This window comes from Salvelinus alpinus, chromosome 25 (genome assembly GCF_045679555.1).
Source record: "Salvelinus alpinus chromosome 25, SLU_Salpinus.1, whole genome shotgun sequence".
Classification (NCBI taxonomy): domain Eukaryota; kingdom Metazoa; phylum Chordata; class Actinopteri; order Salmoniformes; family Salmonidae; genus Salvelinus; species Salvelinus alpinus.
The window spans coordinates 19,150,738-19,415,151 of record NC_092110.1 but is presented as its reverse complement, the minus strand read 5'-3'; the positions used below and the strand labels follow the sequence as shown (position 1 = coordinate 19,415,151).

At 43.5% G+C, this 264,414-nt stretch overlaps 6 protein-coding genes, 2 long non-coding RNA genes and 1 pseudogene across 22 annotated transcripts; 2 read left to right on the top strand and 7 right to left on the bottom strand.

Annotated features, from left to right (window-relative positions):
- Positions 1–27,106: 27,106 nt before the first annotated feature.
- Positions 27,107–32,528, bottom strand: LOC139553557 (uncharacterized). Of its 2 annotated transcripts, XR_011670680.1 has the most exons (3): positions 31,751–32,505; positions 30,793–30,992; positions 27,107–27,505 (listed from the first exon to the last, which is right to left on the bottom strand). It is a non-coding gene; the product is annotated as an uncharacterized lncRNA (long non-coding RNA). The 2 variants fall into 2 exon arrangements; XR_011670679.1 differs by having other exon boundaries at positions 27,107–30,992; positions 31,751–32,528.
- A 167-nt stretch (positions 32,529–32,695) lies between these two features.
- On the top strand, positions 32,696–41,960 carry LOC139553556 (homeobox protein OTX2). 2 transcript variants are annotated; one of them, XM_071366024.1, is made up of 4 exons: positions 32,696–33,019; positions 36,009–36,225; positions 36,665–36,816; positions 37,177–41,960. In XM_071366024.1, exons 2-4 carry the CDS (start codon positions 36,129–36,131, stop codon positions 37,798–37,800), a joined length of 873 nt encoding a protein of 290 aa, XP_071222125.1. In that variant the 5' UTR covers positions 32,696–33,019; positions 36,009–36,128; the 3' UTR covers positions 37,801–41,960. The 2 variants fall into 2 exon arrangements, with proteins under 2 accessions (XP_071222125.1, XP_071222126.1); XM_071366025.1 differs by lacking the exon at positions 32,696–33,019 and having other exon boundaries at positions 35,842–36,225.
- Positions 41,961–50,105: 8,145 nt separating this feature from the next.
- On the bottom strand, positions 50,106–50,647 carry LOC139553555 (uncharacterized). Its single transcript, XR_011670678.1, has 2 exons — positions 50,406–50,647; positions 50,106–50,310 (listed from the first exon to the last, which is right to left on the bottom strand). It is a non-coding gene; the product is annotated as an uncharacterized lncRNA (long non-coding RNA).
- Positions 50,648–62,960: 12,313 nt separating this feature from the next.
- LOC139553554 (protein O-mannosyl-transferase TMEM260-like) lies at positions 62,961–95,319 on the bottom strand. 3 transcript variants are annotated; one of them, XM_071366020.1, is made up of 18 exons: positions 95,266–95,316; positions 94,879–95,039; positions 94,401–94,516; positions 89,769–89,800; positions 87,933–88,096; positions 75,478–75,655; positions 75,111–75,224; positions 74,811–74,990; positions 74,650–74,690; positions 73,471–73,557; positions 71,834–71,942; positions 71,535–71,707; positions 70,648–70,819; positions 70,249–70,388; positions 67,628–67,804; positions 65,392–65,445; positions 65,007–65,091; positions 62,961–64,909 (listed from the first exon to the last, which is right to left on the bottom strand). In XM_071366020.1, the coding sequence occupies exons 3-18, from the start codon at positions 94,504–94,506 to the stop codon at positions 64,655–64,657; spliced, it is 2,067 nt and encodes a 688-aa protein (XP_071222121.1). In that variant the 5' UTR covers positions 94,507–94,516; positions 94,879–95,039; positions 95,266–95,316; the 3' UTR covers positions 62,961–64,654. The 3 variants fall into 3 exon arrangements, with proteins under 3 accessions (XP_071222121.1, XP_071222123.1, XP_071222122.1); XM_071366022.1 differs by lacking the exon at positions 74,811–74,990 and having other exon boundaries at positions 95,266–95,319; XM_071366021.1 differs by lacking the exon at positions 95,266–95,316 and having other exon boundaries at positions 94,879–95,061.
- Positions 95,320–105,757: 10,438 nt separating this feature from the next.
- On the bottom strand, positions 105,758–150,477 carry LOC139553553 (E3 ubiquitin-protein ligase pellino homolog 2-like). The gene is made up of 6 exons (XM_071366019.1): positions 150,145–150,477; positions 129,068–129,197; positions 116,196–116,297; positions 112,489–112,686; positions 111,945–112,133; positions 105,758–108,764 (listed from the first exon to the last, which is right to left on the bottom strand). The coding sequence occupies exons 1-6, from the start codon at positions 150,219–150,221 to the stop codon at positions 108,186–108,188; spliced, it is 1,275 nt and encodes a 424-aa protein (XP_071222120.1). The 5' UTR covers positions 150,222–150,477; the 3' UTR covers positions 105,758–108,185.
- A 4,857-nt stretch (positions 150,478–155,334) lies between these two features.
- Positions 155,335–200,046, bottom strand: LOC139553552 (kinectin-like). 8 transcript variants are annotated; one of them, XM_071366014.1, is made up of 36 exons: positions 199,558–199,759; positions 198,305–198,345; positions 181,351–181,976; positions 180,893–181,051; positions 180,598–180,702; positions 179,191–179,426; positions 178,922–179,053; positions 178,454–178,560; positions 173,911–174,055; positions 173,404–173,500; positions 173,043–173,221; positions 172,646–172,714; positions 172,498–172,535; positions 172,251–172,341; positions 171,774–171,842; positions 171,608–171,645; positions 171,256–171,346; positions 171,070–171,138; positions 170,924–170,961; positions 170,720–170,810; positions 170,438–170,547; positions 170,253–170,352; positions 170,116–170,156; positions 169,901–169,991; positions 168,883–168,969; positions 166,568–166,657; positions 161,412–161,531; positions 161,220–161,309; positions 161,032–161,124; positions 160,848–160,916; positions 160,642–160,725; positions 159,948–160,031; positions 158,948–159,031; positions 157,589–157,678; positions 157,249–157,359; positions 155,335–156,345 (listed from the first exon to the last, which is right to left on the bottom strand). In XM_071366014.1, exons 3-36 carry the CDS (start codon positions 181,973–181,975, stop codon positions 156,316–156,318), a joined length of 3,753 nt encoding a protein of 1,250 aa, XP_071222115.1. In that variant the 5' UTR covers position 181,976; positions 198,305–198,345; positions 199,558–199,759; the 3' UTR covers positions 155,335–156,315. The 8 variants fall into 8 exon arrangements, with proteins under 8 accessions (XP_071222115.1, XP_071222113.1, XP_071222111.1 ...); XM_071366012.1 differs by lacking the exon at positions 198,305–198,345 and having other exon boundaries at positions 199,558–200,046; XM_071366010.1 differs by lacking the exons at positions 198,305–198,345; positions 199,558–199,759 and adding an exon at positions 182,272–182,360.
- A 521-nt stretch (positions 200,047–200,567) lies between these two features.
- LOC139553055 (uncharacterized) lies at positions 200,568–216,307 on the bottom strand (annotated as a pseudogene).
- A 3,753-nt stretch (positions 216,308–220,060) lies between these two features.
- Positions 220,061–226,372, top strand: vcpkmt (valosin containing protein lysine (K) methyltransferase). Of its 4 annotated transcripts, none has more exons than XM_071366009.1 (5): positions 220,061–220,188; positions 224,472–224,585; positions 224,772–224,844; positions 225,349–225,468; positions 225,623–226,372. In XM_071366009.1, exons 1-5 carry the CDS (start codon positions 220,178–220,180, stop codon positions 225,725–225,727), a joined length of 423 nt encoding a protein of 140 aa, XP_071222110.1. In that variant the 5' UTR covers positions 220,061–220,177; the 3' UTR covers positions 225,728–226,372. The 4 variants fall into 4 exon arrangements, with proteins under 4 accessions (XP_071222110.1, XP_071222107.1, XP_071222109.1 ...); XM_071366006.1 differs by lacking the exon at positions 220,061–220,188 and adding an exon at positions 223,891–224,208; XM_071366008.1 differs by lacking the exon at positions 220,061–220,188 and adding an exon at positions 223,893–224,208 and having other exon boundaries at positions 225,570–226,372.
- A 24,094-nt stretch (positions 226,373–250,466) lies between these two features.
- On the bottom strand, positions 250,467–252,125 carry LOC139553550 (ADP-ribosylation factor 6-like). The gene is made up of 2 exons (XM_071366005.1): positions 251,983–252,125; positions 250,467–251,822 (listed from the first exon to the last, which is right to left on the bottom strand). Exon 2 carries the CDS (start codon positions 251,092–251,094, stop codon positions 250,564–250,566), a length of 531 nt encoding a protein of 176 aa, XP_071222106.1. The 5' UTR covers positions 251,095–251,822; positions 251,983–252,125; the 3' UTR covers positions 250,467–250,563.
- Between the last annotated feature and the right edge of the window lie 12,289 nt (positions 252,126–264,414).

Sequence of the window (264,414 nt, the reverse complement as noted above, 5' to 3'; positions counted from 1 at the left end):
TTTGACAGTGAGTTAACATGGTACGTTTCATGACAGAGGGTTGAGTGACTGTCACCTGTTTGACAGTGAGTTAACATGGCACGTTTCATGACAGAGGGTTGAGTGACTGTCACCTGTTTGACAGTGAGTTAACATGGTCAAACTGTGCATGGGTAGCAGATGGGAAGCTTGAAGTGTCTCCCCTTGTCCCGTTGAAGGCCTTTTTCAGTGGCGTAATGGGTTGGATTGCTTCAGGAGGGCAGTCACGTATATTTGCGAGGCAGAGGTCCTGGGTTTGAGTGTCGGTATTCGCTGATCAGGGGAAGCGGTATTCACTAAGCAAGCATTATGACTTTCTTTACACACACACACCTTTTACTTTGATGAACAAAACCGGACTGTTACAACCTCTAACCCCATCTAGATGAACCACATCTAAAGCCAATCCTTGCAGGAGCCAATGGTGAATGTTGTCAGTCCACTGCAACGTAATAGGCATCTACAAACAAACTAATAATAATACTATCTCATTTATTCAACTATATACAGCAGGGGAGGCTGCTGAGGGGAGGAAGGCTCATAATAATGGCTGGAATGGAGTCAATGGAATGGTATCAAACACATCAAAGATGTGGTTTCCATGTGGTTGATACCACTCCATTGACTCCATTCCAGACATTATTATGAGCCCCCCCCCCCCCCCCTCCAGCAGCCTCCACTGATATACAGTGAGCTCCAAAAGTATTGGGACAGTGACAGTTTTGTTGTTGTTTTGGCTCTGTACTCCAGCACTTTGGATTTGAAATAATACAATGAACATGAGGTTAAACTGCAGATTGCCAGTTTTAATACTAAGGCAGGAAGATGAAGAGAGGTTTTCATTAAAAGCACACTTACAAGCACTATCAGCCACAAATATCAAATCAGCTCTCACTTCACTTAATCCTGCTAGACAGACAGTCAGACAACGCTGTTGATTCAGTCAACCTGTGGTCAGGCACACACACACGCACGCACGCACGCACGCACGCACGCACGCACGCACGCACGCACACGCCTACCTAAACAGCATACACACAGATGCTGTTTATTTTCTGAAGGTGAAGGTTATTTTCTGGTTATATGGATGTTATGCAGTGTGTGTTGTGCTTTATGCATCCATTATCATGTGTTGTGGTGTTGGCCAGGTAGACCACCTGTCTCAGGAGCCACACCCTCTGAACACCCACGTGTCATCACAGCCATGTCAGCAGCAGCCGTGGTGGGAGGACGTCCTTGCATTGCTTTGGATGTCACTTGGCAGACAGGAAAGGACACAGCCAACTTCATTATCCCACAATAACAGGCTAATTATTGTGTTTGTTAGTAACAAATCACAGCACAACAGACAGCATGTCCCTGTCCTGTTCTGAGCATCTTAATTACTTTCCCCCTCTCTCTCTCATCCTCTCTCTCTCTCTCATCCTCTTTCTCTCTCTCCCTCTCTCTCATCCTCTCTCTCTCTCTTCCTTTCTCCCTCTCTCTGTTGCCGTTGCCGCTGCTGCTGTTGTTATTTTACATATAAAAGGCAACAGCTAATTGTCTGGTCTATAAATATTCGGCATGCAATTAGCGTCCTGGCCTGCCTTTGCGCTGCGTTATCACCTTGCCGTTTGGAGCACGGTGCAGAGCGCACACTCAATTCTCCGTATCTAATGGGAGTTTGATAGCAACACAGACCCCTTTGTTTCCAGTAACAAACGATACTCCATCGTCTCGCTCTTCCGGGTTAGCTTTGAGAGACGAGCACATCTGCATCGTCACTTGAGAGAGGGAGAAGGCAAGGTTTAATGCAGCACAGATGATACCTCTGGAGGAGGTTGAGGTGCGTTGAGCATAGAGCACTAAAGGTTGTCTCAGTGTTCTACTCCATCTCCATGTGGTAAGGATGAGATGAGGAGCATGGCGGTATATCAAACTGCTGAGCCTGTCACTCTTCACTGTGGCTGCCTTTCCACATACAGACGTAGGATCTTAATTTGATCCAGGAAATTCAGATGAGCTTTGTGATATACATAGATTCTCGAAAACCCACGGTTATCTGAATAGTATTGCACTTTTCATGTAGCCTACCTTTGGCCAGCTAATAGCCTAACTAGCAATCAAGCAACATTATGGACTTTCAAATGATGGACTTTCAAATCCTGTTGCTGCAGGATTATTTTGCTGTGACAGTATACAGTGCCTTCAGAAAGCGTTCTGACTTATTCTGCATTTTCTTGTGATAGAGTCTGAATTGAAAACTGATTCTTCTCACCCATCTAAACACAATTTCTACCCCGTAACGACAGAGTGAAAACATGCTTTTCGAAATGTTTGCAAATTTAAATACAGAAATATCTCATTTACATAAGTATTCACATCCCTTGGTCAATACTTTGTAGAAACACCTTCAGCAGAATTTACAGCTGTGAGTCTTTCTGGGTAAGTCTCAAAGAGCTTTCCACACCTGGATTGTGCAACATTTGCCCATTATTCTTTTCAAAATTCTATAAACTCTGTCAAATTGGTTGTTGATCATTGCTAGAAAACCATATTCAGGTCTTGCCATAGATTTTCAAGTAGAAAAAAACTGTAAGCAACTCCAGTGTAGTTTTGGCGATGTGTTTTAGGTTGTTGTCCTGCTGAAAGGTGAATTCATCTCCCAGTGTTTGGTGGAAAGCAGACTGAACCAGGTTTTCCTCTAGGATTTTGACTGTGCTTAGCCATTCCCCAGTCCTTATATTCATAAAAAAATAATGTTAAACACTATTATTGCACACAGTCTATGCAATATATTATGTGACTTGTTAAGCAAATGTAAAATCCTGAACTTATTTAGGCTTGCCTTAACAAAGGGGTTGAAAACTTAACGACTCAAGACATTTCAGCTTTTAATTTATAATTCAATTATGATTAATTTTTTTTAAACATAGGGGTATTGTGTGCAGGCCAGTGACACAAAATCTCAGTTTAATCAATTTGAAATTCTGGCTGTAACATAACAAAATGTGGAAGGTCAAGAGATGTGAATATTTTCTTAAAGCACTGTAGGTCAAATTAAGATCCATCTGTATTGCTCTACATTCACTCCCAAAGCAGATGAAATGTAGACACTTGAAGACAACTACAATGTTGACTTAAAAATATTGTTTTGCTAGATGAGAAATAATTGATCTTACAAACTGAGAATTGGGAGCTATTGCCATCACCCACTGGTATTGTCCTTTGGAGAGAGGCAACAAGGAAAAGAAGGAGGAGCGTGAGAAGGGAAGGTTTTAAAGGCCAGAGCAGGCTGCCACACTACTCCCTCCACCTCACCTAAAATCAAAGAGAGGGAGAGGGGGAGAGGGCGGAGGGGTGGTGGAAGGATGGAGCAGGGAGCCTTCACGGATGATTGCAGCCCAGTTTGAGCTGCTAAAGTGCAGACGTGAACCTCTTTCATCTCCCTTCAGGGTCACTGTCCATGGAGGGAATGAACCTGTCATCTCACTTTGCCACACCAACCTACCCCACTCCCCCACCTGCTCACAATGCCCCCCCCCCATGCCCTCCCCCCCAGCAGCCTAGTCAAGCTTTGCCCGGGGATGGGAGGGAGCAGCACTATGCTACGGGCAGCAGAGTGTGAAGGCATCACACAGACCCTGGGAGGCCATGGAGAGCCAGAGGCCCCATTCACCCTGACTGAGATCAGGGGAACCATGGAGAGAGGCACTTCGGGAAAAGTCACACTGACTTCAACATGCACGGTTTGAAGGAAAAGGCCAAAAAATGGCTGAGTGAAGAAAAGGGTGGAGTAAGGGGATGGAGAGTCAGTGAGAGAAAGGAAGAGAGGAAACAGACGATGGATCAGAGGAGGAACAATAAAGGAAGTAGTTGAGTAGCAAGAAGAGAAGTCCAGATGAAAGTTGACACAATGAGTAGAAGAAGTAGAAAAAATAAATGAGAGAAAATGGAGAGGCATGAGACAGTCATACACCACATAGTTAAGGTAACCCAAATCATGAAAGGAATACACAGAGAATAGAAGAGGTGGAGTCTGAGTTGAGGGAGTCTGTGCTGACCCCTGTCTGGCTGGAGAGGATGGCTGGAGCCTAGCGCCTTGTTAGAGGCAGGATCCACAGGGCTACTAATTGGGAAGACTGGGGCCATGTGGTCTGGTCTGGTCTGGTGAGAGAAGAGAGGGGAGTCAACCGCGAGAGATAGCTGCCAGGGGGGCTGGAGGGTGGGTTGCTGGGGGGGTTGGGGCATTGGTGAAGGGGGCTTTCCAAGTCACATGAAAGTTTGTGAGGATGAATGTACCATAATTAGATTAATAAGTGGCTTAATTTATCGCAGCAGAGGATATCAGCGGCTTCACATTAGAGGCAGACTAGAAGATTAGCCCCGATCGCCGTTTTCAAAACACGATTAGCCCCCCTAGCACAAAGACCAGGCTCTTTCACAGGTTCCTACCCAAAGGCCCCGGGATTAGAGAAACATGTTGAATAATCAGCACTGGCCCTGCATGCTCCTCTCAACTCTGCACTGGCCAGGGGGAGCTCCACCCTTTACCCCCGCCCAGCCCTACACACAACACTTATCAATTAGGCTATTATAAGGCCAATTAGAGTGAGGAGAGGCTGTCCATCACTGCTATGTTGCCTTGTGTTGTCCTGTATTGCCCTGTGTTTCCTTGTCTTTCCCTGTGTTGCCCTGTGTTGCCCTGTGTTTCCATGTGTTTCCCTGTCTTGCCCTGTGTTGCCCTGTGTTGCCCTGTGTTTCCATGTGTTTCCCTGTGTTGCCCCGTGTTTCCATGTGTTTCCCTGTCTTGCCCTGTGTTGTCCTGTATTGCCCTGTGTTTCCCTGTCTTGCCCTGTGTTGCCCTGTGTTGCCCTGTGTTTCCATGTGTTTCCCTGTCTTGCCCTGTGTTGTCCTGTATTGCCCTGTGTTTCCCTGTGTTGCCCTGTGTTGCCCTGTGTTGCCCTGTGTTGCCCTGTGTTTCCATGTGTTTCCCTGTGTTTCCCTGTCTTGCCCTGTGTTGTCCTGTATTGCCCTGTGTTTCCCTGTCTTGCCCTGTGTTGTCCTGTGTTGCCCTGTGTTTCCCTGTCTTGCCCTGTGTTGCCCTGTGTTGCCCTGTGTTTCTCTATGTTTCCCTGTGTTTCCCTGTGTTGCCCCGTGTTTCCATGTGTTTCCCTGTATTGCCCTGTGTTGCCCTGTGTTTCTCTATGTTGCCATGTGTTTCCCTGTGTTGCCCTGTGTTTCTCTATGTTGCTTTGTGTTGCCCTGTGTTGCCCTGTGTTTCTCTATGTTGCCATGTGTTTCCCTGTGTTGCACTGTGTTTCCTGTGTTGCCCTGTGTTTCCATCGGTTTCCCTGTATTGCCCTGTGTTGCCCTGTGTTTCTCTATGTTGCTCTGTGTTTCCCTGTGTTGCCCTGTGTTTCTCTATGTTGCTCTGTGTTTCCCTGTGTTTCCCTGTATTGCCCTGTGTTGCCCTGTGTTTCTCTATGTTGCCCTGTGTTTCCTGTGTTGCCCTGTGTTGCCCTGTGTTTCTCTATGTTGCTCTGTGTTTCCCTGTGTTGCCCTGTGTTTCTCTATGTTGCCATGTGTTTCTCTGTATTGCCCTGTGTTGCCCTGTGTTTCTCTATGTTGCTCTGGGTTTCCCTGTGTTTCCCTGTATTGCCCTGTGTTGCCCTGTGTTTCTCTATGTTGCACTGTGTTTCCCTGTGTTGCCCTGTGTTGCCCTGTGTTTCTCTATGTTGCTCTGTGTTTCCCCGTGTTTCCCTGTATTGCCCTGTGTTGCCCTGTGTTCCTCTATGTTGCCCTGTGTTTCTCTATGTTGCCATGTGTTTCTCTGTATTGCCCTGTGTTGCCCTGTGTTTCTCTATGTTGCTCTGTGTTTCCCTGTGTTTCCCTGTATTGCCCTGTGTTGCCCTGTGTTTCTCTATGTTGCCCTGTGTTGCCCTGTGTTGCCCTGTGTTGCCCTGTGTTGCCCTGTGTTGCCCTGTGTTGCCCTGTGTTTCTCTATGTTGCTCTGTGTTTCCCTGTGTTTCCCTGTATTGCCCTGTGTTGCCCTGTGTTTCTCTATGTTGCCCTGTGTTGCCCTGTGTTGCCCTGTGTTGCCCTGTGTTTCTCTATGTTGCTCTGTGTTTCCCTGTGTTTCCCTGTATTGCCCTGTGTTGCCCTGTGTTTCTCTATGTTGCCCTGTGTTGCCCTGTGTTTCTCTATGTTGCCCTATTTTGCTCTGTGTTGCCCTGTGTTGCCCTGTGTTTCTCTATGTTGCCCTGTGTTGCCCTGTGTTTCTCTATGTTGCCCTATGTTGCTCTGTGTTGCCTTGTGTTGCCCTGTGTTTCTCTATGTTGCCCTGTGTTTCCCTGTATTGCCCTGTGTTGCCCTGTGTTGCTTTGTATCTCTCTATGTTGCTTTGTGTTTTCCTGAGTTGCCCTGTGTTTCTCTATGTTGCCCTTTGTTCCCTGTGTTGCACTGTGTTTCCTGTGTTGCACTGTGTTTCCTGTGTTTCCTGTGTTGCCCTGTGTTTTCTTGTGTTTCTCTGTGTTGCCCTGTGTTGCCCTTGTTGCAATGTGTTGCACTGCGTTTCCTGTGTTGCACTGTGTTTTCCTGTGTTGCTCTGTGTTTCTCTGTGTTGCCCTGTGTTGCCCTGTGTTGCATTGTGTTGCACTGTGTTGCCCTGTGTTTCACTGTGTTGCCCTGTGCCATAGGGTTCAACACACTGTACACCTTCTGATTGTTCACTTTCTCCACACTGCTCCTTGTTTCCCACTCCATGTATCCATCACCCGCACCCATTCTAAAAGCTTGTCACTTTGACTAATGACAATGCATAATGAATGAATAATAATGAGTTACTAACAGTCTCTAATGAACAAATTTCGTTAACAACTAAAATGAGTGTACACCCCCGAGCGACAGTTGACTAAGGCGTCAATCCCAGTCAATCACTGTGTTGGTGAGTGCGTGGCCACTAAATAATCTGGTTACCCAAGGGCCCTTGGGGACACACAGCTTCATGGCTAATTGATTGTCCCCTCCAATCTCCTCCAGAATGTCAATAAAGACCCCAGCATATGTTCACCACAGCCCCTTCCACATGCGTCATGAATGTAGCGCTCCTCTCCTCACTAAGCTTTAGATCCGCTGAGCCTTTACATCCTGTACATCCGGCCTGTTTGGCCGTGAAGCCAAGATCTTTACAGAGTATAGCCCATCTACAGTGGGACTGTGATGTGTATCATACCATATCCTGGTCAGGTATTCTTCAGGTATACCTCTTGGGTAAATTCTAAGGTGTTCATGAACAGCATTGAGGTATGCATGCAATACATCTGTTTTACCAGGATTTTAGAGCGAGACAGAGCAAGTCAATCATCTTGCATTCACATCTTTGTATGATAGCTGGTGGGTTTAGGCCCAGGTCTAGGTCTGAAACCGAGACCTAGAGATCCAGTGATTAATATGTGCCCCATGTTCACCAGCTAATGTTTATAAATTGCTCAGCTGTCGCCACCTTGACAGAAAGATGAGCCCTGTTTACCTTTGAAAGACGCTAACTTTTACATTTCCTGCTGCTGTGCCGCCACCGTGGGTCGATTATCCTGAGTGACTATGCAGCTCCATGCATTGGTGATAATATGCGCAGAGTCAACATGTCCCACAGACTGAGCCCGCTGGCTGGTGCAGGCTCCACACCCACTCTCCCTGACCCCCCTCCACACAGGTCACTGACACACCTCCCCACAGCTGGGGGTGTTGGGGGGGGTCTACAGAATCGTGACTGAGTACGAGGCATGGGTCTCGGTGTGTGTATGTGGAGATCTGAAACTCACACACAACACACACACTCACACAGTCCCTTGTGATTGACACACTGCTTCAGCTACAGGTAAGCACTGCGTTGGACAGTGTACTGTATACCGTATCCTGTAGATACGACTAATAGAACTTGAAGCTTGAACTGCTCACACTCACCTGGGTGGCTGAAAAGTACCTTTTGAACAACTGAACTATTAGAGATGATCTTTTCGGGACAGAGAGCATTTATTTTTCAGGTGTGTAATAGTTCTTCAACAAGATTGAAACAAGTGATGCAATAAACCCTGTCACTTGCATCAGCAAATTTAGAGTCGAAGGGTATATGAACTGTCAAGTGTCAGTTGTCAGTCCAAATAACCACATCCATCTGTTTCTGACCCCCTAATCTCCCATGCTAAACCTGTATAATAATCCCCAAGATCTTTATTCTACTATATTAGTTCAAATATATTCCTTTTTGTCACGACTTACGCCGAAGTCGGTCCCTCTTCTTGTTCGGGCGGCGTTCGGCGGTCGACGTCACCGGCTTTCTAGCCACCGCCGATCCACTTTTCATTTTCCATTTGTTCTGTCTTTATCTTACACACTTGGCTTCACTCAACCAATTAGTTGTTTATTATTGAACCCTCTGTTCCCCATGTTGTGTTCGTGAGTGATTGTTTATTGTAATTCGGTCCATCTTTGTGGGCTCGTGATGTTACTTTGTAAATGTGTCTTTTTGAGTAAAGTACGTTGATTACTCATATCTGCTGTCCGGCGCCTGACTCTCTACACCAGCTACACACAGGACCCTTACACTTTTAGTCAAAATAAAGCTTAAAGGGGCTTTGTAAAAATGCCATACATGGCAGGTAGCCTAGCGGTTAAGAATGTTGGGCCAATGACCAAAAAGTTGCTGGTTTGAATCCTCGAGCTGATGAGGTGAAAAAACTGTCGATGTGACATTGAACAAGGCACTTAACCCTAATTGCTCCTGTAAGTCGCTCTCGAAAAGAGTGTCTGCTAAGTGACAAAAAATCTAAATGTAAATAGGGAGGTTAAAAGGGGTGGATGTAGGTGTGAAGAGGCATGGTACTTGGCATTTACACAGGCAGGACCACACATTCCTGAGGATGGTTGGTCATGTTAACCTTTGTCCTAGGAAGGGAAGGGAGTGGTGGCTCTAAGACATAGGCACATCACATTCTGACCAGTAAGAGAAGATACCAAGACAGCTAAACCAGTTTCTTCATGTCAGCCTCTTGCTATGTGTGCACATCCTACCTTTATGGTTGACCGGCCCACTGTTACCTGCCAGTGGCTCCTCCACCTGTCTCAATCCCCAGACTTACCTGTGCCAACCCAGGCCCAGACCATCTGTGTACGATACAGGAGTGTTCACTCAGCACTGCCTCAACACCATATCACACCATGTTAGTTAGATAGCAGCTGCTCCGCTCTGTAAAGAACAAGAAATGTCTCCTTGTGAAGAAACAGGGAAAAACCAACAACCCCAGGGTTGATCAGGCCATGTGCCGTGTGCGGCGCACCCCAGCCCTGCTCCGCTCCGCTAGTCTTCCACAGCAGCTCGCCTTCGCCACGCAGCAATTAGAACCCATGCCATCAGGCAGACAGCTGGTGGACCTCCTCCGGGAATGCCAATTAAGTTTGTAAAACATTTAAACAACAAAACTGTACAAGAGAAAGCATCACACGGAGGCAATCGTCCCCACAACTCCCCACAGTACTCACCATGACCCCCTGCCCCCCCCCATCTGCAGCAGCCAACAGGAAATACCACCTAAACACACACACACCCCAGAGAGAAGGGAATATGCTCACAGAAATACATGAATATTAAATCAAGCACATTGATTATGTTATTGTGATGTGCTGTAATAGTGAATTAAGTGTGTATGTTTTATTCATAAGTTGTGATAAATAATTCACATTTTGGTAACACTTTATCTCGATAGTCCATCTGTAGATGCTGTACAGGCTATCTACAGACTGTCAGTAACCTGTCTGTTGACTTTCAACAAGAAATTATCTGTATTCCATCTACAGATGTTCAGCAAACTATCTGTAGACTATCAGCAGCATTTTAACAGCATGTCTGTAGCCTTTCAGTAGCATCTCAACAGTATGTCTCATCAACAAGGTAGTCTATAGTCCGTCTATAGATACTCAACAAACCATCTATAGACTATCAGCAGCATTTCAACAGCGTGTCTCTAGCCTGTCGTATAGCATGTTACCCATGACCTATGTCCAAGTGCCTTGAATGCTATGACAAGCACACCTCAACTCTGTTGCCATGTTGTCATCTTACGCCACACACAGAGTTACAGTGGACCATGAAGACTACTTCAAAGTCTTTTACACTCACGCCTGATCAAGTTGCTCTGTAAGGCTTGTCCAAGTGGTAACTAGATTTTTTTAGCCTTGGGAAAGAAGCAGGGTAGGGATTAGAATAATATGTAAGTAGCTTTCTGAAAATTGAGCCCTTGGGTAGGAAGAGAATATGGTGGCCCTCAGCAAGAGTGTGACCCACGCTCTCACCCTAAAACGCAATGCTCGGAGACGTAGAGCGCTTATCCGGATAGCCCACTCCATGTTGTTTCAGTGAGACGCACCAGGAAGTGTCAGACAGAGTGACAGCGTGAGTAACTAATTGAGACAGGATGCGAGAAAAGATCCGCTCAGCTCTTTTGGTAAATTGGAAGGGAAATGGATGCCCCCTCCTCATATCCAATCCCCAATCCCCCCCACGCACCCCTATCCCTGCTCAGGGCATCTCTATCAATGTTAATTAGCTATGCAATGATTAATTTGGGAGTTAAATTAAGTTATTTCATGTAATCTGTGTTTCCTTTGAAAGATCTTTCATTATGTCAATACCACTCTGTTTGAATTCCTGTAGGACAACATTGTCTCCCAGAGAGAGGATGGAGATGATGGAAGAGAGGCAGAGAGAAAGAGAAAGCGAGAGAGAGATAGAGAGAGAGAGACAGACAGACAAAGGGCGAGATAGAGAGAGAGAGAGAGAGAGAGAGAGAGAGAGAGAGAGAGAGAGAGAGAGAGAGAGAGAGAGAGAGAGAGAGAGAGAGAGAGAGAGAGAGAGAGAGAGAGATAGAGAGATAGAGACAGACAGTGGGTGAGAGAGAGAGAGAGAGATAGAGACAGACAGACAGAGGGTGAGAGAGAGAGAGAGAGATAGAGAGAAAGACAGAGAGCGAGAGACAGACAGACAGACAGACAGACTCCCATATCTACTGGGTGAAATTCCACAGTGTGCCATCACAGCAGCAAGATTTGTGACCTGTTGCCACAAGAAAAGGGCAACCAGTGAAGAACAAACACCATTGTAAATACAACCTATATTTATGCGTATTTATTTTCCCTTGTGTACTTTAACCATTTGTACATTGTTACAACACTGTATATATACATAATAGGACATTTGTAATGTCTTTATTGTTTTGAAACTTCTGTTTGTGTAATGTTTACTGTTAATGTTTATTGTTTATTTGATTTTTTTATATTATCTACCTCACTTGCTTTGGCAATGTTAACACATGTTTCCCATGCCAATAAAGCCCCTTGAATTGAATTGAATTGAGTTGAATTGAATTGAGAGAGACTGTTGCCTATCTATAATGACTGTTGCTTATCCATGGCTGTGGCAATCATGGTTATTCTTTAACCAAGAGTTAAACCAAAATCCAAACCAAAGGCTTTAACCAAAAGCCAAATTTTTAACTAACACAAGGTACCATTGACAGGGTGATGATATCACGGTTCCACTAAAAATATGACTATATCATCACCACTATATCATGACACTAATGACTTAACAGTGGTGTAAAGTTCTTAATCTTGACTAGAACCAAAAAATGTGATCATATGACTCCAGTGCTAGCCTCTCTACACTGGCTTCCTGTTAAGGCTAGGTCTGATTTCAAGGTTTTACTGCAAACCTAAAAAGCATTACATGGACTCGCTCCTACCAATCTCTCTGATTTGGTCCTGCCGTACATAACTACACGTACGCTACGGCGATCACAAGACACAGGCCTCCTTATTGTCCCTGGAATTTCTAAGCAAACAGCTGGAGGCAGGGCTTTCTCCTATAGAGGTCCATTTTAATGGAATGGTCTGCCTATCACTGTGAGAGACGTAGACTCTGTCTCAACCTCAAGACTTATCTCTTCAGTAGGTCCTATGATTGAGTGAAGTCTGGCCCAGGGGTGTGAAGGTGAACGGCAAGGCACTGGAGCAACGAACCGCCCTTGCTGTCTCTGCCTGGCCGGTTCCCCTCTCTCCACTGGGATTCTCTGCCTCTGACCCTATTACGGTGGCTGAGTCACTGGCTTACTGGTGCTCTTCCATGCCATCCGTAGGAGGGGTGCATCACTTGAGTGGGTTGAGTCACAGACGTGATTTTCCTGTCCAGTTTTGCGTCCCTTCGGGCTCATGCGGTGGAGGAGATCTTTGTGGGCTATACTCAGCCTTGTCTCAGGGTAGTAAGTTGGTGGTCTGTTGATATCCCTCTAGTGTTGTAGATCTTTGTGGGCTATACTCAGCCTTGTCTCAGGGTAGTAAGTTGGTGGTCTGTTGATATCCCTCTAGTGGTGTAGATCTTTGTGGGCTATACTCAGCCTTGTCTCAGGGTAGTAAGTTGATGGTCTGTTGATATCCCTCTAGTGGTGTAGATCTTTGTGGGCTATACTCAGCCTTGTCTCAGGGTAGTAAGTTGGTGGTCTGTTGATATCCCTCTAGTGGTGTAGATCTTTGTGGGCTATACTCAGCCTTGTCTCAGGGTAGTAAGTTGATGGTCTGTTGATATCCCTCTAGTGGTGTAGATCTTCGTGGGCTATACTCGGTCTTGTCTCAGGGTAGTAAGTTGGTGGTCTGTTGATATCCCTCTAATGGTGTTGTGGGGGCTGTGCTTTGGAAAAGTGGGTGGGGTTATATCATGTCTGGTTGCCCCCCCCCCCCCCCCCCCGTCTCAGTCTCCTGTATCTATGCTGCAATAGTCTATGTGCGGGGGGGCTAGGGTCTGTGCTATCTGGTGTAATTCTCCTGTCTTATCTGGTGTCCTGTGTAAATTTAAGTATGCTCACTCTAATTCTCTCTCTCTCTCCCTCTCCCCCCTCCCGGAGGATCTGAGCCCTAGGACCATGCCTCAGGACTACCTGGCCTGATGACTCCTGGTTGTCCCCAGTCTACCTGGTCCTGCTGCTGCTCCAGTTTCAACTGTTCTGCCTGCGGCTATGGAACCCTGACCTGTTCACCAGACGTGCTACCTTGTCCCGAACCTGTTTTGTTCGAAAATGTGCATATTTGAGGTATAAATCATAGTTTTACATTGCAGCCACCATCACAAATAGCACCAAAGCAGCCAGAATAATTACAGAGAGCAACGTGAAATACATAAATACTCATCATAAAACATTTATGAAAAATACATGGTGTACAGCAAATGAAAGATAAACATCTTGTGAATCCAGCCAATATTTCCGATTTTTTAAGTGTTTTACAGCGAAAACACAATATATATTTCTATTAGCTCACTACAGTAGCCAAACACACAACGCAATTTACTCCCCGCCAAAATAGCTTGCACAAAACCGACAAAATAGAGATAAAATTAATCACTAACCTTGAACAACTTCATCAGATGACAGTCTTATAACATCATGTTATACAATACATTTATGTTTTGTTCGAAAATGTGCATATTTAGAGCTGCAAATCGTGGTTATACATTGTGAATACGTAGCAACGATTCACCAGAATGTCCGGAGATATTTTGGACACTCACCTAATCTGACCAAAGAACTCATCATAAACTTTACATAAAAATACTTGTTGTATGGCAAATGAAAGATACACTGGTTCTTAATGCAACCGCTGTGTTAGATTTTTTTAAATAACTTTACCACAACATTATTGTGAGACAGCGCTCACCTATTCTCCGCGGTGTTGGAGTCAACATATTACACAGAAATACGAAATAACATCATAAATGTTGTCTTACTTTTGCTGTTCTTCCATCAGAATGTTGTGCAAGGAGTCCTAGGTCCAGAATAAATTGTTGTTTGGTTTTAGAATGTCCATTTCTTCTTTCGAATTAGCAACTTTGGCTAGCCATGTCGAGCTCACGTGTCCATCCTCTCTTGACGCATGGAACGAAAAATTCCAAAATTCCCAATAAACGTTGAATAAACTGATCAAACTCGGTTGAAAAATCCTACTTTATGATGTTTTTCTCATATGTATCAAATAAAATCAGAGCCGGAGCAATTCGCCGTGTATACCGAATGCTTTTCAGAAGACAATGTCGAGGTCCCCCGCGCGCCGTCGAAAACAAACAAAATACCGGACCTGCCACTCCAAAAGCTCTTATTCGGCCTCAGATCAAGCTAGACACCCCATTCAACCTTCCACTGCCTGTTGACATCTAGTGGAAGGCGTATGAAGTGCATACATATCGATAAATAAAAGCCAGTTGAATAGGCAGGCCCTGAAACAGAGCCTCGTTTTCAGATTTTTCACTTCCTATATGGAAGTTTGCTGCCAAATGAGTTCTGTTTTACTCACAGATATAATTCAAGCAGTGAGACCTGCTTTCCTATAAGAATTGTACCATTATAATAGGAATTGGAGGTTAAATAGCATGTTGACCCCAGCTTACGGCAGGGGTTAACTAGAAAAACACCACTAAAATCCACTTCAATGTTCATTCATTGGCCTATAGTAAACTGTGCATTTCTATCTATTCAGCCCAGTCTCACTCTGCTCACCTTTTTTCCCTCCCACAATGCCTCTCTCTCCTTCCTGGTTTTATCTCAAGCTAACAAAAGATGAGTATAGCTATTCATTTCATCCACAGCAGAAGCAGCACACATACAACAGCTGACAGACCATAACTGTCTGGCTTCTGCTTCTCAAATGCACATACCTTCTTGACTGGAAATATAGGGCAGGCAGGCAGTTGCCCATAAACAACTGCCACCATAGCACTAATAGTATCGGTTCTGGTCGTGTTTAGGAACTGATCCCCTGTGTTGTGGCCACTGGAGGCACTGTATTCACACACAGTGACACAGAGTATGGTCTGCTGCCATGTGTGACCCAGATAATAGCCCACTAAATCTAACAGTCTCTTATAAATCAAGAGCCCCAATCAGTCAACTGTTTCATCCTCCATGTCTCTGTGTCTCTCTCTCTCTCCCTCCCTAACTATCACTCTCTCTCTCTTTCTCTCTCTCTCTCCCTCCCTCACTATCACTCTCTCTCTCTCTCTTTCTCTCTCTCTCACTATCACTCTCTCTCTCTTTCTCTCTCACTATCACTCTCTCTCTCTCTCTCTCCCTCTCTCTCCCTCCCTCACTATCACTCTCTCTCCCTCCCTCATTATTACTCTCTCTCCTTCCCTCACTATCACTCTCTCTCACTCTCTTTCTCTCTCTCTCTCCCTCCCTCCCTCACTATCACTCTCTCTCACTCTCTCTCTTTCTCTCTCTCTCTCCCTCCCTCCCTCACTATCACTCTCTCTCCCTCCCTCACTATCACTCTCTCTACCTCCCTCACTATCACTCTCTCTCTCTCTCCCTCCCTCCCTCACTATCACTCTCTCTCCCTCCCTCACTATCACTCTCTCTCACTCTCTCTCCCTCCCTCACTATCTCTCACTCTCTCTCTTTCTCTCTCTCTCCCTCCCTCACTATCACTCTCTCTCACTCTCTCTCTCTCTTTCTCTCTCTCTCTCCCTCCCTCCCTCACTATCACTCTCTCTCACTCTCTCTCTTTCTCTCTCTCTCTCTCTCTCTCATATCTCTGTGGTTATCTGATGACCTCTCTCCCACGGATGACACAGGAGGAGTAAAGCGATGCAGGCGCTGACAGCTTCAACATTTTCATTACAATTTCTGCTCAGTTAATGATCACTTATCACAGTGTTAACTGTCAGAGTGGATGTGGAGGAGCAAGGAGGGGTCAATTTATTTAATGGCATGGAAATAGAGGAACACACTGAAAATGAAGATGTAATGTTGATAATGTAAGATGACTTTGATTTGGTATTAAATGAATGTTTGGAAATTGTTCATTTCTTCCCAAAAGGCAGGCCATTATTTGTATAAAGATATCCCTCCAAGAGAGCTTTGTTTTAAAATCTAATCCCCACCCCTCTAACACAAGAATCACAACAACTAATGGGCTCCAATGTATACAACGAGGAACATTAATATATATGTAAATCAGTAGAGGAAACATAGTAGACGCTCTCTCTCTCGCTCACTTTCTTTCTCTTTCTTTCTCTCTCTCTCTTTCTCTTAGTCTATTTCATTCTCTCGCTACAGGGGTAGACCGACCCACTGCCTCTTCAGTTTGAGTCATTTGTGTCACCTGTGTAACCTTGTTCCTATAATGATGCAAAATAAGGAACCAAAATAGACATGGATTTTTAAGTAGTTCCTCTGTGCATGGTATATAGTGTTTGTATTTGGGGCGCAATTTGGGGTTGTTACAATGTGTGCTTGTCACTGGGAATGGGACCCCTTCCCCCTAACAGGTTCAGTGGTGGTGGGGGGGGGGTTGCAGGTCGGCTGTTCAAAGCCACTCTGTGCATTGTTGGGCAGTAGGGGATTAGGTCTCTCCAGGCTGCAGAATTTGCCTTCTAATTAAAAGGGATAAAGAAGTAGAAAAATAGCAAGGGGCTCTACTGTAGTGAGAGAGTGGGGGAGGAGAGGAAAAATTGTGAAAAGAGGGATAGAAGTTTGTACTCTCACCACTGATGCTTGATCACAAGACTAATCCATTTTTTGTTTTGAGTCTGCCTCTTTTCTCTCTCTCTCTCTCTCTCTCTCTCTCTCTCTCTCTCTCTCTCTCTCTCTCTCTCTCTCTCTCTCTCTCTCTCTCTCTTAGTCTCTCTTAGTCTCTCTCTCTATCTCTCTCTCGCTCTTTCTCTATCTCTCTCTCCCTGGCACTACATGTACATTTCAACATGTTGCAGACAGCTGAAGGACTTTCTGAAGAGTTTGAGGGTCTAGGTTGCTGTTTCTCTATCTCTCTCTCCCTGGCACTACATGTACATTTCAACATGTTGCAGACAGCTGAAGGACTTTCTGAAGAGTTTGAGGGTCTAGGTTGCTGTTCAACCTGGTTCAGGCTGGTTGCAATTGTCTCTGGTGAAGAGGACTGGAGAGGCACCTTGACGATATCAAGTGCTATATAAATGAATGGTTGGCCTACCTGTAAAAGCTGCAGTCAGAGCTCTATGGGGTTAGGCCTGGGAGGTGATGGGGGCCTCTACATGCCGTAGGGGGAACCCAGCATGTGTTTTTATTCAACCCCTCCACTCCAATGTCCAGCCCTCCCTCTCCCTACCCCTCCTGTCAGCAGGCTGATGTTTTGTTACTCTGTCCTCCTGCAGGGGTCCAGCGCTCCCGGGAACCCCACAAACGAGGGCCGAGGTTTAAGCACGCACAGCGGCCTGACTCTTTTCCCCAGAGCCCTGGGAGGCTAACGACGTACCAGCCGACAACAAGACCACCTCCCTCCCTCTCCCTCCCTCTCCCTCCCTCCCTCCTCCTGCCTATCACCCTTTTGGCCAGCTATGTAGTATTTTGCGGTGAAGTCTTAGCCACTACAACCCACGAAACCCCTGTTTCTCCAACCTGTAAACTCCATCCCAAACAGTGCTGCTGGACCTCATTATGGAGGTGGTGTTTGGTAGCTAACATCCATCCCTGCTCACTCAGCTTTTAACTCCTTGGCAATCCCATCCCATTTGGAGTGTGTGACGAGCTCCATTCTCCATCAGCTCACTGATCAAGGGCCCCCGGTAAAGCAGGCCCTGGTAAAGCAGCCCCGGTAAAGCAGCCCCGGTAAAGCAGCCCCGGTAAAGCAGCCCCGGTAAAGCAGGCCCTGGTAAAGCATCCCCGGTAAAGCAGCCCCGGTAAAGCAGGCCCCGGTAAAGCAGCCCCGGTAAAGCAGCCCCGGTAAAGCAGCCCCGGTAAAGCAGGCCCCGGTAAAGCAGCCCCGGTAAAGCAGCCCCGGTAAAGCAGCCCCGGTAAAGCAGGCCCTGGTAAAGCATCCCCGGTAGAGCAGCCCCGGTAAAGCAGGCCCCGGTAAAACAGGCCCAGGAATGAGTAGGTACAGATTTGGGGTGAAAGAATCTGTGGTGAGCCAAGGAGAAGATTAAATGTCAGCCATGCTCCCCCTCACACCCTCTCCACTGGTGTCCTGAAGGGAAATATAGGGGGGAGGGGATGAGGAGGCCGGTGGCACAGTGGTGGCTGAGCCATCTTGTCTTCATAGCAGGACAAGCACATTCAACCGTGTGCTCTCCACCCTCCCATCTTATTCCAGACTCCTCTATTACCCTCCACGGAAATAAATCAAAAGGCCTCTCTCGCCCCCTGCCCCCTTCCTTGGAATAGCGCTCTCCGCTGGTGTCTTTTCTTCTCTAAGGAGCAGGGATGGGTCCAGGGCATCGCAGCCTTTCCAGGCATCCAAATTAATTTGTGTCTGGGCAGCTACATAAGCAGCACGGGGCTATTTTATGAGAGTGTAGGGCAATGACATGCATTGGCAGTCATGCCTTGATCTCTTGCTTTCTCTCCCTGTCACTCTCTGCCTCACCAATAGTATATGCCAGGCCCATGCCAGCCTAGTCTTCATGGGTGGGCACATCGAGACACTCAGGACAAAAACCAACCACTCCACTTGTCTGACTAGGTAGCCGTGGATTAATTGGCGTGACTGAGAGTGGAATACAGTGTGAGAGTGGAATACAGTGTGAGAGTGGGATACAGTGTGAGAGTGGGATACAGTGTGAGAGTGGGATACAGTGTGAGAGTGGGATACAGTGTGAGAGTGGGATACAGTGTGAGAGTGGGATACAGTGTGAGAGTGGGATACAGTGTGAGAGTGGAATACAGTGTGAGAGTGGAATACAGTGTGAGAGTGGGATACAGTGTGAGAGTGGGATACAGTGTGAGAGTGGGATACAGTGTGAGAGTGGGATACAGTGTGAGAGTGGGATACAGTGTGAGAGTGGGATACAGTGTGAGAGTGGGATACAGTGTGAGAGTGGGATACAGTGTGAGAGTGGGATACAGTGTGAGAGTGGGATACAGTGTGAGAGTGGGATACAGTGTGAGAGTGGAATACAGTGTGAGAGTGGGATACAGTGTGAGAGTGGGATACAGTGTGAGAGTGGAATACAGTGTGAGAGTGGAATACAGTGTGAGAGTGGGATACAGTGTGAGAGTGGAATACAGTGTGAGAGTGGGATACAGTGTGAGAGTGGAATACAGTGTGAGAGTGGGATACAGTGTGAGAGTGGGATACAGTGTGAGAGTGGAATACAGTGTGAGAGTGGGATACAGTGTGAGAGTGGGATACAGTGTGAGAGTGGGATACAGTGTGAGAGTGGAATACAGTGTGAGAGTGGGATACAGTGTGAGAGTGGAATACAGTGTGAGAGTGGGATACAGTGTGAGAGTGGGATACAGTGTGAGAGTGGGATACAGTGTGAGAGTGGGATACAGTGTGAGAGTGGGATACAGTGTGAGAGTGGGATACAGTGTGAGAGTGGGATACAGTGTGAGAGTGGAATACAGTGTGAGAGTGGGATACAGTGTGAGAGTGGGATACAGTGTGAGAGTGGAATACAGTGTGAGAGTGGGATACAGTGTGAGAGTGGGATACAGTGTGAGAGTGGGATACAGTGTGAGAGTGGAATACAGTGTGAGAGTGGGATACAGTGTGAGAGTGGGATACAGTGTGAGAGTGGGATACAGTGTGAGAGTGGGATACAGTGTGAGAGTGGGATACAGTGTGAGAGTGGGATACAGTGTGAGAGTGGGATACAGTGTGAGAGTGGGATACAGTGTGAGAGTGGGATACAGTGTGAGAGTGGGATACAGTGTGAGAGTGGGATACAGTGTGAGAGTGGGATACAGTGTGAGAGTGGGATACAGTGTGAGAGTGGGATACAGTGTGAGAGTGGAATACAGTGTGAGAGTGGGATACAGTGTGAGAGTGGGATACAGTGTGAGAGTGGGATACAGTGTGAGAGTGGGATACAGTGTGAGAGTGGAATACAGTGTGAGAGTGGGATACAGTGTGAGAGTGGGATACAGTGTGAGAGTGGGATACAGTGTGAGAGTGGGATACAGTGTGAGAGTGGGATACAGTGTGAGAGTGGGATACAGTGTGAGAGTGGGATACAGTGTGAGAGTGGGATACAGTGTGAGAGTGGGATACAGTGTGAGAGTGGGATACAGTGTGAGAGTGGGATACAGTGTGAGAGTGGGATACAGTGTGAGAGTGGGATACAGTGTGAGAGTGGGATACAGTGTGAGAGTGGGATACAGTGTGAGAGTGGGATACAGTGTGAGAGTGGGATACAGTGTGAGAGTGGGATACAGTGTGAGAGTGGGATACAGTGTGAGAGTGGAATACAGTGTGAGAGTGGGATACAGTGTGAGAGTGGGATACAGTGTGAGAGTGGGATACAGTGTGAGAGTGGGATACAGTGTGAGAGTGGGATACAGTGTGAGAGTGGGATACAGTGTGAGAGTGGGATACAGTGTGAGAGTGGGATACAGTGTGAGAGTGGGATACAGTGTGAGAGTGGGATACAGTGTGAGAGTGGAATACAGTGTGAGAGTGGGATACAGTGTGAGAGTGGGATACAGTGTGAGAGTGGGATACAGTGTGAGAGTGGGATACAGTGTGAGAGTGGGATACAGTGTGAGAGTGGGATACAGTGTGAGAGTGGGATACAGTGTGAGAGTGGGATACAGTGTGAGAGTGGAATACAGTGTGAGAGTGGGATACAGTGTGAGAGTGGGATACAGTGTGAGAGTGGGATACAGTGTGAGAGTGGGATACAGTGTGAGAGTGGGATACAGTGTGAGAGTGGGATACAGTGTGAGAGTGGGATACAGTGTGAGAGTGGGATATAGTGTGAGAGTGGGATACAGTGTGAGAGTGGGATACAGTGTGAGAGTGGGATACAGTGTGAGAGTGGGATACAGTGTGAGAGTGGGATACAGTGTGAGAGTGGGATACAGTGTGAGAGTGGGATACAGTGTGAGAGTGGGATACAGTGTGAGAGTGGGATACAGTGTGAGAGTGGGATACAGTGTGAGAGTGGGATACAGTGTGAGAGTGGGATACAGTGTGAGAGTGGGATACAGTGTGAGAGTGGGATACAGTGTGAGAGTGGGATACAGTGTGAGAGTGGAATACAGTGTGAGAGTGGGATACAGTGTGAGAGTGGGATACAGTGTGAGAGTGGGATACAGTGTGAGAGTGGGATACAGTGTGAGAGTGGGATACAGTGTGAGAGTGGGATACAGTGTGAGAGTGGGATACAGTGTGAGAGTGGGATACAGTGTGAGAGTGGGATACAGTGTGAGAGTGGAATACAGTGTGAGAGTGGGATACAGTGTGAGAGTGGGATACAGTGTGAGAGTGGGATACAGTGTGAGAGTGGGATACAGTGTGAGAGTGGGATACAGTGTGAGAGTGGGATACAGTGTGAGAGTGGGATACAGTGTGAGAGTGGGATACAGTGTGAGAGTGGGATACAGTGTGAGAGTGGGATACAGTGTGAGAGTGGGATACAGTGTGAGAGTGGGATACAGTGTGAGAGTGGGATACAGTGTGAGAGTGGGATACAGTGTGAGAGTGGGATACAGTGTGAGAGTGGGATACAGTGTGAGAGTGGGATACAGTGTGAGAGTGGGATACAGTGTGAGAGTGGGATACAGTGTGAGAGTGGAATACAGTGTGAGAGTGGGATACAGTGTGAGAGTGGGATACAGTGTGAGAGTGGGATACAGTGTGAGAGTGGGATACAGTGTGAGAGTGGGATACAGTGTGAGAGTGGGATACAGTGTGAGAGTGGGATACAGTGTGAGAGTGGGATACAGTGTGAGAGTGGGATACAGTGTGAGAGTGGGATACAGTGTGAGAGTGGGATACAGTGTGAGAGTGGGATACAGTGTGAGAGTGGGATACAGTGTGAGAGTGGGATACAGTGTGAGAGTGGGATACAGTGTGAGAGTGGGATACAGTGTGAGAGTGGGATACAGTGTGAGAGTGGGATACAGTGTGAGAGTGGGATACAGTGTGAGAGTGGGATACAGTGTGAGAGTGGGATACAGTGTGAGAGTGGGATACAGTGTGAGAGTGGGATACAGTGTGAGAGTGGGATACAGTGTGAGAGTGGGATACAGTGTGAGAGTGGGATACAGTGTGAGAGTGGGATACAGTGTGAGAGTGGGATACAGTGTGAGAGTGGGATACAGTGTGAGAGTGGGATACAGTGTGAGAGTGGGATACAGTGTGAGAGTGGGATACAGTGTGAGAGTGGGATACAGTGTGAGAGTGGGATACAGTGTGAGAGTGGGATACAGTGTGAGAGTGGGATACAGTGTGAGAGTGGGATACAGTGTGAGAGTGGGATACAGTGTGAGAGTGGGATACAGTGTGAGAGTGGGATACAGTGTGAGAGTGGGATACAGTCTCTGCAGATGTTTTTTTTTTTTTAACAATATCAGCTATGAGAAATATTAAGTAATGCTGCTAAATATTTAAGCACCTGAATACTAAAAACTGAATTGTGACGTCCTCCTCACTAAATTACAAAATGAGAGAAAATGTAATATTCCATTTATTAATTTCTAAGCCCAAATCCTCTTTTCCAATGTTCTGTATCAATACTTCAAAAAAGATACATTTAATAATAATAAACAGGCTAAGGACATCTACAAAACAGCATTATTTTAGTATAGTGATTAATGGATGTCAAAGAGAACTTAATGCAATTTGACATGCGATTGAAGTGGTGATCCAAAGGCAACAGCCTAATTAGCACAACTAGATAATAAAGCAACTTACACTAATAATTATTGCATACAGCCATTCTACCAGCTGCACTCACAATTAACCTTTCTCAATTGGCGTTTCGCAATTTGAGTAAATCCTGTTATCAGCAAATATACCACATGGCACACATACTCATCCGCTCCTAACACTAGTCAAGGAAAGCTAAACACTGGTGACGGTCGGGAGGAGAGAACAACAAGACAAACAGCAGAGATCCACTTTCAGAAAACACCAGCCAAACACTTCTGTCTTCCCAATGGCTTAGAGGGGCGGGAATCAACTTTAGGTGGTAGCTGTGAAAGTCATTGAACTACTTGTGTTTGCACAGGCTTAGTATTACTATGACAGGGCTTCTTTAAATATACAGTGAACGCTCCGGAATGCATTAGATCAACTCTATCCAAGGGGTTACTTTAAGAAATGGTCCTCTCTGCATCAAAGTTATGAAATTGACACTAACCTAAAGCAAATGAAACCTCCCAGCCTCAAGAGAGATGATAGAACATGAGCAGCGTGTAACAAGAGAGAACCTCACCAACACATTGCATATGTCTCATGGTCAAAGTATGTTTCAAACAAAGACCAGGAGGACTGAACACACAGGCACATAAAATAGTGTCTGTGACATTTTGTCAAGAGGGCCAAAAACATACCAGTATCCTGGGACAGAGCAAAGTAACAAAAAATATTCAGTATTCCTGAGAGCCGTTTTCCCAAAAAGCTTCTCCTTCATCCCAATTTGGCAGTCCTTGGCTCCATGCCCACTCACATTGTGTGGACTCACATGGGCCTGCCACTGTTGCCATGGGGACGTGTGGACCTGCGCTGGGCAGGCCCTGGAGGCAGAGTGGCCTGGTGGAGAGGTGGGGGTTATCATCACCAGCAGACTCTACTGGGTCCGATCCAGGGGCCTGGGCCCAGGAGGACAGCAGAGAGAATGGAAAAGTGGATTCATGTCTTCTGCAGCATCTCCATCTCACTGAGCTGGGTGGAAACCGTCACTGTTCTTGAGGGGCCTAGATGAGGCTTTGGGGTTGGGGCTCCATCGCGCAGGGCTCCGGCCTGTCCACTGGGGGCCGGCTGCCTTACTGCCTGAGGCCTGGGCCAGACGGGTTGGGCTGGGGTAGGGATGGGGTGGGGCGAGCTGGACCACAGCCCAGAGCGGTGACTGCCTGTCTGCCCAGGCGCTGGGCCACACTGCCACTCCTCCCTGGGCTCGTGCCCCTGCACTGGGTTTTCAAAGGGATGTGACAGGGGGGACTGGCTTTCCTTCTCCACCCCAAAACCGATGCCCCCTCCAACCGCTTTCAGCCCCCGCTCCATCCCAACCCCCAAACGCTTCCCCAACAGCTTTTCTGTTTCAGCCCTGAGCCCAGGCTCCCTCTCACACTGTGCCTTTCCCACCACTGCTGCCTCACATTTGGGAGGAGAAGGGGGAGGTTGTGCTGCTACACTGAACCCATCTGCCCCATGTCTTACCATGCTGTGGACCATGATGCTGCAGTATGTCTCTCTGGGCACCTCCATGGCTTTGGCCAGTAGGCTAGATAGGCTACACTGGGCCTTTCCGTGCCCCCTCCCTCTCTCTCTCTGCCACATGAAGGCCTACACATTGACACTAATAATCTACACAGTAATTCAAAATGGACACCCCAAAAATGGAACAGTACAAACAAATGGGCACATTCAGAATAAATGGTGGTCAGTAGTGAGGGATGGTGGTCAATACAATACAAATCATTTGGGGTCCTTATGGCTGAGTTGGTAGAGCATGGCTTTAGCAAAAGCCAGGATTGTAGATTCGATTCCCGGGGTCTGCATGACCGTAAATGCTTTGGATTAAATGGCATATATTAGGCTATATTATTATATTATTATGAATGGTTTAGAATTTAGTAAGAGCAGGTTAGTCTCAACTCCCCAATATTTTGCTGTGTTTGTTAAAAACAGGCCATATTTAGTTATGATTCCAGATCTGAGATGAATAAGAGTAAGTTCTGAGTTCTCTTCTCCATTTGGGAGAATACACCCCCTCATCTAGCTACTGGCCCATCACTAGGTATCATACAAGTGCAGAACCCAAGTGACATTGACAGGCTGCATTTCAATTGGCTCTGCTCCTCTGCATCTCTCCCTCTCCTCTCTCTCTCCCTCGCTCTCTCTTTTCTCTCTTCATCGTTCCCCGCATGGCATTTCTCTGGCAGTCTCTCCTGTGAAATTCCTTCCCTCGTAGTCTCAGCAGTCCCACAGCCAGCCTCCCTGCCTGGCCGGAGCAGTGGCGATGGCTGCTGTGGCGCTCCGCTCCCCCGGGGCCTGTCCCAGTCTGCAGCTCCAGCCTACACTGCATTCCACTAGCTGCTATCCAGTCCCCTCGGCAACCAGGAGAGGAGAGGAGAGGAGAGGAGAGGAGAGGAGAGGAGAGGAGAGGAGAGGAGAGGAGAGGAGAGGAGAGGAGAGGAGAGGAGAGGAGAGGAGAGGAGAGGAGAGGAGAGGAGAGGAGAGGAGAGGAGGATACATAACAGTGGAATAGTTTCATTGATTTCAGTCAGGCATATATGACAGGACAACATGATGAAATTGTAACTTTTTATTGATTCATTATTAACACTTTATTAACACTCACTTGCATACATAACATGTACTGTACATATCCTTAACTGTTGTGTTCTAGATCAATTTCAAATGTAAGTAGAGTATTATACTACACATACTACTCACAGTCTCAGCATAGCCTTCAGAGATAGGCCTGTATAAAATAATATGTAACCTCCTAAAAACCCATTTGTGGTTCATATACTTCCTTTTAGCAACATTTCAAAATATCAAGATGTATAGCATCAGTTGTCAACTGTTTATTCACTATAAAGATGATACAACAACTGAACTAAAAGCAGTCTCTTCTAGATCTTACAGAATGTGAGCTACAGTACAACTTTATTGGGACTTTCTAAATTGGGAGAGGGAGATGAGCCTTCAAGAGAATCTCTCTGTTAACAGTGTCTGTCCCTGGCCTGGACAGCTCAAGTAGCATCAGAACATGAGCCGGTTGTCCCCCCCAGGCCCCTCCCTCCCTGGCCGGGCCGCCTCTGTGTTAACTCTCCTAATTACAGGGGAGGGGCTGACTGACGGGCCAGCCGTCCCATCTCAGATCCCCTCCAGCCCAGGGGCTGGGAACGACACAAACACCCACTCAGCACTGTCTCCAAAATGTGACGGCAACAACGTCCAACTGTCATGGTGGAGCCTCGACTGGCAAAACCTGAGGGCCCAAAGAGAGATATTAAAGACATGAGAGGAATTGGCAGCGTCAGGGCTAACAGGGGGTATGCTTGAGAAGTCGAAGCAGGGAGCTGGGGGCATCGCCAAAGTGTCAGTCAAAGCAAAGTGGGGTTTGGACAAGGTACAAACACCGACTGACTGACTGACATAAGAGCACTTCTCTCTCATTCTCTTCTAACAGTAGTACCAGACAATATATTCAAACAGGGTAGAGACCATGACTCTGATGGGAAACCAAGTTATAAATATTTCACTGTTTTAAAAACAGTTACTATATTTGATACACAAAGTACAATGTGTGTGTGTGTGTGTGTGTCTGTGTGTGTGTGTTACTCACCTTCCTCCCAGGGAGGTATAATCCACTGGGGGTTTAAATGCTCCACTGCTGTTGGGGGGCCTAAGAGAATACCTCAAGTAGCATGGTGGCTGAACCCCATCTCATATTCAGGTCAGATAACCAAAACAGCGCTGAGAGAGAGGTTAATATGGAAGAGCCACTACTTAACTGGCTCTCTCAACGCCTGAGATCTCACCAATCCCTCCAAAACTCACCTCACTCCAGAGAGTCAAGACAAGAAACCATTTGATAGGAATCATGAATAGTCACAGTTGTGTTAGCACGCTGTGCCCATTTCTAAATGTATTATGGGGATTACACACTTTTTTTCACACAATGTTACATTTTCAAATGTGTTAAGAATGCTTCCCGGAATCCAATTCAAATCCTGGGTTACCAAATAAGCCTGAACAAATCCTCCACATTTAGTTCTTACTCCTTTGAACTCTGTAACGGAGAGAGGTCCAGTCTGCAGGGCAGGTTTTACCACGCCAGGTTTTACCAGACACCTCAGCCTCCAGAGAGAGAGAGTGAGCTAGCCTAGCACTGGGTGGGCGGCCGTGAGAGAAAGCCTCAGAGAGAAAAAGAGTGAGAGAGAGAGAGAGAGAGAGAGAGAGAGAGAGAGAGAGAGAGAGAGAGAGAGAGAGAGAGAGAGAGAGAGAGAGAGAGAGAGAGAGAGAGAGAGAGAGAGAGAGAGAGAGAGAGAGAGAGAGAGATAGCATGTACTGTATGTAAGCCCAGGTCCACAGGATGTCTAGGAGTGGAGGAAGAGGCTGCTTGACAGTTACATCAACATAGATATCTTTATTTACACACCGCTGGGGTTGGAGGATAAGTCAGCCATAATATTACAGTGTCCTGGGTTGGTGAAAACCACAAACACTTAGTTTGAATGCAAGGGACATGATTTAAAATATATTGAATATCATTAATAATGGTAGCAACATATATCAACAATACAAGTACATTTTAATAAAAAATCATAGCAATCATAAGTTACATTGGAAAGCTAAACTTGCTCATAGAGTAAGCTAATGAACATCAAGTCAGTGTGAGTCTGGTGAGAGGTATCTTCCTCCTTGTATTATTTGTCCTTGTTGGATTTCTGTGTATCTGGACTTTGCTCTGTCATGTTGATGGTCTGAGGAGAGTGTATTTAATTGAATCCATGTGTTTGTTGCAGAGGCCCTGTGCAAACACAAGGCAAACAATTACAGCACTGATTAATAGGCATGCCATATTAATGGCAGAAGCAAACTGAGCACACGCTGAGCTGACACACGCACTCCCCTTCCTCACTATCCAGTTTTATAGAGGAAAAAACCATTCTATAAGATTAATACCCATAGAGTCATGACTATTACAGTGCTACCATTTTCTGAGGATTTTATAACACGATAACAGATTTACAAGATAATGTAATACAGCCAGCGAGTGAGAACACCAATACTGATACACTTGATGGTTAATATGTGAATTTTTCCATTTTCTATTTCATATTCAGCCCTAGAAGTCAAGCAGGCTCTAGATGAGTGTAGTTAACAATTCGCTGAGAATTAAGATCTACAAACAACAGATACAACTTTTCAAGAGCATCCTTTTAAGCATTCCGCAAAGTGAGCTTTTCTAGATTATTCCATCTCTAACATTTTAGCTATGTTTTTCACCATATCACTACCCATCTGTTCACACTCAGTCAAGAGGCAAGACAATGTTTCTGTAGCGAAGAAATCTAAACACCAGACAGCAGATCCTGACTAAATATGGTAGGTACCAGTTAGCAGATAGCAGATCCTGACTAAATATGGTAGGTAACAGTTAGCATACAGCAGATCCTGACTAAATATGGTAGGTAACAGTTAGCAGATAGCAGAGTTCTTCAACAACACACAGTGTGTGATTCTACAAGTTCAGTATACAGTATAATGATGGTACAAATGGTAAACAGAACCATGGATTTAATTTACAACATGAATCAAATAAAAACAAACACACTACATGATGCAGGAGAGTGTACAATTTCAGCCTTCATCTCATTAGACTGTGAGAAAATGACAGTGAAAATGCCTGCCGCCCCCTAAACCCAGGGGAATACTTTGAATGTGTATTGATGACCTGAAAGGTCAATGTTACATGTTACATTAGGCAAAGGGTTAGCCCCTTGCCATGAGGGAATAGCAGATAAAACAAGGTTTTCATTGAAGCCTTGTGTTACTTACACACCTTCACCAGGACACTAGCACATCCATCAAACCTGATGAACTCATTTCAATACAGTTTGTGATAAACCATTGTTCTGCTCATATCTCTCTCTCTCTCTCTCTCTCTACTCACAAAGCCAGAGGCGACATCTACAACTACATTAAATATGCTCTCCACATTTCATTCGTCTTCGTGTACGACAATTATTATTTATTTATTTTATTTTCACTTCTACTCAACATGAATTATAGTACCAATATCAATCATCATGGTATTTTTAAATCGACTACGGATCAATAACAAATAATTATGGCTTGACAATCTCAGAATCTCAGGTTCATATATAATGTGCACTGCATAAACTACCAGAACAAAAGTTATTCCAACCAGTGACAATGTTATGGGCCTAATAGCATCCTGAACGAACTATATTTACATGTACAAGTACATTTTCATTGTGTTGTTATTCTTACACTATACATGTATTATTATATTTAGTATTATATCCAGCATAACATATTTAAGATACAATGTATACAACAGTCGCTTGAAGAAACAAATGATTGAGCATTATAAAACGAACTAAAGGGTTCGGTAGGTTCTCCTAAATTAAGTTATATCTTAATAATAATGTTGAATCATCCTTGGTTGAATGAATGAGATTGCAGAAGAATAGTGTTATTTGAATCGTTGTTGTTCATTATAAATTCCTGACGTGGATTCTTTATTTCATAGAAAAATAAGACCTTATATTAGGCTATTTCAAAAAGATTGAAGGTCCTTTATGCTGTTAATTCACAGATATTAATCCTACAATATAGTAGACTGTCAACGTCTTCTCTTGATCCTGAGATTATGTCCGTTTTAAGGTGAAACAGTTTATATTGAGTTTTGGCGCAGAAAAAAATCCCCTTACATTCCACAGTCATCACGCGGGATTTTAAAACGAGGAGGAACGTGATGCTTCGACACAACCAAGCAATGAAGAGCAGCTTGCTTTATGTAGCCTAGCCTATTTGTGTATGTATTTTTATGTATGTATGTACAGTACGTATGTATGTATTTGTTTGTTCTATTCTAGTCTAAAAAAGAGACGTGTGTAGAAGTGTGCATGGGAGGGAGGAAGAAAGAGAGAGGGAGAGCGAGATTGAGCGAAGAGCGCACATCTGAAAATGTATAATATTTATTTTTGTTACATTTGTGTAAATATAAAACGGTGTAAATATATATATTTTATAATTGCATCATGGTGATGAATGATGATGAATGGGATACATTTACATGAACACGAGAAGGCAACGGGGATTTAATCATCGGTTAAAAAACATTGAGGTTAAAGTGTAAAGTGGTAAGTCATAGTGCGAATAGATGAAAAGAGGAAGAAGAATAGGTATAGGTAGAGTTTGATTCATACATCCAATTTGTGTTGAATTTGGGATTTGAATCCCGCAACTCTTAACCCCGGGTTCACTTACCAGAGGCACAGATAAAAGACCTCGTCCTTGTCAATTAGCCGGGAGTCAGTGGGAGCGCTGATTGCCAGAGGCGTTAACTCGTTTTCCCTTTAAACATCGTCCTCCTTTTAAGATAGAAAGTCCCCGAGGAGGGCTGGTGTTTGAATTTAATAAATAATTTAGCAATTTAAACGGCGAGGAGCAAGCGCGATGCTACGGATAACGATATCAGGCACAATGATTTTCCACACAACACCGTAATGTATTAGGCTATTAATGCAGGTAAACAACCTCTGTGCGTTATTCGATAGCTCTGGTTGCTCGTGCCACCTCTATGATCGGGCTATTATTTTAGTATTCGTGAGTTAATAATTATAAAGGTAGCCTAAAAAACGAAATGGCATGCTGAAAAGTAGGCCTTAAAATTAGTATAGATTTCAATAGCCTAAAATTAGCACACCGCAAGGCCTTCGTAGCTTTTAATTTGCTTAATTTAAAGGCTATGTTTTATGACAATACAACATAAGAAAAAAAGAAAAAATTTCGTTTGTTTTTACATCACTTCTGATTTGGCCTAATAATGAAACTTTCTTTGGGTAAAGCCTTTGAATTCAAGGAGAGGCCTGAGAAAAAGAGGGACCACTTTGAAAGCTTACTTTCATAATATACGTATAAACAAATACCTATATATATTTGTTTTTTATTACTATACCCAAAAGCACCGCGGGACAATCAAATCCCTAATGTTAACTAATGGAATTGGCTAATTTACTTCAAAAACACAAATGAAGAAAATGCAGATACAGTATTAACAGATACCTGACAACTTGCCATGTCCCTATACATCCCTCAGACAGAGAACGGCTGTAGGCTGAAGAAACCCCGGTCATAAACTAGATCACATGTTGGAAAACTTTACTCCAGTCGAGATGCAAACATGACGAGTCCGGAACAGAAGATTGATAGAGAAAAAAAAAGTCTAGACGGCGTGATCCCCGACGATTTCCATTCATCAAAGTCTGTCAAAATAAATAATATAGATTTTTACATTAGTCAATGTGTTTGATTGCGTAAAAACACAGGTCTAACGATTCAATACTGCACTTTTGACTTAGCCTAGGCTACTCTTAAGACTGCTAGAGAGGCAACTGACGATTTATAAAACCCAGGTTCTGTCTCTGTTTACAAATCTAAATCAATATTCGAATCCGTTTGAAGTGAGCGGGTTTGTCCGTGTGTGTGTATGTGCGTGTGTGTGCGTGTGCGTGTGTGTGTGTGTGTGTGTGTGTGTGTGTGTGTGTGTGTGTGTGTGTGTGTGTGTGTGTGTGTGTGTGTGTGTGTGTGTGTGTGTGTAGGTGTTCCTCAAAGCTCCTTAAGATGATACATTTACCAAGGCGTGCCAAAACCCTCGGCATATTGTTTTGGTGCGCATACAGGTTACATTCATTACAAGTGACGTAGGCTAATAGTTGTGGCTTGAGTCAATATCAATGAAGGACCTGTTAGATTGTCTGATCTATCAACTAATCAACTATAGTACTTAGGCCTAATTGTAAAGCGAATAATAACAATAATAATAATAATATTATTATAGAAAAAAAATAACTTATGTGATTTTTTTTTTGTAGAGGGATGCCATAAAACTATTAAACCTGTTATTATGTACACATATCATACATTTTTGTGAAGCGATCATTCAAAATGTAGGCCTCTGAATAACTCTGAATATCCAAAAAATGACGTTTTCATTATTCACATGAATTTAAAATAGTCATACCTTTGCGAGATAAAAACAGTTGATTTTCTCCTGAAGTGTAAGTGGCCGACAGTTCTCCAGTCAATTCAAGGGTGCAGGAAAAATGCATCCACTGAAATAAGTCGGATGTCACCAAACTCCTGCAGGGATGGTATTTTCTCTGTCGATGTGTTCCAGCCACAACAGCATGTCTTAACATGGCTGATATTTAAAGCTATTAACTTGTTTAAAAAATACACCACCAGGAAATAGTATTATATCTGGTAATAATATATAAGGGCCAAATCTTCGGTTAGTCCGCCTCGTATAGTATTCCCTGTACCCTGGCTGAATTTTGCTATATCAACTTGATCAGAGCAGACTGGGCGCTCTGTGGATGGGAGGACAGTTTTAAGGAAATAAGTCTCCTTAAATCCCCCCTTGCTACGCAATGGAATGTGAGAGGACCGTGTTTTAGCCTCCACTTGAAGCGCCTGCTTTTCGCCCGGACGGTTTTTGTCACCGGCCCCAGAATTGTCATGGATTCGTAGGGAATGCTCCATGTTGTTTTTAGCTCTTGTTATAAGTCATTATTCGTAAGATTAAAATACTGTGGTTATTGATTTTACCTTTCCCACTGATTATAACCATTTATTAACCGTGGGGCTAGTTTCATATTTACCATAATTGGGAACAGTTTATATAATTATAGTTCTAACTTCAGTGTGCTAAATAGACTTAAAATGTGATCATGTCAATTGTGATGGTTAAATGTGCTCCGTCCATTAACCACTCAAATGAGTCTTGATGCAGGGACACAATTGCTCCTATCCATTTGCTAAGATTTCCAGCCCTGTGAGTTTGAGGTTTTATTATTAATTTACTCTCAGTTCAGGGATGAAAATGTTGTCGGTCGCCCCTTCGCTGCCATTGGCTGAGGAGTTTGCGTCAAAGCGTAGCTGGCGACATTTGCTTCTCAGCAAATCTCCCCGCGAGAGAGAGAGACAGACCCCAGCTTCGAGTCCTCCAGACGTTTTCATTGGCCAGCCCTCTCTACAAATCCAACTCCAGCAACTTCCCCAGAACAGACTAACAAATCATAACCGCATGTATTTTACCATCATAAACGCTTTTGCACTATCCCATACATTGGTGCAAGTGTTGAAGATTAAAGTTTTGTCGGTATTTTTATTCGAATATATCCAAAGCGACAGTTACTTTTGATTGTTTACATTACAGGATTTCGAGAGAGCTATTTTATTCAAGGAAAGAACTGGACAAAGAACATTCTACTCCGGCACACAATCGAGAGTAAGTTGCCATTTATTATGATCATTTTTATTATTATTATTATTAGACTATTATTATAGCCTACCATTATATGTATAGGAGTCGTAATTGTTGTACAACAAAAGGATGTATTGGCTACCTATTAGCCTATACGCTATACAGACAACATCCCACAGCAGAAATATATATCAATTAAATGAAATTAACAATATAACAATACAATTCATTAGATAGTGTATTAGGCCCTATTAGGTCACTGTGTTTGGACAACTATTTATGGTCAATTAACACCTTGCATAACCTGGAGAAAGAGAGAAACGTCCTGACACATGTTAATCGAAGGATTAAACAAAACTCATTAGACCATTGAACACTCTGGTGTGTATTGTGTATGGATCTTCCATTTTAGCCTGAAGCCTACTGTAGGAAACTGGAAAACAGTTTTATGACACAGTTTCTGTCCTAAATGTGACAATGAATTCTGTAATTTTAAAACTCAGCGCTAGTTTGTAGCTACATTTATAGCCAAATAAGGCTAATAATTTGAGCCGTAATTTTGTCTTCAACATAAATATTGTATTGGAGAAATTTGAATAGCTAATATTTGTTCTACTCTTTCGATTACTTTCTTCAATCTGAATGCATTCCAGTGAATGTTCTCAGTTGGTGTGAAAATACATGCAGACAAAGGGCGATAATTGAGGAGGCGTGTAGTGAACCCTCTTTCCGCCTGTACAACACCTCCCTCCCCTACCGTCCTATATGGAACGGACAGTCGTGACAGGGCACGCGGGAGGGTCCTGGCAATTCTCTGAAATATAGCCTAACATCTCAAACATTTTGCTCTTTTTTTTAGCGTATGAGCTGTTTGCTTTGGTTTATACAAATTACGCTTGACCTACAGCTTAAATAACAAATGGCCCACATTTGCTTAAAAAAATCGTTTTATTTGTTAGAGGGACAGGTGTGTTTGTCCGTAACAAAAAGTCTTACAATATTTTCTAACACTTTAATATCGATTGAGTAGCCTAAAAAACACTATCTGGAAATGTGTTAGTCAAGTTATAGACCTGATGTTTCTTTTAAAAATATAGCCTATAGGCAAACATTTAGCATAGTCCTATATTGATTTGTTTCCATTAGGCTATCCATATGTCTAACAACAACGAAAAACGTCGTATGAACTGTTTTATTATGATTCTGCATGGCATATGGATATTAAATGAAAGAGAAGAACCTGTCTTATTTTCTTCAGCCTGCAAAATTATTATTATTATGACTGAATGCAGTGCAGAGTTGAGGATAGCGTCCTGTAATTAGGCTGCGCGTGCCACCCGGATTATCTCGTTAATTCATCAACATAAACATTTATCATAATTAATTCTTGGACAGGGTAATTATTATTGAGCGGGTGTGCAACTGGTAGACGAAGTCTGTTTAAAGTGTGACAGATTGAGTGGAGGGAAAAAAACCGTTGGATGGATATTAAAAAATGCCACTCCGGTCGAATAATCAAGAGACACTGGGGAGGGGGGGGGGTACCATAAATGTTATTTAAACCAGTTCTCCAGGTTTAAATATTCCAATAGTATAGAATTGTTCAATCTTTATGAAGATACTCATGGAACTAAGTTGTTAACCTCTCTTTAAATCAGACATATTTAAAGTCATTGAGAAAGTGTTTTTCCACAACCATGGCGTTTTTGGATTCAATTTCTGCGGGGGACCAGAACGAAAAAAGTATGAAAATGAATGCACTCACTACTGTAAGTCTCTCTGGATAAGAGCGTCTGCTAAATTACTAAAATGGAAATGTCCATGCTCTATAGGCTACCTGAAGAGAGTGCATAACCTACTATCAAATACATTCAAGTTAGTCCTGTGCTGTGTCATTAGTCAGTTCAACAACTGAATATTTCCGCGAGTAATATTATTTTTTGATTGATTCATAACCAATGTCAATAAATCATTAATTAAGCATGTATTTACCAATAAATGACATTATTTAGGCCAATTAAAAGGGAACTAGGCCTATATACTCCAGGCCCTTCATGAATCATCTACATTGTCTAAATAGGTTACTTTATAGCAGTTTGATTGGCAGGGCTGATGTTTCCTACAGCCCAAGGCTGAGGGTTTTTTAATGGGTTTTAACACCTTAAATTAGTCAAGAGGCGTTTTGACAGTGGGAGATAGGGGAGGGAGTTAGCCTATAACTGCTAATAGGGTTGGTTGCCTGTTTGGTTAACTCAAGTCCCCTAAGCGTGGGCCTCGTTATTAAAACATTTCGATTGCCTTCTGAACGTTATTCAACCTTGTAAATCTAATTACAGCAAGCAATTAATTAGGATGGAAATTGAGAAGAACCTATTGGGCACAGTCGAGTTCCATACTACTTTTAAATTGTTAGCTGAAGTAGCCTTCTTTTTTCACATTTGAATGGCATCCTATTCACGTTTACAGCGATTACTGGTGCGGACAAAACCAAGAGGCAGGGTGAAAAGCTTGGCCTAGTGAAATGGCTACAGTACAAAATGGGCCCGATAAGTTGACTGCATTGTTAGCTACTTTTCGCCAAAGGGTTTTTTGTTATCAGTCTCATTTATCAGGCCTACAGTGTCTTTGTCTCGGCAAATGGCCCCCAATCAATTCCCTTATATTTGAGACAATTAGCTGGGCTCTATGTAAATGATGATCCTTGCTGCGTCCCAATGTGTGTGCATTTGAGCGACTGTGTTTTGTTCTTTGAGAGTACTTGTTGCAATTAAGGATGTTGCTTTTTTGGCCTGGGGTGTTGGAGGGGGGAGTGGGGGGAGGGAGGAACGTTTGTCAAGATGAGCCACGCTCTCTTGAAGAGGACAGCTGGGGCTCTGGGACTGTTTTAAGAGCACACTGCGGTTGGATAGGGTTTATTGTCAACTAATCACAGCGCTGAGTCCATCAAATGCTATTTAAACTGGATGCAACTTGCTTTGCTCAATTTCTTCTCTTTTTATGATTTTTGCAATAGGCATTCAGCGGCAGAATCGAGACGTCGAGAAAAAGAACCAATAAACAACCAAGGACATCTAACGGGCCATACCCAATTTTCAACATTTTCTCCAACTTTACCCCCCAGTCCAACATTAGCATGATGTCGTATCTCAAGCAACCACCTTACACAGTCAATGGACTGAGCTTAACGACCTCCGGAATGGACCTTCTGCATCCATCCGTGGGCTACCCAGGTAAGTTCCAGGACTTTTTACGCGTGTGCATGGATGCTTTAATAATTTATGTCAACTCTTCATTTGATTAGATTTTCCAATTAGGGTCAAATCACGTAAAGCCATCATGGATATAATGCCTCTGGTTACTGATTTATATCTAAAACATGCTTTTTAACACCAAGGGATTAATGTTAATAATGCATTATCATAATGCTGAAATGAGGCAAGACATCAACTAAATTTTGCATTCTGTTGTACTGACTTGAAAATTCTTATTTCACTAAATGTTTGTAAAATGTCATTGGTCCTGAATTCGTCTTAGCCCTGCATAGCAAATATATGTTATTAAACAATGTTGTTTCACAGTTGTGTCTCAATATCCCTACTTTATATTCTGATAATCTTATGTGGGTAGAATTAACATTTTTAGTTATGTGCATATGTTTATTTTCAACAGCGACGCCCCGCAAGCAGAGACGAGAAAGGACGACTTTCACACGCGCCCAACTTGACGTTTTAGAGGCACTGTTCGGCAAAACTCGATATCCTGATATATTCATGCGCGAGGAGGTAGCACTGAAAATCAATCTGCCAGAGTCTCGTGTACAGGTGAGTGTTGACACAGGCACAAATACTCCCTATCACTGAATAATACATTTCCGCTGTTTGTGGCAACTCAAACGAGAGGAGACAGATGGCCATAACAGTAATTGGCATGGCATTCATAAACAGAAGCTTTGAAAAACAAAATAGACTACTACTCAGACTACGTTTACTGTGTCAAGCAGTGCTTTTCAACATCAGTATAATAACACATCTCCGAAGTCTATGATCAACACAACACACTTTTTCAAAATTATCTGGTTCATACGTAAAAGCCTATTATGTGACGCAAATAGGCTTTTACGTGTGAACCTTTCCTTACTGTTTGGGTGATTAATTGTGTTTGCTATTTTGTGTTTATTTTAGGTTTGGTTTAAGAACCGAAGGGCAAAGTGCCGCCAGCAACAACAGCAGCAGCAGAACGGGGGGCAGAACAAAGTGCGACCAGCCAAAAAGAAGAGTTCTCCAGCCAGGGAAGCGAGCTCTGAGAGCGGGGCGAGTGGCCAGTTCACACCGCCCTCAAGTACTACTTCAGTCCCTTCCATATCAACCAGCACCGCACCGGTATCTATTTGGAGTCCAGCTTCCATCTCTCCACTGGCTGACCCTCTTTCTACATCCTCCTCCTGCATGCAAAGATCCTACCCAATGACCTACACACAGGCCTCGGGATACAGCCAAGGCTATGCCGGATCAACGTCATACTTCGGCGGAATGGACTGCGGTTCTTACCTTACACCCATGCACCACCAGTTGTCTGGCCCCGGGACGACACTCAGTCCTATGAGCACCAACGCCGTCACAAGCCATCTGAACCAGTCCCCTGCATCCCTCTCCACTCAGGGCTACGGAGCCTCGGGGCTAGGCTTCAACTCCACGGCGGACTGCTTGGATTATAAGGACCAAGCCGCATCCTGGAAGCTGAATTTCAATGCCGATTGCTTGGATTATAAAGACCAGACTTCATCGTGGAAGTTCCAAGTCCTGTGAAAAGAACAATATGGCTATGTAAACTATTCAAACGATGATAATGATGATAAATCAAACATATAGCCCTGCCATCCTTCAATAAGATATATCCGTAAAATACTGATTATTCGTGTCGCCGGTAAGGAACTTCGAGAGAGAAAGAGAGAGGGGGGGGGGGGGGGAGGGGGGCGACTCTCCGTAGCGGCTCGTGTTGTTGGCATGAAGTTTAGCCCGGTCCAGCAGAAGAGAAGTCATAATTTATTTTAGCACTGGCAAAGATATTTTATTTTCATTAACCTCACAGGTTGAAGCCATCTCACCTGTCTGTCAGTGTGTATGTACCTCTATGCTTACAGTACAGCACCTGTTGGTTAATTGAAGGAAAACTTGAAGTCGACTCGTAGTAACTTATGGTACATCACAGCCACGGACAAATCCTTATTCAAGAACAACATTGGTAGAGGAGCCAATCTTTTGGTTAAGTGCTTGGGATGGACAGGCTTCATTTAAGCCTCTTACAACTTGCCGACCTATTGGCGGAGGAACACTTTGACCAGGAATGTTGTGTGGACTGCGCTCCCCCGAGGCGACACGGATTGACTACTTTATTTAAGAAAAAGTGTTTATAAGGAATCAAAATGTAGTTTCTAAGAGACAATCAGTGTGTGTCTTATATAAATGGTACATATGTGTTTGTTTTTTAAATCTGTGCTAGCCTTCGAAACTGTGATCTGTTGTATTGTATGCAATTTGTGAGCTCCCTCGCATCAGCGATGACTCTCTGCTGTGATTTTAATAGATTTGTAACTTTTTGAACAACAAGAAAATAATGGATAATGGTTAAATAATGATTATTGCAAGAGACAACCTGACTGTCCAAACATATGGTAGAACATCTGAGGGGATACTGGAAAAGAAATTCGATTGCTGAGACCTCTCTGGACTTAGCCTAGCGCGTCCCTATCCATTGATCACTCACGTTGATTGTGGATCCCTAACATGGCTCCAAAAATGGTGTGACCCCACCGCTGAACAGACATAAATAAAGGTCCTGAGATCAGACCCCCTCATTTATCAATGAACTAAATATGGATTCACTATTGACTGTGTGTGTGTGTGTGTGTTGATACATATTTATGTATTTTACAACGTCATCCGTGGACATCAGATATGGATTAAACCCTGTGGAAGTAGGTTTATATGTATGTTCCCTTACCTTGAATTGAACAAATAAATATTCATAGGAAGAGCCATAATACTATTTATTGGATGAATTGACAGAGAATGCACGTTGGATATGTTTATTGCAAAATATTGACTTGACTTCAGCCTTTCAAGCAAAAATTCAAACAAAATCTTGGTAGCCAAAATATATTGCAGGAGGCCTATGCCATGATATTATTTTACCCCAGATTACGATATTTTCTAAACGAAATTAATGAACGAATTGAATTGAGGTGTGTTAATTAGGTCTGTAATTGCTATCTTAGTAAGCAATCATTAGCCACACTTGGCCGTTCAATATCCTCCAATCAGTCTCAAACGGTAAACACGCAGCCTACTGTCTACATTGACCATTATTATAATAAATAAAACAATAATGGTGTTTCAGTCATACATTGGATAAATAATACCAGAGTAGGCCTATTTCAAGTCATACAATATAGTTGTTGCTCTTTTCTTTGTCAAACCCACAGACACAAAACATGGATTTGACTCTACGACGTTAAAACCGTGGTAGGCTACGATGACAGTGAATAAATAGGCTACGATGACAGTGATCAGCCTGCGTCGTTTATTTTTGCTATACAAAATAAGAGTTTAGGGCCTATGTATTTCTGGAACAGCCAGGGTATAGCACATTTTTTATATGTTGCTTTTTCTTAGTTTCCGGTCCCTCATTTCAGATAGTCTCAGCGACAGGAATGTGCTTCTTGGGAAAGTAGTGTTAATCCTGGCCTCAAAAAGAAACTAATCCCAATATTTTACTAGCGGGGTTTCTTTAGGGCACAGTCATTCAAAGACCGCCGCATGCTTCTGCCCAACCCTGCATTCCAAAAGCTGGCCTACCGTACCAGTTCGTTAAAAGCAGCCTCTCTACAAACACACTTTGACTGAGTTTTTGTTCAACTCATGGATTGACTCGATCTCTACAAAAATAATGAGGTTATAGCAACGATTCATGCCACTTAGTAATAATATTGTTAAACTGAAGCTGCCCATATTCTGCAAACTTTTTCCGAAATCAATTAAAGGGTAACAAAAGATGTCTGATTAGTTAAGTTATTCAAATATCTTGAAACACAGCTCTCTGGAAAGTTCCACTACGACTCGTCATTGCACAAAGTTTCAAGCCTGCCTTGATAGTATTTTTTTTTTTTTTAAGAATCTGATTTAGGGGGTGCACTGTTTGAGAACAATTGGCACCCCGGAGTCCTCTGGAGCTCAATGGAGAACTTCTACAAAACTAAATCTGGCGAAGGCAAAGAAAGTGGGTGGGGAAAGGGTTTTACCGTCGGCTCCGGGTTATTTTTGAAAGTCTGACTCTGAGTATTTAACGTTATTGTGAGTTGACTGAGGCAAAGTCAGACAGGCAATCGAATCTTTAATTACTCCATGCCTATGCAGTAATTGTAAGAAGTCGAACATTCAATTAGCATCCTTGACATTGCCAATAATCTCTCTTTCATTCGAGTCCTCAGTAAAAGAAACACACTAATTAAAACCCGGGTTTGAAATAATTGAACCATTAAAAAGAGGGCTAAAGATTTGGATTTCATTCTTTTTATTCCATTTTATCCCTTAGTTCAGAAAAAGTGGTGACTGAACCGTGTGTGCGTGTGCGCGCGCGTGTTTGTGTGTGCGTGTTGGTGTTCGTGTGTGTAATGTAAATCATCATTATTATCAGCTATAATAGATGGTTAGTTTAGATGTAAGTGAAAGTTCAGTTGTATCAACCTAAAGGTCTAGTTGAGTGCAAGAAGCCTAGTAATTGTAAAAAAAAATTATAATAATACATTTTAAAAACGTATATGTAACAAACAATGAAACAATAATCATTCAAATGTAAACAATAGATGCAGTTGTCTGTGGCATGCATGTTAAAGAGATTGCGTCTCCTCGTGCAGTGTCAACTGGCCTCTGCCCTCCAGACTGTACAATGTGTTTCCATGTTTGAAATTGAAGGTCACTTGCAGGAAGATTTATATAATAACGGACAACTTTCGGTCGGCTATAAGCATTTGGTTTGACCATAAATGATCAGTGTTCATAAGGGGAAATCCCAAATATAAGCGCACGTAATTTGGATATGTGTGTAAAGTGTGGAATTAATTTTAGGCGCAGGAATTAAGGATTCGGATTGGGCCCTAGCGCACAGAGCCTGGTTCCGCTCTAGGTTTCGTCACTGTTTGCTCTTTGGGGTTTTAGCCTGTGTTTCTGTATAATCACTTTGTGACAACTGCTGATGTAAAAATGGCTTTATAAATACATTTGATTCATTCACAGCACATAAGCTATTCATGAGAGATTCTAATGGAAATATAACAAAAATCAACTAACTCATACAATGCAATAAAAACCCTTTGTAATTAGGTTTAACACAAGTTAAATAACAACATGTATACTATCTATGAATGCTCATACTCAACAAATATTATTTTAGAGGTCAAATCGGCTGCTAAATAACTGTCAGACCAGGCTGGGCTGGGCTGTGGCTGGGCTGTGGTTGGGCTGTGGCTGGGCTGTAGCTGGCTGGCTGGTCAGACAGTGTAGTACAGTAGGGTTGACATATTCCGTTGAGGAGAAACTCTAAGCAGGGAAACTTTACGCACAACTTTACGCACATGCACACCATGGTGATAACTGATGATAACAATAAAAATAATAGACCCAATGAGAATAATAATAATAATGCTAAAAATAATACTAATTAATAATACTAAGAAGACAAAATCACAACCATCACCATCATCTAAAGCTTTTTCATCCAACTGTCTCCTTTTCTTTTTATGTCAGATGGTCCAACACCATCCGTAGACAGTTGCTTTCATTTTTGGTGTAATTCTCATTTCTGGATTAGGTTTAAAATACAGGATTCAATCTTGCTATGTCACATGCTTGTGCAAAACACCCATTGCATTTGTAGACCTATCATTAAAATAAATGAGCCACTAACTATCCATATGTGTTCCTCCATATGAAGGATGTGATTTATTTACCTTCCTAATGTGTTTAATCATCGAGATCTAAGGAAGACGCAGGATAAATCATTCACCTAAACAATGCACTAATAATCAGGTCTTGTTGATAAGTGCAGTGACATTCTGAGGCACAACAGGCTCACTGAGGGTTATAACTTTTGAAAGTGATATTTTAAGCGTGCACAAGTGACGGTGAGATTAGACGCCAGGTGCGCATACCCCATATTGAAGACCCCATTCCTACAGTCAGACTCGGAGTTTTAATAAAAAGCAAGCCGCACTGAAGAGCATATGGGACCGGCAGACGCTGCATTAATCCCTCCGATCTTTTGTTAACATCACAACAATAGGCTGCACTTAGCCTACAGCACTCCTGGTCCTGCCAGCCATGCACCGCATCACCATAACCACCGTCGGGAAGGCCCACACCAAGTGCTCACTGGAGACGCCCGGATGCAACCTGCGCAAGACGCGTGAGTGGCCCGCGTGATGTTGGGAAAAATTTTACAAGCCCTAAAACGCATTCCCAGATTATTACCTCAAAGTAAGTGAACATGATCTCTGATTACAGGCTACGAGGCCATCGACTGACGCTTCAACAAAGAAACAGGTGATGAGCACCTTCTTTTAGACAGGATCAACTATTATTGGACATTCATTCATAAAATAAATAAAAACGACAATATCCAAATGTAAATGTGTATTATTAATATAATTAATGATAGCGTACTATGTATAGGGCTATTGGTAGTTTATTAGAAGTCAAGTCAACCGTTATCAGTTGATAACGATTTAGGAATGAGGACCACGATAATGAGTTTACATTTATGACAACCGCGTCCACTATTGTGCTGACAATGACAATTATTGCTATATTCTTTTGGTTGAACTTTTTCATATATCAGACGATATACCGTTTAGGAAGGACATTATATTCCAGACAGATTTATTTAGGCAAGAATATGGTCTGGAAAGTGGGAGTAGGCTAATGTGTCCCTAATTCCAAATGTTGGCAAGCAACAGCTTAAAAGAACCATCCTGCAAAAATAGTATGCAAAAGACTTTCTCATTATCAGTTCGAAAAGCTTCAATTTGTTCCCCCTTTTCTTTTGTCCTTTCCATCAGTCTCGGGTATGGATACAAATCCTCTATGGCTTGGAACATATATACTGTCGAGAAATACTGCATATATGGCTACATGTAAACAAAACACCCATCATTTACTTTGAGCAATGAAAAACTGGCACACTATCCGTATGCTACACATGCAGACCTCTCAAATTAGCGATTTGGAGAAGAAAAAAAAATATATAATTATAAGACACTCTCAACCAATCATGATGAGATTTGTGCAGAATTCGACTTGAACCATCAATGAGACCTTTTGGCAAATGTTTAATGATTCAAGAAAAACGGAAAAAAAGATGAATGGTGTTAGGGAGAGTCGTTGGTGTTAGGGAGAGTCGTTGGTGTTGGGGAGAGTCGTTGGTGTTAGGGCGAGTCGTTGGTGTTAGGGGGAGTCGTTGGTGTTAGAGGGAGTCGTTGGTGTTACTACTACAACTATTACTACTACTACTACTACTATTACTACTGCTATTACTACCACTACTACTACTATTACTACTGCTATTACTACCACTACTACTACTATTACTACTACTACTATTACTATTACTACTACTACTACTAAAGTACAATAATAATAATAATAATATCAAACATTAATTCAGCACTATCCCTCTTATCCAGGCTCAGCAAACACAGCCCTATATTTTCTGCATTACTTATTTAAGTTTGTAACATCATCAGTGAATTTGATAATCTTGCCAAAGATTAAATTAAAAGGGTTTTGTACCCATAATAACAGATTTAGATGTTTTAAAATGAAATCTAACAGGATTGGAGTAAACCACTAAAAAGCATGTGATTTTAATTTGTTCGACTGCTCACACAAATCCGTGGATTTACAGAGATCTGGAACTGATAATAGTACAGCAGGACTAGTTGGAGGTCTGATAATAGTACAGCAGGACTAGTTGGAGGTCTGATAATAGTACAGCAGGACTAGTTGGAGGTCTGATAATAGTACAGCAGGACTAGTTGGAGGTCTGATAATAGTACAGCAGGACTAGTTGGAGGTCTGATAATAGTACAGCAGGACTAGTTGGAGGTCTGATAATAGTACAGCAGGACTAGTTGGAGGTCTGATAATAGTACAGCAGGACTAGTTGGAGGTCTGATAATAGTACAGCAGGACTAGTTGGAGGTCTGATAATAGTACAGCAGGACTAGTTGGAGGTCTGATAATAGTACAGCAGGACTAGTTGGAGGTCTGATAATAGTACAGCAGGACTAGTTGGAGGTCTGATAATAGTACAGCAGGACTAGTTGGAGGTCTGATAATAGTACAGCAGGACTAGTTGGAGGTCTGATAATAGTACAGCAGGACTAGTTGGAGGTCTGATAATAGTACAGCAGGACTAGTTGGAGGTCTGATAATAGTACAGCAGGACTAGTTGGAGGTCTGATAATAGTACAGCAGGACTAGTTGGAGGTCTGATAATAGTACAGCAGGACTAGTTGGAGGTCTGATAATAGTACAGCAGGACTAGCTGGAGGTCTGATAATAGTACAGCAGGACTAGTTGGAGGTCTGATAAAGCAGAATATCACACATTCTTTTCACATAGTCCTACTGTAACATATTGCTCATGCCTGGTTATAAGCTACAATGAATACTTTTTACTGAGCAGACCAAGGTTTTTGACTTACTTGTTATTATTCATTTGAATGATCAAAATAGTTTCAGAGATTAAAGGTGCATACTAACACATATTCCATTGAGGTCCAAAAGTCAGATCAAAAAGTGAAAAATAATATTTGCTAGCTGTAGCTAATAATATCTATGTGCAAATCAATAACAAATGTTGTATTCCTCTCTGAACAGTTGCTGGGATGCAGCACTATTTCACTAAATACTACATGGTTTGTTAAGTCATTAAAAACTGATAACATTCACAGGCTATTGATGTCAGGGGCCAGTAAGTTTCTTACCCTGCTTGTCTTCTGTTCCCTCACAGAAGATTAATATGGACGTTTATCGGGCCAGTTGCTAGGGCCTTTTCAAGGCGTTGGCGGTGTTTCTCATTAGAACATGATGTAGCCTCGACCTACTTGTATGATAGGTGGGTTTGAAGGGGGGTAGCGTGATCCATTACATTAGGAAGAATCATATTTTGTTGGAAAACTCAACTCCAAAAGATGATTACAGGATCTCAGCATATGTTATAATAAAACCACATGTTATTATGTATATTGGTCAAGTTAATACCTAGTCAGTTAATGTCTACCTAGTTAGAACTAAACATGGAGTCCATGTAGGACCAGGGATTTAACAGCTCTTGGATTAACAGAGCATTCCATGAGAGGAAACATCTATCAACCCCCCTTTGACTAACAAACCATAAATAAAAAATCTCCTTAAGAGACAAATGGAAATACTTTTATGGTGGATTACATGTATCTAATGTCCTCCACGCAGCGGCTTGATGGGGACTAAAGTGCTCGAAATGAGGTGGAATGCGAAATGATAATCGCCTGATCAACAAATATTCCCAGAACTGACAACCCTAATGGTCGTTGGTGTGGCCACAAGCCATATAATAATATGATTTAACTGTAGACATCAGCTGTGTTTGGAAAGGTCATGCGAAATTCATATTATCCTCCACATATGTTCTCTAATCCTAGAAATCTATAACGTCACTTAGGCCTGTATAAAAGTGTACAGGCCTACCTAAGCATCATCCATCAATCAACTCGACAGGGAAACTAGAGAAAAATGGTGATGCAGACTATATCCAACGCATGAAGGCTTTGATCTAAACAAACATAAGAAAACAGATTCATGATTCGATGCTGGATGACTCACCACTACACTCTCACCCAAAGCGCGTCCCAGTGAGCGAGGCACTTCTCTCTCCCACATGATCCCACTGAGACACCTCATTATGGCAATTAGGCAGGTGCACGCGATGAGGCCTCTGATAATTAAGGCTACACCTTTCTAACGAACTCTCGGCAGCTCTTAATCTCCAGCAAACAAGATACCCTTGTGTGAAAGTGTATAAGGAACCAGAAATTAATTAGCTGAAACCAACAGATTACAGTTGAGAGACCCCCCTAGATGGACAGCGGTTAGTAACGAGACTAGAAGTTGGGAATGGGATGAGGTTAATGTAGAGCACCCCCGACAGACAGCACTACAGCTCCTTTTATTTCATTTTTTCCCCATTAAGTGTTATACATCAATGAACTGTTTCGAGTTGTCATCCAGACAGAGTCTAAGCCTTTTTGAAGTCATGGCGCACAACTATGCACCCAACGTGCTTTGAATATCTATTATGGGAAGCGAAAGCATAACTTTTTTCACTGAAATTCTAGAACACCAATACTTATCCACTTTTCCACTCAGATCAGAGCCTTTTCACTTATTCTTTGCTTCAAGATGAAAATCTCATATTCACTGAGAGGTTATTGTTATCAATGTGGGCACATGATAAGGGAAAGGAAAGGACTTGCTGTCCTCCAAGCCCCTCTCACTGTTATTCAACTGTGTTTCTTGTTCTGTAGGCCTACTTCATAATACGTCCACAAAGGCTCAGATTGCATCGAATTGTTAGGAGAAAAGGTGACTGAGCCCTCACTGGACCACTTCATTATCTTGATCAAAGGCAGGAGAAATCTGATCCCTCATTCAAGGTTGAATTGTGTTCTTCGTGGTGTAGGGGGTATGTTACCCAAAGCACTGTTCCAAGGCCAGTTTCACTGTTGACTTCTCAATGGTTGAGAGAGAATTCATGGGTTGCACCTTTGTCACTTGGTCGCAATTTTTGGCGCTCTCAATCTTAGCTAGCTAGCTAAAGTTATACTGCATCTAAAGTCAATCTGTCAATCTGGAGACATCACAACGATGACAAAAGCTTGTCCTACTAATTACTTATTCTTTGCAACCTGGACTCAGGGGTAGACATTACATAGTAAATGCAAATTCGCAACACCAATTAGTATAATATGTTACGTTTCATATGGTATGTATTAATTTGCGGATGTCCATCATCCATTTTGTATATGTTATGAATTTAGTACAATATATTACGAATTTGTTAAATGTATGATATGTTACGAATTCCAAATTGTTGTGGCTAACGTTAGCTAGGTGGCTAATGTGAGCTAGGCTAGGGGATAAGGGTTAGGAGTTAGGTTAAAGGGATAGGGGAAGGGTTAGTTACTATGCTAAGTAGTTGCAAATTAGCTAAAAAGTAGTAAGTAGTTCCAAAGTTGCTAATTAGCCAATAATGCTAAAGTTGATCTTGACCTTTAGGTTCGTTCAGCCTAATTTGAGTGTCCCGGATTTACATTTACTATGTTATGTCTAGTCTATGAGACCAGGCTGCCTTTTGAAATATCCTGTGTTTCCAAGCCACAGTAATGCTCTTTAGACAAAATCTTCATCAGCGCCCATTGAGACTGCATTGAGTAGAATGCTCAGCTGGGCATTAGTCCTAAAACAAACGTTAAAAACATTATTGTGACGAAACGTGCAACCTATGAATAGGGTCGGATTATTGAGGCTGGATATAGAACTTTGCGTTTTGGCAACCAGTGCCTTGATCCCTCTCTACCACAGTGACTGGGGTATAATCGGACATTTGACCCTCATGACTCACACCCTTCCCCTAAAGCTTCATGTACCACCATGTCCCTGTGGAGTATAGGGGTGCACAGCTGAGCACAACACATTTTTGTGAATATTAAAGATGTGAAATGTACAAAGTGCTTACTGTCATTTAGGCTAAGTAAAGAATATTAGTCGCAATGTAACAAGTATAAGAGCAGTGTGTCAAAGGAGAATGGAGGAAACACAGAGAGAGACCACTTCCATCAACATTGTCCCTCACATCCCTCCCTTCAGACCCTGTTCCCACCTCCAGGACACCTTGAATAATTTCTTTTTTTTATTTTACAGTGCAGGATCAGGGGAAGCTGCTCCAGCTGTCACAATACCATCAGCTGTAACCCACGCAGGCCCAGGTCCACCATGCTGCTGAGCTAAGGGAGAATTAGACAGAATGAGGAGAGCCCAGTCTGCGTGCCCTGCTCCACTCCGCTCTGCTCCCAATCATCTTACTGCTCTGCCCTCCTATTACCCTCCTTGGCCCATCCAACACTACTGCTGGATTCAGACCCCATGTCCTACTGGGCCTGCCCACACCACAGCAGACCATAACCAGCCACCAGCATAATGCTTGCAGAGGCTCAGCCAGGTGTAGTTATGGTAGGCTAAACCAGGCACAGATATTAATATAACTAACTGATGGAAGTCTTTTTGATAAAGGCACATAAACACATTAGTATATGCATTTTATTACACAGAAACAACACAATAAAAATGTAATAAATCAAATACAAATGTAATAAACATCCAAAAAGCTGAGTCCCATTCCACTTTACAACATTGAATAAATGATATGTGTTCCTCATCAGTTCATCAAACTCCTGCCATTTTTGGCTTTTGTTTTCTCAATTAGTTCTCCGTTCCAGCCGACTCTATTCCCACTGCATAAATACGCCAGTGTTTTGGCTTGGAAGTGGAGCCAACAAACACATTGCCATGTCATGTATAGTATCTGTCTCATGTTCTCTGGGTCTATGAGCCAGTATGACAGGCCACTGAGCCCAGACAAGACAACAGGGCATCACTTACTGAACGCCAAGCATTTAATATGGCTTAGGGGTACTGGTCTGATTCAAGTGAAATCTTACAAGAATAGTGAAATCTTACTTATAAGGCCTATTTGACAGTTTTCCAATGTCTTCCATCTACCTCTTCTAATCCCCCCATTCCCCTCCACCTGTTTGTCTCTGGTTTGCCTCCCTCTCTCGTGAGACCTTATGGGGTGGTAGCTGGGGCTGGGTGAGGCGAGGGAGTCGTTGGGTATAGGGACAGATGCAGCCTCTTCCCTCCCCTCTCGCTATCTCCCCTCTCTCCCCCCTCCCCTCCCCTACCCTCCCCTACCCACCTATTTGGGCCAAACATTAGGGCTGAGCGGCCGCACATGTGCCATACCAGCGGCTTGGCCACCAGTTATTATCCCACCCCAGACAAAAGGGTATTTAGGCAGGCCGGGGGCAGCCTGCCTGCCCAGGGGGAACACAATGCCATGAGGCTGGCGGGCCTGTGGCCGCAGGCTCCTGAATCACGTGCCCGCTTGTGTGTGTGAGCGTCAGGGGGCATCTGTTATGTGTGTGTGTGTGTGTGTCACCCAAGGTATTATGCCATGGAGGGGTTGAGGGGGGGGCAGGAAGAGAGGGGGGGGGGGGGGGGGCATAGGGGAAAGGGAGGGGACTGGGAATGTTTAAAAACAATTGTATCCATTATGATTAAATGAGGTCTTCAAAGAAATGCATTGTGGGCTCTAGCGTTGCCCACTCATAACAGGTCAGTCTCCACTGCTGTTGACATACACACGGCTGTCCGTTACTGCTGTTTAATAGTGCAGTTATAGGGTATTGGGTTTTATTGTTGTATTTTTATTACTGATTGCTATCTATTATAGTATAGAGTAGTAGGCAACTATCGTAATCCCTTTACTGATACAGCGTCAGTATGAGGTGCCATACATTCTGAAACATAACTAATGAATGAAGTTCAATAAATACAGCAGGCATTCTATACATTTGGGAACCCTCCCACAGTCCTCCAGCACCCCCTAGTTGAAACAGTTTTCAGTCCAATCCCCTCATTCTGTAGCCTGGGGTATTCAGCCCCTGATTCAAGACCTGTCTGAACTGGGCCTCTATAGCCTGCTGATGGCTGATCCACCAGAGGTTTTCACCAAAGGATGGAGTCTCTGTGTATGTCACGAGGTGAAAAAGTGAGAGGTTCTTAGGATCTAGGTTGAGCAGGCAGCGTGAAGTAGGCTGGAGGCAGACAACAGTGGATCAGTTTTTAACATTTATTTTGAAGGCATGGCTTTCTCCATTAAACTTTTCAAATGTTAACCATCAATTCATTGAGTTGTCCATACTTTGCCTCCACTTATCAGTTACTCCATTTCCATTATTTTACTTTAAAAACCCTGCTAATTGAAATCACAAATACAAAACCAACATGAAACAAAAAGGGGCACAGGAAGCGCAGCAAGCCCAGCAGGCAGGTGCCGTTTTCGCCATTATAACTTTCAACCCCAAATCCATTTGCTCTCACCAAGCATAGCTGCATAAAGGGTCCACCATGCCAGACATCATGACTTCCTGTGGGTGGCCACCTAGAACACAAAAACAGGGGGGTTTAAATACAGGTAGGGAACATTCAATTAACCAATGCGATTGCTTCCTGTAATAACAAGGTAATTAGTCACACCTGTACTTCAACCATGGGCTGCTGCTTCAGGGCAGTAGGGATAATGCCTTATTCACTCATAGGAAAAGATTGTTGTTTCACAGATGAATAAAACAGATGAAATGAAGTGCTTGTGTTGGTCTTTGATTTATTAACTCCTTCAATCTGCGACAGGTTATTGGGGTAGTTTCAGAAGCATCTAGGAGTCACTGAGGTCAAGTCCCTCTTGGTTGTGATGATGAAGATCCTAACCTCCAGGTCAACTGAAAAATTAAACAAAGTATCAAACAACTAGTCAAATACGGAGTCCTGGAACATGCCAATTATCAACAACATCTTTGTACGTTGGGTGAGTAGAAGCAGTTAGTGTAGCTGTCACCTTAGTATCAACCTCCCGGGTGGCGCAGTGGTCTAGAGCACTGCATCGCAGTGCTAGCTGTGCCACCAGAGTCTCTGGGTTCACGCCCAGGCTCTGCCGCAGCCGGCCGCGACCGGGAGGTCCGTGGGGCGACGCACAATTGGCTTAGCGTCGTCCGGGTTAGGGAGGGTTTGGCCGGTAGGGATATGTGGATATTGTAAAGTGTAAAGTGGATATTGTAAGTGGTTGTTCCACTGGATATCATAAGGTGAATGCACCAATTTGTAAGTCGCTCTGGATAAGAGCGTCTGCTAAATGACTTAAATGTAAATGTATCAATTGTGGCGACGCCTTCCATTGTGTAGGCATAGAAACATAAACGTCCTTTGTCTGTCACGAATGTTGAATAAAATCTATATTTGAACTTACTCTGCCAATTGTCTGTGGGGCTGGTCCTTTAGTCGGTCGAAATTTGAGTCAAAATATCCACAGGAAAGTATTATTAAACAGACTTCAAAACGTGGGTCTCTGTGTGTGGCAATCAAGATTAGTTTGTTGCAGACCTAAGGCACGTGCACAAGACGGAAGTACATGCATGTGATGCATGCATACTAACCGTCTTGCAGGTGTTGTTTACATGGTTTTGCTCATGTACCAGGTGATAGAAATTTCAACGGCAGTACCGGTGCACTAAAAAGTCAGGGTAAATAATACTTTCCTGTGAGTATGGTCTCAAATTTCGACCCACCGAAGGGCCAACCGAATCGACAGACCTTACAGTAAGTTCACATCACATTTTATTCAACACTCTGGCTTGTAAGTAAACTAAGTTTAAGTTTTGCAGTGCTTTGTTTCAGACTGTAAACCAAGAATTGGTATCAAAGTCTGATTTAACTGTCACCTTAACGTGAGTGTTTCTATTTTCAATTGCACTTTATATTTCCATTCTATCTGCCATAATATAATCCAAATGATCCAGTCCGGGAGTTTTTTGTTGTTGGTATATTTGTGGATTATGAGTGGTTGTGACCCCTCGTATTGTGAGTTATGTTGACTTGTTGATAATAATTGTGTTGATGACGTGTATGTGCCCAGTCTACATCCTCTCAGAGGGCGAGCATGCATGTAGCTCTCATGTTATTGTCTATTGTGGCCGACCGGCGACAGCCTGTCCTCTGACACAGTAACGCATGGCTTGTGCCGTACTGACCTACAACTACCCCTCTTGTTTGTCAGCAGTTGTTTGGCCTACTTTCATTAACAACAACACATTTGTTTAGTTCTTAATTTCCATGAAAAAGGAATAAACAAAGCGGCAAGTGGGAGGGGCAGCTGAACGTTGGGGGAGAGGGAGGAGGAGTGATGGAGTTTAACAACAAGAACAATAGCGACAACAATGGCGACACCTAAAAGAGCTGACGAACAGTACTCACATGAATCGAGCAACAACAAAATGCAACTCTGATTAACGCTGCCTTAGTCAATTTTAATAGGCAGTGAATAATGAACAAAAGATAACAGCACAATGAAATAAAACTAACAAGCCCTCAACAAATGCTCCAGCATTGGTCCAGTATTTTCTTTGGAAGGAGCAGTTTTCATCAGAAACATAAATGATAATACATGCTACTAATCTGGATGGAAGAAGACCACAATAACAAAAAACAATGTCAAATAAATACATATTTTAACGCAATAGTTGTTCTTCATGACCTTATGGACCCCAACAGAAGTGTTTGCCACAGGTGACAGCAGGTCCTCAAACTGAATCAGCTGTTGAGTTTGCTGCCCCCCCCCCCCCTCCCTGGACAGTAAGGATGCTACAGTTTACTAATGAGTGTAGGCCATAGCTTTAAGAGTCCTTAATTAGTGGCACACTGACACAGCGCAGGCCCAGCGGGGGATGGGGGGGGCACACTGGGGAGAAGGGAGCAGGAGGAGAAGAAGCGCGGGGGGGGGGGGGGGGGGGGGGGGTTAGGAGGCAGACGGAGTAAACAAGAAGCATACTGTTGCACCTCCCTTCCCTCTTTTATACCTGAACATCATCAAATCTATCTAGTGCACCCCCGAAACGCAACATAGGAGTCCATAAATTCATTCACTCTATCTCTGTCGAATGTTTTTTAAATGACAGGGGGAACTCTTTCAAACTGAGTTGATTATCCTATAAACACAGTGTGCCATTGATATCTTGCAAGGTTAGGACATTGACCCTGCACACCCTGACCGAATGAAACACTAAGTGTGACAAACAAGCGAGACATCATGTTTGACTTGAATTATCAGCAGCCCCATAGGGGGGCAGAGGGACCAGTCCCCAGAGACAGACGAGTGTGTGTGGAATATTAACAGGGGATCACCAGTGACCAGTAGGTCAGGGGACTGGGCAGGGCAGTGCTGGGGAGTTGGGGACATTCCTTTAGCAGGTCTTTAATGTGATCTGGCTGGACATGCTCCCCATCAGGTGATCTGGGCACAGCCAGGCACACTTCTAGCACACAACCACCACAACCCTGGCGAGTGTGTGTTTGTCTTGCAGGGGGTGTGGGGTTGGGGGTCCCAGATGGGTTAATGGGAAGTTTAGCATCAGGATTACAATGCAACAGTGCCGGCTTCAGATTGAGTAACGATTACCCCAAGCGCACACTGTCTAAACCCCCCTACTCCTCCTCTACTGCCCACTTTCAACAACTGGGGATGGTTGTGGCCAGGCCACCGGTCACAGCGAGTCCAGGCACACGGCCAGTCAACCGCTCATCCTCTACAACAGGAAAAACACCACCTGGATCTCCCCATCCCATCCCTCCATCAGGGCCACTCAGGGCTGGTGGACTGATCTGTTTGTGAAATGTGTGTCCTGCCTCTGTCTGCCTACCCTCCCCACGGCGCCAGGCCCCAGCTAGCCTGCCAGGCAGGCAGGGAGAGAGAGGGAAATTGAACTGTTAAGTGCAGGGACGACAGCTCCACTAATTAAATTCCCCAGGTTAATCCCTGCCGATCAACTCATCACACTCTCCAGCCAGTCCCTGCAAGGAGAGAGAGAGGAGAGGGGGAGGGAGAACAAACAATAAACGTGATAATTTAAACAGCTACAATGGTCGCAAGCAAGAGAAGACAAAAGGACGGTAAAAAAGCAAAGTGAAATAATGAAACAATAGATGGCAGGATGGGTGTGCTTGGAACGGCATAGCCCTACTGTATTGTGCGCATGTTTCATGAAATGCATCTTTATAAACAAGCACTTAAACGAAACACGTCAAACAGAACACAGAGACAAACACCTGCCACTATTGACATATGTTAATATGACCAAGCTGTTAACATGCTAAAACATCCTGAACAATAGCCATTAGCCCACATGGCCTCTTCTGTACTGAGATGTAGAGCTACTGTATACATGCAATACAGACAGAATTCAAAGGATGTCCTGTATATGTCCAAACAAAGATACTCTCTCAGCTCAGTTAATAATTAATTTTACCAACCACTGCCTTCTGTCCAACTCATTTTATTATATATTATAGCTACAGTTGAAGTCAGAAGTTTAAATACACTTAGGTTGGAGTCATTAAAACTCGTTTTTCAACCACTCCACAAATTTCTAGTTAACAAACTATAGTTTTGGAAAGTCGGTTAGGACATCTACTTTGTGCATGACACAAGTCATTTTTTCAACAACTGTTTACAGACAGATTATTTCACTTATAATTCACTGTATCACAATTCCAGTGGGTCAGAAGTTTACATACACTAAGTTGACTGTGCCTTTAAACAGCTTGGAAAATTCCAGAAAATTATGTCATGGCTTTAGAAGCTTCTGATATGCTAATTGACATCATTTGAGTCAATTGGAGGTGTACCTATGGATGTATTTCAAGGCCTACCTTCAAACTCAGTGCCTCTTTGCTTGACATCATGGGAAAATCAAAAGAAATCAGCCAAGACCTCAGAATTTTTTTTGTAGACCTCCACAAGTCTGGTTCATCCTTGGGAGCAATTTCCAAACGATTGAAGGTACCACATTCATCTGTGCAAACAATTGTACGCAAGTATAAACACCATGGGACCACGCAGCCTTCATACCGCTCAGGAAGGAGAGGTGTTCTGTCTCCTAGAGATGAACGTACTTTGGTGCGAAAAGTGCAAATCAATCCCAGAACAACAGCAAAGGACCTTGTGAAGATGTTGGAGGAAACAGGTACAAAAGTATCTATATCCACAGTAAAACGAGTCATATATCAACATAACCTGAAAGGCCGCTCAGCAAGGAAGAAGCCACTGCTCCAAAACCAGCATAAAAAAGCTAGACTGCGGTTTGAAACTGCACATGGGGACAAAGATCGTACTTTTTGGAGAAATGTCCTCTGGTCTGATGAAACAAAAATAGAACTGTTTGGCCATAATGACCATCATTATGTTTGGAGGAAAAATGGGGATGCTTGCAAGCTGAAGAACACCATCCCAATCGTGAAGCACGGGGGTGGCAGCATCATGTTGTAGGGGTGCTTTGCTGCAGGAGGGAGTGGTGTCATGAGGATGGAAAATGATGTGGATATATTGAAGCAACATCTCAAGACATCAGTCAGGAAGTTAAAGCTTGGTCGCAAATAGGTCTTCCAAATAGACAATGACCCCAAGCATACTTCCAAAGCTGTGGCAAAATGGCTTAAGGACAACAAGGTCAAGGTATTGGAGTGGCCGTCACAAAGCCCTGACCTCAATCCTATATATAATTTGTGGGCAGAACTGAAGAAGCGTGTGCGAGCAAGGAGGCCTACAAACCTGACTCAGTTACACCAGCTCTGTTAGGAGGAATGGGCCAAAATTCACCCAAATTATTGTGGGAAGCTTGTGGAAGGCTACCCGAAACATTTGACCCAAGTTAAACAATTTAAAGGCAATGCTACCAAATACTAATTGAGCGTATGTAAACTTCTGACCCACTGGGAATGTGATGAAAGAAATAAAAGCTGAAATAAATAATTCTCTCTACTATTATTCTGACATTTCACATTCTTAAAATAAAGTGGTGATCCTAACTGACCTAAGACAGGGAATTTTTACTCTGATTAAATGTCAGGAATTGTGAAAAACTGAGTTTAAATGTATTTGGCTAAGGTGTATGTAAACTTCCGACTTCAACTGTATGTGGAATAACTTTCCTATTAATCAGTGCATTGCTACTCTTAACCTGCCATGTGTATCTGCCCTCTGGCCTGGTCCTGGCCAGGGGTGTGAAGTCCTGCACCTCGCCCACTGAGATGGGCCTTGGCCCTGTTATTCTCCCAGCATTCATTGCTCATAAGTGGCCCTATGTCTGACCCTGTGGCTCCCAATACAGAGGGAAATAGGCATTCTGAGGGTGTTTTTGGTGACCTCAACTCCAATAAGAGGCGTAACATTAGCCTCTGTCTATAATATGATGCCAACCAAGATGTTGGAGGCTCACACAAATCTTTTTTTTTTTTTTTAGCATTATGGCTGGTAGGTGACATCTGTCTACCCCCTACACTGAATGTTGTGGCTGTCATTTAAAAATCACACCACAATCAACAACAGAAACAATAGTGTTTATTAACCAGAGTCTGAGGGCACATTAGGGCCAGACTATCAAGTGTCTATCAAGTCAAAGCAATAACCTCCAGTCCCAGAGCAGTCTGGTATACACGGCAGAGTGCCTGACCTCTGAGGACCAGGAAGTGGGCTGTCAGAACAGCCAGTCTACAGTCAGACCACCCCGCTCTGGCCTCTTCATGTTAGCATGTCTATTGGACGTCCTGCACTGTGGGGCAATAACGCTTGTCTAAACTCAGGTAGTCTAATCACCTTTACACCATTCATCAAGATGCAGAAATCCTATTCTCACTATATTGCACTTCATATGAAATGTACACGTTGTACTGTTTAAGACATGATGCAAGAAGTGTGGTGGTGGTTGTCTAAAATGGACATGATAAGTTAGGGAAAATGTGGGTGTTTTATACAGTGTGGGTGTGGTGTGTTTTGAAAGGTGGGTGTATTACTGTATACTGTGGGTGTGCTGCGTCACAGCCAGCATGCGCCTGCGTTGTGGCTCCGCTCAGAGGTGTAATGCCTGATTAGGGGATTACAGGAAAGTACTTCTTTGCAGTTCTGTGAGAAACAATTATTAACATGTTGGTGTCTCTAATCCTGGATAAACACAGCTTTTCAAGAACAGCCAGATTCTCTTTCTTCCCTTTAAAAAAAAATCTGTGTCTAAACCCTGTAGTCACTTGAACTCCAAAGCCTAGCTAGTACCAGTTGAGGAGACAGGCCAGTGGCATGGAACACTGTCATTACAGAGGTGCTGCTGAGTTACTGCTCATAGCTCCTGGAAGAAGACATGGCTGGTCAGCAGGGGTGAATATTTAGGGAGAAATCCACATTTAGCTCGGGGAGAGAAAGGCATTGTGTGGAGCACAGCTTGTTGAAAGGGCATTAGACTGAACATGTTCACAGCCTGTAATCTTTTATTTGTTTGTACACTTCTCTCATGTAATCTGCTTACTAGTAATTCAGAGAAGATTTCCTAAGTAACATTGCCGGAGAGGCTGTGGATAACTGATCCAGGTGGGGAAATACTACCATTGTTGTAGATATTTTAGCGTTGTCTGCTTGCCAGGGATGACTCTTAAAATGTATACAAATTACCCACTCTTTTTTTTTAACCACTCGTAATTTTGAAGTATTAATATTTCCTATTTTCCCTTAATAATACATCCAGTGCAATTAGTCTGATTTAACACCAGTTGAATAATGTATTATTGAACACTTTAGTTAAAGTAAAAATGAGAAACCCAGACTAACACATAGAAAAGGGGTGCATTATTTTCTTGAGTTACTTCCAAGCAGGTATGTGCAGAGGGCATGCAACATACACACCTGAGCCAGCATGTTCAAACAACACACACAAACTTACAACAAACTCCACCCCTGAAGTGTTGCCTCCAGACATATTACCCAGACAGGTAGATCAAAACAACTCACCATGAGCCCTATTTCCACATCATATTACTACACCACTCTAGTTCTGCTGACTGGCCACTATACTGGCCAGCCACTATCATAATCTTTAAACAGTCCACCTCACCTCAGGCTTCTCCTGCTGTCACAGATGTCCCTCATTTTGTTTGCAAGTACAGTAGGAGTCTTGTAAGCTAGCAGTGTAGGACAGTTCCAGGGCCAGAGGCCACAGCTATTGGGGGGAAAATGTATATTCCAAATTCAATATCATCACAATCAACATTATTTATTATCAGCATTACCTCCCTGTGGTGAGGAGAACCATACCCTCTGAGCTCCCCCAGGGGTCCCATCTCCCTAGTGTCTGGTCCTCAGGGCCCAGTGCAGGCCAGGGGGAGAAGGGCTCAGCCTGGCCCTGACGTCTAAGGTGGGTGGTGGTGGGGCTGATGTGGTGCTGGTGCCATCTGGCAGGGCAGGGTTTAGGTCTAATTCCAGAGCCCCTCAGCAGGGGAGCCCCAGACTGCTGATCAGAACCCCCCACTGGTTCCTCTCCACTCATCTCCTACTCCTCAGCACACACATAGCCTGCTGTAGAAGCCTGCTGCCGGAGCTGTGTCACACTTTATCCCCATCCCTAGCAAACACAGCTGATTTAAAGTAATTGCATTCTAAACTAAAGATCATGATTAGTTGATTATTGGAGTCAGGTGTGTTAACTGGTGCAAAAGTGACACCAATCAGGCCCCCGAGGACTAGAGTTTCCCCATCCCTGGTTTATATGGCCAGTACACATAAATATCATTATATACACTGTAGATGTGTGTACATGTGTAGCCTATCATATATCCAGTAGACAAAAGCAGTTCTGTCTGTCTGGAATTAACAGCTGTACACAGACCTACACTGTGATAAACAAAAAGGAAAACATGATCCAAACAAACACCGACAGGCAGAGGAGAGACATACACATAGTCACAAGCAGAGGGCACAGACTGGGGTTTGAGGTAAGTTGCAGTAACACATTTGTCACATACACAAGTAAAACCCGAGTAAATATACACACACATAATTACAAAAACATAGACGGAGAGGCAAACACACAAAGACACCCAGAAGCGGTCACCCAGCCATACACACCTAACCAGATATAATCCCCTAGACACTGGCACACACACACACACAGCATCATTATGTTTATCACTCTGAACCAGCCCACCGACACCCATCACTCTAATTCCGTTTGTCTGTTTAGATTCGTTTTGCTTTAATCCTCCCTTGTTTGTGCACATCTGCGAGCACTGCAGCATCAGCAGAGACAGACAGACAGACAGACAGACAGACAGACTGTGAGCGATAAAGCAAGCGAAGCAGTTATAGAGAGAAACCGAGAGAAATCAGAGCACAGGGTAACTCTCATTCCTGCACCTCTGGTCCAGTACCGAAGGCTCCACCACCAGGGGTAGACAGGCATGTCTTCCAGCCCAGAGAGGAGCACCCTGTCCCAGCCATGGAGCTGCCGCCATGCCCGCAGGCCCCGGTAATCACTGCAGACAGTCAAACACGCCGTCACAAAGGCTCATACACCAACACAACATTACAGGCTTTTTACACAGTATTACACCACATCTTATTATCCCATTCATGTCCCTCTATTAGCTCAATTGGATGGTGAGATTTCCATTTGTAAATTGAGGGATTTTAGATTAGCTTGCCTGTCTGTCAGTGGTGAAATGCCCCCCTGAGATAGTGAATTATGTGACCAATCACATGTGAATCATTGCTTACGCATGCTGGTGCTGTGCATGAACCAGTGGTGTCAAGCACAAGAAAAACCATCCACTTTAACCTGTCACAACACGTGTTTAGAAACAATGTGAGCTGATTTCTAATAGGGTCATGTTTTACTTATTATTGTGAGTTGATGATACATCATTTATATTGATGTACACTTGACATTAAACACAATGTTTTAACTTGCAATTTAGTCCTAAACAGAGCTTGTTTATAATGATTACTATTACCGTATCCTCACCTAATACCAGCTGCTTTATGCAGAAACAGTCAGCTGACAGAAACCAAGGGCATGAATCACTCTTCTTCCCAAGGCCTCTCATTCAGACACGGAGTGAGAGAGAAGGAGTGGCACCCCAAGTGAGCCGAGACACGCGGCAAATTATGAAAATACCTCTGTGTCCTAAATGGAGGCCGAGCTCTCTAATGTGGCCCAAAATTAGAACCTGGGGGAGAAAGTGTTGCCTGCTTGATTGGCAAAACTGCTTCTGGCCCGCTTCCCGCCAATCCCCCTCCTTCAGCCCCTCTCGAAGCAAACAAAGATATTATCCCATGCCCAGTGGCACCATCTTGTATAGGGCAAATGGAGAGACCCCTGAAAGGCCAGGGGCGTCCATAAAAGGGCCTAAATTGTCAGTTTACTCCTCAATTATTTAAATAGATCTAAGAAGAGAGCGGAGAAAGGGGCTTTTTCTGACTCTCTGTAGTCAATGCGGAGAGAGTCCTTTCTCCACGTTAGCCATTTTCAATTACGCTCTGCACTGTTTTGTCTTTGATATAAGAAAATGCAGTGGTGGAGAGGGGCTGTATCAAATAAACAAATGTGTGTATGCAAGATAACGGGAACTTAGGATAAAATTCAGTTAGCAGAGTATAACTCCAAGAGGTTATTTCACATTTGCAATACTGGAATACTAAAATACACATTTAAAGTACATACACAAATAGACTCAAAACACCCACACACCTGTCAGTGGAGCTTTAGAGGCGGAGGTGTACTATAGAGACAGAGTGTAAGAACCCTTTGTCCACAAATCCCCTGTGGTCCTCCATGCCCCTGGCTGCCTGGGTAAAGCCTTTATCCCTCCCCACCTCCCCAGCCTGGACAGGGAAGCCATGGATCCTCTCCTATCAGCCAGGCACCACCAGCCCCCCATGCCCTGCTAGAGGAGCAACACAGCCAGGCAGGGCCAGGCCTCACCCAGGCTAGGGCCAGGCAGCCCACCGGAGGTATATGGGGGCTGGGGCCAGAGATAAGCAAGGGTTCAAGATTGATCCTGGAAATGTAGATGGCCAAATCCCCCAACCCCCTGACCCCTAATCCCTCCCATATCTGTCCCTATTGTTGAGGTCTTTATTAAAGAGACGATGAGGAGGTGGACGAGGAGGTGGAGAAGGAGGTGGAGGAGGAAAATGCTGTGGAGGTGTAGTAATGGGGGTCCTGAGGTGACTTTATCTTCCCCAGGCTTCTGGTGGAAGCAGGTAACAGGGCCTCCCTCCCTGTGTCTACATGCTTTGCAGCAGGCCACTGTTGTGAAGGATTCTCATCTGTTCAACAACAAGCCCTTTCAATAAGCTCTATATCAGCAGCAGCAACAACACAAGGGCCTGTGACAACACAATAGACCTAATATTCTTACAAAAATACATGGACAAAGTACTCATCAACACAATGACTTAATCCATTTAAAACCAGGCAGGGACACTTAAAGGCGGAGAATACAAATTTGAGACTTTCCGTAAACAGGAGATAAACAAACCAACACAAGCACATAAAGACAATGGAGAGAGCTGCTAGCACCTGTACAAACAGACACTCTGTAAACCCACAAACACACTGTACTTGCAGGGTTTCAAACAACACCCGTCACACACTGTAATCTGTAAGGCAATTCACACATAACAACAGTCATTCCCACAGAGGAAAATAACCTATAGCATAACATAAAGGAACAGGCTTGGACCCATAAGTGTCCTATTTGACTTGGCTTGTTGTGTTGTGCTTACAGTATAAAAACAGCTAATGACAAAAGGTGGAAACAACTTGAATATCCCAGCTAGTCTGTATGACGCTAAGGCACCTTGGAGTCTTAGTCATGACTATGGGGACACTCCACTCCATACTGCCGTCTATAAGACCTACGGTGCAAAACCAACCGACAAGAGCCACCGCATTAGATAAACCTGCAAGTATGGATGAATAACAAGAACAATCCTGTGCTAAAAATATGTTTTAGCACAGTAAGTTCAGTCACGGCCATTGGCCAGGATCACAGAAATGGGTCGCGCAGAGTAAACACCCATGAAACAGGTTTCCCTGTTTAGAAAACTGATCTGCAGGGAAGTTTTTCAGTGTAATATGCGGCACAATCTGTGGCCAGCTCAGTACATTATGTCTCTCCAACCCCCCATTCTGTTACCAAACACCAGTCCCCCTACCCCCCTCCAACCTTCTCCATCCAGCCAGAGAGCAGAGGAGATAGACCCAGCCACTAAAGCTGTTTTTTCAGCCCCTGCTCCCGTTCGGTCTATCTGAGATACACAGAAAGCGGAGGTGTCGCTTTTCCGCTGGCATTTCGGACAGTATCTACTTATAGACGGAGAAAAAGAGAAAAGAAAAACAGAAGGGGTATTATCAGGGAGGGATGAGAGCAGCAAAGGCATTTTGTCTTTTTATTCCCCTCCTAAGCCCTGGGCTTTGCTCCCAATCCGATTGGTCGATACGGCCAGGGATGTAAATGAAATGCAAAGAGGAATAAGGCTGGCTTCCCATCTCCAGTGTGCCCCCTATGCCCCCCCCCCCCCCCCCTCTCTCTCTCTCTGTCTCTCTCTCGTTCTCCCCCCCCCCCCTATTTCTCTGTCGTCTCGGTCTCCCATTCACAGGATTGCTTCTCTCTTTCACCCTCCCTGTCTCTTTCCCCCCTCTCCCTCCATCCCTCCCCACTCCCTGGCTGGGCTCACAGCTCTTATCTCCTCAGACGCCCCACATTCCAGCATTGCCGTGGCTCCCTGCCTGCATCCGTGGTCATGGCGATTCCATGGGTTCCTACAATCCTTCGGCAGCTTGCTGATTTGGGGTGGGCAACTGAATCTCAGAGACAGGGGGCCGGGAGGGCAAGAGACAGGGGGACAGAGGGGTGTTAGAGAGGGAGGGAGACAGAAACGATGACAGAGAGGGAGAATAAAGCAGAACTGAGGACGTGAGATGAGAAAAGGATAACAATACAGTAAGGTGGCAGAGAGAGAAAAACACAAAAAATATAAATGGCAGATTCAAACAGCTTCAAATAGATTTTTGGTGATTTTTTTGCATCTCCTTTTAATACTGATTTGTATATATTTGTATAAATCAGTAAATATACTTACACCAGAAATAAAATGTCTCATAGAAAAAATTAACTAACACAGTAGAAACAGTAAAGTAAAGCTCTGAAAAAAAAAAGTATTTCTTAAGAGTATTTTAATCTTTGGAGAAGAGAAAAACACTTTTTTCTGAGAGAGAGATGAGCCATCTGTTCTAGGCCAATTCTCATCAGCCAGCCCCGTGGACAGAGCAGAGGGCAGGTTGTTTTCTGAGAGGACCGGAGCAGCACTTCTAGTGCTCTGTCCTCTCTGTCCATGCCATTAAAAGTACAATGAGAGCAGATGACAGGACAGGACACAGGCTAGGCTGGCTGTGGACACAGGAGTGGCTGTGGACACAGGAGTGGCTGTGGACACAGGAGTGGCTGTGGACCAGGTCTCATAGAAATCAGTGGCGCCCAAATATCAAACACACCAGCCCCGAAAGAGTGAAATAGCATGTTCACAGACTGAGAATGTGTACGGTAAATTAGGTAGAAAGTCTATGCGAGAACAGAGGGGAGAAGGAATGAAAAGGAAAGTAGTTAAAGATGTAATCAAGTGTACTGAATCACCATGTCTCTCAGACCAGCCTCAAGTGACTGAGTCCATCTATCCAGGAGTGTGGGTCGTGCTGCTGAGGACCTTTGCGTGCCTGGATGCAACGTCTCTGAGTGTCTGCGTGACTGTGGTTGTGACTCGATGTCTGCGTGACGGAATGTCTCTCTGGAGATGAAAGCGCTCCACTGCTCGGTGTGTGTGATTTTCCTCTCTGCGTATCACTGGAGGGGCACACACACACACACACACACACACACACACACACACACACACACACACACACACACACACACACACACACACACACACACACACACACACACACACACACACACCCCTCTAAAAGGGTCCCTGGCATTGTAAAATTTCATATTTAATTTAAATCTATGAGGGATTATAGCTCTGTCGTCAAAGGGAGAAAAAAAAGCTAATTGAATCCATTCGTTTTTAAAGGACCAACTCAGATAGATGGATAGTCGGTGGGCAGTGGTGGCGACTGGGAGCCAGGGTCACGCTAAGAGCCCAGAGCCCAGGACAGCGCGGCAATGCACAAGTCCGTCACAGATTAAGAGCCTGCTCTAATCCCCCATTTCTGCACCCAAATTGGGTTTCCCTCAATCTCAGCCCTGCCACCTAATGGGAGAAAAATATAACTAAATCAGCAGGTGGCCACGGACACATAATCATAACGTTAAAAGCTGTGAGAGAGAAAGAGATACAGAGAGAGACAGAAAAATGAGACGGGGAAATAGTAAATAAAAGTGTGTATGTGTGGGAGACTTGAACAGCTTGATTGGGTTCAATCCAGGCTGCAAAAGTCATGTAATGTCCCCAGTGGAAAACATTGCTGCAGTGTGAGGTGCAGCCTGGTTCCTGCTTGTCTGGACAACCCCACCTCATCACAGAGAGCTCCATCCCCAGCACTACCTCCATATTAGGTCCCATGTTGTAGCCAAGTATTTGACAAGGGATGTTTTTCCTGCCCTACTTCATCACAGAATTTTCCAGGTCATCATACATACATTTTTCCATGATGAATGCCGGTAGAGCCCAGTCTACTCTCCACTGTACTGGGCGTGTTCAACCCCTGACAAAACCCTTCATCCCAACCACTAGAGCACCAGACGCAGCCTGTAGGTCAGTCAACATCCCCTGGCTCTGACTCTCGTCAGAGAGTCTCCATGGTGTCCTGCAGTACTTCCTGTATGCCTGCTCTATCTGACACTCCCTTCCCTCACGGGGTGTGTTTCTGCCGGAGCCTGGTCCTCTCCTGCAGCAGGTGGGAGACGGCGGTGCGGATAGCGGGGGCCTGGGAGTCGGTGGGCTCCTTGTCCAGGTACAGGCTGAAGTGCTGGATGCTGCAGGTCAGCAGGCTGTCAGGGCTGTGGCCCTGCTTCCCTGAACGCAGGAGCCTCTCGCTGGCCAGGGCCAGGTTTTTATCCCAGTTGGGAGGGTAGTCTGTATGCCTCTCCACGATCTCCTTATACAGCTGTCAATCACAAAGAACACAACTTGTACACAATAACCATAATCTATTGGTTTATGCTCATACTCCTCATATGTTTACTATGGGAGGACTGACTCACAGTGTAGGAGAGCTCAAACAGGCGAGCTTTCCCCTCTCCCTGGATCCTCTCAGCCAGGTCAAACATAAAGAAAGCCGTCTTCATCCTGAAACAAAGAGGATACATCACAGGCTCAGGGCTAAGTTCTGGATGGATGGATGAACCGTAGAGATCTATCTGCAGAGATGCACTATCAGAATAGAGTGATTTATGTAGATGCTAGCTACACAACAGCATTTCATGTAGAATAGCTGGTGCTCTACCACACCAGACTGGGTTATGTATTTGTTTAAGCTAGCAGACAAGGGTGATCTGTCATAGAGGCTCTATCTGTAAACTATACATATACAGTGACCGTAACAGAGAAGAAGGAGTCAGTGTCTTCAGGGTTAACTCTTTACTGTACCTGGCCTGCCACATCTCCTCATTAGCCACCCTCTCCCAGGACCCTGGGTGGAAGCTGGAACCAGACACAAAAACAGCTCTTTATCTCAACACCTCTGGGGCTTTTCTTATGCATCATTCCTTCCACACTATCATATTCATTCTGTATCACTATTGGTTTTAATATATACTGAACAAAAATATAAACGTGACATGCAACAATTTCAAAGATTTTACTGAGTTACAGTTCATATAAGTAAAATTGGTTAATTCAAATAAATTATTCAGGCCCTAATCTATGGATTTCACATGACTGGGAATACAGATATGCACCTGTTGGTCACAGATACCTTTAAAAAAAGGGTAGTTGCCTGGTAATGTTGTCCCACTCCTCTTCAATGGCTGTGCAAAGTTGCTGGATATTGGCGGGAACTGGAACATGCTGTCGTACACGACGATCCAGAGCATCCCAAACATGCTCAATGGGTGACATGTCTGGTGAGTATGCAGGCCATGGAAGAACTGGGACATTTTCAGCTTCCAGGAATTGTAAACAGAACCTTGCGACATGGGGCCGTGCATTAGCCTATCATGCTGAAACACTTGGTGATGGCGGCGGATGAATGGCACAACAATGGGCCTCAGGATCTTGTCACGGTATCTCTGTGCATTCAAATTGCCATCGATAAAATGCAATTCTGTTCATTGTCTATAGCTTATGCCTGCCCTTACCATAACCCCACCGCCACCATGGGGCACTCTGTTCACAACGTTGATATCAGCAAACCGCTTGCCCACACGACACCATAAACGTGGTCTGCGGTTATGAGGCCGGTTGGACGTAATGACAAATTCTTTAAAACAACGTTGGAGGCGGCTTATAGTAGAGAAATTAACATTAAATTCTCTGGAAACAGCTCTGGTGGATATTCCTGCAATCAGCATGCCAATTGCACGCTTCCTCAAAAAACTTGAGACATCTGTGGCATTGTGTTGTGTGACAAAACTGCACATTTTAGAGCGACCTTTTATTGTCCCCAGCACAAGGTGCACCTGTGTAATGATCATGCTATTTAATCAGCTTCTTGATACGTCACACCTGTCAGGTGGAAGAATTATCTTGGCAAAGGATAAATGCTCACAGGGATGTAAACAAATTTGTGCACAAAATTTGAGAGAAATAAACTTTTGGTGCGTTTGCAAAATTTCTGGGATCTTCTATTTCAGCTCATAAAACATGGGACCAACACCTTAGATGTTGCATTTATATTTATGTTCAGGGTATATTGTTCAACCAAGTATGCAGGTTTAGGTTTTCACAAACCTAATGTGAATATATACAGTACTGTCAAAACATCAGACGGCAGAGCAACAATAGCAACACATTAGACATGGAATAACCCATATATCCTTTTCCATTTTGTTGCGTATAAACACTTGACCTCTTCTTCAAAATGATATTTTAACAGGGTTCTGAGCTAATATTTGGCTTGTGGGCATCGACGGACACGCTTGTGAGGGCGAGGGAAATAATGTCACAGTATTCAGCCATGATTATCTCAGTGAATGAGGGGCTGCTGGCAACGGCAACAGAATATGGAGCTTTGACTAATTCCACTTTTGACACACTTATTGACAAAACGCAATAAGAAACTCATTATGTTTCATCTTCAGTCTCATTTCAAATAGCTAAAGGCCTAATGTCTTGCTTTGGTATAATGCAGAAAGAGCTTCTGGATCAGAGCATGGAAAACAGAGGAAACCTTGCTGTAGGAACGTCGGTTCTCTGCCAGTGAAAGACCACATAGAGAAGGAATAGTCAACACCAAAGAGTATCTCTGATCATAAGATTCCTCAATGGATTCCTAACTAGCATGTTTGTCATGGTAGAAACAAACATACAGTAAGTGTACAGAAATGCTATGGCATAGGCCTCCAGCAGGGGTGTCAAACTAATTCCATGGAGGGCCTAGCGTCTGCTGGTTTTGCCTTTCAATTAAGACCTAGACAACCAGGTGAGAGGAGTTCCTTACTAATCAGTGACCTTAATTCATCAATCAAGTACAAGGGAGGATGAAAACTCACAGACACTCAGCCCTCTGTGGAATGAGTTTGATATCTGGTCTACAGTATGACCATTTCCATGGTGACTAGCAGAATCCCATAGACTCCCCATGGAGTGTAGGCTTCTCCTGCTGAGCAGAGCCCCCCACCCCTCCAGTGGGCCCTCTGGGCTTTGTGTGTAATGTACTGTGTACCTGTTGTGTGGCTCGGTCCAGTTATAGATGTAGCGGGTGCGACGGGCCCACTCCTCCGGGTGGAAGTGCTCCTGGGCAGGCACCAGGTGGTCACACACGCCTAGGGGCCAGCGAGAGAAGCTCCTCTCCCAGCTGGGGTCCCCGTTAGGCAGCCCGATACAGGCCAGCACAGCCCCCCTGCAGACACACACAATCAGGCAGGCACCGTGCTTCTGAAGTGGGCAGAGAACAACCACAAGGCTGGAAACCTCTGAAGGGACCTAACCCCAGCTGTCCATCTCCCCTCAAACACTACTCACTCTCCCCTCAAACACTACTCACTCTCCCCTCAAGCACTACTCACTCTCAGCCCAGGTGGCTGCTGATAGAACTGAATAGGCATACATGGGAAGCACATACAGTACAGTCAAAAGTTTGGACACACCTACTCATTCAAGAGTTTTTCTTTATTTTTACTGTGCTCTTCAGTAAGGCCATTCTATTGCCAATGTTTGTCTATGGAGTTTGCATGTCTGTGTGCTCAATTTTTTACACTTGTCAGCAACGGGTGTTGTTGAAATAGCCAAATCTACTAATTTGAAGGGGTGTCCAAATACTTTTTATATACAGTACCAGTCAAAAGTTTGGACACACCAACTCATTCAAGGGTTTTTCTTTATTTTTACTATTTTCTACATTGTAGAATAGTGAAGACATCAAAACTATGAAATAACACATATGGAATCATGTAGTAACGTAAAGTGTTAAACAAATCAAAATATATTTTATATTTTAGGTTCTTCAAAGTAGCTACCCTTTGCCTTGATGACAGCTTTGCACTCTTGGCATTCTCTCAACCAGCTTCATGAGGTAGTCACCTGGAATGCATTTCAATGAACAGGTGTGCCTTGTTAAAAGTTAATTTGTGGAAATTCTTTCCTTCTTAATGCGTTTGAGCCAATCAGTTGTGTTGTGACAAGGTAGGGGTGGTATACAGAAGATAGCCCTATTTGGTAAAAGACCAAGTCCATATTATGGCAAGAACAGCTCGAATAAGCAAAGAGAAACGACAGTCCATCATTACTTTAAGACATGAAGGTCAGTCAATAAGGAACATTTCAAGAACTTTGAAAGTTTACTCAAGTGCAGTCGCAAAAACCATCAAGCGCTATGATGAAACTGGCTCTCATGAGGACCGCCACAGGAAAGGAAGACCCAGAGTTACCTCTGCTGCAGAGGATAAGTTCATTAGAGTTACCAGCCTCGGAAATTGCAGCCCAAATAAATGCTTCACAGAGTTCAAGAAACAGACACATCTCAACATCAACTGTTCAGATGTGACTGCGTGAATCAGGCCTTCATGGTCAAATTGCTGCAAAGAAACCACTACTAAAGGACACCAATAAGAAGAGACTTGCTTGGGCCAAGTAGCACGAGCAATTAGACCGGTGGAAATCTGTCCATTGGTCTGATGAGTCCAAATCTGAGATTTTTGGTTCTTTGTGAGACAGAGAGTAGGTGAACGGATGATCTCTGCATGTGTGTTTCCCACCGTGAAGCATGGAGGAGGTGGTGTGATGGTGCTTTGCTGGTGACACTGTTGGTGATTCACTTAGAATTCAAGGCACACTTAACCAGCATGGCTACCACAGCATTCTGCAGCAATATGCCATCCCATCTGGTTCGTGCTTAGCGGGACTATCATTTGTTTTTCAACAGGACAATGACCCAACACACCTCCAGGCTGTGTAAGGGCTATTTGACCAAGAAGGAGAGTGATGGAGTGCTGCATCAGATGACCTGGCCTCCACAATTACCTGACCTCAACCCAATTGAGATGGTTTGGGATGAGTTGGACCTCAGAGTGAAGGAAAAGAGGCTAACAAGTGCTCAGCATATGTGGGAACTCCTTCAAGACTGTTGGAAAAGTCTTGAAGGAGGTGAAGCTGGTTGAGAGAGTGTGCAAAGCTGTCATCAAGGCAAAGGGTGGCTACTTTGAAGAATCTAAAATCTAAAATCTATTTTGATTTGTTTAACACTTTTTTGGTTAGTACATGATTCCATATGTGTTATTTCATAGTTTTGATGTCTTCACTATTATTCTACAAAGGAGAAAATAGCAAAAATAAAGAAAAACCCTTGAATGAGTAGGTGTGTCCAAACTCTTGACTGGTACTGTATGCCTCCACTCTTACCCAACAAATACACAGATGAGCATATGCACATACACCATTCCTACTGCTCCGCTTCACTCTCCTCTCCAGTGCTGTGCCCTACAGGGTTGATCCCACTGGCCAGTGTTGCCCCCCTTAGAGATGTTCATGTTGGCCAAGCAAACACTGCCCCCTGGTGGGCTTGGCATTTTAAGGACTCCTGTCCAACCCATTTGATCTCTGTTTCCCCAGACTACTATAGTCAGATGGATACAGTAGTCACACAGTAAATCATATCTACTCATTATGTATTCAGTATTTCTCTGCAGTCTTTCCCACATATGGCTGAAGCATTGTTAATCTCGAGGCAGCAGTTAAGTCTTATTTCCTCAATGCACTGATTATTGTATCAACCACTCAGTGCTCCCATTCAACCTCACCAGTTCTCTCAACTCACTCACTCTCTCACTCTCTCACCCCCTCACTCACTGTGTGTTGTGAGAGAGGAACTGCTCCAGACTGAAGGTGTCCTTCTCCTCAGTGTGGACCGGGTCCCACCAGAGCCCAGGGAAATGAACCCCAGGGTGATGCTGGCCCAGCTTGGCCACGTACCAGCTGTACGTCATCATCTGGAGGGGGAGAGAGTAGTAATGAATAGGAGCCTTACTGAGATCATCATCATCTGGAGGGGGAGAGAGTAGTAATGAATAGGAGCCTTACTGAGATCATCATCATCGCAACTCTATTGTCTAACCTGTATGGCCTGTCTTCAGTATCAGGTTCAGATTCATTTCCAAATCTATTATAATATAGCTCTAATTATAATTTAATAAAGCTAGGCATGGTGTCTTGGGCCTAAATAAACCCAATATAAGGCTCAGTACTAACCTCCTGGTCAACGAGGTGTACGTCAGGCCGGACCCCCTGGCAGTAGTGGAGGTAGCGCAGGGAGTTCCCTGGGAGGTCTCCCCGGGTCAGGATGATAGAGCCTGGAGGGACAGAGGCCAGAAGCTCCCTGCCGAACCGCTCCACAACACTGTTAATGCTCTGATCACACTCCCTGGGAGGGATGCAACACAAACCTTTACAAGTCAACGGGAGAAAACATATTTTCTCTAACCACACTGACACATAACAAGTGTACGTTTGTGTACACAGCAGCGAGGTTGTGTTTGTAGGTCTTCACTTCGGAGGATTGTGTGTGTGCATTCATGTACTGTATGCATGCTTTCAAGTTGCTCTGTGGTAAGTTGTCACAGCCCCAGCTCTGCCTATCTAATCGTGGGTAGACAGGTGCAATGGGTCTGACAGTGTAGGCCAGGCTCTCCTCCTGATCAAAGCAGCTGTGTGATAGCGGCCCCAGCCTGCCAGGCAGAGCGCAGCACCATGCTGGTGTAATCTGCTGCCTCTCATGGCTAACATCTCACACTCAGCATTCACAGTGAAATCTATGTGCTAACCGTGCCTCTCTTTAGCCCCTACCATGGGGTGAGGAGAGACGGGAGAATAAAATACCTGCCATGTGGAGTGCAGGCTCCAGTTTGAAGTACAGAGAGAACTGTTGGGTTAGCTCAGGTGAGACTAGTGTGGAGGGAGTTTTGGGAGTAAAATACTCAACACGTTGTGTGCGACCCCCAACCTATAAGACAACATGTATTTTCTAGTTTGTGCGGCAAACCTTGAAAACAGTTGGTGGTAAAGATACTACAATGTTATAACCCCACACACAGGATGTGCCATCAAGCCTAAGTCAGTTGACAGGTTATGATGCTTACCGATGGTTGGAGTGCACCATGTGTGCCAAGACACCTACGGTGAAGAGCCAGCCTCCGGCCCTCCACAGACCCCCATGGCCTAGCCTCCTCTCCAGGCCTGTGTGTGTCCAACTCAGGCCCAGCCCAGCCATCACACACACCACAGCATCGCTCTGAAGCCAGAACCGCTCCACCTGCAGAGAGATCAAACACACAACACAGCCTTTTACCTGGGTCAGAGGAGACTGTGGCATCTCAACTCAGGCCCATCCAGTAGCCTCCCTGCCTGCCCTAACTAAGCCCCATGGCCCATCACTCACCACTCCCAGCAGTAGGGGTCTGCTGATGTCCAGGTTGGCTCTCCAGGCAAAGAACAGGGAGTAGAGTAGCAGCATGGTCGTCAGTAGCCAGGGAACAACACGGCGCCTCCTGGAGTAGAAGGACAGGCATCGCCATGAGAGAACTGGCCTTACACAGACATATACACAGAAATACCATATATATTACTTTCTCAATATCACATTTATTTTCACCCTCCCAACAAATACATGAAAACACACCCAGTGCAATTCACTCCAAAATTCATCAAGGTACAGGAGAGATAACATCACCCCGCCTGTAGACAGACTCACTATTACAGCTAACACGTTCTGTAGCCCACAGCATGATTGCTTTCCTAATGCTGGGTCTGGACGACAGCGTGTGAGTCACTGTGTGACGAGCCAACCACTCTGCCTCACATCACCATTACAGCACAGAGGATAGTTGTAAATGGTTTTATAAACTAACGAAAAAACACTATCCCCTAGTGGTAATCAAAACACAATTATGTGAATGGAAATGAGAATTGGAAAAAATAGCATATTTATTGTGCTGTATTTCAGGAAACTTGCCTTTCCATGGAATATCAATGGAATGACCCACGTATGTTTGCGTGTGTGTGCACGCGTTCACGTACATACATGCTTGTGTGTCTGTGTGTAAAGCCAAGTGTATCAAAGTGCTCCCCAGGAGAGGCAGGGGAAGGCAAGGGGAGGCAGAGGGTGGGTAGGGGGTGGGTAGGTAGGGTGAGGCAGGGGGTGGGTAGGGGAAGGTAGGGGGAGGCAGAGGGTTGGTAGGGGGAGGCAGGGGGTTAGGGGGAGGCAGGGGGGGGTGGGGGGAGGCAGAGGGTGTTGGGCAGTGCCCTGGGGACAGCCCTGCTCATGGGTTTCCCTGGCTCTGCTCTGCCTTATCAGTGGCACCCAACAGACCCCAACATAGCCACTAATGTAATGAATTACTGCATCAGAGAGCACTGCTACATACAGATACATACATTTCACATACACATCATTACAACTAGTAGACATACAAAAAACACACATCAAAATCTCCTTTTCTTCTTTATATTGTACAGCGCCTTGACAGCACGACAGCTTTTAGCCTCATGTTGAGATCAACGAACTTTAGATTGTCTGAGAGAATGATGTGCCCAGACTGAACTCATAATTCAGACGTTTGCTATTTTACATAAATGTTTGTACCTCTATTAAGTATGACATGTTACGTTACAAATTGAATAAAGGTCTGGTTATTTAAGACAGGTTGGTCAGGAGGAAGGTTGGGTGTATACCGCAACCCTCTAGTAATCCGAAGGTTGCATGTTCAAGTGGCATCAAGGGACAACTGTAGCATTTTAGCTAACCCTTCCCCTAACCTTAACCTAATTCTCCTAACCTTTTGCGTAAATTCTCTTAACCTTTGTCATTAGTTCTCCTAACCAGCATCTTAAATTCTCCTACATGCAACAAGCAGCCTGGTCTCAGAGAAAGAAGTATGATACTATATGTCCTCCAATTCATATGATATTGTCCATTCGTAATGTAATGTAACATATCTAAATCAAGGGATTCAAATTTACATCCCAAATGCTAATAATTGCCCTGAGGCAAGGTTGGTCTGCCAGGTGTTTCCTTACCTGTCCCAGGAGACGAGGAACAGGCCAAGTCCAGCCAGGACCAGCACAGGGAGGGACAGGTCAGCCATACAGTGGTCCAGCTGAGCCCTGACACACACAAACAAAACCTCTGATGGCCGCATCCCTCTAACCTCCATCAAACTGAAGGACACCAATTACTGAATGTCCTCTCATTTCCTCCTCATCAGATTGGAATACACCAGTAACTGTGCCCCCCCCCCCCCCCCCCCCCCCCCTCGATCAAACAGACTAACTCTGTTGACTCTATGCACCCCCAGTCCCCACCCTTCCATTCGAGCGATAGACACCAATGAATGTGTCCTCTACTCAACCCCTGTCAGAGTGCCTGTCAGTCACAGAGACACTTTCCCAGAGCATCTTCTTTAATACCCATCTCTATTTGATGGCTTATTGAGTCTCTATATGAGCGAGCGAGAGAGAGAGAGAGAGAGAGAGAGAGAGAGGAGAGAGAGAGAGAGAGAGTGTGTTTGTGTGTCAGCTTGTCTAGCGGAGTTTACATCCCCGATGTGACATGCTTGTCATGCTTGCCTCTCTCCCTTGTCTTGAAGGTGTGCTTGTCCATCAACCAGCAGGGGTGATGGAAGGGGGCGGGGGCCAGACGGGGGGGCTGGTGGTGGGGGGTCTTAAGAAGCATACTCCCCACCCGTCGTCAGCCATAGACAATTACAGAAGTTGGATGACGGAGGGGGGAGATGGAGGGGGTTGTTGGAGGAAAACAAATCTCTCCGCTATATTGCAGTGTCTGTCATCACAGCTTGTCACGCTTAAACACCAGAGCAGAGTGATCATTTCAAACTGCTGGAGAAACAGAACACAGGGATTTGGCCCTCTAAGCAGGTTCAGTTCTGCTTTGATGGGAGAGAGGGAAGAACAAAAGCTGGAGAGAGAGGAGAGAGACGGGCACCAGTGCTGGCGATGGATGGGCTCCCTCCTTCAGAACAGAACTGATGGGTTTTTGTGTGATGTTTAAACCGGTCTGTCTAGAGCCAAAACCATGAGAAAACCCACTCTGTCACTTCTACAGATCACATCATCCAATGAATGACCTTCAAATGCACAACATTTAAAAGCAAGACACCAGAACAATTCATGCTATAGCAATGACTTCATGTGTAAAATAAAGTGAATGACTATTCTAATAAAGATGGGCATACTCACTTTAGCATCATGGTGAGGTTCCCGGTACCTTCTGCCTTGGCCTAGGGTCACATATTAAAGAAACAACCACATCAATCACCACTACACGTCCCACACTAGAGTTTGTGGTCAAGCTCAAAGATAATGTACGTTGGTACAGGTACATGTATAGAAGTATGTACCAGGCTGAAGGTGCCGTATTCAGTCCTCAGTAGGTGAGTAAAGAGGCCTGAGAGGGAAGTCTGGTCTCCCCAGCTCCAGCGAGCTGTGTTCAGGTAGGAGGAGATAGGCAGGTAGACGTAGGGCAGTAGACCCCCCAGGAAACACAGTCCCAGAGACATCAGCCCACAGACAGACAGCTCCTGACACAATCACACAATAAACATCTATTCAGCATCCTTTCAGATGGGCCAGTTCTTCTACCTGGTTGTGTTACGTCTCTATGGCCACTCAGATGGAGAAGAGCTTGTCGTTAAACTTACTCTGTGAGAGTAGAGTTGGAGCAGGACCCAGGGAATGATGACCACCACGTACAACACCAGAGTGTGCTGGTTACACAGACCCAGGCCACAGCACAGCGCCCCCCAATGGGAAACCTGACAATAACAAGAGGAGACTTAATTCCTCATATTATATATAGCATTTCTGTCATTGAAAAAAATATATAAATCAAATGACGAAACATGAAACCATATTTCTATAGGTTGTACGGTAAAGTTTCCTGAGGCAGACAGTTGTGATATCACCATGGAACAGTCTATCTGGTCTGGGAGATGTGGCTGATATGCATGTTCTGTCCCGTGTGAGGGTGGAAGCTGTGGAGGGAGTGTGTGCCGAGGGCTGGGTTACCTTCCTCCTCTGGGGGGCACTGTCAGCACAGTGGAAGCTGGTAGTCAGGGAGAAGAGGAGCCCAACAAAGAGGTTGTTGAGGGAGAAGACCTCAGCCACCACCGACCACTGCCAGCTGAGCCTGGACACAGCAAACACGCCCCCAGCCAGCACTGCCCCCGGCCCTGAGCCTGCCAGTCTAGAGTAGAGGGAAGAGGGTGAGGCACAGGGGTTAACACACAAATTTAACTGCTCAAGAAATCATAGCATTTTTCCCCGTTTTTAATTGTAGAGTAACTGTTCAATCATAGGTATGAGCAGCTCCGGGCAATGTGGGCATGAGTAATTATCCCAAAGCTAGATCTGAAAATCATATTTAGGATTGACCATATGACTGCTCAAAAAATCATTGGCACATTTTTGTTAATTATGGAGTACTTGTCATTGCAATAAATCGTATATTTGCGTAGCTATAGGTACTATCTAAAATCTAGGCCATTCCCATACCTATCCTTCAACCGTCCTCTCCAGCAGCACCAGAGCAGCCTGACATAAATAACCATTATGGGAGATATGGTACTTTACTTCAATAACGTGTGCACAAAAGTTTCCCCCTGCTTCCTCTCCTGCCTTCATCTCTTGAGTCGTAACTGAAGCAAAGTTGGGATAATCCGTCATATACTAAGACCCACCACTTACTAGAAAGAGAGACAGAGGGAGAGGAAGAGGGACAACAAATGATGAGGAGGAGAAGGGGAAGAAAATAAAAATAGTAAAAAGATGTGTGAGTGGGGGGGGTGAGAGTATGAGGATGAAATGAAGAAAACTGAGGAAAAAGTTGTGGGGGAGAAAGAGGAAGAAAAAAAGCTGCCTAGTCCCCGGCACGCTGGCTCTGAAATATGAGCGGGCTCCACAATTAAGGAAGTCAGGCAGTATGGCCCTTTCCGCCATTGTGTGGAGTGGCTTAGAGTCCTCATCAGCCTATCAGCTAACTGACAGGCAGAGAGCTGCTCTATTCAGCACGGCAGATACAAGCTGCAGGCCAAACGGCTGCCAGGTCCCTTATGACCCCACAATCCCTTGCCGGTGACAGCTTCAAGCTCCATAGCAAATTAGGCGCTCTCACATTACAATCGCAGAAGACAGATTCCATTAACGGTATCTGAAATTGAGTAGAGAGCAGGCCCGTTATCAGACCTGACTCATAAGCACCGCCATTAATCACAAGGCATGATACCATTTATACATTTCCAGCTCGCTGCCTGCCGCTGTGATAGTCAGCCACAAAAGGCCTGATGAGACTTAGGCTAGGGGAACAATGGAGCTTTCTGAGGAAAGCGCAGTAAATCAAGAAAAAAGAGGGAGAGGAGAGTAAAAAATACCTCTCCTATCCTCCAGTTTTTTTGCTCTGTGTTCTATGTGATGCAGGGTTGTAGTGGGGGGTGTTGAAGGGATGTCTGGGTGTGGGGTTGGGTTCAGTCTTAGTAAGAGATAGCAGCGTCTTTCTCACTGCACCGATCCAGGAATTAGTTGTAACTTGAAGGGTAGGAGGAAGGGGTGGGGGGCAGATGGGGACTTTTGTTGAAGGGCAGGGACTCCCCGCACCCTCAATTCTACCCCCCTGCGCGGCAATTAACCCCAGCCCACACGCTTAGCAGGGGGGCTGGTTTTGAGGTAGAGCAGGGTGCTGCGCAGTAGTGGGGGTCCCTGGAAGTAATGTGGATATTACACCAGGCTTGCTTTGGCTTCTACAGACCTGCCTGACAAGCACATTCCCACATACACACAACCACATTCCTGTCCCCTGGCCCTTTATTCCTTCTGAGAGACTGACACATCTCTCTCCTAGGGCCTGTCAGTGTGTAACAACCCAGTGATGTGTGTACTCTCAGGTTTAAATTACCTGTCTGTCTGTAGAGGACCACCTGGGTTCCCAGTCAGTCTTTTAGCCTCTCCATGGCTCCTTCTCTGGGCTAAGTCTGGGGCTGGCTGCTCCCATGGTAGAGAGATGAAGAGGAAGGGACTCTGACTCCATTTTGGCCATGTTTCCTGTTATCAAAGCTCAGTGTGCTGCAGGATGCTGCTGTGCTGTAATATTGTGGCTCACTGACAATAGCTGTCTGGTTGAGACATGGCAGGAGAATAATATGTTCTCAGTGAGGCTATTTTACCCTGAACTGATCCCGTGTGCCAGAATGTCTCAGTCTCATCACTGGGGTAATTCACTGGATGACAAAGGAATTCTAAACAGAAATGCTGTACAGAAATTCTATGTATTTCATGAAGATATTGGGAGATCATTGCCCTGCTAAAGAAACATACAGACCATTTAAGAGGAAAGAATCCTGGAAATTTGAACAATAATCATCAAGCTCTTACTGAAGTAAAATACATCTACCAAAATCGTACAACAGTTCATGCTCTAAATTAGAAATATCCTAAATAGAGTAATAACTGTAGGTCAGTAAGCAGAAGAAGAAAAAATACATTCAAGGTAAACACAAATACCACAAATACTCCATGTCCACAATCCATGTCCTCAAACCAACACAGATATAGTTCCCAGTGCCTCTACGGGGACAGACAGTAGGACACAAATAGCTTGCCAATGTCACTTTGAAGAGTCAAAGCAAAACCTACCTCATTTACCCCCTCAGTTCCTAAACATGGGCCAGAGGCTTGCCAGCACTGCACTGAAGCCCAGCACCAAACACCTGCCTGCCTTGCGCTTGTCTGGGCTGGCCTCAATAACGCAACACAAAGGGCCACCAGCAGCCTGTCTGTAGTGAATGTGTAGGGAATGAGGCAACACAAAGGGCCACCAGCAGCCTGTCTGTAGTGAATGTGTAGGGAATGAGGCAACACAAAGGGCCACCAGCAGTCTGTCTGTAGTGAATGTGTAGGGAATGAGGCAACACAAAGGGCCACCAGCAGCCTGTCTGTAGTGAATGTGTAGGGAATGAGGCAACACAAAGGGCCACCAGCAGCCTGTCTGTAGTGAATGTGTAGGGAATGAGGCAACACAAAGGGCCAGACCAGGGGATGGACTGTCACATATAATGCCACAGCCGTGCCATCACAGATCAGCCCTCCACTGTTCTCTCACTCCGTGAGTGGCGCTTTGGGAGAGACATGGCTGGAAAAGAACCACACATTCCTGAAGAGGCTAGGATGAAGCCCATGAAGTGGTGCCCTGGCCTGGCCTGGCCTGGTCTGGTGTAACAGAGGGTTCCAGCTAGCCTTGGCTCAGTAACACTGGCACCCCAGGGTTTAGATGTGGCCAGGACAGGACAGTGGGCTGAACACTGAGGATCTTTAGATAATATGACAGTGTTTCTGGCTAACTGCTCTGTTGCATCACATTTGGGAAACAGACATGCAACCTTGTTTTTGGGCCAAGCTAGGTAAAATAGAGGTAACAATTTAACTATCTACTATAAAGCATATATTACACAAGTAGATCATACACATGATATTATGGGTGCTACATATATCATTATAAAAATGTTATGAATTTATTCATAATACCTAGCCTTCCAGCAGCTAGCAAACGGACCTTCCTAAATGTGCACACATTCCTGTTTAAATTCCCCAATCAGGCAGAAGCAGCAACCACAGCAGCAGATAGGAGAGAAGAGGAGTGGTAAATCATGACCAGAGAGTGGAGCATGCCTCAGTCACCCCTCCTCCAGGAGAGCACCCGCCCGCCCCAACGCTCCCGAGTACATGCAAAATTAATCACCACAATCCCGCTCAAACAATGCAGCCACTGACATGACAATTTCTCCCAGAATGCCATCTTAATCTCTAGCCCAACACACAAAAATTACACAAAACAGAAAAAAACAAATTACAGAAATCCTGTGCTTATGTGATTCACAGAAAGCCATTTTTATGCTGCTGCTGCAGCTATTTCAACAAAGTCATTAGGCAGCCACCACTGATATATAAATGTTACTCTATAGATTCCATTAACTAATTCTGGCTGAATTGTAATTGCCGAGTCTGATCCGTCTACTAGCCTGGTGCCTTATTAAGAGTGCCTGTGGTGGGTGAGGGATGTAAAATTTACGTCCGAGGCAGACACAATCTCAGGGCCACAGGCGAGCGGAATATTAAACTGGTACTTTGTTATGCTGTCTATCTACCCCCCTCATACCCCCCTCTATCCCCATCCCACTGCCTGTAATGAGGAAATAACATCTTCATTAAACATCTGTTTAACTGTATTACAGGATGAATCCTAGGGGGAACCATTGGTCATGCTGAGGATGGGGGGTGAGAGGAGCAGGGAGGCCTCATGTCCTAGGACACAGTAGGATATCATACAGACAGGGCAAAGGTCCAAACATAGGAGCTTTTAAACAATACCAATACAACTACACTCTTCAATCTATGGTTGAGAGAAGTATGGCTCTGAACACTGAGTGCCTTGATGTAGATTCTACCTGACCACAACAGATGTGAAAGGGAGGGGCTGCCTGGCCACCGGCAGGGGGGTAGCGGATGGAGAAAGGGGGATGCTCAGCTGTTTCCCCCCACCCCATTCATCCCTATAAAACTACACACACACACACACACACACACACACACTGATCCAGTGATGACCCCGCCACACATGTCCCTCCAGCACCCCCAGCCCAGTGGAAAAACAAGCCACCTGAGTGAGCAGCAGCGGGGAGTAGGGAGGGGGAGCACCATCAAGGCCATATGGTGGAGGCCCTATAAGGAGCCTGGGCCACAGCACTGGGCACTAGGCATGGTCTGGCACACCGCCCGCCCTGCGGTCCACTGACATATCAGCTGGTCCACACAGGCCCGCTCTTGGCAGGTGAGTGTCTCGCCGGTGCGCCTTTGGGATGGGGGAGGGAGGGGATGGGGCATATTTGGTGCGCCTCACGAATCCTGTTGTTATGTAATCGTACGATCAGACGACGTGTCAAAAGTGCTGATTGTTGGATGTTGGTGGTGACAGTGTTTTTGTTGTTTTAGCGTTCCACTGGCTGTGTCAGTGTACTCCGTCTGTCTCTGGTCTCAGGATTACTATAGGAACGGCGTGAGAGAGATTCCTCTCAGGTAGCACAGATTCAGAGGAGCTTTAGTAGATAAACTGTGAAATGAGGGAGCACCAAATACTGAGCTCTCTGGATTATCCTCTTTCACAGGGTACACACGTTCTTAAAGTCCTCCTGAGACTCACTGTATAGAGGACTTTTGTAGGACTGATAGGGTCATATATTATTCCTAGGAAGTTTCAAGTACAATCATACCCCTGCACATCCACTCGGTACTGGTACCCCGTGTATATAGCCAAGTTATCGTTACTCATTGTGTATTTATTTATTCCTTGTGTTATTGTTTTTCTATTTTTCTCTCTGCATTGTGGGAAGGGCCCATAAGTATGCATTTCACTGTTAGTCTACACCTGTTGTTTATGAAGCATGTGACAAAAAACTTTTGATTTATTCATTATTATCATTATGGCCACCATCCTTAAAGGCTTGTTTAGTCCTGGTGTGATAACATAGGAGACGGGCAATTTGGCCATCAAACCATGTGATTAAGCCAAGTGCGCTGTAATTGACAAATCAAAGGGAAGCTAAGTGCTACATTTTACACTTACGCAACTTGCAGTTTAGGGAGAAATGGCTTCCAAGTCTATCAATTTACATTCCACCACATTAAAAAACAGCAATCTGTCCGACTAATTTAAATTGATACATCAAAGGCTTGCTATGTTGGGAATATTACAGACAAATTTCAAGGTCTTGCAATTGACTGTTTTGGAGGAACTGCCTTCAAGTCCATAAAAAAATCAAAGTGGATATCATGTAATAACTTCAATGCAATAAGTCCCTACGCATTTGAAACGGACTATTCCTCTGGTGCAACCACTTGCATAACCACTCTCAAAATACTGCTGTGATACAAACAAAAGTTATATGGAGATTGCATACAAACCAGGGGAAATGTCAATCACAGACATAGAATAGATATTACTATAGTTCAACTTAGTGAGATTAGCTAAAATGTTCCTGAGAGGGCTGAGCAGGAGGGAGTGCAGACTGGTCAGTCTTGGCATTTAGTCTGAGGGCCAGGTCTGGCCGGAGGGACCCCCACAGGGGCGTGGCATGTCATCTCTGCCACCCTACCGGGCACGGGCGAAGCACCCAGTGCCCCCAGCGACCATTCCGGAAACCATCTACCCCCCTTGCCCCCTCAAGCCCTATCAGTACCATACCAAGTCTGCCAGCTGAACTCCAGCCACAGCCTCAACCCAAATCATGCTCCAGACAGATAATGACTAAAACCTTTATGCTTATTTTTCAAATTGAAAAGCGTAAATTATACATTCATACTTAAAAGCTTAGAGGATATGACTGGGTGCTCTGGCTGAAGTCCTCAGTGCCCATCAGCCCATTAGGGGGGTCCTCATAATGACTTTTCACTTAGTTTAGATATAATCCAAAATTTGATCTAAATCCTTAGAGATTACAAACAGGGCAGCACTTTCCATGTGTTGTGGTCCAAATATCTTCAGACAGCATGCATAGATGCTGTCTCCAAAATCTCAGTATGTTAGTGGCTAGCCAGAGCTTAGTGAAATGGTGCGATTGATAGTTTATGAAACAAATTCCAAAACGCAGTTGAGTCCATATCGGAGACAGAGACCGAGAGAATGAGATCCACAGAGCAACAATCCACAGAGGGAACAGCTAGAGAGTAGTTGTTCCCTCTGTGGTTCTCATTCTCTCGGTCTCTGTCTCCGATATGTACTCAACTGCGTTTTGGAATTTGTTTCATAAACTATCAATCGCACCATTTCACTAAGCTCTGGCTAGCCACTAACATACTGGGATTTTTGGAGTGAGTGAGAGTGGAAAGAAATAATAAGGATTTTCCTCTCCTCTGTCCTCTCTTGGGAGGCCAGCCGGTTTCAGGTTATGAGTCACCTCTGAAGAGAGGAGGAGAGGCAGGACAGGGGCTGAGAGTGAGGCTGAAGTCAGTCAGTCCGGGCTGAGGGCCAGTCCACATGGAGAGAGCACTTCCTCCCCAGCCCCTGTCCTGCTCCAGCAGGGCTGACCCTGTACCCTGACCCCCTTCAGCCCACCTGCCACCACCGGCCAAGCACACAGGAAATGGACCCAGCCCACTGCAGCCCACATGGGAGCAGTGACACTCCCTTTACCAGCCCTGTATCACCTGCTTTCTCCGGCCCAAAACAGCTTGCTGGTTCTGTATCTGTGCTACAAATGGCACAGTTTTTAACATACGCCACAATTAATTTGTTGGAATGGTAAATCTAACACGGTGCACAGTACATACTCAAAATAGCATAGCACTGCATGCATAAATGGGCCATGTAAATGGGGAAAACGTCTGAAATTAAGCTGCCACCAATGGTGCATAGAGCAAACATGTAGGAAACTACCAAAATCAGCAAACGGTCGATGTAAGATAGGCCAGGCGACAGTGTGAGATAAAAGCACACAAAGAGAGAGAGGGGGGAAAAGACTCCTTACATGATGGGGTCAGCAGGCAGGCAGGCAGAGCTGCAGGATGAGGGCCATATGCAGGGTGGCATGGGAATGTACAGAGACACAGTGCCTAACAGTCTGAGGTCCTGATTGGAGGGAGGGAGGGAAGATCCTGTCCCTTTTAGACCCAGGAGTGCAGAAGGGGGAGATTAGAAATCGTGCCATGTCAGAATTGGGAGCATGCTGGGTGATGGGAGGTGTCAGGCACTTGGAGGGGGCTGTGACTGTGTGACACACACACACACAACGGGTAGGCTATGGGTAAACAGGCTGGTTGTGTTTGTGGGGGAGGAGTGTGGTGGGACTCCGCTCTGAATACAGAACAGGGGGATCAGGAACACCACTGCCAGTCAGAAACGACCCAAAAATATCACCAGTCCTTTCACCAAGCAGCAAGATGCAAACGTCAGTTGGAAAATGTTCAGGGATTACAGAATTGTGCTATGAAGAGTTTACATTTTGTGCTAAAAACCCATTTGTTGGCTCATTTAGTAATTATCCATTTAGTTATTATCTATATCAGGTATTCCCAAATAGGGGTACGGGCAATGCCGTCAGGGGGTACGCCAAATAAAAATGTGATTCACTTTTTTTTTTTTATAAAAAAAAGTATACAGTGGGGAGAACAAGTATTTGATACACTGCCGATTTTGCAGGTTTTCCTACTTACAAAGCATGTAGAGGTCTGTAATTTTTATCATAGGTACACTTCAACTGTGAAAGACGGAATCTAAAACAAAAATCCAGAAAATCACATTGTATGATTTTTAAGTAATTAATTTGCATTTTATTGCATGACATAAGTATTTGATCACCTACCAACCAGTAAGAATTCCGGCTCTCACAGACCTGTTAGTTTTTCTTTAAGAAGCCCTCCTGTTCTCCACTCATTACCTGTATTAACTGCACCTGTTTGAACTCGTTACCTGTATAAAAGACACCTGTCCACACACTCAATCAAACAGACTCCAACCTCTCCACAATGGCCAAGACCAGAGAGCTGTGTAAGGACATCAGGGATAAATTGTAGACCTGTACAAGGCTGGGATGGGCTACAGGACAATAGCCAAGCAGTTTGGTGAGAAGGCAACAACTGTTGGCACAATTATTAGAAAATGGAAGAAGTTCAAGATGACGGTCAATCACCCTCGGTCTGGGGCTCCATGCAAGATCTCACCTCGTGGGGCATCAATGATCATGAGGAATGTGAGGGATCAGCCCAGAACTACACGGCAGGACCTGGTCAATGACCTGAAGAGAGCTGGGACCACAGTCTCAAAGAAAACCATTAGTAACACACTACGCCGTCATGGATTAAAATCCTGCAGCGCACGCAAGGTCCCCCTGCTCAAGCCAGCGCATGTCCAGGCCCGTCTGAAGTTTGCCAATGACCATCTGGATGATCCAGAGGAGGAATGGGAGAAGGTCATGTGGTCTGATGAGACAAAAATAGAGCTTTTTGCTCTAAACTCCACTCGCCGTGTTTGGAGGAATAGAAGGATGAGTACAACCCCAAGAACACCATCCCAACCGTGAAGCATGGAGGTGGAAACATCATTCTTTGGGGATGCTTTTCTGCAAAGGGGACAGGACGACTGCACCGTATTGAGGGGAGGATGGATGGGGCCATGTATCGCGAGATCTTGACCAACAACCTCCTTCCCTCAGTAAGAGCATTGAAGATGGGTCGTGGCTGGGTCTTCCAGCATGACAACGACCCAAAACACACAGCCAGGGCAACTAAGGAGTGCTCCGTAAGAAGCATCTCAAGGTCCTGGAGTGGCCTAGCCAGTCTCCAGACCTGAACCCAATAGAAAATCTTTGGAGGGAGCCGAAAGTCCGTATTGCCCAGCGACAGCCCCGAAACCTGAAGGATCTGGAGAAGGTCTGTATGGAGGAGTGGGCCAAAATCCCTGCTGCAGTGTGTGCAAACCTGGTCAAGAACTACAGGAAACGTATGATCTCTGTAATTGCAAACTAAGGTTTCTGTACCAAATATTCAGTTCTGCTTTTCTGATGTATCAAATACTTATGTCATGCAATAAAATGCAAATTAATTACTTAAAAATCATACAATGTGATTTTCTGGATTTTTGTTTTAGATTCCGTCTCTCACAGTTGAAGTGTACCTATGATAAAAATGACAGACCTCTACATGCTTTGTAAGTAGGAAAACCTGCAAAATCGGCAGTGTATCAAATACTTGTTCTCCCCACTGTATATATATATTTTTAATCACATTTTCAAACAGTCCATTTATATTTTCCAACCTTTGGGTGAGGTTTTTTTCCTCGCCTGAGTAGCCTTGTTTCACTGCCAAAAATAAAATGAAACCATTTAGTGTTCAGTGAAATAACAACACAATGTCAAATACAGGTAACCTAGCCAAATAATTAACATCCAATCACATTAACCGTTACTCCCTCACGGGAATTCCACTAAGGGTCCGTATATGTAGCCAAACGTAGCTGCTGCTCGTTCCATTTTCTCGAAAATTGATAAATGGTTAAAAAAAGTAAGGCCCGTGTCCATAGAGACACATACCAGCTCTACTGGTAATACTGCTACTACCAGCGGTACTACACCTGCACCTGTCGATGACACAAGTTTTTCTGCTTCCACGAGCACATCCAATGCTAGCATCAGTAATTCATTGTTAGCCCAGCTAGCATGGACACTGACAGTTGTGAATCTGAGACGAATGAGAATGAGGGACGTTGGATCATCGAAGAGGCGCAAATATGATGAGAACTACATTGATTTGGGGTTCAATTATATTGAGAGTAGTGCCTTTCCTAAGCCACAGTGTGTTATATGTGCAAAAGTACTGTCTCACAACTCGATGTCCATTTCACTATTGCGCAGACATTTAGAAACAAAACATGACGATTTGAAAAATAAGCCACGGGAGTTTGAGGAAAATTTAAGATGACTTTCGAGTAGTAAGACATGTATAAAAGCAACAGATACCATTAATAAGAAGGGGCTAGAAGTGTCTTATATGGTGAGCTATTGAGTGGCTAGGACAGGCAAGTCCCATACTATTGTGGAGGACTTAATTCTTCCTGCTGCCGCGGATATGGCTGGGACAATGCTATGCATCAAACAACACTGTTTCACGACGGATCAGTGACATGGCAGGAGATGTTTTGAAACAATTACTGCTTCGCATACAAGCCAGTGAATTATATGCGTTACAGCTGGATGAGTCAACAGACGTGGCCGGCCTAGCACAGCTCCTGGTATATGTCCGTCACGTTTATGGGGGTCAATTAAGGAAGACATCCTCTTCTGCAAACCACTGGAAACCAGGACAATTGGAGAGGATATTTTTAAAGCACTGGACAGCTTTGTGACATCAAATGGACTTTGGTGGTCAAGATGTGTTGGTATCTGTAATGATGGTGCAAAAACCATGACAGGGAGACATAGTGGAGTGGTAATGCGCGTGCAAGCAGTTCCTCCCGATGCCACTTGGGTACACTGTAGCATCCACTGAGAGACTCTTGCTGCCAAGGGAATGCCTGACAGCTTGAAATACGTTTTGGACACTACAGTGAAAATGGTTAACTTTGTTAAAGCAAGGCCCCTGAACTTTTGTGTATTTTCTGCACTATGCAATGATATGGGCAGCGACCATGTGAAGCTTTTACAACATACAGAAGTGCGCTGGTTATCAAGGGGCAAAGTATTGGCACGTTTTTTGTATTGAGAGACGAGCTTAAAGTTTTCTTTACTGACCATATTTTTCACTTGTCTGACCGCTTGCATGATGACGAGTTTCTCACACGACTGGCCTATCTATCTGGGTGATGTTTTTTCTCGCATGAATGATCTGAATCTAGGATTACAGGGACTCTCCACAACTACTTTCAATGTGCGGGACAAAATTCAGGCTATGATTAAGAAGCTGGAGATCTTCTCTGTCTGCATTATCAAGGACAACACACAGGTCTTTCCATCATTGTATGATTTTCTGTGCGCAAATGAACTCAAGCTTATGGACAAAGTCAAATGTGATATAGCGTAGCACCTGAGTGAGTTGGGTGCGCAATATACCCAGGTACTTTCCCGAAAGAGATGACACAAACAACTGGATTCGTTATCCCTTTCATTCCCTGCCTCCAGTCCACTTACCGATATCTGAACAAGAGAGCCTCATTGAAATTGCAACAAGCGGTTCTGTGAAAATTGAATTTAAATCAGAAGCCACTGCCAGATTTTTGAATTGGGCTGCGCTCAGAGTATCCTGCCTTGACAAATCGCGCTGTTAAGACACTGATGCCCTTTGCTACCACGTGCCTATGTGAGAGTGGATTTTCGGCCCTCATTAGCATGAAAAGTAAATACAGGCACAGACTGTGTGTGGAAAAAGACAGACGCTCCAATACAACCCAACATTGCAGAGTTACGTGCATCCTTTCAAGCACGCCCTTCTCATTAACCTGTGGTGAGTTGTTCACACATTTTGAAGAACAAATAAGGTTTTATATGTAAGATGGCTAAGTAAAGAGCAAAATTATTGATTATTATTAGATTATTATCTGTGCCCTGGTCCTATAAGAGCTCTCTGTCACTTCCCACGAGCCGGGTTGTGACAAAAACTAATTATTATGTTTAATAAATGTATCGTATAATGTGTGTGTGGCAGGCCGTCAATGACGGCAAAAACTACATTTGAGGGTGAGCTGACCCTGGTGCTAGAGGGGGTACGCAGCTGGAGGTTGAATGTTTGAAGGGGTACGGGACTATAAAAGGTTTGGGAACCACTGATCTATATCATTGACAAAAATGCAGAATAGCAGAATTACAGCACTATTGGATGCAGCAGACACTAACCATGTTGATTATAATTAGAAAGAAGGACCTGGAGTTTTTCCTGACTAGGTGACCTGACCAGGATAGTCACCTGGCCCTAGCGATGTGCTGTAGTCTTACCTGCAGACAGTGAAGCAGAGGGCCCCGCTGGCCCCGGCCCCCAGCAAGCTGCTCAGCAGGTTGACACTGTGGGCCGGAGACACGGAGAGGGAGAGATAGGGCAGCAGGGACAGAGCCAGCCAGGCTAGGAGGGTGAAGACTGGGTATCCCGGGGGGTGAGCCACCTGCACCAACAGAGAGAGAGAGAGAGGACAGTAACCGGGGGAGGGATGATGAGGAGAGCAACAGGAGGGAGCCCACTATCCTGAGGACATCAGTGTATAGGTAGAAGATTTCCTGGCCCGTTCAGGAAATACTCCTGGCCCTGGATATCAGGCTAAAGAGTTTGAGGAGTGCGAAATGTTTAAATAAGTGTGGTGGAACTATACAGAGTGGGGGCACGGTGCTGAGGCAGGATGAAAGGGAGAGGTGGTAGCAGGGTAATGAAAGCCTGTCATTTTAATTAGCCCCAATTCCACCAGTGCTGTACCTGAGTGTCCCAGGGGGAGTGGTGGTGGAGGTGAAGGGATGGAGTGGCAGGCCTAGACAGCCATACTGTTACTGTGACCTGACCGCTGACTGACTGACTCTGCTATGTGAGGGCCTCCCAACCCTCTTTCGTCTCTCTACACAAATCATTCCTCCTCCTCTTCCTCCCTTCCCAAGGACAAGGCAACTCTCTGGGGTCCGTGCTGCAGCACGTGGTGCACAAGCCCCCCAAATCACCTCAGAGCCGCAGCCACTCTCACCCGGGGGATCCCAGCAATCACTGCAATTAGCCGCTAAGTCTCCTCCAGGCCGATAAGGGCTCAGTCATTACACACAGACTCCTTCCCGGACACTGATAAGGCTGGGTCAGCCGTAGAGCAGGGGCAGCCCTTCAAATGGAGCCGCCACTGAGAGGTGAGAGAGTGATTGCACCACCAATCATCACGGACACGGCCGAGGCTCACTGGATCCCTGGGTATGTCCACAACAACCAGCCTCAGCTAGGTCTGAGGAGAGTGGGGAGAGACTGGAGGAGCTTTTAAAGCTAGGGAGGTCAAAGGGAGGTCAAATGGAAAGACAGAAGGAGAAGAAATGTGGGCAGTAAAAACGCACAGTTAAAGGGGAGGAGTCCCGAGAGAGATAGAGAGAAAGAAAAAGAAGGGGTGAAGGGAGACAGTGAAAAATCCCAGTTTGATAAACAGATGGTTGGGTCAGACAGCACCACACAGGTGAACATGAGGTGGAGGTAGGAAAGACGGGATGTGGGGGCAAATCCAGATGGACCGGCTCATAGTTAAAGAGCTAAAGGACAGCGGAGGGACACCAAGGCCACTGGGAGCTGTGGGGAGAGAGAGCTCCAGAGCTCAGGGGATCAGAGGGGAGGGCCGGCGTACCCGGGCCCAGGGAGGACCTCCGTACACTGGGGAGGCCTGACACGCAGGCCACACGGACTGCAGCACTAACGGCAGGATTACTGGCATAGTGACACCGACACAGCCTCCCTAAAAGGATCATAGCAGCGTAATAAACTTTATTAAATAATAAAACTTATTATAACTGTTAACCCGATTTAGTTCATTCTTCCCAGCTTATACACACACAAAAAATATATAATGAGCCTTATACCGTACATAAGGCAGAGCCTAAGAAAGCCATCGCCTTACCATTGACTTTAATTGGATTTAAAAAACGGGTTGCAAATTATAGCATTCTCTACTTCCAACTTAGTCAAATAAGTGTATAGAAAGAAGGGAAAAACCTGTGGACTGAAAGTAAATTAATCTGCTTTCTGCCCATGCTTAATTAAACTTCCGTAATGCTTAAAGGACTTAATGAGTGAATTGATTAAACAATACGGCTAACGCTTACCCCCAGCTCACAAGCAGCGGTGATCAGCTCTCCTGTGGAAGACAATAGGGGAGGAAATGAATGTAAACCCAATAATTATTATTAAGAGACAAGTCTGCTCCAAAGTTTTCCCAAATCAAATACTTGCACTGGGGTTTTGCATTAATTTGCCTGGATCAAAACCTGCAAATCTTCCCAGTGTGACATTTCCTAAGCGGCACGCTCATTCTCTTCATCTCTCGATTCTCCCCCCTCCCCACACACACACAGCAAAACTACTCCCATCTCCGCCACACACACACAAACGCACCATAACACTTCCTCCCCAATGCTTCGCCACACAGGCACACACGTAGGCTGATCTGAGAGTATCGCTCCTGTTCCAAACCTCCCCATGCACCAGGTCCCTTCTCTTTTGTCTTTCCATCCTTTTCTCTCTGTTCCCACACTCCCAGCCTCTCCTTTGGTCCAGAGAGGACACAGAGATGGAGGCAGTGTTGGTGACAATGAGAGCATGATGAGGTAAGCTTAAGGACACAGGAGCTGGTTGCAAGGTTTATGACTGTCTCTACCTCTGTGTGGGGTGCAGCATAAACTGCATTCATCCCCCTAAACGCTATTTCAGGATGCATCAGATCATTTTGGGCACAAACCCATTTGTGCCAGAATCTATCCAAAGCGTTTCCAATTACACAGATTTTTCACCCAATGTTTGCATCTCCCACTCATGAAAATTGAAATTTTGTTCAGATTAAATGTAATTGATAAATGCGTGTGCCCTACACAGCACCCTCTGCTGGCCGAATATAGATAAATCAGATATTGTTTTCTCTGGGGTACAATTCAATGACATTATTTTTCTACATAAAAACAGATTATTAAGAAAAGAGAATTGTAATTTTTGCATCAAGGTTTTGTATGAAATATAACTTGACTGATACATTTGTGTATAAGAGTATTTGCAAATATGTCTATATAAATTGTACTGATGGTGTTAAATGTGGCCAATTTGCAATAAAGGTAGGCTATATAGTTGGAAATGGTTCTTCTAGCTCTGTGCTATAATTAATGTTTGGCCATATTGACTGAATTAAAATACATTTTTCAGTTGAGAAATATGATTTTTTATAAATATCAGTAACGCACATAAACATACAAAATTACTGTAGAATTGCAAGAACTGGGGTTTTGATGCAATACCAAAATTACAGAACATTGCAGTATAATTTCAAACAGTTGGCCGCCTGCCTCTATTTTCTGCATTTAACCTCTGTGATACAGTGCATTATCATGTTTGACTTTCTGGCGCATGAAGCGCGCTCACTCTTATCAGTTTAATAGGCCATGAAACCCGAAACCTCTTCAATTGCACAGCTCAAATGTTTCCATTGGTCCATTTCACCTGGCATGAGAACTACCTGTCATAATTTTTCATCACTCTGTCTCATCTTCCATTTCACACTACATATTCCATATTGTACACTTTTACACACCAACATAAAATTCTAAATAATATGGGGCCACAACATCAGAGTGGCAGAGGCACAGAGATGCAGCAGTGCTGCTGTCCCATTACTAAAATGGGAAAATATATGAGTCGACAGGGTAGCAGCGTGGACGCCAAGAGTCTTTGTTATAGCAGAGCACAGGCACCCACACCAGCCTTCCCATAATCCCTGTCACTTCCACACACCACATTCCTAGACAACAGCGTTCCCGCAGGGTGTGCTCAAGCTTCTCTGGGGCGCATCACACCTAAAGAGATTAGAACATGGAAACGGAGACCTGGAGAATTGGGAAAGGGTGTTCAGCTGGCACTATAGGAGCGGGCATCCTGCACCGTCCCTAAACGCTGTGGAGAAGGGGCTGGACGTTTTTTCAAAGGCCCAGGCCGCTCGGCAGCATCACAACCAGCAGGGCTACTCAGGGCTTTTCTCCTGTACTCTCCCCTACTCCCCCATATCTGGCCCAGGGTTTTCAAATGGTTCCATCTTGCAAAATGCAGTTTCAATGTATTTCCCCTTTGCAGAATGTATGCCAGAACAACACAAACCTACTGAGCAAAGCATTCATGCCCCCAAATCCACTTTCACTGTAGCTGAACCTACACTATATATCCACAATAGTATGTGGACACCCCTTCAAATCAGTGGCGTTGACTTTTTCAGCCACACCCGTTGCTGACAGGTCTATAAAATCGAGCACACAGCCTCCATAGACAACATTGGCAGTAGAATGGCCTTACTGAAGAGCTCTGTGACTTTCAACGTGGCACCTTTCCATCAAGTCAGTTCGTCAAATTTCTGCCCTGCTGGAGCTGCCCGGTCAACTGTAAGTGCTGTTATTGTGAAGTGGAAATGTCTAGGAGCAACAACAGCTCAGCCGCGAAGTGGTAGGCCACACAAGCTCACAGAATGAGACCGCCGAGTGCTGAAGCATCTGTCCTCAGTTGAAACACTCACTATAGAGTTCCAAACTGCCTCTGGAAGCCACGTCAGTACAAGAACTGTTCATCGGGGGCTTCATGAAATGGGTTTCCATGGCCGAGCAGCCGCACACAAACCTAAGATCACCATGCGCAGTGTGGTGTAAAGCTCGCCAATATTGGACTATTGAGCAGTGGAATAGCATTCTCTGGAGTGATAAATCCCGCTTCATCATCTGGCAGTCCGACGAACGAATCTGGGTTTGCAGGATGCCAGCAGAAAGCTACCTGCCCCAATGCATAGTGCCGACTGTAAAGTTTGGTGGAGGAGGAATAATGGTCTGGGGCTATTTTTCATGGTCCAGGCAAGACCCCTTAGTTCCAGCATACAATGACATTCTAGACGATTCTGTGCTTTCAACTTTGTGGCAACAGTTTGGGGAAGGCCCTTTCCTGTTTCAGCATGACAATGCTCCTAAGCAAAAAGAGAGGTCCATACAGAAATGGTTTGTTGAGATCGGTGTCGAAGATCTTGACTGGCCTGCACAGAGCCCTGACCTCAACCCCATCGAACACCTTTGGGATGAATTGTAACGCTGACTGTGAGCCAGGCCTAATCACCCAACATTAGTCCCTAACATCACTAATGTTTCTTGTGGCTGAATGGAAACAAGTACCCGCAGCAATGTTCCAACATCTAGTGTAAAGCCTTCCCAGAAGAGTGGAGGCTGGTATAGCATGAAAGGTGTTTGACGAGCAGGTGTCCACATATTTTTTGTCATGTAGTGTACATACCGGTATGATATATCTAAGTACAGTTTGTAGCCTACTTACACAGGCCATTACTTCATGAAATGCATTAAATGAATGTTGTGAAAAATCATAATAAAAAGAGGATTTAGTATGGAAATTTGTTACCATGGGTCAAGAGTAGCTGCAATTATCCCTGCAACAACATATAAACTATATATTACCTACACTAATTAACCATTGCTCTCTGCAATAACAAGGCATATAATGAGGCATTTCTTATTTTAGTAACTACTGTACATCAAAAGTGAATGTTAAACTTAGTAAACTACTAGCCTACACAAAACCGTTTTTCTTAAAGAGAAACATTTGGATCTTGTTCTTATTGAGAGGTTTTTGAAGGAAATGCTGTTTCTCTTTAGGAAATATACCCACATTATGTTCATAACAATGCAAATGGTGGAGGAGAGGAGACTTTTGACACTAAAGCTTGACAAAAGTATTGTGGCAGATGTGAATGTCACAGTCCCCCATCCATGATTATCTATGAATCAGTAATCCTGACACTGGAGTAATTCCCTGTCTCAGTCTGCAGGCAAGCAGAGACACACCACTACCTGCTGAATACATTACTAAACAACTTTAAAATGCAGTTCATTGTCGCTTCATTGTCATAATTTGAATGACAATTTTACTTTATCACTAAATAAATACGCACTGCCAATCTTCACTTCATGCCAAAATAATCTCCTCTGGTAGGAAGAGACAGAGGAAGCACAAGAGAAACAAAACAATGTTCTGACCACAAATAGTGGAAGCATTTCACATTTTGTTAAGTAGGCCTATAAAACTACATACAATTTTACTGTTTGTTTGTGATGGTTAAAGAGACAATCTATAAGAGACTGAGTATGCACAAGATATACTAAACAAATAGAAGAATATTTGCAAATGTTATCAAATAGGCCTATAGAACTGCATAGATGTTTACTGTAGGACGGATGAAAACAAACATTCAGCACCATGGACAGTACAGTACAAACCAAAACAAAGGACTTGATGGCTTATTCAACACCAATGCCACTGAACAGAGCTGTATCCAGGCACCTCATATAATGAGAAGATTCAATGCACTGGAATGTTGCCACCAGAAAAGTGTGCACTGAATGTAATATGAACGTTTTTGGATGTAACTGAGTAACAAGTTATATATGGGTAAGTAGAGAACATTTTGAATGTAAAGAGTATGGAGCTGACATTAGCTACTTCTGCATGCACACTGAAAAGGTGTATGCAAAAGTTATTTGCTCACAAACCATGATATACTGTGATTAAGTTGTATCGTTAACATGGGCAATGCTACTACATACAGTACCTGTATTATTAGTCAGATCACCGGTAGATGAGACGTCACCACCAGTCAGTCACTCGTCATAAACCATACACGATTGGCTGCCTGACAAGTTCATAAGCTTTACCTGAGTCTCCACCCGGGACAGCCTTCTGCGTGCAGGGCAGGTAAAGCGCTGCGACAAAGGCGACAGTGGCGCCAGTCAGCACCCAGCTTCTCTGCTCCACCACCATGGCTAGTTAGCTAGATAGAGGGGGAAAAACACGAATTGTTAGCTAGCTAGCATGCACAATTACCCGGAAAGCCAAGCTAGCACTGAAACAATGAGTAGCTAGCGCTAGGTTTCAATGCTAACACCCCAACGTCTATTTACAAATGTTTTTTTGTTGTGCCAAAGTAACGTTAGCTATTTTAATTTTAAAGCGCAGCCTAGCTAACGTAGCCTAGCCAGCTACGGTAGCTAGCTAGCCTATTAATTGAAAGTAATGTCCAAGATACTGGTAACTACTCCAGACCCATGCCATGCGCATTCTATTTCTCCGCTACAAAGACGCGCCATTCATATTGACTCGTGCATATTAGGTATTATTGATTAAATGTCTTACTGTAAGAAACAAATCAATAGCTAGCTTCCAAAAATACTTGCATAGTCCACAACAGGTTATTCCGTATAAAGTTCAAATGACAATAGTCACACTGGTGATTTCACTTCCTGGTCTGCCCATCAGCAGCATTCTCCAAGGGACAGGGGGACAACCAGAGGGAACTGCAATTTTGACAGATGGAGATTTGGGGAGAAAAATGGGTTAGGGTTAGTCTAGGGCACATCCAACAAGAGGGAATAGAGTGCGTGTGTGATACCCTACACTTTTACCAGAGCCTGCTACTACTCAGTAATCCTGTTAAAATGTCTGAACATTTGGCAAACACACACAAACATCCACATCTTGCACATCTATAAGGCGGCTGGCTATGTTTGAGTTTAAGTTTACCTGGTTTGTCAACATTCTTAAGCTGGCCCAGTGTATTGGCTCCCTTGTAATGCATTGTACTTCCTCCTCTGGCTGATACAGAGTAGTCCATCATTGAGCATGTGATTACACTCAAAATCAGGTTAGAAGAAACAACAAAAAATGACAGAAGTCATGGTCCCCTTAGGTTTTTCTCAGCATATTGAGCAGGGCAATTTAATCTTGCTCTATCCTTCCAGAATCACTTTAAAACACCTAGGTTACAAACATATTCAATGTTCAACCAAAAAACATTTTATGGAGCCTTATGATGACCATAGGTCGGGATGAAGTATCAGATTATATCATAATGATGCCTGTCAATCAATCTCGAAAATAGCAGGCAAATGTTACATTTTCAAATCTATTTGAAAATGTAACATTTGCCTGCTATTTTCGAGATTGATTGACAGGCATCATTATGATATAATCTGATACTTCATCCCGACCTATGGTCATCATAAGGCTCCATAAAATGTTTTTTGGTTGAACATTGAATATGTTTGTAACCTAGGTGTTTTAAAGTGATTCTGGAAGGATAGAGCAAGATTAAATTGCCCTGCTCAATATGCTGAGAAAAACCTAAGGGGACCATGACTTCTGTCATTTTTTGTTGTTTCTTCTAACCTGATTTTGAGTGTAATCACATGCTCAATGATGGACTACTCTGTATCAGCCAGAGGAGGAAGTACAATGCATTACAAGGGAGCCAATACACTGGGCCAGCTTAAGAATGTTGACAAACCAGGTAAACTTAAACTCAAACATAGCCAGCCGCCTTATTGGATTTGGAGCCTTTTGAAAGAAGCTATACGCCACGGTCAACCTGTGAGGTGTTAGGTTCTTGTAAATGATGGAGAGAGGAGAGATTAGCATCCTCAGTAATATATGAATAACACTAACATACAGCAGATGATCATGTCGACATCTCAGATCAAATAATATTTTCACTGGTGTAGAATGTAGATGGTGCAGATATTCTTGTTTCAAAAGCTCTACAAATCTGTCCATAAAATGTACTAAAATTATAAAAGTGTTTGGTTCACTTTAGGCATTAAATCATGACTGGAGAGGGAAGTATTGACACATAATTGTAGGGACACATTTATATACTTCTCCTTTCTCTTATATTTTATAGCTGCATATATTCCTTCTTCTATAAGTCCAGCTACATCACAGTATATGTTCAAATGTGGGCTAATGTGCAATGATACTGAAATGAGGTGTACATGCACCCCTAAATGTCTCACAAGTTTCCACATTCCCAAGTTGAAGGGTTACCCTAATAAAGAATTTGCCCTATTGAACTGATAATAATCCCACTATATCATAAATTGGTCTGATCCCTCAGTAAATTGAGCCCTTGGCGAGGTGGAGTGGTGTCAGCACCTAAAGAACTCAGAGATGGTTCTCTAATCCTCTCTCCCCTCTCACCAACACCCGTACTGTCTAATCAGTCTTAAACACACACACTCACACTCACATCCAGCATATATACACACACACCAGCACTCACCCTTCTTCACTCTCAGCTCAGCCATCTCTTCACTGTAATGTCACTCTTAATCCACGCTTGGTTATCCGCTGGGCTGCAGCGCTGGCAGAGGGATATGAGGAGGGAGAAGAGGGAAGTTGGAGTGTTCCATTACTCTCACAAATCCCGGCACATAGAAAAGGAGGATTTATGGCAGGCCTTATAGATGCACAGATGCATCGTGGTGTATTTAGCATACACACAGATTCAAGTTCTCCCCCAAACAACCGAACAAGAGGGTTGTCAACAGAGGAATCCTCCAAGGGGATCGTTGGACAATACAGCACTGTTGCTACTCTGTATTTTCCCTTTTTTGAGCTTGAAACATGTTTTATTAGCTAGTTTAAAATGTCTTTCTAGGCCAGGAAACACAGATTGGACCACCAGCCACCACAACAACTCACCTTTCTATTTGTCTCATTCTGCATGTCTGAACTTTGTAGACAGCCCATGCTAGGCTGCTACTGTAGCTACAAACTCAACTGCCTGCACAAAGTACAGAGGCATGTCTGTACTGTATGTGGCAGGCTGGCAGGCCACATTAGTGTCACAGAGAACTCATCCCAGAGCCTGAGGGATTATACAGCATCCACAGCCCCCTCCCTGTCCCTCCCCCCATGCTTGCTGAAAATGTAATACTTTTTTATTGACAGCTTGTCCAACGATGGGAATTACCCACATGGGTGAATCCCCGGTTCCATATGGCGCCAAGCTATTAGCAAATAATACTAGTCTGTAATGGCTGTGGTATTACGTTCATTATCTTTGCAGTTAGCCTGTGTGTACAGAAAGAAAGTTAATGTGTTAGCAATGGTGATTTGTAAAGTGCAGTGATAAGGAAAGGGCATCCATCATAAATGGTAGTGGGGGTTAGGGGCCTTAGATAAAGTAGGCTAGCTAGCGGGTTAATGTCTGACATCTGTCTCTGTACTGTAATTATGTGTGTTTTTGTCAATCTTGTTATAGCACCATTCTCTTGTACAAAATGTCCATTGGTACATTCTAAGCTGCTCTACAATCTCAATAGGATGGAATAATTAATGGCCTCTGAATGTGATGAAGAGCCATATGTTGAAAATGGAAAGTGCACTCTTGATAGTATTGCATGGGTACTTGGTCGTGTTGTTTTTCAAAAATGTTTAGGCTTTTTTTCTATGCAAAGGTAAACATTCAGGAGAGTCTGATGACACTGGTGCTCTCCCTGCCCTTGTAAAGAGTGAAGCCCACCATTAATATCCACAACGTACTGTATTACATTGACAAATACACATACAGAGCGCATATACACACTCTCATACAAAGAAGTGGCTACTCAAATATATCTATTTGGTCTGATTTCTCTCTTACTGTGATTTACTATATTATCTATTTTAATCTTACTTTAAGCATCCTGCAAACCCTGTGTAATCCACTAAAGCCCCTGTGAAATATGCTTCACAGTCATAATAGAATTGTTCGTCCTCCCGCCAAACAGTTGCACACACAGACTAACTGACACTATCCACACTGTGTATATCCATAGAGATCAAATGCAAACAAGCAGAAAGTCGGCCTCATACTTTGCTGCTGCTTTTATATAGCACCGTGAACGTAGTGATCACGTACACAACACTAAAGCTGCACAGGGACTACACCAGAGAAACTAATCTTTTATGATCCAGAGTCTTTCCTAGTGGGTACTGATAGGTGGTCTAAACACTGCAGGTGGCAAAGCTATTTCAGACAGGATTCTTACTGATGTGGTTGTGATTGAAAAGCTATTTAGCTACCACTCTCAATATAAGTCTGTTGACAGGGGAAACAAAATACACACTGGTCCCAACGCACTTGTGTATCAACTGAATAACAAGGATGTTGTAGACTAAAGCTAACGTTAGCCGTTTTCCCTTTGCACCATTTGGTTTAGAAAATGTTCCTAAACTAGACCGCTAGATGGAAAGGATATACAAATCATAATCAACATTTTGCACAATGGAACACAATGGGGTTGGGAGAACAGAGGACAACAAAGTGAGTCCTTGTTCCAATCGCCCAGAGCAGTACACCTAATGGAGACCAATTAAAATTTGAGGATTCAATTTTGCAAAACAACAGGAACCTGAAGATAAATCTTGTATCTCGGTTTGCAGTGAAGGCCACTACCTCACTTTGGTTTCTATCATGTTTGTTATGGCATTTTAGAAAAGCAGCTGGCTACTGACAGAGTAGGTCCAAACTACCGCTGCAACGTGGCACTAATCCTACACAATGAAGTTAGAGAGAGGAGTGTGTGAGATAGAGAGAATGGGGGGAGAGTGAGAATAAAGGAAATAAGATGGTCTAGGACTGCGGTGTGAAGAATTTAGAAATAACAGGAGGGAGAGAGAGACAGCACGTCACAGCATGGTTTCCATGTGGGAGCAATCCACTTACTTAAACTGATAAAGATTTAATTAACACACGACTCTGCAATTACTCTGTAATTAAAGTAATTTGTCCCCTTGTTGGGATGAGTAGGCTATATGCCACAGCTTCCACAAAAAAGGAAATTGGAGAAGGGGGGAGTGACAGAGAAGAGAAAGAAGGGCGAGAGAGAGTGGTAAATCAGAAGAAGAAAGGCCATCTGCCCACAAACAAATTTAGTTGATGACAAACATGCACAGAGCATGCCCAGTAACAGCACAAAGGTCATAATCAAAGTCAAGGTCTTCTTCACCAGGTTGGGCCTGTTTTGAGTTCCAACAGGCATAGGTCATAGGGGAGAGTGGGGACAAATGTAACAAGGGACAAATGTGACATTAAAAAACAGTCCTAGAGCAATATGCAATATTTAACATTCAAACTACACCTGGAGTAGGCCTGTTTTTGGGAACCAGGATTCTGCTGTTGCATATATCAAGGAAAATAGGAGGTTGAGAGTTCAGGAATTAAAACATTATTTCAAATACCCTCTCTACCCCTGATTTATTTGCAGAGGTGCTCGACCATGGGGCCCAGGGAAGCGTGGACCTCTGCCTGGCACTATTTCAAGGTAAATGTAACTTCAGTTATAGCTGAATAACGGGATTGGATAATTAATGAGACGTTTTCTGCGGCAAACAGTGACTAATTGCGCAAGACAGATATAGCCAGCAATTAATAATATTCATCCAACGCTTGCCATGATCCCCTACCGGTTCAATTTGCCGGGAGATTAAAACGACTGCCAAGTTTACTAAATTAAAAAGCGGAGAAACAAACGTGCGTCTTGTTGTGTTTGTGCGTGTGACGGTGCGCGCGTGTTGTTGTTACTTCATTTAAAGCAAAGGGGATAACCCTATCTCTTGTTTACAGACGATGATCTGCATATTATTTGCCTCGGTAGCACGCTGGGACATAGGTAAATATCACAGCCTTCAAGTCGCCAGCTAAGGTGTCCTATTGATAGCTTGGCGTGCAGCCTCCAGCCACCTGTGGCATTTCGCATGCCAGTTCACCGGGTCTTGGACAGAAAATAAATGAGGAGAAAAAGATAAATGACGGTTACACCGTTCAGACACAGCAAGAGATATGCCGTCTCCTGCTAGGATAATAAGGTTTACATGACAACATAGCTGAATGGCAATACATTGCATATGCTGTCCCTCACCATGCTACATGGTCATCTTCTAAACCATTTTCAAGTAAGGCCTAGCATTTTCCCGCTCTCCCCTACTATTTGATTATTGTCCATCACCACCACCTATTTTCCCCCTAAATATGTAGCAGTGGCATCAATTGATATCTTGTTTAGACTCACATTTTTCTATAATAAGATGGATATTATCAAATTAATTTGAGTGGTTTTGTAATGGACTGCAAATGATAATTCATGATACCCACACCATCCTCCCAGTATCATTACCCACCATTCACTGAAGTTGACATCTTCTGATCTTGTTACATCTGCTCCTGCCATGCCCTCTACTGCTCATCCGGTGTCTCCTTGACCTGCCGCCACTCCCCCAGTACTCTCTCCCTCTCTCTCTCTGTGTGTGTGATTGTGTGGGAGGAGACAGGTGTGCTGGAGTCAGAGCAGATCCCCACCAGCTGCAACCTGTTCCATAATCAAGACCTCTACAAATACTCAGTCCTGCCACTTCCACACAGGCAGTCTATGTTTCTAGCTGTTAGTTACTATTTAGATCCTGTTGTGCCCGTTTTCCTTGCCTGACACGGTTTTCCTCTCCGCTACAGTTCTGTCCTCTCTGACTCTGGTCCCTGTCTCACGTCTCCTCATCCTGCTACTCTGCCCTGGATTCCCCACTCTACTGCTCCCTTGGATTTCCCTCCGGACCTGCTTACCCTGTCCCAACCCCTCTCGCTCCAGCCTCAGCCTCTGCACCTGTTTTCCTGCAACCTGCCTGAGCTTCCCCTGGCCTGCACTCCATCTCCCCCCTGCGTTTCAATAAATACCTTTGTTACTTCATCCCAGTCTCCTCGTCTGAGTCTGCTCTTGGGTTTCCCTCTTCCACTCTGTGTAACAGATCTCCTCTCAAAACTGCCCCCACCCTCCTCACCTACTGCCAGCTTCTCCTCACCTACCTGTCCAACAGCTGTTAAAACACACCACTCCCTACTCATCAAACACTGTTCACCTCATAACTTCAAAATATGTTTTGGTGCAACAGAAAAGGGAGGAGTGATGTAGTCATGGTTATCAGAAGGGAGATGACAAAGACTCAGATGTCTGTTCTGGGTTCAATCTCCTTCCTTGGGCACCTGTATCTCCCCTGCCTTGGGTGCATGTGTCTTTGGCTGATAGGACATGTATCCTGCTTCTGTCTTTGATCCTGCAGGTACGGGCTTCTGGTGAAGGCAGGCATCCTGACAGTCTGTCAGTGGGCTGAAATAATCACACACATTGTGTCTACCTTTCTGTTTGTGGCACACTCTTGATGGACCGCTCCGCAATGGCATACATACTGTGAAGCCTCCAGAGGACAGTAGCACTAAGCGCCACACTTCGAGGGCCGGTCTACAAATGGGTTACATGTATGTCCATCTTGATGGGAAATGCTTCAACATTGTATCATCACTCCCACACAAAATTCTGCTGTATTACTAGCTAAAGACTATACTATAGCAATGCTGTTTAGGTGAATAATGGTAGTAATTTTGACATTTAGCATACTCAAAAAATGAATACTATCTTGGCAAATGTTACATTTTTGTACTTGGTTAAAAACCTGGAAGCTATTTTCATGCTTTAGTCATGGGCTCCCAAGTGGCGCAGCGGTCTAAGGCAGTGCATCTCAGTGCAAGAGGCATCACTATAGTACCTGGTTCAAATCCAGGCTGCATCACATCTGGTCGTGATTGGGAGTCCCATAGGGCAGCGCACATTTGGCCCAGTGTTGTCGAGGTTTGGCCGGAGTAGGCCGTCATTATAAATAAGAATTTGTTCTTAACTGACTTGCTTAGTTAAATAAAGGTTAAATGTAAAAAAATGCCTGCAGCCTAATCCCTTTAACGTGCTGCTGCAGCAGTATGTATTTCACCTGCATTAAGGTTAATATGCACTTTGAATTTGTGAAGTTAACATTAAAATAGAGTATAGGAATTAAGGGAAGGTCACATTCACTGCTTAAAGTTCTCTGTGTTTAAAATTGTTTTCTTTCCTGTGTCAAGGGCTGATAAAATAAACTGTTTATATCACTCTATTACCAATAGTAGTCCCGTGTGGCTCAGTTGGTAGAGCATGGCGCTTGCAACGCCAGGGTTGTGGGTTCATTCCCCACGGGGGGACCAGGATGAATATGTATGAACTTTCCAATTTGTAAGTCGCTCTGGATAAGAGCGTCTGCTAAATGTAAAATAGTAAATGTGTAATAAAGTCACATACATATTAACATTTAGAAACTGTGTCAGTGTCATTTATTTGCATAACACTGCCCCGCTTAAAGCAGTGCAGCCAACCAGTGATCTACAAATTAACATTCTGTCACCAGTGTCTTCTCCGTCATTCAGAAAAACAGGTGAGGGTGCAGACACGTAAACCCCTCTGAACATCGACAGGATTAATGTTAATTAGGAGGCACGGCATCCCACTGTTCCATCCTCATCCGCAAAATGACATGTTATCTATTTAAATCCTTTTGTGTGCCCTTAGTTTAGAGGGGAGCAAGTTGTGTATGATGAAAAATGTTGCTGTCTTTGTACAGTATTTCTACATGAACACATACTTTAGGTCCACATACTTTAGTGTATGTGGACACCGCTTCAAATGAGTGGATTCGGCTATTTCAGCTACATAGAATCGAGCATACAGCCATGCAATCTCCATAGACAAACATGATTTTCAACCTGACACTGTCATAGGATGCCACCTTTCCAGCAAGTCAGTTAGTCCAATTTCTGCCCTGCTAGAGCTGCCCCAGTCAACTGTACGTGCTGTTATTGTGAAGTGGAAATGTCTAGGAGCAACAATGACTAAAAATCGTCTGTCCTCAGTTGCAACACTTACTACCAATTTCCAAACTGCCTCTGGAAGCAACGTCAGTACAATAACTATTCGTTGGGAGCTTCATGAAATGGGTTTCCATGACCGAGCAGGCTCACACAAGCCTAAAATCACCATGCGCAATGCCAAACGTCGGCTGGAGTGGTGTAAAGCTCGTCGCTATTCGACTCTGGAAATGCGTTCTCTGAAGTGAAAATCACACATCACCATCTGGCAGTCCGACTGGACAAATCTGGGTTTGGCGGATGCCAGGAGAACGTTACCTGCCCCAATACAATGCTAACTGTAAAGTTTGGTGGCGGAGGAATAATGGTCTGAGGCTGTTCTTCATGATTCGGGCTGAGCCCCTTAGTTCCAGTGAATGGAAATATTAATGCTATAGCATACAATGACTTTTTATATGATTCTGTGCTTCCAACTTTGTGGCAACAGTTTAAGACCCTTTCCTGTTTCAGCATGACAATGCCCCCATGCAAAAAGCACGGTCCATACAGATATGGTTACTCGAGATCGGTGTGGAAGAATTTGACTGGCCTGCACAGAGCCCTGACCTCAACCCCATCGAACACATTTGAGATAAATTGGAACGCCGACTGTGTGCCCGACCTCACTAATGCTCCTGGCTGAATGGAAGGAGGTCCCTGATGCAATGTTACAACATCTAGTGGAAAGCCCTCTCAGAAGAGTGGAGGCTGTTATAGCAGAAAAGGGGGGACCAACTTGGAATGAGATGTTCGATGAGCAGGTGTCCGCATACTTTTGCTCATGTAGTGCAGCTAGCCATATAGAAATCGATGGTGGTACTTGAAGCCGTTATTAGGTGTAATGCAGTTGATTGGTGACTATGACATAAACATGTATTGGTTTGCCATCCATACAAGCACATACTTTTGGCCAAGTAGTGTAATTATTCTACAAAGTAAAGAAAACTCTGAATGAACTCTCATGAGTCCATCATTTTCACTGGTATAGCTAAATGGAACACTGATCACTTTAATAATGTTTACATACTGTTTTACTCATTTCATATGTATATACTGTATTCTAGTCAATGCCATCTATTGCTGTATATAGACACACACACACAATTCTATCCTACAGATATACTAAATATTATATCCACATACTGTCCATACATTGTTCCTGGACCCCAGGAAGAGTAGCTGCTGCCTTGGCATTCTGTGCGTATTGTTAGCTAATAGTGCACTGTTGGAGCTAGGAACACAAGCATGACGCTTAACCCGCAATAACATGTGCCTTCTGTGTCTTGTTATTCATAATGCAATAAATGGCTGCCTTTATTCCGTCCCCTTCATCGGTCATCCATTGCTGCCAGGTTTCCACTAGATAGCACAAACAAAGTCCAAATTGGCTATATTGTAAAAATTCATGAAAACTAAATTGAGCTTTTTGGTTTTAAGGTTAGCAGTGTGGGTAAGGTTGATTTGAATTAAAATCACATTTTAATAAGATAAATTGTAGAAATAGGCAAGGCTTATGACTTTGTGGCTGTGGTAATTAGAGACGACCCTGCTGCCAATGTGTTGTGTCCAATGTTTCCCCTGGGCATCATTTGCACCTTACAGGAGACTGGGTAGCAGTATGCCCATAGTTGAGGAAATAGTGTCCTCTAGTGGTTTGTACGGTGATCTGCATAAACAGAGGAAAAGGTCAGAAAATGTTCCCATTTTGCCATTACTTACATTAAAAAACGAGGCCTATACCAACTTGATACTATGACCATGTTGAAACAAGGATAGTATCAGAAAATGTTGCTGATGGGCCTTTCTGTATGCTAAAAAGAAGAGTAGGCTGCCACTGATTAGATGACACCTAAAAAGTTACTAGATAAAAATATCTTATCTAAAATTGTGCCTCTTTGATAGAGCCAACTTTATCAACATTCGAGAATGAAGATTGTTAATGTTTGTAATGAGGAATGATGCAACATGTCAGCAACTATGATGAAAGATGGCCTCAGTGAAGTGCAGTAATATCAGTTATCCTGTGGGGGAGCTAGAGACTCAGCCAGGGCATCTCAGGCTACTTATGTCCAAAATAAACCTTGGCCAGCTGTCACTCAGAACTGGAACCTCCTTCCGCTAGTGTTTTAACATGGTCACCATTCTGTAAAAATACATCTGCTTACCTTTGCAAAGCCTGTCTTAACATAGACGTGTTCCTGAGTATTATCTTTCAGAAGGCTTTGGGAGCCTTAATGTAAGCCTCACTCTTTACAGTAGAAGTGATTTTGATAGATATCGGCAATAGACATCTAATAACCTTTACACGTGATTAACAGTTGACTCATACTGTTGTAGAAATTCTAATGTATACTTACCTGGCAGGGGAAACACCTAAAAGCATGAGGTTCACCCAGTGTGATGCTCAGCCAATGCACTCCGGCCATTACTTTTTTTTAATACTAAACATATGGCGAGTCTCTACACAGAACTGAAACCAAACAAAGACAAGCAACATTTGTTTTTAAACAAATTGTTTATTTTTGCAAGTAGGTATTGGGAGCATCAGTGCGAGCTATGACCTGTGTACAGGTTTAGGAGACGAAATGCACTGAACAGGCCCTTAGGTGAACAACAGAACCCCTCCCAAATGTTCAAGGAGGAATGTTGGTGTCAGGCAGGTACATTACAGCTGTTCCAGAGCATGGTCTATCTACGTACTGTCAGCACTGACTGGGCACTGTGGGAGGAATACTACTCTAAGACGCCCCTCCTTTACCCTGCTACTCATTGCTTATTGGAAGTTACAAACAACACCATTGAATGACCACCTGTTATGGTCTCACATCTGTCCTACTGCTTCTGGCTTCATACTACCAAGGTCATGTTTTTACCCTCCACAGAGCAGACCTCACATCTGGAGGGGGAACCTCTGCAGTCCACCAACAAGGAAGAGGACAGGACACACCACATTTGTAGTGTTCCTGTGTGCATAGTAGACATGTGACTACATTATTTGGCTTCTCAGTGTAGCTGAAAAGAATAGCTTGTGACCATCTCTTCAAACTTGTTGATTCATTACGCAACTTGTAGAAAGCCATGGTAAGAACATTGCTTACATGTCAGTATCATGATGCTCACTATCATAACCATGAAGCTACGATGGTCATTTGTATATAGTGTTGAGCTTCACTCTACATATGGGCAAAACTAGCCAGAATCTAAGAACAGTGCACATATTTGTTTCTAATTCTTCAGTTGCAACTTATTTCCACCTTGTTGTCCAACTTTAAAGTCTGATTTTATCTACACAAGTATTTGACCAACTTGATCCATCTCCACAATTTTATTTGCTAAATTGGGCATTGCACATGATAATATCCTTGTGAGATTGGTTATACTCAAACAGCTTTGGCTGTCATCCAGAACAGTTTTTATTCTACAATAGCAGTTTGGTTTTTAGTTTGTTAACAATAACACTTTGGGCTGCAAGAAGCATCACAAAGAAAACTATTTTTATATTTGGTAATTGGTATGATCCATGCTGCAGTGACAGTGCACAGGTTTGGAAGTGTACAAATTATTGGATAAAACCCAGCATTAGATAAAGCTACAAATTCAAAAGTGCACATTGAACACAGTATCGGAGTGTGGGACAAGACCAAAGACAGCTCGCAGGTGAGAGTGGATGTGTGACTGAGTGAGTTACACTTCAAAAAGATAATAACTTGCACTGGAGATGAAGGCCTTACTGATATGACACCCAGGTTTACAGTACATTTTATAACAGACCTAGCCATTCAGTAAAACAATGGCATAATTAAGGCTAAAGCACCAATGGTGAGGACAATATGTATTTGAATAGATTCATTGTCATGGCCCACAAGGTTGAAGCCAGTGGCCTGTTGTTGGTAACGTCATAAAAAAAGGGACTTATGTCTCAGTATGAGCCAGTGTTGGCACATTCAAACATACCTGCGTGATCCAGCCCACATGCTCCCAATAGTTACAATAGAGAAAAATATATTAACATTTTCAATAGAAAACTGTACAAGGGCCTCAGCGTTTTAAAATACTTCTTAAGAATAAAAAGGTGGAAAAGAATCAATGTGGGTTACATTTCTTTATAGTTTACTGTATGCACAATTATCTCCCTCAACTATATATATATATTTTTTCATCTAGTAAAAATATTCCCAGAGTTTTACTGGGAGCCCCAGGCACTGGAATACATCTCTGTACAAGAGGAGAGAAAAATGTGTTTTCTTTAAAGATCTGTTCCCTGAATTCATGAGCAGAGTTCAGCTCACCTCTGGAAAGGATAAATGTTCTGGATACCTTTGCAGATCAGATCAGGGCTGAGGAGCCAATGGGGAGCACTTAACTAGTTACTTATGAACCTCGCTGGCTCGCTCCTCCTCCCAGACAACAGTCCAGCTGTCTAGGCTCTGAAAATCATGCACCTCAGAATCAGACCGTGAACCCCCACCCAACCTGCTCTTTGTAATCCGTTTGGAGTTTATGATTGATAACATGGGGACAAAATGTACTCCAGCGACCCGTTCTGTGGCCCTTTTACTTGAACTGAGCAGTCATTTTAGCTTGCACAGTCCAGAGAGTTAGCTCAGTTGAAAGCTGATGGCTGGCAGCTGAAGAGTATGTTGGATTTCTGTGGTTGTGCCTTAGGTCCACTGTGCTCCACGTCTCTGTGTACACCATGCCACGGTGGCCATCCAGAGGACCAGAAGCCCAAACCAAACACTGATGGACCACTGCCTTCAGGCCAATCTCCACTGAAATTTGGAACACACTTGTTGTACACCATCAGCTTTGTGATCTTTACAGTCCGGGGAAGAAAAAAAAAAGCGCACTAAATAGTCTGAACAGTGTCACAGCATGTTGGCCCTCCTGCTTCATCTCTTCCCCCAGCCCAAGGTCCCCCAGCTTAGTCGATGGGGCCCTGGAAGATGAGCTTGGCATAGCCCTGAGTGAGGCTGAGCTGGGTGGCACAGAATGGGCATGCGGCGTGGAAGGCATGGGTGCCATGGGGCAGAGGGATCTCGGCCCAGTACTTTGCTGACTTCTCCGAGCACACGTGTCCGCACGGCACAAAAGCATGTGTGGGGGCGCCCACGTCCACGTAGAAGGCGGGCTCGCAGCCCAGCCACAGCGGCACGTACGGGCCCACGGTCCGGCACATGGGGCACTCCCGCTGGGCGTTGGGCTCCTGCTCCGAGCGATGGCCCCAGTTGTGGTAGCCGTGCACGTGGCCACAGGCCAGGTAGACCCAGGGCTGCTTGTCCTCCAGGGAGGAGAGGGCGCGGCTGCGCTGCATGCTGGGGAAGGCCAGGGTGTTGAGGCCCACAGGGCACTGGGGCCGCGCTGCGTTGATCTCCTGCCGCAGGGCCTCCAGGTGCTTCTGGGTAGGCGTGTGGAAGAGGCCGTCAGCTGTGCGCCACAGCAGGGTGGCTCCACACAGGTCTACCAAGGATCCGTCCTGCAGCACGTTGCTCTCACACTCCACCTGCAGGGGGCAACACAGCACACACACACAGCTCTAAACAGTGTACAAAACACTAGGAAACACTTGCTCCCTCCATGACAGACTGAACAGGTGAAAACTATGACCCCCTTCTTGATGTCACCTGTTAAAACCATTTCATTAGGTGTAGATGAAGGGGAGGAGAGAGGTTAAAGAAGGATTTTTAAGCCTTGAGACAAGGATTGTGTATGTGTGCCATTCAGAGGGTAAATTGTCAAGAAAATATTTAAGTGCCTTTGAAAGGGGTATGGTAGTAGGTGCCAGGCACACCGGTTTGAGTGTGTATCACAAGAACCGCAACGCTGCTGGGTTTTTCACGCTCAACAGTTTCCCCATGTGTATCAAGAATGGTCCACCACCCAAAGGGCATCCAGCAAACTTGACAACTGTGGGACGCATTGGAGTCAACATGGGCCAGCATCCCTGTGGAAATTTTTTGACATCTTTTTTCTTTGTACAATATATTTATTGGCGGCATTTGACATCTTGTAGAGTCCATGTCCCGGCAAATTTAGGCTTTTCTGAAGGCAAAAGGTGTTCCTAATGTTTTGTACATTCAGTGTACTCAGTTAGGAGGGGAGAGACTGGGCTCAACACTAGGGATTAATATTTTCCCAACAATCTACCAAGTTTCAATAACGGGAATAATTGATATTTATCCCGAGAGTCCCGTGAAATACCGCAATAATAATTTAAAGCATTTAAAACCAAGATATGGTCACAATGAATAAAGAATATCTCCTATATTTGTCAAAATCGAGTTGATTATACAGATAGCAGATCAGCTCATGAATAACAAGGAGATTAGTGTAAATAGTAAGTTATCTTAACAGGGACCATATTTAAAAAAAATATCCATATCTACGTTTGTTCACACATTCTCTACCGAAGATCTCATATGGACAGCAAGTACAAGACAACGCTGAGTAGCGGGGGACATGCTATAGGGGTATTTTGACATGCATAGTCCAGAGACATGCTTTGATAATGCAACCTATGAATCACAGAATGAAGTTAGGAATTTTCACGCGACACAGGAGTCAGGACTTTGGGTTTCAGTGGGATTGGAACTGGACAGCAAAACAGACTAGGCTCTAGGACAGAATAATAATTTTTCATCATGCCTCTCATGTGTGATAGAGATACCTATGTAGTGAATTGTGCATAGGCCTACAAAATGTGTGACTATCTGAAGAATCACAATGACAGCTCAAAGAGGCACAAGTTATTTTATAGGCTATAGCCTACTGTAGGGTTTATTAACGGTCGCATTTGCAGTCCGGCAGTGTCAATTATGCATGTGCTTTGAATTTATGGGGACTTTGTGTGAAGTAAATGCGCTAGGCTAAAAGCTTCCATGCGACAACACGTTTGGATAATGTGCTATTGTATTTTTTGCTAATCTGTTGCTGTGCATGTTTATTTTGTGGAATTGCATTAGTGCAACATTGTAGGAAATGTTGTAGGATAATTTCCCAGGTCCTGTCATTTTATTTTCCCGGGAAATGTGAAGAATGATCCCGGGACAGTCCCGGGATCCCAGTAACCCATGGGTGAGAGCACTAAGTATAGGGAAACTAAGTTAACTTTTTAGGGATAGGGGGCAGCATTTTCACTTTGGATGAATAGCGTGCCCAGAGTGAACTGCCTCCTACTCTGTCCCAGATGCTAATATATGCATATTATTATTACTATTGGATAGAAAACACTCTGAAGTTTCTAAAACTGTTTGAATTATGTCTGTGAGTATAACAGAACTCATATGGCAGGCAAACTTCCAAACAGGAAGTGGAAATTCTGAGGCTGGTCGATTTTCAACTCATCGCCTATTGAAATCCCAGTGGAATATGGATCTGTTTGCACTTCCTATGCCTTCCACTAGATGTCAACAGTCTGTAGAACGTTGAATGAAGCGTCTACTGTGATGTGGGGCCGGATGGGAACTGTTTCAGTCAGTGGTCTGGCAGAGTGCCAGTTCCTGGTCACGCGCATTCCACATGATATCGACTTGCGTTCCATTACTTCTGTAGACACAAAGAAATTCTCCGGTTGGAACGTTATTGAATATTTATGATAACATCCTGAAGATTGATTCTCTACTTAGTTTGACAAGTTTATTCGACCTGTAATATAACTTTTTGAAGTTTTCGTCCGAGTTCGCCTGGATCTGCCCGAGCGTTTGGACATGTGTACTAAACGTGCTAGCAAAAGTAGCTACTTGGACATAAATAATTGACATTATCGAACAAAACAACAATTTATTGTGGAACTAGGATTCCTGGGAGTGCATTCTGATGAAGATCATCAAAGGGAATATTTATGATGTAATTTCGTATTTCTGTTGACTTTATATCTGAGCACCGTCTCAGACTATTGCATGGTGTGCAATTTTCCGTAAAGTTTTTTTGAAATCTGACACAGCGGTTGCATTAAGAACAAGTGTATCTTTAATTCTATGTAAAACATGTATCTTTCATCAAAGTGTATGATGAGTATTTCTGTTATTAGATGTGGCTCTCTGCAATTTCTCCGGATATTTTAGAGGCATTTCTGAACATGGCGCCAATGTAAACAGATTTTTGGATATAAATATGCACATTATCGAACAAAACATACATGTATTGTGTAACATGATGTCCTATGAGTGTCATCTGATGAAGATCATCAAAGGTTAGTGATTCATTTTATCTCTATTTCTGCTTTTTGTGACTCCTATCTTTGGCTGGGAAAATGGCTGTGTGTTTTTTGGACTTGGCGGTGATCTAACAATCATATGTTGTGTTTTCGCTGTAAAATATATATATATATTTTTTTTAATCGGACACGATGGTTAGATTAACAAGATGTATATCTTTCATTTGCTGTATTGGACTTGTTAATGTGTGAAAGTTACATATTTCTAAAAAATATTTTTGAATTTCCCACTCTGCCTTTTCAGCGGAATGTTGTCAGGGGTTCCGCTCGCCGAACGCATGGCCTAGAAAGGTTAAGAGAATGCTACCTTGGTTTCAGTATAAATGGGTATGGAATTTTATTTGTAAAGATGTAACTTTGTTGATGTTGTTGAATGGCCTGATGTTTGTTAATGGTTCTTTCCTTGACTTAAATGACTGAGAACAGATTTGGTGAGTGTAATGGTGGAGCATCATCAGTGCTACTGACCAGTTTGCCGCGGGTCTGAGCAGAGCGGGTCTCTCTAAGGGTGTAAACATCCCCACACACAGAGATCTCCCTCCATACACCCGGCTTGGACTCCTCCGTGAACCCACCCCTGGGGTGCATCACCAGCACGCCATTGGTCGTCAGCCCGTCCATGTGACCATCCGGGTTCTTCCACTTGGCGGCTTTTTCCTGAGGGTGAAACAGGAGGAAAGTCAGACACACAAACACACTGTAGTGAACTTACATAACACTGGTGCTAGTATACATTGTGTGCTAATCTAGTTTACTCTGCTTGGAATGCATATGCAAACCAGGCTTTGAATCTTAGCAGGAAAACAAGAGGAGAAAGTAAAAACATGCTAGTGTTCTATTGTTCATTGTCATAAAATAGATACTGTAGCAAGAACATTAAAAAATATATATTTTGTCACACTGGATAGGTGCAGTGAAATGTGTTTTACATTCAAAACATTTGTATCTGAATGCCAGTCAACCCTGCAGACGTTCCTATCCCTGGGAGAGTGCCCTCTGAGCCCAGTCTTACCCCCAGGAAGATGTTCTTGGAGGAGTCAAAGCCAGCAGCGTAGATACGAGCGGTGTAGGGCAGGACCCGCTCACAGACGACACGGCAGGCAAAGCGAGAGATGGTGCTCTGGGTGATGGGCGTCTCTTCTCCCTCCTGACTCCCAGACAACGTGTCCGTCACCACAAAGTCTATGGGGCTTTCTGTGGAGCGGCCAATCTGCAGGACAACAGAATCCGCCCAGGTTAGAACAGACAAGTGCACCATTCCAATCTGAACAGCCATTTGTAAAACAGTGGTTTAGAAAGTGTTTGTTTTTAGGGAATGACAGATGCAATTTTTTTTAGAGCCAATGTAGATTTATGGGGGTCAAGAAGGCCGATGGCTGATATTTTAGGCTGATACTCAATATCACAATTGAAAATGTTGATGACAACATTTTCCAGAGACAGCAATGTGTGCATTAATGCATCCATTTCTTTATCAAAACAATACATTTGACTATGTTTTTACCAATCTAACTACATAACGGTCATATGTTTAAAAAGAAAAAGGCAAATCTCTTGATAAACTGGGTAAATTAAGATAGAATAGGCCTATTCACAATACAGGTGAATGCATATTCAATAAGAGTGTGTGCATGCATTGAGTAATCAAGCTTGTTTTGGCTGATCAGTGGAGTCTATGGTGCTACAGATGACTGACTTCCATTTGGGACTTATATTAGCCCAGAGATAAACAACATTTGCATAGAAGCATCACTCCCACATGTCACGCCTGTATGTAAGGACATCATACAGGCACTGCTGTTAGTTTGAGAATATAAAATAACATCTATTCAATGTAAACGGGTCCAACGTAATGTCGTGATTTGTGATCACGGATGCTAATCAAACTAGTATATTGTTTATTGTAATTTTAGGTGATCGTAAAAAATATTTTTTCCCCCAACTTGTCAGGACACATCTCTAAACAACTCCGCTGCCAAGATGAAATTCGATATTACTCAATTGGCTAGCTCAGCGGTCAAGAAATGGGCGGGTTGTAATTTGATCCTACTGCTACGATTGGCTAGAGCGAAGCTATAACACTGCTCCCGTTCCCATGTCTCTCCATTGCTCATATCACTTGTGCTGTTTACTGAGAACACACTAAAATCTTCTTTCTCTATTACGACAATGATCTAATTCGACTAGCAACTGTTAATTTATGGCTGCGATTGCGGTTGGTCAAATCAGCACACCAATAAATAGCTAACATTACACTACAAATCAGATAGCTCGTTGACAAAAATGGTGCATGTTCAAAATGATAACCAGCTAACGTTTGCTAGCTAAATTGGCCATTAAGCGCCTATCTGATATCTTTGCAGCATATTTATCTATCCCGCTAACTAGCATTGTAGCTAATATAGCTAGCTAAGAACACAGATGAAAGGGTTAGTTATCGTAATCTTTGCTAACAGGTCACATACCTATCTGCTTAGTTAGCGTGCTTATTGCAAGAAAAATGTAATGAATATCAATATTCAGGTGGTTTATGCCTACTAGTTGAAGATCCTTTCCATCATCTTACTCTACATATACAAAATATGATGCGTTTATGAGTTGTGCATGTGCACAATACTAATGTCAAATGATTATTTGAGGCCTGGAGCATTTAATATCCAATGCTTATTTGCATTACTTTTTTTTTTTTAACTGTCCATGAAAAGGCTGCAAAAGTACATAGCCTCTAATTCATTTTCAAAGACAAGTATTATATCAGATATCAAATATGTGATTACACTGGCAAAATTGGGAAGTGGAATAATAAAATAATTGTGGGGAATAACAGTAGTGTTCTTGCTGACAAGCACACTATATACCCTTTATTTTAGCCCATTGTTAATAATGAGAATTATTCCACTGATCAGACTAAATAAGTAAATAGATCATACAAACCTGCCCCTACACCCTAACCAAATTATTTGTATATTTATTGTCCCAGCTCTTGAATCAAACTTACACTTTTTGGTTCACAATCGGTTTGACAAAATTATTTTCATAGTTACATGTCAGGTCACCCTACCAAACTTCCCTGCTAAAACATACTGTAGGTCTGTGGTGCTGCCTCGTCGTTGTCACAGCCTAAATGCCAATCACCAAAACAGGGGACTAATGCAAGTGTGGAGTAAATTGACTTTAGTACATGCTGTCAAGTAAGTAACAGCAACCACATATTAAGGAAATTGTTCATAAAAACAGCCCTACCATGCTGCTCTTTTTACAGTTTTATAAACTCAGCGGAGAACGTTCTCTTGCTATTCAGCTCTACTCTAATTTTGAGGGGCGTTTCTATAAAAACGCTCATCCAATCCCCTTGATCCCTTACAACTATCAATCATATGCTTCAATGTGGTGTGTTTCACAGTGCTGTGGCAGGACAATGGAGGTTCTGTGATGTTAATTTGCAGGCGCAGATGCTCAGATTTGAAAACGATTTGGAACACAGTTGAAAAGTGAATGCACTGACTATAGAATAGACTAATTAGAAAAATAAACGCAGTACTTTTCAATGTGTGGGATATAAAGAGGCGTGGCGTGTGAGCTTGAGGTTCAAATGGGTCTCTCTCACGGCCAATTTGTGAGAGTTGGCAGCACTGCTTATTATTAGTATATTAACTAAACTAATATTTGCAACAGGAGTTCAATTTTGGTTACTGCCAATTCATCCATTTCTCAATACTGCACCTTTCAGTTGGAGAATGAGCTAGCTTGCTGTTGCTGATTTGAGAGACTTTCGGCAAAGCCGATAGAGAAGGGCTGAAACACTACAAAGGGCCAATATCGGCCCGATCGTTGTCTATGGTCAACATCCCCAATCATGGGCAATTTCCTTCATAAATAGTAAATAAAACCCATAGGCTTAGATGCTGCCACCACTAATGATCGCAAATTCCCACAACCAGAAAATAATGGTATGAAAGAATCTCATTGAATGGTCCAAAGACAGGAATGAACAGTGACTGTTAATGTATCAATATAAAAAGGCCTCCATCAGCTAGCTAAATACACCCATTTGTTATTTTATCAAACCAATAGAATTTGTATGAATTGTAATACAAAAAGATACTGATTAAATAGTTATATAAATTTCAGCTTCACACAGAAAAGTCGATGCTTTTCCATCTCATTTCCATAATCATTTTGTTTCAATGTTTGGCCTTGAGTTGGTATTTATTATCTCTCTGCTGGTTATGGCTTTCCGTTTACTTAGTGCCATTTGCAGAAACATGAACACAATAAAGGGTTGAATGTGAAGGTGGTGTCTGGAGCAGTCTCAATTCCTCTGGTGGGAGTAGAGCGGTCTGTGCTCTGGATTTAGATTAATGCTAGGGGGGGTAACAGAACATGTCTTCACTTGAGGGAAGGAGAGCGGGGAGGGACTAAGAGAGAGACTAGCACAGAGACTGAATGCTATAGAAACACTGCCATGTAGCAAACAAATCCATGAGGCAGATTAGCACTTCATTAAAAAAAAAATCTATAAAAACAGACCGCAGTTGATTGTTGAAATGCAATATCAATGTCTATTACTAAGCAGATTGCCTTGTAAACTCATGGTTTTGAGTGTTAAGAAAATTACACCGATTTTTAGGACTGACGAATAATAATATACATACGTCAGGGTCATCTGCTAAGCTTAGACCAACAGAGTATCTGGGATGTTGAAACGGGCGGACTTACCTGAAACATGTCTGTGTCTTTGTCATGGCAGTATTCTACCACTACTGTCTGGTTCCTGGACAGAGTGTAGGAAATACTGTGCTGCACTTTGCAGTTCACCGCCTGCAACAGCAGAGGAAGCACATCAGAAGAGGCATTCTATACCATGCTAATGACAGTTCTTACACTGAAAGGGTTAATAGGATATTAGCATTCAAATGTAAATTATATTGTTGTATGAGCTCATTAATAATGATATCATAAATCTACTGAAACAAAGGGCTTCTTAATTTGTTATGGATAGGGGGCAGCATTTTCACGTTTGGATGAAAAGCGTGCCCAGAGTAAACTGCCTGCTACTCAGTTCCAGTTGCTAATATATGCATAGTATTAGTAGATTTGGATAGAAAACACTCTGACGTATTTAAAACTGTTTGAATGATGTCTGTGAGTATAACAGAACTCATATGGCAGGCAAAAACCTGAGAAAAAAATCCAACCAGGAAGTGGGAAATCTGAGGTTGGTCGTTTTTCAACTCATTCCCTATTGAAGATACAGTGGGATATGGGTCATGTTGCACTTCCTAAGGCTTCCAGTAGATGTCAACAGTCTTTAGAACCTTGTCTGATGCTTCTACTGTGAGGTGGGGCCGAATGAGAAGGGAATGAGTCAGAGGTCTGGCAGAATGCTTTGAGTTCGTGACACTCGTTCACGTGAGAGCGAGCTCTGTTCCATAGCTTTTCTACAGACAAAGGAATTCTCCAGTTGGAACATTATTGAAGATTTGTTAAAAACATCCTAAAGATTGATTCTATACTTCGTTTGACATGTTTCTACGGACTGTAATATGAACTTTCGTCTGAACTTTTGCCTGGACCTGCCCGCGCATCGTGAGTTTAGATTGTGTACTGAACGCGCAAACAACAAGGAGGAATTTGGACATAAATGGACTTTATGGAACAAATCAAACATTTATTGTGGAACTGGGATTCCTGGGAGTGCATTCTGATGAAGATCATCAAAGATAAGTGAATATTTATAATGCTATTTCTGACTTATGTTGACTCCAACATGGCGGATATCTTCTTGGGTTGTGTTGGTTTCTGAGCGCCGTACTCAGATTATTGCATGGTTTGCTTTTTCCGTAAAGTTTTTTTGAAATCTGACACAGCGGTGGCATTAAGGAAAAGTATATCTTTAAATCTGTGAATAACACTTGTATCGTTTATTATGAGTATTTCTGTGATTTGATGTGGCTCTGTGCAAATTCATGGGATGTTTTGGAGGCAAAGCCAAATGTAAACTGAGGTTTTTGGATATAAATATGAACTTGATCGAGCAAAACATACATGTATTGTATAACATGTTGTCCCGGGAGTGTCATCTGATGAAGAATATCAAAGGTTAGTGATTAATTTTATCAATATTTCAGCTTTTTGTGACTCATCTCTTTGGTTGGAAAATAGCTGTATGCTTTCTGTGACTAGTTGCTGACCTAACATAATGAAATGTTCTGCTTTCGCCGAAAAATTTAATTATGAGATTTCTGTTGATTGAATTTGGCGCCCTGCCGCTAGCAGAACCCCAGTCCTAGACGGGTTAAGAGATCCTTGTTTGTGTCGCAGAGCTCAATAAATGATTTACTGAAATTGTTAAGATGCTACCACCCCCCTACAAATCAAAATGTAATATGGATTTCAATGTTCGTGCACACACGTCCAGTCTTCTTGTCTGCGGCAGCACGACGCCTATATTGCTAGGCTGATTAGCGAGGACAAACAGGTGTGAAACAGGTACGCGTACGAAGTGAGAAGACCATATCGAATCAATGTTTGGTTTTGTTTGGGAGGGTGGTGGTAGCATCTAACAATTGGATTTATCTATTTTCTTGGGCACTGCTCGCCGATGCAAACGACAACCTCTTAAATCAGAACCGTCTTCCGATCACGGAGACACATTCGGACATGGGAAAAGTGTCACCAAACATGCAGACATATTCAGCATATTTAGCTAGCGGGATACAAGCTGCACCGGCAAGATAGAACAGCACACAGGTAAGCACACAGGTAACAGCAGGTAAGACAAGGGAGGGGGGGCGGTCTGTGCAAATCTGTAAACAGCTGGTGCACGAAATCTAAGGAAGTCTCTAGATTTTGCTCGCCTGAAGTAGAGTATATTGTGATAAATTGCAGGCCACACTACTTGCCTAGAGAGTTTTCAGCTATACTTTTCGTGGCTGTTTATTTACCACCACAGACAGATGCTGGCACTAAGACCGCACTCAGTCAGCTATATAAGGAAATAAGCAGACAAGAAACCAGTCACCCAGCGGCGGCGCTCCTAGTGGCCGGAGACTTTAATGCAGGGAAACTTAAATCAGTTCTACCAAATTTCCATCAACATGTTAAATGTGCAACCAGAGGGAAAAAAATTCTAGATCACATGTACTCCACACACAGAGACGCGTACAAAACTCTCCCTTGCCCTCCATTTGGTAAATACGACCACAACTCTATCCTCCTGATTCCTGCTTACAAGCAAAAATTAAAGCAGGAAGCACCAGTGACTCGGTCTATAAAAAAGTGGTCAGATGAAGCAGATGCTAAACTACAGGTGTTTTGCTATCACAGACTGGAACATGTTCCGGGATTCTTCCGATGGTATTGAGGAGTACACCACATCAGGCACTGGCTTTATCAATAAGTGCATCGAGGACGCTGTCCCCACAGTGACTGTACGTACATACCCCAACCAGAAGCCATGGATTACAGGCAACATTCGCACTGAGCTAAAGGGTAGAGCTGCCGCTTTCAAGGTGCAGGACTCTAACCCGGAAGCTTACAATAAAATCCTGCTATGCCCTGCGACGAACCATCAAACAGGCAAAGCGTCAATACAGGGCTAAGATTTAATCACACTACACCGGCTCCGACACTCGTCGTATGTGGCAGGGCTTGCAATCTATTAGACTACAAAGGGAAGAACAGCCGCGAGCTGCCCAGTGACACGAGCCTACCAGACGAGCTAAATCACTTCTATGCTCGCTTCGAGGCAAGCAACACTGAGGCATGCACGAGAGACTCAGCTGTTCCAGGCGACTGTGTGATCACGCTCTCCGTAGCCGACGTGAGTAAGGCCTTAAAACAGGTCAACATACAAAAGGCTGCGGGGCCAGACAGATTACCAGGACGTGTGCTCCGGGCATGTGCTGACCAACTGGCAGGTGTCTTCACTGACATTTCCCTGATTAAGTCCGTAATACAAACATGTTTCAAGCAGACCACCATAGTCCCTGTGCCCAAAAACGCAAAGGCAACCTGCCTAAATGACTACAGACCGTAGCACTCACATCTGTAGCCATGAAGTGCTTTGAAATGTTGGTAATGGCTCACATCAACACCATTATCCCAGAAACCCTAGACCCACTCCAATTTGCATACCACCCAGACAGATCCACAGATGATGCAATCTCTATTGCATTCCACACTGCCCTTTCCCACCTGGACAAAAGGAACGCTTACGTGAGAATGCTATTCATTGACTACAGCTCAGCGTTCAACACCATAGTAAAGCTCATCACTAGGCTAAGGATCCTGGGACTAAACACCTCCCTCTGCAACTGGATCCTGGACTTCCTTACGGGCCGCCCCCAGGTGGTGAGGGTAGGCAGCAACACATCTGCCACGCTGATCCTCAACACTGGAGCTCCCCAGGGGTGCGTGCTCAGTCCCCTCCTGTACTCCCTGTTCACCCACGACTGCATGGCCAGGAACGACTCCAACACCATCATTAAGTCTGCAGACGACACAACAGTGGTAGGCCTGATCACCAACAACAACGAGACAGCCTATAGGGAAGAAGTCAGACCTGGCCGGGTGGTGACAGAATAACAACCTATCCCTCAACGTAACCAAGACTAAGGAGATGATTGTGGACTACAGGAAAAGGAGGACCGAGCACGCACCCATTCTCATCGACGGGGCTGTAGTGGAGCATGTTGAGAGCTTCAAGTTCCTTGGTGTCCACATCAACAAACTAGAATGGTTCAAACACACCAAGACAGTTGTGAAGAGGGCACGACAAAGCCTGTTCCCCCTCAGGAGACTGAAAAGATTTGGCATGGGTCCTGAGATCCTAAAAAGATTCTACAGCTGCAACATCGAGAGCATCCTGACTGGTTGCATCACTGCCTGGTACGGCAACTGCTCGGCCTCTGACCACAAGGCACTAGAGGGTAGTGCGTACGGCCCAGTACATCAGAGGCTAATCCAGGACCTCTACACCAGGTGGTGTCAGAGGAAGGCCCCCAAAGAATTGTCAAAAACCCCAGCCACCCCAGTCATAGACTGTTCTCTCTACTACTGCATGGCAAGCGGTACTGGAGTGCCAAGTCTAGGACAAAAAGGCTTCAACAATTTTTACCCCCAAGCCATAAGACTCCTGAACAGGTAATCAAATGGCTACCCGGACTATTTGCATTGTGTGCCCCCCCCACCCCAACCCTTCCTTTTACACTGCTGCTACTCTCTGTTTATCATATATGCAAAATCACTTTAACTATGCATTCATGTACATACTACCTCAATTGGGCCGACCAACCACTGCTCCGGCACAGTGGCTAACCGGGCTATCTGCATTGTGTCCCACACCCACCACACCCTCTTTTACACTACTGCTACTCTCCGTTCATCATATATACATAGCCACTTTAACCATATCTACATGTACACACTACCTCAATCAGCCTGACTAACCGGTGTCTGTATGTAGCCTCCCTACTTTTTATAGCCTCGCTACTGTATATAGCCTGTCTTTTTACTGTTGTTTTATTTCTTTACCTACCTCTTGTTCACCTAATACCTTGTTTGCACTATTGGTTAGAGCCTGTAAGTAAGCATTTCACTGTATTCAGCGCACGTGACAAATACACTTTGATTTGAGACACACATGTGGGCAAATAATTTACAAGGTGGGTATATGTTATAATACTAAACCAGAGTTCCACTCGGGTCTAAACTGGGGTAGGAAGTGTCATGCGTCTACTTTGTTCTCACACCATCAGATCAGCCATGTGCCAGCGGCTCAGGATGGGAACTAATGCCTTCCGTAACCGCGCCACCACTCGTGATGGGGACTCATTAGATGGTTGCACTAACCCTTCATTATATCACTGGACAAAAACGTTGGAAGGAATTCTTGGAATGGGACAGTAGGGATCAGTGTTCCTGTGAAGTAACACTTCCATGACAGTGACCACTCTAGGCTCAGTCAACATAGGCCAGTCAATCAGCTGAACTCCATGAGGGGGGATTCTGGGGTCAGATACAATTCATACTCAGTCAGCCAGACCTGGGTAGAAAATACCAACTTTTCAAATAATCAAGGTAGTCGGATATAGTTTATAAAGTTAACTAAAAGTCAACTACTTTCTTTGATATTCAAATACAGGTCTCAGAAAACCAAATAAAAATACGAAGGTATTTTAATGACAGTAATAAAATGGATGGCTGACAAATATTTGATGAAGAACCAAATGCTACAACAGTTAATTGAATTAGTGTAAATATATGAATAATATAGCCTATAATGAAATACACGAGGGACACGTCAACATTAGAGTAGAACACTTTTGCAGCTTCAGAATTACTAACAAATATATTTTCATAATGAGTGGTAAAGTAACAGTTTACAACACTTTACATCAAGTTCTTATACATGTGTAGTAACTTAGCAACATTGTTTCATAATACTTTGTAAATTGCTTAATAATTGCATAATAATGGCGTGATTACATACGTGGAATAAGGAAAAGTGACTATTCCTCATGTACAGGAGTTGAAAACGCTCAGCTCATTGGGCAATCTAAATGCAATTATCAAAGTATTAATAAAAACATGATAATAAAATGTTGCTCCAAAAGTAATTACAAGTTTTATTACACAGGCACAAGAACAGTTTAATGTTAGAAGTTACTTAGAATGTTAACAGTAACAAACTGTAGACTACAGCAAAAAAAATTGCCTACGCTCTGAAGACAGCTGCATCATGCTCGCCAGCTGGAAAACAACGACATACCAATACATTCAAAATAGGTCCTGTTTTTTCATTGATTGTAGGGCAGTAACCACTAAATTCTGGTAGTTGTCACGAAAGAAAAATAAAAAAAATCACAAAATCAATGTTACAGGGAGCCCTTTTTTACACTCGTACCCTAATACAGGTTGGAAATGGCAGATTTGGACACTGATAAGCTCCTAAATTGGAACGCAGTGGTTGTACAGTAACATGCTGTACACGACGTCAGATTTCAGGGTCTCCGCTTCACAGCTCTGTATGGGTTTCGACTGACAGACGTTCTGAACCACACGCGACAAGAACTTGCCCCCATCCCTCCCGCTAATTGGGCAACTGTTGTCTGAGTAAGGGAAATGCTGTACATTAAGAGGACTCAATGTATTTTGAAAGCTGTCAGGATTATAAATACTGCTTTAATGTCATACAAGCAAGCCAAATACCTGCACTTCACATTTCCACTTGAAAGTCCATGGAGAATAAGAGCACCTCCTCCCAGCTGCCCACTGCACGAGGCTAGGTAACATAACGATAACACCACGATAATCGAGAATTTCAATAAGCAGCTCTCTACGGCTGGCCATGCTTTCCTCCTGCCTACCCCAACCCCGGCCAACAGCTCTGCACCCCCCGCAGCTACTTTCCCAAGCCTCCCCAGCTTCTCCTTCACCCAAATCCAGATAGCAGATGTTCTGAAAGAGCTGCAAAACCTGGACCCGTACAAATCAGCTGGGCTAGACAATCTGTGGCCTGCTGGAGGTCATTTTGCAGGGCTTCTGGCAGTGCTCCTCCTTGCACAAAGGCGGAGGTAGCGGTCCTGCTGCTGGGTTATTGCCCTCCTACGGCCTCCTCCACGTCTCCTGATGTACTGGCCTGTCTCCTGGTAGCGCCTCCATGCTCTGGACACTACGCTGACAGACACAGCAAACCTTCTTGCCACAGCTCGCATTGATGTGCCATCCTGGATGAGCTGCACTATCTGAGCCACTTGTGTGGGTTGTAGACTCCGTCTCATGCTACCACTAGAGTGAAAGCACCGCCAGCATTCAAAAGTGACCAAAACATCAGCCAGGAAGCATAGGAACTGAGAAGTGGTCTGTGGTCACCACCTGCAGAATCACTCCTTTTTTGGGGGTGTCTTGCTAATTGCCTATAATTTCCACCTTTTGTCTATTCCATTTGCACAACAGCATGTGAAATGTATTGTCAATCAGTGTTGCTTCCTAAGTGGACAGTTTGATTTCACAGAAGTGTGATTGACTTGGAGTTACATTGTGTTGTTTAAGTGTTCCCTTTATTTTTTTGAGCAGTGTATATATTTTTTAAAATCATAAAACTCATGTCATATTGTCAATGTTTATGATCACTATGTTTGATGTACAGTTACAAGATGACATGGCATCATACCCTGGGTTGTTCTGAACAGAATGAGCCGGTTTGTCTATTGTGAAGAAAAATCGCAGTGTAGTACGCACCTGAATGCACTCATGATGTCATTTTATGGGCACCAACACTACCATTGGTTTCTCAGAATTTCCCTGTGAAAGCCTAACAATTTAAGATCACATTTTATAACTTAGCTAGTCATGTTGGCAATAGAACAAGCTTTCATATTATGCTCACCTGACCCACATTTGGATTTATAAATGGACCGTTTTTGGATTGCGTAAAGAACAGTAATTGTGTAAAGGTGGGGACGCAGGGCTGGGTTTCAAACAAAACAACTACAAGTGTGCTTGCTCTAGTTCCTAAAAAGGTACAGCAATGAAATGACTTAAGAACTGTGCACACTTTGGAGAAGTGTGTGACCACTTGAAAACACCAGTTAGTCCTCTCACTCAAACCCTTGTTATTTTTTTGTGTTGTGTTATGTTGCACCTAACCCACATGAGGAATATTATCATGTTACTGAATGTATCCAGAGTATTTTCAAAATGGCATTATCAACAAATGCGGCGAAAAGTACGGTAAATATAAAAAATGCACGTAAAAAGCAACAGTTTATTCAGTGTTGTGTCAGGTGAACTGTTGTGTCCTAAACTTTGGTCTAACAATTGTCCTATCATCTCCAAACTGTTCCCTTTCAATTGCTAACATGCTTATGCATGTACTTTTCATATTTATTTTGTAAGAAACCTGTTCCATATACCGGTAGGCCAATTCCCACAAGTGTAAAGCATTCTACATTTTCAACACAACATTTGGCTACTTTTGGATTGCCACATACCCAGTTCTAAAATCCCACACAACCAACTGAGACCTGAAGAGAGTGAGGTCTAAACCGTTTGTTAGGGAACACCCAAAGGAACACAAACACACCCAGACAGACACCTGTAATTGAGATCAAGTGGGCAGATTAGGGAGCAGAGGCAGGATTTGAATAGGAGTCTGGTAGTGATCATGGGAGCTCCTCATTATCTGTCATGAGCACCAGAGTGTGCACAGACACGTGAGCCCTACTCAGACAGAGCGCTTTCTCAACGTGTTCACATGGACTACTACAGAGTGTGAGGGAGATTTGGTGTAGTGTCTGAAAGAACAGAGGGAACACATTCCTGCTGAGCAAGAGAAAGCGTCGGTGGACAAGTACACACTTGGAAATCCACATGTAACAGTTACCCTCTCAATGGATATCTCACATCTCTGCTTTCAAATAGAACCCTCAGTGCTGGCTCTACGACATTAGGTATAGGTGAGGTAAAGAGATGAATCGAATCGATCAAAACAATGGGAATGCCATGGCAACACCACTGACGCACCCCCCATGCGGGAAAGATTCAAAATCTCCTTATTGCCTACCAACAAAATGTGCCTATATTTATGTGCATTTCATACCCTCTTGGGGGTAATAAGAGAATAATGCTTGTATGGATGTCAAACCAATACGTCAGTCACCAATCAACTGCATTACACTTAAAAATAGGCTTCAAGTAACACCATCGATTTCTATAGTGCATTCGGAAAGTATTCAGACCCCTTGACTTTGTACACATTGTTACGTTACAGCCTTATTCTAAAATGGATTAAATTGTTTTTTCCCCCCCTCAATCTACACAAAATACCCCATAATGACAAAGCGAAAACAGGTTGAATTTTTTGCAAAAGAATACAAATAAAAACAGAAATGCCTTACTTACAGACCCTTTGAGACTCGAAATTGAGCTCATGTGCATCCTGTTCCCATTGATCATCCTTGAGATGTTTCTACAACTTGATTGGATTCCACATGTGGACATGATTTGGAAAGGCACACCTGTCTACATAAAGGTCCCACAGTTAACAGTGCATGTCAGAGCAAACACCAAGCCATGAGGTCGAAGGAATTGTCCGTAGAGCTCCGAGACAGGATTGTGTCGAGGCACAGATCTGGGGAAGGGTACCAAAAAATGTCTGCATCATTGAAGGTCCCCAAGAACACAGTGGCATACATCATTCTTAAACCGAAGTTTGGAACCACCAAGACTCTTCCTAGAGCTGGCCGCCTGCCAAACTGAGCAATCGGGGAAGAAGGGCCATGGTCAGAGAGGTGATCAAGAACTCGACGGTCACTGACAGAGCTCCAGAGTTCCTTTGTGGAGATGCAAGAACCTTCCAGAAGGACAACTATCTCTGCAGCACTCCACCAATCAGGCATTTAAGGTAGTGGCAAGATGGAAGCCACTCCTCAGTAAAAAAGCACATGACAGCCCACTTGGAGTTTGCCAATAGGCACCTAAAGGATTCTCTGGTCTAATGAAACCAAGATTGAACTCATTGTCCTGAATGCCAAATGTCATGTCTGGAGGAAACCTGGCACCATCCCTATGGTAAAGCATGGTGGTGGTAGCATCATACTGTGGGGATGTTATTCAGCGGCAGGGACTGGGAGACTAGTCAGGATCAAGGGAAAGATGAGTGGAGTAAAGTACAGAGAGATCTTTGATGAAAACCTGCTCCAGAGTGCTCCGGACCTCAGACTGGGTCAAAGGTTCACCTTCCAACAGGACAATTGACCCTAAGCACACAGCCAAGACAACACAGGAGTGGCTTTGGGACAAGTCTCTGAATGTCCTTGAGTGGCCCGGCCAGAGCCCGGATTTGAACCTGATCGAACATCTCTGGAGAGACCTGAAAATAGCTGTGCAGCGACGCTCCCCATCCAACCTGACAGAGCTTAAGAGGATCTGCAGAGAAGAACGGGAGAAACTCCCCAAATACAGGTGTGCCACGCTTGTAGCGTCACACCCAAGAAGACTTGAGGCTGTAATCACTGCCAAAGGTGCTTCAACAAAGTACTGAGTAAAAGGTCTGAATACTCATGGAAATGTGATTTTGTTATTATTTTTTATATATATTAGCAAAATTTCAAGAACTTTTTTTTTTGCTTTGTCATGAGGTATTGTGTGTAGATTGATGGGGAAAGAAACAATTTAATACATTTTAGAATAAACCTGTAACATAACAAAATGTGGAAAAAGTAAAAGGGGTCTGAACTTTCTGAATGTACTGTATATGGCTAGCTACAGTATGTTACAAGCTTATACAAACAGTAGTTAGCATTTAGCAGACATTTATTCTAACCCCGAAAAGGACCATTTCTAAATATTATGCTGCGAAAACAGCCAAATACACTACATGACCAAAAGTACGTGGACAACTGCTTGTCGAACATTTCATTCCAAAATCTTGGCCATTAAAATGGAGTTGGTCCCCTTTGCTGCTATAATAGGTTCCACTCTTCTGGGAAGGCTTTCCACTAGGTGTTGGAACATTGTTGCGGGCTTCCATTCAGCCACATGAGCATTAGTGGGGTCGGGACCTGATGTTGGGCAATTAGGCCAGGCTCGCAGTTGGCGTTCCAATTCATCCCAAAGGTGTTCAAATAGGGTTGTGGTCAGGACTCTGTGCCATCTCGACAAACCATTTCTGTATGAATTTCGCTCTGTGCACGGGGGCATTGTCATGCTGAAACAGGAGGGGGCCTTTCCCAAACTATTCCCATAAAGTCTGACGCACAGAATCGTCTACAATGTCTGCTGTAGCATTAGGATTTCCCTTCACTGGAACTAAGGGGCCTAGCCCGAACCATGAAAAACAGCCCCAGACCATTATTCCTCCTCCACCAAACTTTACAGTTAGCACTAGGCATTGCGGGAGGTGGTGAAGCATGATTCCTCACTCCAGAGAACTCGTTTCCACTGAGTCCAATGGCGGCGATGTTTACAACACTCCAGTCGACCATTGGTATTGTGCATGGTGATCTCTGGCTTGTGTGCGGCTGCTCAGCCATGGAAACCCATTTCATGAAGCTCGCGTCCCGACAAAAAGTTATTGTGCTGATGTTGCTTCCAGAGGCAGTTTGGAACTCAGTAGTGAGTGTTGTAACCGAGGACAGACGATTTGTACACGCTCTGTGAGCATGTGTACCCTACCATTTCGCAGCTGAGCCCTTGTTGGTCCTAGTTATTTCCACTTCACAATAACAGTAAATACAGTTGACCAGGGCAGCTCTAGCAGGGCAGAAATTTGACAAACTGACTTGTTGGAAAGGTGGCATCCTATGACAGTTGAAAGTCACAGAGCTCTTCAGTAAGGACATTCTACTGCCAATGCTTGTCTATGTTGATTGCATGGCCGTGTGCTCGATGTTATACACCTGTCAGCAATGGGTGTGGCTGAAAAAGCTGAATCCACTAATTTGAAGGGATGTCCACATACTTTTGTATATATAGTGTATATCCAAATCGGATTTTAATAACCACACATTGTGGGCCTGTTTGAACTCAAAACTCATGACGGATGACGAATATCAGATTTTTTGGGGGTGAGCCAATGACGGTGTCCTTGTTCTTCCACCCATGGTCTGCGTTCCATTGATCTCTTTACCGCATGTAGGACTATGGTGAATTAAATCACTGACAACAGTGGTAGGCTACTAAAGGCAGAATCTCAAAATGAGGTTCCCTTTCTTGCCTGCCTCAGAAGGAACAGCTATTTTCATCAATGTGTGTACAGCTGTGAGGGGAAGGTCAGCCAACTGCAACAACATCCTCCTCACTTCACCCCACTAAACCAAGTTTAATAGAGGCCCTGATACCAGGGTGGCAGAGGCAAGGGGAGGTGAAGGTGCAGGGGGGTTAATAAAGCTCCATCATTATATAACAGGCTGTACATGACCTCTTACATAAACCTACACATACTGGTGTGTGTCGTGAAACAGCAGACAGAGCAGGGCCCAGTACAGTTCACTGAACAGTCAGAGATGATACAGCCTTTATCAGCTAACAGCTAGCTCCTAAGCTCTTCTCACTGGGAGAAGAGGTTATCAGACTCAGTCAGGCTACAGGGTGGGAGACTAACACAGACTGAAGGGCCTTAAGCCAGAAGGCCCAAATACAAAAAAGGAGAAGTGCTTTGAAACATGTGCTTCTAAAAACTGCAGACGTCAGCAGCAGGCACTCTAGCTTGTTTAGCTGACTGCTAGGATACCAAATGTAGGAATGCAAGAGGACAGACATGTTGTACCGGACTGGGCAGTTTTCTGGCAGACACCACACATAGCAAAGCTAGGAGGTCTGGCTGCAGCTTTTGTGTAGTAAATGTCAGAGCCATCAATAGAGCAACAATTTTTCTTGACTGGGATTTCAAGTTAGATACATGAAAAACGTGTTAAAAAGTAAAATGAGTCAAATTCAGTGTTGGTGCTCACTGTTGTGTCAATTGTTGGTCATTCTATCAATTTGCTAAGAAGGGTAATAACATATTCATGAGAACTCAGTCTTCATCCACCAATTACTTAGATTGTGCATGAATATGTGAGTAGGCTAGGTTCCCGTTTTACCTTGCTGGCTTGTGGCGTGTTGAGGATATGGACGGTGCTGGGTTTAACACCGTTGGCTTTGCTTCTCTTGTACAGGGCAAAGCGGCTTTTCCTTCTTCCCCGGTCTCCGTTTGGGAGGGAGCCATTGTACCTATCAGAGAAAGGGGGAGAAAGAATGTGAGAGTTTCTAACATTTCAGGAAAAGTTAATTCATTCCCCCATAGGGTAGATAAAGATATTCTTCCAAGAGAGAAAAGGTCTCTGAAAAAGAATGTTACAGAATATGCTTGTCTGTAAGTGAATGCATGAATAATAATGTGTGTTCCTATGGTTTTGGAGCAGGGCCATTTGTATCCACTTTCATTCATCCACATAGATCACATTCATTGTATTAGTTATCTAAGCGTCACCTTGGATTATAGCTGGGTTATTACATAAAGCACTTTAAAAATGCTCCCCCTCCGTCTGTGAGCTAGCCACACCGCAGCTGTTGCTCTGCACTAGTCTGTAGAAGAGCAGAGTTTAAGATGTGTGTCAGGTCTCCTTTACAGGACTATCCAGACCAGACTGGGGAGGCTCTCTGACTCACATGATGGTTCAGCAGCATAATACCTCTACCGCATTAGTCACACTAACTTGGAGCCTGAACTGGCTGACTCAATAAAAAATACACAGGACAACATGGCCTCATCATAACTTCTCTATTTAGTGTGTGGTTAACATTTCTATCTTGGTGCACCCTTGTGATGCCCAGTCTCTCAGTCTGCTGTTACTACGGGCCTGGTCTGCCTGGTGAATGGAGGTGCCTCTTCCAGAACAGACCAATACTCTACATCCACCAGCTGGCCCCTACAGCTGGGAAACCCCATGCTCTCCTCCGATCCAACACACAGGCCTTCTGTTCTGTCATCCACCCCCCACACAATAAGAGAGTTCAGGTTGACATTTTGACTGATTACAGTATTTCAGAATCAATTATATTAATTGAATAAAAATCCACCAACCTTTCCTTTTATTAGTGATTGGGCTAAACAACCAACCACTACACTGTAATCCCCAAAGCCCTCGTTACTGCAATGACTACCACCTCCTCCCCATACTCATCCTCCTCCTCCCTCCCCTGGCCACCTGTCCCCACAGCCAGCCAGCCTGGGAAACACATGGTCTCAGTCAGAACAGGGCTGAGAGCTGGTCTGCTAGACACAACCCACTCACAGGGGAATATTGTAGCTCTGCCATCGCTGACTGACTGCACACGAGTGCGATCAATATGATATGAAACAAGTCATGACCGCTGCGATCAGTCCACAATAAAGCAGGATCAATTCCACTCTTCTGTTAGCCTTCAGCAGCCACCCATTCACAGCTGTTATTGTCAGCGGTAACAGTCAATGCAATCTCTCTTGCTTGATGACACTGGGCCATGACATCTCTACCATTCCAGTAAAGCCATTTGGCGTTGGATAGGAAGACTGGACATAATGATGGATAATGGACTGGCATTTAAGGACAGGAAGTGAAGTGTGCAATGTCACCTGGAGGCCTCTTCATCATTGCATTAGCCGGGACAGCCTTTTAAATCTGTGCTCTAGCTTATTGTAATCCCTTTGCCTTTTGACCTGGGCCAGAGTGGGCATTTTTAGCCTCTTGATACTTAGAAGGGATTAGAATGGAGGCTCTGAGCATCACCTGTACTCCAGCCCTGCCACCATACACAAGAAAGAGCCACCAGCAGTCCCCTAGTCATCGACTTAGTGACAGCACAGCGTTAACCTAGTATGAGAAATTTGTTAAAGCGATAGCCCTGGCTATGACCCCATGACTGCTCCTAGGGTCATGTGAAGATGGCACAGTGGGTTATTATGGGTCAGAGGGGCTTAAGGTAGGGCAATATGTTTTTTTATGTGTTTGTGTGACATTCCAGATGCCTGTATCGCAAGAATCACGTTTTCTATGGTAGTTTGTCGTCATGTCTTTTTGGTTGTCTCTTTCTGTGCTGTGTGCTCCTTCCCATTTACACCAGAGATCTGTATATAATGGCAAGATGCTCATGTCTACACCCTAACAATGGGAGTCATTGTCTCAAAGGCAAGCTTAGGTCCAAAATTAGCCCATAGAAACGCATGGGGCTTATTTTGCATAGATTTTAGCGAGTGAAACCTCATGCTTCGACTCTTCCCCTATGGTTTACACACACACACCCCAAGCCGCTCCACCTGCCACTCACAACAACAAAAATGAGGGATCCTCTCTAACAAGTGGTTTCAACTCACTATGTGCATTTCAGGTTTGGTCCACAGAAACCCATTTGACTGTAATAGAGAAGATCACCTTTCTAACCATACCCTTTCATGTCTCAACTACTCAAAATGTACACAGAACAGACACTACTAAAACGAGAGTATCAATGAACATTGATTCTGGGAAATGAATGTTCAGTTTGTCGCACGCGGCATTGCAGTACCAAGTACCAACAGCAGCATTTTAGCCAAAGACTTATATTAGCTGTCTAGTCTTTATAAATGTGCAATAAGCATAAAACAATTATTTTGGGAATTGGAGAGAAATGAGGTAGGTCACTTGATTTCAACATTAACAAAAGTGGACAGGCTAACATGCTGTTCACGAAGTTGGAGACACAGAAAACTGTTCATAAACTGACATTTAAATGTTCAACTTCATTCATCATCTCCAGCACCACCCCAACATGTGAAAATGATGCGTTTCTATGTTTTGTAGTAAAAAATAAAAATAAATAAAAGGGGGGGGGGGGGGGGAGATGTGTTTCCAATGACAATCATTTTATGATGTCGACCTATTGTGAGTAGGCATTGCCTACTAATTGGTTGATGATGACATCGGAAACACTTACCTTTCTCTGTGTGTTTCCAATGATGTCATCAATCAAACATTGGTGAGTTTCTATGTCACATATGTTGATGTAGGGGTGGTGCTGGAGATGAATATGAAGTTGTAATTTTTTAACAACATTTCCCTATAACAATTCAAATGTTCTGCCTTGTTAGCTAGCAAATAGATCCAAGTTGGCTAAACTTGAAACTTAAAGATTAGCTGGCTACTCACTAGCACGTGGGCTTGTGTGATTGTTTATGAGACCGGTGTTCATTTTCTACAGCCCAAGGTCTGCTACAAGAAGCTAGACATTATTAGTGAATGTGCATTATGCATGGCTCTGGTTAAATTTGGAACTAAACATTGCATTTTCAAAAGACAGATTTGAAAGCCAGATCATTGATTGCAAAAAAATGCAGGATAAACTATTTTGATAAAATTATTTAATTATTAGCTGGTATTATGGTTGCGGAAGACTTATAACTAGCCTAGGTATAATTTCACAACCCTGAATTCATTGCTGACTGTTTGAAATTTAGTGATTTTGACCTTAAAAAAAAATTTGTACAAAGAGAAAACATAAAATAAATAGAGATATTGCCCAGCTCTAGGTTAAGGTCTTCAGAACCAGTCCAAAATGTGACAATAGCAGCATTTCTGATTCATCATCTATAATGTAATCCTCAGTAATGTTATCTACAGTTAGTCACCCTACTCCAGTCTTGGTGTTTGGAGGTCTGTGCTCCACCTACCCGGAGATGTCCCCATCAAATACAATCTTCCCTCACAGAATCGTTCTTCAGAGGAGACTTGCACAATCAATAGGTTCAATCCCACAAGCACAATGAATGGACAAAGAGGACTGTGGAGAGGCAGAGGCTGTATCCTGATCAATCCCCCCTTTCATTTCCTAAACCCACTCACCCAGCCTGCCCACTCACTGCCCAGTGCCAGTGCTGCCAGCCAAAGCCGGGAAGTGTCCATGCAAACACTAATGCCACCACTGGGTTAAGACTTAAGACAAACCAGGGTGAGAATTGCAATTCAAATAGGACTATGCTCTCCATTCAAATTACATGTCATGAAGATGTAACTTTGGATCAAAATCTAGACTATAACAGAAAGGATAAGCCCACAAATTGTATTTTTTTTAATGGCAAGCGTCTTATCCCTACTATAGCCTACAACAACACACTGACTCAGAACAGTCCTGACTGAAAATGTGTATGTGTTGTGTATGGGGGGTGCGGGAAGGATTTGATACCACGATCAAAACAGTCACACTTGCGACCGTTTGACTTGGCAGTGAGACATACATTTTTAATTGGTCGTGGGTGCCAGTGAAAACAATGCACCTGGTCACGTTATAATTATTTTATTACCATGATTTATTCAAACAGTAATGTGCAATTGAGCAAAAATAAAGCAACTTTTTAAAGAAGCAACAGCACGGGAATGCCCGTGTGTGTGCGTGTCAGAACTTGCCTTTGAGGGAGGTTTTGGAAACCCTCCGGGCCAGTCAATCATCCCAGTCAGTGGGCAGAGAAAAAAATATTGCAATAATGCTATTTTTAATCTAGGCTATATAATTGATTTTAAATAACTATTAAACAATGGATGCTTATTTATCACATGCTCTCTGCACAGATATAGCCTATAGACAAACTGTCAGGCAGAGAGAGCGCTCAGCTCTTAAAAAGCTGGTTGTTACGTGGAGCGAAGAGTGACAGCGGTAACTGTAGGAAAGATGTTCCAAGTTATAACTACCACTAAATGCTAAGGCAAGAATGGGTAACCAAATATTTAAAAAGTTTAAAGTCTTGGTTAAGTATTTGTGATGTGCAATTCAGTCATTATGGAATGGTATACCTTGAAAATCAGACATTTCCTTTAAGCTCTTTGGTCCTTGAAAAGTCATTGAAGTTATGGTAGCCGATTTAGAAGTTCTACTGCGCTAATATGGCCTTCAGAAAATATTCATACCTTGACTTATTCCACATGTGGCCGAACGGCTCGATCTTGTGTAGCAACATTTGCATTTTTTTATATTGGATAAAAGTAGAGACTCGGAGCTAGAAAAATGTTTATCATACAGTACAGTTGAAGAACAATGGGAAAGTAATTATGCTTTGAAAGTTGATAAACTTGTAACCCCACTTTTGAGAAAATGGACCTTGAATGTTTTGGTACACCTACTGGAAAGCTCTTCTTGGTCTACACCCATTCAGCATCGTTTACACCATCTTAAGCTTTAGCCCCACCCATCTCTTTAAGGATTCACATGCGAGGCCATGTGCTAAACAGTGAGAACAACCAAAGATTTAGACTAAAAGCTAGTTTATACTATGTTTATCGACATGTCTGTATACAGTTGTCGCAGTGACATTATGATTTATTTTTTGTCGTTTTGAAAAGTATAAACAAAAACAGGTTGCATGACATCAACAGCTTGATGGGTCCAAAATAGCATAACTGGTGTATTTTAACACCAATTTAGTATATGTCAATCAAGCAAACCACGCTAAAAGCAACTTTCAAAAAAATGAAAATAAAAGAGGTTTGTTTCTAGCTTGTTAGCTAGCTAGCCAGTTCAGGGCTCCCAAGTTGCGCAGCGATCTAAGGCACTGCATCTAAGGCACTGCATCTCAGTGCCTAAGGCGTCACTACAGACCCTGGTTGGATTCCAGGCTGTATCACAACCGTCCGTGATTGGGTGTACCATAGGGCAGCGCACAATTGGCCCAGCGTCGTCCGGGTTTGGCCGGGGTAGGCTGTCATTGTAAATGACTTGTTTAGTTAAATAAAACATAATTACTATATCATATAGCTGATAACGCCTTAACTTTAGCTAAATTGTATTCATTATTACAGAACAATAAACTCGCGACAAGATAATGGCGCGCTAATGACAGAAAATAGCTTATGGTTGTGAGTATGACAAAATAAAAGCAGGGCATTCTACCAGAGAATTGTATAACTTGGACACTGTCTCGTTGGCCTAATGTTATATCCTAATTTGACTTTGGTGCAGGTCATGTTGTTCTTCATATTAACGTCTCTGGTAAACACACACTATATTAAATCAAATCTAAAGTTAATTTGTCACATGGACAGGATACAAAAGGTGTAAACTGGTTACTTGCATAGGAGTCTTTTTTTGACATGTAGCTAAACAATTAACCAAAATCCCAACTCATAACGTTACCACCCTGCATGAATCTACAGACAGCTAAAGCTAACCAACTAGCTAGGTTCAATGTTAGATAGCTAACATTAGGCTATAACTAGCAATGCAAATGGCTCTGAGATGCAAATATTACTACACAGATCATACACGTAACGTTAACTAGCGAGCCAGCCAGCTAATATTAGCAGTATACTAACTTGCACTGAACAAGTTTCACCAAATTAGAAACATATAATATATGAAAATGTAGCTAGCTACACTCTTACCCATATACATGGATGATCGCTTCTCCCTCTGTGTCACGGATGCCATGTTTGCCCTTAGTTTGAAGATGTATAAAACACCTGTCTCCTGATTACGACAGCCTTCTGTTTTATCTTTTTCAACTTCCTCCACATTTGGAGAGAATGCCAAGCGCATGCAACACTGTCATTAAGGCAAAGGGTGGCTACTTTGAAGAATTTCAAATATGAAATGTATTGTGATTTGACTTTTTTGGTTACTACATGATTCCATATGTGTTATTTCATAGTTTTGATGTGTTCACTATTATTCCACAATGTCAAAAATAGTACAAATAAAAGAAAAACCCTGGAATGAGTAGGTGTCCAAACTTTTGACTGGTACTGTATGTAAATTAGATATTTATGTATTTAATTTAATACATTTGCTAACATTTTAAAAACGACTTCCACTTTGTCATTTTGGGGTATTGTGTGTAGACTGAAAAAATAAAAGTAATCCATTTTGAAATCAGGCTGTAACACAAAATGTGGAATAAGTCAAAGGGTAAGAATACTTTAAGGCACTAATTATTCTGTGATTTCATTTCTGATCCGTTTATGAGACGTAGGCGCTTCCATTTGTTTCCCGGCGTTTCAATTTCATGATGTTGCGCTAGTCTGTTGCTCATAATAACCGCACATGGTTTTACCGCAAGACATCTAAATGTTGGTTCAACTTGGTTTTCCATTCAAAGTGTCCAATTACAAAAGGGAACCCGCTTTTTGGTCGCTTTCTCATTTTAAAATATAATACAGTAACACATCTCAAATGGCGAGGCTGACTAGCTACCACATGGACAGACTTCATTAGTGTGTTTGTGTCGGGAGCATGCTGTCTATTTAGCCAGGCAATACCCACATTATTCTGACATATTTTAGAATGTAAAAATAATGTGAATGTCAATGCATAATGACAATAGGTAGGCCTAGTCAAAAAAGGTATTTGACTTGCCAATGTCTGTATGTACCCTGTATAGGCTAGTTGCTACACACTCATCATTTGATTTCCTGTCAGATCTTGTCCCGGGCCAGTATATACTTTTTTAATTAGCAAGTAGCTTTCAGTTGGCACTGGCCCAGTGTGCCCCTGGCAAATTTACCTGAATGTGGAGCCCTGCTTTGTGCGGTGCACGTGCGGTGCACAACTATGTGTAACCATTAGCCATGCTTTGTGTAGGCTAACTGTTTTCAGGTAGATGGAAAAGCAATAAAAATGTAACTACAAAGTAGCCTGCGCCTTCTTGGCAGAATCAGGATTATTTGCATCAATCCAGTGGCCATTTGTTTTGAAACTCCATCCTAAGTGCACTACAGAAACACCGCTGGCCAAACAACTGCCTGGCGTTTACCTGAATTAAAAGGCTAACTACAACAACAAAAATTCAATTTCTCAGACTTTTCCCAGACCTCAAAATGGTCCCCTGATGTAGTTACATTTTATTTAACTAGGCAAGTCAGTTAAGAACAAATTCTTATTTACATTGACAGCCTACCCCGGCCGACCCTAATGACGCTGGGCCAATTGTGCGCCGCCCTGTGGGAGATGTGGGTAAGCAGACCGACGAGTCACTGCGTCCCCTCATGAGTTCAGATGTTTTGTGGCCCCCACCTCTGCTATAGAGGATTTTGCAGGAAAAAAACCAGAAAAAAACTCATGTAACTTTGACATCCGTAATAAATACATTTTGCACATTATTTTTAAGTATATTTTCTTTGCTGTTACAGTAAATCTATCCTAATTAAAGAACACAAAGGCATGCTAATTTAAAAATGTGGCAAGTCATTCTTAGCCGGGTTCTAAATGGAATAAAGGCATATTATGGGACAGAGGCCAGGTCATGATCAATTATTATATTAATTTAAAAGATTGTGCGACCAAATTATGTGCTGGTGCCACCAACTGAAAAGGTTGGTAGCACCAGTGCCGCCAGTGGAAAAGGTTAGTGTAGAACCCTGGGTGCAGGGGACACAGGCCACACATATACATTTTAAATGTAAAATGCTTTTAACAGATGCTCTATACATGAAATTCACAAAGCACCAAACACCAGAGAAATGACTGATGTATTATTTCGTTCTCTCTCCATAAATGTTTAATAACACCTTACAATGAAAGCACTGCAAGGCCACACTTCTCTTCCAGATTGTTTTTGTTTGTTTGTTGTTGAAATAAAGTCTAGGTGGTTGTGCCTAAAGCACAATGAAATGTTGCCCAAGGAGGATAGCTACTAAGCACTGCTGAATGAAAGTAACATCTACAATGGTAAAGACAGGCAGACCATTAATAATCAATGTCCCACCAAAACAGGCTCGGAAACTCATCACTAAGATAAGACAAATTCAGATTAAAGTGCTTTTCTTAGCCCCATGGGGGGTATTACTACACCATCAGTGTTTTAGGAGCTAATACGTGGACACACACACACACATCACATCTATGGCACATAGCTACATGAGAATTTCAACAAAAGCTGTGTAGTGAAGGCATACTTACTGTATAGCATGCAATTTTGTAAAATGTTAGAAACATGTCTACTGATGTTTTGGATTTTCCGAAAATGGGTCAATGGGAGATGTTTATTGAATTAAGGAGTTTTAAATTCCCTAAATGGCATTTTTATCGAAAATGAGAGAACATACTTTATAACTTTCATTATGTGAGTAGTCCTGTCAGTTCACCTGGCAAACAATGGATGCTGTGTGAGAATTCTACAAAACTGCAGTAAACCAATCTGTTTTCACTAAATGTCAATGTGGTCCTCAAAATACATAAATCATTTGAAAACAATGTGGCAGTTGTTACCCATGTCTGAAAATCCCAATACTGTCTGTTATGATATTTAGGCGTTATACAGCCCAAATGTAAAGCAAGTGCCGTGCTAAGAACGTTCAAATCTGTGGGACATCTCTTTTTGTGAAACCCACAAAAATCAGTGTGTTCAGATTTGCTCTTTGCGATGGGTATTCTTCAACATAGAGTAAGATTGATGTGACATTGTATTGCCAGGTATGGCGTCAAATCAGCCTCTAAAGTCCATTGAGCATGAGGTGACACTGTTGAGAAAGATTAAACATCAGTGAGCAAGCAAACACTGAGACGAGCGCACGCGGAATGTGGTCGAGTGAGCAGAGGATGGTCGCGCAAGCGCAAATACAACATCCCCACATAGATTTCTCTTCTCACAACAAAAAAATCTTGCAACTGCAATAGTTGTATTATTATGCTTCGATCACACCCGGCAGTGTCATCACATTTTGGTACACCAGAATTACATTAATTTCCAATGAAACCCTGCGTTTGCCTTGCAGCATTGCGTTGCAGAGGCAGTTGCAGTGTGGTGCACATGTTGGATTTATCGAACATATGAGTCAAACTGTATGCGTAGCCGGCTTGACAGAAATGGTAGCAGAAGGTGAATTTTGAACTTTTGTTGCGTACATATCCAGATGATGCTGCGTACTCTCTCGCGCAAGAACATTGCATTTAACTTCACAGTTCCATTCCACGTCATGCTGTTCATATGAATAATTCATTAATAATTGACCAGTTTCTGGAAGTTTTAATCCGGGAAAAGGGAGTGGTTTAGGGCGATAAGTCTCAGTAACCAGGTTCCCGCCCTTGAACCCTAGCTGGCACGCAATCTGTCATACTAAAGAAGTTTTGAAGTTCTGATCACCTTTGTTAGAATACCTAATGGTAAATTGTAGACCACACTGTTTACCAAGAGAGTTTTAATGTCTATTTTTCATAGATGTCTATTTACCACCACAAACCGATGCTGGCACAAAGACCGCAGTCAACAAGATGTGTAAGGCCATAAGCAAACAAGAAAAAGTTCACCCAGATGCGGTGCTTCTAGTGGCTGGGGATTTTAATGCAGGGAAACAGAAATCAGTTTAACCAGCATGTCTCCTATGCAACTAGAAAAAAAAAACACTAGATCACCTCTACACTTCAGAGACGCATACAAAGCTCTCTCGCCATCCATTTGGCAAATCTGACCATAACTCCTTCTTAACAAGCAAAAACTCAAAACAGGGAGTAACAGTAATGTGCTCAACACGGAAATGGTCCGATGAAGTGGATGCTAAGCTACAGGACTGTTTCGCTAGCACAGATTGGAATATGTTCCGGGACTCATCTGATGGCATTGAGTTTACGACATCAGTCACTGGCTTCATCAATAAATGCATCGATGACGTAGTCCCCACAGTGACCGTACGTACATATCCTAACCAGAAGCCATGGATTACAGGCAACATCCGCACTGAGCTAAAGGCTAGAGCTGCCGCTTTCTAGGAGCGGGACACAAATCCGGACGCTAATAAGAAATCCCGCAAAGCCCTCCGACGAACCATCCTACAAGCAAAGTGTCAATATAGAACTAAGATCAAATCCTACTACATCATCTCTAACGCTCGTCGGATGTGGCTGGGCTTGGAAACAGTCACAGATTACAAAGAGAAACCCAACCACGAGCTGCCCAGTGATGCGGGCCTACCAGTCAAGCTAAATGCCTTCTATGCATGAGAGCACCAGCTGTTCCGGACAACTGTGTGATCAAGCTCTCCGTAGCCGATGTCAGTAAGACTTTTAAAACAGGTTAACATTCAGACGGATTACCAGGAAGCATACTTCGAGCATGCGCCGACCAGCTAGCAAGTGTCTACTACCCACATGTTTAAAGCAGACCACCATAGTCCCCATGCCCAAGAACGCCAACGTAACCCGTCTAAATGACTGCTTTGAAAGGCTGGTCACTGCTCACATCAACACCATCATCCCAGACACCCTGGATCCACTAAAATTCACATACCACCCCAACAGATCCACAGATGACGCAATCCACACTGCCCTTTACTAAATGGACAAAAGGAGCGTCTACTTGAGAATGCTGTTCATCGACTACAGCTACATTCAACACAATAGTGCCTTCCTCAATAAGCGCATTAACGACGTCGTCCCCACACTGACCGTACCAAGTTCCGAAATTAACACCTGCAAAGCACCAAATGCAGGTAGATTTTGGCGAGTAAATCTCAGAAGGCTATCCGCCACATTGGCGGGTAAATGTTAATACCAAAATAGTCATGTAATAAAATATCTGGCATGATGGCTCAAAGGAAATTACTCATGTTTGCCAGCCACAGACCGTCTCATAGTGCTCCTAGTTTCACGGCACTGTTTACCATACGGGACATCAGCTACTCGACATCGCTCACGTGCCACGGGTCTGCTGCTAGCTACCGTTCATTAAATAGCTGTTGTGGCGACATTTACCTGGAGTAAGCCAACCTTTGAAACGAAAACCCACCGACGAAAGAGGATGAATCACATTAAAAAAAGAAAGTAGTGAGAAATGGAGGTTTGGAGATGGAGTTTCAAGAGGCTGGCTACAGTATGATGCTGAGGCTGTAGTGATGAGTTGTTCTGTATGTCGCCAGTATGGCAAAATTAAAAGCAGAAACAACTAATTTGTCATCAGAAATAAAACGATGAAGCTGGATAACATTCGTGACCATGAACACAGCAAGTTTCACTCGGAGCCTCTCCTCTTGATACCTTCTGTGACAGTGCTAATGGCAATGTCAGAGCAGACTAGCACGAAGATGAAGATACTGTTAAGGACTGTACATGCCATTGGCAAGAAGGCAAGACCACTTTCTGACTTGGAGTGGATGTGCCAGTAAGTGAAAATTTTGTTACTCTTGTAGCTAGACTAGTACTTTTGTAGCTAGTTTTTTCAAGTCTATTTAGCAGACGTGGTCCAGTATTGTAGGTTATTTCTCAGCTCTTGATAAGCTTTGGTTCACCTCAAAATAGTGTATAAATACCATAAAGTGATAGGCCTACTGATGCTGACATGGATCTCCATGCTTTGTCCCGGGCTCAATGTGAAACTTGCTGTGTTCATGGTCACGAATGTTCTCCAGCTTCATCGTTTTATTTCTGACATGGATCTCCACGCTTTCCTATGGCTCTGTAACATTCTATTTTAATGTTTTTCTCCAGATGCTGTTTACATTTTAAAGCATTGTGACACAATTGACTTTACCAGCCTTATAGTGTTGATCCTGAAGAAAACAAAGGGTAGAAGGCTAATTTAGCACAACCAACTGCCAGCTATATTAGATAACATGATTGTATATTTAATTATTATTGAATTAATTTGATGTTTGATTTTTGCAGTTTGGATGAAAGAGAGGAATCGCTGTGGGCTCAACAAATAGAAATGAGAAGCAGGCCAAAGAGCTTATGCATCATATCACAGAGGTGGAGAGAAACAATATCAGAGAGAATCTGAAAAACACAACATTTCTCTCCACAGACAGTTCTGTGAAAGAGGAGGAGTTAATTTATGGCAGATTCTGTCACAAGGGCAAGATCGAGTCGAAGTTTGTTGGCATCAAGTCGGTGGAGAAGGCAGACGCGGCACACATAAGCAACTCCATCAGTGCCATCATGGAGGGAGTGTGTGATGAGTGGGGGAGCAAGTCGGTCGCTCTGGGAACAGATGGAGCTGCTGTGATGACCGGAGCCAAGAATGGTGTGGTCAGCCGGCTGAAGGGGGACAGGGCCTACATCGTCAGCATCCACTGTATGGCACACTGCCTTGAATTGACCTTTTCTGATGCCATCCGGTCCAACGTGATGTGTCAGAAAGTAGAAGACCTCCTCAGTGGGCTCTACACCTTCTACCACATCAGTCCACTGAACAGGGCAAACAGCTTCCAGGCTCTTGGGCACACACCACTGGTGCCCACCAGAATTGGCGGGACCCGATGGGTAGGACACCTATTATGTGCACTGGACCACTTCCTGCGAGGTTACCAGGGGCTTGTCCAGCACCTGGAACAGGTATTGACTCTACATTGCCATGCTAAGTAATCCAAAAGTCATCAATATGTAATGTCCAGTAAATAATAACAAACACGGTTACGATTGGTAACATCATGTTTCAATGCTTTATGCACTGATAATATGTGTCATATCTAATAGAGTTTTTGGACAGCAATTAATTGTCTGTTTGTATGTCTTTGTTCTTTATGTATTTCAGATTCAATCTGCTGATGCCCAAAATGTCAGGGGTGTCCAGCAGGCCAAGGCCAGGAAATACTCCAGTACTGCGAGGGAGGCTGTTGTTATCCGTTTCTGTGGCTTCCTGCATGACACACTAACACACCTGAGCAACCAGTCTGCCTGTCTGCAGAGTGCCACCATCACCATGGCAGAAGCCCACAGCTCCTCAACACAGGCAGTACTTAAAAAGTACAAAACTAGGTATGTTTATTTAAGCTGCAATAAGAAATACTAACTTAAAAGAATCAAGAGAAATGATTACATCTATAAGAGAGGGAGAGAGTGAATGAGTGTGTTGTAAAGGAAAATTCTGAAAGGATGGTAAAATTAGCCTTTTATCAGAGATGGGCCCATGATGGCCACAATGGCCAACAGATGAAGGAATTTCATTGAACAGAGGTGACAGCAAGACCCTCGTCACCTCACAGGACAAAACGCTTGACGGGCTAGTCGAGAGTATGAGTGTTACGGGTCCTGTGTGCCACCAAGCTGGTCAGCTTCACCAACTGGCCAGAGCCAGGAGATGCAGCAGGTTACTTAATGTTGTATTACAGGGCAGTTAGGTTAGGCTCAGGTTCATCATCATATTTTTATAGTTTGAGAATTAAAACTGCATGATGCTTGTTGTAATGTATACAGTTATTCTAGAGACACTGAAAAGGAAACCCTGGTGGACCACTACAAGCCTGTCGAGACCTCTGACATTCATGTTGAAAGGATCCCTGACCAGTGGACTGTCCTGAAGGTGCTGATGTACTAAGAGCCCCAGTCCCTGCAGAAGATGTCCTGGTTCCATGTCAACAGGAGCCATCAGCAGTCCTGCCCTGATTTCCGGCATTGGTTGACTTGGTCCTGTTCTTCCCAGCCTCCACAGATGAATGTGAAAGAAGGTTTTAATACCATGAAACGGATAAAAACCGATTGGCGATCCAACCTAAGGTCTGATACACTGTCAGATCTCCTTATGGTCCAGCAGTCCTCTCCAGAGATCAGGGAGTATGGTCTGATAAAAACTGTGACGCTGTGGCACCAGGACTCTGTCAGGAGCAGGAGGCCAGACTCCTGCAGAGGGTGATTGCAGTAGAGAGTGAGGAGTCTGATGAGGTTTAAGTTTATTAAGCATCTGATAGGTTTACAAAACCTAATTTACTATTATGTTTGATCCGTAAGTACATTTAATAGCAAATACTTCAGTAGAATTTTGAGTTGAAGACTTCTTCAGTTGTATTCAGGCTGGGAAATTAAATCTAGCCACAGCCAAAATTAACCAGCATCTGATAAGTCTCTATTATACCTGTATTGTTTCAGGGTATTTCTACTCAAAGTAAAGGATTTGTAGACCTGCTTCCCCTTCGTATCAGGAGAGCACCAGTTCTGTCCACTGCACTTCTCATAATTCTATCTTACCATTGTTGTTGCCCTGTTGACTTCCATGTACGCTTATTCATTGTATCTGATATGTTTTGTTTATTTCATTGTGTGCCCACTGTTTGGCATTTTTTCACTATGTATAGGACTTTTGGTCAACTACAGTTGTTTTTAAAATGTGCTCTACAAATAAACTTGATTTGATTAACCATTGATCAATATAATAAAATCATTTTGTTTCAAAATTTGCTCTGGCCTCCTCTAAGTTTGTAATCAACATAATACCTTATTATCTCAATGAAACGAACTGAAATTAATGTATATGTGACACAAAAAGGCAATTTATTATTTTGGCTGATAAAAAATATGATTGACTGGTGGATTTTTTTCATTTACCAGTCCCCTTGGCAGGTGAGCATTTTTTTTTTTTTCGTACATTTCCATGGACCATGGACTACAGGCAAACATCCTCACCAAGCTAAAGGCTAGAGCTGCCGCTTTCAAAGAGTGGGACACTAATCTAAGAAATCCCGCTATGCACTCAGACAAACCATCAAACAGGCAAAAGCGTCAATACAGGACTAAGATTGAATCCTACTACACCGGCTCTGACGCTCGTCGAGAATGCGGCAGGGCTTTAAAAATATTACTACAAAGGGAAACCCAACCACGAGCTGTCCAGTGACGCGAGCCTACCAGACGAGCAAAATTACTTCATTGCTCGCTTCGAGGTAACATTGAAGCATGCATGAGAGCACCAGCTGTCCTGGATGACGGTGTGATCGCGCTCTCCGTAGCCGATGTGAGCAAGACCTTTAAACTGGTCAACATTCACAAAGCCACGGGGCCAGACCGATTACCAGGATGTGTACTCAAAGCATGCACAGACCAACTGGCAAGTGTCATCACTGACATTTTCAACCTCTCCCTGTCGGAGTCTGTAATAGCTATATGTTTCAAACAGATCACCATAGTCCCTGTGCCCAAGAAAGCGAAGGTAACCTGCCTGCATGATTACCGCCCTGTCAGTAGCCATGAAGTGCTATGAAAGGCTGGTCATGGCTCACTTCAACACCACCATGCCAGAAACCCCAGACCCACTACAATTTGCATACCGCCCCAACAGATCCACAGACGAGGCCATCTCAATCGCACTCCACACTGCCCGTTCCAACCTGGACAAAAGGAACAGCTACAGTGGCTTGCAAAAGTATTCACCCCACTTGGCATTTTTTCTATTTTATTGCCTTATAGCCTGGAATTAAATTGTATCATTTGATTTACACATGCCTACCACTTTGAAGATGCAATTATTTTGTTATTATCGTGAAACAAACAAGAAAAAAAAACGGAAAACTTGAGCGTGCATAACTATTCACCCCCCTAAAGTCAATACTTTGTAGAGCCACCTTTTGCAGCAATTACAGCTGCAAGTCTCTTGGGGTGTCTCTATAAGCTTGGCACATCTAGCCACTGGGATTCTTGCCCATTCTTCAAAACTGCTCCAGCTCCAAGTTGGATGGGTTCCGCTGGTGTACAGCAATCTTTAAGTCATACCACAGATTCTCAATTGGATTGAGGTCTGGGCTTTGACTAGGCCATTCCATTCCATTTAAATGTTTCCCCTTAAACCACTCGAGTGTTGTTTTAGCAGTATGCTTAGGGTTATTGTCCTGCTAGAAGGTGAACCTCCGTCCCAGTCTCAAATCTCTGGAAGACTGAAACAGGTTTCCCTCAAGAATTTCCCTGTATTTAGCACCATCCATCATTCCTTCAATTCTGACCAGTTTCCCAGTTTTTTCTGGACACTCTTTCGTAAAGCCCAGCTCTGTGGAGTGTATGGCTTAAAGTGGTACTATGGACAGATACTCCAATCTCCACTGTGGAGCTTTGCAGCTCATTCAGGGTTATCTTTGGTCTCTTTGTTGCCCCTCTGATTAATGCCCTCTTTGCATGGTATGTGAGTTTTGGTGGGCAGCCCTCTTTTGGCAGGTTTGTTGTGGTGCCATATTCTTTCCATGTTTTAATAATGGATTTAATAGTGCTCCGTGGGATGTTTGAAGTTTTAGATATTTTTTTATAACCCAACCCTGATCTGTACAGCTCCAAAACTTTGTCCCTGACCTGTTTGGAGAGCTCCTTGCCACTTGCTTGGTGGTGCCCCTTGCTTAGTGGTGTTGCAGACTCTGGGGCCTTTCAGAACAGATGTATATATACTGAGATCATGTGACAGATCATGTGACACTTAGATTGCACACAGGTGGACTTTAACTAATTATGTGACTTCTGAAGGTAATTGGATGTACCAGATCTTATTTAGGAGATTCATAGCAAAGGGGGTGAATGCATATGCACGCACCACTTTTCCATATTTTTATTTATTTCACTTCACCAATTTGGATTATTTCGTGTATGTCCATTACATGAAATCCATTTAAAATTACAGGTTGTAATGCAACAAAATAGGAAAAACACCAAGGGGGATGAATACTTTTGCAAGGACCTGTATGTGAGACTGCTGTTCATTGACTACAACTCAGCGATCAACATCAGTGCCCACAAAGCTCATCACTAAGGACCCTGGGACTAAACACCTCCCTCTGCAACTAGATCCTGGTTTCCTGACGGGCCGCCCCCAGGTGGTAATGGCAGGCGGCAACAAATTTGTCACGCTGATCCTCAACACTGGGGCCCCTCAAGGGTGTGTGCTTAGTCCCCTCCTGTACTCCCAGTTCACCCGATTGCATGGACAAGCACGACTCAAACACCATCATTTAGTTTGCTGAATGATCACCAACAACGAGACAGCCTATAGGGAGGTCAGACACCTTACAGTGTGGTGCCAGGACAACAACCTCTCCCTCAATGTGAGCAAGACAAAGGAGATGATCGTGGACTATAGGAAACGGAGGTCCAAACAGGCCCCCCATTCACATTGACGGTGCTGAAGTGGAGCAGGTCGAGAGTCAAGTTCCTTGGTGTCCACATCACCAACGAACTGTCATGGTTCAAACACACCAAGACAGTCATGAAGAGGGCACGGCAACACCTTTTCCCCCTCAGGAGACTGAAAAGATTTGGCATGGGTCCCCAGATCCTCACCACCTGGTATGGCAACTGCTCGGCATCTGACCATAAGGGCCCCAAAAAATTGGCAAAGACTCCAGTCACCCAAGTCATAGACTGTTCTTTCTGCTACCGCACGACAAGCGGAGCGCCAAATCTAGGACCAAAAGGCTCCTTAACTTCACTAGGGTAGGGGGCAGCATTCGGAATTTTGGATGAAAAGCATGCCCAAATTAAACTGCCTGCTACTCAGGCCCAGAAGATAGGATATGCATGTAATTAGTAGATGTAGATAGAAAAAACTCTAAAGTTTCCAAAACTGTTAAAATAATGTCTGTGAGTATAACAGAACTGATATGGCAGGCGAAAACCCGAGGAAAATCCAACCAGGAAGTACTATTATTTTGAAAGGCTGTTTTTCCATTGAAGGCCTATCCACCATACAAAGACTTAGGACCCAGTTCACGAGCTCTGTGGCTTCCTCTGCATGTGGCCAGTCTTCAGGCATTGTTTCAGGCTTTTACTCTGAAAATTTTCATTCATCAGCCATGCGCCTGATTGGGAACGCACGTTTCTTGTTTCTCCTTTCCTATTGACGAAGCTTTTGTCCGGTTGAAATATTATTGATTATTTATGACAAAAGCAACTGGAAGATTGATTTTAAACATCGTTTGGCATGTTTCTACTAACTTTTATTGTACTTTTTAAAAACTTCATCTGGACTTAGTGCACGCGCCTTAAGCATTTGGATTACTGGACAAAACACGAACAAAAAGGAGGTATTTGGTCATAAAGAGAGACATTATCGAACAAAACAAACATTTGTCTAACATGGAGACCTGGGAGTGCCACCAGATGAAGATCCTCAAAGGTAAGTGATTCATTTTAAGGCTATTTCTGACTTTTGTGACACTCTCCTTGGCTGGAAAATGGCTGTATGGGTTTCTGTGGCTAGGTGCTGACCTAACAATCGCAAAGTGTGCTTTCTCCGTAAAGCCTTTTTGAAATCTGACACAGCGGTTGCATTAAGGAGAAGTTTATCTTTATTCGTATGTTTAACACGTGTCGTTTAACAATGTTTATGATGAGTATTTCTGTAATTTGATGTGGCTCTCTGCACTTTCACCGGATGTTTGTTTGAGACAATGCATTTCTGACCATAACGCGCCAATGTAAACTGAGATTTTTGGATATAAATATGAACTTTATCGAACAAAACATACATGTATTGTGTACCATGAAGTCCTATGAGTGCCATCTGATGAAGATCATCAAAGGTTAGGGATTAATTTTATCTCTATTTCTGCTTTTTGTGACTCCTCTCTTTGGCTGGAAAAATGGCTGTATGGTTTTCTGTGACTAGGTGCTGACCTAACATAATCGCATGGTGTGCTTTCGCAGTAAAGCCTTTTTGAAATCGGACACTGTGGTTGGAGTTACAAGAAGTTTATCTTTAAAATGGTGGATAATACTTGTATGTTTGAGGAATTTTAATTATGGGATTTCTGTTGTTTTGAATTTGGCGCCCTGCAATTTCACTGGCTGTTGTTGAGGTGGGATGCTAGCGTCCCACTTGTACCAGAGACGTTATCAGCTTCTACACCTAAGCCATAAGACTGCTGAACAATTAATCAAATGGCCACCCGGACTATTTACATTGACCCCCTTTGTTTTCACACTGTTGCTCACTGTTTATTAATGATGCATAGTCACTTTACAAATTACTTCGACTAACCTGTACCCCCGCACATTGACTCGGGAACTGGTACCCCCTGTATATAGCCTCGTTATTGTTATGTAATTTTCTTGTGTTATTTTATAATATTTTTTTCACTAGTTTATTTAGTAAATATTTCCTTAACTCTATTTATTGAAATGCATTGTTGGTTAAGGACTTAAGGACTAAACCCTGGGATTAAACACCTCCCTCTGCAATTGGATCCTGGACTTTGACAGGCCACCCGCAGGTGGTGAGGGTAGGCAACAACACATCCGCCACGCTGACCCTCAACACAGTGGCCCCTCAGGAGTAGGTGCTTAGCCCCCTCCTGTACGCCCAGTTCACCCACGACTGTGTGGCCACACCATCATTAAGTTTGCTGATGACACGACAGTGGTAGGCCTGATCACCAACGACGTTAAGACAGCCTACAAGGAAGAGGTCAGAGACCTGGCAGTGTGGTGCCAGGACAACCTCTCCCTCAATGTCAGCAAGACAAAAGGAGCTGATCATGGACTACAGGAAACGGAGGGCCGCGCATGCCCCTATTCAAATCAACAGGGCTGTAGAGGAGACGGTCAAGAACTTAAAGTTCATCAATTTCCACATCACTAAGGACCAATCATTGTCCAAACACACCAACACGTGAAGAGGGCACAACAACACTTCTTCCCCCTCAGGAGGATGAAAAAAAATTGGCATTGGCCCTCAGATACTCTACAGCTGCACCATTGAGAGAATCTTGACTGGCTGTATCACCGCTTGGTATAGCAACTGCTCTGCATCCGACTGCAAGGCACTACAGCGGGTAGTGTGTACAGCCCAGTACATCACCGGGACCGAGCTCCCTGTCATCCAGGACCTCTATACCAGGCGGTGTCAGAGGAAGGCCCTAACAATTGTCAAAGACTCTAGCCACCCAAGTCACAGTCTGTACTCTCTGCGATCACCCAGCATGCAGTACCAGAGTGCCAAGTCTGGGACCAAAAGACTCCTAAACAGCTTCCACCCCAAAGCTATAAGGCTGCTTTACAGTTATTAAACAGCTACATGGACTTTCTGCTATTCGCCACCTACCTACATGTACATAGTTAGTACTTCAAGCAATCACCTAACCAAACCTACATGTACATATCACCTTAATTAAATCACCCCAACTACCTTACCTTACTATTTTCTTACCAATTAGTTAATTTTCTTACTTTTTAACTGCATTGTTGGGTAAGGGCTCGTAAAGCGTTTCGAGGTAAAGTCCACACTTTTCGTATTCATCGCATGTGACAAATACAAGTTGATTTGAATTAGTTTAATATCCAATTATTAGTGTGCATGTAAGTTAAACGTTATGTCGACAACTAAATCGAAGTCAAGCATGAATATTTATTCACAGAAAAAATATTTAACTCCAGCCCGTGTTTTCTGTGCAGGAAAAAAGTTCTGGCGTTCTGGCGTTCACAAACACCTTTCACCTAGCCTACAAAATGTTAGCTAGCTATACTTGTTGACTTTAGAAAATACACAAGCCTTTCTCCAACTTACCCTAATACTACCAGCTCCCCGTATTTTATTGGGTCTTTAGTCGGGCCGCAGTGTTCCTCCTGGTTTGGCGAAAACATTAGGCTTTTTCTTGCTTCTATGGACAGCAGGCGCCCCTCAATCTCAATGCACTCGCCCAAATTCAAAAGATCATAGGAAATTCACTTCAAAGGGTGTAAGCAGCTGCCATTTCACACAATAGCACGTCGTATACGTCTTTACAACCATATATAGCCGTCTTCTTTTTTATTAATCGAATATAATTACTTTTGTGTTAGACATGTTACAAGCAAGTCGTAATTAACACAACTTGCCAGTTCAATCCGCTCTAAAAGCGGATGCATAAACACCCAGGCACAGGGGTGGACCATACCATTCAGCAGTCCTTTACTTTAAACAGGGGGGACCTTTAGACACATTCCTCTCAACAATTTTTTCGGACCCATTTATTTACACAACAATTTATCGATGTAAGCTGATATAGGTATTTGATAATTTATTTTTCATAATTTGATTTCTAGAATACATTTTTGTCAAATAAATACGACAAATTAGAACAGACGTCCCTTGTTCGATATCTCACATGGGCATGGCTAGAATGAGGCGGCACCTTCTATTATGTAAACAAAGAGTACAATCTGGCTATTCTTAAAGGGATCATAGCTTTCACATTTCACACTGCCACATTCATATCATTTTGAAAGAACAGAACGTTTGAAACTCACACGTTCTTAGGCCTATTTTTCTCATTTTCAGACCATAACAGCGTAGACTTAGATGAGACCTGTCCTATTATGGGCAGGGAGTCCAAGACGATTCCTATGTTAATATAGCTTGCAGAGCGCACCTGTGAATTATGATTCTTTAGGCTGTCCATAAGGTGAGTATCCCAAAAACGCATCAATTTATGCCGGGATTTCTTCTTATGTGGACAGAAGTAGGTGGGGGTGCATATGACTATGGCTAAACATATTGACTGATTATCAGAATGCAGCATAAAACTGAGCAGTCGAAATGATATCCTCTCTCGGTTTTGTGTTGAGAGCAAGTGATGCAAATGTAAATACTGTGGACTGCTGTGACTAACTAGAATGAGGGGCCACAGGGATGACAAGGGTCGAATTTGACCATTCTCTATTTGGTCAAACAAAAGTCAGCAGTTCTACCTCAAGTGAATAACACAGCAACTGCCGTTAGACACAATGCTGTAATCGGGTGACAATAATGGGGGAGCTGGGGAAAAGTTCCCTTTCAATATAAGTTAGTCTACCTCCAGGAGTGAATATCTCTGACCTACACCTTCCAGCTTCTAGCCTCACTTTAATGTGATTCACTGTAACCCAATGGTGAGGTTCTGACCACTCATCAACTTACAGTGTATGCAGCTAACGTTTCATGGGCCTGTTTTACCCATCTTCACAAGGCATTAACATTACACTCTCGCTACCCCACTTGGAAACCTGCCCCTTTATGGCACACACTGCTGTCTCCTGTAAAAAGAGCCACATAACGGCCCATGAGTCATCCTATATTGTTAGATAGGTAACTGTATGTGTTGAGCATAAAAGAAAAGACAGTGCCATTCACTATTCAATGCTTTTCTCGAACGTCTTACTGAGCTAAGAGTAGCAGAATCCAAACCAATGTTAAATTAATCTCACATTTTCAACTCAGGAAATCCCTCCGGTCTCCCTATCCTGTATGTCCAGTCATTGTCACACCTTTCTGGTGAATGTGCCACTTCTACAGTTCTGTCTGCATCAACAATTGGCTGTCTCTGTCCTGTTTTCACAAGGCTCTGCTTGGCTAAGTGCCCCATACCTCCTAGCTCTCCATTGTCAATAGCACATTTCAAAGTGCAATAACAGTTAACACAAAAACAAAAGGTCGGGTGAGGGGGGTTCACGGCGGTCTAAGGAGTGTTACTTCATGTGTAATGCATCACCAAAAGGAGTTCTGGCAGCTCTGAGACTTTGATGTTATTTTTGATGTACTAATCATGTCTATCTGTAAGTAATACTGCAACCCACTTTAAACCATGGCATTTGTTGGTTACATTCATAGTTCTCCATATCAGGCCATTAATAGTACTGTTACTACAGATAAACCTCCATGCCTGTCTGTATATTAGGATCAAGCTACTTGTGCTGTGAACACCAACTTTCTGCCCCGCAGGCTAGTCTTAACAGCCTGGGGTATAATGACTATTTACATTTGTGTGTAACAGTCTCTGTCCCCCCATTTCATTGAGAGCATATTGTCTGTTTAAAAGAGCACAGTAAGACTCCCTTTCCATAACCCCCCCCCCCCCCCCCCCCTGCTTCCACCAAACACACACGCAAGCGCACACAAACACACATGCACACACACACAAACCAAATAACATTTTATTTGTCACATACACAGTTTAGTGCACACATACACACACTTAGAGTGGATGGATCAAAGGCTCTCTAGCACATACCACACTGATGGGAAGCAGATGCAGAGAGGGAGCTGCTCTGTTGAGGTGGGTCTGGCTTGTTTGTGTACAAAGTCTGATATTTCTTGGTAATAGGTATGGAACAGAGACTCAATGCAAGAAATCACACAATAGTGACTAACTGTATGAGCCATGATGATGTAATAAAGACAAAGCTCCTATTTACTTCCTACTCCCTCCCTGCCCTCCCCTCTCATCCTCCTCTGTGGTTAAGTTCCCTGGAAGTCTTAGAATGTGAGAGAGTGTGTACATGTGTGTGTTGTTAAGAGTTTGTGGGATGTGGGATGTGATTGTTGTAGATTACTATTTCAGCTACATTTCCATAACTTCACATGGTTCTCATTTAAACACTCGTATGGACATTACAAGAACAGGCATGAGTCATAATTTAAACAGAGAGTGAGACATGTGTCACAGGAAAATGCATGCATGTGTGTGAGAAATCCAGTTTTGGGGAGTAGTGAACTACATGTAGTTCAACTAGTAATTTAATTTAATGTTGCAGTAGCTTGGTGGTAGTTGAACTAAATTCCAATATTGGTTGTGTTTTCAGTAGTTCATAACTTTTTTTCATGTTGTGGTGTAGCTAACTACTGGAACTACACACAATTTTTCTTTTTTAAATACAATAAAATATGGGTGACAGGAAAGACTTTCCTTGCATTTTCAGCAACAGACCTGGCTTATTCTCACTTGAAACACTGTGTGCCTAATGCTCACTTTTTTGTGTTTAATAGGGTACAGTACACATTATGTTAACATCTGATTGAAAAGTGATCTCTTCTTGCAATTTGTAGTCTATTACATATTAGGTGTAGATATGATAATAATGATATTATAGATGTGATAATGTTAATTAATGATAAGTAGTTTGGATGTAGTGAACTACTTTTTCAAAGTAACTTTAGTTAAGTAAACTATATTTTTCTTTAGGGTAGCTAAACTTCTTACAGTGTGTCTTCCAGTGTGAAGTAATTGGTAGTTTGGCAAACAATATTTTCAGAGTAGCTTCCCCAACACTGGAGAAATCTAGTGACTGGATTCCTGGAGATCTGCAGTGTAGGAAAGTGAATCAACTGTGTTTATTCCATAGGTTGCATACATCTGATAAGGGGTTTGACAGAGGCACTGATGTACCATAGAAAAGGCCTCGCCTGTATCATATCAGTGTATATAGGGATATACTGAGGTTATGGTGTGGAGCCTGTTTGTCGCTAGCTAGGTCTCCATGACAGGCCCACAATCAGCTGACTACAGCATGACTAACGGTTCTCCTCTTCGTCTGAGGAGTAGCAAGGATCGGACCAATGTGCAGCGTGGTAAGTGTTCGTCATTTTATTAAAATGTACTGAACACTAAAATACAAAATAAACAAACAAAGAACAACCGAAACAGTTCCGTCTGGTAACAAATACAAAGACAGAAAACAACTACCCACAAATCATAGTAGGAAAACAGGCTACCTAAGTATGATTCTCAATCAGAGACAACGATCGACAGCTGCCTCTGATTGAGAACCATACCAGGCCAAACACAGAAATACAACAACATAGAAAAAGAACAGACTGCCCACCCCAACTCACGCCCTGACCAAACTAAAATAGAGACATAAAAAAGGAACTAAGGTCAGGACGTGACAATGACAGTGTGGGAGAATGTTTGGAATGTGCTGATCCTGTGCTGCTTTCTCCCCTGACCCCTTGCTGTACAAAAGTTGTCTTGTTACTCTGTGTTACTTTTCTACAGTCCTGAAGGACCACATGCAGATTTACAGACGACAACAACAAGAGCAGAGCAATGACTGTACTCACTGTATCAAATCAAATTGTATTGGTCACATACACATGGTTAGCAGATGTTATTGCGAGTGTAGCGAAATGCTTGTGCTTCTAGTTCTGCCAGTGCAGCAAATGATCTAACAATTCCACAACAAATCCCTAATACACACAAATCTAAGTAATTAATGGAATAAGAATATATAAATATATGGATAAGCAATGTTAGAGTGGCATAGGCTAAGATGCAACAGATAGTATAGAATCGTAGTGCTGGTAAGTTGACGCCGCTCTGATATTCAATAGTTCTTCCCGGCTGTATGTAATAACACTTAAGATTTTCTGGGCTAACAATGTAAGAAATAATACATAAAAAAACAAAATACCGCAAAGTTTCCTAAGGACTAGAAGCGAGGCAGCTAAAACTAAAATTACACCAACCACATGACAGTAAGATGTTTGTCTTGAAAGGGGAGGACAGCGTAACATTATTCTGCTTATTAGTCAGTCACACACCCCTTAGCACGTTTGTCATCAGGGTAAAAACCAGAGCTGAGGGAATGGCCTTACCTTTTATTTGTAAGTCAGGGTCTAATCAAATTGAATGGCACATTGCAGAGATAAAAGATCATCCAGACCAAAAGTCAACCCCTAGCCGCAGCCCGTTACTCCTAGACTGATGGCTCTTCATAGGTCTGAAAGTATCAGATAAGTGAAAGCAAAAACAAACACTTCACTCAAGCCTCTAGTAGGCAAAGTAGTACACTACATTTCGAGGTGGTGTCTAGATGTGTTAAGGGGTTGATTTTATATGTGCAGGATAGACTACATTTTAACAAACAAGTAGAGGGATAAGGTCTGGGACATTGGTGCCCCACGGTGGTATGGCAAAGGAAGTGCAGTCAAGAGAAGCAGAACTAAACACAGGACAACGAGCAGATTTATCAAGCATCCCTTTAATTAACTGTCACCTGTTACAAAAAAAATGAATTATTCCATGTTAATGAAATTAGCAACAATATAGCGAGTGTCGATTACAGATGATATGGGACACCTCTTCCTAAAGTAGTTACAGTAGGATTAAAACCTCTATTCTGTAGACCTGTCCAACTGCTCCCACAGCGAGGATGGTCACAGCCTCCCTCCTACTGGCTCTGCACTTAGACTTCCTCCATGGTTAGTTACTTAGTTACCCGTCTGACATGCTGGGACCCTCCCTTATGCCCTTGCCCCCTCCAAAATACCTCAGCCAAAGTATGCATATACAGTACCTATGTATTCATGAATCAATGCACATTTACAGTTTGTGAGCTGTCAGCAAAGGAGATCAACAATTGTAGTGTAATGTCAGCAGGTCCTAACAGTTACTTTTTTAACAATACATTTTTCCTTTTTAACTTAAAAAAAGGAAAGAGAACCCAAAGTTAATTTAGAGAAGTAGGAATCCACTTCATCACCCTCTGGACAAAGAAAACTAACAGAGAAAAAAACTACATCTGTATTCAAAGATTTCCATTGAAAAAAGGGGGTAAACGGGGGGAGATGCCACAGTCTGACACGTGTAGGATGTCTTTAGCGCTGGCTGTGCTACTGTAGGGATCATGAGGAATGTGGTGGGACTTTGGAGTAGTAAGGTCTGGTTTGGTGTCCGGAGTGTGTGTGTGTGTAGCGTGAGGGAGCCCCTCTCCTCTGGGGCCCAGCGAAGTCTCTCCCTGACCCTGCTGAGGAGGAGCAGCTGGAGGTCAGAGGTTACAGGTCAGCGGCAGGCAGTGACAGAGGATCAGCAAGAGGCTGCCTACAGTACAGGTGAGGGGAAAGAGAGGAGTGTGACAGGAGAGGAGAGCCATGATAGGAGAGGTGGTGGGGAGGTTGGGGGTGGTCTTTGTAGTAAGATTGGGAGTGTCCATCCTCCCCTCCCTATACTTCAGGCGAGTCTTTGTCCGATTCCTGAAAAAAAAAAGGAAGCACAGTTTAAGACCTCTTTGTGTGTTACAAGAAATACTTGCTTGCCAGTTACAACCCCGATTTAACAGATGTGCTTGCTGAAAACCAAGCACAATTTTAGAAACTGTTCATACTTATTATTATTCTCCCCCTGCTGGAACCTGAAGAAAAAACATTGATACTACTTATACTTTTTACACTACATCCATATTTGCATAAATTCCTATGCATTTCAACAGCCATAGACTTGAATGGTAAAACTTTGTACCGTGCCTAGATTTCAACCATTTATGCTTTTTGAACTATAACCATTTTAAAATGTTCATAAAAGATCCATGGGCTTCAATGGAAATTATTTGGATCTGCCACTGCTCTTGAACCGTTAAAGCATACAAACACCAAACCAATGTTGACATGTACAGAATGTCTCAACTTAAATTACTTGTCAAAAGACTGTTGATGCTATTTGTACTTTTGAACAATAACAGTTTTACATTTGCATAAAAGCGCCATAGACTTCAAAAGGCAAACATTTTATTCACCACTGCTCTTGATCTGTTTCCGCTACAACAACCAACCCAATGTTGAAATGTGGAAAAAGTCGAGGGGTCTGAATACTTTCCCGAATGCAATGTATATCCCACTATAATAACTACACACCTACAAACCACCCCAAAATAGGTCACTATAACTAACCCACAGCCTATGAAAACCATATTACTACCATTACTACTGCTGTCACTACCACTACTATTTCACAACCATAAATACTGCAAGAGTAGCAAGCACACACATTTACTTCAGTAAATTTCCTTTTCTATTTGTATATATATTTTTTCTATATTTTAAAGCCTTCTTTTGATGGCTGTATTATCTAAATGTGGATCCATAATAAATACGTCGTACCGCCTCCTGTCTCTTGGTGAGTTGCCGGTTGACGGCCTGTAGCAGCTGCTGCAGTTCCCTCACAGTTTGGTTCAGCCCTGCAGTCTTCTTCTCCTTCCTGTCAATCTCCTCCTGATGGACACAGTGACAGGTTAGTTACTACCCTGTAGTCACTTTCAATATAACTACACCTACTTGTCAATAAAACGACCCCTATTTAAAGACTGGTTACATTTAATACACAACTACATCTTAGTTACTCTTAGTAGCTCGATACCTTTGTTTTGACCATGACTATACACTACCTAGATAATATGTGCAACATATAGCCACAGACAGTTCCCCGTCCATTAAGTCTTACGTGTGATGAGAGGTTGCTGTTCTCTATCAGGTCACCCTGGCCTGTCTCTTTGAAGATCTCCTCCTGGATCAGGTCCAGAGACTGCTGGGCCTGAGGTGGAGCAGGGTGGGGGAAATTACAAGAAACATTTAAGCTTACATTTCAGGTAATATAAGTGTGTTCAACACGTATTCAAATGCTCAGTGTGTATTTATCTGCTAGTAGGGATGCAAATTTCGGTCAATTTTGCTGCCGACTAACTGACCCTCATTAACCGGTCAACAAACTGTGTAAAAAAATAAATAATTAAACAGTAAAATCATGTGACCAACAAAAAATACTATTTGAGATCTGTATATAATAATGAGATGCTTATGTTTCCGCCCAAGGCAGGAAGGCAGGCGACAAGCTTAGGCCCAAAATAAGCCCATATAAACATATTAGCCTTATTTTGGACAGATTTTGTGTAGAGTGAAACCTCTCGCTTTGCCTCTTCCTCTTTGATACTATGCACGCACAGGACATTTTTCATTAAGCACTTAATGGAAACATGCAATAATAGCAAGCCTTTATAAAATATTTGCCTCCACGTTTCTACAGATGGATTTTCGCAAGGCTACTTTGAAGCAAGGTAAGACATGCCTCATTATTTGAAGTGAACTAAAAAAATTCAGGTTTCAAACAATTACACTGCCTCAAGCTCCCATTGCAAAGTGGTGGGTGACGTGCTGCTAGGCAGGCTATAGCCTATGCAACCGAATGACAAATTGGAGGCACGCTTTAATTACGAGTTGTGATGAAGGAATAAAAATAGCTCCTTTAATTCGTGGCCACCGAAGTTAATAGGTGACTGCATTTAGAATTGTTATTTGTTGCGCAATGACTGGGCTTACAAAAGCAGGTTTCATTCCAGTAGCCTACAGACTTTTTAAGGAGTTACTCTCACGCCGTCTGACATGTGGTAGGCTATTCCGCTGCTCAAACTGGTGCAGTAGGGACAGGTTATGAGAGCCCTGCCTATTTGGGTGAGCAAGGCTTACCAAATTCAGCTCCTCATTTTGCCTGACTGCTTCTGTATAAGAGCCATCAAGTTTGCTCTGCAGTTCAGTGCTGTGCACTTGTGATAATTAAGATGCATGGCGACTAACGAAAATACACACTCGCCAATTTAATACAGCACAATTATGCAAATGGCCCTATAGGCTAATAAGCATGACCGGTCAAATGTTTTTTTCGGCGGCTAACCGTTAACATCCTCAGCTCCTAGAGTAAGTTGCTTCTTTCTAGACTTGGACTGGTGACTAATTGTTTCTCTAACAGTAATGTAAATCCAAACAAACTAAAGGTAGTCCAATCCTAAGGGACAAGTGGACGTCTTACCTTATAGAGATCTCCAGCCACCTTTTGCCTCTCACTCTCCTCGGTCTCCAGTTTTGACAGAGTCTCAGTCAGCTGGGTCTTCAGCTGCAAGCGAAAACACCAGCGATGAGACAATTAATTAATGACAATCACAGCCCCACTCCTGGTGAAATCTGATCTCAAACTGTTTGGAGGGGGGAATTTGCATAAACACTGAGGTGGTATTCAAATATTTCTACCAAGACAAATTAGACCATTTTGCATACACCAAAACTGGTTTCACTTGGCTTTTAGAGTGGTTGAGACATGTATAGATAGCTACTTATGGCAACTCTGATGTCAGTTATGTCTCTACTAAACTAGCTATTCAATGATTAGCTAGAGACTGATAAAGATATTAAATGTTGTATTATCAATGAAAAACCAGCAGAGATGCTTTACTTATCCTTGAAGATGTTCACAGACAGAGGGTGGCAAGACAAGAGACAAACAAGACAACCAGACAGACATTGAAAATGTTTCAACTGTGTGTGGAGGCAGATGAATGATGAAAGCGTGTGCAGTTGAAGGCATAGAATGTATCCCCAAAGATGGCCGACATGGAAAAGCTCATTGTGCAGGAGTAGCAGTAAGCCACTATAAGCCTGTTAGTAGAAGTGATGGCGGAGTAGATAGTGTGTGTTATTCTGTCCTCTCACCGAGTAAAAGTGGTCCATCATCTATAACCTATGATACTAATACTCCAGTCTTACGTTACACTAAGAAAAAACTTGCTCCTAAAAAGCAAAGAGAACACACCTTATGCATGCCTCTTGCATATAAAAATAGTTTAGCCCATGTTGCATTTGAGCTTACATCACTATTGTATCCATAGGTTGTAGATCGATGGACTGACTCCCAGAGGACTCAGAGAACCCTGTATTCCCCAGGCAGGTGGTGACCTCAGAGATAACGTTGGGTGGTGCTGGTGCAGTAGGGACAGGTTATGGGAGCTCTACCTATACGGGTGAGCAAGGCTTACCAAATTCAGCATCTCATTCTGCCTGACTGCTTCTGTATAAGAGCCATCAAGTTTGCTCTGCAGTTCAGTCAACAGATCTTTGAGCTGAAATGAAGTGTGAGATATTTTTAACAGGCAGCTGTGGGATCGGAGGAGCCAGGGGACAGAACGCTACACAGCTGAAGCAGGGGAACGGGGTGGTCAATCGGCTGCTATGGTGAGCCTGTACAAGCCTATAGCATCAAGGTGTTTGGTTGGTTTTTCTACATTTAATCAATGCTCTACAGCATCTACATAAAACACATTCTCAAACAATGGAGGAATTGTGTGGTGATATGAATGAATGCAGCTGCCTGACAATGTTTTTGTTCTGTGTAACTGCAGTGACTCCAATGTTGTAACAACAACGGGCAGACTCAGTCTGTAAGTTACTGTGTAAAGTGTGTAAACCCTCTCAACCAAATTCTATAACAGAACATACCAGAATAAACTGTGTGGTGTGTGAACGGTGAATGTAATGTCTAATTGTTGCATGTACAAACACTGGTGGATACCACAAACAGTAAACACAGAGACATGCACCATAAACATACAGTACAAAGCCACCCACAAACAATGCAGAAGCTAATGACTACATCTATGACTACATAGATGAATAACCACTATGACATGACCGAGGATGACTGGCAGATGACAGGAAGTCTAGTCAGCTCACCTCTCTGACCTCTGTCACATAGGTGGCGCTCTCACGCTCTGCTCTCTCCAGCGCAGACTCAAGGTGCTGCTTGTTTCTTATCAACTATGAAAGAACAAAACACGGAATTTTGACATATGAAAAATCACTTACATTTATTGAGTCAACTGATGTAAAGTGACTAATACAATTGCTGAGAGATGTGTTAAGTGTGTAACTGGACTGACGTTGTCCAACTCCCCGACGTCACTCAGTCTGTCTACATCCTGCTCCAGTGCTGCAACTTTCACGCTCATCTAGGAAAGAGAGGGCAGGAGAGTGACCATAAGCACCACACATACCAATTATATAGTGGTTAAAGGGGCAATATAAATACAAATTCAGTTTGATTGAATGGTCTTCAGTGTTCACCTCTTTCAGCTCTGTCTGTGACAGATCCAGCTTCACCTTCCATCGAGACTCCTCCTTCTCCACACTGCTCTGGAGACGTTGAAGGATGCCCTCCTGTGGACAGTAGAGGGTATTACATGTTAGTTTAAAATACCTCATGACGCCTTTTATAGCGTTATCTACAGGACACTGATAGAGCATCACCTCACCGTCTCAGCCAACACTTTCTTGTACGTCTCACAATCTTTCTGTAGAACCTTCTGGGCCTCTTCAGATTCCTTCAGCTTATCAGCCAATACCTGGTGAAAGGAACAGCCCTGGTTACACAAATTTTCACCTCAGTTCTCAGACATTTGAAAACACAACTATTTTTAAAGAAACAGTAAAGGCTGTGCTGTCACCTTGGTGTCCTCTGAGCCCTCTGGAGCAGGTTCAGGTGCTGCTTCAGGGGCAGGGTTGGGCTCTGCTGCCGGGGCCTCTTTCACTGCAGTCTCAAACCTCTGCAGCCACTCCTGGTGGTTCTGAGAGAGAAGACAGTAGACAAGATACAAAACTAGGATATGTGGAAAAGATGAACTTATAATTGAATATCACATCATATCTGTTGCTCAGTTGGTACAGCATGGCACTTGCAATGGCTGTATAGTGGGTTCAATTCCAGAGACCACCCATATACGTCTGCTAAATTGCATATATATATATATATATATATATATATATATATATATATATATATATATATATATATATATATATATATATATATATAAAATGCAAATTAATTACTTAAAAATCATACAATGTGATTTTCTGGATTTTTGTTTTAGATTCCGTCTCTCACAGTTGAAGTGTACCTATGATAAAAATTACAGACCTCTACATTCTTTGTAAGTAGGAAAACTTGCAAAATCGTCAGTGTATCAAATACTTGTTCTCCCCACTGTATATATACACACAGTACCAGTCAAAAGTTACTCAAATCAAACTTTATTTGTCACATGCGCTGAAATCAACAAGTGTAGACTTTACCACGAAATGCTTACTTACAAGCCCTTAACCAACAGTGCAGTTCAAGAAGAGTTAAGAAAATATTTACCAAGTAGACTAAAGTAAAAAGTAATAATAAAACACAATAACAATAACGAGGCTATATAGAGGGGGCACCGGTACCGAGTCAGTGTGCGGGGGTACAGGTTAGTTGAGGTAATTTGTACATGTAGGTGGGGGTGAAGTGACTATGCATAGATAATAAACAATGGGGGGGGGGTCAATGGAAATTGTCCGGTGGCGATTTTATCAATTGTTCAGCAGTCTTATGCCTTGGGGTAGAAGCTGTTGAGGAGCTTTTTTGTCCTAGACTTGGTGCTCCGGTACCGCTTGCCGTGCGGTAGCAGAGAAAACAGTCTATAACTTGGGTGACTGGAGTCTCTGTCAATTTTATGGGCTTTCCTCTGACACCACCTATTATATAGGTCCTGGATGCCAGTGATGTACTGGGCCGTTCGCACTACCCTCTGTAGCGCCTTACTGTCAGATGCCGAGCAGTTGCCATACCAGGCGGTGATGCAACCGGTCAGGATGCTCTCGATGGTGCAGCTGTCGAACCTTTTAAGGATCTAAGGACCCATGCTAAATCTTTTCAGTCTCCTGAGGGGGAAAAGGTTTTGTTGTTCCCTCTCACAACTGTCTTGGTATGTTTGGACCATGATAGTTTGTTGGTGATGTGGACACCAAGGAACTTAAAAATAAAAAAAACTCAACCCGCTCCACAACAGCCCCGTCGATGTTAATGGGGGCCTGTTCGGCCCGCCTTTTCCTGTAGTCCACGATCAGCTCCTTTGTCTTGCTCACATTGAGGGAGAGGTTGTTGTCTTGGCACCACACTGCCAGTTCTCTGACCTCCTCCCTATAGGCCGTCTCATTGTTGTCGGTGATCAGGCCTACCACTGTTCTGTTGTCAGCAAACTTAATGATGGTGTTGGAATCGTGTTTAGCCACGCAGCCGTGGGTGAACAGGGAGTACAGGAAGGGACAAAGTACACACCCCTGAGGGGCCCCAGTGTTAAGGATCAGCGTGGCAGACGTGTTGTTGCCTACTCTTACCACCTGGGGGCGGCCCATCAGGAAGTCCAGGATCCAGTTGCAGAGCGAGGTGTTTAGTCCAAGAGTCCTTAGCTTAGTGATGAGCTTTGTGGGCACTATGGTGTTGAACGCTGAGCTATAGTCAATGAATAGCATTCTCACGTAGGTGTTCCTTTTGTCCAGGTGAGAAAGGGCAGTGTGGAGTGCAATTGAGATTGCGTCATCTGTGGATCTGTTGGGGCGGTATGCTAATTGGAGTGGATCTAGGGTGTCCGGGAGGATGCTGTTGATGTGATCCATGACCAGCTTTTCAAAGCACTTCATGGCTACCGACGTGAGTGCTACGGGGCGGTAATCATTTAGGCAGGTTACCTTCGCTTCCTTGGGCACAGGGACTATGGTGGTCTGTTTGAAACATGTAGGTATTACAGACTCGGTCAGGGAGAGGTTGAAAATGTCAGTGAAGACACTTGACAGTTGGTCCGCACATGCTTTGAGTACAGTCCTGATGGGCCGCCCCCATCTGGCCCAGCGGCTTTGTGAATGTTGACCTGTTTAAAGGTTTTGTTCACATCGGCTGCCGAGAGCGTTATCACACAGTCATCCAGAACAGCTGGTGCTCTCGTACATGCTTCAGTGTTGCTTGCCTCGAAGCGAGCATAAAAAGGCATTTAGCTCGTCAAGTAGGCTCCGCGTCACGGAGAGCTCGCGTCTGTGTTTCCCTTTGTAGTCCCTAACAGTTTTCAAGCCCTGCCACATCCGACGAGCGTCAGAGCCAGTGTAGTAGGATTCAATCTTAATCCTGTATTGACGCTTCGCTTGTTTGATGGTTTGTCTGAGGAAATAGCAGGATTTCTTATAAGCGTCCGGATTAGTCTCCCGCTCCTTGAAAGCGGCAGCTCTAGCCTTTAGCTCGATGCGGATGTTGCCTGTAATTCATGGCTTCTGGTTGGGATATGTACGTACGATCACTGTGGGGACGACGTCATTGATGCACTTATTGATGAAGCCGATGACTGTGGTTGTGTACACCTCAATGCCATTGGACTTCCTGCTTTAGTTTTTGCTTGTTAGCAGGAATCAGGAGGATAGAATTATGGTCACATTTGCCAAATGGAGGGCGGGGGAGAACTTTGTATGCATCTCTGTGTGTGGAGTAAAGGTGGTCTAGGATTTTTACCCCCTCTGCTTGCACATGTGACATGCTGGTAAAAATGTGGTAAAACTGATTTAAGTTTGCCTGCATTAAAGTCCCCGGCCACTAGGAGCGCAGCTTCTAACTCTCTTGGTAGATAGTGTGGTCTACAGCTTATCATAAGGTACTCTACCTCAGGCGAGCAATACCTTGAGACTTCTTTAATATTAGACATCACACACCAGCTGTTATTGATGAATAGACACACACCCCCACCCCTCGTCTTACCAGAGGTAGTGTCTCTGTTCTGCCGGTGCATGGAAAATCCCACTAGCTCCATATTGTCCGTATCGTCGTTCAGCCACGTCTCGGTGGAACATAAGATGTTACAGTTTTTAATGTCCCATTGGTAGGATAATCTTAAATCGTAGGTCATCAATTTTATTTTCCAATGATTGCACGTTAGCAAGAAGAATGGATGGCAGTGGGAGTTTACTCGCTCGCCTACGGATTCTCAGAGGGCTGCCCGATCCGCGGCCCCTTTTCCTGTGTCTTTTCTTCACACAAAAGGCGGGGATCTGGGCCTGATCCAGTGAAAGCAGGGTATCCCTCTCGTCAGACTCATTAAAGGAAAAAGTTTCTTCCAGTCCGCGGTGAGTAATCACTGTTCTGATGTCCAGAATATATTTTAGGTCATAAGAGACGGTAGCAGCAACATTATGTTCACAAAAAGTTAAAAAACAAGTTTAAAAAAACTAACAAAATAACACAATTGTTTGGGAGAATGTAAAAGGTCAGCCATGTTCTTCGGCGCCATCTTCAGCCTACTCATTCAAGGGTTTTTCTTCATTTTTACTATATTGCAGAATAATAGTGAATAGTGAAATAACACATATGGAATCACGTAGTAACCAAAAAAGTGTTAAACAAATCAAAATATATTTTATATTTGAGATTCTTCAAAGTAGCCACCATTTGCCTTGATGACAGCTTTGCACACTCTTGGCATTCTCTCAACCAGCTTCACCTGGAATGCTTTTCCAACATTCTTGAAAGAGTTCCCATATATGCTGAGCACTTATTGGCTACTTTTCCTTCACTCTGCGGTCAAACTCATCTCAAACCATCGCATTTGGGTAGAAGTCGGGTGATTGTGGAGGCCAGGTCATGGTCATGATGGAGCACTCCAACACTCTCCTTCTTGGTCAACTAGCCCTTACAAAGCCCGGAGGGGTGTTCTGGGTCATAGTTATGATGAAAAACAAATGATAGTCCCACTAAGCCCAAACCAGATGGGATGGCGTATCGCTGCAGAATGATGTGGTAGCCATGCTGGTTAAGTGTGCCTTGAATTCGAAATAAATCACTGATAGTGTCACCAGCAAAGCACCCCCACACCTCCTCCTCCACTGTTCACTGTGGGAACCACACATGCGGAGAACATCTGTTCACCTACTCTGCGTCTCACAAAGACACAGCGGTTGGAAACAAAAATCTCAAATTTGGACTCATCAGACCAAAGGACAGATTTCCACTGGTCTAATGTCCATTGCTTGTGTTTCTTGGCCCAAGCAAGTCTTCTTCTTATTGGTGTCCTTTAGTAGTGGTTTCCTTGCAGAAATTCGACCATGAAGGCCTGATGCACGCAGTCTCCTCTGAACAGTTGATGTTGAGATGTGTCTGTTACTTGAACTCTGAGGTGCAGTTAATTGCCCATTTATGAGGCTGGTAACTCCAATGAACTTATCCTCTGCAGCAGAGGTAACTCTGGGTCTTCCTTTCCTGTGGCGGTCCTCACGAGATCCAATTTCATCATAGCGCTTGATGGTTTTTGCAACTGCACTTGAAGAAACTTTCAAAGTTCTTGAAATTTTCCAGATTGACTGTCGTTTCTCTTTGCTTATTTGAGCTGTTCTTGCCATAATATGGACTTGGTATTTTACCAAATAGGGCTATCTTCTGTATACCACCCCTACCTTGTCACAACACAACTGATTGGCTCAAAAGGAAAGAAATTCCACAAATTAACAAGACACACCTGTTAATTGAAATGCATTCCTGGTGACTACCTCGTGAAGCTGGTTGAGAGAATGTCAAGAGTGTGCAAAGCTGTCATCAAGGCAAAGGGTGGCTACTTTGAAGAATCTCAAATATATTCCGATTTGTTTAACACTTTTTTGGCTACTAAATTATTGTTATTTAATAGTTTTGATGTCTTCACTATTATTCTCAATGTAGAAAATAGTAAAAATGAAGAAAAACTTGAATGAGTAGGTGTGTCCAAACTTCTGTCTGGTACTATATATATAATACTATAGATTATATTATGTGAGCACTTACCCGTTCAGTGGGCAGAGGCACGTTCGGTAGCAGTCTGTGCAGAACACCTCGACATTCTGCCTGGGCTATCTCCAGGGCTGTCTGGTTCTCCTGAAGAGGTAAAGGAGGAGGAAAGAAAAGAGAGGACATTCAACATGGACTGCACTCAGGGAACACACACACAATTGGGGAACCTGTACAGTAGTTAGCTGAATAGCTCTGCAGGCAAACATCCAACCTCAAGACACTACCTCTGCTTGCTTGGTTTCACTCCTCCCATCTCAGAGTACACACAGGAGCATAGCCTCTGACCAGCACAACTCCCTCTCCATGACACTCCAGTGAACAAACAGCTAACATTTACAATGGCTCAATTATTTAGTGTGCGCTCCAAGCAAGTATTCATACGCCCCACTGTTCAGCAGCCACACACAACCACAAGACAAGTTCCTCAAGCTTTAGACCTCACCCTACACAAGTTCACTTATTTCATATTTTTATCCTCTCAAGGAGGAACATCAAAGTCACTTGTGTTCATATAGTTGCAGTACAGTAATGCCCCTGAGTATCTAACATTCTGTCCAGAAACAGACATCCATAGAGCACCACACATACTTCTGTTATCAGGAACCCCCAAACAAAAACCACAATGTTGGTACCGTTAAGCACATTAGCTGCACAAGGCTTGACTCTCAGAAGGAGAGCGATGTCATGTATAACCCCTCTACCCTCCAATGGAGTGAGTCCTGTAACAAACAGCTTGCACATTCACCTCTACTCTCATTAGCACGTTGTGTTGTAAGGGGAATAGGTTCTACACTACGACATATGCTTTAGATTGTGTACAAGCATGCACTTTCCTGAGCGTACACAACAGGTGTCCGCCTACATTTTTACTGTACCAAATTGGCCGAGAGCAGCTGCTGGGTAAATCAGTTCACTATGTGCCCTGTCTGCTGTATTGACATGGAGAGGAACGGGGGTCACAGCTTAGGCAAAAATTCCCTGAACCCCACACAACTGTTTATAGTAAGAGCAATCTGTTAGTCTATGGTTTACTAGTGCATCCCTAAATACATATGGTTAAGCAAAGGTAGGGGCGGCAGGTAGCCTAGTGGTTAGAGCGTTGGACTAGTAACCGAAAGGTTGCAAGATCGAATCCCCGAGCTGACAAGGTAAAACTCTGTCGTTCTGCCCCTGAACAAGGCAGTTAACCCGCTGTCATTGAAAATAAGAATTTGTTCTTAACTGACTTGCCTAGTTAAATAAAGGTAAAAAAGAAAAGAAAAAAGGGCTATGGCAGATTAGATTCTCACTGAAGAGTGGCGGCAGGTAGCCTAGCAGTTAAGAGTATTGGGCCAGCTATCGGAAGGTCACTGGTTCGAATCCCGAGCCGACTATGTGGAAAAATTTGCCGATGCGCCCTTGAGCAAGACACTTAATCCCAATTGCTCCTGTAAATTAAAAATGTAAGAGGACAAAAAAATCCTTAGGAAACAACTGGGTGGATATAAACAGCAGGTAAGCTGAGGGGCTGTCTGGTTTCTAATGGTTCCATGCAATAAGATGATAGATGTGTCCACACAGAGTAAAGTACCACCGTTATTATATAATAAATCACTGATATTCAGTATATGTTTTGTTGCTTCCAAAAATTATTTTACACAAAACAATTATGTTGATTTATTACACATAATCTGGACATAATTTTTCAAAAAGGCAACTCTGCAAGACCAAATTTATTTCAAAAATCTTATAATCGAATTTCATTAGAGGCTGATCGCTGTAATGATGACAGTATATACACAAAGCAGAATGGAACACATGCTGGATTGGGGAGAGAAAATGAGGAAAGCACATGGCAGGGAGCGAGAGGAGCATCATGAAGACCATGGATCTCAAACTTATTATGACAATCTACAGGAAATCTGGAGTCAGTCACTGCACACTCATTTTCAAATGTCTATTTCTTTACTTTGTATTGGAATTGATGTACCGGTAGTTAAAATAAATAGTTGTACTGTATGAAACAAAAAGATTGTGTCCTTTAAGAGGTCAATGCATTCTAGCGCGGAATAGCAAGCAGAACTCAAGTAGAGCAGTGTTTTTTCTACATAAAAATACATTCAGTCTTTGTGAAATTCCTGAGGGGAATAGATTCATGGAGATAGACCGCCAATTATTCAGGGCCAGAATGCAGAGGGAGGGGAGAAATGAGTATGCAGCAGCATGTAGAAATGATGGAGTAATCTCACTGGTTGATTATGGTAATAACTGTTTGGGGATGCATCAGATTTTCAATCTAGAGTGAAGCAGACTGGAAGTGGGATCCGAACCTTGAGGGCCTTGCTGAGTTTCCCCTGAAGCATGGACTCGGTGGCTGCCAGAGCCTCCATAGCGCTCCAGTTTTTCACCCGAAGCTCCTGGTCAGTTTCAGAGAGATATCACTTTCAGTTTAGCCTCAGGGAAAAGTATGCAGTGACCCACAAACACAATTTATATAGGGATGAACAGAGAACCATTAGCAAAAAAAATGTGACTCTCCTTTTCTTTACAGCGGTCCTGTCCTATCCTGTTTCGGAGTCTAGGTTTAAAGAAAATCCTCACTGCATTTTACCGTAAACCAGTCTAAGGGTCAAGCTCAACTTAACATGAGTTGGCCATCTAAAGATTGAGTCTTTAGAAGGATCAGACACTAAATTGTATTGGCAAAAACAAACAGTGAAACAGCTTTGATAGTAACACCGTAGAGAGGTCTTTGGCATAGACAAACTGAAATAACGTGAAGAATGAGAGCTGCAACTCACTGCCAAAAAAGTCCAATGAGTCTAGATAGGAAAAGCCAAATCACATAATATAGAGCTAGTCAACAAGGTAGCTGTCTGTCTCTGCAAAACAAGGCCATTGTTAAGCCCCAGAGCATTCACACGCACAGACATGCATGCTGACACACAGAAATACAGTCCTTGTAAACATGGCAAAGGACAGAGCAGAGTAGACTGACTGCCCTAAAAACTGTACTGTTTGATTGTAGCAAGCCTTAGCCAGCATAAGCATAGAATAGCAAATTAACAGCTCTAAAATGTAAATGGTAAATGTATCATTGTCTTGAATAGTTTCAATTAGATTAATAAATATTCATAGTCTGCGACAAAATGCAACCTAACCACTTTGTAAAAGGAGTAGAGAGATTATGCATGCGTAGTGTGACATCACTGAGAGGGTGTGGTTTAGGGGAGCACATCGAGGATGAGGTCTGCAGATGTATCGCAGGGCCAGACTGGAGATGTGGAGGGTAGGTTGGTAGTGTGGGCTGAGGCAGTAGCAGCACTGTCTGCAGGACAGGACACCTACATTGTTCTTGTTCCTGTGAAGCTCCAAGGACTCCCTCAGCTTAGCCAGCTCTCCCTGGAGATCAGACACCTGCTTCTCCTTCTCTGCCAACCTGGAGGACAGAACACCACCACACATACATTACCACCACTACCAATCACAACCCTGCTGGGTGGCCCCATGCCAAGGGACACTGTATACTGAAGGGAATTCAGTGAAGTACTGCGGTGACTCACGCTGTCAGCAGTTCCAGGCTTGGGGCCTCTGTGTGGGTCTGCTAGAAGAAGAAAATAAAAGTTGTTAACTCGCATTCTTTTCTCTCCCTCTCAGCCAATAAAGGTCACCAATCAACTGTTTCCACCTCTTCCCTCACCTGTTTCTGCTGTAGTTCCTGCACCTTGTCGCTCACCTCCTTGGCCCTGGACTCCAACTCACTCTGTAGTGTCTGGATCTCCTGGTCCTTAGCAGCAAGCCTGGACAAAGACTGTGTTAGTCTAGCTTTTCAGAGTACAATGCAGTAGAGTAGGTCAGAGTAGAGGGATAGTACAGTAGACTTACTGTGTCTGTAGTTCTAGGAGCTGGTCGCTGGCACTGGTGGTGTCCACAGCCTGCTTCTGTCTCAGCTGCTCCATGTCAGACTGCAGCCCTGCCACCTGCTGCTCCAGAGACTGCAGGGACAACACACACAGTTACATAAACACCCAGCAGAGAGACACAGCACAATCCAGAACCAAAACTGTAACATTGGGCAAAGTCAAAACAATTTCACATTGCCATATTATGTTTCTGACATACAGCTGAGAGAGAGAGAGAGAGAAAGATGTACTACTATGAACACACCTCAATGGTCATCCCATTGCTGGAGCCACTCGCCTGTGCTGCCTGTAGGCTCTCCTCCATTGACTTAATCTGCTCATCTTTCTCTTGAATCCTTAAGAAACACAGAATTACAAAACGTATTAAACACAGAACAAATTGTCCATGAATGTGGCAAGAGGTTTCATAGCATTTGCTAGACAAAAAGTGGTATTTTCATTGACTTACTTGCTCTGTAGACCTTCCATTATCAAATCGGATGATGTCTTGAGAGTAGGAAAAGACAACAGGAAAAAATGTAATGAGAATCCAATGAGGGAACGGGGTTGAGACTATGCAAAATAAAAACACAGCAGATCAGTGTGAGTACTTACCTGTTCAGTAGTCTGAAGAATGAATGCCTCCATATCACATTTCAGAGCCTTATTCTCTTCTCTTACAGTCTGTGACAGAGAAAGCTATTTGATTTTAAACACTTAAAACAATATTTGTCTAAACAATGACCAAAACAGTGATGTCAGGTGGGTCAAGCTTATTCCCTATGCTTGACCCCTACTCACCGTCAATTCCTCCTCCTTATTGGCCACCTCAATCATTCCCATCTTCAGCAGGTCCTCCACAGTCTTGATTTTCTCCTCCCTCTCTTGGACACTGCAGGTGGCACAACACAAAGACAGAGACACATGGTGAGACAGGGTTATAAGGGTTATAATTATAGCATTGTTTTCTGGTGTGGTATTAATACCACGTTTCTAAATAGAGGCAAGATGACAACATTTTATCTACTTGTAAAACTACCCAGCAATAAGGATAACATTTGTGCACATTTGATGTAACTAGATAGAATGAGAAGCAGAACATTCAACTCTCTGGCAGGATCTAAATTGCTTAAAAATGCTCTCACACACACACCTCTTCTGGAACTGGTCCAAGGCCAGCTGAGAAACAGTCTAGATGAGGATAGAAGGAGGGCGAGAAGGAAGGAGAGAGAAAGGGTGTCAGAGGGTGCGCATACTGAGGGACTGGTAGATCACAGCAGGAGTTCCATCTAAGAAAACAGGCGTTTTTCACTTCTGACCTGTTCAGAAATCTGAGCCTGCAGATTCTGGAGCGCTGCCTTCAGTGACATGTTCTCATTGTGCATGGCCTGTGGAGGCCAGAGAAGCAACATAGAAGGAAAAGAGGGTGAGGGCAGGAGGCCCAGAGTCAACAACATTCATAAAATAAAAAAAAGGGAGATATCTTACTATTAAGTTGACAGTATGTATGTAAGTCTACAGTAGTTTGATAATATCTTTATACTAATTCATATTTCCAGCTAATTCACTTTGCAAAATGGACAAAAGCGGCCCAGAGGGATGTCATATCTGTTTTATTACTGCATTAGCTAATATGCTTCACGAAGACAGAAATTGCATGTACAGTAAGCCCTTCAAATCAACCCACCGCACTGTGTGCAGCATTCCTTTAGCTCAACACATTCCAGCCGGTCAACAGACCATCATATGTAGAGCAGGAGTAATAATGGGGGTTTAGACAGTATTACTGTAGGTACCTGCATGTTAGTTTCCCTGTTAGCGCCACTGCTCCTCTCAGTATTCAGGGAGTCCTCCAGACTCTTCCTCTGCAGCTCCTTCTCAGCCAGCCTGGACGCCACACATGACAGGAGTCAGCAACACAACCCATAGGACAGGGAGAAGAGTCAGAGAGGACATTATATGGAACAAATGGACATTCAAGGATCAGGCTAAGCACATGTGCAAGAGGGGTGGGCATTCATTTCAAACTTGCAAAACACTTACAGCTTCTGCAGCTCTTCAAAGTGGGAGACAGTAGTGGCCTGAAAGAGGAGGGAAGACAGTAGTCACAACATACTCACATACCGGTACACAAATAGAAACATATCAACTCTTGTTGATGAACTAAAGGGTGAAACATGCTCGTCCATACCTGGGAGCTCAACTGGGCCTGCAGAGTCTCAATCTGGGCATTGAGGACACTTTTTTCACTCAGGAGATCCTGTCAGGAACAAAGGCTGTTATTTTCAGTGCATACCAGAATATCTTTGTGCAAAAAATATAAATATTACAGAAATACTTAAAAATAAGCCTATTGTTTTATCCCCGTTTCTCAACCATCTAAGTTTCTCAACCAAGCCGTTTCACCATTTTTTAATTACCCCTCTCCCTTGTTTCTGAAAGGTTTGAGAGTGTAAAGACGACCTATCCACACCTGGCACAATAACCACAACATCCAAGTAGAACTGTCAACTGTAAATCATAGAGAATGTGTTATTGTTATACACATCACATCTGTCATTACAACAATAAGGGCTGTGTTCCCCTACCTTGACCTGCACTGAGTCTTCAGCCAGGTTGTGCTGGGACACCTCCAGCAGGTGCATCACCTTCTGCTCCACCTGGTCCTTGGACACAATGGTGTCGGTCAGGCTGCTGTGCAGCGTCTGGATCTCCTTGTTCTTGTTGCTCATCTCTGTCTCCACCGCCAGCAGCTGGTTCTGCAGCTCTGAGAGTGGAGCCACACCAGATAAAAATCACTTACTGGGTATACAACACAAGCCACTTATACATGTGGTGCTCATGACAATGGTGCTCAAAATTGGCTTGCAAATACTCTTATTACTTATTAGCAATGGGAGGTTCATTAGCTTGAGTTTAGAGGTCCGATTATAGAAACTCTGTGATCACCTTCTTTAGCAGCATGAAGTTTCTCCCTCTCTGCGTTGACATTGTGGAGGTAGTTCTGGAGCTCCTCCCAACCACGCTTAGCATCCTGCAGTTGAGCCTGGTGACAACGGGACACAACATTTTGCATTTTAACAGTGTACATACACTGACACAACCTCTCATTGTACTGTACTGGTTCTGAAAAACACAGGAAAGGCTGACCTGGGTGTGCATTGCAGGGAAGCAGTGTTTATACTGAGCACAAAGCTTCAAACAGCCCCGCTTCCTGAACCAACATATTCTCCACTTCCCTGTTCTATTACACACCACCCAGCCCTCCTTAGGATGGACGGACACAGGCCCTCCCATGGTTACAGTGAGAAACCCTAAACAGTCCAGGTCTCACCATGAAGGAGAGATTCCTTTGTGTTTCATCTCTGTGGGGCAGCCTAGTGAACTATGTGCTGAATAAATAACTAAATAAGATGCCTGTGTTAGGCACGGTCCCTCCCCTGAAAGACAGCATACCTCCAGCTGAGACACGTTCTGCTTGTAGTTGACCTCCAGCGACTTCCTCTGGTGCTCCTCCTGCTGCAGCTTGTTGTTGTTCTCCGCCAACTCTTTCATCAGACCAGAGTACTCCGAGCGCAGCTGGTTCAGCTCCGACGACTGCCTGCCATACACACCAACTATTACAACCCACACACTCATCAATGCCATGCTTCAAAGACAACTAGTATTTATACGATGCGATACAATACCAAACAAGGCAACAGTAAACATGTCATCCCCCAATCAGTGTAATTTTGTAAATTACAGATCTATGGCAAGACGCATCATTCACCCAAATTTTGTCAAAATGGGGCCAGTGGTGTCTGGCTATGTTATGTGAAGCGCTACACAAATTCAACAGTCACAAGATGGGGACTTCAAATAGGCCTATGGCACATCAAAGGAACTGTGTCCTACTGTTAAGATGGGTTAAATGGAAACTGAAATCTGGACACACTGCAGATCAATAACCTCTTTCACAGCCTTAATATTAACTCCTGCAGAATGAAGCATTTCTTGGAGTAAAATTATACGCCAAAATGTAGGAAAAATTTGGACTTGGGAACAGGAGCGGAGGAATATGATTTATTTATTTCAGCATCTTGAGAGAATGCGAATGCTAAGTTAGATACTATCTGTAGAGGTGCCATCTTTATCAGCATCATAAAAGCTGACAGTATTTCAACCACATGAAATATGCATCGAAGCCGAACTCAAATCTTATCAGAAACACGTTGGGTCGTTTTCACAGCTTTCTATTTCCTTACAACCAGTCAAACTGATGTCATTTGGACATTTTGCACTGAAAATCTTTCCGTTTTTTTTTTGTTATTGCATTTTCTCCCCGGTCCTTAAATGTCTTTGCTCCGCGAAAGAAGCAGAGAATACAGAAAACTTTACCGATGTCAACTAGATAGAATGAATGCTTCAATCAATTTATGACATTCTGGTGAGCAAGGGTTTATTTAGTCTTCTATGGCAACATATAATGACAGAAGAGAAGCTGCATATATCTAACTAGACAAGTTGAATAAAAAATAGCTTACGAAAATGTTGGAAATTATAAGCAGAAACATATCTAAAAATCAGGCAAAAACAATCCTGTACCCCGTCCCAAAAAAATCATTCTGCCCTCTGACTTTAGCCTACAGCGCATTTTCTATATTAGCGGGTTAGGGTTGGTTGCAGGCCTCAGATTTTCACTTTGTCACATATAGTCGGGTGGTTGCTGATGGGTTATTAGCAATTTTGGGCGGGTGCGAGTGAACAAACAGCTGACTACGTACAGTTGACTACTACAGCGTCCCCCTTGGGCCAATCAGTGTAATTTTGCAAATGGCAGATCTCTATGGCAAGACGCATTATTCACCCAAGTTTCATAGAAAGTGGGCCAGTGGTGTCAGATATCACGTGGGTTAGCGAGACTCATTTCCCTGAGCATGTGTGCCAAATTTCATGACTGAGTCAAACAGATCAAAGAGATAAACATGTGCCTGTTATAGGTCAATATAAATGTTGTTGCATATGTTTAGTCTTGACACTGTTTACAACATGTGTACCAAATTTTGTTACAATACGAATATCCATTTATGCATTTATGTGCCAGACCACGCCCACGGCAAAGTTTTATTGGTCAATATTATTTTAGGTACTAGTCTGGAAAATATTGTGTTGAGAGACCTTTGCTTCACGGAGTCGTGGCTGAACAACGACATTATCAAAATACAGCTGGCTGGTTATACACTCTATCGGCAGGATTGAACAGCAGTGTCTGGTAAGACAAGGGGTGGTGGACTATGCATACATGTAAACAACAGCTGGTGCATGATATCTAAGGAAGTTTCTAGGTTTTGCTCACCTGAGGTAGAGTATTTCATGATAAGCTGTAGACCACACCATTTACCTAGAGAGTTTTCATCTGTATTTTTCATAGCTGTCTACATACCACCACAGACCGATGCTGGCACTAAGACCGCACTCAAAGAGCTGTATTCCACCATAAGCAAACAGGAAAACGCTCATCCAGAAGCGGCGCTCCTAGTGGCCGGGGACTTCAATGCAGGGAAACTTAAATCTGTTTCACCAAATTTCAAATCAGGATGTTTGAAGTGTGCCACCAGAGAGAAAGAAACTCTAGACCACCTTTACTCCACACACAGAGACACATACAAAGTTCTCCCTCACCCTCCATTTGGCAAATCTGACCATAATTCTAACCTCCTGATTCCTTCTTACAAGCAAAAACTAAAGCAGGAGCACAAGTGACTCGGTCAATAAAAAAGTGGGCAGATGAAGCAGATGCTAAGCTACAGGATTGTTTTGCTAGCACAGACTGGAATATGTTCTGGGATTCTTCCTATGGCATTGAGGAGTACACCACATCAGTCACTGGCTTCATCAATAAGTGCATCGATGATGTCGTCCCCACAGTGACCGTACGTACATACCCTAACCAGAAGCCATGGATTACAGGCAACATCCGCACTGAGCTAAAGGCTAGAGCTGCCACTTTCAAGGAGCGGGACTCTAACCCGGAAGCTTATAAGAAATCCCGCTATGCCCTCTGACGAACCATCAAAACAGGCAAAGTGTCAATACAGGACTAAGATCGAATCGTACTACACCGGTTCCGATGCTTGTCGGAGGTGGCAGGGCTTGCAAACCATTACAGACTATAAAGTGAAGCACAGCCAAGAGCTGCCCAGTGACGCGAGCCGACCAGACGAGTTAAATTACTTCTATCTTCGCTTCGAGGAAAAAACACTGAAACATGATTGAGAGCACCAGCTGTTCCGGATGACTGTGTGATCACACTCTCCACAGCCAATGTGAGTAAGACCTGGACAAAAGGAACACCTATGTAAGAATCCTATTCATTGACTACAGCTCAGCGTTCAACACCATATTGCCCTCAAAGCTCATCAATAAGCTAAGGACGCTGTGACTAAACACCTCCCTCTGCAACTGGATCCTGGACTTCCTGACGAGCCACCACCAGGTGGTAAGGGTAGGTAACAACACATCCGCCCTGCTGATTCTCAACACAGGGACTCCTCAGGGGTGCGTGCTCAGTCCCCTCCTGTACTCCCTGTTCACCCATGACTGCACGGCCAGGCACGACTCCAACACCATCATTAAGTTTGCAGATGACAACAGTGGTAGGCCTGATCACCGATGAGACAGCCTATAAGGAGGAGGTCAGAGACCTGGCCGTGTGGTGACAGGACAACAAACTCTCCCTCAACGTGATCAAGACAAAGGAGATGATTGTGGACTACAGGAAAAGGAGGACCGAGCACGCCCCCATTCTCATCGACGGAGCTGTAGTGGAGCAGGTTGAGAGCGTCAAGTACCTTGGTGTCCACATCACCAACAAACTAGAATGGTTCAAGCACACCAAGACAGTTGTGAAGAGGGCACGACAAAGCCTGTTCCCCCTTCAGGAGACTGAAAAGATTTGGCATGGGTCCTCAGATCCTCAAAAGGTTCTACAGCTGCTCCATCGAGAGCATCCTGACTGGTTGCATCACTGCCTGGTATGGCAACTGCTCGGCACTACAGAGGGTAGTGCGTACAGCCCAGTACATCACTGGAGCCAAGCTTCCTGCCATCCAGGACCTCTATACCAGGCGGTATCAGAGGAAGGCCCTAAAAAATGTCAAAGACTCCAGCCACCCTAGTCGTAGACTGTTCTCTCTGCTATCGCATGGCAAGTGGTATGGGAGCGCCAGGTCAAGGTCCAAAAGGCTTCTAAACAGCTTCTACCCCCAAGCAATAAGACTCCTGAACATCTAATCAAATGGCTACCCAGACGATTTGCATTGCCCCCATTTTACACCGCTGCTACTCTCTGTTATTATCTATGAAGTCACTTTAATAACTCTACCTACATGTACCTATTACCTCGACTAACCGGTGCCCCCCCCCACACACATTGACTCTGTACTGGTACTCCCAGTATAGTCTCGCTATTGTTATTTTACTGCTGCTCTGTACCTACTTGTTACTTTTATTTCTTATTCATATTTTTTAAACTGCATTGTTGGTTACGGGCTTTTAAGTAAATTTCACTGTAAGATCTACAACTGTTGTATTCAGTGCATGTGACTAATAAATTCACGCAGATCGATTCACGCAGATCGGTCCTTCAGTGCCAGAAGAATAGCGTTTTAAGTGTTTTCCACAAAATTCTAAATGGCCGAAAATCCTTAACGGCAAATTTGCTCCTTGTGAGTAGAGGGACCTATGCACCGAATTTCATGACTTTAGGTCAAATGGGGTGAGCAGCGTGACCTTTCAAAGTTAGCATTTTCAATCTTTTGTTATAGCACCACCATCTGGCCAATCATTATACTTTTGTAAATGCAGGATCTCTTTGGCAAGACGCATCATTCACCCAAGTTTAGTCAAAATTGGGCCAGTGCTGTCCGAGGTATTGTGTGCGACTAACGTACGAACGTGGGGGACAACGAAGACCTTAACATTTTACAAACTAGGAGGGCTGGGAAGTGGCTCTCACTTGCTCTCCATCTGGTTGGTAGCAGAGCTGACTGCGTCTCTCAGGATGCCGTTCTCCTGCTGCAGCCTGGCGATCTGACCCTCCAGCTGTTCCCTCAGCTTCTGGAACTACACAGTACAAAACACTGGGAGTGAATTTTATTTAACTAGGCAAGTCAGTTAAGAACAAATTCTTATTTACAATGACGGCCTAGGAACAGTGGGTTAACTGCATTGTCCAGGGGCAGAACGACAGATTTTTACCTTGTCAGCTCGGGATTCGATCTAGCAACCTTTCGGTGACTGGCCCAACACTCTAACCACTAGGCTACCTGTTGCTCTAACCACCTAACATACAGCATCAGAAACAGTACTCTGTATACTGCCTTAGGACTGATGTCTGAGTATAAAGCATGACAGTAAAAGGGTGATGGTAGTTGAGGTTTGGCCTGTTAAGGTAAAGGTTGTATCAGTGGTGGATGGTGCTCACCTTCATCTGCATGCCCTGAAGCTCTCCCTGGGCTTTAGCCTGCACGACATTCAGCTCCTTCTCCATTGCCCCACGCTGGTCCCTCAGAACTGCCTCCGCTCTCACAGTCTTCTGCTTCTCCTGCTGCAGCTCCTAACAGAGGAAAGGGCAGAAACAGCAGCAGAGTGAAATGTCACCAAGCCACAGGTAGTCAACCAGTGATGTAGTCAATGGATATGCATTATTGTACCGGTATCTTAGGGTTATCTTATGAGTGTGTGCAGCTGTACCTTGCTGAGCTGCTGGACCTTGTCCTTTGCTATGGAGGCCTCCTCCTGCAGAGTGGTGAGGAGCCTCTCTCTCTCCAGGGATGAGGGGTCAGTCTTCACTGCAGACTTCTGCCAAGCGTCCAGGGCAGAGGGGTTCTTTTCTTTAAGCACAGTAACCACACTCACAGCCTCTGCCTGTGACAGGGCCAAACTGCCCAGGCCCACCAGCAGCTCCTTCAGCTTCACCTCAGAATTCTCTGCAAATACACACACATACAGGTAGAGGATTAATTATATTATGTGTTGTATGGTAGCTGATGTGTTGAATAAATTAGTGCAGTGTAAATACATTTATAAAATATCACTGTTCATATGTCAGCTTTAATTAAGTTATAATGCCAGAGAAGCCGGTGTTTGGAGGATATATTGGCATGGGTGTTGTTTATTCATACTATTTCATCCTTCCACAAGATATAGTCTGGACACAAATCTAGGGCTGCTACCCAGGCCGGCTGGTCGTTCGTTCTATTGGTTCGGTTGCTAGAGACACGACCCAATCGTTCAGTCTTTTTGTTCTGTCTATGGACGAGACCAAATCGCTCATTCAAAATGTTCCATTGCCATACAGGCTGGCAACGTTCTTAAACCTTGCTTGCTAGCTAGCCAACTACGGCTAACTTACAGTCACATCAAACAGTGCAGCCAGAATAACAGCAAAGTAGCTGCATTTGCGTTCGTTTAAGCTGTTTGCTAGCGACATTTATTTGGATACAGAAATAACAAAAGAGCTAATGATGCGCAATTTCGCCTGGCATAGAAAATGTGCTCTCTCGTCAGGACACTGTTGTTCAGAGGAGATAGCCAACAACCCAGCTAACACAATCACTTCCAACCGAAGCTGGAAAGATAGCAAACTAGCTGCACCTTGTTTCGTTTGACCTGTTTTCTATTGATAGTTATTTGTATATCCATAAAAATGAAGCTGATTCATGATTTCAACTGGCTGAGAAAAGCTGCCTGGCTGTCTGTCTCATCCCAACTCCTGACACGTTCACAACATTAAGGCTGGAAATCCAATTTGAATATTGAAACAATGTTGCAAATGTCGGAGAGAGACAGTAAGGTTTATACAAATTTCTGCTGTTGAAAACTAAATATTAGTCTAAAAGAAATGTGAGATAATGTCTAGATGCTTTTTATAGTGGAGATCAAGTTGATAAATTGCCTGGCTGGGCTGATGAGACAGTGGATTGCGCAGTCAGATGGAACAGAGTAAATAGCCATTTTAACATCATAGATTTAGCTGGTGATAACTTGCGGAATAGACACCGGCTAGAATGAAGTTTTAACCAATCAGCATTCAGGATTAGACACACCCGTTGTATAAACATGGTATAGCAGCTATATGTTAGAGTGTAGGTTTCACACCTTTGTTGGCCTCGTTCTTCTGTTTCTTGCCACTCCCCTTGGAGGGCGCGTCATCATTGTGGTTGGCAGAAGTCGCAGAGTCAGCCTGGACATCATCCACTGGGGCTGGGGGAGACAGAAGCACATGGTCATATTTGGTGCCAGACACAAAAATCAAGATATTGTTGGCCCAAGGATTTCATTTTCAAAAAAAGGCAGATTTAGATATATTCTGCTTTTTGCTAGCATCTTCAAACAATGTCTCTGAACCTGCTCTGACTTTGATTACACTACAGTAAGTATTCATCATCCTTACCATGCTCAGTCTTCTGCTTCTTGGCAGAGTTTCTTTTCTTGCCACTGGTTGTGGTGGTGTCTGGGGGGGCAGGACCATCCTGTGCTTTGGTTTCCACCAGCACCGGAGCCTCCTTTTTGACTGGAGCTGGAACCTTCTCCATCTTAATCTCTTCCTCCACTAGACAGGAACGAACAAGAGGACAATTAGGTTTAGGAAATACGAGGAAAAAGGATGCCACTATGATGGCCTTGTGATAGACACATTTGTGTAGAAGGTATTTTGAGGTTATGGCCATTGTAACAAACTCCCTCCCACTCCCTACTCATACTGTGCTTTAAATAATCAGATTTGATTCGGGAGGATAGACACTAATGAGGGGCCTCAGAGAAGATGCTAGCCCCGTTTGCGGACACAGGCAAGTGCCCCGGGCACCACATATCCTCATCCTACTAAAGCCACTCTGGCCTTTCACTCACCAGACTCTGTCTTCTGCTTCTTCTCCTTCTTCTTCTTGCCAGAGGGCTGGGGTGGGGTCTGGGCCTGGCATGGGGGCTGAGACTGGTGGTCAAGCTGGGGTGAGGGGGGACTGGGTTTAGCCACTGGGGCAGGGGGCTCTGCTTTGCGGCCAGCTGGCTTGGAGCCATTCACCTCAGGTTCCTCGGCAGGGGGAGCGGCTGCAGCTTTGGCAGCTTTCTTCTCCTTCTTCTTCCTCTCCCTCACCCCTGCAGGGGCCTCGGCTGGCGCTGCCACAGGGACAGGAACCGGGGTGGGCGGGGCCATAGGGGTAGGCTCCTCCTCCTCAGCAGTGGAGCTGCTCACGGCGTCAGCCATGTCAAAGTCCCGCAGGTCTTCCTCTGACTCTCCTCCTCCCCCGCCACCTCCTCCGCTACTGCTCTCCTTCTTCTTGCTCTTTTTCTTGTCATTCTTCTTGCGGGTGTCTGGTTTGGAGGGTGGAAGCTTGAGATCTCGTTTCTGCCTGGCTAGCACCTCATCATAAGAGGTCTCCTTCATGAAGAGCCAGAAGAAGAGGAAGATGAGGGCGATGACCAGGGATGGGGCCAGGATCACCAAGTACTGAGAGTCATAGATGTCCAGCGCCATTCTGAAGAGAGACAGAGCAAGAATGAGTCATGAGTATCATGCACATGATAAGCCAACTGTCAACATAAGACATTTAACAAATGCTTCATAGCTGGAAATAATACATAGCAAAATAGCTGATCAGTTCATTCCTAAATGTCCTATACCTCTTCTTTGTTGCCACATATTTTAGATGAAAAAGTTGATTCTCACACAGACTAGGTCAATTCCAAACTTCAAGACCAGTCAGACACTGGCACAGCCCCATCCATGCCAGGGCAGCCCAGTGAAAGGGGAAATGGGGTAACGTGACTTACAAGATGAACAGCTCCAGGCGCTTCCATACATCCCAGATCAGCCTGACACGAATACCTGTGGTGCCAGAACACATTACACCTCTCCCAGTGCCTCCCAAATAAGAGGACGCTGGCGCTGCTGCTGACACTTCCTCAATACTTTATGGGTTTGATATACTACAGCAGAAATGCTAATGCCTTTTCCACACTGCATACATTTATTGGTAAGAAATATGACAGCTCAATGTATTTTTCTCCTGGAGGTTATCTGCAGTCAGAGGGAGACAGCCCTGTGCAGAGTGAATATGTGTGTGTGTTTGTGTAGGGAGGGGTGATTAACATGTACGGAGGATGCCTTTGTGTCCTCCCTCACCCATAGTCCTCTCATCTCTGTGATAGGGTCTATTAGACTAGTAGAGTACACTGTCCTAGCCTACAGCCTAATACTTTCTTTACACACAAACACGGTAGACGAGCTACTAAAGTTGGTAACGCTTACAAATAAATGTACTTACGAGAAACAATATGCACTGAATTAATCTGTTTACCTTTATCATGTCCATAGTGTGTGTATTAGGTAGATGAAAGAAACAAAATGGACACCCTGATGGATTGCTCCTCGAGGGTGACATGACACTCTAAACTCAATAGAGGAGGGCTTTGCAAGGGGCAAAAATACACCAACGTGTAAATATTGTCCCAGTGCTGCAGCTGCAGTTTTGCACCAGCCTGTTGAGAGGTGAAAATTCTCTTCTCCTGGCAGGCCCAAGACACAGCAATATGTCGTTGTCAAGCAAGGTAAAGCCTACGCATGTCCCTTGGCACTTACACAGGATGCTGGACATAAACAGTGTACAAAACATTAGAAACACCTGAGCGGTGTTTGAATACCCATACTAACATACTGTATACTACATACTTAATGAGTATATACTACATACTATTAGTTCATTTTAGTATACTGTAAAAGAACGGTATCTTTTCAGTTGTGCGTACTAGTGCTCACCTGTCTACCGGAAGTTGATGCTGTTGCTATAAAACCTTTTGCTAGCGTAACAAATTACTAGCTATACATTTTACAACTTCGGGTGTGTTCTTAAATTCAATCTGGAGTGCCAGAGTGCACTCAGAGTGTGCTCTGGGCGTTAGTAAATTCAAAGCTTTGTCAGATTGTCGTGTGTTACTTCAGAGCATTTCGCTCTCAGAGCGTACACTGAACGCTCTGGCCGAGGAGTAGGGTTGATCTAAGCGTTCTGACCACACAACAGCAGTCAAGCACCCAAGCTAACTGGTTAGCTACTTCCAGACACAAATGAGAGAACACCTCTCTGACAAATCAAATAAATTTGTATTTGTCACATGCACCGAGATAGAGGTATGAAGAGATATGAACAACAAATAAGCAGCAGTCGTTAGGCTGTTTTCATGTTATTCAGAGCGTTGTTGACTGTGCTGCTGGCAACAATTTAATTATGCTTTTTTTGCCGACGTTTACTGCCATCGGCCATATTCAACAGGTGTTGAGCGTTCGTAAATTCATCAGTTATTCTGGTCTCTGGTACACTCAGATAAGAGTGAGCTGAAATCGGAGTAGATAGCCAGAGCGAATTTACGAACGCACCCGAATGTCCATTGATAACGCACGACTATACTACTTAGCTAAGCTAATTATGACGGGAATAATCAAGTCAATAAACGTTGGTTAGTTAGATAGCATATAGTTAATATACTGGCAAGTTCGATGTATTAATAGCCAACTAACGTTAGGCAGCTAGCTAACATACCGGTGGTACATACTGCTGTAATGATATTCTATGCGGTTCGTAAGGATAGTGTAGCTAACAAATTGTCAGCCAACATAGCGTCTAAGGTAACTTATTTGAAAAGTCATTACTTTATTACATTGCTCAACATTTTAACATTTGTCATAATTAGTTAAAGCAATGAATTTGTATCCGCTTTTGTTGGACTTCGGCTGCATATAACAGTCTGAGCTGTTCTTGTCTATTGATGTTCAGTATTATGTCATTCTGTATTATGTTTTGTGTGGACCCCAGGAAGAGTAGCCTAAAGCTAATGGGGATCCTAATAAAATACCCCCCCAAAATACCCAAAATCTGAAAACGTTGTGAAGCCACGGCCATTTTCTGATAAATTGCATTATGGGTCCTAGAAGCACGGAAATAGTGTCCACTGCTTGTATACTTCGTATTTTGGCGAATGTAGTATGACATCCCGGAACATTTGGCATTCTAACTAGATCCATACTATGACCAGTAAGCATACTACATTTACATCACAAATAGTACAGTTAGTATGAGTATTCAAAACACAGCTCTGCTCTTTCCATGACAGACGGACCAGGTGAAAGCTATGATCCCTTAATGTCCTTGTTAAATCCAATTCAATCAGTAACCATGTTTACATGCGCACAGTATTCCGTATAGTAGCTCAAATCCCACTTAAGGTCTTAACCCACTCACGAGTATCCTTGTAGCCATGAATAAACAGAATATTCCTAATTTAAGTATATGGGTTAAATAGAATAGTATTTGAAATAGGCACACTGAGTGTAGGCCTATAACCGCTCACATGTAGCGTAATATAATATTAACTCCTGCAGAATTATAAATTTCTTGCAGTGAAATTATACAACAAATATAAATTTTGTCTCGGGAACAGGAGTGGAGAAATAGGATTTCTTCCTTTCAGCATTTCTTGAGAAAATGTGAAAGCTATGTTATGTGTTCTTTTGACACTGTTGTTATGCAAGCAGATAGTATTTCAACCACATAAAATATGCAGCCAAGACAAACCCGAAATCTTAACAGAAACATGTGGACTTTTTCTCAGCTTTTCATTCCCTTAAAACCGGTCAAGCTGATGACATTTGGACATTTTGCACAGGACCAATCTTTCCACTGTTTTCTCCCCGGTCACTAAACAAAACAGACAACTTTACCAGCGTTAGATAGAATGCATGCATTAGTAATCTAGTTATGTAAGACATTATTCCGTTGAGCACTACTCTATTTAGTCTTCTGGGGCAATAAGTTGTGGCAGAAGAGAAGCAACATGTATAAAACTACTGTTGACAAATGGCTACCAAATGTTGTGAATTATAATATGGCCTACCAAAGCAGAAACATGTCTATATTAGGTGGTGAAAGTGTCCTGTAGTAAATTCATTATAGTAGGCTAAATTATGGTGGATCGAACTGAGCATATAGTCTACTTTTTTAAGTAATTTGTTTGACAATCAGATGAAAACATAAAATCACCCATGATATGCAAACTGAGCAGACTGCAAAAACGACAGTAAAACAGGATAAGTTGTTTACCTGCACAGTATCCAGTCTTAGATTAGCATTTCCCAGGCATCTTATCCGGGTTTCTCATAACCGGGATAGAAGCTTTTTCGGGATATGTGTCAACTCAAAAACAGAATACTTGAGTATCCCGAATAATAACGGGATATTGGTGTGCATGTAAACGTGGTCAGTGTAGATGAAGGGGAGGAGACAGGTTAAAGAAAGATTTAAGCCTCGAGACAATTGAGACATGGATTTTATACAGTGCATTCGGAAAGTATTCAGACCCCTTTACTTTTTCCACTTTGTCACATTACAGCTTTCCTCTAAAATTGATTAAATTGTTCCCCCCCCCCCCATCAATCTACACACACACACAATAACGTCAAAGCAAAAACAGGTTTAAACTTTTTGCAAATGTATTAAAATAAAAAATAAAATCACATTTACATAAGTATTCAGACCCTTTACTCAAATCAAATTTTATTGGTCACATACACATGGTTAGCAGATGTTAATGTGAGTGTAGCGAAATGCTTGTGCTTCTAGTTGCGACAGAGCAGTAATATCTAACAAGTAATCTAACAATTCCCCAACAACTACCTAATACACACAAATCTAAAGAGGTGAATGAGAATATGTACATATAAGTATATGGATGAGCGATGGCCAAGCAGCATAGGTAAGGTGCAATAGATGGTATAAAATACAGTATATACACACAGTACCGTTCAAAAGTTTGGGGTCACTTAGAAATGTCCTTGTTTTTGAAAGGAAAGCACATTTTTTGTCCATTAAAATAACATCAAATTGATCAGAAATAATGTGTAGACATTGTTAATGATGTAAATGACTATTGTAGCTGGAAACGGCAGATTTTTTATGGAATATCTACATAGGCTTACAGAGGCCCATTATCATCAACTATCACTCCTGTGTTCCAATGGCATGTTGTGTTAGCTAATCCAAGTTTTTCATTTTAAAAAGACTAATTGATCATTAGAAAACCATTTTGCAATTATGTTAGCACAGCTGAAAACTGTTGTTCTGATTAAAGAAGCAATAAAACTGGCCTTCTTTAGACTCGTTGAGTATCTGAAGCATCAGCGTTTGTAGGTTCGATTACAGGCTTAAAATGGCCAGGGACAAAGGTCTTTCTTCTGAAACTCATCAGTCTATTCTTGTTCTGAGAAATTCCATGCGAGAAATTGCCAAGAAACTGAAGATCTGGTACAACGCTGTGTACTACTCCCTTCACAGAACAGCACAAACTGGCTCTAACCAGAATAGAAAGATGAGTGGGAGGCCCGGTGCACAACTGAGCAAGAGGACAAGTACATTAGTATCTAGTTTGAGAAACAGACGCCTCACAAGTCCTCAACTGGCAGCTTCATTAAATAGTACCTGCAAAACACCAGTCTCAACGTCAACAGTGAAGAGGCAACTCCGGGATGCTGGCCTTCTAGGAAGAGTTGCAAAGAAAAAGCCATATCTCAGACTGGTCAATAAAAATAAAAGATTATGATGGGTAAAAGAACACAGACACTGGACTTTTCTTTCAAAAACAAGGACATTTCTAAGTGACCCCAAACTTTTGAACGGTAGTGTACATGTGATATGAGTAATGTAAGATATGTAAGCATTATTTCAAATTGGCATTGTTTAAAATAACTAGTGATCCATTTATTAAAGTGGCAAGGGATTGGGTCTCAATGTAGGTAGCAGCCTCTCTGACTTTGATTTGTATTCAGATCCTTCACTCAGTACTTTGTTGAAGCATCTTTGGCAGTGACTACAGCCTCAAGTCTTCCTTGGGTATGACGCTACAAGCTTGGCACACCTGTATTTGGGGAGTTTCTCCCATTCTTCTCTGCAGATCCTATCAAGCTCTGTCAGGTTGGATGGGGAGCGTCGCTGCACAGTTGTTTTCAGATCTCTCCAGAGATGCTCAAGTCCTGGCTCTGGCTGGGCCTCTCAAGGACATTGAGACTTGTCCCAAAGCCACTCCTGCATTGTCTTGGCTGTGTGTTTAGGGTTGTTTTCCTGTTGGAAGGTGAACCTTCGCCCCCAGTCTGAGGCCCTGAGCGTTCTGGAGCAGGTTTTCATCAAGGATCTTTCTATACTTTCCTCTGTTCATGTTTCCCTCAATTGTGACTAGTGTCCCAGACCCTGCTGCTGAAAAACATACCCACAGCATGATGTTGCCACCACAATGCTTCACCGTAGGAATGGTGCCAGGTTTCCTCCAGACGTGACGCTTAGCATTCAGGCCAAAGAGTTCAATCTTGTTTATTATGGTCAGAGTCCTTTTGGTGCCTTTTGACAAACTCCAAGCAGGCTTTCATGTGCCTTTTACTGAGGAGTGGCTTCCGTCTGGCCACTCTACCATAAAGGCCTGATTGGTGGTGGAGTGCTGCAGAAATTGGTGGTGGAGTGCTGCAGAAATTGTTGTTTTTCTGGAAGGTTCTCCCATCTCCACAGAGGAACTCTGAAGCTCTGTCAGAGTGACCATCGGGTTCTTGGTCACTCCCTGACCAAGGGCCTTTTCCCCCGATTGCTCAGTTTGGCCAGGCGGCCAGCTCTAGGAAGAGTCTGGGTGGTTCCAAACTTCTTCCATTTAAGAATGGAGGCCACTGTGTTCTTGGGGACCTTCAATGCTGCAGACATTTTTTGGTACCCTTCCCCAGATCTGTGTCTCGGCGCTCTACGGACAATTCCGTCAACCTCATTGCTTGGTTTTTGCTCTGAGATGCACTGCCAACTGTGAGACCTTAAAGACAGGTGTGTTTCTTTCCAAATTATGTCCAATCAATTGAATTTACCACAGGTGGACTCCAATCAAGTTGTAGAAACAAGGATGATCAATGGGAACAGGATGCACCTGAGCTCAATTTCGAGTCTCATAGCAAAGGGTCTGAATCCTTATGTAAATAAGGTATCTGTTTATTTTTAGTACATTTGCACAACCTTCTAAAAAGCGGTTTTCACTTTGTCATTATGGGGTATTGTGTGTAGATTGTGTGTAGATTGATGAGGATTTTTTTATTTATTTTTAATCCATTTTAGAATAAGGCTGCAACGTAAAAAGAATTGAACAATGGAAGGGGTCTGAATACTTTCCAAATGTATGTTTGCCATTCAAAAGGTTAAGCAAGACAATATTTAGGTGCCTTTAAAACAGGATATGGTAGTCTGTGGTAGAAAAGGAGATGAGGAAGGAGACCAAGTATCAATGCAAACATAGTAGGCTCTATTAGTTTCAAGAAACCACAATAGTGGAAGACAATATAGTGGTAAAAACTCACGAGAATCATTACATTGCCAAATAACATTAGTAGGAAAAAAATGCCTGTCCAACAACCATCTGAACAGAGATTGTTTTACTTAGTCAGGCATCACTTTATTTGTACACAGAGGAAATTAAAACATTTCAGCCCTGGGGCATGGTCTAGTTTGAAGTGTACTATTGTTGTCAACAATACAAACAGTGGCACCAACCGTGGCTGACAGGACAATACCCGCTTGCTCTGGATTCAGATTGGTGTCAGCAATAGCACAGGACTCAGCCCCCTCTGTCTAGCTAGCACATCTCCTATGCTGGGCCTCTTAGTTAGGCACTAATTTGGATTAAGCAGATTACCCATGATAATACATTAAGAATAACATTCCGCTGCAGTGCTTCTCTGGGCCTGATGGGCTTGAGGTGCAACAGTCAGTTTCATCTAGGACTGTAAAACCTCTCCCATTATTTCACGCCTGACACACAGACACACACACACCAACTCATGCACAAACACACACACATACTCCAGCAAGCAGCCAGATAGATATATATCCAACAACTGTTATCATGTAAGGCTAACTTATCATTCACTTGTTCCTCATTCTGAGAGATTGCTTCAGACCATTTCAATGACAAAACTTCTCCATGTAGAACAAAATTGTATTCAAGTGAGTTCTCACAGAGCACTAATGCATATGGGCAATTCCACAGTAACAGATTTACTGTGGAGACTCAGATCTTTCACTTAGAATGTATACCAAACAAAAAACATTGATTTCAAAGTTTAACAAACCATACAACTTGACAATTTACACAGAAAAAAAAACTAAAAGCATTTACAGTAAAACAACATTTTATCTGCACAGTTCTTCCTGTAAATGTGTTTTTGTAAAATTCTGTGGAAATTGTGAATTAGTCCTTGCGCATAGAGTTCGATGGATTGGTAAACTTTGAAATCAATGGCTTTTGTTTGGTATAGATTTTAAGTGAAAAAAATCTGAGTCTCCATTACCATGGAATTGCCCATGAGCTACATTTTGCGTGGTTGTTGTGATTAACGGTGAATTCAAGCCAATATTTAAGAGTTCTATATATTAGCGTCAACCCCCTGAAGGAGTATGCCACCTCACCAATTCCCTAATTACCCTCTGGACACACCCCTTCTCCTGCCAACTCACCACACCTGAACTCACTCTGATAATCAGCATTCCTCACCTATATAAGCAGCTGGTTTTTACCTCATTGTTTGTTGTGTGTACTGGGCGCTGAAGTAGTTTTTTTGTTACATGTATAATTTTAACTTTGTAGGTTTATTGCCAAATCAGAGTTTGACACTTTACTTTCTTTAGACTACTTCCTTTTCTTATATTCTGAGTTCTATAAATATTGACAATGGCCTTTTTTGATTAGCATGTTTTGTTATACTTTATTTCTCAGTTCTGGCACTGTCTTGTATGCTAACTCTTTCAGCACCAAACCAGAGCACCCACCCTCAGTTATTTCATTGTTGACCTGCAAGAGCAGAAAACACTAGTTGGGACAATTGGAGATGTGAAAGTTAAGACCTCTTAAGCAGAATAGAACACTAGGCAGTGTGGACAGGATTGCGGTGGGTGAGTCGCATCATACCTGCCTGATTGCTTTCTGCCCTGACTATGCCTCGGACTGGACGGTGCAAACATTTCCCATTGCAGCAGGAGCCATACCCTAGCATGGAAATGAGCCTGGAAGACAAAGCTCTCTTGGGCCATTCCCCAGACCTCCTGCTTTGGCAGGGACAGGCCTCAGTAACCCCATGATAAAATGTCAGAACGTGGCGAACCAACCTTTCAGGGCACTACACCTGACCTGTAGCTTGTCATTTGTTTGTACCATCTATGTTTGGTAACTAGGCTTGGGAGGTATACCGGGGTATTTGGAAAAAGACACGGAATAGTTCATACCTTTTCATTAGACTAACAGTCAACTATTGACTGAAAATATAAATGCAACAATTTCAAAGATATTACAATTCATGTAAGGAAATAAGAATTGAAATAAATTCCTTATAACCTCATCTATGGATTTCACATGACTGGTTATACAGACACGCATCTGTTGGTCACAAATACCTTTAAAAAAAATAAAAAGTGGTGGCGTGGATCAGGAAGTCAGTATCTGGTGTGACCATTTGCCTGATGGAGTGCCACACATCCTCCTTCGAATAGTTGATCAAGCTGTTGATTGTAGTCTGAAATGTTGTCCCACTCTTCTTCAATGGCTGTGCGAAGTTGCTGGTTATTGGTGGGAACTGGCACACGCTGATCCAGAGCATCCCAAATATGGGTGACATGTATGGTGAGTATGCAGGCCATGGAAGAACTGGGAATTTTTCAGCTTGCAGGAATTGTGTACAGATCCTTGCGACAACGGGCCGTGCATTATGCTGAAACATGAGGTGATGGCGGCGGATAAACTGCTCGCCCACACAACACCATACACGTGGTCTGAGGTTGTGAGAGCTGTCGGACAGCTTATGGTAGAGAAATGAACATTCAATTCTGGCAACAGCTCTGGTGGGCATTTCTGCAGTCAATATGCTGATTGCATGCTCCCTCAATGTGAGAAACCTGTGGCATTGTGTGACAACTGACCTTTTATTGTGACCTGTGTAATGATCATGCTGTTTCATCAGCTTCTTGATATGTCACACCTGTCAGGTGGATGGATTATCTTAGCAAAGGAGAGATGCTCATTAACAGGGATGTAAACATGTGCACACAATTTGAGAAGCTTTGCATATGGAACATTTCTGGGATCTTATTTCAGCTCATAAAACATGGGACTAATAATTGACATGTTGCGTGTTAAATATTTGTACGGAGTATGAAGTTTTTCAATACATGTATATATTTGTAGCTACTTTTAGTTAATACCTGCAGTCAACTTGTGCAATACATTAAGAGATAAAGGAGATTGCATTCTTTATTAGTCACATTTGACATTATGAAGTTGACCGTAGTTCTCCAAAACAGCTGAGCCAGTCACGTTTGTAAATAGCACAACGGGAAACGGTGAGTCAATAGCGTTCTATATCTGCGAGTCTCTGTTGTGCGGCGCACATGAATTTCCTACAAGTGTAACTTCATGTTTTCCATCATATCATATGCCTTTCTGCCAGAAGTCGGGGAGCTCTGGATGAGTTTGTACAGCTGTCATTTTCCCCCCTGTTCTTCCTATTAGCGTTTTTCTCCTCCCCTCTTTCTCTAACACATCACAGGATTACTGCCGCAAGCTCTGGACCATTGCAGCTAGCTAGCTGCAACCGAGTGGCTATTGTTGGCTAATGCCTCTGTCCCGAAGCAAGCACCAGTTAGCCTTGGTCTAGCCTCGAGCGAGGCCCATCTCCCGGCTAGCCGACAAAGTTTACCAGCTAATTCTTGGGCTACAATACCTCTTTTGCCAATTGGCCTGGTCTTTATTGTCGACACAGGGCCCCGCCGATCCATCACGACTGGTCTGCCGACGTAAACGTCAGATGTGGTTTCAACAGGCTTTTCCGTTGCGATATCGCCGAAGACCCATCTGCTAGCCCTGGCCCGCTAGCTTTCTGAACGCCGTGTCTCCTCCTCACCTAGCGTAGTAGCGACTACTGAACGGCTCCCTGACTCACCTATTGCTGCTCATTGAACCCTATGATCACTCAGCTACACAGCTGATGCCTGCTGGACTGTTCACTAACACGGTACCTCATTTAGTTTCTGTCGGCCCCAGCCTCAACTCCGTTCCTGTGTGTACCTAACTGACTCTGCCCATTCATTGCCATTTCCCCGTTGTCTTAGCTCTCCTGATCAACACCTGTGATTGCTTTATGCCTCTGTCAATATGCCTTGTCTACTGCTGTTTCGGTTAGTTCTTATTGTTTTATTTCAATGCAGAGCCCCCAGTCCCGCTCAACATGCCTTAGACAGCTCTTTTGTCCAACCCCCCCACCAAATGCGGAGACCTCACTTGGCTTAACTGGTGCCTCCAGAGATGCAACCTCTCTCATCATCACTCAATGCCTACGTTTACCTCCACTGTACTCACATCCTACCATACCCTTGTCTGTACATTATGCCCTGAATCTACTCTACCTCGCCCAGAAATCTGCTTCTTTTATTCTGTCCCCAACGCACTAGACGACCAGTTCTTATAGCCTTTAGCCGTACCCTTATCCTACTCTTCCTCTGATGTAGAGGTTAACCCAGGCCCTATAGCCCGCAGTACTACACCTATTCCCCAAGCGCTCATTTGATGACTTCTGTAACCGTAAAAGCCTTGGTTTCATGCATGTTAACATCAAAGCCTCCTCCCTAAATTTGTTTTATTCACACCTTTAGCACACTCCACCAACGTTGATGTCCTAGCCATGTCTGAATCCTGGCTTATGAAGGCCACCAAAAATTCTGAAATGTCCACCCCCAACTACAACATTTTCCATCAAGATAGAACTGCCAAAGCGGGCAGAGTTGCAATCTACTGCAGAGATGGCTTGCAGAGTACTGTCAAACTAACCAGGTCTGTGCCCAAACAGTTCGAGCTTCTACTTTTTTTTTTTTTATCCGCCTTTCCAGAAATAAGTCTTTCATTGTTGCTGCTTGTTATAGACCCTCCTCAGCCCCCAGCTGTGCTCTGGACACCATTGTTGAATTGATTGCTCCCCATCTATCTGATATGCTTAACACCCCGGCCATCCTACAAGCTAAGCTAGATGCCCTCAATCTCACACAAATGATCAAGGAACCTACCAGGTACAACCCTAAATCCATAAACATGGGCACCCTCATTTCATCCTGACCAACTTGCCCTCTAAATACACCTCTGCGTCTTCAACCAGGACCTCAACAATCACTGCCTCATTGCCTGCGTCCGTAATGGGTCCCCGGTCAAACGACCACCCCTCATCACTGTCAAACGCTCCCTAAAACACTTCTGCGAGAAGGCCTTTCTAATCGACCTGGTATCCTGGAAGGATATTGACCTCATCCCGTCAGAGGATGCCTGGTTGCTCTTTAAAAGTGCTTTCCTCATCTAAAATAAGCATGCCCCTTTCAATTTTTTTTTAAAACTAAGAACATATATAGCCCTTGGTTCACTCCAGACTTGACTGCCCTTAACCACCACAAAAACATCCTGTGGCGTACTGCATTAGCATCAAATAGCCCTCGCGATATGCAACTTTTCAGGGAAGTCAGGAACCAATATACAGTCAGTTAGGAAAGCAAAGAATAGCTTTTCAAACAGAAATTTGCATCCTGTAGCACTAAATCCCCAAAGTCTTGGGACAATAAAGCCCATGGAGAAGTGCACCTTCTCCCAGCTGCCCACTGCACGGAGGCTAGGAAACACTGTCACCACCCAAAAAATCTACAATAATCGAGAATTTCAATAAGCATTTTTCTATGGCTGGCCAAACTTGACCAAACCCCCCCCCCCCCTAACCCAAATCCAGACAGCTCATGTTCTGAAAGAGCTGCAACATCTGGATCCCTACAAATTAGCTGGGCTAGACAATCTGGACCCTCTTTCTAAAATTGTTGCAACCCCTATTACTAGCCTGTTCAACCTCTTTCGTATCGTCTGAGATCCCCAAAGATTGGAAAGCTGCCGCGGTCATCCCCCTCTTCAAAGGGGGAGACACTCTAGACCCAAACTATTATAGACCTATATCCATAATGCCATGCCATTCTAAAATCTTCGAAAGCCAAGTTAACAAACCAGATCACCGACCATTTAGAATCCCACCGTACCTTCGCCACTATGCAATCTGGTTTCCGAGCTGGTCATGGGTGCACCTCAGCCACGCTCAAGGTCCTAAACGATATCATAACCGCCATCGATAAAAGACAGTACTGTGCAGCCGTCTTCATCGACCTGGCCAAGGGTTTTGACTCTGTCAATCACTGCATTCTTATTGGTAGACTCAATAGCCTTGGTTTCTCAAATGACTGCCTCGCATGGATCACCAACTACTTCTCAGACAGAGTTCAGTGTGTCAAATCGGAGGGCCTGTTGTCCGGACATCTGGTAATCTATGGGGGTGCCACGGTTCAATTCTCGGGCCGACTCTTCTCTGTATATATAAATGATGTTGCTCTTGCTACTGGTGATTCTCTGATCCACCTCTACGCAGACGACACCATTCTGTATACATCTGTCCCTTCTTTGGACACTGTGTTAACCAACCTCCAGATGAGCTTCAATGCCATACAACACTCCTTCCGTGGCCTCCAACTGCTCTTAAATGCTAGTAAAACTAAATGCATGCTCAACCGCTTGCTGGCCGCAACCACCCGCCCCGACTAGCATCACTACTCTGGACGGTTCTGACCTAGAATATGTGGACAACTACCTAGGTGTCTGGCTAGACTGTAAACTCTCCTTCCAGACTCACATTAAGCATCTCCAATCCAAAGTTAAATCTAGAATCGGCTTCCTATTTCGCAACAAAGCCTCCTCCACTCATGCTGCCAAAAATACCCTCGTAAAACGGACTATCCTACCGATCCTTGACTTCGGCGATGAAATTACAAAATAGCCTCCAACACTTTACCACAGTGCCATCCGTTTGTCACCAAAGCCCCATATACTACCCACCACTGACCTGTATGTTCTCGTTGGCTGGCTCTCGCTACATATTCGTCGCCAGACCCACTGGTTTCAGGTAATTTATAAGTCTTTGCTAGGTAAAGCCACGCCTTATCTCAGCTCACTGGTCACCATAGCAACGCACACGCTTCAGCAGGTATATTTCACGGGTCACCCCAAAGCCTATTCCTCCTTTTAAAAAAAGGAGTCGCTGGAGACTTCTCTCACTAACTTTAAGCATCAGCTGTCAGAGCAGCTTACCGATCACTGCACATGTACACAGCCCATCTGTAAATAGCCTACCCAACTACCTCGTCCCCATGTTATTTTGTACGCCAGTATCTACTTGCACATCTATCACTCCAGTGTTAATGCTAAATTATAATTTTTTCACCACTATGGCCTATTTATTGCCTTACCTCCCTAATTTTACATTTGCACACACTGTACATAGATTTTTATATTGTGTTATTGACTATGTTTATCCCATGTGTAACTGTTTGTCACACTGCCTTGCTTTATCTTGGCCATGTCGCAGTTGTAAATGAGAACTTGTTCTCAACTGGCCTACCTGTTTAAATAAAGGTGAAATAAAAATATATTTAGGACTAATAGCATTGTATTTGGGACATTCACTAAATCTTGTAATAAATAACGTGGAGGTGACTAAACTGCTTTGTGTAACCCTGGATTGTGAACTGTCATGGTCATAACATGTTGATTCATCAGTAGCTAAGATGGGGAAGTCTGTCCATATTAAAGCACTGCTCTGCCTTTTAAAAACACTCAACAGGTCCTACAGGCTCTAGTTTTGTCGCACCTGGACTATTGTTGAGTCAGGTCGTCAGGTGCCATAGAGGGACCTCAAATTACAATTGGCTCAGAACAGGGCATCACGGCTGGCTTTTAAATGTACACAGAGCTAACGTTAATAACATGCATGTAAATCTCTCCTGGCTCAAAGTGGAGAGTGACTTAATCATTATTTGTTTTTGTAAAAAGTGTTGACATGCTGAATGCACCGAGGTGTCTTTTAATCCACTAGCACACAGCTCAGACACCCATGCATACCACACAAGACATCCCACCAAAGGTCTCTTCACAATTCCCAAATTAAGAATAGACTATGGAAGGCGCACAGTACTACATAGAGCCATGGCTACATGGAACTCTAGTCCAACTCAGGCAACTGATGAAGTAGAAGAATTGAATTTAAAAAATACAACTTGTGGAACAGCAGGGACTGTGAAGGGACACACAGCCATATAAGACATATGTATACATGGATTTTGTATTGTAGATGTGTGGTGGCCTGAGGTAATACACTGTTGGGTAAGGTGTTATGAAATGTCAAGTATTTAAACTGTATGTAACGATCTTATGTTGCTGGAGCCCAGGAAGAGTTGCTGCTGCATTGACAGCTAACAGGGATCCATAAAAAATACATTATATTGGTACTCTAGGGCCTATATTCTCAAACAAGCATAATTTACAACTTCCAAATAAACCCACCAGAGATACTGTTTGTTTACATGCACAGTAATCATTTGATATTAAAACTGATGGCAGTAGGCAGATTATGCAATAGTCACCTTACTATGCTTATCTTAAATCTGCGTGAGATCAAAATCGAAGTAAGCATACACCGATTAAAACCTGGTGTTCTGAGCAATCTTTCTAATTATTAGAACATGTAAAAACCTTAAAATCGGCAGTGTATTTGATCTGCACCAACCGGGCAAGCCTCTCTCTTTAGTGTGTCTGGAACAACGGAACGCGTCTCAGAAGTGGTTTTCAAACTTTAGATGTCCGTACTCAAATGTTTTGCAAAAATAAAATGTTCTCTGAGGTAGAACGTTTATTTTGATTGCTGGTTTTCTGCTTTTATCAGGTAACCTGATTTCAGATGTTCATGTAAACAGGATTATTGGGGAAATTGTTCTTGCAAAGCATGTAAACATTTTAATCTGACTTATATTCATCCGACTTTCTACAATAACCACATTGGTGATCATGTAACCGCACGAGAGACAGTGACATTGATTAGAACCAGCCATTACATCCCGCAGTATCCAGGTTAAGCCATGAGGTTTACTCTAGCGTGGGTGAGTTCAGTATCCCACAATACTCCTTTCTGGAGCCAGAGGCTGATAAGGTATCTCAGCAGCCAGCCCTGTGGGTGCACACAAATAGAACTACCCCCTCAAGCCATATCTGGAATAAGACTCACTAGAGGTTTCCATGCACACTGTCCTAACTGACCAATCACTACTGATGTAAGGAAAAGGACCTGTGAGTAGGCTAACCAGTGACAATTTCTCTACTCAATGACTTTTAGCAGATCAAATACTTGCACTGGCCTCTTTGAAAGTGCAGGGGAGAGGTAAAGGCAGTTGGTCCTAAATGCCTCAATCTGTAAATCGTTTAAATGATCTATTCTCTTTAATGGTCTCCGTTTATGAAAAACCGAGATGAGATACTGGGGGAGTGGGAGGGGAGAATTTTCTGCATCTCCCCATTTTTACATAGCCAAAGGATGCAGGAGGAGAACCAGGCCTCACTCAAAGGTGAAATGGTGTGGTGATGACATGGTTCTATGAATGTGCTGTATACAATACAAACAGCATCTTGGTCAGTGATGCAGGCAGGACTGGTGGAAATATGGAAGTATATAGTCTACTGTAAAAATTATTAATGGCTGGAACAATATTATGCAATACATTTTGTAGATGGCCCCTGTCATAAGTCACTGTCTGTAATAAATTACACCACACTTGGGGGATTTAGCTAACCCAGTTAAAATGTTATGACATGCAGAGCATCTTCAAAATACCTGTAGTTAAACACATACCTCAAGGATCACTCATTCTTCAATCGCAACAGCTAACGTTACTACAGATGGTAGGACAGAAATGTACACTTACGTGAGGCTCAGAACAATCACTATTAGAGATCATATGATAAGCCTAACAACAATTCAAAACAGACATCCTGCTGTCCATTGAAACGCTAACGTTGCATAGCTTGTAATGATGTAAACAGCTAGCTAATGAAACTATTCTACAGATATAATTTCCTTTACACCTAAAAATTGCCTACAAGGGATGTTTGTGGCATGTTTAAGAACAGGCTAGTAGCATATGTTCTAAGCACAACTATCTGGTATTGCATAGGGCCTAGTCTTAGGCTGATCAGTTCCGTTTCAAGACGATAATGTTCAGTCTTTGCTAACATGTCATGGCCTTGCACGTAACTTAGCTAGCTAAGTAAGCTAGCGTGCAGCTGGTTAGATATTGCTCTGCTATTAGCTAACGTTAACCACTACTAGTGACACTAGACTAGCAAATCATAATGCGAATGTATTATATAACTAACGTTAACTTGGCTAGCAACGTACACCTGAGTTGGACACGACAGCGAAATTATTCTGGATAAGATATACTGACGCGTTGGCTACGAACCTGCTAACTACAAAGCCGTGCTAATGTCATTATTTGACAAGGGGCGCACATGTTGGTGGCTAGTTAGCTAACCACTCCGGGTTTCCAGTGACGCCTACCTCACATTAGCTATAGGCACAAACCGGGTAGGCCATTTTTTGGGGGGGGGGGTCTGGGCGTTTATCTAGTTAGCGGTTGTTGAAGAAAAGCTAGTTACCAAGAAATGAAGCGAACTTGCCAGCTCCACCTGTGTCATCGTGCTACGAATCGTGACATTTGCGGAAAGGCTCGTCACTCACTGACAAGACGTCTCGAGATGCACGGATACAGCTAACGTTATTCTATATTTTAAATAGGTGAAATGCTCTAGTCTTAACTACACATACTTTATTTTACAAATAACGTTTAAAGAAAATCACAGCTAATGTTGGCTTTATTCTGAAACCCAACACAGTGTACAGCACCTGAGAAGCCAATCCTAACAAAAGGCCTCGCCTATAAAGTGACCCAGCCCCCCCTCTATTCTGAAATCTCTGACCCACTCTCGCGTCCCTATTTTCAGGCAGTGCCAGGCCCAGATAATGTTCTCAGCTACGAAAATCCTTGAATGACTAGATCGGTTTAAAAATAACAAATGTTGTAGGAGAAAATGCAACGTACATACCTGTATCTTAGTGCCAAAGTTCCCTAAATGTTGAAATGAAATGGCGAGTTCCCCGGAGCAGCTCCAACCCAAGCCCGTATCTTGTGTTTCGGTTTCGCGGGGGCGGGTCGGTCTGTCTCAGCACATAGCGTATGATTCAATGAAGGGATGGGACTGGATAAGAGGATGTGGAGAAGGCATGGCCTCTTGCTCTATGCACCCGATTAGACTACAACTACCCCGGGTGCACCAGGGTAGCCTGGAAACCCGACATTGAATTTCATTAATTCTATGTCGGGCATAAATTAGTGATTATGAAAGTTTCCTCTCAAGACCTCTAGCAAAAGTGTTAAATTATATTTTAAATTACTTTACCGGTTGGTCCTTTTGCGGGTAGGAATGTGAGACAATATATCCACCAGAAAGCATAATTACAAACGTTTCAAAGCACTGGTAGTGCATTCATATTTCTATCACCTGAAGCATGCCAAGAACCATGTAAACACATGCACGAGCTCGGCAAGTATTTTCATCTTGTGACGCTTGAGGTGATAGAAATGTGAACGCACTACCACCAGCGCTTTGAATAGTTGTAATTATTCTTATATATTCACACATTCCTACTTGCAAAAACCACATGGACAACCGGTAAAGTAAGTTAAAATACAATTTCATTCAACATGCTGGCTTGTAGTGGTCATGAGAGGAAACCTTCCTGACCCAAATGCTCATTAATGCCCGACGTAGAATTACATACTATGTCGGGTTTCCATGCTAGGTCTAGGAGTTTTAAACCTAGATGGCTGTTTACATTTGGGCCCTTGTCCCACAATGTCAAATTAATAATGAACTTTATTAAATATTACAGAAACATTGAGAATATTACACCGAACAACTTGTAATTTAATATCATATAGGATATTTTTATTTAACCCTTATTTGTAGTCAAACAGCATAATTTAAATCCACAAGTTTCCTCAAAATTCCTCTCACCTCTGTCATCGACCCATCCCAACCTGACATCCTCTTTCTCATTGTTCCTCTGTCTCCATGGACACATGTTCTTCTGTTTCAGAGTGTCTTTTCAGGCCCTATAGATAGATGCGCAGGCTGTCAAGGTCCAGCATGGAGTCCCTGGATGTTTACAGGAGCCGGGTGGCCAGGTGATACACAGAGGAGGAAGCTAACAGGTTGACAGACCAGCAGGGACCACAGAATAAGATGGAAGGTACATTTGATCTAAATAACAATAAGAAATAGCCTACTGGAAAAAGCATACCAAGAGCTGTTGGCTTATGAGGCAATGGCCTTTGCTTCTTGGATTATGGATGTAGGCAGTGCAGTCATCTCTGCAGCCCTCAGACCTGCAAGTTAAACATTACAGTAAACCTTTTACTATTTAGGTTAATGATTGGACAATGTTAAAGAGCAACCTAACGTAATAAGCAACTTATCCTTTTGAAAACGGCCTTTGTGGCATCACAAAAATTGTGGCATCACTAAAATTGACTACAAAGTGTGTAAATAGGATCATTTTGGTAAAAAAGTATCTAATCCAAAACTGAGATTTGTGAGATAATTAGGAAAAAAAGTGGTATGTCATGGAATAACGGGCACCATAACAGTTAAGTTGGGTTTATTTAAATCCTGCCCACAGCTGGCAGCACCCAAGTAATCAACAATTAGACCCAATTGTAATGCCCATGTCCAATTTGGTTTGACATTCAATATCCCGTAAGCCTAAGGGGCTAGTTGGGGACCTCAGTAAATTACACAATGTATATTTAAATGTCAATAGCACCAAATTACTTAGACCAACTATAAATTACAGAAATTCATATACCATGTTGAAAGCATTTAATGAGACAACTAAAAGGTGTGCAACATGAAAATATTGTCTCATTTACATTGTGTAATTTATTGACTGTCCTTAACTAGCCCCACAGATTGGATAGCCAAATTTCTACTGTTGCACACAGCTGGCTGAAACTAATTGGCGAAAGAAGTTGGCTAGCTAGTCTAGGAAACTTCAAGACAAGATCTGATTAACTGTTTCAAGTTTTCTAGAAGGGTGAGTGACTAACTGTGTAGTGTTTTGGCAGAGTTAAAGTTCAAACGCTTTTCACGTTCGAACACACACGAGACACCCACGTCAAAGCCTGCCTCCAAACCCAAATCTTGTTCTCAGTCGCATTTCCTAATGAGGAGAATTGCAACTGAGGGTAAATCAGGAAGTTCAGCTCCCCTTTAAGAATGTTCAATCGTATTTCCTTACCCTAGTTTCTTTCCTCTGAGCTTCCATGGCTCCGCAGGAAAGTGTAGACAACACTCTCTGTACCCGTGTTACCAGTGCAGGTGTGCTGAACCTCCATGTGCTGGTTTTCCACATTGGGGTACAATGTCTCCAGCTCACATACTGTAGCTCCAGGAAGTGTGTGGCAAACAGAGTGAATGCCTGAGACCACCAGGGAAACAGAGCAGAGTACACATATTTAACTTATGATAGTTTGAGCAGTGCAAGTAACAGGAAGTCAAAGAAAATGAAGGCTTCTATGATTCATACACAACAATCAAATTAATCATCTATTGTTTCAGACAGAGGCACTGTGCTGGTTGGACAGTGTACCTACCCTGAGGCTAACGAGGAACTTGCAGATAGTGACATATGACGACGCCCCCCTCAGCACTGGTGCCACGCCCAAGCTCGTCTATGATGAGAGACTTGTCACTTCACATTATGGATTATATTTGAGACCTTGGGAATACAAAGACAAAATTAAACAAAACTATTTTGCCACGTTGGGTCATTTCAGAGATTTTAAAAGTCCATACCATATCACTGCATCAGAGTGGCCAGTATGTATTGAAAATGTACCACCTTCATTTCCACCATGAAGGTTGAGGAGTTTGTCTCAAAGTTGTCATCCACCCCGATTCTGGTGAAAATCTGTTCAGCAATGCGGAAGTAGGCACAAAGGAGCCTAGGACAGATCAGACTCATTATATAAATAACCTGTGAGTAAGCCTGTTGAATGGTTACAACACTGGCACACTGAAAATTAAGTTAATTCAGATACTATAAAACAACATTCCATTTTGAATGAAGTGTGTGGTTTCTCCACCTACCTATCTGAGCCATGATCTGGCACAGCACCACCTGTTTGAGGTAGGTGGACTTGCCGCTCATGTTGGGCCCAGCGATGATGACAATGTTTCTGCCCTCAGAGATGTAGCTGTTGTTGGACATGGGCTGCTGGCCAGTGATGCGATCCAGAATGGGGTAACGACCCTGCTTGATGGCCAGTGTGTCTGTGAACTAAGGACGCGTTGCAGGCACAGAGCAGGATAACAACTTCAGGAAGAACACTTTGATAATTACATTGTTGGTAAATAAAAATGTTCCATCTGGGTTGAATTGCTGTGAATGAAATTCAGTTGGGCTTGTTATTTTATTACTAATTTTATGTGAATTCCAAACACTACTAGCGTACAGTACATGCAGTCAAAACAGACATCTACAGTTGTCGTGTAATGCAGAGAGATTAGTCTGGTCAAATACAGTAATGGTTACGTAACTCGGGTCATCTGAAAGTGAGATGAATGAGACAGAGAAGGCCGGCAGTCAGCACGTGTCTCTACAGAGATCCTTTCAGACAGCTGGGGGCCAGTGGTCACCACCCACATTGCTATTGGGGCTGCTGCCCAGACAACTGAAGCTAACAGGGCAACCAATGTTACATAGAGAGCAGAGCACAGCAGCCTCTTTGTCAATCAGAGAGGAGAAGAGAGGGCGCTGCTGCTGACGCACTGTATTCAATCATGCTGCATTGACTGGCTGCTATGTGAGAAGGATGAGTGGGTGGTTGTTTCTTCAGATACTGACTAGACTCAGAGGTCAACCAACTCCAGGGATAGCTTGAATCTGACTGGATCATATGGTTAGCGTGTATATGATTTTGAACAACTGTTTTTATGTTCTATTGCAGAAATGTTGGGTGAAAATGTGTAATTTATTACATTTATTTACTTTCCTGCTTGACTTAACAGTCTGAGATGGTGCATGCATTGGCTAGTGACAGCAGCATGTCTAGCATAGACACAGCATTGGACAGCTTGTATAGGCAGTGGATATGCTCATGAACTGTACTCAACAGCTGGCACCACCCTGGGAAGAGACAGGTGTAAACAGGTCAACATGATCTAAAACTCCACAACAAACCAAACAGCCCCATCTACTGGGTAAACAATCAGTACATCCAATTTCCCCCAGTTTTATTTCATGCCACATGATAAATACAGAAATAAAGGGTAGGTTGGTCAATCAGAACAAAGCAAATAATCTATTTTTATGATCACATTATTCAATGAAAATTCTGGGGCAGAGCTACATTTTGGGCAACCAATGGCAGCACTCCAATGGATAAAAAAAAAAAATCTATTTAACCTTTATTTAACCAGGTAGGCAAGTTGAAAACAAGTTCTAATTTACAATTGCGACCTGGCCAAGATAGCATAGCGTAGGATAGCAACTGTCATCAAATCTGACACCTTGGATAAGCTCACGTTTATATCGCATGAAAGCCAGTGAGTGCTATGGCAAAGTTTCAACGGCTAAATAATTTAACTGTGCACCAGGACGACTTGCTACTGTGATTACTGAAATGTAGAGCCTGTTTGAGTATTTTTTAAATCAGAAATTATACTTTTGTTACATTGTTTGCTAGTTCAGTTGGTTATCTACTAGCTAGCTCTCTGTCTCATTGACCACCAAATGTTGCTAAGCTAGTCACTCAATATAACTTTTTTCTCAAAATGTATGTTAACTAGTTAAGTTAGCAATGTTATGAATACAACTCCCATCTGCTGTCGACATCAGGATACGATTTGAGAGCACTAGTTTGCTCCAAAAGTAGTTATAGTTTCACTGCACGCTGACTGAATTCAATGCCATTCAGTGGCTAGCTATACTACAAACATAATTTTACCAGGTTCCCGTAAAGCAATTATAATGACAGTCCACCACAACATACCCAGTTTCCTGATTAGCAAAACCTTGTTTGGATCAATGTGAGGAGATTTCGTTAGTGGTTAAATGTGACACGAGCCTACTAGACGAGCTAAATTACTTCTATGCTCGCTTTGAGGAAAGCAACACTGAAGCATGCATGAGAGCATCAGCTGTTCCGGAAGACTGTGTGATTACCAGGACGGAGTCTAATACCAACATGTTTCAAGCAGACCACCATAGTCCCTATGCCCAAGAACACTAACAGGCAGACCACACTGCTCGCGTCGCGTACGCGAGTGTTGCAAAATACATTTATTGATCTATGTTATTCAATTATTGTGCGCGCCAACGAGCATCTGCATTGCCATGGGCTAAAATAGAAATCAGTTCTATTTCTGATGCAGATCGTGCTGCAAGTCCTGCCTCTCCCATCTTCTCATTGGTTTATAGAAGCAGGTACTCACGTGCCATCTCCTCATTGGTTATACCCAAGTGGGTGTGAAAGACGAACGAGGTCAGTGACGGTAATGCACCTAATTTATGAAAGTTGCCAATCGCAATATGAAGTCAAGAGAAGAAAAAGCCTGGAAGGAAGAGAGATGACTAGAAACGATTCGGTTGACTGTTTTATGTGTGGATTTTTTGGCGGAGTAGAGGACCTTGTGCATTTCAGGTAAAATAACAACTCTGTTTATATCCCAGGACAAATTAGCTAGCAACAGCAAGCTAGCTAAATAGAACAAATTAGCTAGCAACTGCAAGCTAACTAGCTAAATTGCCATAAATGTTTAATGCTTTTCGACCTGTCCCCAAATTAATAGAATTGGTTTAGAATTTGTTTTGATATTTTAACCTGCGTGTCGTGATCACGTTTGGTGTGGGGGGACAAAATAAATGTATGCACACGATGGCGCACGCGCGCAGCCGGTTTGGGTTCCGTGTAAGGTAACCTGCCTAAATGACTAATGACTACCGACCCATAGCATTCACGTCTGTAGCCAAGAAGTGCTTTGAAAGGCTGGTCATGGCTTACAACACCATTATCCCAGAAAGCCTCGACCCCCTCCAATTTGCATACTGACCCAAAATATCCACAGATGATGCAATCTCTATTGCCCTTTCCCACCGGGACAAAAGGAACACCTACGTGAGAATGCTATTAATTGACTACAGCTCAGCGTTCCACACCACAGTGCCCTCAAAGCTCATCACTATGCTAAGGACCCTGGGATTAAACAAATGGATCCTGGAATTCCTGACGGGCCGCCCCCAGGGTAGGTAACAATATCTGCCACGCTGATCCTCAACACGGGGGCCCCTCATGGGTGCGTGCTCAGTCTCCTACTGTACTCCCTGTTCACCCATGACTGCATGGCGGCGGCAGGTAGCCTAGTGGTTAGAGCGTTGGGCCAGTAACCGAAAGGTTGCTGGATCAAATCCCCGAGCTTACAAGGTAAAAAGTCTGTCGTTCTGCCCCTGAACAAGGCAGTTAACCCATTGTTCCCTGGTAGGCCGTCATTGTAATTAAGAATTTGTTCTTTTCGACCTGTCCCCAAATTAATAGAATTGGTTTAGAATTTGTTTTGATATTTTAACCTGCGTGTCGTGATCACGTTTGGTGTGGGGGGACAAAATAAATGTATGCACACGATGGCGCACGCGCGCAGCCGGTTTGGGTTCCGTGTAAGGTAACCTGCCTAAATGACTAATGACTACCGACCCATAGCATTCACGTCTGTAGCCAAGAAGTGCTTTGAAAGGCTGGTCATGGCTGGTCATGGCCTGGTCATGGCTTACAACACCATTATCCCAGAAAGCCTCGACTTGCTTATTTAAATAAAGGTTAAATATATATATATTAAAATAATTAAAAGGCCAAGCATGACTCCAACACCATCGTCGGCAGGACAGCCTATAGGGAGGTCAGAGACCTGGCCGTGTGGTGCCAGGATAACAAGCTCTTATCTCAATGTGTTCAAGACAAAGGAGATGATTGTGAACTACAGGAAAAGGAGGATGAGCACACCCCCACACCAAGACAGTCGTGAAGAGGGCACAACAAAGCCTATTCCCCCCCTCGGATGACTGAAAAGATTTGGAATGGGTCCTCAGATCCTCAAAAGGTTCTACAGAGCATCCTGACTGGTTGCATCACTGCCTAGTATGGCAACTGCTCGGCCTCAAACCGCAAGGCACTATAGACGGTGCGTACGACCCAGTACATCACTGGGGCCAAGCTTCCTGCCATCCAGAACCTCTATACCAGGCGGTGTCCGAGGAAGGCCCTAAAAATTGTCAAAGACTCCAGCCACCCTAGTCATAGACTGTTCTCTCTGCTAACGCACGGGAAGCGGTACCGGAGCACCAAGTCTCGGTCCAAAAGGCTTCTTAACAGCTTCTACCCCCAAGTCATAAGACTCCTGAACAGCTAATCAAATGGCTACCCAGACCATTTGCATTGCCCCCACCCTTTTTTACACTGCTGCTACTCTCTGGTTATTATCTATTCATAGTCACTTTAACTCTACTTACACACTTATTACCTCAAATTCCTCGACTAACTACCGCACATTGACTCTCTACCGGTACCTCCTGTACCGCTACTGTTATTTTACTGCTGCTTTTTATTTGTTATTTTTAACTTATCTATTTTTTACTTCACACTTATTTTTCTTAAAACTGCATTGTTGGTTAAGGGCTTCTAAGTAAGCATTTTACTGTTGTATTGTGACAAATAACATTTTATTTGATTTGGGCTTCCCAGGGAAAATTATGGCCGAGGTTGCAACATTAACTAAGGGGGTCAGGGCTTAGCGGAGGGTCAATTGTGAGGCTATTTAGCTCCTCTTTACTCACAAATAGGACATGTGGAATCACAGAGATCAATAATCTTCATCAGGTCTGCTGTGGTGAAGCTGTAGTTGTTCTTGTGCTTTGTCACCTGAGGGAAGAGCCATTTATAAAAAAAACAGCAAAGGTATAAAAATACATTACTATAGAGAATGCGGACACGTGTTGTTGTAATATAGAGCCACAGCAATTCTGACAGTACAGCCCATTTTAAATAATGAACATGAAGCAATGACACCTTGTAATGAGTTTCCCTCACTTAAAGCTCTGTATAACCTATTCATCATTGCAATTGTTCAGTATTGCCAGTGTTCAAATAGGCTATTAGAGGTACCTTGATGAAGTCAGCTTGGATCTTCCCATCAGGTGAAGCCACCCCTCTAGTTTCATCTGGATGAACCCTTGAGCTGTGCTAAAGCGCATCGGCAACCCATACTTCTCCCCCACCTGGTCAACCAGCCCTGTGCATCTTTATTTATTTATTACATTTTCTATTGTCACACATTCTTCTGACATGCCCCCCTACCTGTGGTCCCTGTTGTTGACAACCAACTCCAGGTTAGTGGCAGACGTTGAGCTGATGTGTAACCTTTATTTAACTAGGCAAGTCAGTTAAGAACAAATTCTTATCTACAATGACAGCCTACCCCGGCCAAACTCGGACAACACTGGGCCAATTGTGCACCGCCCTATGGGACTCCCAATCACGGCCGGTTGTGATTCAGGCAGGAATCGAACTAGGGTCTGTAGTGACGCCTCTAGCACTGAGATGCAGTGGCTTAGACCGCTGCGCCACTCAGGAGCCCGAGTGGTCATGGCAGTCTGCTCACTACCTTTGAAGCTCACTTTCAGTGATTTGGGTGCATCAAATCAAATCAAATTTTATTAGTCACATACACATGGTTAGCAGATGTTAATGCGAGTGTAGCGAAATGCTTGTGCTTCTAGTTCCGACAATGCAGTAATAACCAACAAGTAATCTAACCTAACAATTCCACAACTACTACCTTATACACACACAAAAGTGTAAAGGGATAAAGAATATGTACATAAAGATATATGAATGAGTGGTGGTACAGAACGGCATGGCAAGATGCAGTAGATGGTATAGAGTACGGTATATACATATGAGATGAGTACTGTAGGGTATGTAAACATAAAGTGGCATAGTTTAAAGTGGCTAGTGGTACATGTATTACATAAAGATGGCAAGATGCAGTAGATGATATAGAGTACAGTATATACATATGAGATGGGTAATGTAGGGTATGTAAACATTATATTAAGTGGCATTGTTTAAAGTGGCTAGTGGTACATTTTTACATAATTTCCATCAATTCCCATTTTTAAAGTGGCTGGAGTTGAGTCAGTATGTTGGCAGCGGCCGCTAAATGTTAGTGGTGGCTGTTTAACAGTCTGATGGCCTTGAGATAGAAGCTGTTTTTCAGTCTCTCGGTCCCTGCTTTGATGCACCTGTACTGACCTCGCCTTCTGGATGATAGCGGGGTGAACAGGCAGTGGCTTGGGTGGTTGTTGTCCTTGATGATCTTTATGGCCTTCCTGTGACATCGGGTGGTGTAGGTGTCCTGGAGGGCAGGTAGTTTGCCCCTGGTGATGCGTTCTGCAGACCTCACTACCCTCTGGAGAGCCTTACGGTTGTGGGCGGAGCAGTTGCCGTACCAGGCGGTGATACAGCCCGACAGGATGCTCTCGATTGTGCATCTGTAGAAGTTTGTGAGTGCTTTTGGTGACAAGCCGAATTTCTTCAGCCTCCTGAGGTTGAAGAGGCGCTGCTGCGCCTTCTTCACAACGCTGTCTGTGTGGGTGGACCAATTCAGTTTGTCCGTGATGTGTACACCGAGGAACTTAAAACTTTCCACCTTCTCCACTACTGACCCGTCGATGTGGATAGGGGGGTGCTCCCTCTGCTGTTTCCTGAAGTCCACAATCATCTCCTTTGTTTTGTTGACGTTGAGTGTGAGGTTATTTTCCTGACACCACACTCCGAGGGCCCTCACCTCCTCCCTGTAGGCCGTCTCGTCGTTGTTGGTAATCAAGCCTACCACTGTAGTGTCATCCGCAAACTTGATGATTGAGTTGGAGGCGTGCATGGCCACGCAGTCGTGGGTGAACAGGGAGTACAGGAGAGGGCTCAGAACGCACCCTTGTGGGGCCCCAGTGTTGAGGATCAGCGGGGTGGAGATGTTGTTACCTACCCTCACCACCTGGGGGCGGCCCGTCAGGAAGTCCAGGACCCAGTTGCACAGGGCGGGGTCGAGACCCAGGGTCTCGAGCTTGATGACGAGTTTGGAGGGTACTATGGTGTTAAATGCTGAGCTGTAATCGATGAACAGCATTCTCACATGGGTATTCCTCTTGTCCAGATGGGTTAGGGCAGTGTGCAGTGTGGTTGCGATTGCGTCGTCTGTGGACCTATTGGGTCGGTAAGCAAATTGGAGTGGGTCTAGGGTGTCCGGTAGGGTGGAGGTGATATGGTCCTTGACTAGTCTCTCAAAGCACTTCATGATGACGGAAGTGAGTGCTACGGGGCGGTAGTCGTTTAGCTCAGTTACCTTAGCTTTCTTGGGAACAGGAACAATGGTGGCCCTCTTGAAGCATGTGGGAACAGCAGACTGGGATAAGGATTGATTGAATATGTCCGTAAACACACCAGCCAGCTGGTCTGCGCATGCTCTGAGGACGCGGCTGGGAATGCCGTCTGGGCCTGCAGCCTTGCGAGGGTTAACACGTTTAAATGTTTTACTCACCTCGGCTGCAGTGAAGGAGAGCCCGCAGGTTTTGGTAGGGGGCCGTGTCAGTGGCACTGTATTGTCCTCAAAGCGGGCAAAAAAGTTGTTTAGCCTGTCTGGGAGCAAGACATCCTGGTCCGCGACGGGGCTGGTTTTCTTTTTGTAATCCGTGATTGACTGTAGACCCTGCCACATACCTCTTGTGTCTGAGCTGTTGAATTGCGACTCGATTTTGTCTCTGTACTGGGACTTAGCCTGTTTGATTGCCTTGCGGAGAGAATAGCTACACTGTTTGTATTCGGTCATGCTTCCGGTCACCTTGCCCTGGTTAAAAGCAGTGGTTCGCGCTTTCAGTTTCACGCGAATGCTGCCGTCAATCCACGGTTTCTGGTTTGGGAATGTTTTAATCGTTGCTGTGGGTACGACATCGTCAATGCACTTCCTAATGAACTCGCTCACCGAATCAGCATATTCGTCAATATTGTTGTTGGACGCAATGCGGAACATATTCCAATCCGCGTGATCGAAGCAGTCTTGAAGCGTGGATTCAGATTGGTCGGACCAGCGTTGAACAGACCTGAGCGCGGGAGCTTGTTGTTTGAGTTTCTGTTTGTAGGCTGGAATCAACAAAATGGAGTCGTGGTCAGCTTTTCCGAAAGGGGGGCGGGGGAGGGCCTTATATGCGTCGCGGAAATTAGTATAACAATGATCTAGGGTTTTTCCAGCCCTGGTAGCACAATGAACTGAATGAACTCCAAGTATCTCTGGGGCACACATCTGCTGGATGTACTCCAGCCCTTTTCTCTCATTGCAGTGAAAGCTACTGACTGAAACATAAAGGTTAGGCAACAAATAACACATAAGACATAACAAAGGTGTCTCACTTCAGCAGTATAGGCAGACCACCTAGTACCTGAATGTTTTCTGTGATGAGGTTGTATGGCTTGGTCCCTTTGCCTTTCTCACTGGCAGTGTCTGGCATTAGTATCTCCAGTGGCACCAGGATGTGAACCTTGGTGATAACCTGGAAGTGGATGAGAGACAAGTTTTACATGCATTCAGTACTTTCAGTACAGACTGAGATAACCATGCACTTAGCTTGGCCTCATGGAGATGAATTTGCCTGCCTCTCCCTGTTCTGAGATACTGCCGATAGTAAACTAATTCAGCCTGTTTGTTTACTATGTTCTACCTTGGCATAGGTCCCAGTGTCTGCAAACTGAGAGAACCAGTTCTGCACATTTCAGGTTCATACTGGCCATGCCAATCTCTCCCCTGGCCAACCCATGCGCTTCTACCACCGCAACAATCACAGAGGCAGCAGTGGCCGAGGTCACAGAGGAGCAGCCAGTGGTCACTGCAGGCATGGAGAGAGCGGAATAATTAAACTCTCAAACTGCGACAGCCTAGTGAAAAACAACTCAGCTGTGTGTGTCTGAGCTGTAGCTTTACCAGAGGGTTCAGTCTGTGGCATTTATGCAAAGTGTATTCCTACAGCCCCAGCTGAGCCTGGGGTCCTCCTGAGTCTGGGGGTTCCCCCTATAGGTCTGGGAGTCCCACTAAATGATGAACCAGAGGGTGGGACATATTAACATGTCCTGCCCCCTCTGAAGCTGTGATTCACTTGACCTGGGTCAAAGAAAGGCAATCAACTTGTAAGTTACTAGGCTACTGTATATCTCAAAATAAGCCTGCCTAGCTGAGTCACTTGTGCCTTGTAATTAAAAATATACAAATGTGTATAAGCTTTATTTACAGAATTTAGCAGTCCTTAACTTTGCGAATTTAGAGAAACTATACGCTGGTTGCATGAGCTGAAATAAAAGACCCCATACATTTTCTGTATTCACAAAAAATGTATTTCTCTCAAATTTTGTGCACAAATTTGTTTGCATCCCTGTTAGTGAGTATTTCTCCTTTGCCAAGATAATACATCCACCTAACAGGTGTGGCATATCAAGAAGCTGATTAAACAGCATGATCATTATACAGGTGCACCTTGTGCTGGGTACTGTAAAAGGACACTCTAAAATGTACAGTTTTTTCACACTATACTGGACTTGCTAAACGTACAGTAGTCCTTATCCAGCTATCCAATGAACTAAACACTCATAAAAATAGTCTGCGAGAAGCAGGCTGGCGTTTTGGAAGTTTAGTAGAATCAGTGTGAAACTGCAACAAACACAAAATTACATGTTTTCAGATACAGTAGTAAAGTGCACAGAATGTCTTACACAATAACTGCACTAAATTTATGAAATAAGGAATAAGAGTACTCCATTTAGAGTCAAATATAAAATAAAGTTACTAGAATTGAACTGTATGCTTGATATTGCTAAACTAGGTGTCCCTAGGGAGAAATAGCACCGAAGCTAATGCAAAGTAGCTAACAGCTAACTAAATATTTTACAGAAACATTAAAATTACGTGATAAACATTTATCTTGTGTTAATAAACAAATGTACTTACAGACATTGCATCTTACAAAGCTTATAAAGAAGGATGTTGAAGGATTGCAACTACTGTCACACACTTCCTGTTACATGACACAAAAAGGTAAATTCTACACTGCTGCACTTAAACTGCCACTGGGGGGTGCTAAACAACTAACAGGTCCAGAACACTCCCCGCCTGGGGTCATTAAAGATCCCATATAAACCTAACTCTGACCACTGGGATATTATGAAGAAAGAAGGACAACCACTTCGGAGATAGGCCGAGAAGACCTTCATAGTTCCCTCTTGACAACTCTGACGTTGACTTACCTCACCATCCCGTCCCGGCTGTGAAGGGTCTTCACAACGATGGCCATAGGCCATTCATTTCTTTTAGCCTGACTGTCCTTCATTAAGACCATATCCTCTTTTTTAAGATCTGGCCTCTTGTCCTGCCACGTACGTCGGCTCTGCAGCGTGCAGAGATACTCCCGCCGGCACCTGTTCCTAAAGGTGTCCGCTAGAATTTGTACCTGCTTCCACTCTTCCTTGTAGAGTTCTTCGTCCCAGATCTTGCCTGGTGGAGGAGGGGCGACGACAGTCTTCTGGGTCAAGAGCACAGCTGGAGTGAGGATGAGGGGTTATTCTGGGTCTGAAGATACTGGGACGAGGGGCCTGGCATTCTTCACAGCAATGACCTTGGCCGTCAGTGTTGTCAGGACTTCATTTGTAAGGTATGAAGATCCACGTTGGAGGAGCATGCAGTCAAGTATAGGACGTGCGATGCCAATCATCCGCTCCCATGTACCACTCATATGGGATGAGTGAGGTGGGTTGAACACCTACAGTTGAAGTCGGAAGTTTACACACACCTAGGTTGGAGTCATTAAAACCCGTTTTTCAACCACTCCACAAATTTCTTGTTAACAAACTATAGTTTTGGAAAGTCGGTTAGGACATCTACTTTGTGCATGACAAGTAATTTTTCCAACAATTGTTTACAGACAGATTATTTCACTTATAATTCACTGTATCACAATTCCAGTGTGTCAGAAGTTTACATGCACTAAGTTGACTGTGCCTTTAAACAGCTTGGAAAATTCCAGAAAATTATGTCATGGCTTTAGAAGCTTCTGATGGGCTAATTGACATCATTTGAGTCAATTGGAGGTGTACCTGTTGATGTATTTCAAGGCCTACCTTCAAACTCGGTGCCTCTTTGCGTGACATGGGAAAATCAAAAGAAATCAGCCAAGACCTCAGAAGAAAAATTGTAGACCTCCACAAGTCTGGTTCATCCTTGGGAGCAATTTCCAAACGCCTGAAGGTACCACTTTCATCTGTACAAACAACAGTACGCAAGTATAAACACCATGGGACCACGCAGCCGTCATACCGCTCAGGAAGGAGACGGGTTCTGTCTCCTAGAGATGAATGTACTTTGGTGCGAAAAGTGCAAATATATCCCAGAACAACAGCAAAGGACCTTGTGAAGATGCTGGAGGAAACAGGTACAAAAGTATCTATATCCACAGTAAAACGAGTCCAATATCGACATAACCTGAAAGGCCGCTCAGCAAGGAAGAAGCCACTGCTCCAAAACCACCATAAAAAAGCCAGACTACGGGTTGCAACTGCACATGGGGACAAAGATAGTACTTTTTGGAGAAATGTACTCTGGTCTGATGAAACAAAATATAACTGTTTTGGAAAAAGGGGGAGGCTTGCAAGCCGAAGAACACCATCTCAACCGTGAAGCACGATGGTGGCAGCATCATGTTGTGGGGGTGCTTTGCTGCAGGAGGGACTGGTGCACTTCACAAAATAGATGGCATCATGAGGAAAGAAAATTATGTGGATATATTGAAGCAACATCTCAAGACATCAGTCAGGAAGTTAAAGCTTGGTCACAAATGGGTCTTCCAAATGGACAATGACCCCAAGCATACTTCCAAAGTTGTGGCAAAAATGGCTTAAGGACAACAAAGTCAAGGTATTGGAGTGGTCATCACAAATCCCTGACCTCAATCCCATAGAAAATGTGTGGGCAGAACTGAAAAAGCATGTGCAAGCAAGGAGGACTACAAACCTGACTCAGTTACACCAGCTCTGTCAGGAGGAATGGGCCAAAATTCACCCAACTTATTGTGGGAAGCTTGTGGAAGGCTACCTGAAACGTTTGACCCAAGTTAAACCATTTAAAGGCAATGCTACCAAATACTAATTGAGTGTATGTAAACTTCTGACCCAATGGGAATGTGATGAAAGAAATAAAAGCTGAAATAAATAATTCTCTCTACTATTATTCTGACATTTCACATTCTTAAAATAAAATCCTAACTGACCTAAGACAGGGAATTTTTACTAATTAAATGTCATTTATTGTGAAAAACTGAGTTTAAGTGTATTTGGCTAAGGTGTATGTAAACTTCCGACCTCAACTGTAGGTACATTTCTGTTCTTGGAGATACATCTCTGCGCTCTCTGAACTAGAACTTGATCCATCCTCAGGTCTCGGTTTCACCAACAAAGTTGGTATCACCTACAAAATCTGCTTTGCTATGCCTCTGATTGAGAATAATCTTCTCAGGGCGTTTATGAAGCTGGAAGCACTTAGTAATTTAATTACTTCTATGTGTACAGCTCTTGTGCATGAGAACATCACCGCCCACCTTTTGCTATTGGCGTGTCCTTCTCTGGTGCGGCATGAGACCACCTCCCATGTGCCGAAAACGTCCACAACTACGTTGTTGAAAGGTGGTGCTACCTGTAGCTGCTCGTTTGGCAGTTCTGCCATCTGCTGGTGTTCCGTCTTCCCGCGGAGCATCTTCGTCCATCTGCTTGGATGGCACCCTCTGTGAAATGTCTCCCTTGATGCTTCACAGCCTCATGGTGGGGACGCACAAGCAAGATTGCCAGGTGGTGACGACCTGGAATGATGATGGAGTTGACATCGTTTGTTCTTAATTTAGATTGCGCGATTTGGCCTCCAACTTTGAGCAGTCCATCACTGTCAACGATAGGATGCAGCCTTTGTAGACTGCTGTCAGTAGGAAGACTGCGTTCTGCTGCTATGCACCTTATTCCTCTGCATAACACTTGTCTTGGACACTCTTTATCACAAGGACTTTGGCTCTTTCCAGCTATTCTTCAGTGGGGTTCTTCTGACAGATGTGCCATCCATGGTAGGTGCTCTATTGTGCAGGCTGAGAGAAGGTCCGAGCTATGTGGATTAAATGTGCTACTGTCCTTATGAGACTGTTCCACTTGGAGAAACACTCAAAGCGTTTGGAGCTCAGAAGGTTCTTGGAGATTTGAGTGACATTAGTAGTCACCTGTGGCCGTATATCAGAGTCAGAAGCAGAGTTTATAAGGTCAAACAACTCGAGATGTTTGGAGGAGTGCAGGGCTGGATTCTGAAGAAAGTCTGGTCCTGACAGCCATGTCATGTTGCTGTGAAGGGCTACTGTTATGGATCTAGACCGATGGTCAGCTGTGTTGAGATCTGTGGGCACGTAATTCCATTGGTCTGGGGACGTGGATGGCCGGATACACTGAACTCTGTTGCTCACATAGACGTAGAACTTCCTTGTTTGGTTGTGGATGTATATGATGCTGTCAAACTTCAGATCCATCTCCTCAACTATCAACTCTGCGATCTCGACTGCCAGCACGGCTGCACAGAGTTCCAGTCTGGGGATAGTGAGGTCTGGCTTCACTTTTTCCATCTTGAGTGTTGACCTTCAGGTAAGCTACAGCTGCGATAACTTTCACCGATGCATCTGCGAAGACACAAAGCTCCTTGAGCTGAGCATTAGAGGTAGAGGAAGACTTGTAGGTGTGTGTATTTGGAGCTCCTGTAAGTCTTGAAGTGAATCTCTCCATTTGTTCTACTCCTCTTCCATGTCTGCAGCAAGGGGTGAATCCCAATCTTCCGCTCGCGTATAGAGCTCTTTGAGGTGTAGCCTGCCTTGTATGGTGACAGGGGCTAGGAAGCCAAGTGGATTAAAATAGGTTACTGACCGTAGAGAGCACTCCCCTGCGTGTGTATGGCTTCTTGTCGTCTACAGCTTGGAATGTGAATGTGTCTGCTGTGATGTTCCAACACACTTCTAGACTGCGCTGTAGGGGGAGATCATCAGTGAGGAGGTTTATATTCTTGTGCTCAAGGACACTGATGGCTTCTGTTTCGGTTGCAAAGGACTTCAGTGAGTCATCGACATAGAACATACGTTCAACGAACCTTCTCACATTGCGGCCAAAGTCATCCTTTTCTTCCTTGGCAGCGCTCCTTAGGCCGTATTTGGCGACAGAATCTGACGGCTATTGCTGAAGACATGGACACACATTCTGTAGTCCACAATGTCACTGCTGGGGTCATTGTTGCGATACCACAGGAAGCGGAGGAAGTTTCTGTGATCCTCCCTCAACACGAAGCAGTGGAACATGTGCTGGATATCAGCAGTGATGGCCACGGGTTCTTTCCTGAACCTCATGAGTACCCCCAGCAGGCTGTTGTTGAGATCAGGGCCTGTGAGGAGTACATCATTGAGGGAGACTCCTTCGAATGGTGCACTTGAGTCGAACACCACACGGATCTGGTCTGGCTTTTTAGGGTGATAAGAGTCCAAATGAAGGGAGGTACCAGCATTCTAGACCTTCCTGGAGTGGTGGAGCTACCACTGCATGGTCGTTGAGGAGCATTTTCTGCACAAACTCTAGGAAGTGCTCCTTCATCTGAGGCCGCTTTTCTAGAGTACAACGGAGTGAGGTGAGATGACTAAGCGTACTCCCTATTGTTAGGCAGCCGTCGTCTGGGTGTCTGGAAGGGCATCGGCGCGACCCAGCTGTTGGAGCTGTCTTGGCAGATCTTAATGTCCATGATCTGAAGGAATCTCGTGTCGTTGATCGAAGGTGCAAGTTTGTGATCGCTAGTGGTGCGACAGAAGATTGACTGACCCAGGTTCTCTGCAGTAAGTATCAGTGAGTTGTCTTGCAAGTTTGGCTCGTCGAGGATCTGCTGCTATGCTCCGTAACTGAGCTTCTCCTTCAGTCTAACCTGATTGTTGCATGGGCTGAGGTAGGTTGGACAACCATTTTCCAAGATGGATGTATTGAACGAGCTCACCTGAGATGGTTTGTGGGCACCTCTTAGACACACATCGCAGATGACAACCCAACCTAGGTCTAGCTTCTGGGCAAATGAAGCATCGTCTGGACCGTTAATTTGGTTCCTGACTTTATGTACTCTCAAGACATCTCTGCCTAAGAGGAGAAGTATGTCTGCGTCAGGGTCCAGAGGTGGGATCTGCGATGCGTATCAGATGATTGTGGTGGCGAGCTGTGTTTTGGAGTGGGGATTTCTAAGTGGTTGTTAGGGACTAGGTTACATTTGATGAGTGTTGGAAGTCGGAGACTCATCTTCTCATCGACTGACTCCACAACGTAACCACAGGCCCTCCTGCCTGCTGTCTCTTAGTCCCGCACACACCTTGACTTTGAAAATGTCAAAGAACTCTGATCTTGCTAGAGACCGATTGCTTTGTTCATCCAGTTTAGCGTACATCCTTTTGGAATCATCACGACGTCCTTTGGGGAACACATTAACGAGGCATATCTTGGAGGATGCTCTCGAGCTCATTCCTTCTCTACACACCTTGGTGCACTTAGATGTGATCTCCTGATTGGCCGGTCCTCTTCCTCCCCGCCATGCTCTGAAGAGGAAGGGGATGAGCTTAACTTCCATGGAGCTGGGCCGGGATGGAGTGCTGAGAGGTCCCGGTCGCCAACGCATTTGTTGCTTTTCCCCGTTTCCTTACAGTTCTTGGCGAGAGGATTTGTGGAAGAGCAGCACTGAAAACACACAGAGTTCTCTTTGAGGAACTGTTTGTGGTCTTCCAGGGACTCTCTGAAACCTCTACACCTCGTTAACTTCTCTGGGATATGTGGGACGCTAACGTCCCACTTGGCCAAAAGCCAGTAAAAATGCAGAGCGCCAAATTCAAATAAATTACTATAAATATCAAACTTTCATGAAATCACACATGAAAGACACCAAATTAAAGCTACACTTGTTGTGAATCCAGCCAACCTGTCTGATTTAAAAAAAGGATTTACGGCGAAAGCACACCAAACAATTATGTTAGGTCAGTACATAGCCACAGAAAAACACAGCCATTTTTCCAGCCAAAGAGAGGAGTAACAAAAAGCAGAAATAGAGATAAAATGAATCACTAACCTTTGATGATCTTCATCAGATGACACTCATAGGACTTCATGTTACACAATAAATGTATGTTTTGTTCAGTAAAGTTCATATTTATATCCAAAAATCTGAGTTTAGGCGGGACGCTACTGTCTCACTTGGCCAAAAGCCAGAGAAAATGCAGAGCGCCATATTCAAATAAATTACAATAAAAATCAAACTTTCATTAAATCACACATGAAAGATACCAAATTAAAGCTACACTGGTTGTGAATCCAGCCAACATGTCAGAATTCAAATAGGCTTTTCGGCGAAAGCAAACGATGCTATTATCTGAGGATAGCACCATAGTAAACAGAGAGAGAAGCATATTTCAACCCTGCAGATGCGACCCAAAACGCAGAAATAAAAATATAATTCATGCCTTACCTTTGACGAGCTTCTGTTGTTGGCACTCCAATATGTCCCATAAACATCACAAATGGTCCTTTTCTTCAATTAATTCCGTCGATATATATCCAAAATGTCCATTTATTTGGCGCGTTTGATCCAGAAAAACACCGGTTCCAAATTGTGAAACGTGACTACAAAATATCTCAAAAGTTACCTGTAAACTTTGCCAAAACATTTCAAACTACTTTTGTAATACAACTTTAGGTATTTTTTAACGTAAATAATCGATAAAATTGAAGACGGGAGGATCTGTGTTCAATACAGGATTCAAACAAACTGTAGCTAGCCTTCTGGTCATGCGCCTCTAACAAACAGGACACAACAAGTGACCCTGATTCAAAATGGCCGTACTTCTTCATTACACAAAGGAAAAACCCTCACCCAATTACTAAAGACTGTTGACATCCAGTGGAAGCGGTAGGAACTGCAAGAAGGTCAATTAGAAATCTGTATTCCCAATGAAAATCCATTGAAAAGAGAGTGACCTCAAAAAAAAAAATTCTGAATGGTTTATCCTCGGGGTTTAGCCTGCTAAATAAGTTTTGTTATACTCACAGACATGATTCAAACAGTTTTAGAAACGTCAGAGTGTTTTCTATCGAAATATAGTAACAATATGCATATCTTATCTTCTGGGGATGAGTAGCTGGCAGTTGAATTTGGGTATGCTTTTCATCCAAACGTGAAAATGCTGCCCCCTATCCTAGAGAAGTTAACGGATGGAGCTTGTTGTGGATGGGGCAGTGCTTATTCAAATCCACTTGTTTCTTCTTATCCCCTGTGTTTTCAGTGGAAGACACTGTCTTGTGGACAGATATCGTCTTCCTATGTCTGTCTTGCTTGTCTCTTCTGACAGGTGCCGCATGGGAGGAGAAGAGGTTAAAGCTGGGGTCTGTCCTGACTTTGGCTTCTCTACGGATAACATTGGCGAACACCCAGAATGAAGGGAAGGTGATGTTGTTTTCTAGCTTGAATTTTGAGCTTCTCTACAATCGGGCTCACCCCTCTGGATGTGTCCTGGTACGATAGGCCAGGTAGGTAGCCATCTTGCTTTGCAGCTTCAAGCTCCAATAGTAGATCTCTAAGGTCACAGATTCTCTGGGGTTCTTTATTTGTCACCTTGGGGAAGTTATCCAACATGGCAGAGAGAGCCCTTTCAATGGCTTCGGGTGAGCCGTAGCTTTCCTCAAGTCTCTCTCAGAGCATCATCAACGCAGGTGGAGGATGTCTGACATGGACTGCCTTTATCCTGCGTGCCTGCTCAGAGGACTCTGCGCCAAGCCATTTGATGAGCAGGACAAGCTCCTCTCCCGCTGAAAGGCCTAACTCTTGTCGTGGTAATTTCCTGTATTACTCAATGATGAGAGACCCAACCACACACAAGTCAGAGTTATATTATAAATTCCATCTTTAATAATATATGAGCTTCACCATAGCCCTTTTTGACTCTCAGATCAATTCAGTGTCTATAAATGAATTCTCTGAGAGTGTCTACAAAACAATTCTTAGTATCATTTATAGCCAAGATACACACCTCTCAACTTACAAAGAACCTTTTACTTGAAAGAGGAGTATCCCATAGCTAGATAGCATTAGCTATAAATTATCATTCAGTTTGGTCTCCTAAGACGAGGTTTCAATCTCATGCTTGGTACCAAAACATTACCTCATCCAATGGCATATATCAATTGTCAATTCTACACTGCTCAAAAAAATAAAGGGAACACTTAATCAACACAATGTAACTCCAAGTCAATCACACTTCTGTGAAATCAAACTGTCCACTTAGGAAGCAACACTGATTGACAATAAATTTAACATGCTGTTGTGCAAATGGAATAGACAAAAGGTGGAAATTATAGGCAATTAGCAAGACACCCCCAATAAAGGTGTGGTTCTGCAGGTGGTGACCACAGACCACTTCTCAGTTCCTATGCTTCCTGGCTGATGTTTTGGTCACTTTTGAATGCTGGCGGTGCTTTCACTCTAGTGGTAGCATGAGACGGAGTCTACAACCCACACAAGTGGCTCAGGTAGTGCAGCTCATCCAGGATGGCACATCAATGCGAGCTGTGGCAAGAAGGTTTGCTGTGTCTGTCAGCGTAGTGTCCAGAGCATGGAGGCGCTACCAGGAGACAGGCCAATACATCAGGAGACGTGGAGGAGGCCGTAGGAGGGCAACAACCCAGCAGCAGGACCTAAAAATATATGAATGAGTGATGGCCGAACGGCATAGGCAAGATGCAGTAGATGGTATAGAGTACAGTATATACATATGAGATGAGTATTGTAGAGTATGTAAACATTATATAAAGTGGCATTGTTTAAAGTGGCTAGTGATACATTTATTACATACATTTTTCCATTATTAAAGTGGCTAGAGTTGAGTCAGTATGTTGGCAGCAGCCACTCAATGTTAGTGATGGCTGTTTAACAGTCTGATGGCCTTGAGATAGAAGCTGTTTTTCAGTCTCTCGGTGCCTGCTTTGATGCACCTGTACTGACCTTGCCTTCTGGATGATAGCAGGGTGAACAGGCAGTGGCTCGGGTGGTTGTTGTCCTTGATGATCTTTTTGACCTTCCTGTGACATCGGGTGGTGTAGGTGTCCTGGAGGGCAGGTAGTTTACCCCCGGTGAGGCGTTGTGCAGACCTCACTACCCTCTGGAGAGCCTTACGGTTGTGGGCAGGGCAGTTGCCGTACCAGGCGGTGATACAGCCCGACAGGATGCTCTCGATTGTGCATCTGTAAAAGTTTGTGAGTGTTTTTGGTAACAAGCCCGAATTTCTTCAGCCTCCTGCGGTTAAAGAGGCGCTGTTGCGCCTTCTTCACCACGCTGTCTGTGTGGGTGGACCATTTCAGTTTGTCCGTGATGTGTACGCAGAGGAACTTAAAACTTTCCACCCTCTCCACTACTGTCCCGTCGATGTGGATAGGGGGCTGCTCCCTCTGCTGTTTCCTGAAGTCCACAATCATCTCCTTTGTTTTGCTGACATTGAGTGTGAGGTTATTTTCCTGACACCACAACCGAGGGCCCTCACCTCCTCCCTGTAGGCCGTCTCGTCGTTGTTGGTAATCAAGCCTACCACTGTAGTGTCGTCTGCAAACTTGATGATTGAGTTGGGGGCGTGCATGGCCACGCAGTCGTGGGTGAACAGGGAGTACAGGAGAGGGCTCAGAACGCACCCTTGTGGGGCCCCAGTGTTGAGGATCAGCGAGGTGGAGATGTTGTTACCTACCCTCACCACCTGGGGGCGGCCCGTCAGGAAGTACAGGACCCAGTTGCACAGGGCGGGGTTGAGACCCAGGGTCTTGAGCTTGGAGGGTACTATGGTGTTAAATGCTGAGCTGTAGTCGATGAACAGCATTCTTACATAGATATTCTTCTTGTCCAGATGTGTTAGGGCAGTGTGCAGTGTGATTGCGATTGCGTCGTCTGTGAACCTATTGAGGCGGTAAGCAAATTGGAGTGGGTCTAGGGTGTCAGGTAGGGTGGAGGTGATATGGTCCTTGACTAGTTTCTCAAAGCACTTCATGATGATGGAAGTGAGTGGTACGGGGCGGTAGTCATTTTGCTCAGTTACCTTAGCTTTCTTGGGAACAGGAACAATTGTGGCCCTCTTGAAGCATGTGGGAACAGCAGACTGGGATAAGGATTGATTGAATATGTTCGTAAACACACCAGCCAGCTGGTCTGCGCATGCTCGGAGGACGCGGCTAGGGATGCCGTCTGGGCCTGTATTGTCCTCAAAGCGAGCAAAGAAGTTGTTTAGTCTGTCTGGGAGCAAGACATCGTGGTCCGCGACGGGGCTGGTTTTTCTTTTGTAGTCCGTGATTGACTGTAGACCCTGCCACATACCTCTCGTGTCTGAGCCGTTGAATTGCGACTCTACTTTGTCTCTATACTGGCGCTTAGCTTGTTTGATTGCCTTGCGGAGGGAATAGCTACACTGTTTGTATTTGGTCATGTTTCCGATCACCTTGCCCTGATTAAAAGCAGTGGTTCGCGCTTTCAGTTTTGCGTGAATGCTGCCATCAATCCACGGTTTCTGGTTGGGGAATGTTTTAATAGACGCTGTGGGTAAAACATCACCGATGCACTTGCTAATAAACTCGCTAATCGAATCAGCGTATTCATCAATGTTGTTGTTCGACGCTATGCGGAACATATCCCAGTCCATGTGATCGAAGCAATCTTGAAGCGTGGAATCCGATTGGTCGGACCAGCGTTGAACAGAGCGCGGGTGCTTCCTGTTTTAGTTTCTGTCTATAGGCTGGAACAACAAAATGGAGTCGTGGTCAGCTTTTCCGAAAGGAGGGCGGGGCATGGCCTTATATGCGTCGCGGAAGTTAGAATAACAATGATCCAGGGTTTTGCCAGCCCGGGTCGCGCAATCGATATGCTGATTGAATTTAGGGAGCCTTTTTTTAAGATTAGCCTTGTTAAAATATGGAGAATTGAAAGAAGGAAGATGTGGGAGTTTAAAAATATATATATTATTATTATTATGTAGTATTATTTGTGAGTGTAGTGTTAGATGGTAGGGTATTTGTTGTGTTTTTTATTTGTTTTCAAATTATATTTTGAAGATGTAATTTTTTTAGCGAAGTGTAAGGGAGTTAAATAAAGTATTCATACCACTCCAGTAGGTGGCGGTAATGCAACATTTATTGGATGCCAACCGCGGTCATATCTCATCGAAGAAGAAAAGATGGCGGAGCATACCTTACACCACAATAATTATTTTACAAGAGACGTTGAGAAAAACGACGGATCTGTCTTGAAAATCAAACAGTGCTTTAAAGGAGACGTCGGTTGTGTGGTGTGGGATGCAGCAATTGTCCTGTCAAAATATTTAGAAACTAAACCGTTGTATGACCCTTGCTCGGGCGTGAACATGTGGGCTAGCAAAAACATTCTAGAGTTAGGAGCAGGAACAGGAGTAGTGGGCCTTATGGCAGCATCTTTGGGGTGAGTAACGTTAAGTAGCTACTAAATGTTATTGTGAGCCTTTTATCTATATGAATAGTTGACTAACTATTTGCTTCGCTTCTAACTAAAGTAAACTATCTAACATTAGTTAGCTCGCTAACGTTTCTGTCTAGCTGAACTGTATAGCTACGTTAGTAACCTATCGAATGGTCTGAAATTACATTGGTACAGAACTGATTGATGAAATTATTTTAATCATAAAGAACATATTGTCTTCCTCCCTCTCTCTTTCTGTCCTGTAGAGCTCAGGTTACTGTGACAGACCTCGAGGACCTGCAGTCTCTACTCCAAGTCAATATCCAAGACAACCAGGAACTTGTCAGCAGTGGATCCATCGAAGCCAAGGTACTAAAATGGTCTGTACTGTACTTATCCCAGTACTTGTTAGTTAATATAGATTGTATTTCCTAAGACAAGGCAAACTACAACCATAGTCATCACAGTAGGCTATAATGTGTAAGCAAACCATGGCTTTTCTATAGATGGGCCATGTAATCTAGCCTAGTTCATGTCTCAAATGTGGAATTCTCTTATCTTTAAAGGGGTGAAAATGTATCAGAGTTTCTACCACACCCACATTTTATCCTGATGGCGGACTGCATTTATTATGAACAGGTGTTGTACTTTATCATTTACTGTTGTGATACTGAATTTGTGCAATTTTAATATTTGGGGGTACTAACCTAGGCTCAGTTTTTGTTGGACTTGCTTTTTGTTGCTTGATCACCTATACAACTGCCCAACACATTTAGTAATATCAAATCAAATGTATTTATACAGCCCTTCTTACATCGGCTGATATCTCAGTGCTGTACAGAAACCCAGCCTAAAACCCCAAACCGCAAGCAATGCAGGTGTAGAAGCACGGTGGCTAGGAAAAACTTCCTAGAAAGGCCAAAACCTAGGAAGAAACCTAGAGAGGAACCAGGCTATGAGGGGTGGCCAGTCCTCTTCTGGCTGTGCCGGGTGGAGATTATAACAAAACATGGCCAATATGTTCAAATGTTCATAAATGACCAGCATGGTCAAATAATAATAATCACTATTGTGGGATGAGTTACTTTGAGTTCAATACATGGGTGAAAAATAACTTTGTTTTTTACTGTCTGTTGTACTTAGTCCGTGAAGCCACTGGTGGAAACCCTGAAGCACCTGGTTGGACCAGAGACCACCATCATATGCTGCTATGAGCAACGCACAGTGGGTGTCAACCCCAAAGTGGAGAAACAATTTTTTGAGGTGAGAATTCTGTCAGTTCTTGTTATCATATATACTGTTGTGTAAGGAAATGTAGTTAGCTGTTATATGTAAACTTTTCATTTCTTCTGTGGAGTTCTTAGGAACATCTTCCTCTTCAATGACGTGCTGTTCCTCTGTTCTGTTATCCAATCAGTTGCTTCTACAAGACTTCCAGTCTGAGGAGATCCCTTTGAACAAGCAGGACCCAGAGTATAACAGTCCTGATATCCGCATCCTTCACATTCGCAGAGCTGTCTGAGTGAATGAGTGAGTGTCTTGTGTGTATGTGGTTGTCAGGGTTGTGGTATACAAATGATTGAATTGCACTCATGTACAGTTCACATGGGAATTTAAATGGAATGGACCCCAGGGGAGAGCACTAATGTTGAAAGAACTCATTTGAAAATCCTTTATCGATATATCCATGTTGTCACAGTACGGACTATACGTTTTACCAGACTGTGATACTCATTGCACCATGATTCTAAAACAAATCCCAGTTAATTAGAGGTAGACTCCACGATATGACAAAGTAAACAGCATAGTGGATCAATTTCCGCAGCAGCAAAGAGTGTTGAAGCGTGAGGCTAAACTTCTCATCTGTTTTGGTCCCGTACAGCGAGACGCAAACTCATATACACATGCAGATACTGTGTGTGACTGTGGGAGCGAAGTCTTGCATCTCGCTTATCGCAATATATGTGGTGCTGAACTTGGCAACGTCATTTCGCTGGGTCTACCTTTGAAAAGGAAAAGAAAACATTCTCCTTCAGAACATGTTTTTCTCATTGCAGTATTTAAATGTTGGAACACATTTGTGGGATGATTAAGTTAATTTTTAATAAAAGTTCATGAAATATAATTTTAGCTAATTAAAGTATGTCAAATACACTGACTATACTAAGTTGTGTCAAGTTGGCTGGATGTCATTTGGGTGGTGGACCACTCTTAATACACAGGAAATTGTTGAGCATGAAAAACCCAGGAGCATTGCAGTTCTTGACAAAAAACGGTTCGCCTGGCACGTACTACCATATCCTGTTCAAAGGCACTTACATATTTTGTCTTGCCCATTCACCATCTGAATGGCACACATACACAATCCATGTCTCAATGCTTAAGTTCTTTAACCTGTCTCCCTCCCCTTCATCTACACTGATTTAACAAGTGACATCCTGGTCAGTCTGGATTCACCTGGTCAGTCTGTCATGGAAAGAGCAGGCGTTCTTAATGTTTTGTATACTCAGTGTATATCATGTTCAGGAGCAGAGTGCTAGTGTGTAGATAATAGTCTTCAGAAAGTATTCATACCCCTTGACTTATTCCACATTTTGTAGTTACAGCCTAAATTAACTTTTTTTCTCACCAGTCCCCACACTATCCCATAATGACAAAGTGAAAACATGTTTGTAGAAACATTAACATTTATTGTAAATTATATACAGATCTAATTTACATAAGTATTCACACCCCTGAATCAATACATGCTAGAATCACCTTTGACAGTGATTACAGCTGTGAGTCTCTTTCTGGGTAAGTCTCTAAGAGCTTTGCACACCTGGATTGTACAACATTTCACACACAAAAATATTTAAGCTCTGTCAAGTTGGATCATTGCAGGACAGCCATTTTCATGTCATCAATTTTTTTAAATCTGATTTATAACTAACGAGGCCACTCAGGAACATTCAATGTCGTTTTGGTAAGCAACTCCAGTGTGTATTTAGTCTCTGTTTTGGGTTATTGTCCTGCTGAAAGGTGAATTAGTCTCCCAGTGTCTGTTAGAAAGCAGACAACCAGGTTTTTCTCTAGGATTTTGCCTGTGCTCTGCTCTGTTTCTTTTATCCTAAAAAACTCCCTAGTCCTTGCCGATTACAAGCCTACCCATAACATGATGCAGCCATTTTTCTGTACAGGCTTCCTTTTCACTCTGTCAATTAGATTACTATTGTGGAGTAACTATAATGTTGATTCATCCTCAGTTTTCTCCTGTCACAGCCATTAAACTCTAACTTTTAAAGTCACCAATGGCCTCGTGGTGAGGGCTGTTTTCCTTCCTCTCTGGCAACTGAGTTAGGAAGGAAGTCTATCTTTACGGTGACTGGGTGTATTGATATACCATCCGAAGTGTAATGAATAATTTCACCATGCTCAAAGGAATATTCAATGTCTGCTTTTTAAAATGTTTACCCATCTACCAATAGGTTCCCTTCTTTGCGAGGCATTGAAAAACCTCCCTGGTCTTCGTGGTTGAATCTGTTCGAAATTCATTGCTTTACAGAGGGACCTTACAGTGATCTGTATGTGTTGGGTAGAGAGATGAGGTAGTCATTCAAACATGTTAAACACTTATTGCACACAGTCCATGCAACTTATTATGTGACTTTAAAGTACATTTTTACTCCTGAAATGATTTACACTTGTCATAAAAGGGGTTGAATACTTATTGACTCAAGACATTTCAGATTATTTTTTTAATTAATTTGTTTAAAAAATAATGAACATAATTCCACTTTGGCATTATGGGGTATTGTGTCACTGGCCTACACACAATCTCAACTTAATCCATTTTAAATTCAGGCTGTAACACAAAGGGGTGTGAATACTTTCTGAAGGCACTGTAGATAGCAGACAATCACTATTCTCTGCGATGCACTGAGTTATTTGTTCAGTGTGTGCGCCCTGTCCAGACCTTACACATTGGTGCACAGCATGGAGCACTGAATGTTAAATCACACTGGCTCTGAGCAATACCCTGTTCGTTCTATTGTGCATGATTTTATTTAACCAGGCAAGTCCGTTAACCGGCCTAACCCGGACGACGCTGGGCCAATTGTGTGCCACCCTATGGGACTCCCAAACACTGCAGATTGATACAGCCTGGAATCGAATCAGGGTCTGTAGGGATGCCTCTAGCACTGCGATGCAGTGCCTTAGACCGCTGTGCCACTCGGAAGCCCACTGGACTCCATGCAAACCGCTAGCTGCAGAACAGGCCTGGTGGATGGGAATGGTTCTAGCTATGTCCTTTCAGGTGACCTGCTTCTAGAATTGGCACCCACTGCCTTTCATATGCCTCAAATGGATGGGTTCACTAAACCAGTGTTTCCCAACTCTGGTCATCAAGTACTCCCAACAGCACACATGTTTTGTTGTAGCCCCGGACAAAAACACCCGATTCAACTTGATGATTAGTTGCCAAGTAGAATCAGGTGTTCTTGTCTGAGGCCACAACAAAAATATGTAGTGTTGGGGGTAATCGAGCACATGACCCTCAGATGAGGCCCAGGATGATTTCCAAAGAAATTACCAGTCACTTCCATTTCTGAGCACTAGGGGGCAATATTTGCTCACAATGGGGAACAGCAAGTTGTGCTGCTAAACATGGAAAGGTAACATTTCTAAATGTAGATGTTACATATAAGCTAAAGTAGACATTCACCATAATTAATACAATGAGCCACCAAATAATTTACCATGTTACATGTCATAGTTATTCTATACTCCATACTGTAGTTCAATGTTCATGCATCACCAAGTAGATCGAGCATATAGCCAGCTTCCCTGAATGGCCCTCCATGCAGGGGGAATTCCTCACCAAGCCCCAGATTAGTAGGAAGATTCTCTTTTTCAAGCATAAACCATGAAGCACGCCGCCACTCCCACAGGCATGCGTGGGCCCCCTTGCAGCCTTTCATGCAGATCTCTGTTTACATAGTGGGGCTGTAGTGTTGTTGGTTGGCAGGTCTGCCTCCAATGCCCTCTCTTCAGCTATATGGAGAGACTCAATGACATTTACTAACAAGCAAGTCGGGGTTAATCTCCATGTTAAGTGTTTGCTGACTAATGACTTTGTAAAATTTGTATTTATTTGTTATATAAATAAAATTTGGCAGATTCATTAATGATGATTAATAGGGATAGTAATCAAACTATACCAGTCATTGTCTGGGTTCAATCAAGTGATCCACTTAGTAGGTTTTTCACTGCTATCTTAAAACCTGCTTAACTGACCATCTGTGATGTATACTATTCACTCCCCTGAGTTTGGCCTTGTTTGTTAAAGTAGGACATTTTGTATTAAAAAACTTCTCAGATTTAAAAAGGATTGAAATCTAAAGTGAATACCAAGAGATTTGTTTTAAATCTAAAGCGGTCGGACAGAGAATTAATACATTCTCAATCCAATTTTGAATGACTAAACAGTGGATTTATCATTGTCACAGTTGTAAACATATTATAATTGTTTCATTCACACCTGCACTGTTGAGGTCTCGGTGCTTAAGAATCACTGTACACTGCAACTACATGTGCATGTGACTAAATAAAAAAAATGTAACCAAATCAGAATACACACGCCTCCCTTTCCTATCAAAAAGACTCGAGAGACAAAAAAAAGTGGTGAACCTTTTACAAATACACACACTGTACATTCTAAAATGTCCTAGTCACAAACACACACAGGAGACAGATGAAAGTGTGCATGTTAGTTGAATGAATCACAGACCACCACCCCCACCCTCAAATCCCTTCAAGGCCTTCTTGGCTGATAATACATAGCCTCTAAGTCCTTCCACTCAACAGGAAAAGGCAGGAGGAATGTGGCAATTGCACAGAGATTAATTGCCATTTGTTGCCTTTGCTATAAATAACCAAAACAGATCATTTGAGAATTACTGCTAGTGGCTCTCTTTTCTCCCGCTGTATGCTGTCCAAGTGCCACTGGACTGTAAGGATCAAAGTAGTAGGGCTTCCTATTCAACCCCTCTTCTCCTTGGCCAGGATATGTTTAGCATAATTACTTGACACAGAGCAGGTATTGAGTGTCATCCTCCTCCCCTCTGGGTGGTGATGACAGGGCATGACAGGACAGAGGGATGAAGGGGAAGTCCAGTACATGATATCATTGAGCAGCATTTCAGATTGTCCCTCTCTCCTCTCCCTTGCAATTTCTCCTGCTATAAAATGTTAAAGCTTCCGTTCTCTTAAAATGTATCCTCGTTTTGTTTATTTAGGCTAGCACTACAGGATAATATAGTAAGAAGGCTTTCACTGAAATGAGAACAGCTGCCATGACCAGAGGAGCTCTGAGATTGCTGCATTCTGATGATGAACTTATCTTTTTGAACCTGAGTGTTTCATTTGATAGTTATACTGTATGTGTGACCTGTCCAGTGTATATGAGCATCCTTTTCTTTTTTTAAAATGGTATAACATTTTTGACAAGCAGAAATATCACTGCTTAAAAAAAACTATAAGGACTGCTGGTGGCCAATATTTAGGAAATACTTTTAGTATTCAGAGGCAATTTGGAGCATACTCAATGTGGAGCATACTTCTGTAAACCTGCATACACATTGTTACTGTGAGATACAACTTCCAAATAACACTTCCTCTGTATTTCACAGTTCTGTGAAAAGGGAAAACATTAAGTCATAATGATGATGATCATGTGATGGGGCTACTGTTTCCAGTCTTGCATGTAGGTCATCATTCTCATGTTATGGAGTGCTCTGTAAAGGTGCTAGCCATTCTGGAGCACATTCCCAAACCTCTGCATAAATTCCACAGACAGCGAGAGAGAGAGAGAGAGAGAGAGAGACTGCTGCATCACAGCCTAGTGACACAGAAGAGCCTTTGTGTCATCCTCATCAAGCTGCTGCCAATTCATCCCAGCCAGGAGACGTTGTCGCCACATTTTCTTGACTGCTTAAGAATAGAAATCAGATTGAGATGATTAAAAATAGACTGGTACCAGTAGTGTAAAAGTGGGGCTCCTCTGATACAGTGGAGGCTGGTGGGAGGAGCTATAGGAGGACAGGCTCATTGTAATGGCTGGAATGGAATTAATGGAACGGTATCAAACATATGTAAACCCCATGTTTGAATCCGTTCCATTGATTCCATTCCAGACATAACAATGAGCCCGTCCTCCTATAGCTCTTCCCATCAGCCTCCACTGCTCTGATATGACAAAATCCCTCCCGAAAGACCTCCTCCCTCCCCATTGTCTGTTTTTACAGACCCAGCGCTCTGATTTCAGACTGGCAGGCCCATGTACACAAAAGCTCAAAATGTTCTAAATAGAGCATAACATTTTATTGTGATGTTTTGTATTTGCGGTGTCCCGGTCTTGGATAAGAAGGCACAGATGGCTGATTATTTTCAAAGGTCAGTTCTAAGAAAGGAGTGTACAGTGCCAATGGAGCATAGCCCAATTCTAGAGATTGAATGGATAGAGCAACGGCTGTAAAACTAGCTGGTGGAGCCACAGTGCTGACTCTACACCCCTCCCTGCATGCGGACGGAGGGTGGCGTTAAGACAGCTGTGCTGCAGCTGAGAGGGGACTCCAACACTATGTGAATATTGTGAACACTAGCCCTCCCCATTCCACTGCTATCAGCACTATGGTGCTTCAGTCCCTGTCTGTACCCATTGCACGCAAACATAATATACTCATGCTGCTATAGTACAGCAGGCAGTGGAGATTATGAAGCGTATCTGTACAATGGAGATGGCAATTACCGCAAGAGTAATATAGAAATAGATTATTACATCATATAGATATAGTGAGATTAGAGTGACTGTATGTTTGTCATCATTAAGATGTGTGATGGCCTTACCACTAGGGGAGGGCTGCTGGGGAGGTGGGGCATGTCACTACCTCTCCCCAGTCTGAGGGAGTGGCACTCTGGGGTTTCTTCAGGGAGTCAGGGGCTGTTGTATAGTGGGGGAAAGGGGATACCTAGTCAGTTGCACAACTGAATGCATTCAACTGAAATGTGTCTTCCGCATTTAACCCAACCCCTCTGAATCAGAGCGGTGCGGGGGGCTGCCTTAATCGACGTCCACGTCATCACCCGGGGAGCAGTTGTTGTTGGGGGTTCACTTCACAGATTTTTCCCACCTTGATGGCTCTGGGATTCGAACCAGCAACCTTTCGGTTACTGGCCCAACACTCTTAACAGCTAGGCTGCCTGCACGTTGTCAGTCTGAACCCTGATACTACTCCAATTCAGTGGGGGAAAAATACCCAATACTTGAGTAAAAGTAAAGATACCTTAATAGAAAATTACTCAAGTAAAAGTGAAAGTCACCCAGTAAAATACTACTTGAGTAAAAGTCAAAGTATTTGGTTTTAAATATAATTATGTGTGAAAAGTAAACATAATTGCTAAAATATACTTAAGTATCAAAAGTAAAACTCTAAATAATTTTACATTCCTTATTAAGCTAACCAGATGGCACCATTTTATTGTTTTTTTTATTTACGGGTTTGGTGGGGTAACATTCAGACATAATTTACAAATGAAGAATGTGTTTTTAATTGAGTCCGCCACATCACAGGCAGTAAGGATGACCAGGGATGTTCTCTTGAGAAGTGCGTGAATTGGACCATTTTCCTGTACTGCTAAGCAATTCGAAATGTAACTAGTCCTTTTGGGTGTCAGGGAAAATGTATGGAGTAAAAAGTACTCCTACTTTCTTTAGGAATGTAGTGAAGTAAAAGTTGTCAAAAATATAAACAGTAAAGTACAGATACCCCCAAATAACTACTAAGTAGTACTTTAAAGTATTTTTACTTAAGTACTTTACACCACTGCTCCAATTAGAGTCTGATATTGAGTGTGACAGTGTGCTGGTGAGCTCCTCTGTGGATGGAGCATAATGAGAAGTCTCTGAGCGGTGAATGCCTTATATCCGTCAGCCTGTCACTGATGAAGTAGGTTAGTCACTGATCATGGCCGCCAGTGACACTCAGTGAATATCACCACCAAACACCAGTGGCTGAAATGCGCCACTTACAGTGGGGAGAACAAGTATTTGATACACTGCTGATTTTGCAAGTTTTCCTACTTACAAAGCATGTAGAGGTCTGTCATTTTTATCATAGGTACACTTCAACTGTGATAGACGGAATCTAAAACAAAAATCCAGAAAATCACATTGTATGATTTTTAAGTAATTAATTAGCATTTTATTGCATGACATAAGTATTTGATACATCAGAAAAGCAGAACTTAATATTTGGTACAGAAACCTTTGTTTGCAATTACAGAGATCATACGTTTACTGTAGTTCTTGACCAGGTTTGCACACACTACAGCAGGGATTTTGGCCAAAATCTCGCGATACATGGCCCCATCCATCCTCCCCTCAATACGGTGCAGTCGTCCTGTCCCCTTTGCAGAAAAGCATCCCCAAAGAATGATGTTTCCACCTCCATGCTTCACGGTTGGGATGGTGTTCTTGGGGTTGTACTCATCCTTCTTCTTCCTCCAAACACAGCGAGTGGAGTTTAGACCAAAAAGCTCTATTTTTGTCTCATCAGTCTACATGACCTTCTCCCATTCCTCCTCTGGATCATCCAGATGGTCATTGGCAAACTTCAGACGGGCCTGGACATGCGCTGGCTTGAGCAGGGGGACCTTGCGTGCGCTGCAGGATTTTAATCCATGACGGCGTAGTGTGTTACTAATGGTTTTCTTTGGGACTGTGGTCCCAGCTCTCTTCAGGTCATTGACCAGGTCCTGCCGTGTAGTTCTGGGCTGATCCCTCACCTTCCTCATGATCATTGATGCCCCACGAGGTGAGATCTTGCATGGAGCCCCAGACCGAGGGTGATTGACCGTCATCTTGAACTTCTTCCATTTTCTAATAATTGCGCCAACAGTTGTTGCCTTCTCACCAAGCTGCTTGCCTATTGTCCTGTAGCCCATCCCAGCCTTGTGCAGGTCTACAATTTTATCCCTGATGTCCTTACACAGCTCTCTGGTCTTGGCCATTGTGGAGAGGTTGGAGTCTGTTTGATTGAGTGTGTGGACAGGTGTCTTTTATACAGGTAACGAGTTCAAACAGGTGCAGTTAATACAGGTAATGAGTGGAGAACAGGAGGGCTTCTTAAAGAAAAACTAACAGGTCTGTGAGAGCCGGAATTCTTACTGGTTGGTAGGTGATCAAATACTTATGTCATGCAATAAAATGCAAATGAATTACTTAAAAATCATACAATGTGATTTTCGAGATTTTTGTTTTAGATTCCGTCTCTCACAGTTGAAGTGTACCTATGATAAAAATGACAGACCTCTACATGCTTTGTAAGAAGGAAAACCTGCAAAATCGGCAGTGTATCAAATACTTGTTCTCCCCACTGTATACGCGTATGATAGTTACTCAACATAGATAATGAAAGACAGTTATTCAAAGCCCAGGTGTCAGTATCAGTCAATTAACCTTAACTGAGCACGATAAGTTTCTCTGTTCTAGATGCACATCTAAGTGATCCCATTATAACACAGGTGGACTGACATCACACTGGGTAGGTCAGTGCTGCACCTCTACTTAACAAAGGTGCATGGCAAATACAGGCCCTCTGACTCACAAGACCTGATACAAAGACATGAGACATATACTGTACACACAAGCACGCATACCCTCAAAAGACAGAGGGTAAAACATCCAACTAGAAAATGACTGTGTAATACACTAGATTTATAAATGAGTTATTTTCCCCTCAACAACAGGTGTAGTCTAGAGTGCTGTTCTTCCTACTATACAACACAACTCAAGGGGAATGGGGGATCAGAGACTCTTTACTCATGTCCTGTACAGCTGGTCAAACACAGTGCTCTCTGCATATGAGTCCAGACATTCTGGGACAAATACTGTATAAATCAGCTTTTCTGTGTGTCCACACCCTCACACAGCTGGGATAGATATACTGCAATACCCCAGAGGGCCTATACAGACAAACTTGAGGCTTTCACAGTTTAGGATATAAATAGAAGCCCCCTACCGGGTTCCTTACAAAAGAGTGTTATGTGAGTCATAATGCATTGCTGTTCCTGATTATTGGTCAATGCACAAGCTTCCAACTAGACTAGACTCTTAATTTGTTTAATGGATCAAATTGCTATGGTGGTTAACAGGCTCATGTCACCACCTCAGTACATTAAAGAGCACTGACCACCAGTCGCTAATCATTTATAACAGGACTTTATTCAACCCCTGCCTTCTCAACCCCCCCCCTCCCCCCTAACCTTGGTCCTTAGATATGATTGGAATGTATTCTGGAGCTATGCCCAGTGTGTATCTATGACTTTCTGGCCCTAATTGTCACTAAATTGGTCCACTGCATTTCAATATTTACTATGTATTTAAACTAAAATACATTCAGCAGTGATAACCAATCCTCAACCTCAAGTCAATACTTTGCTCACAGACAGCAGCTATATGTATTTTGTTCACTCTGGTCTGCTGAGAGCTTGCACGTATTACTTCATTCAAGCATTTGAGCCCCGGCAGGAAACACAAAGCTAAATTCAAAACCACTTCCTGTCCCATCTTTAAACTGAGCACTTCTGTGTGTGTATATTATTGGCAGTGTGTCAGAGGTAGCTATAACTCATTATGGGTTGGTATTACCAGAGGAGAGGTTCCGTAATGTATGTTTTACTGTCCTTGAGGATAAGCAGTTACCCAACAGAGCTTTGTGCAATGTGGTTTTGAGTGGGGCTCCCTCTACCACTTGGCAGATGTCAAATAATCTACCTTAGTCACTGTGTGTGTGACTCACAAACCACACTGCTTATCCCCCTGGGTGTGGTGGCTGAATGTAAGCTCCAGCGTTGGGCCATCAGTTGACCACACTCAGCCCAAACTAAGAGCAGAAGAGAATGGGCCAGAGGTGAGTTACTCACAGGGCCTGATGCTTTAGTAAGCCTAACACCACAGACAGGGGTGAGGCCTAAATGCATGTCTACAATGCTGTACTCACCATGTTTATCCACATGCCTTTGTTGAAATATTAATATTAAATATTTGCCTAGAGGGCAAAGACCTCAACCTGGCCAAGAGTGCAATGTGAAATTGTTCACAGGTTTGTGGTCTCTCGTTTTTTTCGCCGTCTTCCCCTTTCCAGATAGCATAGACGAACTCCACTACGGGAAACAGTTCAAACTAAATTACCTCAGTGTTACCAAAACCACTCCACTGGCCCCATTAGGGCGTTACCATACCCACCGGCCCAACAAACTGATGAATTTGTCTTGCACATTCTTGGAGAAACCAGTGAAAGGGTGTGCATGTCAAGCTGTTTTCTTTGCATATAGTTATGATCTCGCCCTCCTGCTATGTCAGTTTACCACACAGAAGTCAAGTGCTCAACACTTTTCCAGTTTCAATGGGGAGATACTGATGATCGAGCCTTCAGTGGCAGGGTTCCAAGAACACGTGGCTGTACACCACGTGTAACACTGAAGTTCAGTGAACACATGCTTCATGATCCTTTTCCATTTCCCTGTCATATGCAGTGGTTTTATTGGGTCCTGGAGCACTGGCACTACACATGCTCCATGACCACATCTATGATCATTCCACCTTGTGTGGTAAAGGTATTTTGGCAAAGCATCTAAGGCCAGTCCCAACTGTTGAGACATTTGACCATGTAACATCTACCAAGTAAATATACATCTTCATTCCTTACACAAACGCATGAAAATATACAGTGCATTCGGAAAGTATTCAGACGCCTTGACTTTTTCCACATTTTGCTACGTTAGACTTTTTCTAAAATTGATTAAACAATATTTTTTCTTCAAACTACACACAATACCCCATAATGACAAAGCAAAAACAGGTGTTTGGAAATGTTTGCAAATGTATTACAAATAAACAGAAATAGCTTATTTACATAAGTTTGCTATGAGAGTCAAAAATTGAGCTCAGGTGCATCCTGCTTTCATTGATTATCCTTGAGATGTTTCTACAACTTGATTGGAGTCCACCTGTGGTAAATTCAATTGATTGGACATGATTTGGAAAGGCACACACCTGTCCATATAAGGTCCCACAGTTGACAGTCCATATCAGAGCAAAAACTAAGCCATGCGGTTGAAGGAATTGTCAGTAGAGCTCAGAGACAGGATTGTGTCAAGGCACATATCTGCGGAAGGGTACGAAAAAATTCTGCAGTCTCAAAGGTTGCAACGAACACAGTGGCCTCCATCATTCTTAAATGGAATAAGTTTGGAACCATCAAGACTCTCCGTAGAGTTTGCCGCCCTGCCAAACTGAGCAGTTCCTCTGGGGAGATGTGAGAACCTTCCAGAAGGACAACCGTCTCTGCAGAACTCCACCAATCAGGCCTTTATGATAGTGTTCAGACGAAAGCCATTTCTCAGTAAAAAGGCACGACAGCCCACTTTGAGTTTGCCAAAAGGCACTAAAAGTCTCTCAGACCATGAGAAACAAGATTCTCTGGTCTGATGAAACTCTTTGGCATTCAGGACAAACGTCACATCTGGAGGAACCCTGGCACCATCCCTACGGTGAAGCATGGGATGTTTTTCAGCAGCAGGGACTGGGAGATTGGTCAGGATCGAGGGAAAGATGAACAGAGCAAAGTACAGAGAGATCCTTGATGAAATCCTGCTCCAGAGCACCCAGGACCTCAGACTGGGGGCGAACATTCACCTTCGAACAGGACAACAACCCTAAACACACAGCCAAGACAACATAGGAGTGGCTCCGGGACAAGTCTCTGAATGTCCTTGAGTGGCCCAGCCAGAGCCCGGACTTGAACCCGATCGAACATCTCTGGAGAGACCTGAAAATAGCTGTGCAGCGACGCACCCCATCCAACCTGACAGAGCTTGAGAGGATCTGCAGAGAGGAATGGGAACCCCCCCCACCCCAATTTTTTATATTTTTATTTAACCTTTATTTAACTAGGCAAGTCAGTTAAGAACAAATTCTTATTTACAATGACGACCTACCAAAAGGCAAAAGGCCTCCTGCGGGGATGAGGGCCTGAGATTAAAAAATACAATATAAATATAGGACAAAACACACATCCCAACAAGAGACACACAACACTACATAAAGAGAGAACTAAGACAACAACATAACAAGGCAGCAAAACATGACAACACAGCAATGGTAGCAACACAACATGACAACAACATGGTAGCAACACAACATGGTAGCAGCACAATGTCACGCCTGACCTGAGATATCTCTGTTTTCTTTATATTTTGGTTAGGTCAGGGTGTGACTAGGCTGGGTACGTTAGTTTTTGTATTGTCTAGGGTTTTTTGTAAGTCTAGGGTTTTTGTAGGTCTAGGTATTTGTATGTCTATGGTGGCCTGATATGGTGCCCAATCAGAGGTAGCTGTTTATCGTTGTCTCTGATTGGGGATCATATTTAGGTAGCCATTTCCTTTAGGTGTTCGTGGGTTCTTGTTCTATGTTTAGTTGCCTGTATGCACTACTCATATTAGCTTCACGGTTCGTTTTGTTACTTTGTTCGTTTGTTCAGTGTTTTTTCTTTTAATAAAGAAGAATGTACGCTTACCACGCTGCGCCTTGGTCTCCTCCTTACAACGGCCGTGACACACAAAAACATGGTACAAACATTATTGGCCAGAGTCAACAGCACAAATGTCAAGAAGATAGAGACAACAACACATCATACAAAGCAGCCACAACTGTCAGTAAGAATGTCCATGATTGAGATAAAATTGTCCAGTAAATAAAGGTGTGCTAAGCTTGTAGCGTCATACCCAATCGAATCGAGCGATTACAGGCTGCCAAAGGCTGCCAAAGGTTCTTCAACAAAGTACTGAGTGAAGGGTCTGAATACTTATGTAAATGAGATAGCAAATGTATTTTTTTTTTTAAACTAAAATGTATAGAAACCTGTTTTTGCTTTGTCATTATGGGGTATTGTGTGTAGATTGATGAGGGGGGGAAAAAACAATTTCATCCATTTTAGAATAAAGCTGTAACATTACAAAATGTGGGAAAAGTCAAGGGGTCTGAAAACTTTCCGAATGCACATCTCCCTTCCTTACACAAAAGCATGAAAACCCATTGCTAGCCATCTTTTCCTCTCAGGAAGCCTCTGGGATTTCAGCCAACCTCAGCGGGAATAGAGGGGGGCAGGGGGTCTCATCTTTACAGAGGAATGGTTGTAAAACCTGGCTGACTATCTCTGTCCTCGTATGGCTGTCATAAAGGTTGTAGAGATCATCTGATAGTAATGAATCAGGGAGAGCAACAGTAGTCATTACTGCCCAATTAAACTGCAATCAGTGTCCTAATGGAGGCCCTTGACTGAGCTCCTACTGGGAGGAGGGTGACGGAGTGTGTGTTGACACCAACACACAAGCACACTAACTGCGTCTGAGGAAATGCAAGTAAGCATATGTTTAAGTATTTGTATGTGTTTTATCAGTGCTGTAAATCACACAACCCCTTCCTGACCAGTAGAAAATACCAATCAAAGAGGAAACCAATTTGGAATTCAAACTTGTCTGCAAGTTTGACAGCACAGCTGAAACATGTTCATCCTTTTCCATCTCCTAAGTTAGAATGTTCATGTTATGCCATAGATTCTATTGACAACACTATAAATGCTTCTGAAAAGTAAACATGTTTATATCCACTAACTCAGCTGTGTGGGGTGCACATTTGCTTGTGGCATGTGGTTTGTGTGATACATTTATCCAGTGCCGTATCATGTGAGTCGATGTCACCTGACCTGTCTGACCGAAACTGAATGAGCCAGAATCAGTCCATGGTCAACTGGAAATTCGTCACTCGTTCATCCCGCGATGATTGTGTTTTCAGCCACCGGTAGCTTGTGGTTGCTTTATATGCGCTACAGTCAATTATGATTGCATGTCCACGTATATTAACTATAAATATACGCCTACAATTTCCAAAACATATTTACTTTTTATAAGGTGTTTGTGCCGTCATGTGCATTAGTAGCACAATTTCTAACTTATTTGCATTCGTTTTTACTTACACTTGTATGTTGACTTCTCCATTGATGTTGTTTTTAAGTTTTGGTGGACTTTTCTTCGCGGATGTACAATCGTCGCAAATTGAAATATGGGGAGTTTCAGGCCCCGGAGTGAACATAATTGTACACTCGCAAAGCTGACTAAAAACGAGGGCTATGGGGCTTGCGTTGCAAACTTCCCTTGCTTGGCGAATCATTTGTACCGCCCTCCAAGATGGTGACGGGGATTCCCCTAAGGGTATAAAGCGAGTGTAAATGGACGAGGGTGTCTTTTATGAGTTTGAACCGCAGCCTTAGTGTCAGTCTGAGTCTTGTCCAGGAGAGAATGACTGCCCCCTCGCATTGAGGATTTCAAGTTGAAGGCCGACCGCGGTACTTTTTTTTTCTCATTGAGATAACATCTCTTTTCCAAGAGAGACCTGGTCCAATAGCAGCAGGGGGAACAACGTTTCAGACACAACAACTTACATACACTAACAACATTAAACTAAACTAAACTCAGCAAAAAAAGAAACATCCTCTCACTGTCAACTGCGTTTATTTTCAGCAAACTTATGTGTAAATATTTGTATGAACATAAGATTCAACAACTGAGACATAAACTGAACAAGTTCCACAGATATGTGACTAACAGAAATGGAAAAATGTGTAACTGAACAAATGGGGAAAAAGTAACAGTCAGTATCTGGCGTGGCCACCAGCTGCATTAAGTACTGCAGTGCATCTCCTCCTCATGGACTGCACCAGATTTGCCAGTTCTTGCTGTGAGATGTTACCCCACTCTTCCACCAAGGCATCTGCAAGTTCCCGAACATTTCTGGGGGGATTGGCCCTAGCCCTCACCCTCCGATCCAACAGGTCCCAGACGTGCTCAATGGGATTGAGATCCGGGCTCTTCGCTGGCCATAGCAGAACACTGACATTCCTGTCTTGCAGGAAATCACGCACAGAACGAGCAGTATGGCTGGTGGCATTGTCATGCTGGAGTGCCATGTCAGGATGAGCCTGCAGGAAGGGTACCACATGAGGAGGATGTCTCACGCACAGCGTGAGATTGCCTGCAATGACAACAAGCTCAGTCCGATGATGCTGTTACACACGGCCCCAGACCATGACGGACCCTCCACCTCCAAATCGATCCTGCTCCAGAGTACAGGCCTCGGTGTAACGCTCATTCCTTCGACGATAAACGCGAAACCGACCAGCACCCCTGGTGAGACAAAACCGTGACTCGTCAGTGAAGAGCACTTTTTGCCAGTCCTGTCTGGTCCAGCGCAGGTGTGATGTTAGGATGTACCGATCCTGTGCAGGTGTTGTTACACGTGGTCTGCCATTGCGAGGATGATCAGCTGTCCGTCCTATCTTAGGCATCTCACAGTATGGACATTGCAATTTATTTCCCTGGTCACATCTGTAGTCCTCATGCCTCCTTGCAGCATGTCTAAGGCATGTTCACGCAGATGGGAAGGGACCCTGGGCATCTTTCTTTTGGTGTTTTTCAGAGTCAGAAGAAAGGCCTCTTTAATGTCCTAAGTTTTCATAACTGTGACCTTAATTGCCTACCGTCTGTAAGCTGTTAGTGTCTTAACGACCGTTCCACAGGTGCATGTTCATTAATTGTTTATGGTTCATTGAACAAGCATGGGAAATAGTGTTTAAACCCTTTACAATGAAGATCTGTTAGGTTATTTGGATTTTTACGAATTATCTTAAAAAGACAGGGTCCTGAAAAAGAGACGTTCCTTTTTTTGCTAAGTTTATAAACACACATACAGTACAACAATTACATATTACGTTAAAAACACAAAGGTCTTGACTACAAAACAGCTGTCCTAAAGACAATTACACTCTTCTACATCGATCAAGTGTTAAAACTCCACCAACAAAACTAGATGGGGCAGGGCCTCCCGGGTGGCGCAGTGGTCTAGGGCACTGCATCGCAGTGCTAGCTGCGCCACCAGAGTCTCTGGGTTCGCGCCCAGGCTCTGTTGCAGCCGGCCGCGACCGGGGGGTCCGTGGGGCGACGCACAATTGGCCTAGCGTCGCCCGGGTTAGGGAGGGTTTGGCCGGTAGGGATATCCTTGTCTCATCGCGCTCCAGCGACTCCTGTGGCGGGCCGGGCGCAGTGCGCGCTAACCAAGGGGGCCAGGTGCACGGTGTTTCCTCCGACACATTGGTGCGGCTGGCTTCCGGGTTGGAGGCGCGCTGTGTTAAGAAGCAGTGCGGCTTGGTTGGGTTGTGCTTCGGAGGACGCACGGCTTTCGACCTTCGTCTCTCCCGAGCCCGTACGGGAGTTGTAGCGATGAGACAGGATTGTAATTACTAGCGATTGGATACCACGAAGAAAAGGGGATAACATTTTTTAAATAAATAAATAACTAGATGGGGCGGCAGGTAGCCTAGTGGTTAGAGTGTTGGACTAGTAACCGAAAGGTTGCAAGATCAAATCCCTGAGCTGACAAGGTAAAAATCTGTTGTTCTGCCCCTGAACAAGGCAGTTAACCCACTGTTCTCTGGAAGGCCGTCATTGAAAATAAGAATTTGTTCTAAACTGACTTGCCTAGTTAAAAAAGGTAAAACAGATCATCAAATTTTTAAATGTTCAGGAGAGAATTCCAGGACCATGGAGCTGAGTAACTAAAACTATTTCTACCATGACCTGTTCTAATTTTTGGTACTGTTGGAAGCAAATGAGAATGGGACCGTAATTGATATTTATTTGCAGGCATTGTTTCCAGAAAACAGGATCCCCATTAATGTGAATGGGGAAATGGCGATCTTCGTGGCCAATATTAATGGATATATAAAAAAATGTCAAACACAATCATGGTACCAATAATTGCTTCTATTTCACCAGATGTATGTCCTTGAACCGATTACTTTAAAATTTCACACAGACGAAGTTAAAAGGATAATTTAGTAGCTAATGGCAGCCTGCAGTACCTCAGTCAACCTTCAACTTGAGATATTCAATGAGGGGGCAGCACTGAGCTAGCCTGCAACATCACTTCCTAGAATAGCTCAAACGCGTCTTTCTTTTTTCCAGCGCAGTTAAGCTAAAACCACACCCCGGTATTCAGAGGGCGTTCTACTATGCTCCCATTGGCTAGCTAGCGTTGTCTCACTCACAGGCGATCAGCGCAGAGACAGTGGTAAGGATGGAGTGTAATTTAACAATTTGCTGCCTACCGTAATAAAGGCCTATTATTATCATCATGTTTGTCAACATTTGCCCATGAATTTATTTTCAGTTTCAATGAGTTGCAAAAATGTTTCATAACTCAGCTAAAATTTTCTCAACTGAAGGTCAGCTAAGTTAACCTAGGCTACTTAACGTTACTAGCTCAGTATTTGAAGTTGTTATATTATCATTAGTAGTGTATTATCAAGTAAAAGCATATACTTATTATTCACAATTTCTCATATTTATTCGCTAATCATTCAGTCGAATACGCTATACTACAGCCATTGAATCCGTCTTTGAGCGTTAAGGGACTTTAATGGCTAGCTTGGTCCACGACATTATGTTGTTATATTTTTAAATCTTGAAATACAAGGGCAAATGTTATTAATCAGTGACTGAAATTTTGTGCTACATGATATTCACTCCCGGACTTGGAGAGCGCTCAAAAGCGTTGTAGAACGGCCCTCTGAATAATGGGGCGTGGTTTTGGCTTAACTGCGTTGGGAAAAAGAAAGGCGCAGCTCCAACTGGGCATGCAATGGTTCCAAAAACACCCCCATGTTGCAAGACGGTGACACGCTGAAATTACACTTCCTGTTATTCAAACGCGCCACTGAGCATTTTCATAGGAAACAATTCGTCCATATTTTGTACAGTCTATGGTCTTGTACTGAGCGATTTCAGCTTACCTGTAGAGAGGCCAGCTGCAATGTCAAAATTGGTTGTATTTTTTAAATTCATGAAAACTAAAATGAGCTTTTTGGTTTTAATTTAAGGTTAAGAGTTAAGCATTAGGGGTAGCAGTGTGGTTAACTTCAAAATCAGATTTTATGAAATGTATGGAATACAGTGATCACCGTCATTGTAAATAAGAATTTGTTCTTAACTGACTTGCCTAGTTAAATAAAGGTTAAATAAATAAAATATATACACATTTATTGCTAAACTTATCAAACCTATAAAAGGACACTGTCCCGTGCTGTGCTGCTGAAAGTTTTATTCAAATCAAATCAAGTTTATTTTATATAGCCCTTCGTACATCAGCTAATATCTCGAAGTGCTGTACAGACACCCAGCCTAAAACCCCAAACAGCAAGCAATGCAGGTGTAGAAGCCGCAACGGGTATTTCCTAACGAATCTTCTGTTGCCCAAAACCCCAGGGCCTACCCGCATCAATCCTGTCTTTGTGAGGACTGTAAACACTCCCTTTGTCCTTAATCAGATTTAAAATGGGAGAACTATAGCATTCCTTCCATTGCGCCTCCTCAGTGTCTGTCTCGGTCTGGCTCCAATGGAGTCCTATTGCTGGTGAATTGTAATTATTATTATTTTTGAATTGTTAAAACAGGGGGCACATAGGACTAATCATATTCATAGAGCCTGTGACCACAAGAAATAAGACCTCGGCACAATAAGCAATATATATTGTAAGGGTGCACCACAGTGCATGCACTATTTGTATTTACATTCACATTTCTATTTCAGGCAACCAGTTAATATACAAACACTCAATCAGTATGGTTTATAGACATGACATCAAGAGAAATGCAATCCAATCAGTCAGATAATGAACAATAAACAACCGATATGAAAATGATTGATAATGTTAAAAATGACAGTTGACCATGAAAACTTAAAAGTTGGAGGGGCTTGGTCTGTCTTCACTTGTCCTGCCCTATAACAAGCATGTGGGGTTCGAACAATTCTATTAAAATGTATTCATCAGACCCCACCAAGCCACTGCAGTTTAAAATGGGGATCAATAAATATCACAGGAGAGGCCTGCCTTCCCTCTCTGTGGTACTGCCAGATATTGACTGTGTGAGATGCTGCGAGTCCTCCGTCCTTCAACATCGATCGAGGGGTGGATCACTCTCCTCCCACTGTTGAGGGATGCCCATCACACCCCAGGCTGATGCTGTTCTACCAAAACCATCCATCCTCTGTCGAGGGACAGGAGACCTATCCCTGGGCCTTTTTGACAAATAAGTATAAAACTCGTCCTGTACCAAATGCTAGGGCCAGTTCGAGCACCTCTTTCCTTCCCCATTCCTGCTCAGGGTCAAATTCCCCCTACTATGTAACTGTATCCTCATCAGTACAGTGGTGGTGCTATTTTTAAACAAGGCACAATTCATCAAACATAATTTCTGGACATCAGTCCTTTCCCACAACGCATACAATGTCCACATCCTCTCAACAATGGCTGGCTACCCAGTGCTAGAGAACCCACCAACAACCCCTTCCTGACTAGTAGCAACTAGAAAGCAAAGAGGAATCCACTTTGGAACTCAAACTTGTCTGCAAGTTTGAGAGACAGTTTGACAGCACAGCTGAAACATGTTCATCCTTTTCCATCTCCTAAGTTAGAATGTTCATGGTATGCCATAGATTCTATTGACAACACTATAAATGCTTCTGAAAAGTAAACATGTTTATATCCACTAACTTAGCTGTGTGAGGTGTATAGTTGCAAGGGCATAATTCATAACTTCCTGAAGCTAGACTATCAGCTGGTGTCTGACGTGACACCACTGCCTGGGCTCCTGCAGTGTCAGTCAAAATACACCAACCAGCAGCGGTCCATATTAGACACTGAGTCAAACAAAAGCCATATCATTTATCGCAACTGTATCACAACCTCCCGTTGCCTGGGCTATCACTGATGTTGTGCATCTGTCCTATGACTTTCTTAGGTTTAAAGTCAAGCCTGCCTCTTCTTCTCTGGTCTTTTGACTCTTAGTGAACTCCTCTCCTACTGAACCAATAGGTTGACTACAGAAGATGGCCTTGGCACTTCTCTTCAGCATGTGCCAACCAGATAAGTTCATGCTGGTTCTTCAGCTGATCGAGTCAGTGTGTCAGAGTATAAAGGCTACAGTCTCTAGCCGTATTATTTTTACTCTTGTAATGAGGACTACTCAATAAGATTCATTAAGTCAAGACTTGGAAAACACCTTGAGGTGATACAATTAGGAAATGGCCTAGACCCAGAAAGACAAGGCACCATTACTGCCTGGTGTGGGATAATATAGAAATTAATGAATAACTAGAGACCTTGTCCCATTGTGACCTTTAATTTGATTCCTTAATCTACATTTACCTCTAGACAAAGATAAAAACCCAATTCGAGAAAAAGAAAGCACATTTAGCAGGGCAATTTCTACAAACAAAAACATGTTTTTCTGAGTTTAAAATCTGGTGAACAGTTTACAATATTCACAGGACCCCAGACAATATACAAACCAGCATGCAGCTGGATTGCTTACTGGAGAGAACAAATCAAATCATCCAAATCAAATCAAATTCTACAACTTGGTAGCAGATGTTGGTCTGTTAGTAAATCAAGGCTCAGCCCAAAACCTTTCACAAAACAGTACAAAAACCATTATGTTTTTTTAAACAATGTTGTACAGTATCCCAAGAAACGATATATATGTATTGTTTTAAAAAAATGGTTTTTTAATCTTTGTTTTGCACTCGACATGCAATCACAGTATGTTTCTTCTAAACAAATACTGGGGGGGGGCAAAAACTATGAATTTACAGCCTGTTTTGAACCACAGCTGACAGAATTCAGAAACTGCTGTAAACTACATTTATGCAGCCTGTCAGTCAACCAACCCCCAATGCGGGCTAGCAATGTGGCTCTGTAGTTATTCCACTGAGACCATTTGGACTTCCTGTTTTGTACATGGGGTAAAAGGAAAAACATATTTCCCAATTCAATGGTGGCGAACAGAGTGACAAAAGGCTTTGAGGGTGGACACACCAACACCAGCAACACACCAACAAGACATTGTGTTCTTCACATAAAAGATAACAGAATGAGTCATTACCTAATGTGAATGGAATGCTGAAAAACACTGGAAGGTTACATTACGTTATTTTGTTGTTGTTGACCAATTCACATCAAAGAGTAGTCCATTCATCTGGAGGGAAATTACATTCTTGGTAAAGGTTAAGCTTGCCACACCTTAAACCACAGCTTTTAGTTATGCAGTTAAAATAGGTCAACATATACTGGCAATTAGCCTATGTAAAAAGAACATCTTTAAGCAGAGTATTGAAGCCCTGAAGGTGTTATGTGTTGGATATTTTAACACCTGGCAGTCTGTAGCACATCAAAAGTGCAAGCTCTGCTCAAATTTCATTTCACCTTTATTTAACCAGGTAGGCCAGTTGAGAACAAGTTCTGTTATAAATCATTCCTCAAGGGGGTAAACGCTCACATAAAGCAGATAAGAATTTCCCCAATGCAAGGGTGGTAAACTATAAGCAAAGAACAATCACAATCCTATCGCTAGCATTCTGTACATACTTTCTTATAATGGATTTTGAGTCCTAGGGAAGCTGTGTATTATGATAACTGTGTTCCTTTGTATTTATTATGGATCCCCATTAGCTGCTGCCAAAGCAGAGTCCAGCAAAATTAAGGCAGTTTATTCAATTAAATCACTTTTGGTCAAGTTATGATCAAAATAAGAAAATGAGACATTTAAAATTACTTTTTTAATTAGACATTACAATGAGCTGAACCAAAACATCATAATTTCACCAGGGAGCTGCTCTCTCCCATTGCATGACAGGCCCACTCTGCTGAAGGGTTACTATACTTCTGTACTCATGCTGCAGATACAGGCTAGTAAAAGGTCTCGCATCCTGAGACATATGAATGGTAGTAGGTTGAAAGCTCAGAGCTGAATGACATTCCTTTGGAAATATTGAGTCCATTGGCTTCATAACCATCAATGTTACCCTATGAACAAAAGCTGCATTCTGAAAAGCATGTTTGAGTTAACAGAGACCTGTTTCAGTTTGCTTGAGCACAATCTGGGATCAAAATATGAGTACACAAAAAGGCCAATTAATTCACAATATAGCCCACTATAGGGAATCACTTGCCATCTGGAACCCAGTTGCACGAGTCTAAGCACTACACTCTGGCTGTGTCCCAAATCTGTCTTGTTTTTTACTTACTAAAACTGCATACTGTGTACTAATCGTACTAAATACTATTTAGAACATACTGTTTAGTAAAATCGAATACAGTTAGCAACAAATAACATACTAGGCTCATCCATACTGAGAATGCATAATCTAATGCTCAAATTGCATTGATTCCTGCCATTTGTTTATTTTGGTAAAGCACATCACCATATCTGGTTATCAGCTGTTATCAAACACACGTGGGTCTCGAAAAACTATTCTCTTCCTTAATAGTGTGCAGTGAATTTTACTAGATGAAGTGCCGAAATGAGTATGACATCCTGGCATTTAAAGCATACGCAATTTTTGACATTGCACATACTATGAACCATATTTTTGCATACCCAAAATACCTACTATTTTGAATGCAAGTATGGCTATTCGGACAGTCAATGTCTTTCCTGACATAATTTTGTCACAACAATGTCCAGAATGTTGACAATTAAATGTATGCAATGGTGAAAATTTTAAATCACATCTTGCAGTGTTTTCGTCAATACAAATCTAAAACAAATACCTACATTTGCTAAATGTTTTCTGTATTAAAAACATGTGTAATATAAGTAGTTGTCCCAAACAAGCTAGACTAAACATCAGACTTTAGTTCTGAAAGGAAAAACTATGAATCAGACCCTTATGTTACTCACAATCCAACAGTATCTTTAAAAGCATACATGAACCAAGCCTGAGCCCTAATGAAAAGATACAAATCCAGCTCCATTAGAAAATATATAAAAATGTGAAAAAGAATAGGCAAAGTTGGTCCTCTCTGTAGCTTTGAATTATGAACACATTTAATTGATATTCATCAAGCCACATAATATCACTTAGGCTTGCTACAGAGTAGAAACTAACCCTTATTCATGACTCCAATTCCACTGCATTACATTGAGCCAATGGACTTGGCTCAATGCCAACACTGCACAAATGCTTTGCCTAAACTCAAATACGCCTTGCAGTTGGAAACATTTGGAACTTAACTTACATATAAGCAACCCCCCCCCCAAATACAAAATATACACTACTCTAAGCAGTTTAGGAAAGTTGCACCCGGCTGTATTTTCAAGAACACCGCCTCCAACAGGCTACACTTCCTCCCCTCCAAACGTCTCCAATGGCGCGTAAAGGTTACTACAAGCTTCACTCCGTTGATCTACGTGCGTGGAAATTTTGGAGCAGCGGACCCCTGTTGGTAAAATTATATCTTCACCGGTCCCACTCTAATTCACAAGGGGGCGACAGCATTTATTTTGTCATTTAATTTTGTGAAATCAAGGAAGAGTCGCCTTCCCTTGCTAGTAGTAGCTAGTTGGGAGCCTGGCTAGCTGGCGTTAGCCTAACTTAAAACATAGCTAGCCTTTTTAGTTTCTCACATCTCCATGTGAAAATGTACAGGAGGGTAGCTCTCCGGGAACAGGGTTGGAGAGCCCAGCATATAGCATTGATCAGATCAAGGAACCATACAGCAACACTGCCCCCATGTTGCGGAAGGAATGGTACAGCTCTCCAAAATGTTCAGGTAGTACAAAAGTACGTTGAATGCCGGAGCATATTACAAGGAGGTGCCCCTTTTGTGACGAAAAACGACATTGCAACACTGCGCTACATGGCTTCCGCAGTGTGAATTTACCTTAACCGGGGAGGAAGTTTCATACCTCAGCAGAGGGCCGTTTAAAAAATAATGCCAGGTGCAACTTTGCTAAACTGCATCATTTGTATTTGAATGATTATTTCACCCTGATGGTAAAGTTTGCAACTAAAGGTTTCCAAAACCGTATCGCAAGCAAGGATTATTTAAGTTTCTAAACGTTAAAACAGAGCGTCTGGATTGTAGTTCACATGGAGCCAGCTGTCCTCCATACCATCAGCTAAGAACCCAACACCGGGACCGGCTGTAAGACACCTTGGGTTCTCAAGAGCTAAGTAGAAGCAAACTATAAGCCAGAAAACCAAGTTTATGAAGATAAATTAGTTATAGGGTCATCATAGTAATCAAAATAAATGGAGATCAAACTTCTCTTTATTATATATTTATTTGAGAAGTAAAGTTATGTTACTTGCCTCAATTTGACTTTTTTGTAGTTTAATCTAAAACAGTAATCACTCAATCATTAGGATTTGTAATTTGATGTTAGCCATGTCAACCCCTCATATAGTCCGTCTCCCGTGGTCGCACAGGAGGGCTGAACATACCAATTCCTATCTCTAATGCGGGTCAATCCTAGTTTCTCTTGGATTTCGTGTGGTTTCATGGCATCGGGCAGGTCTTGCTTATTGGCAAAAATCAAGATGATGGCGTCCCTCATCTCACGGTCATTAATGATGCGATGGAGTTCCTGCCTGGCCTCATCAATGCGATCTCTGTCTGCGCAATCCACAACAAAGATTAACCCTTGTGTGCCCGTGTAGTAGTGTCGCCACAGGGGACGGATCTTATCTTGGCCTCCAACGTCCCATACATTGAATTTTACGTTTTTGTAAGTCACAGTCTCAACGTTGAAACCAACTGTGGGAATTGTGGTGACTGACTGTCCAAGTTTCAGTTTGTAAAGGATGGTGGTCTTTCCAGCAGCATCAAGTCCAAGCATCAATATTCTCATCTCCTTGTTGCCAAAGATTTTCGATAGCATTTTCCCCATCATGTAAACAGTGCATAAATATTCCGTTCCAAATGAAAAAAATGTTTGGATTCTTCAATATTTCCCTTTTTACTTCCTTAATGTCAAAACCATGCAGGCTAACTTTATTTGCTTAACCGGGCGTAACTAGGCAACTAATTACAAATGGACATGGTGTGAAATATGAAGCTCAAACTGAGCCATGTGCGGGTCTATCAATGCTTCACAATGTGTCGGCCAAAGAAAGGAGTCTCAAACTGGCAACAATAATATTCCTGGTGGCAAATCATTAGCTAACTTGTAGTATTGCTGTTCATAACATATTTCTCAGAGTTTGAGACATCCGAGTTCAAATGTGTACCCAAAGGTGAGATAAGTAAATTGTATGACAAGCCGTCTAAGTATATTGTTACTTCTTAATTGTAGCTGTCACAAAATGTTCATACTATTGATTTCTATTCTTTTCAGGGTCGGGAGGGGGGCGGGGTAGTGAATCTGTTGATAGAGCAAGGAAGTCGAATAGGCCCTCCAAAAAACCTGCGGTACTTCTTACTTCCTCTTGGTGAATGTGTCTCGAGGTCCCCCTCCTCGTCCTTGTTCCGATCAACACCACCGGAGGAGAAAGGCAATGTTCTGCAGCTATTCCATCAAACGTCACGCTGGGCTACACACTCGTTCGTAGGAGCCCGTTCTCCTAAAGTCCCGGCGACTAAGGTCATTGATTCAATTTTAAAAAATCCCTTCTTGTCCCCCTGAAACAGAAGAGGATAATGAGGAGTGTCAGAAAGCTCAACTTAGCAAGTTAACAGCTAGCTAGCTTGCTAACACTAGCTTGCTAACTTAGCTACCTACATGCTGCATTGTGGATAGCTCAACAAAATTGAAAAATGCAGACGTTAGTCGGTAACTTACGTTCCGTGTATCTTTTACACAAATCTCCCCAAAATATATATATTATATTCTGTTTCCCCCCTCTATTAGTAATTTCCAAACCGCTTTCGTCTATCTCTCCTTTTCAGCCGAGTTGCAATGCTACTCTGATCTACCGGAAAGGTGTGGACTACATCACCAGTCACTTCCTCTGGATCGTTCAGTAGTTAGTTGGCTTGCGCAAGAGCTTTCACAGCTTGAACGCCATTTCGGCTCCACGGATTACTCTGACATTACGTGCATTGTCCGAAATGCGGTCCATTGATTCGTATAAAGTAAATGCATTGCGCGAATTTAACCAGTACTGGTTCAGGTGCAAATGTTGTAAAGAGCAGGAAAATGTAACGCACCACACAATGATGTATATAAACCCATCGGCACCATACAAGGAAGTGGATGGCTCTATTTGGTGCCCGTGCATGGTGCTAAAGAATATCTAACAAACTATTAGCTAGTCTAAATGTATTGGGTAAATGTATTTAATTACATGATGGAAGACCAATTCATTCGTATCAATTTTACAGCACATAAAACACGTAGGCCCATGGTTACAACATGAAAAATGAAATTGCAACAGCATTAATATGCATTTTTTAAATGAAAGTAGTGCATTTGGCATGCTTAATAAACATATATTTTAAAATATAGGTTACTTTCTAGCCTTAAATGAAAAAATGCATGCAGGCTAGGTTACTGTGTGAAGCATAGACTGCACAAAAATGGTATGTAGGCTTGGTCTACGTCCTCGATACAAAGTGTAATAACACCACCATGTGGCATGCATTGGCACTGCTTCTCATTTTACTTAAGTTATTGACCAAATATATATGCAGGTACGCATAGCCACAAGTCTGTCACTCAGTTTACAAGTCCTAGTCTATCTCTTGGAGCACCAATAGTGGTGGGTAGGTTGTCTATTATCTGTCAGTTTTGTTAAACTGTTTAAATCTCTGTGTGGATGCATGTGAGAGGGCTACTCTCTGTGTTCTGATGCTGGCTGACCTCATGACCTGTGGGCTGTTTGGATCTTGCTGGTTCCAGCTAGGCTCTTGGTTGGTATCTGGCTGACATGTAGATGACAAAATCATGTGTTTCCATTTCCTGAATGGTTCCATCGTCATGTGTCTGTGTCTTATATCTGCAAACGTCAAGGTTGCCCAAGTAGGCTGTCTGACAACAGCCCTAGTCCAAATCATGTTAGTCTTAACACCGGCAGAATGGTCCAAGGACAATCTCGGGTCGGGTTGTGGTTCCTCAGTGTCACTCCTCCCATCCACAGATGTGGCCATCTGGGCCCTGGTAGACCCCATTCTCCAGCTCCCTGTCTGTGCACTGTGGAGGGCAGGAAGAGTGGAGCTGCAGGGAATCTTTGCACTAGACCTCTGGGATGAGGGACAGCAGCCAGGCCCCAGTCTCCCCAGTGCTCTGTAGTACAGTGTCTGCTGCTTTTCGATCCCCCCATACAGTATATATGCTCCAAATCCAGGCTATGGAGCAGGCCCTTATGTTGTTGGACTTGGTACCTGTGTAGTTCATGCTTTGTGGCAGTGAGCGGCTTCTGCATTTACATGGCGGACGTGAGTAAAACATTTAAACGTGTTAACCCTCTCAAGGCTGCCGTCCCAGACGGCATCCCTAGCCGCGTCCTCAGAGCATGCGCAGACCAGCAGGCTGGTGTGTTTACGGACATATTCAATCAATCTTTATCCCAGTCTGCTGTCCCCACATGCTTCAAGATTGTTCCTGTTCCCAAGAAACCTAAGGTAACTGAACTAAATGACTGTCGCTCCGTAGCTCTCACTTCTGTCATCATGAAGTGCTTTGAGAGACTAGTCAAGGATCATATCACCTCCTCCCTACCTGCTACCCTAGACCGACTCCAATTTGCTTACCGCCCCAATAGGTCCACAGACGATGCAATCGCCATCACACTGCCCTATCCCATCTGGACAAGAGGAATACCTATGTAAGAATGCTGTTCATTGACTACAGCTCAGCATTCAACACCATAGTACCCTCCAAACTCATCATTAAGCTTGAGACCCTGGGTCTCGACCCCGCCCTGTTCAACTGGGTCCTGGACTTCCTGACGGGCCGCTCCCAGGTGGTGAAGGTAGGAAACAACATCTCCACTCCGCTGATCCTGACACTGGGGTCCCACAAGGGTGCGTCTCAGCCCTCTCCTGTACTCCTTGTTCACCCACGACTGCGTGGCCATGCACGCCTCCAACTCTATCATCAAGTTTGCAGACAACACTACAGTGGTAGGCTTGATTACCAACAAAGACGAGACAGCCTACAGGGAGGAGGTGAGCGCCCTTGGAGTGTGGTGTCAGGAAAATAACCTCTCACTCAATGTCAGCAAAACAAAAGAGATGATTGTGGACTTCAGGAAACAGCAAATGGAGCACCCCCCTATCCACATCGACGGGACAGCAGTGGAGAAGGTGGAAAGTTTTAAGTTCCTCGGTGTACATATCACCGACAAACTGAAATGGTCCACGCACACAGAGAGTGTGGTGAAGAAGGCATAACATTGCCTCTTCAACCTCAAGAGGTTGAAAAAATGTGGCTTGTCACCGAAAACCCTCACTAACTTTTACAGGTGCACAATTGAGAGCATCCTGTCGGGCTGTATCACCGCCTGGTACGGCAACTGCACCGCGCACAACCACAGGGCTCTCCAGAGGGTAGTGCGGTCTGCACAATGCATTACCGGGGGAAAACTACCTGCCTTCCAGGACACCTACAACACCTGATGTCAAGGAAGGCAAAAAAGATAATCAAGGACAATAACCACCCGAGCCACTACCTGTTCACCCCGCTTCCATCCAAAAGGCGAGGTCAGTACAGGTGCATCAAAGCTGGGACAGAGAGATTGAAAAACAGCTTCTATCTCAAGGCCATCAGATTATTTAACAGCCACCATTAGCGCAGAGAGGCGGCTGCCAACCTACAGACTTGATATCATTGGCCACTTTAATAAATGGAACACTAGTCACTTTAATAATGCCACTTTAAGAATGTTTACGTATCTCACATTACTCATCTCACACGGTTGAAGTCGGAAGTTTACATACACCTTAGCCAAATACATTTAAACTCTGTTTTTCACAATTCCTGACATTTATTCAGAGTAAAAATTCCTTGTCTTAGGTCAGTTAAGATCACCACTTTATTTTAAGAATGTGAAATGTCAGAATAATAGTAGAGAATGATTTATTTCAGTTTTTATTTCTTTCATCACAATCCCAGTGGGTCTGAAGTTTACATACACTCAATTAGTATTTGGTAGCACTGCCTATAAATTGTTTAACTTAGGTCAAACGTTTCTGGAAGCCTTCCACAAGCTTCCCACAATAAGTTGGTGTCACGTTCCTGACCTGTTTTGTATGTGTTAGTTGGTCAGGACGTGAGTTTGGGTGGGCAGTCTATGTTTTCTGTTTCTATATTGTTTTTGGGTACCTGATATGGTTCTCAATTAGAGGCAGGTGGTTTTCATCTCCTCTGATTGAGAATCATATTAAGGTAGGTGGTTTCACTTTGTTTGTCAGGGGTGGTTGTTCTCCTGTGTCTGTGTTTGTTTGCACCATACGGGACTGTTTCGTTCGTCGTTTTGTGTAGTCATTTTCCTGTTTGTGAGTTCTTCGTGTTATGTAAGTTCTTATGTTCAGGTTCGTCTACTCCGTTTGTTGTTTTGTTTAGTTTCAAGTGAAGTTCGTGTTTCCGTCTTTACTTAAATAAATCATGTCATATCAAGACGCTGCATTTTGGTTTAATCCCTGCTCCTCCTCTTCGGATGAAGAGGAGGAGGAACGCCGTTACAGTTGGGTGAATTTTGGCCCATTCCTCCTGTCAGAGCTGGTGTAACTGAGTCAGGTTTGTAGGCCTCCTTGCTCGCACACGCTTTTTCAGTTCTGCCTACAAATTTTCTATAGGATTGAGGTCAGGGCTTTGAGATGTTGCTTCAATATATCCACATAATTTTCCTGCCTCATGATGCCATCTATTTTGTGAAGTGCACCAGTCCCTCCTGCAGCAAAGCACCCCCACAACATGAAGCTGCCACCCCCTTGCGTCACGGTTGGGATGGTGTTCTTCGGCTTGCAAACATCCTCCTTTTTCCTCCAAACATAACGATGGTCATTATGGCCAAACAGTTCCATTTTTGTTTCATCAGACCAGAGGACATTTCTCAAAAAAGTGCAATTTTTGTCCCCATGTGCAGTTGAGGGCTTGGCTGATTTCTTTTGATTTTCCATGATGTCAAGCAAAGAGGCACTGAATTTGAAGGTCGGCCTTGAAATACATCCACAGGTACACCTCCAATTGACTCAAATGATGTCAATTAGCCTATCAGAAGCTTCTAAAGCCATGACATCATTTTCTGGAATCATCCAAGCTGTTTAATGGCACAGTCAACTTAGTGTATGTAAACTTCTGACCCACTGGAATTGTGATACAGTGAAATAATCTGTCTGTAAACAATTGTTGGAAAAATGACTTGTGTCATGCAAAGATGTCCTAACCGACTTGCAAAAACTATAGTTTGTTAACAAAAAATTTGTGGAGTGGTTGAAAAATGAGTTTTAATGACTCCAACCTAAGTGTATGTAAACTTGCGACTTCAACTGTATGTATAAACTGTATACTGTATCCTTCACTATCTATTCTTTACTATCTATTGCATCTTAGCCGATCTGTCACTGCTCATCCATATATTTTATACTTATATATTCTTATCCCATTCCTTTACTTGATTGTGTGTATTAGATTTTGTTGTGGAATTTATTAGATATAACATTTTGTGGTGGAATTGTTAGATATTACCTGTTAGATACTGCTGCACTGTCGGATCTTGAAGCATAAGCATTTCGCTACACTCGCAATAACATCTGCTAACCATGTGTATGTGGCCAATAAAATTTGATTTGATTTAGTTGTCAGTGGCTTCTGTGGTATCACCTTGTGGAGGAAAGGATTGCAAAACAATAGAAGTTCAATAATTAACTATGTATTTCCTGTGGTATCACCATTGTATTAACATGTGATAATTGCTTCGTAATGGAGTTGAGCATTTCGTTATTTATATTATTACAACAATGTAAAAAGGATTGGCCCTTACTCTTGTGTAATAACAAAGGTCTTCATCAATAAATCTTTCTCATTTTAAAGGAATGTAAAATCATACTATGGATAGATACCTCATACAAATATCCTTGTTCAAACTAACTTATTAATTTTACTCATCAAAGGTTGTTTCAGAGGAAGTCAAATAAATGGCACTAACCTGAGAATAAAATCAGTATCCCTTTGATGAATTTGATGATACATATATCTGTTACTGTGTCATTTCACCAAATCTCACAGGGAATCTCAAGAGGAAAGTTGGTTGTGTCTTCTCTACTTTGTAGGGAGTCTCTCCCTCTCTCTCTCTCTCTCTCTCTCATTATGTAATCTGAACCCCTGGCCCATGTAGATGTTGGTAGTCATGTGATCTCTTGATAAGCTTTATTTACAGCCCTCTGGATTTCATTCACTTTGCACAAAGTAGAACAATTTAATCCCTGCTAATTGACAGGTGACAGATGAGGCTTAACCCACACCCAATTGTATTTAAAAGAGCATGTAAACCCCAATATTGAGAGTTGGTATGTCCAGCTCTCAGGACATTGCAGGGGACTATACATGTGAGTTACGCTATTGTTGTGGTGTAAGAAAGAGACTGACAGACTTGTGGCTATGAAATATTTACAGCAGAGTTCAGATGACTAAAGCGCCTGTGTAGAAGACCGTGTGAGTAGCTCATCATTAAAGTTTCACAAACTGGATTTCATTCACTGTCCTTTAATTATATAAAACTGCCAGCTTGAACTGCACAAGACACAGATTTCAGAGGATTTTCATTTCATTTTCCAACGCTTGTGTTGCAAACTCAGAACATACTAGTAATTGTGGAATAATAGCGGAGGCCCTTAATCGTAGTGGAATCACTTTAAATTCCATGGATCAATCTCATGACCAGTGAATGTATACATTAGGTACATGAACCTGATGGGTGTGGATCACTAAGATCACTATCTGAGAGGCTAAATAAACAGCAATGACGTGAAACAGTAGGATATCTAAAACCATAAATGCAATACATGACTCCAAATATGTAATGCATGTACACAAAATAACTGCACTATACTGCATTTGCACCATTCATCTCTCTGCATTTAGATATATTTATACTGATACTGTACATGTACACTGAGTCTACAAACCATTAGGAACACCTTCCTAATATTGATTTGCACCCCTTTTGCTCTCAGAACAGAATCAATTTATCACGGCATGAACTCTGCAAGTTGTTGAAAGCGTTCCACAGGAATGCCGGCCCATGTTCAGTGGTGTAAAGAACCATGTTCAGTGGTGTAAAAGTACTAGTCATTTTTTGGGATAATTACTTTACGTAACTATTTATATTTGTGAAAATGTTTACTTTTACTTCACTACATTACATGTACTTTTTACTCCATACTGTCACGTTCCTGACCTGTTTTCTTTTGTCTTGTATTTATTTAGTTGGTCAGGGCGTGAGTTGGGTGGGTTTGTCTATGTGTGATTTTCTATGTTGGGATGTTTGTGTTCGGCCGGGTATGATTCTCAAATTTTATCCCCTTTTCTCCCCAATTTCCGTGGTGTCCAATCGCTAGTAATTACTATCTTGTCTCATCGCTACAACTCCCGTACGGGCTCGGGAGAGACGAAGGTCGAAAGCCATGCGTCCTCCGAAGCACAACCCAACCTAGCCGTACTGCTTCTTAACACAGCGCGCATCCAACCCGGAAGCCAGCCGCACCAATGTGTCGGAGGAAACACCGTGCACCCGCCCCCCCCGGTTAGCGCGCACTGCGCCCGGCCCGCCACAGGAGTCGCTGGAGCGCGATGAGACAAGGATATCCCTACCGGCCAAACCCTCCCTAACCCGGACGACGCTAAGCCAATTGTGCGTCGCCCCACGGACCTCCCGGTCGCGGCCGGCTGCGACAGAGCCTGGGCGCGAACCCAGAGACTCTGGTGGCGTAGCTAGCACTGCGATGCAGTGCTCTAGACCACTGCGCCACCCGGGAGGCCCCCGGGTATGATTCTCAATCAGAGGCAGCTGTCAATCGTTGTCCCTGATTGAGAATCATACTTAGGTAGCCTGGGTTTCACGTGTGTTTTGTGGGTGTTTGTTCCTGTGTCAGGTTTTGTGCCACACAGGACTGTTTCGGTTTTGTCACGTTTGTTGGTTGTTTTGTATTTTGAAGTGTTTTGTTGAATTTCAGTAAATAATGAACACTAACCACTCTGCGTTTTGGTCTGACCCTTACTCCTTCTCCTCATCCGAGGAGGAGGAATTAGACAGCCGTTACACATACATTTTCCCTGTCACCCAAAAGTGTCATTTTGAATGCTTAGCGGGACAGGAAAATTATCAAATTCACGCACTTATCAAGAGAACATCCCTGGTCACCCCTACTGCCTTTGATCTGGAGGACTCACTAAACACACATGCTTCGTTTGTAAATTATGTCTGAATGTTGGAGAGTGCCCCTGGCTATCTGTAAATTACAAAAAACAAGAAAATGGTGACGTCTGGCTTGAGTAATATAAGGAATTTGAAATGATTTATAATTTATTTTGATACTTAAGTATATTTTAGCAATTACATGTACTTTTGATACTTTTTATTTTTTTATTTATTTCACCTTTATTTAACCAGGTAGGCTAGTTGAGAACAAGTTCTCATTTGCAACTGCGACCTGGCCAAGATAAAGCATAGCAGTGTGAACAGACAACACAGAGTTACACATGGAGTAAACAATAAACAAGTCAATAACATGGTAGAAAAAAAGAGAATCTATATACAATGTGTGCAAAAGGCATGAGGTAGGCAATAAATCGAATAATTACAATTTAGCAGATTAACACTGGAGTGATAAATCATCAGATGATCATGTGCAAGAAGAGATACTGGTGTGCAAAAGAGCAGAAAAGTAAATAAATAAAAGCAGTATGGGGGGTGAGGTAGGTAAATTGGGTGGGTAGTTTACAGATGGACTATGTACAGCTGCAGCGATCGGTTAGCTGCTCGGATAGCAGATTTTTAAAGTTGTTGAGGAAGATAAAAGTCTCCAACTTCAGAGATTTTTGCAATTCGTTCCAGTCGCAGGCAGCAGAGAACTGGAAGGAAAGGCGTCCAAATGAGGTTTTAGCTTTAGGGATGATCAGTGAGATACACCTGCTGGAGCGCGTGCTGCGGGTGGGTGTAGCCATCGTGACCAGTGAACTGAGATAAGGCGGCACTTTACCTAGCATAGCCTTGTAGATGACCTGGAGCCAGTGGGTCTGACGACGAACATGTAGCGAGGGCCAGCCGACTAGGGCATACAGGTCGCAGTGGTGGGTCGTATAAGGTGCTTTAGTAACAAAACGAATTGCACTGTGATAAACTGCATCCAGTTTGCTGAGTAGAGTGTTGGAAGCTATTTTGTAGACTTAAGTATATTTAAAACCAAATACTTTAATGACTTTTACTCAAGTAGTTTTTTTTGGGGTGACTCACTTTTACTTGAGTCATTTTCTATTGAGATATCCTTACTTTTACTCAAGTATGACAATTGGGTACTTCTTTCACCACTGCCCATGTTGACTCCAATGTTTACCACAGTTGTGTCAAGTTGGCTGGATGTCGTTTAGGTAGTAGACCATTCTTGATACACATGGGAAACTCTTGAGTGTGAAAAACCCAGCAGAGCTGCAGTTCTTGACACACTCAAATTGGTGCGCATGGCACCTACTACCATACCCCGTTCAAAGGCACTTAAATCTTTTGTCTTGCCCACTCACCGTCTTAATGGCACACATACACAATCCATGTTTCAATTGTCTCAAGGCTTAAAAATCCTTCTTTACCTGTCTCCTCCCCTTCATCTACACTGATTGAAGTGCATTTAACAAGTGACATCATAGCTTTCACCTCAATTCACCTGGTCAGTCTGTCTTGGAAAGAGCAGGTGTTCCTAATGTTTTGTACACTCATTGTATATCAATTGTATATCCACTGTATATTTGAAGAGTTTAATTCCAAAACACTACATCCACAAATTTTTTACGTTTGTGTTCTTTTCATCAGAAATGATTGCTTATGGGTACATTCATGTGTGTGTAAAATATTACTGTTCTCACATTTCTATTCATAGATTTAAAATCAAATCAAACTTAATTTGTCACATGTGCTGAACAAAACAGGTGTAGGTAGACCTTACCGTGAAATGCTTACTTACAAGCCCTTAACCAACAATGCAGTTCAAGAAAGAGTTAAGAAAATATTTATTTAATATTTATATTTAAAGTAAAAAATTATAAAAAGTAACACAATAAAATAACAATAACGAGGCTATATACAGGGGGTACTGGTACCGAGTCATTGTGCGGGGATACAGGTTAGTCAAGGTAATTTATATGTTGGTAGGGGTTAAGTGACTATGAATAGATAATAAACAGCGAGTAGCAGTAGTGTAAAAACAAATGGGGGGAGGGGGCTTATGGCTTGGGGGTAGAAGCTGCCATGCGGTAGCAGAGAGAACAGTCTATGACTTGGGTGACTGGAGTTTTTGACAATTTTTGGGGCTTTCCTCTGAAACCGCCTAGTATATAGGTCCTGGATGGAGGATGCTTGGCCTCAGTGATGTACAGGGCCGTACGCACTACCCTCTGTAGCCCCTTACGGTCAGATGCCGAGCAGTTGCCATACCAGGCGGTGATGCAACCGGTCAGGATGCTCTCGATGGTGCAGCTGTAGAACATTGAGGATCTGGGGACCCATGCCAAATCTTTTCAGTCTCCTGAAAGGGCAAAAGGTGTTGTTGTGCCCTCTTCACAACTGTTTTGGTGTGTTTGCACCATGATCGTTCGTTGGTGATGTGGACACCAAGGAACTTGAAACGCCCGACCCGCTCCACGAGTACAGCCCTGTCAATGTTAATGGGGGCCTGTTCGGCACGTCTTTTCCTGTAGTCCACAATCAGCTCCTTTGTCTTGCTCACATTGAGGGAGAGGTTGTTGTCCTGGCACCACACTGCTAGGTCTTTGACCATCTCACATCGTTGTCGGTAATCAGGCCTACCACTGTTGTGTCGTCAGCACACTTTATGATGGTGTTGGAGTCGTGTTTGGCTATGCAGTCATGGGTTAACAGGGAGTACAGGAGGGGACTAAGCATGCACCCCTGAGGGGCCCCAGTGTTGCGGATCAGCGTGGCAGACGTGTTGTTGCCTACCCTTACCACCTGGGAGCGGCACATCAGGAAGTCCAGGATCCAGTTGCAGAGGGAGGTGTTTAGTCCCAGGGTCCTTAGCTTAGTGGTGAGCTTTGTGGGCACTATGGTGTTGAACGCTGAGCTGTAGTCAATGAACAGCATTCTCAAATAGGTGTTCCTTTTGTCCAGGTGGGAAAGGGCAGTGTGAAGTGCGATTGAAATTGCGTCATCTGTGGATCTGTTGTGGCAGTATGCGAATTGGAGTGGGTCTAGGGTATCCGGGATGAAGCTGTTGATGTGAGCCTTGACCAGCCTTTCAAAGAACGTCATTGCTACCGACTTGAGTGCTACAGTACGGGGCGGTAATCATTTAGGCAGGTTACCTTCGCTTCCTTGTGCACAGGGAGTATGGTGGTTTGCTTGAAACATGTAGGTATTACAGACTCAGTCAGGGAGAGGTTGAAAATGTCAGTGAAGACACTTGCCAGTTGGTCCACGCATGCTTTGAGTACATGTCCTGGTAATCCGTCTGGCCCTGCGGCCTTTGTGAATGTTGACCTGTTTAAAGGTCTTGCTCACATTGGCTACCGAGAACGTTATCACACAGTCGTCCGGAACAGCTGCTGCTCTCATGCATGCTTCAGTGTTGCTTGCCTCGAAGCGAGCATAAAAGGCATTTAGCTCGTCTGGTAGGTTCGCGTCACTGGGCCGCTCGCGGCTGGGTTTCCCTTTGTAGTCCGTAATAGTCTTCAAGCCCTGCCACATCTGACGAGCGTCAGAGCCGGTGTAGTATGACTCAATCTTAATTCTGTATTGACGCTTTTTCGGTTTGATGGTTCGTCTGAGAGCATAGCGGGATTTCTTATAAGCGCCCGGATTAGTGTCCCGCTCCTTGAAAACGGCAGCTCTAGCCTTTAGCTCGATGTGGATGTCGCCTGTAATCCATGGCTTCTGGTTGGGATATGTACGTACGGTCACTGTGGGGATGATGTCATCGATGCACTTATTGATGAAGCTGATGACTGAGGTGGTATACTCCTCATTGCCATTGGATGAATCCCGGAACATATTCCAGTCTGTGCTAGCAAAACAGTGCTGTAGCGTAGCATCCGCATCATCTGACCCCTTCCATATTGAGTGAGTCAATAATGCTTCCTGCTTTATTGTGTCATAATGTTATTGTCCTTTGTATTTACATTATGTGTAATTATGCGCCATCTGCTGGCAAATAACGGAACGTCCAATCAATGACGATGACGTTTTAGTAGCTGGAAGAAAATATCAATACATGCATTGATAGGACAAAAATACTGCAGAAAGATAAATAAGGAGTTAAAAAGAACAGGTTTTGGGCAAGTTTGGGCTTTTGGGCAAAGCAGAATGACACAACTGGGAGGCAGAAAAGGCAATCTGTGACCTGCTAAAAAAACTAAATGTCAACGATTCTGGTTTCTAATATATCTGATGTAGACCTTTACTTTTGTACCAGACTTATATCTCCACTGGCAGGACTATAGATGAGAACCATGTAAACTAATAAAAAGCCAAATGATAACAAAAGAAGAGCCTTCAATTATGAATGGCATGCAGGGGGTCGCGTCTCGTGAGTTGTCAAATGTTACTGCTGCTACACTTGCTTTGTAAATTGTAACAAGCAAACACTTAGACGTCATTATCTACCTGTTGAACAAGGATCATCAGCTAGATTCAGCCACGGATGGTCGGAGAGCGGGAAAACATAATTACAAATTTGCAGACTGCAAATTGATAACAAGAAGCCCAAACAGATATAATGTTTGATAAACAATCATTTCTAACATGGATTACTTTTGTGTATGATCAAGTGGCTCTATTACGCGTGGGAATACTTGATCAGAGTTCCATGGATGTGTACTGACCTAACGGTCAACTAATGATTAACTAGCTATGACGTACAAAATTAGGCAACAGCAGGACTCAACTTAATAATATTATGTTTGTTAAGTGTACAAGACAACCAAAAGTATTGTTTTTTTTAGTACTTAACTGTCCAATCAGTCACAGTTGACCTAAATGATCGTGTTCACCACAAACCTTTGCCAGTTTAGAATATGAATTTGAGGAAAAGATCAGCTGAATCAGGA

Excerpts from the sequence above, each read along its gene's own strand:
- vcpkmt (XM_071366006.1), top strand. The coding sequence starts at position 223,949 with ATGGCGGAGCATACCTTACACCACAATAATTATTTTACAAGAGACGTT. Across the intron at positions 224,586-224,771 it reads GAAGCCAAGGTACTAAAATG|GGGTGAAAATGTATCAGAGT; the intron begins GTCTGTACTGTA and ends TTATCTTTAAAG. Across the intron at positions 225,469-225,622 it reads TGGAGAAACAATTTTTTGAG|TTGCTTCTACAAGACTTCCA; the intron begins GTGAGAATTCTG and ends TTATCCAATCAG.
- LOC139553553 (XM_071366019.1), bottom strand. The coding sequence starts at position 150,221 with ATGTTTTCGCCAAACCAGGAGGAACACTGCGGCCCGACTAAAGACCCA. Across the intron at positions 116,298-129,067 it reads ACACGCCACAAGCCAGCAAG|GCGGTGAACTGCAAAGTGCA; the intron begins GTAAAACGGGAA and ends CTGCTGTTGCAG. Across the intron at positions 112,134-112,488 it reads CCAAGAACATCTTCCTGGGG|GAAAAAGCCGCCAAGTGGAA; the intron begins GTAAGACTGGGC and ends TTTCACCCTCAG.
- LOC139553552 (XM_071366010.1), bottom strand. The coding sequence starts at position 182,345 with ATGTGTTCTGGCACCACAGGTATTCGTGTCAGGCTGATCTGGGATGTA. Across the intron at positions 178,561-178,921 it reads TTCAGGGCATGCAGATGAAG|TTCCAGAAGCTGAGGGAACA; the intron begins GTGAGCACCATC and ends TGTACTGTGTAG. Across the intron at positions 161,310-161,411 it reads AGGGCTCAGAGGACACCAAG|GTATTGGCTGATAAGCTGAA; the intron begins GTGACAGCACAG and ends TCCTTTCACCAG.
- LOC139553556 (XM_071366024.1), top strand. The coding sequence starts at position 36,129 with ATGATGTCGTATCTCAAGCAACCACCTTACACAGTCAATGGACTGAGC. Across the intron at positions 36,226-36,664 it reads TCCATCCGTGGGCTACCCAG|CGACGCCCCGCAAGCAGAGA; the intron begins GTAAGTTCCAGG and ends TATTTTCAACAG. Across the intron at positions 36,817-37,176 it reads TGCCAGAGTCTCGTGTACAG|GTTTGGTTTAAGAACCGAAG; the intron begins GTGAGTGTTGAC and ends TGTTTATTTTAG.
- LOC139553554 (XM_071366020.1), bottom strand. The coding sequence starts at position 94,506 with ATGGTGGTGGAGCAGAGAAGCTGGGTGCTGACTGGCGCCACTGTCGCC. Across the intron at positions 71,943-73,470 it reads TTCCTCGTCTCCTGGGACAG|GAGGCGCCGTGTTGTTCCCT; the intron begins GTAAGGAAACAC and ends CTTCTACTCCAG. Across the intron at positions 71,708-71,833 it reads GACCCCTACTGCTGGGAGTG|GTGGAGCGGTTCTGGCTTCA; the intron begins GTGAGTGATGGG and ends ATCTCTCTGCAG.
- LOC139553550 (XM_071366005.1), bottom strand. The coding sequence starts at position 251,094 with ATGATGGGGAAAATGCTATCGAAAATCTTTGGCAACAAGGAGATGAGA.